This window comes from Mustela erminea, chromosome 2 (genome assembly GCF_009829155.1).
Source record: "Mustela erminea isolate mMusErm1 chromosome 2, mMusErm1.Pri, whole genome shotgun sequence".
Classification (NCBI taxonomy): Eukaryota; Metazoa; Chordata; class Mammalia; order Carnivora; family Mustelidae; genus Mustela; species Mustela erminea.
The window spans coordinates 27095467-27383824 of record NC_045615.1 but is presented as its reverse complement, the minus strand read 5'-3'; the positions used below and the strand labels follow the sequence as shown (position 1 = coordinate 27383824).

General features: G+C 36.0%; 1 protein-coding gene, 1 non-coding gene and 1 pseudogene across 8 annotated transcripts; all 3 read right to left on the bottom strand.

The window, feature by feature from the left end:
• Window positions 1–36564: 36564 nt before the first annotated feature.
• Window positions 36565–38219, bottom strand: LOC116583003 (annotated as a pseudogene).
• Window positions 38220–62350: 24131 nt separating this feature from the next.
• Window positions 62351–278536, bottom strand: NEK1 (NIMA related kinase 1). Of its 7 annotated transcripts, none has more exons than XM_032332561.1 (35): window positions 278368–278536; window positions 277948–278055; window positions 268608–268756; window positions 267672–267768; window positions 260986–261083; window positions 247550–247633; window positions 244112–244179; window positions 243911–243997; window positions 239787–239841; window positions 236620–236820; window positions 232696–232756; window positions 229944–230095; window positions 219925–219984; window positions 219623–219682; window positions 219486–219533; window positions 219244–219318; window positions 213703–213866; window positions 200874–200976; window positions 178632–178715; window positions 178117–178200; window positions 177362–177439; window positions 176129–176224; window positions 150984–151115; window positions 148567–148632; window positions 148265–148493; window positions 134694–134846; window positions 104824–105000; window positions 101240–101360; window positions 94045–94133; window positions 93703–93950; window positions 87256–87407; window positions 83772–83980; window positions 82854–82984; window positions 82469–82601; window positions 62352–64471 (listed from the first exon to the last, which is right to left on the bottom strand). In XM_032332561.1, the coding sequence occupies exons 3-35, from the start codon at window positions 268722–268724 to the stop codon at window positions 64458–64460; spliced, it is 3726 nt and encodes a 1241-aa protein (XP_032188452.1). In that variant the 5' UTR covers window positions 268725–268756; window positions 277948–278055; window positions 278368–278536; the 3' UTR covers window positions 62352–64457. The 7 variants fall into 7 exon arrangements, with proteins under 7 accessions (XP_032188454.1, XP_032188456.1, XP_032188452.1 ...); XM_032332562.1 differs by lacking the exon at window positions 278368–278536 and adding an exon at window positions 278139–278309; XM_032332563.1 differs by lacking the exon at window positions 177362–177439 and having other exon boundaries at window positions 62351–64471.
• LOC116585471 lies at window positions 276243–276433 on the bottom strand. Its single transcript, XR_004283655.1, has one exon. It is a non-coding gene; the product is annotated as a U2 spliceosomal RNA (small nuclear RNA).
• Window positions 278537–288358: the final 9822 nt, after the last annotated feature.

The window sequence follows — 288358 nt, the reverse complement described above, 5'->3', positions numbered from 1 at the left end:
ATTCAACTCAATTATCTTGGCTTCTGGTCAGTTTTCCCATGAGTATGCCACTCTGTCAGCCATGTTCACTAGTCTCGCTGACAGAGGATAAGACCAAATCTATTCCAATTGTCTCATACAGCATTTAATTAAAGTTACTATTAACAGGACTACAAGCATCAGGATGAGGCCAGCTTACAATGTCAACCTCAGCCACACCCCTCAAAATCCCAGGCCCAAGGTGAACAAGTCCTATAAGCCATCAGGGTTTACCCTGGAAATGCAGGTAGCTCATTCTTTCTGTTTTGACCTTGCCACTTGGCTGAGGCACTACTCAAGTACAGCAGTATGTGTTAACAATTGCAACAGAGGAAGTCTTGGGCAATTCTATGATCCTTAACAGTCCTGGCCAGGGAGCTGAAGTGAACTGATACCTTCAGGGCTTTGAATTTCTGTAAACACTTGAAGACCTTTTATGCCTGCTACTAATGTGCGTGTCACTCTATTTCCAGGAGGGAGGCAAGTTAATGCTTGGGTTCTACATAAGAATTATACTCTCTGAAATGCACATGGTGGCCTAGAAAGAGATCATATAATTGTTGGTGCCACCTAGATGGACTCTGTGTCAGTTGGGGACCATGGGTGACAGTGCCTCAGACATCATCACATGGCTAGAGAGGTTTTTCTTGGTGGTAGAGTAATTGAATCTAATCCTTGTTTTCAGAGGGTCAGCCTCAAAGCAGTCAGTTCAACCTGCCCTTTTGTCCATACCCCCAGTTGAGTGGCATATGTTTGCTCTGTGGAATAACTAAGGAATGCCTATGAGTGTGTGAAGATATCCAGAAGTGTTGACCAGGATGTTGCTACATCCTGCTGTTTCTTTTTTTTCTTTTTTAAAAAAATTTATTTAAATGCAATTTATTAACATATAGTGTATTATTAGTTTCAGAGGTAGAGTTCAGTGATTCATCAGTCTTATATAACACCAAGTGCTCATTAAGTCCCATGCCTTCCTTAATGTCCATCCCCCAGTTACCCCATCTGTCCACCCCACCCCTCCAGCAACCCTCAGTTTTTTTCCTATAATTAAGAGTCTCTTCTGGTTTGTCTCCCTCTCTGATTTCATCTTCTTTTATTTTTCCCTGCCTTCCACTATGCTCTTCTGTTATGTTTCTTAAATTCCACATATGAGTAAAATCCTATAATGGTCTTTTTTTTTAAATTTATTTATTTTCAGCATAACAGTATTCATTATTTTTTCACCACACCCATTTTCTAGAGTCTTCTATGCTTTTTTTCAAACCCAGCTAATATCAATATAGTTGTTTTTCTGAACTCTAGATCCAAGATCTTACTTACATCCATACTAATTAGGTCCCTGGCAGTCAGTACTGCCTCTTGCTCTCTTTTTTGAGATGAGTTTTTCCATCTTGTCATTTTGTCCAGAGAAGAATACATGAACGAGATAACCAAATACTACAATAGCAACAATGACCCCAGAGAACTGAACAAATCAGGAAAGACCAGGAACCAAGAAAAAAAAGAAGAAAATACAATCAGACAGGTGAATAAAATAGAGCAATACAATAGATCCTGGGTGTATTTTGGTCTGTTCATTAGAAAACTAGATCTGAAAATTGTAAAGAAAGAAAAACTATATATATAGTTTTTCTTTCTTTACTATATATATAGTTTTTCTTTCTTTACTATATATATGTATATATATATAGTTTTACTTTCTTAACAATTTTACAATTTAAATATATATATAATTTAAATATATTTAATTTATAATTACAATTTAATTACATTTAATTTAATTTATAATTTACAATATTAAATTGTATTTTAAATTTACAATAATTAAATATATAAATATATATTTAAATATATTTATATGTTTATATATTTATATATATATTTATTATATATATAATATTATATATATATTATATATTTATATATATTTATATATTAATATATTTATATATTTATATTTAAATATGTATTTATATATTTCGTATCTATTTTATAATTTATATATAAATATAATAAATAAATAAATAAATAAATTTGTAAATTTAAATTTACAATAAATTTAATTTACAATTACAATTTACAATTTAAATATATAAATGTATATATATTATATATGTTTATATATATATTTAAATACAATGAAAGGATAGAATGTAACTGTAAAAATAGAAATTTTAAAAAGCAAAAAAGAAAAAAGAAAGAAAGAAAGAAAATATAATCAGACAGTTGAACAGAACATAGCAACACACTAGATTCTGGGTGCGTTTTGCCCTGTTTATTAAAAGAAACTACTTCCCAAAATTCTTAAAAAAAAAAAAAAGAGAGAGAGAGAGAGAAACTTATACATACACAAAAATAAAATTAAATACAATGGAAACATTTTTATGGAAGCATCCATAAAAATGGAAATTTAAAAAGACTTTTAAAAAGGAAAGAGAATATAATCATACAGGTGAACAGAACATAGCAATACGCTAGATTCTGGGTGTATTTTGGTCTGTTTGTTAGAAGAAACTACATCCCAAGACTGTAAAGAAAGAAAAACTTATATATGTATAAAAATAAAATTAAATGCAATGAAAGGATAATATGTAATTGTAAAAATGAAAATAAAAAAACTTGATAAAAATAGTTGATAAAATAAGAAATTAGTTGAAAAGGAAAAAGAAAAATACTAAAATTGGTAGACTAAAGAATCCAGGGCAGAAAACCCCACAAATTCTATATACTATTTTCCCCTAGCACTGGAATTTTGCAGTTCTCTATGATCCATAAACTTGGTCTTCTGGGGGAGGGTCCTGTTGCACTGATTCTCAGGTGTCTCGCCCCAGGTGGAATTGCACTGCTCTTGCCAGGACCAGGCTAAGTAAGCGGCTTTAGTTTGCTCTCTGTGGCTTTTGTTCCCTGAAGGCTTTTCGTGCAGCTTTAGAGGATAAGAATGAAAATGGCAGCCTCCCAATCTCCAGCACCCAAGCCAAAAGCTTGTGCCCCCCATGTCTCAGTGGCCTTCACAGAAAATCAATCAATCACTCCTGTCTTCCCGGTTTCTGGCACACTCCGTGCTCATCCAGCCTATGAGGGAGCTTTTCTATTTCTGGCAAGTGACCCCACTTTGAGTCTCCAAACCCTGCAGGCATGTGACCCCACTTTGAGTCTCCGAACCCTGCAGACTCCTGTGGCACAGCCATGCTGCTCCTCCCTGGCTGAGGGGGGGGTCTCCCTGCCATTCTGCCACTTGTTGGGCCCCTGCTTGGAGACCGGTCGCCCGACCATGCCACCATGAGAAGTTTATGGCAAGCCCGAGCTGAGAGCCCACTCCCGGGTTCCCTGATTGCAGCCAGCTTCCCTGCTCTGATGCCTGAAAACTCGGCCACACTCAGGCACCTCTGGTCTTCCTGTGACCCTTGGGATCCTGAGACCATCCTGTCCCACCTAGGATTCCACCCTTCTTCACCAACTGAGTGCATTTCAACCAGGGAAATCCCTCATTGGAGCAGACTTCTCAAAGTTCCAATTTTGCGTTCTGCTGCTCTATCACTTGCTAGGAGCCAGCTGAGGGAGGTTTCCCCACTACCTCCACGGTCTATCTTCCCGTATATTGCCTTAGATTCATTCCTCTGCACCTCCTACCTTGTCACATTTCTATTTGTGGAATTGCAACAATTCTTTTCTTAGATCTCTGGTTGAGTTTGCAGGCATTCAGAGTGATTTAATAGCTATTCCCTTGAATTCCACGGAGCAGATCAAACTAGAGTCCCTCATTCCTCCATCATCTTCCCTCTCCTCTATTTCAATTTATTCCCACAAACATTTTTCTAATGCCTGCTCTGTGTTAGGCACTGTTGAACGAACTAAAAACTCCCCCTGCTGTTTCTCTTAGAATTTTTGGTGGGGCTAAAGGGACTAGAGATCCAATCCTGATCAGAGTTGTCTAGCAGGGTTGGCAGACCCAGCAGCCAGTTAAAAGGAAGGCACTTAACGTACGGGGGCGCTTTCTTTTGTGGGGAAGCTTCTGGGTGATTCCAAAAGATAAGGACTATTAGTGTCCTTCCCTCCTTCATATTTTTATTTTCCAAGGTCTGAAGTATTCCCTTCCCCATTTCTATCACTCCAAAATCAGTGTGTCCATTCCAGTAGTTATACCTTTTTCTAATTATCTCCTATATGCACCCAGACCTTTTGCCTAGAAAGGTTAGGTGCAAGAGGAACAAGTGCATTCTTATAAAACTTACAGAGACCCACTCTACCCTCCACTTTGTGAGTTACTGTAGGGAGATTCAGTGAGCAGTGTACATAACCAAGTGGTCATTACCCTGATGTACTAGGACATGTCCATCCAATAAGAGAATCCAGATATCTGAACAAGAATTAAGTTTGAATTCCCAAGGCCCCCTTTTGGACAGGCTGATAAATACATTTGGGTATATATCTGATATATACCCAGGTAGTGTACAAGCCAGGCCAACCTAGGGTTTCTCTTGAGGAAACCCTAAGAAAGGAAACTTCTCTTTCTAGGGGAAAGATGTACCATACCCAAGAATTGGTAAAGCAGTATCCTGAATTTTCAAAAAAGGTCTTCTTGCCACTTTTATCATGGTATTACCTAGGAAGCAGCCAAGGGGAAAGGATCACTCTCTGGGGCCAAGCCAACTCAGTTAGCAAACTGCCTTAGACAGGTGTAGGAACCTGGATGATGTGAGGTAGTTTGAGTCCGAAATCTTTTTTTGAGTTGGGTGTTGAGGAAACCATTCCACTGGTCAACAATATCAGATGCCTGTGTGTTGTAGGAAGCCTGGAAGGTCCATTGAATATCTTGACTATCAACCTCTATCGAACAGTTTTTCTGATAGAAGGTGCATTGTCACGAAACTTTAATCATCCAGAAAGCCAAAGTGTTGCCACAGATAAATTTCAAGGGCCACAGTGGTGTGAGCAGACTCAGTTGTTCAGACTACAGGAGCAACACTGTTACCTTAAAAAATGTCAGTAGTGGGTGCCTGGGTGGCTCAGTGGGTTAAGCCTCTGCCTTCGGCTCGGTCATGATCTCAGAGTCCAGGGATCGAGCCCCGCATTGGGCTCTCTGCTCAGAAGAGAACATGCTTCCCCCTCTTTCTACCTACTTGTGATCTCTCCCTCTGTCAGAGAAATAAATAAAATCTTTTAAAAAAGGGGGGGGGGGTCAATAATGCTGAGGCATCACCAATTGCCCGTAAAAGGATCAAAGTTTCAGCTTGTTCAATCTGCCAGGAGTTTACAGAAGTAATGCAATGTGACCTTCCTCACCACAAGGTAAATGGATCAACTTATGGCAGAAATCCCAGGCCTGGCATGTAATGGTGGCCTCTGCATCAGAAATAGAATCCTCTGCTTCGTACCACATGGTGGGACATGCTGTCATGTCCAATACGGTGATACCAAGCAACAGTCTGGGAGGTACAGACTCAGTCGGCAGCCTGACCCCAGCTAGTTTCATCAGAGAGTGGGTGCTTAGTGTTGGCATCTTTGGGAAAGACCCAGACGGTTCAACCAACAGCCATAATTTGGTTCCACAGCTCACAGTCCCAAAGACAGGTGTCTTTAATCCAACAGACTATACTTTTTAAAGTGGCATTTAACCATTAACAATAGCCCAAGAATCAATAAAAATATAACTAGTTCCATAAAAGGATTACTGGCCCAAGTTATGAAAACGCCCTTGATTTCTGTCCCCTGCATAGAACAACCACAACTGCTTCAGTTCCTGTATTGCTGATGCTGTAGTAGAATAGACTCGGCAACCCAGTGGAAGTTATCTACCAGGTACTGGCTTGGCAAAACCATTAGTGAGCCAGGCCCAGGCACTTAGAGGAAGCACGGGGAGTCAAGGACCCCACTGAGCCAGCAGCTTGCTTCAGGTGGTAGCATGAAAATAAAGTTTCCCTCAAAGAAACAGCTGCCACTTTTTCATGTAAAGCCAACATGCCATGTGAACCATGTCAACAGTGTCCTTGCATGTACCACTCCCACCTGACAAGTGAGGCTCTCTGGGCCCTTCCCACCTTGTTAGACATTGAGTCAACATTGGTCCAACCCCAAATAGGGATATAGGATGAAGAGCTACAGGGCTCCATAAACCAGGGATTCGGTTTCATCAAGAGCCCAGCAGCAAGCTAAGAGACGTTTTGTCAAAATGGGTGTACCTGGTCACCATGTCATGCCGATGACAAGTCCAAAACTCTAACAACCTAACTGGATGGAAGCTGCTTCTCTTTCCCTTCCCTGTGCCCAGCCAAATAACCAGTCACAGGGACTTACAGCTTAAAGATTTATACCTCAAACATAGAAAGTGTGTCACCGCTTGCTGGATAGCTTCAAACGCAGTCTGTTTGTTGGGGTCCCAAAGTATCCTGATATAAAGGAGCAGGTAAATACCCAGCGAGGCGCACACTTTCTCCAACATTCACGGAGTCCATGAGGAATCTGGGCATCTTTCAATGGTGGTGGTGGCGGCGGCAGGGCTGAAGACACAGCAGTTTTTCCCTAACTGCTGGGGGTGCTGAGCATTGTAAATCTGCCCACATAGTCTTAAGACGCTTTACTTGGTCAGGTAGCTCTTGAATTTTGTCAGGGCTTATCAGCTTCACCTGCTGCCAGAAATACAATAATAACTGTCAGAGCCATGGAGACTAATGAGTCTTACTTGCCAACCAATAGGACATCAACCTTGTAATGAAAGCTTTGGACACACATGTGGAGGCATTTTCACTAAATTCTAACCCATCCACCACAGGCAAGTGGCAGGAAATCTATATCCTCCTGAAGGAATACTACAAATGCATAGTGGATGCCTTGGAAGGTGAAGGGGAGCTGTTCTTGATTCTCAGGTGCCATTGGTATGGCAAAGACAGCACCGGCAACGTCCAAGACAGCAGGCCGAGTGCCATCAGTCTGTGCCATGGACTCCGGGACAGTCACAATGTCCAGAACAGCTAGGGCTATGGGATCAACAACTGAATACAGCTGACAATAATCTACTGGAGGTCAAGCTTCTGTTAGCTTTCCTCACTAGCAGGACCATTATTCTGCAGTAATGCATCTCTTATCATCAGTGTTGCCTTTAAATTCTTTAATCGAGACTGTTCTGTCCTGGAATTTTATACTGATTGTGTTGGAGCACCCAGGAGGATCAGAGAGGTGGATTGAGAAGCAATGTATATGTTCCACTAGCACTTCTCTAAATGTGGCTCTTTTCTTTCAGGAGAATCCTCTTTGGACTTTATGGACATTTACAATACAAGAATGCAAAACATCAATAACAATGATACATTGGGCAGTGGATCCACAATGGCAGTCTACTGAATTGGCCCAAAGGACCCTGGCTCAAGACCCCTTTCGTTTCCCTTCTCTACTGCCCAAATTCCATCAGTTGAATTGGGAGTCCCCTCCTCCCTCAGGACCAGATAGGATATTAACTTGGACACCCATATCCAACAGAGCCATAGCATTTCAGGTTCCTCCCTTTCCCCAAAACCCTAATATCCTTGGGCTGGGGTATATGGCCTCTTCTCTTTATTTTATTAAAATACAGTTGACAAACAATGTTGTATTAGTTTCAGGTGTACAACATAGTGTTTCCACAATTCTATACATTACTCAATGCTCATCACAATAAATATAGCTATCGTCTGTCACCATACAATGTTATTACAATATTGACTATATTCCTTATGATGTACTTATCACATCTGTGACTTATTTCTTTCATAACTGAAAGTATGTACCTCTTAATCCCCTTCATCTATTTTGCTCATCTTCCCTACCTCCCCTCTGACAACCACCAGTTTGTTCTCTGTATTTATGAATCTGTTTCTGTATTTTTGTGTGTTCATTTGTTTTGTTTTTAGATTCCACATATAAGTGAAATCATATGGTATCTGTCTTTCTCTGTCTGACTTATTTTACCTAGCATAATACCCTGTAGGTCCATCCATGTTGTTGTGAATGGCAAGATCTCTTTCTTTTTTATGGCTGAGTAATATTCTATCATATGTATATACAAGCACCACCTCTGGCTGTTTTTCTCCTTAAAGCGATTGAAAAGGAAGCAGAGGAGGAGGAAGAAATCAGGGAACATGAAGGTGGAGAGTGGCTATTACAGAGAATGTTTGCGTCTCCCCCAAATTCACATGTTAAAGCCCTAACTCCCAGTGTGAAGATATTTGGAGATGGGGCCTTTGGGAGGTATTTAGGTTTAGATAACATCATGAGGAAGGAGCCCCCATAATGGGATTAGCATCCTGATAAGATGAGGAAGCAACGCCAGAGGTCTCTTTCTTTCTCTGTGGGCTCTGTAAAGACCCAGTGAAAAGGCAATCTTCTGCAAGCAAAGAAAAGAGCTCTTCACCAGCCTTCACTTTGATCTTGGACTTCCCAGCCTCCAGGATTGTGAGAAATAAACTTCTGTTGTTGAAGCCACCCAGTCTATGGCTTTTTGTTATGCCAGCCTGAGCAGACTAATACAGTGGCTCTGTCCATTAAACAAGGTTTTCATTTCCTTCCAGTTTCAAACAACACAGCAATGTCACCTTGCTCAATCCAATGAACTTCATTGCTTTTGGCCCTCACAGTGCTCTATGTCAGGTAGTGATATCCTCATTTGTCACAGTCTTGAGAACCCTTGACTCTTCAGCCACAGCCACGTTGTTTTCTGGGATCGTGGGGCTGTATCCTCTTTCAACTTGAGCATGGCTCACTTTAATCTGGGACAACCATTTCCCCATTACTAAGACAACAGCTCATGTTCTCACCTTGTATGATGGGATGGACCTAACACTCACCACCAGATTGGCAAGGAAATCCTCCATTTGGAGGATAATTAGCAACAAAGAGGCAGCTGTCATTTGGGTAGCTGTCTTTGAACCTGTCTCTTACTTGTGATCCCCTTCCCAATCTCCCCTCATGATCAGGAAATAAAGCAGAAGACCATTTATTACCCTATTGACCATAAAATTGCATCAGCATGCTTCCTGCCAATTCCCCTGGGCTTTCTTCAGATCCCATTAACATGCTTACAGGCCTGCATCCAGAAAGTCACATCTCTCAGTATCCTATCCTCATCACAAAAACTGTCAAGAACTCTTAAGGGTCTAAGATTTTACCCTACTTGCAACCTAACAAGTTAAACTGATACAATATCATAGATGCTGGTAGAAGACATGAAACACTTGGGTCAAACACAAAGGACAATTTATTACTTAGAGCACCCAAAGCAGCCTGAGAATCAACATTTTTGCAGTAGTTCCCTGAGCCCCACGTCCTACAGAGTGACATCAAGAGGTCCAATGACAACTGCTCACTCAGGGGGTTGTGTACTGAGGGGAACTCTGAGCTTCAGAAACCTACATATTTTTAAACAGGCAATAAGCATGCTTGTCCTTTGATCTGATACAAGACCCTCTATCTTCCAAGGTTGTTCACTAAACAAACTTCCTTGAAGAGATCATCCAGAACAATAAGCAGTCAGTGCTTCACTCACAAGACAAGCAGAAATGCAAAAGACCTGTGGAAAACTGGCTCTCAACAATACATGTTCTCATTTGACAGAATACTTTTCCATTCGCAGTTGTTTTGAAAATGTATTTCTGTGTCCTAAAATATTAAGAGACAATGAAACAAAAAAATTTTATCATGAAAATCAGGAAGAGAGAATATTAAATATATACTTCAGAATAACTCTGAGATGGATAAAGATGCCTTTCTGGCTTTAATGCATCTAAGAAATAGCGCAACACCTTTTAAGGACTTCTTAAAATTAAACTTATTATTTTGAGATAAATGCAGATTTCACATGCAGTTCTAGGATGTTGATATAGACAGTCCTATATATCCTCTACTCGACTTGTCCCAATGATACAATCTTGCAAAACTGTAGTTCAATATCACAACTGGGATTCTGACATCCATACAGTTAAGGCAGAACATTTCCATCATCACCAGGATCTCTCATATTGCCTCTTTATAGCCAGAAGTATCTTTTTATGCTTCTCAGTTTTCTCAAAATATACTTTCTCAGCTAACTTTTACCTTCATTTTATCTGTGAAGAAATAAGGTTTAAGTAACCGGTCTTGATTTTAAGGTAAATTGGTGCTCTCGCTAATTAGGCTGTTTGCCACAGACCAAAGGGATAAGATGGTTTATACTTAACAGGAAAATATTTTATATTTTATTTTTGTAAATATAAATAAAATAGCTCATCGCAGAACATTTAGAAAGCACAGTAACAAAGAAGTGGGAAAAAAGTTTTTTGTTGCCCAGAGGCGAAAAAGTGCTTACCAATTTAATGTATTTACTTTCAATCTTTTTTCTTTGCTGAGAGAGGACATACACACACACACACACACACACACACACAGATTGAGAGAGAGGACTATTGTTATCTATCTACATATCCATATATTGATGTATAAATACATTTTGTTATATTCTAGAAACCAATCATATCAGTGAAGGAGATAATTCTTATGCCCTTTTACTCTCAGCTTTACTATAGAAAAACAAAGAATGGGGGGGTTAGTAGGTTTTATGGGTAGTTTGCCAAATCTCCAAGACTATGACCCTATTATAGTTACCTTACACAGTAGGCACATGGACTGTCCATCAGACAGGGGCTTCTGAAGGGGCTGAAAGAGGAAGAAGTCCACTAGTTTGGGGGTTTGGCCAGCAACTGGAAGGAGACAAGAAAGCTGAGAAAGTGGTTGCCTGTCCCAAGTAGTACCTTTTCAATAATCATTAGGTTTATGACTTTAAAAGATGCTAGAAGCAGCAGTGTGAAACATGTGACTGTCTCCTCCAAGGTCTGAATGTGAGTCACTATGAATTACACAGTCAAGGGTGGCCCTTTTCAATGTACTTACTGCCTCCCATCAACCAAAGCCATTGTTTCTTTGTAACCCTCTTTGCTTCAGGGCGGGGCCCTGGTCACAGATCCAGTGGTGAGTGGGGTTTCTGCCAAAAGGATCCCAAATGTCAATGGGCTGATAGGTCAATGCTGACTCACACAAGTCTTCCCAGTGAAACCATAATCACCTCTCACTCTCAGAAAAGAATTTACAAATGCCGTTATTTAGGTATGATCCTTTTACACATGATCTCATGTATTTTACTCATGCTAATCCAATATTTCCCATTAGATTTTATGTTTCCTATGAGATTTTATTATAAGAAAAATCCTTTTATATGGATGACATTACAAATAAATTATTGGCATTAAAAAAAACCTTGTTGACCATGAGGGTAAAAAAAAAGTGTTTATCCCTTCGTACAATAATACATGTCTCTTTTTAAGGATTTTTTTTTCATTTAATTCATGAGTAAGGCTGGGAATGAATTAAATTTTAAGTACTGAGACAAGGATATGATTTCTAATAATAAAACAAAATAATTTGAATGTACTCTAGAGTAACTCTAACAGATTTTATTCAAAAGCTCTCAGAAAACCTAATATAAATATGTGGGCTTATGAACATTTATCTGAGCACCAATTTTATCATCTATAAAATGAGGGTAATTCATGCCAACCTCATAGCAATGTCTTGATCCAATAACAGAAGATCTTCATGGGTGTCATTCCAGAAGCAGCAAGGAAGGACAAGATGCTTCCCAGTATCCTGGCAGCCCCAAGGAGTGCTGCTGGTGAAAATCTTACCTTTTGTCACAGGATCTTCTTGTTAGTCATGTACACAGGACTAAACTGAAGTTGTAAACTAACCATCATAACCAGCTGTGGGTGAGTAAGTCTCTGACTCTTTGGGTCTCACATTAATCTACAAAATGAACTCAGAGGAGAGCTGGGGAGTTGTCAGACTACATCAGAGGTTTTTGCCTCCTGCCCTCCCTGGTACATTAGGATCATCTGAGGATATTTTTTCAAATCCTAATGCCCAGATTGCACGTGGAACCAATCAAGTCAAAATCTGTGGGGGCACAGAAGCATCAGTGATTTCTGAAGCTCCTCGGGTGATTCCACTATGTAGCCAAGATTGAGGACCATCAGACTAGCTAAGACAGCATTCAACTAAAAATTTCAATGATTCTTTTTTTTTTTAAAGATTTTATTTATTTATTTGACAGACAGAGATCACAAGTAGGCAGAGAGGCAGACAGAGAGAGAGGAGGAAGCAGGCTCCCTGCCAAGCAGAGAGTCAGATGCGGGGCTCGATCCCAGGACCCTGGGATCATGACCTGAGCTGAAGGCAGAGGCTTTAACCCACTGAGCCACCCAGGTGCCCCAAAATTTCAATGATTCTAAGGTAAAATATTTGGTGGTAGGGACGCCTGGGTGGCTTAGTTGGTTAAGCAGCTGCCTTCAGCTCAGGTCATGATCCCAGCGTCCTGGGATCGAGTCCCACATCGGCTTCTTGCTCAGCAGGGAGCCTGCCACTCCCTCTGCCTCTGACTGCCTCTCTGTCTGCCTGTGCTCGCTCGCTCTTCCTCTCTCTCTCTGATAAATAAATAAAATCTTAAAAAAAAATTTGGTGGTATTCTGAAAGATGAGGCACTACTAACTTTATTCTTATTGGGGGCCCATGACATTTCAACCCAAGGACCACAGTATTCTTCATGGAGTTAGGATGCCATAAATGGGGGGCTAAGGATCTGTGAGAGGAAAAAATTCTTCATAGAGGGATTGTGCCTCACATTGTCCTTAAACTTGCTGCAACCATCATCATCTCTGGCCAAGATTTCAATAGGAATCTCTCTCATAAAAATCTGTGAGTAATGACGCTGATGCTAGAGTGTGGCCTTGGAAAATTAATCTCATCTTATTGGCCCTCATTCTCCTCTGTTACAGGAGGATGTTCAGATTATGTATCTCAGGGTTCACTCCAGTCTCCCCTTTAAGGGTTCCATGGCATTGTTTTATTCACAGAAGGGAACTAAATATGTATGACAATAATACTTCTCTAGAAGAAGACATTGACAATCAGAGAAAGACAATATCATATGATCTCTCTGATACGAGGAACTGGAGAGGCAGGGCAGGTGAGTTGAGGGGTAGGGAAAGAAAAGATGAAACAAGATGGGAACGGGAGGGAGACAAACCACAAGAGACTCTTGATCTCACAAAACAAACTGAGGGTTGCTGGGGGGAGGGGGAGTGTGGAGAGGGTGGTTGGGTTATGGCCATTGGGGAGGGTTGTGTGATATGGTGAGTGCTGTGAAGTGTGTAAGCCTGGTGAGTCACAGACCTGTATCCCTGAGCCAAATACTACATTATATGTTAATAAAAATAATTTTAAAAAAAGAAGACATAGAAGTGTGTCTGGTAATTCCACTAATTTTTAAAAAGATTTTATTTATTTATTTGACAGAGAGAGAGTGAGAGAGCACAACAGGGGGACAGTGGGGAGAGAGAAGGAGAAGCAGACCCCCTGCCAAGCAGGGAGCCTGATGTGGGATTTGATCCCAGGACCCTGGGATCATGACTGGAGCCAAAGACAATTGCCTAATCACTTGAGCCACCCAGGAGCCCCTATTTCCAGTACTTTAAAAGGAAGACAGAATCTTATGCTATTCAATTCTGGAGAAATTTTTTTTTTAATGATTTTATTTATTTATTTGAGAGAGAGAGCACAAGTGGGGTGAGGGGCAGAGGGAGAGGAAGGCTCTCCACTGAGCAAGGAGACTGATGCAGGACTTGATCCCGGGACCCTGCTGAAGGCAGACACTTAACCAACTGAGACACCCAGGCATAAGAAATTTTACTTTGCATATTTGAAAGGAATGTTGACTATCTTATTTCAAGTAGGCAGACACCCTGGAGATAGGTATCATATATGTGGGTTTTGTATTTCAAGAAGTTATTATTTATGTAATTTAACTGCAGCTTTTATGTTTTGTTTTGAACCCCTGAGATGCTGGAAGTCCTGCTTACTGAAATCTTGTATGCAAAATAGGCAAGACCATATAATTAAATCATCTGCAAGAATAATGAGTTCATAAATCCCAATAAAACATAACATTCTATCAAGAGCTGTAGTTCAGAATTATGTTTCTGTTGATAAGTTATAACCATATTTGAGTTATTACTCAAATATTAAACAGGAAATGAACAGTTTTGAAGTCTTTTTTATGTGTGTAAATTTTAATGGAATATAAAGATTCCATATTGATTAAAATTTACCCAGCTTCCTTGATAACTTTTCTGTGCAATATATACAGTGAATAATACTTTTTTTTTTTACTAAATCAATATATGCTTATATTTTTCAGTTGTTGAGAGTTTCTTTCTCCTTTTTCTACATTATTTTATGTAGTGTGTGCTATTAATAGTGAAACTTAAATAGGTTGTAAACTAGGGACAATGGTGTGCCCAAACTAGAGGAGAATGAAGCTGTTTGTAGAAACAGATAAGGCTTTGGAGATATATCTATATATCTACAAATATATAGAAAAAAATATATATATAAATATATATAAAATATAAAAAATATGAAATATAAAAATATAATAAATATTTAAAAAAATATTTTAAAAAATATTTTTTAAATGTTTTAAAAACAAAAAATATAAATATATATATATTTTTCTGTGTCTAAATAAATATTTTTTAAAAATATTTTTAAAATATTTTAAAATTTTTTTTCTGTGTCTCCTATTCTCTTTCCAGGATTTAAGATAGCTTATAAAGAAATATGTAATATACCAAGATCACATTAATTAAATGTAGGTAAAAACATTGCAAGAGAAAAAAATTGATAGAGATATAAAATAGGAAAGAAGTTAATGTAAGAATATATACCATGATTTTCTGTATACTTATACTATATGCTAAACTTAAGCAACAGATTTGATTCTAAGCTTTCTACTAGCACACAGAGAGAAATGTGATCAATTACATAATTCATAGTTTCTGAAAAACACAAACTAGTTGCTTGTAAGAAATGTATTTCTAATATTAAGATTGGACCATAAACTTCTCCAAGGGTCTTTAACTAATAGGGTATAGTGTAATAAAATGAGCATAAATCTCGACAAAAAGGGGTTGTAAAGTATTTTTAGTAAAGTAGCTGTATTAGGAGCACCTGAGTAAAGGGAATATCTTTCACTCTTCTGTTTTGTTGATGTGTCTGCAACCATGTCACACATGCATTGGAACTATTCAAGATGTAATATGAAAGAAGGAAAGAGGAAACTTACCTGTATTAGGTGCTCACTGTGGGCCAGACATCTTTTATATGTTATCTCATTTAACCTCAACAAGGCATTTTACATGTTATTTCATTAAACCTCTAGCAACACTTCAAGGCACTCCTATTTAAAGATGGGGAAACAGAGATTACTTGAACTATGTCACCAAACTATTTGGTAAAAATCACTTCCTTCAGAAGCAAATTTCATCAAGTCTGAGTCACCTCCTCAGAGTATATTACTATTTTGTGTAAAAGTCTGTGAACTGAAGAGACCTCTTATTCATATCAAGTGCCTCAAGGTTATTAATAAAACTTTATTTCAACAAATTTCTGAAGTACCAAGCTTCCCAAGTGCCATGTTTTCCTTAGAGAAACCAGACGGAACTTAATATTCTCTCTTTTCCAAATATGGAGCTCAACCTTGGTGAGTTATTCTTTGTGACATTTTGATTAGGTGAGGACATATTTCAAATAAATATGAAAAGTGTTATGAAGTTCTGTGCCCACAAATCAAGGTTTTATTTTGTGGTTTATTCCTTACTTTAAAGACTATATTGTATTTTGTAACAGCTTTTGGCTAAATCATGAATTATTTGACCATTTAAAAATTTTAAATCTTTAAAATTAAAAGCTCTACATTATAAATTAATTCCAAGAAAGAGGAATAGACAATGAAAAAATATCTAAAATACATATGCTATAACTCAGGGATCCCTTCAGAACTAATCTCCCTGTTTCTATGATGCTTCACCTTCTACTCTGTAATAGAGTATAAAATCCATACAGAATGCTTTTTTTTTCCCCTTTAAGAGAGAGAGGGTGGGGAGGAGTAGAGGAGAAGGAGAGAGAGAATCTTAAGCGGGCTCCACACCCAGTGTGAAACCCCATGTGGGGCTCAGTCTCACAACCTTGAGATCATCATCTGAGCTGAAATCAACAGTCAGTCAATTAACCAACTGAGCCACCCAGGCACCTCCAGAATTGCTTCTTTGAACAATTTTAATCTGAAAAGATTGAAAGGTTGACCATTCAGAGATTGGCATAGACATGAATGACAGATTCCAAAGTGAGTAGGTATTTCTTTGGAAAACAGAGGCATGATCTCCACAGGTAGAAAATAGGACATGCAAGGCCTCCTGAAGGTGGGGGGAGGCAGGGCGCAGAGTGAACACACTGTTTAGACAAAAAAGTTAAGGAGATATGAGTACAGGAGCCTAGAAGGCAGATTCCAGGTCTGTGAGAAGCAGCGGGTAGTATAGGGAAGAACAGCAGATGTACAGTTGGCCCTTAAACAACACAGATTTGAACAGTTTGAGTCCACTTATAGGCAGATTTTTTTACATAAATACAGTAGAGTACCATATATGTATTTGCTCTTGCTTATGATTTTCTTAGTGGGGTTCTCTTTTCTCTAGCTTATTTTATTATATGAATACAGGATATAATACATATAACATACAAATTATTTATTAATCAACAGTTTATGTTATTGGTAAGTCTCCCAGTCAATAGTAGGCTGTTAGTAGTTAAGTTTTTGGGTAGTAAAAAGTTATACACAGAGTTTTGACTGTGCAGGGGTTGGTGTCCTTAACTCCTATATTGTTTAAGGGTCAACTGTACTGTTGGGGGTTGGGAATTGAAGAGGGAGAAACCAAAAGCTGAAAAACAGACATTTATTCCATGTCTGATCTGTAGAAAAAGACAAAAGTATTCATCCTATCCAAGCAAGTTTTTCTGCTCTCCTGAATATCTATAGGTCAGCTTTAATCAGATACATTTCTTTCTAATTGTCCTAAGTTTCTTCAGTGTTCTAAGAAGCATTTTTGTGAGTCAAGAAAAAAAATCAACTCATTTTTTAAAAGTCATTGTGATTCCATTGGACTACACCATTTGGAGTTTGGAAGTAATAATGGCGACTAGCGTTTGCAGCTAATTAGTTGATGACCTCTTCTAGAGTGACGTCAAGGAAGGGCATGACCAGCCACAAATACCGCATTTGGCAGTGCAAGGAGCCATGACTGCCAAAAGGTGCTATTCGCTGAAACGTGAAACCAAACCAGGGCAAGATAAAAGGAGCTTAGTCCTTTAAAAAACATATTGTTTTTCGTCAATGAGCTCTTTTTAATCAAATACTCTTAATCAAGAATGCTTTTCTCAACTAAAGTTTTATGTTTTCAGGTAAGAACTTTCCTGTGCCAAATGTAAAAGTTATCTGATGAGACTCAATAACTTTTATTGGCCTGCAAGTGGTAGTTTATAATTTTAATTGCTTTTGCCTAATTACTACAAGATACAAACTTTATACTGAAGATAAAATTTATTTTCTAGAGTTTCCACAGGACATGAAGGATTTCTTTATTAATCCATTCATCAAACATTTACTGAATACCTACTGCAAGTCAGGCATGGAGCCTGGCATTAGAAATGCAAAGATGAGTAAGACACAATCATTGCCTTCAGAACCTCACAAAATCTTTAGGGAAGGAATATTAAATCAGTAATTTTTATGTCATATAGGAAGTGAAAAATCTTGCAATACACATAGTGTTGAGGCATTCACAGGGGTGGGGGAATTAGCATTGTCTTGGAATAGTAGGAGAGCATGGAAAAAGTCAAAGAAGATTGAAATGGCCATTAGTAGTTGGAAACTCAATACCTGAATGTACCATATAAATGAAAACAGATAAGCAAGCCAGCATGTGCCAAACCGTAGTCATCTTTGTGCCAACTTAATAATTGTTAACTTATATATCATCTATGCCACTGTTTTACTTGACATTATTTTTTTAAATGGCTCATTTTCAAAAATTAAATTCAGGGATGCCTAGGTGGCTCAGTCAAATAAGCATCTGAGTCTTGATCTCAGCTCAGGTCTTGGTCTTGGGGTTGTGAGTTCAAGCTCCACGTTGGGCACAGAGCCTACTTAAAAGAAAATAATAATAATATAAATAAATAAATAAAAATAGATAGATAAATTAATTAAATTCAGTCTTTGATGTGCTAGTTACATTTCCCAGCAACTTTTGTAGTGGACAGTGTTGGAGTCCGTTATCAAAGGAGCGAAACTGAGACAAAGTGAAAGTTACGCAAAGCTTTACTCTATGTCAACCATTAGAAGTCAGACTGACCGGCCAGGGCCGCCTCCGAAGAGAGCGACCCTGTCCCAATATCACAGGTTGGTTTTATAGGGCATAACCGCAGACCCAAGGTATGTGGCTTCTATTGTTAAGGCGTTTACTCCCTGAATCGATACCCGGAACTGGTACGGGGAACTACTGGGGCGTTTATTCCCAGAATGAAGTCCGTGGATGTAAACAACAATATGGCTACCTAGGCAATATGAAGTCGCTCTGGCTAAGCAGGCTCTAATAGTTAAACAGATTTTAACATTAAATTGGCCCTAACAGACAGTGTTTCCCTCAGATCACTTCTGAGGATTCTCTGTGCTCTGTAGGATTCGGTGTGCTTTTGATTCCAACAGTCAACACATATGACTTTTCTTTGACCAGTTGCCCTAGAAGAGACCAGAGCCACTTTGTCCACGCATGCTGAGTCCCAATACCAGGGAAATTCTATCCTTGGGGTGGTATTTATCCAGTGCTTGAGAGATATGGGAGTATGAATGTTCTGTTTCCTTATCTCAGTTTTGGACAATTTATCAGAATCCCCCTGGGAGATTAGGATGAGGCTACTCTTTGCAAAATTTTGCCTTCAACTCTACTCTTAGTGCTAGCTTCCCCCAGAGGCACTTCCTTAGTAAATCACCTGCATACAAATCTTTGTCTTGAGATAATGCTTCTGATGAACTTGATTTAAGACAGTATAAAATCCCTACGGGGGCACCTGGGTGGCTCAGTTGGTTGGGTGTCTTCATTCAGCTCAGGTCATGATCTCAGGGTCTTGACCTGGATTAAGCCACATTGGGCTCTGCTCAGCAGGGAGTCTGCTTCTCCCTTTCTCTCTCCCTCTTTCTCAAATAAATAAATAAAATCTTTAAAAAAAAAACCCTCCCCATAAAAGGAAAAATGTTCATTTTTGTACTCAGAAAATACTTTGGCTACCTATCTCAGTGACATACACAGCTTGGAGAACAATCTGACACTGTTACATGTCAAATTCAGCTAAAGAGCAAATTCATGTAGTCACAATGGCAGATACTTTACATCCTTCAACAACAGGCTAATTAGTGGGATCGATTCTCTTGTTAGAAAACAGTCTTACTTTTTAGCTTTCCCATCTCTATTCATTTGCTTGTCCTTTACCTACATGTTTCCATCTTCCGCCAACATCTCAGACCAGAGGTCCTGCTTGTTTCAGGCCGTATCTGTTTGATTCTCCACTCTATATAATGAATCTCATTTGCACATTTTTGACTGTTCTTTAAATTGGAAAATGAATTCCCTGCCTTTTAAAAAAATGTAGCAATTCTCTTTTGCCAAGCTTTAATAATTCTTATGAATTATAATTTATTCCTTGTCATTTTTAATGGTATTATAGCTATCCCAAATCATTATAATATGTATTTGTATTTGTTTACTCATTTTCTGTTACTCCCACGAGAAGCTAAGCTCTAAAGAATAGGACTTTGCTTACCTTATTAGTTCTATATTCCAATACCTAAAACAGGGCCCAGGGCCCATATAAAGCATTCATGTATTTGTTGAGTAAATTGTGTAGAATTTTTCAACAATGTAATTCCAAATTAAATCCCCTATTCTTATTCCTTCTGTGTTTAGTGAACACACTGATAGGTATCTATCATGTTTGTGTAGATGCCTGTGACTCTTCCATTAAATAAAAAAATATCAGGAGTTAGACCATTCCTAATCTATCTTGGTCATCTTTGGGGATCTAGAGTCTTTAGGAAATCAACATCATTTTCAAAATATGTATATTAATAATAGATCAGATGGTAGAGTCAAGCTTGTCTGCACTACTAGTACATGTGATTTTTCTTTATTCTATTGATATGGATAGTCAGAGAGGGAAGTGGAAAGTGCATAGGATGACCTCTCAAAAAATCCGAGTCTAGCTTGGCCTTGATCTTATGCACATCACAGATGTGCTGAGCAATCTTTTCCTCTTTAATAAAATGAGAATAATAATAAACTCCTCCAAACTCATAGGATTGTTATAAACATTAAATCTGAAATTAATGTAAAAGCCAGTAATTTAAGTTGTTAGTTATTATACAACTACAAATAATTATGAATTTTCCCCTAGAATTTCACACAAAATCTACACATAAACTGTCTCCCCATAATTCATTCACATCCTTAAACTTATAAACATATTTGAAACTTAAGCAGAAACTGGATAAGTAAAGAATAGTATAACTAAAATTAAAAATTTAATTGGATAAGATTAAATTTAATAAAAATTAAATTGGTTAAGAAATTAGATAAGTAAAGAATAATATAACTAAAATTAAAAGTTATTTACAACCAAGTTTTGGCAGGGATGTGGAACAACTGGAATATATACAGTATTGGGAAGTATGAATTGGTAAAATCATTTTGGAAAACTGTTTATCCCTATTTACTAAAACTGAATATACACACACACACACACACACACATATTATATAATATGTATATATAAATATATAATATGATTATTATATTATTATGTTTATTATATTATTAATTATATTAATATAATTATATTATATATTTATATATACATTATATATTATATAATGTATATATAAATATATAATATAATTGTTCAGCTCAGTTACTTTACTAATATATTATATTATATATATTATATATTATATACTTTAATACTTTACTAATATATTATATTATATATATTATATATTATATACACATAGTGTATACACTAACATATATATTATATATTTATATATAAGTATATATAAGTATTAATATAAGTATATATTATATATAAGTATATATAAGTATTAATATATATACTAAAACCATATATACTAAAACAGAACATAGATATATGCATATGTATATCTTATGACTCAAAAATTCCATTTCTAGGTACATACTTAACAGAAATTCATATATATCTCACCAAAAGATATGCAGACAGGGGGTTACTATAGCTCTATTCTAAATATCCAAACACTGAAACAGTAGAACAGGTTTTAAAAATTGTGGAATATTTCAAAGATTTTATTTATTTATATGAGGGAGAGAGAGAGAGCATGAGCATGAGCAGGAGGAAAGTGCAGAGGGAGAGGAAGAAGCAGACTCTCCGCTGAGCAGGGAGCTGGATGCAGGACTTGATCCCAGGACACCAAGACTGACTTGAGCCAAAGGCAGACAATCAACTGAGTGAGCCACCCAGGTGCCCCTGGAATATCTTTTTTTTTTTTTTTTTAAAGATTTTATTTATTTATTTGTCAGAGAGAGAGAGAACACAGGCAGGCAGAGTGGCAGCAGAGGCAGAGGGAGAAGCAGGCTCCTTGCCAAGCAAGTAGCCTGATGGGACTTGATCCCAAGATGCTGCGATTATGACCTGAGCAGAAGGCAGCCGCTTAACCAACTGAGGCACCCAGGCATCCCACCCCTGGAATATCTTAATAGCAGAAAACACCAATGGGAATGAACAAAGTCAACAAAGTGCAACAATAGGGATGAATTTTACAAACACAATGTTGGGTGAAAAAAGTCAGACACCAAAGAGTAGTATATACTATATGATTCTGTTTATTAACAGTTCAAAAACATATTTGTGATGCTGGAAGAAAAGATAGAGGCTACTTGTGAGAGGTAATAATAAAGTGGGAATTCTGGGGGTTCTAGATATGTTCTCTTTCTTTATCTATATGCTCACCGTATGAGTATATTCTATTTTTTTTTAAGATTTTATTTATTTGTTTGACAGAGAGAAGCACAGAGAGAGAGGGAATACAAGCAGAGAAATGGGAGAGGGAGGAGCAGGCTTCCCGCGGAGCTGGGAGCCTGATGAAGGGCTTGATCCCAGGACTCTGGGATCATGACCTGAGCCAAAGGCAGATGCTTAATGACTGAGCCACCCAGGCACCCCAGTATATTCTATTTTTGAAAAGTAACTGAGCTGAACAATTGTGATTGGGAACTTCTCTATATGTATATTTATATTTCAATAACAAGTTCAATTTTTAAAATTTAAATTCAATTAGCATTAGCCAAGATATAGTACATCATTAGTTGCTGATGTAGTGTTTAGTGATCACTAGTTGTGTATAACACCCAGTGCTCATCCTTACTGCCCTCCTTACTGCCCATCACCCAGTTACCCATCCTCCACACACCTCCCCTTCTGCAACCCTCAGAGTCAAGAGTCTCCCATGGTTTTTCTCCCTCTCTGATTTCTTCCCATACAGTTTCCCCTCCTTTCCCCTATAATCCTCTGTGCTATTTCTTATATTCCACAGATGAGTAAAACCATATGATAATTGTCTTTCTCTAATTGACTTATTTCACTTAGCATAATCTCCTCCAATTCCATCCACGTCAGTGTAAATGGTAGGTATTCATCCTTTCTGATGGCTGAGTAATATTCCATTGTATATATGAACTGCATCTTCTTTATCCATTCATCTGTTAGAATGACATCTTGTCTCCTTCCACAGTTTGGCTATTATGGACATTGCTGCTATGAACATTGGGTTGCAGGTGCCCCTTTGAATTACTACATCTGTATCTTTAGAGTACATATTCAGTAGTGCAATTGCTGGGTCACAGGGTAGCTCTATTTTTAACTTCTTGGGAAACCTCCATATTGTTTTCCAGAGTGGCTGTACCAGCTTGCATTCCCACAGTTTAAGGGGGGTTTCTCCTTTTTTCCATCCTCACTAACATTTGTTTTTTCCTATCTTTTTAGTTTTAGCCATTCTAACTGGTATTAGTTGGTATCTCATCGTGGTTTTGATTTGTATTTCCCTGATGCTGAGTGATGTTGAGCATTTTTTCATGTGTCTGTTCACCATTTGTATGTCTTTGGAGAAAAGTCTGTTCATATTCTTCTCCCCATTTCTTGACTGGATTATTTGGTTTTGGGGTGTTGAGTTTGGCAAGTTCTTTGCAGATCTTGGATGCCAGCCCTTTACCTGATATGTGATTTGCAAATACCTTCTACCATTCCATAGATTGTCTTTTAGTTTTGTTGGCTGTTTCCTTTGTTGTGCAGAAGCTTTTTATCCCCATGAAGTCCCAGTAGTTCATTTTTGCTTTTGTTTCCCTTGCCTTTAGAGACATGTCTAGCAAGAAGTTGCTGTGGCTGAGGTTGAAGAGGTTGTTGCCTGTGTTCTTCTCTAGGATTTTGATGGATTCCTGCCTCACATTGAGGTCTTTCATCCATTTTGAGTCTATTTTTGTGTACTGTGTAAGAGAATGGTCCAGTTTCATTCTTCTGCATGTGACTGTCCAGTTTTCCCAGCACCGTTTGTTGAAGAGACTCTCTTTTTTTCCATTGAATACGCTCTCCTGCTTTGTCCAAGATTAATTGACCATGGAATTGAGGGTCCTTTTCTGGGCTCTCTATTGTGTTCTACTGATCTATGTGTCTGTTTCTGTGCTGGTACCACACTGTCTTGATGATCACAACTTTGTAACATAGCTTGAATTCAGGCATTGTGATGCCTCCAGCTTTGGTTTTCTTTTTCAACATTCCTTTGGCTATTTGGAGTCTTTTCTGGCTCCATACAAATTTTAGGATTGTTTGCTCCAGCTCTGTGAAAAATGTCAATAGTGTTTTGATAGGGATTGCTTTGAATATATAGATTTCTCTTGGCAGCATAGACATTTAAACATTATTTATTATTCCAATCCATGAGCATGGAATGTTTTTCCATTTCTTTGTGTCTTCCTCAATTTCTTTCATGAGTGTTCTATAGTTTTCAGAGTACTGATCCTTTACCTCTTTGATTAGTTTTATTCTTAGGTATATTATGGTCTTGGGTGCAACTATAAATGAGATCAATTCCTTAATTTCTCTTTCTTCAGTCACATTGTTAGTGTGCAGAAATGCAGCTGATTTCTGTGCATTGATTTTGTGTCCTGTCATGTTGTAAATTTCCATATGAGTTCTAATAACTTGGGGGTGGAGTCTTTTGGGTTCTCCACATAATTTATCATGTCATCTGTGAAGGGTGAGAGCTTGACTTCTTTTTTGCCAATTTGAATGCCTTTTTTTTTTTTTCCTTTTTGTTGTCTGATTGCTGAGGTTAGGACTTCTAATACTATGTTGAACAACAGTGGTGAGAGTGAGCATTCCTGTAGTGTTCCTGATCTTAGGAAAAAGCTCTCAGTTTTTCCCTATTGAGAATGATATTTGCGTGGACTTTTCATAGATGTCTTTTATGATATTGAAGTATGTTCCCTCTATCCTTACACTTTGAAGAGTTTTATTCAAAAAAGATGCTGTATTTTGTCAAATGCCTTTCCTGCATCAATTGAGAGGATAATATGGGTCTTGTCCTTTCTTTTAGTAATGTAGCATATCACATTGATTTGCAGATGTTGAACCACCCTTTCATTCCAGGAATAAATCTCACCTGATTATGGTTAATAATCCTTTTAATGTACTGTTGGATCCTATTGGCTAGTATGTTGGTGAGTATTTTGGCACCCATGTTCATGAGGGATATTGGTCTGTAATTCTTTTTGGTGGGGTGTTCTTCTGGTTTTGGGATCAAGGTAATGCTGACCTCATGGAACAAGTTTGGAAGTTGTCCTTCCATTTCCATTTTTAAAACAGCGTCAGTAGAATAGGTATGAATTCCTCTTCAAACGTTAGGCAGAATTCCCCTGGGAAGCCATCCACTCCTGGACCCAACAACACTTGTTGGGAGGTTTTTGATTACTGCTTCAATTTCCTTGCTGGTTATTGATCTGTTTAGATTTTCTTTTTCTTCCTGTTTCAGTTTCAGTAGTTTATAAGTCTCCAGGAATGCATCTGTTTCATCCAGATTGTCTAATTTGTTGAAATGTAGTTGTTCATAGTACGTTCTTAAAATTGTCTGAATTTCCTTGGTGTTGGTAGTGATCTCTCCCCTTTTATTCATGATTTTATTAATTTGAGTCTATTCTCTTTACTTTTGAATAAGTCTGGCCCGAGATTTATTAATCTTATTAATTCTTTCAAAGAATCAGCTTCTAGTTTCATTAATCTTTTCTAACATTTTCCTGGTTTATATTTCATTGATATCGGCTCTAATATTTATCATTTCTCTTCTCCTGCTTGGTTCAGGCTTTATTTGCTGGTCTTTCTCCATGTCCTTTAGGTGTAAGATTAGCTTGTGTATTTGAGATTTTTCTAATTTTTTGAGAGAGGCTTATATTACAATGCACTTCCCTCTTAGGAACATCTTTGCTGTATCCCAAAGGCTTTGAACAGATGTGTTTTCATTCTTATTAGTATCTATGAGTTTCTAAAATTCTTCTTTAATTTTCTGGTTGACCCATTCATTCTTTAGTGGATGCTCTTTAACCTCTAATTGTTTGAGTTCCTTCCAAATTTCCTCTTGTGGCTGAGTTCAAATTTCAAAGCGTTGTGGTCTGAAAATACGCAGGGATTAATCTCAATATTTTAGTATTAGTCGAGACCCATTTTATGATCAAGTATGTGATCTATTCTCAAAAAAGTTCCATGTGCACTCCAGAAGAATGAGTATTCTGTTGTTTTAGGATGGAATGTTCTGTATATATCTGTGAAGTCCATCTGGTCCAGTGTGTCATTCAAAGCCCTTGTTTCTTTGTTGATCTTCTGCTTCTCCATTGTTGTAAGTGGGGTGTTGTAGTCCCCTACTATTGTATTATTATCACTGTGTTTCCTTACTTTGGTTATTAATTGGTTGATATAATTGGCTGCTCCCATTTTGGGGGCATAGATACTTACCCTTGCTAGATCTTCCTGTTGGATAGACCCTTTAATTATGATATAGTGTCCCACTTCATCTCTTATGAGAGTCTTTGGTTTAAAATCTAGTTTGTCTGATATGAAGATTGACACCCCAGCTTTCTTTTGAGGTCAGTTATCATTGTAAATCTTTGGGGTGTTGATCTATTTTTATTGATTTTGGGAGGGGCCCTCTCTTCCTCTAGGACAGCAATGCATGTTTCCTTCCCCAGATTAGGGAAGTTCTCAGATATGGTTTGTTCGAATACACCTTCTGGCATTCTGACATTTGTTTCAGGGCATAGTTAAATTTCAAAGACTTTCTTCATGGACTCTGAGTTGTCTCTCTCTTTTTTCCTCACCTTCCTTCCTTTCCATCAGCCTGCCTTCTAGATCATTTACTGTGTCTTCTGATTCATTCACAATAGGTGTTAGAACAATTCCAATTCCAACAATTCCACTATAGGTGTTAGAACATTCCAATTTTTAACACCAATAGGTGTTAGAAAATTCCAATGGAGACTGCATCTCCATTCTAGCATTTTTAAGTTTAGCTTGATTAGATCTCATTTCTGCACATAGAGATTATCTACTGTTTTTTATGCTTTTTTTTTTCAAGTCCAGCTTTTAACTTTATAATTGCTATCCTGAATTTCATCTCTGACATCTTACTTATATCCATATCGATTAGCTCTGTGGCATAGAGCATTACCTTTAGTTCTTTCTTTTGTTGTGAATTCCTCCTTCTAGTCTTTTTGTCCAGGGAAGAATGGGTGAGTAATTGAGCAGAGTCCAAAATATCAACCACAACCCAAGCAAAATACACCCCAGACAAATCTGAAGTGGTTGGAAACTACAACAGAAAAGCAAACATAACAAAACAAAACAAAAGGTTGATGGGGGGGCAGTGGGGGGGCAATAATCTTGCAGGGCGGACAAAGCAGGGTTATACACTTGTTCCTGAGTGAATTTTGGTCTGTGTGTTAGAAGACACTACATTCCAAAATTGCAAAGAAAGAAAAAAAAAAAGGAGATATATATATATATATATATATATATATATATATATATATACACAAAAATAAAATTAAATAGAGTGAAAAAGGACTTAAAAGAAGCATATATCTATAAAATGTAGATGTAAAAGAAATTAAAAGGTGACTTAAAAACACAAATTGGTCAAATAAGAAACTAGTTGAAATGGGAAAAGGGTGATTCACAGACCTGTACCCCTGGGGATAAAAACATATGTTTATAAAAAATAAAAAATTAAAAAAAAAAAGAAATGGAAAATTTTAGACTGAAAGATAAAGAAATCATGTGAAAAAACCTCAAGCTCAATATACTATTTTCCCTGGGGCGCCTGGGTGGCTCAGTGGATTAAAGCCGCTGCCTTCGGCTCAGGTCATGATCTCAGTGTCCTGGGATCGAGCCCCGCATCGGGCCCTCTGCTCAGCAGGGAGCCTGCCTCCCCCTCTGTCTCTGCCTGCCTCTATGCCTACTTGTGATCTCTCTCTCTGTCAAATAAAATAAATAAAATCTTAAATATATATATATATATATATATATATATATATATATATATATATATATATACTATTTTCCCCTGGCACTGGAGTTTTACAGTCTTGTGGGATCCATAATCTAGCTGTTCACCTGTTTCTCCAGTTGGTCTTCTGGAGGAGGGGCCTACTGTGCTGCTTCTCAGGTGTCTTTGCCTGAGTGGAAGTTGCCCCACTCTTTGCAAGGAAGCTGGGCTCAGTGTAAGCTGGTCCTCTATGTGGCTTTTTTCCCCTGGAGGCTTTCTGCTCCTCTTCAGAGGACTGGAATAAAAATGGCCATGCCCCAACCTCCAGCCCCAGAGCCGAAAGATCCTGGTCCCCTCTCTTCAATAAGACCTCTGGGACAATCCGTCTTCACTCTTGTGTGTGCCAAACTCCACAGGCTCTTGTGGTGCATGCCTACTATAATCCCTTGAGTCCAAGGATCCAAGTCCCTGTCCTTTGTGTGCCTTGGGACTAAAAGCGATTGTGGGCTCATGCTTGTACCCCATTCTGCTGGTCTTGGGGAACGGCTGGGTGTTGCCTTGTTGTCCTTTCTGGGGTCATCGCCCTGAGAGCTGTTGCCGGGTCATGGATGCACCTGTTTCACCACTCCCAGGGGATGGCAAAGGGCCCTCACATTCCAGTCCTTTTCAAGGTGCTCAGGCAGAGGGTGGTCACTGACTGGCCCAGCTCACAGTTTCTGCAAACCAAGCTGAGAGTCCTGTGGTGGGCTTGCTGACTATAACCAGTTTCCTGGCTCCACTGCTTGGCACTCTACCAGTTCAGGCACCCCGTTCATTCTGTGACTCCTGGGATCCTGAGTCCACAATGACCTACCTAGAATTCTGCCCTTTTCTTCCCCTGAGCCCCTTTCAGACAGGGATGTTTCTCACTAAAGCAGATTTCTAAGGGCTCTAATTTTGCCCTCTGAGGTTACATCACCTTCCTACAGCCAGCTTATGGAGGCTCCATTCCCCCTCCATTTATCTTCTGATATCTCCCTGCAGATTCATATCTCTGAATTTCCTACTTTGCAAAAAGCAGTCGCTCCCCCCACCCCATAGAGTTCCAGATACATTTTTCTTACATCTCAGGCTGAATTCATGAGTGTTCAGAATGGTTTGATAGATAGCCAACTAAATTCATGGGACCAGATGAAACAAAGTCCCCTACTATCCCACCATTGTGTCTCCTCCAATAACAAGTTTACTTAAAGTAGAAAAAATTCAGTGGAAGTTTTAAAGAGTAGGTTAGATTCAGTGGTGTGCTAAAATGCTGGCACATATGATTTGTAGTATCTGCCAAGTTCTGTGGTGTAAATACTCTTACCATGTTTGATGTCAGGTTATCAATGTTTTAACAACCATCCCATAAAAGTCTTAAATATTTAACAATCAGATCTCACTAGTTGCAATGGGCCACTCTAACACACCAAGAAGATAACACTGATGAGAGAACTGACTCTAAGAATGCTTTTTACTCTAAGAATAATGTTCTTTAACTCTCAGTATGCTTTTTGCCTTATAAGTCCGCAAAAGAAAATTATTTTATTACCACAACAGATTAAATTTATAGGAATGATACATGCTAATAAGATCACTTCAAAATATACAAAGTAAAATGGACAAAACTATAAGAAGAAATGCACAAACCATTATTATGGGTTATTTTAACACATCTTTCTCAGTAATTGACAGAAAATCAATAAAAATCAATAGATAACAATAGATAAGTAACACTAAATTAACAGTTTACGCTCTGGGTATGCAGAATGTTGATTTCACATCTGCAGAATGCACATTCTTCTAGGCAAAAGCATATCTCAACAAATTTCAGCTAACTGGTATCATATATGTAAAAAATCAGAAAACTATGGTCTGTGGGCCAAATCCAGCCCACCACCTGTTTCTGTAAATAAAGTTTTATTGGAATGAGTCATGCTCAATTGTTTATGTGTGGTTGTTTTTGCACTACAATGTTAGAGCTGAATAGTAGCACCAAGACAGGCCCACGAAGTTTAAACTATAAACTATATGGCTCTATATAGAAAAATTTTGCCAACTCCTGACATAGATCATATTTTCCAACCACAGTGCAACAAAATTAAATTCTAGAAATTTAGAAATTTAAATTCTAATTAATTCTAAATAACTTATGGGTCAAAAAAGAAATAATAATGGCAATTCAAAAATAATAAAAGTTGAGCAATAACAAAAATAATATAAATCTTTTAGAAAACACTCAACATATACTTGGAAATATAACAAAAGAGGGTTGTTTTATATTTTATGGAAAAGGGATCAAGTTATCAAGAGAACATAACAATCTTTAAATGTTTATGCATCTAATAAGAGAACTTCAAAAGACAAGAAACAAAACCTGACAGAACAGCAAGGACAAACAGGTGAATTGACAAATAAACAACTACAGTGTATTATTTTTATTGCTGCATAACAAACTACTATAAATTTACCATCTGGAAACAAAATCCACTTATTATCTCATAGATCTTTACATCTGAAATCTGGCATAGCATCACTGGGTTTTCTGCTTGGGATCTCCCAAGGCTGAAATCAAAGTGTTGGCCCAACTGGGTTCCTATCTGGGGCCTCTGGGGAAGAATTCACTTCCAAATTACTTCAAGCTGTTGGCAGAATTTGATCCTTTGTAGTTGAAGGAATGAAGTCCTTATTTTCTTGTTGGCTGTGAGTTGGGCACCACTGTCAGCTTCTGAAGGGCACTGATACTCCTCATCACATTGCTCTCTTCATATTCAAGCACATCGAATATTTCTCATGCTTTGAGACTCTCTGATTTCCTTTTCTGTGACCAAGGAAAACCTGTTTTTAAAAGACTCATATGGGGGCATGTGGGTTGCTCAATTGATTAAGTGTCCAATTCTTGATTTTGGCTCAGGTCATGATCTCAGGGTTGTGAGATCGAGCCCCAAGTTGGGCCCTACATTGGGCGTGGAGCCTACTTGAGATTCTCTCTCTACCTCTCAAAAAAGCAAAAACAAAAAATAAAAACCCTCATATGATTAGATTAACCCCACCTGGATAATCCCTATTTTGCAGTATAATGTATAATAATCATGAGAGTAATATTTCTTCATATTCACAGTTTCCACCCACACTCAAAGGTGAGGGGAATATATGAGTGAGGGTTGTTGAGGGTCATTCTTAGAAGTCTTGCTACCATAGTCTGGCTCCTAATAATCCATGTCCATCCCACATGCAAAAATACACTAACTCTTATCCCAAGGTCCCCCAAATATCATCCCATTATAGCAACAGTTCAAAAATCCAAAATCTTATCATCTAAATCATCTCAGTCAGATGTGGATGAAGCTCTTGGTATCCTCTATTATGTACAACTCTTCAAATATAACTCCTCTCTCTCTATGCACCCGTGAAACTGCAGAGACAAGTTATCTGCCACCAACACTCCCAACATACAGTGGTGTGACAAACATAAGATAACAGTTATAGATTTTCCAGTTTATTTTATTTTTTTTAAAGATTTTATTTATTTATTTGACAGAGAGAGATCACAAGTAGGCAGAGAGGCAGGCAGAGAGAGAGAGAGGAAGAAGCAGGCTCCCTGCTGAGCAGAGAACCCGATGCGGGACTCAATCCCAGGACCCTGAGATCATGACCTGAGCCGAAGGCAGCAGCTTAACCCACTGAGCCACCCAGGCGCCCCAGATTTTCCAGTTTAAAGAGGGGAACTTGGAAGGTAAAAAGGAGTCACAGGTCAAATGTAGTTTTGAAATCAGGTGGGCAAATTCTACCTGAAGAACCTTGATTAGGCTACAAGGACATCTTCCATGTGCCTCAGTCCTGCTATCTGACCTCTCTGCTCCAACGTCTGCACTCTTGATTCTGTCTTCAGTCATTTTTATTCCCCAGGTGAGTAGTTTTATAAAGCCTCCTATTCAGGATTCCTGTATAATTTTCAGGATCTGACAGACTTCCATTTTGTATATACCTATTTTTCAGTATAAGCAGGAATTGTTTCTGCTGATATAAAATTCCCAAGAACCCTGTGGATCTCAAGTAGATTCATAACATTGGCAGAGCTACATTCACAGATCTTTTTGAGATAACACATTCTCTATAGTTGGTTTTATTAAGATGGCTGAGAGGCAATGCTCTCAAGCTTCCTAGAGATGCTCTGGTTTCACTAAGAAGACTCGTGAGGTATATTCTTAATCTGTTGTGTTCTGACCCTTTAATCATTCCAGTGTCTCAGAAAAGAGCTGCAAAGACAAACTTCCATAATTTTATTTTCTTTGCCGTGTTTTCAGCAACCACCTCTGGATTTTAACATCTTTTGCCATCTAGATAGGACAAGAACTTCCTAAACTGAGTCCTATTTCCTTTTTGCTTTATGATCCTTACCTAATTCTGTCTCTTTCTTCTGACATTTTACTATAAGCAGAAAGAAGAATCCAGGAAACATCTTCAACACTTGGCTTGGAAATCTCCTAAGCTGAATAACTAAGTTTATTATTTATGAGTTCTGCTTTTCACATCACTGTAAGACCCAATTTTGCTAAATTCCACCACTATGTTACAAGGACCTCTCTTCATCCAATTTACAATAATATGTTCCTCATCTATTTTCTGAGCTCACACCAGCAACATTCTTAATGTCCACATTTCTATTGTTTATTCATGGTGATTTAGGCTTCCTCTGTGGCAATTTAGGATTTGTCCATAATGCTCCTCATTTCCTTCTGAATTCTTTAACATCTTTAACATGAATATTTCTTTAACATCAATATTTCTATTAACAGTCTACTCAAAGAAATGTAGATTTTACCATCATGTCCCTCAGAATTCTTTCAGCCTCTTCTCATGCCTAATTTCAAGTCACTCCCACATTTTTAGATATTTGTTATGACAGCAGTCAACTTCCAGGCACCAAAATCTTTACTAGCTTTTTTTTTTTTTTTTAAGATTTTATTTATTTATTTGACAGGCAGAGATCACAAGTAGGCAGAGAGGCAGGCAGAGAGAGAGGAAGAAGCAGGCTCCCTGCTGAGCAGAGAGCCTGATGCGGGGCTCGATTCCAGGACCCTGGGATCATGACCTGAGCCGAAGGCAGAGGCCCCAACCCACTGAGGCACTCAGGCGCCCCGCCTTTTTTTTTTTTTTTTAAACAGTGTACCATATTACCACAAAATTAGTGGCCTAAAACAATACTCATTTGATATCTTATACTCATGCCAATCAGAGATCTAAAATGGACAGATGGATCTGTACTCCTTTCGGAAGCTTTAGGGATGCTTTGCTTACCTTTTAGTTCTTGGCTTTGTACCTAATTAGATAATCATCTGGCCTTTTTTTTTTTTTTAATTAAAATGGCTTATTATCCCTTTAAATATTGCTGGATTTGATTTACAAAAATAAATTTTTAAACTAAGTCTGTACTTCTTTTTCTTTTTCTTTTTCTTTCTTTCTTTCTTTTTTTTTTTTTTTTAATATTTTATTTGTTTGACAGAGAGAGAGACAGCCAGAGGGAACACAAGCAGGGGGAGTGTGAGAAGGAGAAGTAGGCTTCCCACAGACTGGGAGCCTGACATGGGGCTTGATCCCAGGACCCTGGGATTTTGACCAAAGCCAAAAGCAGATGCCTAACAACTGAGCCACCCAGGCACCCCCTTCTTTTTCTTTATAATTTTTATTGGTTTTGGTATCAGGATAATAGTGGCCTCATAAAAAGAAATGGCAAGTATGTCATCCTCTTCAATTTTTCTGAAATTATCTATGAAGAGTTAGTATTATTTCTTTATTATATGTTGATAGAATTATTCTGTTATGCAATATGGACCCGGAGTTTCCTTTGAAGATATGTTTTGTTGTTGTTGCTGCTGCTATTGTTGTTCTTGTTGTTGTTGTTTTGTTTCAGTTTGGGTCTTCAAATAATGACCTTGGGCTGAGATCAAGAGTCAGACACCTCTGGGCCTAATAATACATTATATGTTAATAAAAAAATTTAAAAATTATTAAAAAAAAAAAGAGTCAGACACCTAACCTACTGAGCCATCCAGGAACCTCTCTGGGCTCTCTATTCTGTTCCACTGATTTATGTGCCTATTTTTATGCTAATACAACACGATTTTGATTACTAGAGCTTTGTAGTGTATCTTGAAATCTGGGATTATGATAGTCCCAGCTTTGTTCTTTCTCAAGATTGCTTTGTCTGTTTGGGTTTGGGCTGTGTGTGTGTGTGTGTGTGTGTGTGTGTGTGTGATTCCATAAAAATTTTAGGATTATTTGCCCTAGTTAGTTGAAAAAAGAATTCATATTTTGATAAGGATTGCTTTGAATGTGTAAGTTGCTTTGGGTAATCTGAACATTTTAACAAAATTAATTCTTCAACCCATGAAAACGGTATATTTTTCCATTTCTTTGTTTCCTCTTCAATTTCTTTTATTAATGATTTATAGTTGTTAAGGTATAAGTTTTTCACCTTCTTGGTTAAACTTATCCCAAGATATTTTATTCTTTTTGGTGTCATTGTAAATGAGATTGTCTTCTCAAATTCTCTTTCTGCTACTTTATTATTATTGTATAGAAATGAACACATTTATGTATATTGGCTTTCCATTCTGAAATTTTACTTAATTCATTTATTAATTCTCATAGTTTTTGGTGGGTCTTCAGGGTTTTCTATATGTGGTATGTCTTCTGCAAATAGTAGCAGTTTTATTTCTTCCTTTCCAATCTAGATGCATTTATTTCTTTTTCTTGTCTAACTGCTGTGGCTAGGATTTCCAGTAGTATGTTGAATAAAAGTGGTGAGAGTGGACATCCTTAATCTTACCTGATCTTAGAGGAAAGGCTCTCAGTTTTTCACCATTGAGTATGATATTAGATGTGGGTTTATAATATATGACCTTTTTTTTTAAAGATTTTATTTATTTATTTGACAGACAGAGATCACAATTAGGCAGAGAAGCAGGCAGAGAGAGAGAGGAGGAAGCAGGCTCCCCGCTGAGCAGAGAGCCCGATGCGGGGCTCGATGCCAGGACCCTGGGATCATGACCTGAGCTGAAGGCAGAGGTTTTAACCCACTGAGCCACCCAGGCGCCCCTAATATATGACCTTTTTTATGTTGAGGTATGTTCCCTCTAAACCTATTTTGTTGAGAGTTTCTATCATGAATGGATGTTGAATTCTGTCAAATGCTTTTTTTGTCATCTATTCAGATGATAAGGTTTTTATCCTTTATTTTGTAATGTGATATATCATGTTGATTGATTTGAAGATAAGGAGCGATTCTTCTATTCTTGGAATAAATCCCACTTGATCATGGCAAATGATCCTTTGACTGTATTGTTGAATACAGTTTGCTAATATTTTGTTGAAGATTTTTGCATCTATGTTTATCCAATATTAGCCTGTAATTTTTATTTTTTGTAGTGTCTTTTTCTGAATTCTGGCCTTGTAAAATATATTTGAAAGCTTTCCTTCCTCTTTTAATTTTTGTAATAGTTTGAGAATAATAGGTATTAATTCCTTTTTAAATGTTTAGTAGAATTCACCTGTGAAGCCATCTAGCCCTGGAGTTTTTTGTTTGTTGGGATTTATTTGTTTTTTATTTATTTATTACCAAGTCAATAGTCCTACTAGGAATTAGCTATTCAGATTTTCTATTTCTTCCTGATTCACTTTTGGAAGATTTCTATATTTCTATATACATCTATAAATGTATATTTCTAGGAATTTATCCATTTCTTCTATGTTGTCCAATTTTTTGGCATATAATTTTGTGTTAGTCTCTTATCATTCTTCGTATTTCTGTGGTGTCACTTGTTATTTCTCCTCTTTGATTTCTGATCTTATCTATTTGAGTACTCTCTTTTTCCTGATGAGTTTAGCTACATGTTTATCAATTTTGTTTACCTTTTCAAAGAAATAGCCTTTGGTTTCATTGAACTTTCCTATTGTTTTCTCAGCTCTATTTCATTTATTTCCACTCTGATCATTATTTCCTACTTTCTATTAACTTTGGGCTTTATTTTTCTTTTCTAGTTCCTTTGGGTATAATATTAGATTGTTTATTTGAGTTTTTTTCTTGTTTCTTAAAGTAGGTGTGTATTGCTATAAAATTTCATCTTAGAACTGCTTTCACTTCATCTCAGAGATTTTGGAGCATTGTGTTTCATTTTCATTTGTCTGCTTGTATGTTTTATTTTCTTTTTTTATTTCTTCATTGGCCCATTATTTGTTTAATAGCACGTTGTTTATGTTTTTTCAGTTTCTTCTTATAGCTGGTTTCTAGTTTCATATTGTTGTGGTCATAAAAGATGGTTGATGTGATTTCAATCTTCTTAAATTTACTGAGACTTGTTTTGTGGCCTGACATGATCTATCCTGAAGAATGTATATGTGCACTTGAAAAGAATGTGCATTTTGCTGTTTTTGGATAGAATTTCTGTATATATTTAAGTCCATTTGGTCAAAGCCACTGTTTCCTTACTAACTTTTTGTGGATGATCTATCCACTGATATATATGCTGTGTTAAAATCCCCTACTATTATTCTTTGCTGCCAATTTCTCTCTCTATGTCTATTAATATTCACTCTATGTATGTAGGTGAGCCTGTGTAGGGTGCATAGGTATTTATAATTGTTATATTCTTTCATTGGATAGAACCCTTTATCATTATGTAATGTCCTTCATTGTCTCTTGTTTCTTTTCTTTTTTTTTTTAAGATTTTATTTATTTACTTGTCAGAGAGAGAGGGAGAGAGAGCGAGCACAGGTGGACAGAATGGCAGGCAGAGGCAGAGGGAGAAGCAGGCTCCCTGCCGAGCAAGGAGCCCGATGTGGGACTCGATCCCAGGACGCTGGGATCATGACCCGAGCCGAAGGCAGCTGCTTAACCAACTGAGCCACCCAGGCTACAAATATAAACTTATCTTGTACACTGAAGTTATCATACATACAGGGCAAAGTCAGAGCTTTTATATTTGAGTTTATTCTTCATTTAACTTTTAAAACACTACTATAGTTGAATATTAAAACAAGAACAATATCAAGTAGTGAGATATGATTATAGTCCTTCACTCTTTCACTACTGCATATAAAATGCCAGCAGTGTTATTCACTGGCCCCACTGAGAGGTCTGACACTGAACACCACCCCTGGGATGATGTTCATCATCCTCATATGATTCCCCATGGTAATGGCACCATATTTCCTGATTTGATCAAAGTCCACCAGTTCTACCTGGTCCATTTCATCAGTCTCTTCTACTTTCTTCCTCTTAGGTAGGAGTTTTTCCAGCAAAGAGAGATTATCAGGAGAGAGAAAGCCATTCTCAGGAAAGATTACCTTAAATTCGATGATGAGGCAACCCTTCTCATATGGTGTACAATTTAGCCTTCATTTAGCACATGCCTTCATTTAGCACACACTTGATATCTCCATGCTTGACAATTTGACCTAGATGAGAGGTGATGACAATGGTTCAGTTGTCAAGAGTAGATACTGGCTTTTGAAAATGACACAGGGCTTCAACCAGCTGTATATCCATACATATGAAAAGGTCTTCTCCTTGCTGTGTAAAAATAGCATCGTCCTTCTGATCTAAAACAATGATAATATCTCCTGGTTTCAGTCCTGGTTCTTGGTCTCCTTCACCATGGCATGTTATCTTTTGGCCATCTTTCATTCCTTTGTCAATATGAACGTCTAGAATCTTCTCTCAAACTATCTTCCTTTCATTGAAGCTTTTACATCTATCTTTAGGACTGATCTGTTCCCCATGGCCCTGGCATTCCATGCACAGAGACTGAATTTGCTGAACCATTCCAGAGCCTATCTGATGAATTCTTATATGCATTCAAGTGCCTTGGCAATTGGGACATTTGACTGCTCCTTTCTTACCCCCTCGGCCTTCACATTTATCGCAAATCATGTTCTTTTGCAGAGCTAGTTTTTTTGTTGCACCATTATATAAATCTTCTAAGGTTTCTGAGAGATGATGCACAACATTTTTACCTCTCCTTTCTCTCTGCATCCTTCCTCCTCTTCCAAAAAACCTATCAAAGATGTCCATGGGGAGCCAAAACCACCACCAACTCCACCTTCTTTAATTGCTTGTTTGCCTCTTTTGTTGTATAATTCCTTTTTCTTTGCATCAGAGAGTACTTTGTAAGCTTGAGAAATCTATTTAAACTTTTCTCCTTCATTTGGATTCTTATCAGGGTAGTAATTCAAGGCCAGTTTCCTGTAGGCCTTTTTCAATTCTTCTCCGATCGCATTGGGTTTGACGCCCAAAACGTCACAGTAAGTGTTTCTTACACCATTTTCTACAGCAAGCGAGAGGGCCAAGGCTGGTGTTAGGGAGTGGGAAAGAGCACGTTGCTGGGCACAGCTCAGGCAGCTGCCATTCCTCCGTGTCTCACTGAGCATTCTGTAACGTTCCTTGTTTTCTTGTTATTCTTGTAGCTCTTTTCTATTCCTTTCTTTTCCTGCTCTCTTCCCTTGTGATTGGTGACTTTCCTTAGGGTTATGCTTGGATTACTTTCTCTTCATTTTTTGTGAATCTATTACAGGTTTGGGGGTTACAGTTGGCATGAGGTTCATATATAAAATATTAAATATAGAGTAGTTTATATTAAGTTGATGACTGCTTAAGATTGAATACATTATAAAAGCACTACATTTTTACTCCTCTTCCATGTTTTATGTATATGTCGTATTTTACATTTTTTATTTTGTAAGTCCCTTAATTGATTTTTCAGATATAATTAATTTTACTACTTTCGTCTTTTAACCCTCATACTAGTTTTATAAGTTATTGATATATTACCTGTATTGTATGTTCACTTTTACTTGTGAAATTTTTTCAAAAGTGAACAGTGCAGATACAGTCAGTACAATAATTTACACAATGAGAGTCCCAGAAGGAAAGGAGAGAGTAAAAGGGGCAGAAAAAAAAGAATGGCCAAAATTTCAGACTGGGCATAGTGACAATAGTAAGTATGGGTCGTGTGGTGCAATAGGAAGTCATAGCATTGGTAAATGTATGAATTGATATAAATACTTTGGAATGTAATTTGACATTATCTTGTAAATTTGAGTCATTCCTAGAATGGTAATTCTTGATACATGTATTTATCAGAAAATGTATATGAGCACCATTGTTTATAATAGAAGGACAAACTGGAAATATTCCAAATATCCATTGATAAGACAGTGCAAAATCAAATTGATATTCATATATATATACATATGTATATACATATATATCTTATTTATTTATTTGAGAGAGGGAGAAGGCAAGCAAGAGAGAGAGCACAAATGACAGGGAGGGAAAGAGGGGGAGAAAGAAGCTGATTCCTGGCTTCCTGGCTGAGCAGGGAGCCTGTTGTGGCACTCAATCCCAGGACCCCAGGATCATGAACTGAATGAAGGCAACCACTTAAAAAAAAAAAAAAAAGGCAGCCACTTAACTGACTGAGTCACCAAGGCACCCCTCATTTGGATACTTTTTGGCAGGTAAAATGAATCAACTCCAGTCACTTTCATCACCATGGATGAATATCATGAATAAAATGTTAAAATTTTTAAAGCAAATTTTAGGGTAAAAATACAATATGATATTACTTATACACAACATTCAAAATAAGGACCAAAAATCATAAGTTACTTAGGAATAAACCTAAGAGGTAAATGATCTGTACTCTGAGAACTATAGAACACTCATGAAAGAAATTGAGGAAGACTTAAAGAAATGGAAAAACATTCCATGCTCATAGATTGGAAGAGCAAATACTGTTAAAATAGCTATGCTACCCAAAGCTATCTACACAATTCAGCACAATCCATATCAAAATATCACCAGCATTTTTCAAAGAGCTAGAACAAACAATCCTAAAATTTGTATGGAACCAAAAAGGCCTCAAATAGCCAAAGCAATCTTGAAAAAGAAACACAAAGCTGGAGGCATCACAATTCCAGACTTCAAGCTGTAATCGTCAAGACAGTACGGTACTGGCACAAAACAGACACACAGATCAATGGAACAGAATAGAGAACTTAGAAATGGGCTCACAACTCTACGGACAACTAATCTTTGACAAAGCAGGAAAGATTGTCCAATGGAAAAAAAAGTCTCTCCAACAAATGGTGCTGGGAAAATTGGACAGCAACATGCAAAAGAATGAACCTGGGCCACTTTCCCACATCATAACAAAAATAAACTCAAAATGGATCAAAGACCTTAATTTGAGACAGGAAGTCATCAAAATCCTAGAGGACAACACAGGCAGTAACATCTTTGACCTGAGCTGCAGCAACTTCTTGTTAGACACATCTCCAAAGGCAAGGGAAACAAAAGCAAACATGAACTATTGGGACTTCACTGGGATAAAAAGCTTTTTTTTTTTTTTTTTCCTTCCCTTGGGATAAAAAGCTTTTGCACAGCAGAGGAAATAGTCAACAAAGCTAAAAGGGAACCTATGGAATGGTAGAAGATATTTTAAAATGACATATCAAATAAAGGGCTGGTATCCAAAATCTATAAAAACCTTACCAAACTCAACACTCCAAAAAACAAATAATCCATTCAAGAAATGGGCAGAAGCCATGAACAAACATTTCTCCAGAGAAGACATATGAATGGCTAACAGACACATGAAAAAATGTTCAACATAACTCAGCATCAGGGAAATACAAATCAAAGCCACAGTAAGAGACCACCTCACACCAGTCAGAATGGCTAAAATTAACAGGTCAGGAAACAACAGGTGTTCACAAGGATGTGGAGAAAGGGCAACCTCCTTACCCCATTGGTGGGAATGAAAGCTGGTGAAGTCACTCTGGAAAACAGTATGGAGTTTCCTCAAAAGATTAAAAATGGAGTTAGTCTACAGCCCAGCAATTGCACTACTAGGTATTTATCCAAAGGATACAAAAATGAATCAAAGGGGCACCTGCACACCAGTGTTCATAGCATCAATGTCCACAATAGCCTAAATATGGAAAGGGCCCAGCTGTCCATCAACAGATGAATGCATAATGAAGTTGTGGTATACAGTGAAATATTACTCAGCCATCAAAAAGCATGTACTCTTGTCTTTTGCAGTGACATGGATGGAACTAGAGGATATAATGCTAAGCAGAATAAGTCAGTCAAAGACAAATAACATACGATTTTATTCATCTGTGAAATTTAAGAAACAAAACTGACAAACATATAGGAAAGGAAGAAATAGAACAAGATGAAAGCAGAGAAGGAGGAAAACCATATGGGACTCTTAACTCTAGGAAACAAACTGAGGTTTGCTGGAGGGGAGATGGGTAGGAGGATGGGGTAATTGGGGGATGGCTATCAAGGAGGGCATTTGATGTAATGATCACTAGGTGTTATATGTAACACATATAGGTGTTATATGAATCACAAAATTCTACCACTGAAACTAATAATGCTGTACATGTTACCTAAATTGAATTTAAATACAAAATTTAGGGGTGCCTGGGTGGCTCATTGGGTTAAAGCCTCTTCTTTTGGCTCAGGTCATGATCCCAGGGTCCTGGGATCGAGCCCGTATTTGGCTTTCTGCTCAGTGGGAAGCCTCTCTCTCTGCCTGCCTCTCTGCCTGCTTGTGATCTCTGTCTGTCAAATAAATAAATAAAATCTTTAAAAATAAATAGATAAATAAAAAATTTAAAGTAAAATTTAAAAATAAAAATTTAAAAAACATTCAAAACAAGTCAAACAATATAATACATATTTTAGATATCAGCATATAAGTAGCAAATTTGAAAGATGACAAAATTCAGGAGGATAGTTGTCCCTGGAGTAGAGATGGGTAATGTGATATGGAAAGGGCAATGTGGGTTTAATTATAATGGCAATATTTTGTTTCTTAAGCTGAGTATATAGGTGTTTATTACATTTTTATGCTTTGAAAATTCTGCAAATTACATATATTCCATATTCCATATTTATGAGTTATTTCATAAAGTTTTAAAAGTTGAAGAAGGAAGGAGGAAAAAGAAATTGAAGTAGGGAGGAGAAAAAAGAAGGCAATCATAAGAAAACAGAGAAGGAAACTGGAACCAATCAAAACAGGAAATTAGGTCAAGAGTTGATCAGGGGAAATGTGTGTTCCCAGAAATCCCAGAAAATGCATGTTGGGTTTTCCACAGTGTTTGGAATGAGGACTCAACCCATTTTTATTTGAATATGAAAAGACAGGATTTCCTGAGTTCCTGTTTTATCTAGGTTCTGTACCTAAGTGCTGATAATGAGCCTATTTCTCAATGTTGGTCTTTTAAAATACCAGTTCCACTGCAAAAATTATGTTATTGATTCCTATTAACTTAGACATCCCTATTAATCTGTTCCTGATTTCACTTTAAAGACATAGTAACAATGAGAGGAGTAGAAAATTATCCTCTTGGAAAACTTTGCCACTCCACAAATAAATAGATAAAACTATTCTACGTAAAACCATTGTGGATAGTACAGATTCCTAAAGCACAAAATGGGAGAATTAACATTTGAGAAGGTCCACATGTAACCTTAGAAAACAGGTTGTCCATCTCTGTGCTCCCTAGCTGGATGTAAGAACAATAGGTGGGTTTATATTTACAGGTCACATTTCTTAACTTCTTGCAGTTCTGCAAGTCTAAATCATTTTGAAATTGGTTTTGACCATACTCTGTTCCAGAGCCATAGATACCAGACAATCCATATTAACCAGAAAGTTCAATTATTTACCTTAAAGTAATATTGGTAATGACTGTGAAATTTGATTTGGAAATTTGGAAAATGGAAGAAAATGATCTCCCTCCTAAATGAAATAAACTACACACATGAGAGTCCTGCATTCCTTTCAAATGAGAAAAAAATGTTCCAGTGCTAATGGTGAGGCTTTGATAAATGAAAGACTGTGTTGCTTACTCTATTCCTGGACACATTCAAGGTTTAGAATTTCCACAACTAAGGAGCTAAGTGCAAAAGCAAATTTACCTTGGAAGCTAAGATACTCTATAATCTTGCCTACAGTCATGATTCAGCACACAAAATCAACATTTTATTGTTAATTCTCTAAAATGATTTCTTTTGAATAATTTACAAAATTACTATAATTATCACAAAAAACAAACCCATTATGCCAGATTTCCTTTCTAATTATTGGGAACCATGATTTAAGTATAATTAAATAATTATAATGGTATTTTTAATCCAGTAAATGTACATTTCAAAATCTTGATATAGACTATTAGACACAATTCTATGAAACTGTACTTTGCTTTAAATTTATTTTTACCAGGTAAATATGATCTACAATTTTCCCCTCTGGAGATAGAATTATATATTTTTAAAACTTAGTCTTCAGAAGGAGCAGTTAATGCTCCAATGTGTCTTGCCTTAATGCATGACACCAATTCTTAAGAGAATATTTTTATTTTACTGTTAAGATATTTATTTATTTATGGGGGAAGGCAGAAGGTGAGGGAGACAATCCTCAAGCAGACTTGTGAGCACAGAGCCCCACCTGGGGCTTGAACCCAGAACCCCAAGAACACGAACTGAGCCAAAATCAAGAGGCAGATGCTTAATTGACTGAGACAGCCAGGAGCCCCAAGAGAATGTGTTTAGAAAGATAGCATTGCTCATTGCTCCTGGCTAAGGTAATGTTTCTCTAACTCCTCAAAATCTCATTCTTATACCTAGAAAACAAAAGTTCAAATGGGAACAAAACAAGGGTCTTTAGTGATTGAAACAATTTTTTAAAAGAGAGATAAGTTTACTAACATTTTTGCTGAGCTACAGTTTAGGAAACATTCCCACAGATATTTTCTCTTTTGATAAAATCATCCTGGGAATCACTTGGCAGTTGAGACCGCAGAATCTTAACCACTAGACCTCCAGGGAGCATCTCAATTGGCAGCTGAATAACAGAGTTAGGTCAACTGAGTCAATCAAGTGGCTAAACCAAGCCTGGGATTCAGATGTTCTCACTACATGCCCAGCAAGAATATTTAATTAGCATACACAATCACTTATTTTGTATTTTAGTACATTATATTCACAAGCATAAGTATGTATACCCAAATCTGGTTGCATGAACATGATCAATACTATTAATTAGAGCAAGTTGTTGGTCTTAATTCTGTAATTTGTATCTTTAGGGCCTATATAGATGATTATACCCTCACATGTGACCGTCCTTATAATCCTTTGAAAAATCTAAGACCTTGGCTCACATTCAAGGCAGGCTCTTATATATCTAACTACCAATTGGACAATTTCACCTGGCTTCTCTCAAACTCAATAAGCCAAAAATTGAACTTATTGTCTTTCTTGAAAACCTGCTTGTACTCAAAATGTCTTTGTGCAGCGGCTTCATCTGTTCCCCGCCTACTCTCCTCCCCCACCTTGTACTCCATCTGCTCCTGCCCACTGCTTTTGCCGATTATGTATGGCCATGTTCTATCTCATACCCTATAGCATTTCCGCATCATCGTTGATTGGACAGGGATGAATGCTCTACGTAAGACCACAGGACAGTATTCAACATCTTATTTATATTTCTAGGCTCAAGGCCAATCAGATTCTCCCTCTTTGAGACAGAGTGAAGTAGTAGTTGTTTGTAGGAACAAGGTGAAGATCATGTAGAATTAAAGTCTAAGGCAGCCTTTATAGGGCCTATGAATTACATTTGACACCAGGGTCTCAGGAAAACCCAGATCTCTCTGGGAAATTTCTCAGTGACCTTGGAGGTGAGGTGCTGCATGTCAGGAGATGCCAAGAGACCACAAGAAAATAACTGGATGAGACATCTGAGGCTAGATATCTCTGAATTGGCAGGTTTACTTCCCTTGTCTTTCTGACACAAGAGTATGGCCTTATTGTTTTTCAAGGGAAATGGGTTGACACAACAATAGTTAGGTCTATGAGCAGAGAGTAAATGGGATTTTAATGAAAAGGGATTATAAAAATTCTGCAAAGAGGTTTCTTTAAACCAATATAAAATCATTTCAAAAGTACTTTTCAGAGTAGGGCTTAGGACATTGCATTGTTTGCAGGAAGCCAATCAAGTTTCCTTACCATTCTGTGAAACCAAACTTCTCTACATGACTCCAGCAGCCCCATGGAGAATGTACCTCTCTGGGACTAAGGCCTAGAAGGGATAAGAAGCAATTAAGTGCACAAAACTGCACTAATGTAGACAGGTACTGGTTTTTGTTAACACTCATTTAAACATTAGACTATTTATTTCAAGTACTCTTGAATTCTTTAGAAATCTATGTATTTGTGTATATTAATTATCTAGGAGGATCACCTCACAAGCTCTACTGGTTTACCTTGTTTGGCTTATGGTATATAGTTGAGTGCAAAACATTTTCCAAAGTTATTATAACTCCCCTACTGTGAATTAGTAATACTGTAATATAAAATTGAGTAGAATTCTCTTTATACAAACACTTCTTGTAAAAAGTGCATGAAACTTATCTGTAAAGTTTATCTAATGGTTGCAAAGGAAATATCTGTCATCACTTCATGGGTCACTTGCCTAGAACCCCTTGCCTAGAATATTTGAGGCAAGCAGAAACTATCACTGTTGGCCCCCGTGTCTCCTAATTACAACACCTCCTCGCTTTTATGATAATTTATTTCCTTGTTCTTCTCTATGATTTTAACTTTTATGATTGCATTCCTGAGCCTGTTTAAAGCTGTAAATAAATGGAATCCTATTAGGTACATTCTTTGTTACCTTTATCAATTCTTCAAAACCCCTGACATAAGATTCATTCACATTTTTGAATGTTATATAATATTGCTTCATATGAACACAGTAAAATTGAGCCATTTTAATGTTGATAAATATTTGGGTTGTTCAAATTTGGAGCTCCAAAGAAGAACACTGCAATGAACATTCTTGGGCATGAATTCTAGTGAACATGTGCACACGCTTTTGTGGTTAAATATCTAGGACTGGAATACTGGTCAAAAGATATGCATATCTTCAACATTCCACAGGATAACATCAAATTGTTTTCCAAAATGATTGTACCAGTTTATACTCCTATCACAACATATGAGAATTAATTTTTCCCCACAAAATTGCCAAGAGTTGGATGTATGTAATTTTTGCTAATCTTATGGGTAACAGAGGCATTGAATTGCTGTTAATTTATATTTCTTTTTTTGCCAATGAGACTGATAATCTCTTCATATCTTTATTGGCCATAAAGGAGCTCTTTATGTATTTAAATACTAGTCAAAAATATTTATGGCTTATCTTCTCACTTCCATTATAATATCTTCTGAAAAATAAACTCTTAACTTTGATATACTTGAATATATCAATCTTTTCTTTATAGTTAATGGTTTTGGACTTAAGAAATTCTTCCACATCCTGAGGTCCAGAAGATAGTTACTTCCAAAAGGTTTAGTTTTAATCACTAAATTCCACACCTGAAACTAAAAACAGTTTTTCTTTTAATTTAAAAAATTAAGAAAACAGGGGCGTCTGGGTGGCTCAGTGGGTTAAAGCCTCTGCCTTCGGCTCAGGTCATGATCCCAGGGTCCTGGGATTGAGCCCCACATCGGGCTCTCTGCTCAGCAGGGAGCCTGCTTCTCTCTCTCTCTCTCTCTCTCTCTCTCTGCCTACTTGTGATCTCTGTCTGTCAAATAAATAAATAAAATCTTTTAAAAAAATAAAAAATAAATAAAAATTTAAGAAAACATTCAGTTTTATTTTTCACATTACTATTTCACCTAGAATCAATCTTTGCATGGAGTGAGTCTGGAGTGTTTCCTCCTTCCCTCTCACTTTTGTCCTTTCTTTCCTTTCTTTTGTCCTTAGAGATACTCCATTGTCCCAGCATCATTTAAGAGACTGTACTTCTCCACAGTCCTGAATTGCTACTTCTAACACATATCAAGTATCCATCAATGTATGAATCTGTTTCTGGGCTCTCTGCTCTGTTCCATTGGTCTACTCATCTTCCTCTGCACTATTGCTCATATCTATACCTCTATAGTTTTATAATAATTCTTGATATCTGATACAGCAAGCCCACCTACCCTTTTACTTACAAAAGTGTCTTTGCTATATCTGGCCTTTTCTATATTCAAATGAATTTAAGAATAGACTTAAGATTTAGATTGTGATTGGACTGAATCAATTTATCAACTTGGTAGGAACTGACATTTTTATAATGTTGAATCCTCTAATTCATGAATATGGTACTCCATTAATCTCTGCTTTCTTTAGTGACTCAGTAATGTTTTACAATTTTCCCTTTGGAGGTTTGAGCATATTTTGTTGCTTGATATTTTTGATGCTATTATAAATGGGACCATTCATTTTCTAAACATTTCCTGGTGATTTATAAAAATATAATTTATGCACTTGTGATGAGCACCAGTTGTATGGAAGTGTTGAATCACTATATTGTACACTTGAAACCAATACTACACTGTATGTTAAATAACTGTAATTTGAATGAAAACTTATGTATATATATATATATATATATATATATATATAATTGACTTTGTATCTAAGAACCTGACTAAAATAATTTATTCTTTTTTTTAAAGATTTTATTTATTTATTTGACAGAGATCACAAGTAGGCAGAGAGAGAGAGAGAGAGGAGGAAGCAGGCTCCCTGCTGAGCAGAGAGCCCGATGTGGGGCTCAATCCCAGGACCCTGGGATCATGCCCTGAGCCGAAGGCAGAGGCTTTAACCCACTGAGCCACCCAGACGCCCCTAATTTATTAATATATAATATATTTGAGGGGCACTTGGGTGGTTCAGTCAGTTAAGCGTCTGCCTTCAGCTCAGGTCATGGTCCCAGGGTCCTGAGATAAAGCCCCGTATTGGGCTCCTTGCTCAGCAGGGAGCCTGCTTCTCCTTTTTGTCCTCCCCCTGCCTGTGCTTGCTTTCTCTCTCTCTCTCTGTCAAATAAATAAACAGATCTTTTAAAAAAAATTTTTTAAATATAAATATATTTGAGATATTTGGGTTTCCTATGCATAATAATGATTTTATCTGTGAATAATGACGATTTCATTCCTTTTCAAAACTTATGTCTTACATTATTGTAGTAGGACCTCCAGTACAATGTTGAATAAGAATGAGGATAGTCTGCATTCACAGTTTATCTATTTATCTATGTCTTTTAAAATTTCTCCCTGCAACATTTTGTACTTTTCAGTGTATATATAGTTGTTTCACGTATCTTGTCAGGTGTATCCCTATTTCAAATAATGCATGCAATTTAAATGGAAGCTTAAAAAATTTAATTTCTGATTGTTGCTATAATATGGGGATAGAGTTGATTTTTGTATATTACCTTTTATCTTCCAAACTTTTAAAATTCATTTTTAAATCCAGGAACTACTATGTAGATTCTATCATGTTTTTACACAGATGACCATATTGTCTTGAAAAAAAAAAAAAAAGGCAGTTTTACTTCTTCCTTCCAATTGGGATGACTTCTATTTTCTTTCTTTGTTTAATTGTACCAAGAAAAACTTCCAGTACAATGTCAAATAGGAAGAAACATGAAAATTTTTATCAAGTATGATGTTAGCTATAGGGTTTTTCATAGACGTCCTTTACCAAGTTGAGAAAATTCCCTTGTATTTCTAGTTGGGTTGTTTAGCAGCCCAGTCTCAGCACCTTTCTCTGCAAATGAAGACAATAATATTACCCACATCAACGATTTGTTGTGAGGATTTGATGAAGTGACACCCATGAAGCACATGGCCAAATGTGGGATATATGTTAGTCATCTTGTTACCACTTAACAGAAATCTAATATAAATTACTAGTTTTTATTAGGAATTGGTGATATATTTTTGCAAATGCTCTTTTCCTTTGATTATCCAATCATTTGATATTTCTTTTTAGTTTTGTGTCTTTATATATGAAGATATTTCTTATAGGCAGCTTATAGTTATCTTTTTATGCAATCTGACAATCTCTGCTTTTAAATGGGATATTTAGGTAATTTATATATTTTTATATATTTTTAATTGAAATATTTATATATATATATATTTTATATATAATTATTATTAGTTTGGTTAGATTTTAAAATGTCATCTTGTTTAGGCTCTTGACTCATCTTGTTTAGGCTCTTGACTAAACAATAATTTAGTCAGCTAAAACTCTTGGTTTTAGCTCAGGTCATAATCTCAGGGTCTTGGGATTGAGACGTGCATCAGGCTTTGCAGTCAGCCCAGAGTCTGTTTCAGATTCTCTCTTTCTCTCTCTCTTACCCTCTGCCCCTCCTCCACCTCTCTCTAAAATAAGTAAATAAATCTTTAAAAATAGCATCTTTTTATTGATTTCTATTTGTTCTATGTGTTCTATGGTCCCTTTATTTCTTTAAAAAATATTTTAAAAACTTTTTGTGGATTATGTGATTTTATAATTCCATTTGCTTGCTGAACAGCTAGAAATTACTTTTCTATTTCATTGGTTTCTTTAGATTTATATTATACATCTTTAATTTATCATAGTTTACTTCAAGTGATAGTCTCCTGCTTCACATATAAGACTTTTATATGATGATATTTGCTGTGGATTTTTCAAAAATAGTCTTATGATGTTGAGGTATTTTTACCTTTGTTGAGGGTTTTTATCAAGAATGGATGCTGTGTGTGGAAGGACCCCACAAGAGGGTGCTTACCCTAGCCCAGGCATAATGGGGAAGTCAACATAAGGTACTGAAGTTTGAGAGGATTCGAAATTTAGACTGGCATGGTGGGTGGTTCTGTTTTTAATTGGAGTCTGATGCTTATGGGGCTTTGGTTTAGAAGGTGGCCAGCCGGGCCTGGGTTCAAATTCCGACATTGTTGTTTGCCTGCCTCCTTGGGCAGGTTGTTTAGCAGCCCAGTCTCAGCACCTTTCTCTGCAAATGAAGACAATAATATTACCCACATCAACGATTTGTTGTGAGGATTTGATGAAGTGACGCCCATGAAGCACATGGCCAAATGTGGGATATATGTTAGTCATCTTGTTACCACTTAACAGAAATCTAATATAAATTACTAATATTTAAAACAGATTAAGAGATGTTTTACAGTACCAACTTCTTCTGTAAGAGGATGAATTAATATTTCCTTTCAAATGTGAACATGTTTTTCTATTGAGTCTTCAATGTGTTAAAATCTGGGATGGGGCATCTCTATGTGTGAATTGTTCTTTTTAAAGATTTTATTTTATTTATTTGACAGACAGAGATCACAAGTAGGCAGAGAGGCAGGCAGAGAGAGAGGAAGAGAAGCAGGCCTCCTGCTGAGCAGAGAGCCCCGTGCAGGGCTCAATACCAGGACCCTGGGATCATGACCTGAGCCGAAGGCAGAGGCTTTAACCCACTGAGCCACACAGGTGCCCCTCTATGTGTGAATTTTTAAACATTGCTAATTTAAAGAGTTTAAATCCATTAGAAGTGAAAATAAAGTCCTCTGTAAGAGGATGAATTACTATTTCCTCTCAAATATGAAAAAAAAAAGAATGGATGCTATACATTGTCAAATGCTTTTTCTACATCTATTGAGATCATATGGTTTTATCCTTTCTTTTATTAATGTGGTGTATCACACTGATTGATTTGCAAGTATTGAATCACCCTTGCAACCCAGGAATAAATCCCACTTGATAGTGGTGAATGATTCTTTTAATTTACTGTTAGATTCAATTTGCTACTATTTCACTGAGAATTTTTGCATCCATGTTAATCAGGGTATTGTCCTGTAGTTCTTTTTTTCAGTGGCGTCTTCATCTAGTTTTAGAATCAGGGTAATGCTGGCCTTGTAGAATGAGTCTGGAAATTTTCCTTCCATTTCTATTTTTTTTTTTTTTTTTGGTAACAGCTTCAGAAGAATAGATATTAATTCTTCTTTACATGTTTGGTAGAATTCTCCTGTGAAGCCTTCTGGCCAGGAGTTGTTTGTTGGGAGATTTCCTTGTTGGTTATCAGTCTGTTCAAGTTTTCTAGTTCTTTAAATGTTTCTGGGAATTTATCCATTCCTTCCAGATTGCTCAATTTCTTGGCATATAGTTTTTCACAATATTTTCTTACAGTTGTTTGTATTTCCATGCTGTTGGTTGTAATTCCTCCTTTGTCACTCATGATTTTATGTGGGTCCTTTCTCTTTTCTTTTTGATAAGTCTGGCTTGGGAGTTATCAGTTTTGTTAATTTTTTCTAAGAACCAGCTCACGGTTTCATTGATCTGTTCTACTGTTCTTTTTTGTTTATTTGTTTGTATATCATTTATTTCTGCTCTAGTCTTTATTATTTCCCCTCTTCTGCTGGTTTTAGGTTTCACTTGTTCTTTTTCTGGATCCTTTAGGTGTAAGATTAGGTTGTGTATTTGAGATTTTTCTTGTTTCTTGACGTAGACCTGTATTGCTATATACTTGCCTCTTATGACCACTTTTGCTGCGTGCCAGATGCTTTGGACCATCGTGTTTTCAGTATCATTTGTTTTCATGCATTTTTTAAAATTTCTTCTTTAATTTCCTGGTTGACCAATTAATTGTTTAGTAGGATATTCTTTAAACTCCATGTATTTGTTGTCTTTCCAATTTTTTTCTTGTAGTTGATTTCCAGTTTCATAGCATTATGGGTGAAAATATGCATGGTATGATCTCAATCTTTTTGTATTTGATGAGGCCTGATTTGTGACCTAGTGTGTCATCTTGCCTGGAGAATGCCTCATGTGCACTCAAAAATAATGTGCATTCTGCAGCTTTAGGATAAAATTCTGCATGTATCTGTTAAATCCATCTGCTACAGTCTATCATTCAAAGCCAGCTACCTTGTTAATTTTTTGCTTAAATGATCTGTCCATTGATGTAAGTGGGGTGTCAAGGCCCCCTACTGTTATTGTATTATTATCACTGAGTTCCTTTTGATTATAATTAATTGACTTATATATGTGGATGCTCCCAAGTTGGGGGCATATTTGGAATTACTAATTCGTCTTGTTGGATAGACCCCTTTATGATATAGTGCTCTTCTTCATCTCTTGTTACAGTCTTTGGTTTAAAATCTAGTTTTTCAGGTATAAGTATTGCTACTCCACCTTTCTTTTGACATCCATTTGCATGGTAAATGTTTCTCTATTCCCTCATTTTCAATCTGCAGATGTCTTTAGGTCTAAATAAGTCTCTTATGAGGCAGCATATGGATGGGTCTTGGGTTTTTTTAATCCATTTTGTCACCTTATCTCTTTTGATTGGATTAAATGCTCCAATCAATCAATGTCTTTTGATTGGAGCATTTAGTCCACTACATTCAAAGTAATTATTGCTAGATATGAATTTAGTGCCATTGTATTACAGCTTTTATCACTTCTGGAGATTTTCTCTGTTCCTTTCTAGTCTCTGTAACTTTTGGTCTTTCTTTTCCACTCAAACAGTCCCCTTTAATATTTTTTGTAGAGCTGGTTTGGTTTTTTGTTTGTCTGGGAAACTATCTGTCATTGATTTTGATTGATAGTCTTGCTGGACAGAATATTCTTGGGTGTAGGTTTTTCCCATTCAGCATGTTGAATATATCATGCTACTCCCTTTTGGCCTGTCAACTTTCTGTGGACAGATCTGCTGCTAACCTTACTGGACTTCCCTCGTAAGTTATAGACTTCCTTTGTCTTGCTGCTTTTTGGATTTTTCTTTATATTTTACAAATTAAACTACAATGTGTTTTTTGTTGGTTTTGATGGGATTTCTCTGTGCCTCCTGGATTTAGACGTCTGTTTCCTTCCCCAGACTAAGGAAGTTTTTAGCTATAATATCTCGAGTGACCTCTCTGTCCCTTTTCCCTCTTCTTCTTTGGGGTCTCCTATAGTACTAATATTATTATGCTTTATGGAATCATTGAGCTCCCAAGTCTACTTTATTGTAAGATTTTTATTTCCTTTTTTTTTTTGTTCAGCTTCATTATTTTCCATAATTTCATCTTCTATATCATTTATTCATTCCTCTGCTTCTTCCACCCTTGTGGTCATTACACCAACTGGTTTAAATCTTGGTTATTGCATTTTTTATTTCAAACTGATTAGTTTTTCAACTCTTTTATCTCTGTGGTAAGGGACTCCCTGTTGTTTTCTATGGTTTTCTCAAGCTTATCTAGTATTCTTGTATTGTTGCTTTAAATTCTGAATCAGCCATATTACTTACATCTGTTATGATTAGATCTTGGCCATGACCTTTTCTTGTTCGTTCTTTTGGGATGAATTCCTCAGTCTTGCCATTTTGTCTAGGTCCCTGTTTTCTTCTGTGTGTTCAGAAAGCCTGTTATGTTTTCTACTTCTGAGAGCAATGGCTTTATGAAGATGTTATATACTGTCCAGAGCCTGGTGCTTCAGAAAGTGTCTCTGGTATATCCTGCGTGCACTCTGCCACTGTATTATGGCCTCTCTATCCCTCAGATCAACCCTCAACAGAGTTTAGCATTGCCTGCAGTGGGGAGTGTTTGGACTTTGACTAGAGTGTGCTGAGTTTTTACTAAGTGTGCTCTGGTCTGCTTGTTAAGAGACTTGATACCATTTCCATTAGAGCTGAAGCCGTGCAGAACCCTATGGTTGGTATATGTGGTGTGTGTGGTGTTTGTGCTGGTCTTCTGGGGAGGAGCCCATTGTATTTGTTCTCAGGCACACTTGTTGGAGAAAAGCAGTACCAGCAGAGCACAGGGAAGCAGGGCTTGGTGTAAACAGTTAGGCAGTCAGTGTTGGTGCAGTACTGTTTCCTGAAGTTAGTTTATGCTGAGGGTAGAGGGGTGGCAGATGGAAACGGTGTCAACCAGCTCCTTTGTCCCTGGAGAGGGGAGTTTGTATTTGCTGTTGTCAGGGAAGCGCTCCAGAAAAATGAGTAATTTCCCCTTGTGTGTCCTGGGTGTTTTTCAGATCGCTGTTTTCACGCTGTGTCCAGGTTGCTTGTTTGCCTGGAGCTGCACAGTGCACTTTAGGCTTTATCTAGCCAGGCCAGCTGGGTTTTAAAACTCCAAACTTTAGGGACCTGGTGTGGCCGGGACCTGTGCTGGTCTTCTGGGGTAGGGTCCTGCTGTGGTGGTATTGATGCAGATTTGACCCAGAAGGGCAGTTGCACCAGAGTGCAGGAGTGTGGGATCTGGAGCAAAGCACACTAAACAGCCAGTGTCAGCGACACTCGGTAGATGTCTCTGTGCCTATGCTGAGTGGCAAGTTAGGGAAACAGCACCTATGGGCTCCTTTGTCCCCAGAGAGGCAATGCCACCTCTCTTCAATGTGCTCCAAGAAGAGAGGGACTGTCTCTCCCAATGTGTCTAAGGCTATCCACTGATCACACCCTCTGCCCCAGGGGTTACTTGTTTGCCTTCTCTACATGAGTACTGCTCTGCCTTCAGGGCTCCACATCAGCCATGCCGGAGTCCTCTAAAATTCCAGTCTTCAAGCCCCACTGGTTGCAAAAACCCAAGTAAGTCAGCTCCTCTTGTTTTCCTAGTCAATTGCTTTCCTTGTCTGATCCCCTGTGTGTGCTCCTCTCTCACCTCTGTGACCAAGGTTCCCTCCTCTCCACAGCACTCATGATCCATTTCTCTCCCAAACCACATCTCTGCACCTCCTACCTTTCATGGTGCGGCCTCTTCATTCCCTAGGTCTAGTTGCGCAATTTGTTCTGTCAGTTCTCAGATTGAATTCTTGGGTATTCAGAATGATTTGGTATTTATCTGGCTGTATTTGAGGGAGAGACAAAACTAGGGTCCTCCCACTACTCTGCTGTCTTAGCTCCTCTCCCCTGTGTTATTGTTTAATGCATTTTCCTTTTACATTTGTTGCAAATACAACAGTACATTGCTATTATTTTTTGTGAAAATGTCTTTTAAAGAGATTTAAATTTTAAAAAATCGTGTATATATGCCATATATGTCTATTCATATATTTACCACATACGGTGCTTATTATTTTGTGCAGACCAACATTTCAATCTAGTATCATTTTCCTTCTTCCTAATGGAATTCCTTTAATTTTCTTGTAATATAGGTCTTCTGGTGATTAATTCTTTTAGCTTTGCATCTCTGATATTTTCATTTTATTTTTGTTTTGAAGTTAGGCAGAGAATTTTGGTTGACAGTTCATTTTTTCAGTACTTCTAAAATGTTACTCTACTATCTTCTTGCTAAATTATTTCCAGGAAGAACTCAGTTACTATTATCTTTGTTCCTTTTTATGTAACAGCTCCTTTTTTCCTCAGCTTTTAAGATTTTCTCTTTGTCACTGGATTTGAGAAATTTGATTGGGTTATTCCTTGGTGTAGACTTCATGTTTCTTGTGCATGAGTTTTACTGAGTTTCTTGAATCTTTGTACTTATAGTTGTTATCAAATTTGGAAATTTTCAGCCATTATTTTTTCAAAAATTTTTTCTTTTCCTTTTCTCTATTTCTTCTTCTTCTCCTTCTTTTCTTCTTCTTCAGCGATTCCAATTAGACTTATATTAAGCCATGTGAATTTGTTCCAAAGCGTACTGATCCTCTGTTCTATTATTCTTTTTTTTCTGTTTTACTACTAAAAACAGTTTCTGTTTTTATGCTCTCAGTTCAGTAATCTTTGCTTTTGTAATGCCTAATCTGCTGTTAATCCTATTCAGTGTATTTTTCAACCCACATATTGTGGGTTTCATCTAAGTTTCATTGGTTCTTTTATTATTTCTTCTGTGTCTATACTTATAGTTACAGTAGCTATTTTTTAGTCATAATATTGAGATAACTATAGATTCACTGCACTTTAAAGAAATAGTAGAGATCCTATGTACACTTTATCCAGTTTCCACTAAATGTTAGCATTTTGCAAAACTATGATCTAATATCACAACCAGGACATTGACACTGATACAATCCATCTATCTTATTCAGATTTCCCCAGATTTGTACTCATTTGTATGTGTATTTAGTTCCATACAATTTCATCACATGTGTATTTTGTTCTATATAATTTTATTTCATGCAGGTTTGTGTATCCATCACCAGAGTCTAAAGAACTAGTTCCATCAGCATAAAGATCCCTCACATGCCCATTCCCTCCTCCTGGCACATCCTAACCCCTGGAAACCACTGATGATGTTCTCTCATTTTAAAAATTTTGCTTTGAAATATTATGTAAATGGAGTCATAAAGTATCTAACATTTTGGGACTGGCTTTTAAAATAATTTCTCATAATTCTCTAGAGATTCATATGTTTCTTGTAATAGTAGTGTGCTTCTTTTTATTATGAGTAGTATTTCATAGTACGGATATACCACACTTGTTTAACCACTCATTTACAGAAGAACCTTTAGGCTGCTTATATCTTTTGGCTATTACAAATAAAATGGCTATGTACATTTCTGTACAGGTTTTTATAAAATTTAAGTTTAAGCCTTTAAAGCTTCCTTGATAAATACCTGAGAAATTTGGGTCATATGTGGTTGCATGTTTAGTTTTATAAGAACCAAACTGTTTTCGAAAGTGCCTGTAACATTCTACATTTCCATCAACAGGTTTTGAGCAACTGAGTCTCTCTACACTCTTATTAGTATTTGGTGTTCTATTTTTAAAATTTTAGCTCTTTATTAGTAGTGATATCCCATTATGGTTTTGATGTACATTTCCCTGATGGCTAAAGATTTTAAAAATCTTTTCATGTGCATATTTGCTATATGGACATTCTGATGAACTATCTGTTCCTGTCTTTCACCTATTTCAAATTAGATTGATATTTGAGTTTTTAGAGTTCTTCATATAATATAGATATTAATCCTTTGTTGGGTATATGTTAAATATTTCCCCTGGCCTGTGTCGTTTCATTCACATCACATGAAATCTGCAGAGCAAGATCAGTTTCAAGTGATTAAAATTTTCTTTTATGGATCATTCTTTTGGAGTCAAGTTGAAGAACTATTTGCTTACACCTAAATTCTGAAGATTTTCTTCTGTTTTGTCCTAAATGTTCTATAGTTTTTTGTTTTACATTTAAATCTATGGTCTGTTTTGAATTAATTTTTTTATAAGTTGTCAAGTTTAGATTGAGTTTCATTTTTTTCCCTATAGGTTTCTGTTTCCTCCAGCATTTGTTGAAAGGCTGTTTTTCCCCTATTGAATGCTGTTGCACTTTTTTTTTTTAAGACTTTATTTTTTTTCGAGAGAGAGTGAGCATTGGAGGGGCAGAGGAAGAGGGAGAGGGAGGGAATCCCAAACAGACTCCAGGCTCAGGGTGGAGCCTGATGCAGGGCTTGATCTCACAGCCCTGGGATCATGACCTGAACTTGAAATCAAAAGTCGGATTCTTAATTAACTGAGCCACCCAGGTGCCCCTGCTGTTGCATCTTTGTAAAAAAATCAGTTCGATATTACATGTGTGTCTATTTCTGTCTATCACTCCACCAATACTACATTGCCTTAATTACTGTAGCTATATAGCAAACCTTAACTTGGGTAAGGTTAGCCCAACCACTTTATTCTTTGTCAAGATTGTATTAGCTGTTCTAGACCTGTGACTTTCCATATAAACTTTATAATAAGCTCACCTGTCTCCCAAAAATCCTTAGGAAGATTTTGATAAACATCTCATTAAACCTATATATATCAACTTAAGGAATATTGACCTAATTACTGTTATATCTTTAAATCCACAAGCTCAGTATGATTCTCCTTTTATTCAAGTTTTCTTTGATTTCTATAATCTACATTTTATAATTTTCATCATAAGGATGTCAATTCTGTATATGGTTTGGGAAGCATTCACTTTGGAGTGAATTTACCTTCAGTTTCTGCATATTCACTTCTAGAGATGAAATTAGTTTTGTTTCTGCATTTCTTCCTTTCCAGTCTACATGCATTTTATCTTTTATATTGTTTTATTCTAGTGGCTAGAACTTTCGTACTATGTTAAATAAGATTAGTGAGAGCTTTATTTCTGATCTTAAAATAATGATTAAAATAGAACCTGTAGTAACTCACTGTTAAGCATGATGTAGGATTTTTGTAGATGCTGTTTATCAAGATGAGGCCATTCCTTTCTACCATGCTAAAAGGTTTTATCATGAGTTGGTAGTTTTCTTAGCCCATTGACATAGATTATATTGTTTGATTTTTGAGTTGATGAGCCGGCTTTGCATACCTGGAATAAATCCCACCTGGTCATAGTGTATAACTTTTTGTACATTGTTGGATTTGATTTGCTAAAATTTTGTTAAGAATTTTTGCATCTAAATTCATGAAAGACATTGGTCTATCGTTTTGTTTTCTTTTCCTTTCTCCCCTCCCCGCCTTTTCTTTCAGTCTTTCTTTCTTCCTTTCCTTTCCATCCTACGTCTCTTTCCTATCCCACTGTTTGATTTGGGTGTGAGGGTAATGTAGAATCATAAAATAAGTTGTAAACTAGCATCTGTAAAAATTCTGTGTCTGTTTATTAATCCCAATTGTATTTTCCTTCAAACACTTGAACATACTTATAACTGCTTTAGAGTCCTTGTTTCCCAATTATATTATCTGAAAAACTTGGGGTTATTTACTAGCCTTTTAAGCATGAGTTGCATTTTAAAGTTTCTTAGCATGTCTGATGTATTTTCAAAAATCAACTTGAGGTATATTTACATACAAGGGCATGAACTCATGTTAAGTGTATAATAAATACTGACAAATGTTAACATTTGTGTAACCAAATTCACAAAAATATAGAACACTCCCACCTCCCCAAAAAGTTCTATTTTGTCTCTTCTCAATTATTCCTTCCCCTACTTAGTCCTAGGTAACCATTGGTCTGCTTTCTATCACTGCAGATCAGTCTTCTCTAGTTTCAAGTGAGTGGAATCACACAGCATGCGTTTTTATTCTTTCAGCAGCCTATTGTTGTGACTCAAATATGCTGTGTTCATAGTTCATATTTATTGCTCAGTATTCCATTTTGTAGATGTCAGCTTATCCATTTATCTGTTGTTGATACCTTGACTCTTTTTTTTTTTTTTTTACAGTTACTGGCTATTATGAATACATTTGGTATAAGCATTCACATACTTTGTTTTTCCAAAGTGATATTCTATATATTCACCAGCACACTAGGAGTTCCACTGCACTACATTCTCAACACTCTTTAATTTAGTCATTTTAGGGTGTACAGTGGTATCTCATTGTGGTTGTCATTTGTACTTCCCTAATGAATAATGGTAACATCTCTGCATGAGCTTGTCATCTATTTATCTTCTTTGACTGCATATGTAAACATTTTGCCCATTGTTAGACTGGATTGTCTTGTTGAATTATGTGTGTTTATATATTATAGATAACATTTTCAACAGATACGTGTGACAGACATCTCTCAGTTTACGGCAAGCTTTTTCATTTTCTTAACAATGTCCTTTGAAAAGTAAATTTTATAATTTTAATGAAATCACATTTTTCTTTTATCGTTAATATTTTAAGCCTGTTTAAAGAACTTTTGCAAAACCCAAGGTAACTACGATTTCTTCTATGTTTTCCTCTTAAAGAATATTGCATTCTTTTATTGCATTTTTTGTATGTTTGCCCACTTAGGTCATCTTTTTAGCAATGTTTGTAGTTTCAGGGCACAGATCTTGCATTTTTAAAAAAAGATTTTATTTATTTATTTGAAAGAGAGCGCACAAGGAAGGGGAGCAGCAGGCAGAGGGATAGGGAGAAGTAGGCTCCCTGCTGAGCAGAAAGCCCAATATGGGGCTTGATCCGAGTATCCTGGGGTCATGACCTGAGCCAAAGGCAGATGCTTAACCAACTGAGCCACCCAGGCACACCTGCACATCTTCTTAGTCAAATTTATCCTGAAGCACTTCATAATTTTAATGCTATCATAAACGGTATATTACAATTTCTATTTCTCATTGTTCCTTGTTAGTATATAAAATTGATTTTTAATATTGACCTTTATATCCTGCAATCTTGCTTAAATTTTAGTTCTTGTAGCATTTGTGTAGATTCCTTAGGATTTTAGAGACAATCAGATCATTTGTGAATAAAGGCAGTTTTTACTTCTTTCTTTTCAATCTGTAGACATTTGTTTTTACTGCATTACTGCAATGGCTAGAACCTTCAGCACAAAATAGAATATAAGTGATGTGAGCAGAGATACTCTTTTTCCATTTAGGTAGAAAACTTTGTTTTCACAAGTATGTTGGCTGTTTTTGTTTAAAATGACCTTTATTAGATTGAGGCATTTTCCTTTTATTTCTTCTAGTTTGCTGAAAACTTTTAAGAGAAATGGGTGTTGGATTTTCTCAAATATTTTTCTGCATATGTTGAGATGATCATATGATTTTTCTTTTTTGGTCTGAAAAGAAGATGAATAATATTGATTTTTTTAAATGTTAAACCATTTTTGCATTTTTGGCATATACTCCACTTGGTTATGATGCATTGTCCTTTTTGGATATTGTTTGGTTTGACTTGAGAAAATTTTAATAATTTTTTCATTAGTGTTCACACTAATGAAAGTATGTAATTTTTCTCACACTAATGAGAGTATGTAATTTTCTTGTAATTATTTCCTTGTTTTGGGAACAAGGTTATGCTGCGCTCTTAGATTAAGTAGGAAACTGTTCTTTCCTCTCCTATATTTTGGAACAATTTGTGTAGAACTAGAACTATTTCTTTCAGAAATGTTAGCTAGAACTCATCAGTGAAGACACCTAGGCTCAAAGCTTTCTTTGTGGGAAAATTTCAAACTAAAATTAAATTTCAACATTAGATATAGGGCTATTCAGATTTTACCTCTGCTTTCACTCCTCTAAATTCTTCTATCTTTTCAACTTAGAGAGAATCCTGGGTTTCGTATGGGTTCCCTGGCTCCCATGTTATTTCTACGCAATAAATTTGGGCAATCACAGGACTTGCCTCATTTGTTTCCCTTCTTTCTTGGATCACTGACCTTTGCTATCCATTGCCCACTCTCTGAAAAGTGCTGTTTCTGTATTTTGTTCAGTGTTTGAATTGTTAAAGGTTGGAAGGCAAATATCTCTTTTACATCATGGTCAGTTGTGGGAGTCAGAATTCATTTTTATTCATTCATGAAACATATTTTTTTGCTACATATACAATTCTAAATGATGGTTTTCTTTGTCCCACTGTTCCGTTACTACTTTTGAAAAGCCTTTTTAGTCTTTAACATTCCTTTGAAAGTAGTATGCTTTTTAGCTTCAAATTCTTTTAAGATCTTCTCTTTTGATTTCCAGTTTTACTCTGAAGACACTAAAAGAATTTCTTTTACGTTATCCTGCTTGACATTCACTGGGTTTCTTCAATCTGTGGATTGGTGTTTCCAATGGCTCAGAAAAATTCTTAGTCTTTATTTCTCCAATTAACTTTATCCCATTCTTCCTTCTTCTCCAGGGCTCCAATCAAATATATACTACACATTCTCACTGAATCAGTCTCTTACCTTCTCTATTTTCCACACATTTTCTTTCTGTGCTATATCATGGATAATTTCTTCCATTTCTTTCTGTTTTCTGCCAGGCATAGTTTATTGCCAAGCCTGTCCACTGTTTTGTCCACATGTCCACCACGTTTTAAAACTTTGGCTATTGGGGGCGCCTGGGTGGCTCAGTGGGTTAAAGCCTCAGCCTTCGGCTCAGGTCATGATCCCAGGGTCCTGGGATCAAGCCCTGCATCGGGCTCTCTGCTCAGCAGGGAGCCTGCTTCCTCCTCTCTCTCTCTGCCTCTCTGCCTGCTTGTGATCTCCTTCTGTCAAATAAATGAATAAAATCTTAAAAAAAAAAACAAGTTTGGCTATTGGTAATTTTCATGTAAATGAGTTCTATTTGTTTCTTCAAATGTATATTAAGAAACTTTTTAATTTTTCTTTCCCTGCAGACATTTTCAAGTTTGTTGATCATTTTTTAAACCCAGTAAGTATAGCTCTATTAAAACACAACTCTGATAACTTCATACTAAAAAGTCTGGGCAGATCCTGTCCCTATCTCCCACTTGTATTGATTGACTGATTGATTGTGTACTTTTTCCGTGTCGATCACTGTCTTCAAAATTTACTTTTGGCACTTTTTAAGATATAAAATAAATGTCTTCCTTCATAGAGGCATTGGAATGGCTTCTGCCTGATTCATGGGGGCACTACCAGTTGGGAACCATTCCAAATTATGTTTGATTTTAAAGTTACATGGCCCACTCAGATTTTGGTTCTCAGGATACAAAAGCACTTAAAAGACTGGCTTGTGGTCACGACTTCTTAAGACTTCTTTTTGTCCTTTTATTTTCCTACAGTCCCTGAATTGGGGTTGGCTTTAGTTCTAGTTCTCCCTTATTGTGAAGATACAAGCTTCTGGAGTTCCATCTTAACCCACTGAGACAGCCAGGTGCCCCTGGAGTTCCATCTTAATGTAGGGTTTCCAACAGGATTCTCCAACTTGGATGGGCACTTGGCCTCATCTTTTACCTCCTTTGCTCCAGGAGCCATTATATCAAAGTGTAAGATATTGGATACTTTCAGATCAAAACTACCCTTTTTCCTCTCCAATATTCGCTAGTCCCTGGGTTGAGAATTTCTCCTAAGCTTTGGCCTTGCAATTCATCTTCTGACACCTTCTGTATTTTTATTTAAGTATTTATCATTTGACAGAGAGAGAGAGAGAGAGAGAAAACAAGCAGGGGGAGCAGCAGAGGGAGAGGGAGAAGCAGGCTCCCAGCTGAGCAGGGAGCCCGATGCGGGGCTGGATCCCAGGACCCTGGGATCATGACCTGAGCCAAAAGCAGATGCTTAACTGACTGAGCCACCCAGGTGTCCCACCTTCTGTATTTTTAGATGTGTATTACAGATACACACACACAAACATGTGATCTTTAAAGATCCATCATCAACGAAGTGATAAAAGGTAGAGTATTTTTCAATTTATGAGGAAAAAGCCCTTTACTTAGCATTAAAAATTTTTCAACAGGAAGGTTAATTACAATAGTGTGTTATTCCTAGGAACAGGAAATTTCTCCTGAATTCTTAATGTATTAATGCTGAATATACTTTTTCCTACTGAATTTATCCTTTTCTCATTCTCCAGTGAAATAATTAAAAAAAAAACCAGTGTGCTAATAGCACAATGTTAGACCTGGAACTAGTCTGACTCTGAGCTTTTATGCAAGTGACTTCATTCATGTTACAATTCAAATGTCTTTGCTTGTCAAATGGAGGTAATACTAAATTATCCTCACAGCCATTTTAGCTCTAATTTCTCAATGTACAGATACTTCCACACTTCATTTTGAACACTTATAATAGACCTTATTAAACAATAATAGCCCTCTTCCCATTGGCACAATCTTTGCATAATAACAACCCAGAGCCACTCACTATCAACTGACTGGAGATGGCACAAGCCCTATTTGTCATCCCTAACCCTGTATATATAAATGACATCTTTTGAAATATGGTTAAACAACTTTTCTACTGTGTTATATCCTTAGTTGCTTTTCTCATAGTTGTAATAGGCTAAGAATTAGAAAAGATCATTCTCATTTTTCAGGATTATAAGAATTAAAGTGCAGAATTCAAATTTTTCCTTGAAAAAAAAAAGTGGAAATCATCAGATAAAACAAACAAAAGTATTCTCAGCTCATTGTAAAAGCATTCTATTAAGAATAGGGCAAATAAGTAAAAGACAACTGATAGTGTACTGCAGGTAGAGAATAAAAATTTAATAGTAATATAAAATAAACAAACATATAAAAATCAAGTATTTAGTTTTGGATGTTAGAAATAATTTACATAATAAAGTTAGAATAGTACTGTGGTGCTGCAAGATAAGATTTTACTGTTCAAATTATAGATTATGCCAATCACACTATGAACTCTGGGTTTCAAAAATTATGCTTTTATTACTAAAAGCATCTGGACTTTAGATATCACTAATGAAAGCATGTAATACCTGGCATATTGCAATTGAAGCTGTGTAACCATCATTTTAATGACCATAATGGAAATAAAAGATGCAAACATCTCCTATCTTTGGAATGCTAGTTACCCAAACTGTCACAGTGTCAAAATAAGAACAATTCCTTTTTCTGTATTGCCTTGGAAGCATATACATGAGAGAAAATGGGGGGGAAATATGCAATGCCAATTTTATGATATATGCAATGCCAATTTTAAAACTCATAAACTAATTTCTCAATATAATATTCCTGATTCTGGTCCTTAAGAAATAATTAAAGAACTTTTTAAATACCAGGAAATACAATTTTGCCATTTTTCCATAATCAAATTTTTCAATGATCTCTAAGTCTGACTTTTACAGCCTGTTCCACTGAGCTAGTTCAAGGAGACACAATTGTTGAAGAAGATTGGAGAATATAAACTTTAAGGCTAAAAATTCCATCTTCAAAATGTAAAGATTGAAATAGAGCCCTTAATAAGGTTATTTAATACCAAATTGCTGGCTATGAAAACATGTAGACAGAAAAAAAAGGTCATGCTTAATTAAATGAAAAACCATAGGCAAGCTTTTCATAACTTAAGTAATTCTCTCAACTGAAGGACATTTGCTCAAAGTTACCTTACTGCATTGGTAAATCTTTTTCAGAACCATTAAGTCCAGTTCTGGATCAATGTCTCTTATGCCTTGGCTGCATAATTTAATAAGGTATATATCCTGTAGGCGGTTACTATAGAACTCCATGAACAAGATAAAATACTAGAATCTTAATTGAAAAATGGCATATTTCTCTTTTTCATGCAATCAGCATGCCAATCTTAAATCTGATATTTGTAGAAAATTGCTACATTTCCCACTGCAGCTTGCTTTGCTGATGAGCCAAATATAAATGCTTTCATACAGTTGAGAATTAAGAAATGGTCTGATGATTATTCATCATTATCTGTAAAAAAGAAAAAACAATTAATTCACTTCATTGCAAATCGAACTGTATCTACTTAGTAAAAAACTAATTCTTTTTATGCTAAAGGAAAAGAGCTTTAATGTAGTTTTAAGTGTAGTTTATATTGAATATCACTTAGTATTATTTACTATCACATACTCAGTGTAAAATATTCAAACAGTACAATGAAGAATAAAGTGGAAAATAAAAAGCCTATAAGCCAAAGACAGTCAATGTTAATAATTCTATGCAATTAACAAATTTCCAAAATCTAACTTTTTAAATTGTGTATTTCCTCCTTAAAGCACATAATGAATATGGAAGAATAGATAAATAAGTGATAAAGCAAGATTATAAAATGTTAGTGGCAGAATCTAGGTGCTGAGTACATGGGTGATAAATGTGAAATTCTTTGAACTTTTACATATGATGAAAATTTTACAATATGATGAGAAAGAATAAATCATGGATATACTCCATGTCCATTTCAGTGGCTGCATAACATTTTTTAAATAGATAAGGCATAATTAAATTAACCATTTCTACTTATAAACACATTGGTTGCTTCCAATTTTTCTTTATTTAAAAAAAATAATTGAATAAATTAAACAGACTGCTTGGTTTAATCCTATATAGCAATCACTATCTTCCACACTGGAGCAAAAGTGATCTTTCATTAAAATTCAAGTGTCAACTCAAGTCATTGCACTACCGAAAACTCTCCTCTACATCTCCCCAATAGCTCAGAATAGAACTCATGTTCCTTATGTGGACTGCAAATCCCTTCATGATTTGACCTAAATATTTCTAGTCTTAGCTACTTTCATTACCCATCTTCTCCAACTGTCCCTAGAATATATGCTTTAGTAACACTGACTTGGCTATAGATCCCCTAATACATTTTGCATGCTTCTATGTTTAAGTAAACATACTGATCTTAAGATAAACTCCCATTCATCTTTCAAAACCTAACTCCGATGTCCTCTCCTCTACAAAGAATTACTTTAAATCTTTTATTTCTTCCAATATTGCTGAATCACTACTTGATGGAACACATATTTTATTGCTTCCAATGTTATATCCAATGTTATCACTCTGTACTATAATTTACTTATTTTTTACAATTTCAAAATGTTTCAAATAGAAAGAATATTCATGTACCTAATAATTAGAATTAATAAAAGTGAATTTGGGGTCATATTGATTTGGGATATTAAGAAAACCACATTATGGATTGAAAGAACCCTTTTCCAATCTTATTGTCCTTTCTTCTTGCCCAAGGGTATTATCAATACCCTAAACTGATGTGTCTTTTCTTCTCAAGGTTTTTTACTTTTATTGCATATATGCACACCCAAATAATATTGCCTTTAAACATTATATAAATGGTACTCTGCCCTACTTATTCTAGCATCGTATTTGTGGGGCTTATCCATACTGACAGATGAAAATTTAGTTCATTTGTTTTAACTACTATAGAGAACTCTATTACGTAAGTAGAGCACAATAGTTTATCTAAAATAAATGTGGAAGGAAGGTCTACAGGTGTGGACTGCCAAGATTGATATTCTATATGAGGACTTGGTGGCCTTTGCCATTCTACTGCCGACCACAGTTATAATCCTTTCCCTTGAGAAGAATTTTTTAAGACTAATGTGAAATAACTTACACATTTTGCTTGTTCTACTTGACTTCTGACTCTGGATAATACTTAGCTATGGACTAAATGGCATTAATTTTACTAATAGCTGTGGTTATAGAATGCTTACCAAACCCATATTCTAACAGTATCAGGCAGCTAAAGAGAGGAGGCCATCTTTTGAGGACTCATTATTTTCAGTTAAATAATACAGAAATGTATTTTAGATAATATTCTTTTTAACTGATTTCTTAATGACACTGACACCACTTTTGCGTGAACTGGATATAATTTACCTATCCTTTCCCTTCATTAATCTCACCCTCCTCTAAAACAGAATATCAAAGTGTGTAAGTACCATATGCAGATCACATGGTTTAATTATTATCCCTTAATGTGGCCTAAAAGAACGATCTGTAAGACAACTAGATCTAGGGTCTAAGTATTTTCAATAAGAATGACTTTGAAATAGTTATTCTAAACCTAATCACTGTCCAACATTTAACTGTTTAAACAGCAATTTATTTGTACAGTTCCATATTCATTTTACAACCAGTTTAGCGAGATTATATATTAGTATATATAATTTTTACATATGAGTAAGTTGCAATATTTTAGGGGCCTCAGTAAGATATTTAAAAAAAGGTTTCTGGGGCACCTGGGTGGCTCAGTGGGTTAAAGCCCTTGCCTTCGGCTTGGGTCATGATCCCAGGGTGCTGGGATCGAGCCCCGCATCAAGCTCTCTGCTTGGCAGGGAGCCTGCTTCCTCCTCTCTCTCTCTGCCTGTCTCTCTGCCTACTTGTAATCTCTGCCTGTCAAATAAATAAATAAAATCTTAAAAAAAAAAAAAAAGGTTTCTAAGGTAAGCATTTGACTGCTTTGTACTTTTTCTAGGCTAAAGGAAATACTGATAGGCTTTATGATACAGAACTTCAGGATCTTCATTCCCTTTTCATTTGTGTGATATGAATTTGTATGAAATTTTGATATTGCTTCTTTTTTCTTTGATTGAAGACTAACAGACACAAAGTATTATATAAGTATCAAGTGTACAACATTCTGATTTGATATTTATATATACTACAAAATGGTCACCACAAGGTCTAGTTACCGTCTGTCACTGTATAAAGCTGTTACAATATTATTAACTATATTCCCTATGCTGTATATTATATCCTTTGTCTTCTTTTATAACTGAAGACTGTACCTCTTAATCTCTTCATTTATTCCATCCACCCCCCCCCCATCATCCCTCCTTGCTGGCAACCACTAGTTTGTTCTCTGTATCTATAAATTAGTTTCTGTTTCTGTTCTGTTTCATTTGGTTTTTTGGTAAAGTAAAAACTTTACTTTAAGTAAAGTCATATGACATTTGAATTTCTCTGATTTATTTCATATAGCATAATACCCTCTAGGTCTATACATGTTGTTGCAAATGGCAAGAATTCACTCTTTCTGTTGGCTAAGTAGTATTCCACTGTATATATTTGCCACATCTTTATCCATTTATCTATCTATGGACATTTAGGTTACTTCCATATTTTGGCTACTGTAAATATTACTGCAATGAAAATATGAGTATATATGTCTTTTTGAATTAGTGGGGTTTTATTTTTATTTTTTATTTTTAAGTAATCTCTACACACCCAGTATGGAGTTTAAACCCATAACCCAGAGATCAATAATCACATGCTCTACCAACTGAGCCAGCCAGCTCCACTGATTTAGCATTTCCATTTTCTTTGGATAAATACCTAGAAATGGAATTGCTGGATTGTATGGCAGTTCAATTTTTAATATTTTGAGGAACCTCCATACTGTTTTCCATAATGGCTGTACCAATTTACATTTCCACCAAAAGTTCCCTTTTCTCTACCTGCTTGTCACTTGCTACTTCCTGTGTCTTTCATAATAGCCATTCTGAGAGGTTTAAGGTGGTATCTCTTCGTGGTTTTGACTTTCCCTGATGGTGAGTGATGTGGAGCATCTTTACATGTGCCTGTTGGCTCTCATATGTCTTCTGTGGAAAAGTGGCTATTCAGGTCCTCAGCTTTTAAAAATCAATTGTTTGGGGTTTTTTTAGTATGGTTTTATGAGTTCTTTAAATATTTCAGATGTTAATCCCTTATTGAATACGTATTTTTAAAAAATCTTCTCCCATTCAGGAGGTTGCCTTTTCATTTTGTTGATGGGTTTCCTTTTCTGTGCAAAAGCTTTTTAGTTTGATGTGGTATCCCTTGTATATTTTTGCTTTTCTTGTCCTTGCCAGAGGAGATAGATCCAAAAAACTATTGCTAAGACCAGTGTCAAAGAACTTACTGCCTCTGTTTTATTCTCAAAGTTTTATGGCTTCAGATATGATTTTAAGTCTTTAATCCATTTTAAGTATATTTTTATGTATGGTGTAAGAAAATGGTCCAGTCTCATTCTTTTACATGTAGCTCTCCAGTTTTCCCAATACCACTTAGTAAAAAGACTGTCTTTCCCCTGCAATTTCTTTCTTCCTTTGTTGTAGGTTAATTGAACATATAAGCATATAAGCATGGGTTTATTTCTGGGCTCTCTATTCTGTTCCATTGATAATATGTTTCTGTTTTTGTGCTAGTTTTGATTACTACAGCTCTTCAGGATAGTTTAAAATCAGGGAGTAAAAGAGATACCTCTTTTTCTTCTTTCCCAAGACTGCTTTGGCTATTCAAGATCTTTTGTGATTGTCTATAAAGTTTTTGATAGGGATTGCACTGAATCTGTAGTTTCTTTTGGTAATACTGATATTTTAACCTATTAATTCTTCCAACTGATTTTGAACAATGTCTCTTTCCATTTATTTGTGTCATCTTCAATTTTTTCCATCAATGTCTTATTTTTTTCCAAGTATAGGTCTTTCACCTCCTTGGTTAAATTTATTCCTAGGTATTTTACTCATTTTGATGCAATTATAAATGGGATTGTTTTCTTAATTTCTTTCTGAAAGTTTGTTATTAATGCACAGAAATATAACATCTCGATTTCTTTCATAAGTGTTTTATATATAAGTTTTCAGAGTACAGATCTTTTACCTCTTTGGCTAGGTTTATTCCTAGGTATCTTGTATTTTTTTCATGCAATTGTAAGTGGGACTGATTCCTTGATTTCTCTCTCTGCTGCTTCATTAGTGGTATATAGAAATGCAACAGATTTCTGTAATTTGATTTTGTATCCTGAGATTTTATTGAATTCATGTTTCAGTTCCAAAAATTTTTTGGTGGGACCTTTTGGATTTTTCTATATAGAGTATCATGTCATTTGCAAATAGTGGAAGTTTGACTTCTTGGATGTCTTTTGATATCTTTTTGTTGTCTGACTGCTGAGACTAGGACTTCCAGTAATATTACTCAGCCATTAAAAAAAAAAAAAAAAAACTGAAATCTTGGCATTTGCAACAACGTGGATGGAGCTAGAGTATATTATGCTAAGTGAAATAAGTCAGAGAAAGACAAATACCATAAGATTTTACTCATCTGAGGAATTCAAGAAATGAAACAGATGAACATAGTGGGAGAAGAAGAGCCAAACCATAAAACAGACTCTTAACTACAGAGAACAAAGTGAGGGTTGCTGGAGGGGAGGTAGGTGGCTGCATGGATTAAATGGGTGATAAGTATTAAGGAACACATTTGTGATGAGCTCTCCATGTTATATGTAAGTGATGAATCACTAAATTCTACTCCTGAAACTAATATTACACTATACATTCTAACTAGAATTTAAATAAAAACTTGAAACTAAAAGAGAGAAACACAACAGATTTCTGTATATTGATTTTGTATTGTGCAACTTTCCTGAATCCATTTATTATTTCTAATAGTTTTGAGGCAGAGGCTTTAAAGTTCTCCCTATATAGTATCCTTTCATCTGGGAAAAGTAAAAATTTTACTTCTTTCCAATTTGGATCCTTTTATTTCCTTTTCTTGTCCAACTGCTGTGGCTAGGACTTCCAATACTATCTTGAATAAAAAAGCTAAAAGTGGGCATCCTTGTTTTGTTCCTCATCTTAGAGAAAAAGCTTTTAACTTTTTCCCACTAAGTATGATGATGCTTACTGTGGGTTTATCATTTACAGCCTTTATTATATTGGGGTACCTTCCCTCTATATCCATTTTCTTGTGAGTTTATATTATAAATGGATACTGAACTTTATCAAATGTTCTTATTGCATCTACTGAGATGATCATGCCTTTTATACTGTGTTTTGTTAATGTGGTGTATCACACTGATTGACTTGTGAATACTGTACTATCCATCCATCCCCAGAATAAATCCCACTTGATCATGGTGTATGATCCTTTTAATGTATTGTTGAATTATTTTGCTAATATATTGTTAAGGATTCACATCTATGTTCACCAGGGATACTGGCCATAACTTTCTTTCTTTTGGTAGTGTCTTTTTCTGATTTTGGTCTCAGGGTAATGCTGGCCTCATAAAAAGAGCTTGGAAGCATTCTTTTCTCTTCAATAATCTGCAATAGTTTAAGAACGATAGATACTAACTTTTAAAAAATGTTTGGTAGAATTACCTGTGAATCTGTCTGGTCCTGGACTTTTATTTATTGGGAGGTTTTGTTTTGTTGTTTTTACTCTTCAATTTCATTGCTTGTAACCAGTCTGTTCAAATTTTCTATTTCTTCCCAATTTAGTATTAGAAGACTATTTGTTCTAGGAACCTATCCATTTCTTCTAGGTTCTCTATTTGTTGGTGTATAGCTGTTTGCAGTAGTCTTTTATGATCCTTTGTATTTCTATGTTATTAGTTATAATTTCTCTTTCATTTCTGATTTTATTTGGGCCCTATCTCTTTTTCTCTTGATGAATTTTGCTAAAGATTTACCAATTTTATCTTTTCAAATAACCAACTTTGAGTTTCATTAATCGATTCCACTGTTTGTTTAGTCTCCATTTTATTTCCTCTGTGATCTTTATTATTTCTTTCCTCTAATAACTTTGGGCTTTGGTTCTTTTTCTAATTCCTTGAGTTGTAAGTTTAGACTGTTTATTTAAGCTTTTTATTGTTCCTTAAAATGGGCATGTATTGCTATAACCTTCCGTCTTATAATTGCTTTTGCTGCATCCCATAGATTTTGGAGCATTGTGTTTTCATTTTCATTTGTCTCAAGGTATTTTCTGATTTCCTCTATCATTTGATCCATTGGTTGTTTAGTAGCATGCTGGAGTCTCCACATGTTTGTGTTTTTTTCCAGTTTCCTTCCTGTAGTTGATTTCTAGTTTCATACCATTGTGGTCAGAAAAGATGTTTGATATGAGTTCAGTCTTAAATGTATTGAGACTTTTTTTGTGGTCTAACATAGGATCTATTCTGGAGAATGATTCATGTGCATTTGAAAAGAATGTTCTGTTCTTGGATGGAATGTTCTGTACATATCTATCAAGTCCATCTGGTCTAGTATGTTGTTCAACTGCCAATATTTCCTTATTAATTTCCTGTCTGGATGATCTACCCATTGATTTTTTTTTAAATTTTTTTTTTTTAAAGATTTTATTTATTTATTTGACAGAGAGAGATCACAAGTAGGCAGAGAGGCAGGCAGAGAGAGAGGAGGAAGCAGGCTCCCCGCTGAGCAGAGAGCCTGATGCGGGGCTCAATCCCAGGACCCTGGGATCATGACCTGAGCTGAAGGCAGAGGCTTTAACCCACTGAGCCACCCAGGCGCCCCAAAACTGGTGGATATTTACTTTTGAATGCATTATAAAAGTAATACATTTTTACTCCCTCCCACATTATGTTTAAGTTTTTGATGTCATACTTTATTTTATATCTTTTTATTTAGTGTATCCCATAAGTAATTATTGTAAATTTATTTGATTTTATTACTTTTGTCTTTAAACCTCATGCTAGCTCTATAAATCATTGATTAACTACCTGTCCTATATGTTTGCCTCTACTGGTATGATATTTTTTCTTTTATATAATTTCCTATTCCCAGTTAAGGCCTACCTTTTCTTTTCTGCTTAAAAAAGACCCTTTGATATTTCCTTGTAAAGCTGATTTAGTAGTGATGAATTCTTATAACTTTTGCTTGTCTGGGAAACCGTGTATCTTCCCTTCAATTCTGAATATTAACCTTGTCTGGGAGAATATTCTTGGTTGTTAGTTTTTTTCCTTTTAGCACTTTGAATATATCATGCAACTCTCTTCTGGCCTGCAGAATTTCTGATGAAAAATCATCTGATAGTCTATGGGGATTCCTTTACATGTAACTGTTTTTCTCTTGCTGCTTTAAAGATTTTTTCTTTATCTTTCATTTTTGACATTTTACTTATTATGTGTCTTAGTGTGGATCTCTTTGGGATCATCTTATTTGGTACTCTCTGTGCTTCCTGGATCTAGATGTGTTTCCTTTCCCCAGGCTAGGGATGTTTTCAGCTAGTCTTCCTTCTTTTCTTTTTTTAAAAGATTTTATTTTTTCATTTGTCAGAGAGAGAGTTTGAGTGCACAAGCAGGGGGAGTGGCTGAGAGAGGGAGAAGCAAACTCCCTGCTGAGCAAAGAGCTTGATGCGGAACTTGAATCCAGGACCCCGAGATCATGACCTGAGCCAAAGGCAGATGTTAACCAACTGAGACACCCAGGCATCTCAGCAATTATTTCTTCAAATAAATTTTCTGACCCTTTCTCTATTCTCCTTCTAAGTTCCTGTAATGCAAATGCTTGATGTTGTTGCATAGGTCTCTTAAACTACCCTAATTTTCTTTTTCTTTCTGCTATTCAGTTTGGATGATTTCTAATATTCCTGTCTTACAGTTCACTGATGTGTTCTGAGTATCATCTAATCTGCTAATTTATTCTCTCAAGTGTGTTTTTCATTTCTGTGAATGTGTTCTTCCTCTCTGATTGCTTTCTTTTATTTTCTCTTTTTTGAAATTCTTATTGTGTTTAACCATTCTTCCCCTGAGTTCAGTCAGCATTTTTATGACTATTATGCTGTACTCTTTATCAGATAGACTGCTTATCTTCATTTTCTTCAGTTCTTTTTTTCTAGGATTTTTGTCTTATTCTTTAATTGGGACATATTCCTCCATCTCCTATTTTGCCTAACTCTTCTATCTGTTTCTATGTATGAGGTTTCTATGTAAGAGAGACAGCCTCCTACATAGGCATGTATCCTTTTGAAGCCACTCAACTATCCAAAAAACATGTCAATTCTACCCTGTGCCTCAGCCAACTGTTCTCAGCTTAAGGAGGAATACCAAATAAAGGTTTTCCAAATATTTGTCAAGCAAAGTTGAATCCCAAGCACACTGCTGATTATTCACAGAAAGCACTATTGAAGCGATACTTACAGGGAACTGCCCGAAGGATAAACAGTCTGAATATGAATATAACTAGACTGGTATTCTTCTCAGATTAATTTAACTGGAGTCATTCTCTGACTTCATGCCATTAAATTATACTATGTCATATTATGAGAAAGAGGCCCATGAAATCCAAATACTGTAAAAATTACTGAAGATAATTTTTAGTTCACTATATAGCATTGTTTTATAAAATAGGATCCAAGACCTCAATAAAATCAGAAATATTAAAGTTTCAGATAATGTTTACATTTTATGTATTAATTTTGAAAACAAAAATAGTATTTCATTATTTAAAGGAAAACCATCTGTTTTACAGTAGTAGTTCTCAACTGACAGATATTTTGAAAGACTAAGACTTGAGTTTTTCACTAAGGTCTATGGACTTAGATTCTTGAAGTCTAAAACATATCCTCTTTAAAGGAATCCACAAGTTATTAAAATTTGAGGAATACTATACAATTGTACCCTCTTTTTAAGAATCATGGGGAAATTGGGGCGCCTGGGTGGCTCAGTGGGTTAAGCCGCTGCCTTCTGCTCAGGTCATGATCTTAGGGTCCTGGGATCGAGTCCCGCATTGGGCTCTCTCCTCAGCAGGGGGCCTGCTTCCCTTCCTCTCTCTCTGCCTGCCTCTCTGCCTACTGTGATCTCTCTCTGTCAAATAAATAAATAAAATCTTTAAAAAAAAAAAAAAAGAATCATGGGGAAATTATTCTTTTGTTTCAATACTAAAAATAGCTGACTTCCGAGTGATATGTTTTGTCTCAAGAACAGTGACTTATATAATTAATTAGGTTTCCTGCTTTGCTAGAAAGATAAGCACCAAATTTATGACCTATTCTCACAAAATGTAGAGACCCTTTGAACATTAACTTTGTATTCTCACCTCATTCTTGGCTTAATGATCATTGCTTATGCTCATTTGCCTGAAATGCTGACTTTCCCAAGCCCTTGTACTCTATATATTTTTAAGTGCAACATTAAATTTTTTGACAAGATAGAATATAAACTTTATAAAAATTTGTATTGCTAAAATTAAGCAACATTTTAAAAATCTCAAATCCTCAAATCACTTTAGCATACTAATTGTATCTTTAAAGTAATTTTGACAGATATTCTAGAACAGAATTCTTGTTCAAAATATTCAATCAGTTTTCAAATCACTTTAAAAAATTAAGCTCATTACTTCACGGTGAGATACCTAAAAACTCTAAGACCACAAATATATCTTGATTCCCACTTCATTCACTAAGCTTGACTTCAAGAAACTTTAAAACTTTGTCCAAAAAAAAAATCCTAAATGTGCCCAGAATAAAGACTCATACAAAAAAAGACTATCAAAAGAACCTGGTATATAAGCTATCAGTGAAATTCCAAAAGTTCCAGGATATTTTGTGTAATGGAGAATCTTAATTAAACTTATATCTCTACTTTAAAGAAACTACTATTTATTTGCCTATTAAGTTCTGACATTTTTCCCCCAAAGTGATGTTACAGTTCTTCAACACTTCTTTAAAGGAAAACAGCTCCCTTAAGGATCAACAGATTAGTGGATATGGAAGAACAAATCAGTAATCTAGAGGACAGGGAAATGGAAAGCATCCAAGCTGAATGACAAAAAGAGAAAAAATTTTTTAAAAATGAGGATAGGTTTAGACATCTCTTAGACAACATCAAGCAAACAAACATTTACATTATAGGGGTCCCAGAAGAAGAAGAGGAGGAAGGGGACAGAAATCTTACTTGAGGAAATAATAGCTAAAAATTTCCCTAACGTGGGAAAGGAAATAGACATTCAAGTCCAAGCAGAAGGAGTTCCAAGGAGGTCCATACCAAGACACATAATAATTAAAATGTCAGAGGTTAAGGATGAAGAAAGATTTTTAATGGCAGCAAGAGAGAAACAAAAAAAACCTATGAGGAAAACCAATAAAACTCTCAGCTAATTTATCAGTAGAAATTTTGCAAGCCAGAAGAAAGTAGAATATATTCAAGATGCTGAAAGGAAAAAACCTAAAACAAAGAATACTCTACCTGGCAAATTATCCTTCACATTTGATGGAAAGATAGAGTTTCCTAGACAAAAAAAGATAAAGGAATTTATTACTACTAAATCAGCCTTATAAGAAATGTTGAAGGGAATTCTTTAAGTTGAAAAGAAATAGCTAAAATTAGACATAAGAAAATGATGAAAAGGATGTACAATGTGACAACACATACATTAAATGTGGAGGAGGGAGAAAAAAAGTTTTTAAAGAATGTGTTTGAACTTAAATTACCATCAAATTAATATAGACTGCTGTATACTTAGGATGTTATATATGATCCTCATGGTAACTACAAACTCAAAACCTGTAATAGATACACAAATAAATAAAATAAAAAGTCAAACATAATACTAAAGAAATTCATCAATCACAAAGAAAGATAGCAGAGAAGAAGGGAACAGACATCTATAATAATCAGCAGAAAACAAGAGAATGACAGTAAGTACATACATATCAATTACTTTAAACGTAAATGGCTTAAACGGTCCAATCAGAAGATACAGCGTGGTGAGATGGATTAAAAAAAAGAAAAAAAAAAAAAACACACACCCAACCCATCTATATGCTGCCTACAAAAGAGTCACCTCAGATCTCAAGACACATATAAACTGAAAGTGAAGGGATGGAAAAATATTCACTGAGCAAAGGGAAGCAAGGAAAAAAAAAAAAGCCATGGCAGCAATGTTTTATATTAGACAAAATAGACTTTAAAACAAAGACTGCAAGGGCTCCTGGGTGGCTCAGTCAGTTAAGTGTCTGCCTTTGGGTCAGGTCATGATCTCAGGGTCCTGGGATTGAGCCCTTTATCAGGCTCTCTGCTCAGCAGGGAGCCCGCTTCTCCTTCTTCTCCCCGCTCATCCTCTCTCTTGTTATCTCTCTCTCTCTCCAATAAAAAAAAAAACAAAAAACTTTAAAAAAATAAAAAATAAAATAAAATAAAACAACAAGAGACAAAAAGCATTACATAATGATAAAGAGGTCAATCCAACAAGAGGATCTAACAATAGTAAACTTCTATGCACCCAAAACTGGAGCACCTTAAATACATAAAGCAAATATTAATGGACATAAAGAAACTGATGGTATTATAATAATAGTAGGGGACATTAACACTCCACTTACATCAATGGCTAGATCATCCAGGCAGGAAATCAAAAGGAAAGAGTATCTTTGAAGGACACATTAAACCAGAAGGACATCATAGATAAACAGAACATTCCATACCAAAACAACAGAATACATATTCTTTTCAAGTGCACATAAAACATTCTCCAGAATAGATCATGTTTGGCCACAAAACAACCCTTAGTAAATTTAAGAAAAATGAAATCATACCATGGATTTTCTTCTGACCACAACAGTGTGAAACTAGAAATAAATCACAAGATAAAAATGGAAAAAAAAACAAACACATGGAGACTAAACACCATGATACTAAACAACCAATGGGTTAACGAAACAAAGAAGAAACCAAAAACTACATGGAAACAAATGAAAATGAAAGCACAATGCTTCAAAATCTCTGGGACACAGCAAAAGCAGTTCTAAGACGGAAATAAAGTGACAGAGGCCTATGTCAAGAAACAAGGAAAAGCTTAAATAAACAATCTAACCTTACACCTAAAGCAACCAAAAAAATAACAAAGCCCAAGCTGAGTTAAAGGAAGGAATATAATAAATTCAGAGCAGGAAAAAATAAGACAGAGACTGAAAAAACAATAGAAAAAAAAAAATCAACGAAACCTAGAGCTGGTTCTTTCAAAAGATAAACAAAATTGATAAATCCTTAGCCAGACTCATCAAGAAAAAAGAGAAAGGACCCAAATTAATAAAATAAAATGAGAGAGAAGTAATAACTGACAACACAGAAATACAAAGGATTATAAGAGAATGCTATGAAAAATCACATGCTAACAAATTGGACAACTAGGAGAAAAGGATATATTCCTAGAAACATACAATCTTCCAAAACTGAGTAAGGAAGAAATAGATAATCTGAACAGATTACTGGTAAATAAATTGAATTTATATTTAAAAAATAAAAGTCCAGGGCCGCCTGAGTGGCTCAGTCCTTAAGCATCTGCCTTTGGCTCAGGTCGTGATCTCAGCGTCCTGGGATCAAGCCCCGCATCTGGCTCCCTGCTCAGCGGTATGCCTGCTTCACCCTCTCCCACTCCCCCTGCTTGTGTTCCCTCTCTCGCTGTGTCTCTCTCTGTGAAATAAATGAATAAAATCTTTAAAAAAAAAAAAAAGCCCAGAACCAGCTAGAGTCACAGGCAAATTCTACCAAACATTTAACGAATTAAATACCTATTCTCTTCAAACTATTCCAAAAACAGAAGAAGAAGGAAAGATTCCAAATACATCCTGTGAGGCTAGCATTTCCCTCACACCAAAACTAGACAAAGATACCATAAAAAGAAAAAAAACTACAGGCCAATATCCCTAATGAACATGCAAAAATTACCAGCCAACTGCATTCAACAATACATTCAAAGGATCGATCATCTATCATGATATTCCAAGGATGCAAGGACAGTTCAGTATTCACAAAACAATCAATGTGACATACTGCATTAACAAAACAAAGGATAAAAATCACATGATCATCAACAGATGCAGAAAAACCATTTTATAGAATTCAACATCCCTTCATGATAAAAACGCTCCACAAAATAGGTTTAGAAGGAACCTAAACATAATAAAGCTCCATAGCTAACATCATACTCAATGATGAAAAACTGAGAGCTTTTCCTTTAACATCACAAACAAGACAAGTTATGCCCACTCTTTCCACTATTACTCAACAGAACAGGAAGTTCTAGCCACAACAATCAGATGATGAAAAGAAATAAGAGGCATCCAAATTGGTAAAAAAGTTAAACTGTCACTATTTGCAGATGATGTGATAGTATACAAAGAAAATCCTGAAGGCTCTACCAAAAAGTACTAGACAAAAAAACAATTCAGTAAAGTCTCAGGATATAAAATTTATATCCAGAAATTGGTAGCATTTCTATACACTAATAATGATGTAGAAGAAAGAGAATTGAAGAAAACTATTCCATTTACAACTGTACTAAAAAGAATAAAATACCTAGGAATAAACCAAAGTGGTGAGAGACCTGTTCTCTGAAAACTATAAAACACTGATGAAAGAAACTGAAGATGACACAAACAAATGGAAAGACAGTTCATGTTCATGAAGTAGAAGAATTAATATTGCCAAAATGTATTACCCAAAGCAATCTACAAATTCAATGTAATCCCTGACACAATACCAAGAGTATTTTTCACAAAACTAAAATACTCGTATTTGTATCAACTACAAAAGAACCCAAATAGCCAAAGCAATCTTAAGAAAAACAAAGCTGAAGGTATCATTATTCCAGATTTCAAGATATACTACAAACGTGTAGTAATCAAAACTGTATGGTACTAGCATCAAAAGAGACCTATAAATCAATGGAAGAAAATAAAGAGCCCAGAAATAAACCTTTAATTATATGGCCAATTAATCTATGACAATGGAGGCAAGAATATATAATGGAGAAAGATAGTCTCTTCAATAAATGCTGGTGGAAAAATTAGACAGCTACATGTAGAAGAATGAAACTGGACAATGTCCTAACACTATACACAAAAATAAACTAAAGACCCTAATGTGAGACTGGAAACCATAAAAATCCTAGAAGAAAATAGGAATTTCTCTGACATCAGCCAGAGAAACATTCTTCTAGATATATCCCTTCAGGGAAGGGAAACAAAAGCAAAAGCAAACCATTGGGATTCCATCAAAATAGAAAGCTTCTGCACAGTAAAGGACACCATCAACAAAAGAAAAAGGCAACTTATTTGATGGGAGAGGATATTTGCTAATGATATATCTGGTAGGGGGTAAATACCCAAAATATACAAACAACTTATACAACCCCACACCAAAAAAACAAAAACCCAAATAATCTGATTTAAAAATGGGCAGAGAATATAAATAGACATTTTTCCAAAGACATATAGATAGCTGACAAGCACATGATAAGATGTTCAATATCACTAATCATTGGAGCAATGCAAATCCATAATGAGATATTACCTTACATAAGTGAGAATGGCTAATATCAAAAAGACAAGAAATAACAAGTACTGGTGAGGATATAGAGAAAAAGGAACCCTCACACACTGCTGGTAAAAAGTAAACTGGCACAGCCATTGTGGAAAACAGTAATGGAAGCTCTTTAAAAATTTACACACAATTTCACTACTGGGTATTTACCCAGAAAAAAATGAAGACACAAATTCGAAAAGATATATGCATCCAGGGGCGCCTGGGTGGCTCAGTGGGTTAAGCCACTGCCTTCGGCTCAGGTCATGATCTCAGGGTCCTGGGATCGAGTCCCGCATTGAGCTCTCTGCTCAGCAGGGAGCCTGCTTCCTTCTCTCTCTCTCTCTGCCTGCCTCTCAGTGTACTTGTAATTTCTGTCAAATAAATAAATAAAATCTTTAAAAAAAAAAAGATATATGCATCCCTATGTTTATTGCAGCATTAACAATAGCCAAGATATGGAAGCAACCTAAGTGTTCATCAATATACAAATGGATATGATGTTGTATGTGTGTGGAATATCACACAGCCATAAAAAAGGGATGAGAGCGGGTCCTTTGTGACAACATAAATGGAACTGGAGGTATTTTGCTAAGTAAACTAAGTCAGACTGAGAAAGAGGAATATCATATTCCACTCATGTGTAGAATCTAAAAATAAATAAAGAGAATAAGGAAACAAAAAGCAGAATCAGACTTACAAATACAGAAAACAAACTAATGGTTGCCAGAGACAAGGTTGAGAGGACAGGCAAAATGGGTGAGAGGAGTTGGGGATACAGGCTACCAGTTATGTAATTACCAAATCATGGGAGGAAAAGGCATAGTATAAGGAATATAATTAATGATGTAACAGTATTGTTTGGTGACAGATGGTAGCTATATTTGTGGTGAGCATAGCATAAAGTATAAATTTGTCAAGTCAGTATGCTATACACCTGAAACTAATATAAAATTGTGTGTCAACTTAAGTCAAATAAAAAAATTAAAAAGAAAAGAAAGGAGCTCCTTTAAGTTTCTTTTGCTAGGTTTTATAGCACTACCATACATATGAAAGATTATTCTGTTTTTGCCTATTTGTGATCATCTTAATTATTAAATGGGCTAAAGAAAATCACAATTAATAACATGTGCAGTACTAATTACTGGCGTATATTAAATCCACTACTTGTTGCTAATGACCCCAACATTTTCTTGATAGTTATTTTGTTAAGGTAAGAATACTAATGAAGATGCAGTGGTTTTTGAATCTATAAGGTAAAAGTACTCACTGTACCTGATAATATTCTGGTTTTGACTTAATAATAACTATTAGAGTTTTTAGAAGATTTTTACTTACATTTAACCAACTCAAGAACATTTTTTTTTTTTGGCTGAGCTTTATGGTCAATGTAAATTAAGTATATAACCTAACTAAGTAAAGTTGCTCCTAAAATAAAAGACATTCTTGAATTTTATTTTAGGAAACCTGATTTTTCATGAGTCAATATATCAAATACTTTTATTGAAAGCCTGGCTCGAAATACCTGATCTGAGTATTAATGCTCCACTTGTATGAACACTAAATCCAGGTATTCACCATCTTGTGCCCAAAAGGCATCTACAGCTTCAAAACAGATCTTATTTGCAATTTCAGTTCCCTCCAAGTTATCCAGAATACTACTATGAGACTGAACTTTATAAAATGTCTCCTTCATTCTGTCAGTTCTTTCACTTCACGAATCTTCAATGATTTCCTCTATGCATGTATTTTAAACACTTTACAGTATCTAATCACAAAGACTAACTTTCTAATTTAAATTCCAGTTAGGTAACATACATGTAATATTAGTTTCAGGTGCACAATGCAGTGATTCAAAATTTCCATACAATGAAGACTATTTTCAATAAGAAGCTTCCAATATTAACTCTAATATACATTAATTTTCACTGTTTTGTGACAAGTTATGGCTTTAGATTTCTTTCCATTTTTTACAATCCAAGCTTCTCTTGTCTAATTCCTACTGCACTGAAAAGTATTTTAGAATATGCATTTTATACATAGTTCAACACTTTCATATACTTAGGTCTCATCTTCCAAATTCAACATGTAAACAAAGACTACATCTTTTAATGTCCATAGTAATAAAGTACTAGGCTACAAAAGCACTTGATAAGTACTTTCAAAACAATTCATAGTATATTGAAATAGTGATCACCCTTTTATAGCAGTGGAAACTGAAACTTACATCACTTAATGTCACATTACTAGCTTGTCACAGAGTCAGGATTATACCACTGGTCTGGTACCATGTTTAGGGCTCTTGACTAAATTTAAGGGGAAACACCATTTTTAACTTTAATAATTTTCAGTAAAGTTCTAATATTTTTAAAGTGATTCTATAGGTAAATATTTTCCAAATATAAAAATGGTTTACTTCCAAATCACTATAAATGAATTCCATTTACTGTGAATGGAAGAGGTTATATTTGGTATTACTTAGAAGAAATTGTACATATTGCTGAAGCATGTATGTTTAAAAGTTTACATCATTGATTTATCTACATTTATCTACATCATTGATAAGAAAGTATTCTAATTTCTAGAGCTGTCCAATAAGGAGTCGTTAAAAAAAAAAAACTCATTCAAATGTTACTTATAAATTATGTAAAATAAGAACTTAAAGGACTTAAGTCAATAAAAATGACAGAATCAGTTAATGTATATGACATGATTAATTTTATAATTGCTCATAAGTACTGGGATATGATTCCAATATAGATTTCACCAAAATGCAGGAGATAAAAAAGCTCAGCAATTTACATTTGTCATCCTGTTTTTTGCACATTTACTTAAGATACAAAGACAGGAAATCTTACCTTCTTGATAGGCTCCATCTGCCATGACTAAATGAAGAATCTTGGCATAAAGATGTTCATGTTCATTTCCTAAAATATCCTGAACTATTGTTGAACAAATCTCAATATTTTCATCTTCATCTTCATGAATAGCCTATACCAAATTTCCAAATATAAAAATATGATTATTAACATTCTCTAGAGACTTTATTATTTATAATAAATCCAATGACCTATAAAAATCACTGATATTTCACTAATAATTCAAAAAGAGCATATTTCAAAATTAATTTTTTTTTTTTTTAAGTAGGCTTTACATCCAAGGTGGGGCTTGGACTCATGGCCTCCGAGATCATGAACTGGATGCCCCAAACTTAAAACGTTTTTTAATTGACATTTTACTTACTTTTATTTTCTCATAAATCTCAAAGAATTTTTCAAAGCCTATTTCCTGCTCCAAGTGAAGTCTCAGTTCCTCTAAATGGTTAAAGACACTATCGTATTCACATTCACTAGTAATTTCACCATCACTGTTATCTAAAAAACATAAATTAAAAGAAGATATTTTATGACTAAAAAGAATAAATAAAATCTTTAAAAAATAAAAAAGAATGAATAAAATAATTCTTACCCTAACAGACTAAAATTCTTTTTGATGAGTGACGTCACTGAAAGACTACTTGTACTTACAATATATAAGGTTTTGTCATTACAATTATTGTCTTTTATGGAGGAAATCAATGTATATACAAATGTCTTAACAAGACTGTTACTTTGGGAATCTTTTCTTTTATAGACATAAACAGTAAACCAGATTAAAAACATTCTAACGAAGTAAAAAATGAAAAAAGCATACCCATATGTTCTGTGCTGCAGCAAACCAACCATAACTGTGTTTAAAAATTTGACATTAAACATGAGCTAAAGCATGAAAAAGCATGCAGGAGGCAGATGACTTATGCTACATATTATAAAACTTCAGTAAAACATTTACAAAGTATTATAAATGCTATATATGTTTTATGTCATGTACATGTCCAAGCACTTTATGTTATCTTTAGTACTAGAAAAATAAGTCAAGAAAGATAAGAAAACAATAAAAATGTTTCAAAAGCATTTCCAAAATTTGATGGGAAAGAAATGGAACAAATGTATATGGGCATTTGTGTGAAAAGAAAAAGAATGAATAAAAGTCAGAGACACAGAAGGATACTTCAGTTTTATTTATATTAGAGAACTTCCTATCAGGTACCAGAAAAATACTCTGATTGAAATATGTGTATACAATGAAAAAAAAAAAAGCCCCACGATCATTACTATGTACCTGAGTGCCATTCTTCATTTAGGGCACTTTCACTGCTGGGATTGTCATCCTCATCTGCCAGATCTGTCCCATTTGCAGTCTGCTCTATGTCACTGTTCTTTAAGACTGATTCTTCCTCCTCACTGTATTCTTCACCAGGTTGTTCCCTAAGTAACTGTTCCATAGAGGCCTGAAGCTCTTGTAAATCTGTGTCAGTTTCTTCAAAAACACTGAAATTTTAAAAAGTTAAACTAAACATTACCAAAATGTCACCTTATTTTGAAATTTTACTTCAATATACATGTACTCCTTTCTGCTTAAAAGTACTAATAGTAGATAAAAAGAAATCTGAAAAAACCTACATAGTGGTTTTTAACAAAGTAACTGAAGATTAATACAATTATAAATATAGCACATGACACATTCTGGAATACATAAGCTGGAAGATGAACTTGTTTAAAATGATCCTGATCTGCTAAAAGAGATTAACGTAACTATCAATATTATTCATTGCTTAAATTTTGAAAGACTGTTTGAGTATTTTTTTTTTTAAAGATTTCATTTATTTATTTGACAGACAGAGATCACAAGTAGGCAGAGAGGCAGGCAGAGAGAGAGGAGGAAGCAGGCTCCCTGTTGAACAGACAGCCCGATGCTGCGGGGCTGGATCCCAGGACCCTGGGATCATGACTGGAGCCGAAGGCAGAGGCTTTAACCCACTGGGGCTAGACTAAAGAGATTTTTTTACATGCTTTCTAAAAAAAATACTGAATATTCAAGTATTTTTCTTCTATGTAATTTTGAACATTTAGTAAAATCTTCATGTAGATGTATAATAGTAGTATACTATATGAAAGGCTTTCCATATAAACACTCATTAGATATTTGAACTTTCAGAAATGGAAATACTTATGGAATTATATGTTCAGGTGAACAGTATGACCTAGTAAATAAAAGTCATCAGAAATCTTATTTTTCGATGCTTATTCTTGAAAACATTTCTAAAATACATAACAAATGGACTTTACTGAGTAATTAGAATATACTAACCATAATAATCTTCACTGGATTATCTTGTTTCCAAAGCACTGTTCAGGATATTAATTTTACTTTCAAGGGATTACAGATGCTGGAATTAATTAATTTATGTAAATACTACCCTTGATTTATATAGTACTTTAGTTTATTAAGCAGTTTTAGCCTATTACTAAAATTTTATCTACACATAACTCATAATTCATTTTAGAGATATGGATACAGAATTAAAGTGTTTAAATTATTTGCTCAAGGTTATACAGTTAATAAATAGCAAATAAAGATTGAAATCTAGGTCTTCTTATCACTTCTACAATACCCCGAGAATGTACTCATCAACTTTATTTATCTTAATTTGCCTCTTTCTACTAAAGTGGCATGCAAAGGGAAAAGTCTGTAGATTAAGAGTTCATTGAAATTTTAGATAAGTGAAGTCTTCTGAAAGAGATTATGTACGATGTTGAGGATTTCATCCACCAGAAAAGCGATGCTGAATAGAACATAAAAGTTGATTAAAGCCTTCAAGTTTAGATTCCAGTCAAAAAGTATTTACTGAAAACTAATATAGAAATGGTATTATACAAGATCTTAAATAAAACTTCCATTAATGGAAAAGAAAATACTTTTAAAGTAGAAATATCTCTATTTAGTATTTATGTGTACAAACTTCTACACTCCGACTTTGTAGCAGGTATAGAAAAGCAAAGCATCTAATTAGAATGAGAGAATATGTCTAATCTTATGGATCACCCTATTAGTAACATTTAACTTTATATTTAATTACATAATATGCACATCTGCTATGTACCATTACAACAATGATAAATAATCTGTTGACAAAATCTTACTATGGCCAACCCAGCAGAATTAGTGCCCAGCACAGATGGTATTAAAGTAAATGGGGCTGCCAAGTCTGCCATTACAAGAAAAGTATAAGACTAACATCTTTTTTAAAAGATCCTTTTTAAAATCTGGCCTTGAATTCACATTTTAGTAGATTTTATTGTAGGACCTTGAGTGAAGTTTGGACCCCCCGCCCCCGCAAAAAAAAGAAAGAAAAGAAAAAGAAAAAAATCCCAAGGGAAATTTTGTGGTATGGACTAATTTACTTTAAAAAATAACTCGGTTTTTAAAATTTTAAGTTAATATTAAAAGCTTCTAAACTTCAATTTTAAAATAAAATTCTGCCATCAATTAGTAATTAAAAGAACACAAGCCACAAACAAATTGCTGTGCAGTCAGATTAAAACTGATGACTTTATAAACACTTAGAGGAAAAACTGTACCTAGCACTCTGTCAACCACAAAGGTGCTGATATGTTGTCATGTTCCCCAAGAGGCTCAATAAAAACACATGAAGTGCTGATGACTACCCCTAAGCAGAAGAAAACAAGGATAAAAGGGTAACTTCCTGTAAAATCTGAGGACACTAGCAAAAATATAAAGAACAGTGTGAGACATGAAAAAAAGGGTGAAAAAACCTTTAATAGAAACAGTTTGGTTAAAAATTTAAGAAACAAGAGGCAAGACTTAAGAAAAACAAACAAACTAATACCAGAAAATAGTGCCAGATACAGTGGCTCTGGCTCAACTATTGCAGGGGGACGGGAAATCAAGAGACTGACAGTTTTTTTCTATTAAAAGATGTAAAATATAGAAACTTAAGCTCAAAAATATCAGAAAATAAATCATAAAAATCCCAATATTTTATGCCATATTTTCCTGGTGATCTGGATACACTATACCTTCTCGAACACTTTATTTTCCCCCCATATTGGGTAACATTTGTCTGAGGGGGTGAGAGGGCTTACTTGTCCTGTCCAAGGGGCTATCACTTCCTATAGTTCTCAGAAGGGTTGGTTAAATTTGCCTCGTAGATTCTAAATTCCCCATGAATCATGAAGAAAGGAATTTTGTGAAAGCAATTAAATTACATGCAGAACACACATGTGCCCACACACATGCAAACAAAACAACTAGTCTACCTGCTAAGTTCCCACTGTCATGGTTTCGAAATCATATATAGCAGGAGAGAGATGTAGAGGCTTTCTGGTCTTTTCCCTGGGGAACTGTAGAATAGTTCATATCTCACAATTTTCCATTGCAATTCCTGTATCATGTGGTGTTAAACTGTTAAACAGTCATTATTCTGCTAATATTCCTTCATTTAAACAATATTTATTAAACATGTACCATGGACAAGTCAATGTGCTAGATGCTCAGTGCTGAATATGACAGAAAGCACACTCATATTCCCCAAGTGAGGGTCAGTCATTATATTACTTAGAGGCTAATATACATATCAAAACTTGTATGACTGTACTTTAAATATGTCGTAAAAAGATAAAGGAGTGGTGAATTAACAGCTACAGATAATTTTTTAAATTGTTTAGGTGAGTTACATCTCCAAAGTTCATATAAACTCAGAAATTATGTTAGTGCTAGTATTTATTAATGACATCATGCTCACATGTCTTCAGAATCAGAAGGTCCTTCTTTAATATGCTCATCTTCAATTTCATCTATTTCAAGATTGTCTTGACATACATCTCCTACAGTGGGAACATCCATCAATGTTCTGAACAATTTTGAGAGATCTGGAAGTGAACATGTCCTCAACATCTAAAAAAGTCAACAGACTTCTTAGTAGGAGTAAGATTATTAGGAAATAAAAATGAAATTAAAAAATTAGAAAGTTAGAGCTAATACTAATTTTTTATCTTATATCAGATATTTAGAGTTAAAAGTTCCAGAAGTGACTCATCTAAGATTAGAACCTAATTTTCTTGAATTTTAGCTCTATAATTTTTCAGTGAGGAAAACTAAACCAGTGAGTTATGCTTAGGTTTCAAAATTCAAGGTATAGGGATTCACTTTAGTCACCATTTAAAGGCAAGGAGAGGTGTTTAGTCAGAGTATACCCAGGGAATGGAATTAGAAATCTGTCAGAAATTGGCAGTGCCAGAAACTGCCAATTTGCTCCTTCTCACTCAAGACCCATACTGTCCCTCTTTCCTTATATCTTTTTCTCTCACACTTTCCTATGGCCAATTTTCCCCATATATTTTTCCCAAATCCTGAACTGAGTTTGTCTGAAGCTTGGCAAAGCACTACCACATATAATTGGTGGCCCTTTGTATCATTCATCCTAGGAGCTGCTGGGTAGCCAACAACAGTTAAATAAAAAAACTTCATATTAGTGAAAAAAAAAAAAAGTCTAACATCACTTCCGTAAACAATGGACTGTAATTTCAGCCTTTCCCAAAAGAAGGTAAGGGTGGAAAGACAGGTACTTTGATGTTTGTATGGAGAATCATTTATAGCAGCAGGTAAAAAGGAACTGACTTGAGAAAAAAAACAATGTACAGTTGAGGTGTCTAAAATTTGAATTTGTTTGGGAAAGACCAGGGATAGAAGAAAGTGCCCCTGTCCACCAACCTATCAGCAATTAGAATGTGATAGATAGGCAGGATGATCAAACAAATGTCTATATACATAAGTCTCAGAATTTGGTTAATAAACCTAAAGGAACCTGTTGAGATTTGAAATGTAACTCCTAAGGCCCTGGTAAGAATCCTACACCAGATTGGAGACTGTGAAGAAAACATAATATTTAGCATATTAATGAAAATTTATATACTTTGCAAAATTAATTGGTACAATCTGTTTCTGAAAATAAAAGAGGATAGATTTCCAATATTTGAACATAATTTACATATTACAGCACAAGAAAAAGATGGTTATGAACTACAAGATGGGTAGATAGGTTGCTTGTTAAAACACTTAATGATGGTACTGAAAGTATATCTTTTACTGAATCTCCCACTGTCAGCAGAATTTATGCTTGACTTGTTTATCATTTGAATCATGCATATTATAAACCAACAGTGTGCAAAATACGCATATGGTAACAGTTTCTCCAGATAAATGCTAATCAATAAAAATATAGAGCATATATGCATTACACACTTAAATTCAAGGGGACTCTATATAAAGATGCAACCTTTGTTAGGCTGAGATAAATTTTCATCCTGGCTAAAAAGAAATCTCAATTTTAGTTTATTCATTTCACTAATTATAATAGCTTTCCTAACCTAAAGTAAAATAACACAGTAGAAAGAAATTTCAAGAGGTATGTAATTTGGCAAATTTCCTCTAGGCATGGAAATGGGTATATGCACCCATCAGTCCAACAGCTATCTGTCCTATATTAAAAATGTTCCATGTGCAGTCTTCTTCGATAAGTATTTTAGGTGTTTTTGTTTTGGGTTAAGTTCTACTTTTTCTCAAAAATGAAGAGAACCACAGGTTGGTAGACAAAGGCTATTTCTGTTATTCCTGATAATGTTTAAAGCAAAAACAATAACAATTTATTGTGGTGTGTGTAACATGTAGATATAAAATATAAGAGAACAATGCCAAAACTATAGACAAGATGGTGGAAATAAACTGTGAAAAGGTTCTTATGTCATATGTGAAGTGATATGATATTATTTGAAGACTGTAAAAAGCTAAAATTGCATCTTGAGAGCTGAAATTTATAACTAAGTTTTTGAAAAGATCTATACTGGCAAATAATAGAGATAAAACAAAATGTTAAAAATACTCAATCCAAAAGAAGGGAGAACAAAAGTAAAATAAGAACAGAAAAAGTGATGAGACAAATAGAAAACAAATAACAAAATGGTAGGTTTAAATTTAATCATACCAATAATATATCGAAAATTACATGAAAAGTAAATGGCCTAAAAAAAAAAAAAGTAAATGGCCTAATCACTTTAAATAAAAGAGGTTGTCAGACTGACTAAAAAGCAAGACCTGACAATGTGACAGCTACAAAAAAAAAAATCTACTTTACATGAAAGTCAGTGCGATTACAAGTTAATGTTTGTGTGTGTGTGTGTAAAATAATGTAAAATAATGTGTATGTATCCTTAACAAATAATAATCATCAGAAAGCTAGAACGGCTATATTACAACCAGAAAAAATAGATTTTAGAACAGGTAATATGACCAAGAATAAGGAGAGTCATTTCATAATGATAAAGAAAGCAATTATCAAGAAGATATAAAGATTATTAATTTGCATTCAATTGACTAGAAATTTCAATACTCCTTTTCCAGTAACTGATAAGCAGAAAGATAATTAGTAAGACACAGAAGATGAACAACACTATCAAACAAAAAGTGACCTTTCATAATAATAAACCTATCAATTCATCCAAAAGGTATAGTAATACTAAATTTTTATTCACTCAGTAACAAGTTTCAAAATACATGGAACAAAATTTGACACAAATGAAAAGATAGATAAGTAGTTTTTTCTCAAAAAATAATATAACTAGATAGATAAAAAAATAGTAAAGATAAAGAAGACTTGAATAGCACTATCAACCAATTTGACTTAATCCTTGACATTTACAGGATATTTTACATGATGGTCACATATTCTCAAATTCTGAAGATCATAAATTTGTTTTCACAGTTCATTATCTTTGAAAACTTGACTGCTATTAGACAAGTGGGAGAATTTAGCAATCTCTACATTTAAAATAAGCATAAGAAAACACTCCAAAAAATAAAACAGATCCAATTTGAAAATTAAATTGAAAATCAAAATGACATATTTAAAAAGGATAAAAGAATTCAGGTAATTCATTCCCATTTAGGCTTACATACATGAAAAATGTTCAACCTCACTGGTAAACATAGAAACACAAATTTTTTAAAAAAATATAATTACTCACTAAATATAAAATTTTTAAGTGAATGATAACAGTTGGTGCTTTTTAGAATACAGACTCTTACATACTACTGAGGCATTATAAGCTATTTCTTAAAGGCAAATCAGGCAATATCCAATATAACTTTTTTTTTTAATTTTTTATTTTTTATAAACATATATTTTTATCCCCAGGGGTACAGGTCTGTGAATCACCAGGTTTACACACTTCACAGCACTCACCAAAGCACATACCCTCCCCAATGTCCATAATCCCACCCCCTTCTCCCAAACCCCCTCCCCTCAGCAACCCTCAGTTTGTTTTGTGAGATTAAGAGTCACTTATGGTTTGTCTCCCTCCCAATCCCATCTTGTTTCTTTGATTCTTCTCCTACCCACTTAAGCCCCCATGTTGCATCACCACTTCCTCATATCAGGGAGATCATATGATAGTTGTCTTTCTCAGCTTGACTTATTTCACTAAGCATGATACACTCTAGTTCCATCCATGTTGTCGCAAATGGCAAGATTTCATTTCTTTTTTTTTTTTTTAAAGATTTTATTTATTTATTTGACAGAGAGAAATCACAAGTAGTCAGAGAGGCAGGCAGAGAGAGAGAGGGAAGCAGGCTCCCTGCTGAGCAAAGAGCCCGATGCGGGACTCGATCCCAGGACCCTCAGATCATGACCTGAGCCGAAGGCAGCGGCTTAACCCACTGAGCCACCCAGGCGCCCCAGCAAGATTTCATTTCTTTTGATGGCTGCATAGTATTCCATTGTGTATATATACCACATCTTCTTGATCCATTCATCTGTTGATGGACATTTAGGTTCTTTCCATAGTTTGGCTATTGTGGACATTGCTGCTATAAACATTCGGGTGCATGTGCCCCTTTGGATCACTACGTTTGTATCTTTAGGGTAAATACCCAATAGCGCAATTGCTAGGTCATAGGGCAGTTCTATTTTCAACATTTTGAGGAACCTCCATGCTGTTTTCCAGAGTGGTTGCACCAGCTTGCATTCCCACCAACAGTGTAGGAGGGTTCCCCTTTCTCCGCATCCTCTCCAGCATCTGTCATTTCCTGACTTATTTTAGCCATTCTGACTGGTGTGAGGTGATATCTCATTGTGGTTTTGATTTGTATTTCCCTGATGCCGAGTGATATGGAGCACTTTTCATGTGTCTGTTGGCCATCTGGATGTCTTCTTTGCAGAAATGTCTGTTCATGTCCTCTGCCCATTTCTTGATTGGATTATTTGTTCTTTGGGTGTTGAGTTTGCTAAGTTCTTTATAGATTCTGGACACTAGTCCTTTATCTGATATGTCGTTTGCAAATATCTTCTCCCATTCTGTCGGTTGTCTTTTGATTTTGTTAACTGTTTCCTTTGCTGTGCAAAAGCTTTTGATCTTGATGAAATCCCAATAGTTCATTTTTGCCCTTGCTTCCCTTGCCTTTGGCGTTGTTCCTAGGAAGATGTTGCTGCAGCTGAGGTCGAAGAGGTTGCTGCCTGTGCTCTCCTCAAGGATTTTGATGGATTCCTTTCGCACATTGAGGTCCTTCATCCATTTTGAGTCTATTTTTGTGTGTGGTGTAAGGAAATGGTCCAATTTCATTTTTCTGCATGTGGCTGTCCAATTTTCCCAGCACCATTTATTGAAGAGGCTGTCTTTTTTCCATTGGACATTCTTTCCTGCTTTGTCGAAGATTAAGCAGAGTAGAGTTGAGGGTCTATTTCTGGGCTCTCTATTCTGTTCCATTGATCTATGTGTCTGTTTTTGTGCCCGTACCATGCTGTCTTGATGATGACAGCTTTGTAATAGAGCTTGAAGTCCGGAATTGTGATGCCACCAACGTTGGCTTTCTTTTTCAATATCCCTTTGGCTATTCGAGGTCTTTTCTGGTTCCATATAAATTTTAGAATTATTTGTTCCATTTCTTTGAAAAAGATGGATGGTACTTTGATAGGAATTGCATTAAATGTGTAGATTGCTTTAGGTAGCATAGACATTTTCACAATATTTATTCTTCCAATCCAGGAGCATGGAACATTTTTCCATTTCTCTGTGTCTTCCTCAATTTCTTTCATGAGTACTTTATAGTTTTCTGAGTATAGATTCTGTGCCTCTTTGGTTAGGTTTATTCCTAGGTATCTTATGGTTTTGGGTGTAATTGTAAATGGGATTGACTCCTTAATTTCTCTTTCTTCTGTCTTGCTGTTGGTGTAGAGAAATGCAACTGATTTCTGTGCGTTGATTTTATATCATGACACTTTACTGAATTCCAATATAAATTTTGAACTCCACTTACAGAAATTTATTTTATGAAAATAATTGTGGCTATTGTCAAAGATACAGGTGTAGGTGGTTACTATAACAAAAACTGAAAGCTAAAGGCCCAACAATAAAAACAGATTAGTTAAAAAAATTATATATAGCATAGCAGCTTAATGGAATTTGTGATTCTAGATAATATGAGATTATTTGATGATATGACAAAATGCTATTTTTGTAATAATTTATAATATTAACATTTGTAACAATTTTATAGTACATATTAACAGAAAAGCAGGTTATAAAAATATGCATAATATTCTATTTTAACAAAAAGTTTTATATATGTAATACTTACATATATAAAATCTAACAAAATAAGTGATTTCTTTATATTTTTAAATTTTCTATAGAGATAATACTGTAATTTCTTAATAAAAAATTGGTTACATATTTTCAAAAATACCAAGTGAAAAAAGACGTTTGAAAATTTTTTGCCAGAAAGTGCATATGAATATCTATTACCCTTTCTATATCAAATTAGGCAAACACATTTCTGTCTCCTTAACATATATTGCTTAAGTTTGGTCTTACATGAAAAACGGAAGTTGGATTGAGTAGTGAGGAAGGGAAATGGTGTAAGAGGGATTTTACTTAAATAAAAGTAGACCCTATAAAAAGAATCCTGAACAAGGAGCCAATGAAATAGTTTTTATCCTAATGGTACTCTCAGTGTACTCAATTTTACTCTCAATGGCAACTTCTTTTCAGAATCCCAGAGAAGAAGATGAAGTTTTTTGTTCTTTTTGTTTATGTGTGTGTGTAAGAGTTTAAAACTCAGTATTATGGCTTATTAAAGAAAAACAATAAATAAGAAATGTTACTAAAACAGATATTTTCCATTGGAGGTGTATACTTGCCTTTGGGTTGTTTGCATCAAATAGACCAGTTGAAAGTCCGATCAGCAAGGAACTCTGGTTTTTATTTTTTGGTGGTGAATCAGAGCGAGATCGAAGTGGAAAGGATTCTTCTGGTGAACACAGAACTGACTGAATTTGAGAGACTACGTTCAAGTGTTTTGAAAGAACCACTCTATGGAAAAATGGCTCTGGTTGCACAGGTTTATCTATATCACATTTAGGGTGCTGAGAATCACTTATTTCAGGTCCTGTGATATAAAGGAAAGATTTTGTGATAAGTCTATACAGTACTTAAGCTCTATGTGATACTGAGAAAAGCACAGTATTTAACATGAGGCTTACTTATATCGACTTCACTAAGGTGGTCCACATTCCTTGGGATTTCATCTTCAGAAACTTCATTTTGCTGAGCAGTGATCCTATCTTCCATCCTGCACAGAAGGATACATCAGTAGAAATGCAATTTACTAGAAATAAAAGCACTCCCAAATTAAAACAAAACAAAACAAAAAAAAAGGAGTACAAGTTCACTAGCATGCTGTGGTCCCTCTTCCAAATATTTTCCTCATTTATGTATGTGGATATATATATATTTTTCTCTCTCATAAGTACATTGTATTTTTTACCCTGTTAAAACCTTCAATCATAATCACTAATCAGTCACAAAAACCAGACTCACCGCTTCTTATAACTATGGTTCCCAAAATGTGTTCCCTAGACATTAGGAACACACAGAAACTTGTTCAAAATGCAAATTGCTCAGGGCCTACCCCAGACCTATCAATCGGAAGCTTTGGGGGATAAAGTCCAGTAATTTATTTTAATAAATATCAAAGTAATTCTAATCTTTGCTAATATTTGAGAACCACTACTTTAAGCAATCAAAATGCCCCTTAACAGCAGAAAATATAAAACTGTAGCATACTAATACTATAAAATATTATGCAGCTGTTAAAAAAATGAAACAGAAATCTATGTGAAATACTGTGGAATGACAGTCTATAAATAAATTAAATGTAAATAAATATATCTAATATATATTATATAAGTAAAATAATATACTTAAGTAAACAAAGTAGAAACATAAATATTTATATATTTATTTAATATATATTACAACTTATTTATAATATAAATAATACATTTTATAAGTAAAATAAATAAAATAAATTAATAAAATAAATTGATAAATTTAAAAATAAAATATTTTATTAAGTAAGCAAAGTAATCTACAGATCGATTTGCATTAAATAATGTTAGGTTTCAAAAAATGGTATGTAGGGGCGCCTGGGTGGCTCAGTGGGTTAAAGCCTCTGCCTTTGGCTTGGGTCATGATCCCAGGGCCCTGGGATCAAGCCCCGCATCGCGCTCTCTGCTCAGCAGGGAGCCTGCTTTGTCCTCTCTCTCTCTGCCTGCCTCTCTGCCTACTTGTGATCTCTGTCTGTCAAATAAATAAATAAAATCTTTTTAAAAAAATGGTATGTCTCTGCTCAGCAGGGAGCCTGCTTCTCTCTCTCTCTCTCTGTCTGCCTCTCCATCTACTTGTGATTTCTCTCTGTCAAATAAATAAATAAAATAAAATAAAAAAAAATGGTATGTAGCACAGTATAAAATATAGAATGATATGCACCAAAAAGTTTTAACACTAAAAGAAAGTGAATTAATTGAGGAAAAAAGGTAAAGAAGAACTGACAGTTTTTATCTCAATAAAGCTGGAATTAAATTCATGTATTATATATATATTTTTTAACAAAAATTTAAAGACTGGAAGAATACAGTCCAAAGGTTTCAAACAAACACAGAAAAAGATGCTCACCATCACTAATCAAATCATTTGCATTTGATTTGAAATGCACATCAAAACCAAGTAAGATATCATCTCATATCTGTTAGAATGCTATCACTAAAAAGACAAGAGGTAAGTGTTGATGAGACTGTGAAAAAAAGGGAATCCTTGGGAGGCCTGGGTGGTTCAGTTGGCTGAGCGTCTGTCTGCCTTTCACTCAGGTCATGATACCAGGGTCCTGGAATGGAGCCCAACATTGGGCTCCTTGCTCAGCAGGGAGTCTGCTTCTCCTTCTCCCTGATACTCTCCCTGCTTGTGCTCTCTCTCTTTCCCAGACAAATAAATAAACAAATCTTAAAAAGAGAGAGAAAAAAAAAGAATCCTTATGCATTGCTGGTGAGGATGTAAATGGTGTGGCTACTACAAAAAACAGTACAGTTTCCTCTAGAAATTAAAAATAGAAATACCATACAATCCAGTAATTCCATTACTGGGTATTTATCCAGAGAAAACAGAAACATTAATTTGAAAAGATCTCTGTATCCCTATATTACAGCATTATTAACAATAGCCAAGATTTGAAAGCAACCCAAGTGTCCACTGACAGATGAATACACACACACACACACACACACACACACACGGAATATTATATAGCCATAACAAGGAATGAGATCTGGCCATCTGCAACAACACAGGTGGACACAGAGGGTATCATGCTCAGTGAAATAAGTCAAAGAGAGAAATAAAAGAACCATGTGATTTCACATATTATACGTGGGATCTAAAAACCAAATGAACAAACAAATGAAGCAAACAAAAGCAGAAACAGAGACATTAATACAGAGAAATAACTGGTAGTTACCAGAAGGAAGGGGGAGTGAGAAGATGGGCATAGGGGTAGGGGTTAGTTAGTAAGAGGTCCGTGGTTTCAGTTATGGAATGAGTAAGTCATGAGGATAAAGGGAACACAGACATAGGGAATATAGTCAAGGGTATTGTAACAGTGTTGTATGGTGATAAATGATAGCTACACTGGTGATAACACAGTATAAAGTACAGAGCTGTCAGAAACTAGTGTAACATTTTGTGTCAACTATATTGCAATAAAAACAACAACAAAAAAACAAAAAACAACAGTACCAGTAACTTATCTCTGCAAGTTTGGCTTATAAGCAGTTTTTTGTTTTCTTAATTCTTTTTAATGCTTCTCAAATTTAAATAATTTTTTACTTTTTCAGGTTTAAATTTTGAAAATTTTTCTATTTTTGATTTTCAAAGTTTTTATTTCTAATCATACAAGTAACACTTTTCTTCACTGAAAATGTAATGTTCCTTGCTTCCTCAGAAAGTTGAGCACAGAATTACCAGATGCTGCAGCAATTCTACTCCCAGCTATACACTCAAAAGAATATGGGTCTGCAAATAAAAGCTTGTACACAAATATTCATACAAACATTTTCAACAGCCAAAAGGTAGAAACAATCCTGGAAATGACCCACTGTCATATGCTGAATGCCCATCAATTCTTAGTTGCCCATCCTGCCATCAGCTTGGTATATATCTTCCCATATTTTTCCTTGAATTTTAGAGAAATTGTGTTATTTTAATATATAGAAATGCCTTTTTATTCAGTACTATTGTATTAATCATTTGATAATTGGGGCGTATTTCCATACTGATACATGAAGCTACATTTTATTCTTTAAAGTGCTATCTACTATCCACAGTGCAGTATACAGAAACTTCTTTATTTTTAGCAGCTTCCTTATTAATGATTACACTCTTTCAAATTATTTGTTATGATTCTCCTACAATAAACATTCTTGCATATGCCTCTTTGTGCTCATTGTAAGTAATCTTAGAGTAGATACCAAAAAATAAAAGATGTATTATTACAGGATATATACATTATTATTATTTTTAAAAAGATTTTATTTCTTTATTTGACAGAGCAAGAGGGACCACACGCAGGAGGAGTGTGAGAGGGAGAATCAGGAAGGGAGAAGCTCCTCAGCAGGGAGCCCCATGTGGAGCTCATCCCCAGGAGGACCGGGGGATCATGACCTGAGCCAAAGGCAGACACTTAACCACTTAACCTTCTGAGCACCCAGGAGCCCTAGATATGCATATTTTAAAGTAACAAAATCGGCAAATGGATTTCAAAACTGGCTCTCCCAATTCTTATGTGTGCTTGCAATGTATCAACGGGCCCTAGGGCCCAACCTCACACCAGTATTTGATGTTATTATTTGCCTTCCTCCTGGCTTCTTGTTATTTTTGTGAAGAAACTTTCACTAGCAAAACATCTGGACTCTTGGCCCACCTCTTATTTACTCCTCTTCTTTGAGGAAGAACAAGTATCTGACATTCATGCATTCATAGTTCTCCCCTGAGTAAAGTTAGTCAAAGAACTTAGGAATTTGATGTCTTTTTTCTCACTGTATTGTATTTACTAGCCATATATGTGTTTTCCTCCCTTGTAAACAGCTATATTCATATTTTTCCCCATTTTTCTCTTGGGCTTTGATCTTTTATTTCTTAATTTGCCAAGTTCTTTATGAATTGTGGATATTAATTACTAGGGTGCATCCTTTCTATTTGTTGACCTTTACGTCTTTAATAAATCAGATATTGTTTTGTTGAATGGCTTTAGAAATGGAACTTTTATTTTCAAATTGTGTTTAAGTGCTAGATATGCTATGTAGTATAGAGAAACACAATATTTTTAGCTATTTCCTTATTAGTGATTATTTAGACTATTTCAAATTATTTGCTGTAAGCATTTTTTATAACAAGCATTTTTGGCATTTTTGTGTGTGTGCTCATGTCCAAGTCCAGCCCTCTTCCTATTTTTATAGATAAAGTTGTATCAAAACAGTCACACTTATTTGTCTATATAACACCAATGGCTGCTTCTGCACTACTCAGGCACAGTTGAGTAGCTGTATCACAAACCAAATAGTCTACCCGACACTGAAATTTTTACTACTTGGCTCTTACAGAAAAAGATTGATGGTCCCTGTTACAGACAATCGCAATGGAAGAAACTTCCAATTATTTTTTATAAAGGAACCATAATGATGACAAAATCCAACAATAATTTCCCACAACCAAAAGGAACTGCAAATGACTCTTGCAAGTATTAATATAAAAATTCTAAAATATGTAATTACCTTAAAATAAAATGTCATGAATAAAAAGAAACTACTTAAGGTATGCAGAATGGTTTATGTTAAGTAATCCATTAATGTAATTAATTATACAGTTGACCCTTGAACAGTGTGGAGGGATGGGGTGCTGGCTGAATCCCCTATGCAGTCAAAAATGTGTGTGTAAATTTTGACTCCCCCAAACTTAACTACTAATAGACTACTGTTGACCACAGCCTTCATGATAACATAGTTGATAAACATATATTTTGCATGTTATATGTATTATATGCTGTATTCTTTTTTTTTTTAGAGATTTTATTCATTTATTTGGCACAGAGAGAGAGAGAGCCTGACACGGGGCCCGATCCCAGGACCCTGAGATCATGACCTGAGCCAAAGGCAGCAGCTTTAACCCACTAAGCCACCCAGGTGCCCCCGTCTACTGTAGTCTTAAAATCCCTAACTTTTATTTTTGTCAGTATTCCAAGCTACACAGTTCCCCTGCCAGTTTTTTTTTTTCCAAATTGCCACAAACCTCCAAAAAATTTTCCAATATATTTATTGAAAAAAAAAATCCATGTGTAGAACGAGCTGCCATGCAGCTCAAAACTGTGTCATTCAAAAGTTAGCTATACTAATAAAGAAAGGAAAACATATATATAAGCAGTTCCATAGAGAATAAAAACTATTTGGCAAAATTCATTCCTAACTTTAAAAAAAAATCAAAGTATCAATAGAAACTATCTTAGTTAAAAGGTATAGTCATGCCTAATGATGGTTAATAAGAGAAGCATCTTCACTAAAGTCAAGAACAACACAGAGGTACTCCCTATTTCCAATATTTGACATTGTATAAAAGATACTAATGAAGGCAATTACAGAGAAAAAAATCAGTGTTAAAAAAATTGGAAAGACATAAAATCATCACTGTTTTCATATGATTTAACTGTATATCTGAAAAAAGCAAAGGATTCAACTGAAAATCTATCCTGAACAATAGTAGGTATCAATAAGATAGTGCAGTACAAAATCTATATAAAGAAATCTAAACTTTCATACACACAACCTTCTAGTTATAAGATCTCATGGAAGAGGGACCATTTATAACACCAAACAAAAGAATATTTCTATGAATAGGGCTTACCAATAAAAGTGTAAAGCCTAGATGAAGGAAACTATAAAAATACTCAAAACTTACTCAAAAGAAAGGCCTATCAGGTTCTTCATGGATAGGAAGAAAACATCATGTTGATTTTCCCTATGTTAATCTATGAATTTAATATCTCAATAAAATACCAATTGATTTTTTTCCTGGGGAAGGTAGGCAAAATTTAGTAAATTCTAAATTCAAAGGAAATATTACACAAGCAAAAGTAGCCAAGAAAACTGAAAAAGAACAAAATTAAGAAAATTCAGTATGTATTAAAAGTGGCATTTTTTAATGTATGCAGGAAAGATGAACTTTTTAATAAACACAACTAGGAAACAGGATAGCCATCTGAAGAAAAACTAAACCCCTACCCCAGAATAAATTCCAAATAGATTAAAGATTCAAATGTAAAAAGTACCCACATTGAAAGTACTAGAAAAAAGATTGAAAAATTCTTTGAGAATCTTAGAAAAACCAAGTATCTCTGAATGATTATTAAAATCCAGGTAAACATGACAATTAAAAAAAAACTTCTGCATGTCAAGTATCTCTAATATTTAAAAAGTTCTTACTAATTTTTAAAATGGATCAAATATGTACATACAAAGAACTCACATAAGAAATACACATGAAACTTAAACATTTTGAAAAAAATGTGCTCACTTTACCAATAATAAGAGATGGATAAAGTAAGAACCCAAACCAAGATACTATTTTTTAACTAATCAGAGTGGCAAAAATAAAAAACTTTGACATAAGTTCGGCAGGGCTGGGGGAAATTAGATATTTCATACATTCTTTCTGAGAATTTAAATTAGTACAAACCCTGTAAAGAACAGTAACTGAATTACAAATGCAATTTATAAGAATGCAATTGACAAAGGAAGTTAACTTCTATGCATTTATCCTACAGAAATATGTATATACATGCAAAATAATCTTATGTAAAAGGTTGTTATTCATTGAAACATCCTTTGAAATATCAATTAATGTAAGATATCAATTAATGTAAAAGACTTGCTGAGTTGTGGTGTATCCATACAGTAGAATACTAAGTAGCCATAAAATAAGAAAAAAAATACAAAAAATTCCTGGGTTACTGACTAAAAATAAAAAGGTGAAAATACCATATGTGTTATACTAATAACTTCATTTAAAAGGGAAGGAGACATTTTTGCTTTGTGTACATTAAAAATATCTGGAAGGAGAAGAAAATGGGAATCTGCTGAATGAGGACAGAGTTGGGAAAGACATGTTTTACTCTGTATCTTTACATACTTGATTTCTGAACCACATGAATGTAATATCTTTCCAAAAATTAAATTATTTTATAAGGCATTACAATAATAGGATATAGTACAGTATTAGGTTATTACAGTATTTTTTAAAAAAGAATTACAAAAAGGGAGCCAGGTTTTGAAATGAAAGGAAAAAGAGGTAACATACTCAGTTTCCTTCGTTTCTTTTATCTCACTAATCCACACATCAATAATCGTGCATGGCAAGCTACCATCTTTATTTGCTCCACCTGGCTCTTGTAGAACTTCTGTTTCTAAGCCATCAGCTTCTGAAAATCAAGAACATAACAATAAACATGTCAGCAAAATCCATCCATAGATATCTGAATAAATATTCTATAAATTATCATTACCTAGTTTTAGGCTAATGTACTATTTATTACAAAAAATTAAATATTTTACCTGTAGATCTTTAATCTTATTAATTCTTTGGTTATTTTCTGAAAGTAAATACTAATGAGAAAGGTTCTGTCTTCATTTGCTGACTTCTACCTCTTCAATTCAGATTATCGGTGCTTTGTTTTTTTAAACATTTATTTACTTATGTAATTGAAAGAACATGCGTGCATGTGTTAAGCATGGGCGGGCAGGAGCAGAAGGAGAGTCTTAAGCAGACTCCCCACTGAGCAAGGCCTGATCTTAAGTCCCCCAGATCATGATCTGAGCCACAACCAAGAGTCAGACACCTACCCCACTGCACCATCTAGGTGCCCCACAATGTTCTTGTTTAAGCCACCATCACTCCCTCTTTTTTCCTGGAATCCATACAATCTTTCATTCTCTATTTTTAAAATTTCAAATTAGCTTGTCCTATTTAGAAAGAGAATTGATATTATACCAGTCCTTAAAGTTTTTATGTTACTTAAATAATTTCTTTTATTCACCTGTATAAAGAAAGCACTTGGAAGAAAAAAAATATTTTAGTTATTATTTTTTAAAGACTTTATTTATTTATTTGACAGAGAGAGAGAGATCACAAGTAGGCAGAGAGGCAGACAGAGAGAGAGGTGGAAGCAGGCTCCCTGCTGAGCAGAGATCCTGAAGCAGGGCTTGATCCCAGAACCCTGAGATCATGACCTGAGCCGATGGCAAAGGTTTATTAACCCACTGAGCCACCCAGGTGCCCTCTTTCAGTTATTTTTTAGTGAATAATTGTTCATTAGCACCTTAAGCCATACCAATATGACTTACTCTACAAACTAGATTTTTTTACTGTATTGCTCTCAAAATCTAAAATATTTACTATCTGGCTCTTTGTTAGGAGATATTTGCTGACTTGTACTAGGCTGTATAGTCTCTACTATAAGCCTAACAGGGTTCTGCTTTATTTTTCTTTAAAGAAAAGGCGTAAGGTACCTATTAACTATAATTCTAATAAGTAAGACTATTTAAATTATCATGATGTATTAAAGATGGTCACACATACAGCAAGGTCTCTGACATTTCTCTCATGTAGAGGGGGCCTCTACATCCCCTCTCCTCGAATTTGGGCTGGCATTGTGATTGTCTTACTGAGTACAGTTCAAGATTATGCCAGTTCCAACTCTAGTCTTCAAGAAAATCGGCAGCTTCTACATTGGAATCTGGAAGCCTAAACCACCGTGGAAGTTTATTCTGGAACAACCACATGGCAAGTCCTGAGACTAAATAAGGAGTGGGAACCAGCTAAAGAGGCTCTATTGAGACACCATGCATGGAATGACATCATCTTGCCCCTTCCAGAATAAGCCCAGTTGACGTGAATATCAATGAGTGGTACTGATGTCTCATGGAGGAGAACCTTCCCAATTCCTAACCCACTAAAATGTGAGATAAAACAAGTTATTTTAAGCCACTAAGTTTTGGGAATAATTTGTTTTGCAGCAATAGATATTGAAACAGAATTTCCTATATGAAAATAGGTGCTGACATAACAAAAGCTTAAAACGTGTGCACTGGTTTTGGGACACAGCAGTGGGAAGAAGTTAAAAGTGCTTCAAGGAGACTGATGATGAGAGATTAGTAGTGAAAAAAGTTCTGGAGCCTAGAAAAAAGGAGATTCTTGTTCTACAGTGCCAGAAAATATGGTGCCTGGAATAACAATGATGATAGAAAACATACCTAAGAGACTCAATGATCTAGCTAAGATGCTATCTAAGCAGAATGTTAAAAGTTCCAGCTAGCTTCTTTAGTAGGCTTTGATAAAGTTGGAGAGAGATTAATTGAAGAAAGAACTATATAGTTTATGAGGACAATTTAGAAGAGAAAGTCCAAGTTAATTCCTTCCAGGCAGTTTTCTTAAGGGAAAACATGGCCTTAAAACAAACACTGAACTCAGGACAGATTTTACTGGTCAAAGATGAAGTCAAGGAAGGGAAGGAATGAAGAAATAAAGAAAAATAGAAGAGTGGTTAAATGTAGTGAATGTCAAAAACATTCATACAAAGCCCACAAAATTAAGAAAATTCAACTTGCAGAAACTCCCATCAGCTTGGATTGCAGAGGAAAGAAAGATGCAGTTTAGAAAGGCCGCAAGGGCACTATCTTTGGTGCAAAGGGAGCAAGCTGACATTGCAATACCTCACTGGCGTTGCAGAATTTCTATGGACCAGTGATTGATATGTGTTCCCTATTTTCCTTGTTTTTGTGAAGAAGTCTCTATTCCTGTTTCACTACTGTATGTTAGATATATAAAAGGCAAGGGACTTATCTTTTTCACTTATAGGTCTTGTGATTAAGAGTAATTTTACTCAAAGAACTGTACCCCCAAAAATTCACCTCTACATAGGCCTGACTTGGATAACAGCTTTAGGCATTCAGCCCTTTTAATAAGAAGAGGCTTTGCAGTGCTTGGGTGGCTCATCAGTTAAGTGCCCGACTCTTGATTTTGACTCAAGTCATGTGCCCAGCTCCGTGCTGTGTGTGAAGCCTGCTTGGGATTCTCTTTCTCTCTTCCTTTGCCTGGCCCCACGCTCATGCATGGCTCTCTCTCTTTCTCAAGATGAGGCTTTAAGAAGGGGTAAGTGCATTTTACACATGGAAGAAAATGTAAATATTTTTTTATTCAGTGGCAGACTATGGCAGATTACCAATGGCTACAAATTCCTTAACACTCTTAACTTGGATAGGTGGGATCTGTTTTACCTCCTTTGAATTTAGGCTGGTTTTGACTGCTCTGACCAAGGAAATATGGCAGAAGTGATACTGTGCAAGTTGACACTAGCTTTAAAAGTATAAGTAGCTTTTGCCTAGGATCTGTGAGCCCTGGCCACCATATAAGAAGTCAGTCTACCTTGCTGGAAAGAGTTATGGAAAGGTGTAGAGACTACATGAATAGGGAGAGGGGACCAGTTGAACACATACTTCAACCTGCATCTGAAAAGACACCAGTGAAATCGTCTTGAACCCATCAGACCAGGTTGCTAGCTGAATATTACCAGTGATCCCAGAGACAAAAGCACATGAATTATAAAAGTTACATTAGTTAAGACTTGACTTAATTCCTAAAACACAAAATCAGGAGATATAATGAAAGTATTGTTTGTTTTAACACTAAATTTTGGGGCGATTTATTATGCAGCATTAAAAAATCCAGACCAGCTCTTAAACATAGAAAAACAATGAACCTAATTTGAGATGAATCACCCAAACGTTTACACATATTTTGATGATCTGTTTATAAAGGCCTGTTTATATAGAAGAAATTAAAGTATTATCAAGTTAAATAGAGCTCATTTTGAGTTATTAAAATACCATCCACATTTCCTTCTGGCTTCAATGACGTCTGTGAAGATGCTTCATTAAACTCTGGACTGTTCGTTTCAACAGAAGAATTAACAGTAGCTGATGGATTCATTTCAAGTGAAGTATATTTTACTTTTTCTTCTTCAGTAATTAAAGGTTTGTAACTCTCTCTTTCAGGAGAAGTCTCTGAAACAACAACAAAAAAAAGAATGATCATGCTACATTCTCAAAAATAACTTGAATTTTACCTATAATGGTGTTTCCAGCAAAATTAGAAATTGCATTCTTAAAACAGGCAGTTACTGAATAAGCTCTGTTATAAGTTGATAAATGATTAAGATATATGACAGCTAAACTTCATTTTATTATTTTTTAAAAATATTTTATTTATTTTTTTGTCAGAGAGAGAGAGCACAAGCAGAGGGAACAGCAGGCAGAGGGAGAGGCAGGATCCCCACTGAGCAAGGAACCCAATGCAGGACTTGATTCCAGGACCCTGGGATCATGACCCAAGACGAAGGCAGAGACTGAACTGACTGAGCCATCAAGGCATCCCCTAAATTTCATTTTAACTATACATAATGATATTTAGGATGATTAACATATGATTTACTTTCTTCTCCCTTTTATTGAAACTACCACACATGTATCATAATATATTTTAAATCATTAACTAACTGTTTTGTTTCTGGAATTTCTAGTTATTTCTAATTGCTCAGAAACTTCCATACTTTTTTAAAAAAAGGATTTATTTATTTTAGAAGGGAGGGAGGGGCAGAGGGAAAGGGAGACTGAGAGAATCTCCAGCAGATTCCCTGCTGAACACAGAGCCCAATCTTATGATCCTGAGATCATGACCTGAGTTGAAATCAAGAGCTGGATGCTCAGCCAACTGAGCTACCCAGTTCCCCTAAACTTCCTATACTTTTAACCTATGCCGCGAGAGAATGGATTTACCTCAGAACAATTCATTGCAGTTATATGTAAGATACACAGGCCATTCCCATTCATTCCTTGAAGACATTACTTTCTAACTCCCAGTCAGGAGATCTGCCCAGCACTAATTCTGTCTTAACTAATTTAGTTGATTGCCAGATCTCCATTAATAATCCTTCCAGTCTCTGGGCCTCTCAATTCCTCTCCAATGATTTTTATCTTCACCCTACCTCAATCACTCCAGTGATCATATATCTTAGAGAGCCTGTCACTAACTAGAGCTCCTCAAAATTTTCAAAGCTAAATATTCCACCTTCTAATTTCTAACATCTTTTTTTCCACTTCTCTCCCTCTACTATCCCAACTTTAAGAAATATGACCCTACCAGAACTTATAATGCCCTGATCCTACTATGTTTTCTCTCCACCATCATCCTCATTAAAATCCATCTAAAGTCCATCATTAAAAATCACTTTTTCCGGATGCCTGGGTGGCTCAGTCAGTTAAGCATTTGCCTTCACCTCAGGTCATGATCTCAGGGTACTGGGACTGAGCCCAGCATTGGGCTCCTTGCTCAGAGGGGAGTCTGCTTCTCCCTTTCCCTGCTGATTCCCCTGCTTGTGTGCTTGCTCTCTTTCTCTGACAAATAAATAAGTAAAATCTTAAAAAAAAATCACTTTCTCAGATACATCTTTAACTCACTCTACCCACATGGAGAAATCCTAACACCTTTTAATTCAAGTTTCTGTGTATTATATCTGCCCACAGGTGGCTGAAATGGTTGGGGAAAGGCAGAGTCTTCCTTACTGATATCAATTTCAAATCATTATCACTGAAGCTAAGTGGGTGCTTTGTGCTGCTTGCAATCCTATCAGAACAGTAGGATACCAGGAACCGTACCTAGTTCAGTAAACTTCCTTAGGAAAACAAGTTGTGTACAGGTATTTTTGAGTTATATTACCTCTTACTTCTTCCTAATCAATCAAGAACAAAACTATAGTGTTGCTCATGTTTTGAATATCTTCCCTACACCAAGCTTCATCAACAAATTGTGACAGAGGTCCCATCTGTGTTTTTGCTCATTCAGCCTAAGTGTTCAGCTATAAAATCATGTGTATTAAAATCAGGAACAAGGATGCCAGTTAGCACCATTATTAAAGATTGCTTTAGAACAAATTATGAATGCAGTAAGAAGAAAAAGAACTAATCAGAATAAATACTGGACCAAAAAAACCACTAGTTTTTAATCACTGATGATATAACCCTCACATTTGGAAGATCTAAGATCTCAGGGGGAAAACTATATATTTAAAAAAATACTTCAGTGAGGTATCTGCATATAAAATTTTACAGAGACACATAGAAAGAAAGAATAGCTTTACTTTAACCGGAAATAATAATTTAGAAGGGAAACAGGAAAAATATGTCATCCATTATAAAGACAAAAATACACGCATTGTGTAACAATCAATTTACCAGTTTTCCATTCTGGCAGAGGACTAGGAGACCTTAGTATTGTCTGGTCCCAGGAATTCAGCTAGACAGCTATCAAAGCATTCTGAACACCTGTGAACTCAACCAGAGATGTAAGGAAAGAATTGCTGCAATTCTACAAATAGAAAAGCAGCCCCTTTCTGCAAGGTGGGAGGTGCGGAGAAGTGAACTTAGGCAATATATGGGAAGTTAAAGCATGGGGGTAGACAGCCTCCGTAAGCTGGCTACTAGGAAGTGATTTATTTTAATTTTGTTATTTAATTTCATTTTTTAAAATTTTATTTATTTATTTGACAGAGAGATAGAAAGCACAAGTAGGCAGAGCAACAGGCAGAGGGAGAGGGAAAAGCAGCCTCCCCATCGAGCAGGAAGCACACTGTGGGGCTCCATCTCAGGACTCTGAGATCATGACTTGAGCTGAAGGCGGCCACTTAACTCACTGAGCCAGCCGGTACCCCCAGAAAGTGATTTGGCAGCAAAGCTCAAAATCAGAATTTTTAGAAGTCTGTTCTAGTGAGGGACATCCTGACTGAAAAATGCTCAGGTGGTGAAGTGGCCAGAATCTTAGGTGGGACAGAGTGACTTCGGGACCTCCAGGGTCACAGAAAGAACAGGGGTGCCTGAGTGCGGAAGAGTTCCCAGGTATCTGAATGGGAAAGCCGGCTGCAATAAGTGAGCCCCAGAATGAGCTTTCAGCTTGGGATTGCCATAAACTACGAACTGCAGGGGCCCAGGAAGCTGCAGAACTATGGTGAGACACCCCCCCCCCACCCCCGCTTCTACCAGGAGGAGAAGCATGGCTGTGCACTACAGGAGTCTACAGGGATTGGAGACTCAAAGTAGGGTCCCATGCCTGAGATAGAAATGCTTGGTCATGGGGCGCCTGGGTAGCCAGTCTATTAAGCATCTGCCTTAGGCTCACGTTGGGATCAAGTCCTACATGCGGCTCCTTGCTCAGCAGGGAGTCTGCCTCTCCCTCTGCCTGCCATCCCCCTTCTTGTGCTCTCTCTCTCTGACAAATAAATAAAACATTAAAAAAAAATTTTTTTTTAAAAGAAAGAAATGCACAGTCACAAGCTGGGTGAGCATGCAATATGGATGGAAACCAGGGAGACAAGAGTAATGGACTGCTTTCCCCAAGGGCACACTGAGGAGTTGAGGGCGATAGCTTTGGGCCCTGGGGCTGGAGACTAGGAGGCTGCCATTTTCACTCTCATCTTCTAAAGTTGGGGGTTGGAGAGCCCTCAGGGAACAAAAGCCACATAGAGCAACCAGCACAGCTTACTTGGCCTGGCCCCCTAGCATGGGTGGTGCAACTCTGCCTAGGACAAAGAAACCTGAAAATCAGTACAACAGGCCCCTCCCCCAGAAGATCAGCGAGAGCATCCAGCCAAGACCAAATTTACTGATCACACTGAACTGCAAAATTCCAGTGCAGGGTGAAATAATATATAGAAATCATGGTGTTTTTCTCATGATTCCTTCTTATAAGTCTTCCAATTTTAATTTTTTTCTCTTTTGTTTTCAACCAATTTTCTTATTTTATCAACTCATTTTTTAAATCTTAAAAAACTTCATGTTTACAGTTACATTCTATCCTTTTATTGTATTTAATTTTATTTTTGTGTGTATATATATATATATTTTCCTTTCTTTACAATTTTGAGAAGCAGTCTCTTCTGACAAACAGATCAAAGCACACCCAAGATATAGTGTATCGCTCCGTTCTGGTTATCTGTTTATATTTGTTCCTTTTTTTGTCTTTTAATTTTGATTTTTATTGTTACATTCTATCCTTTCAGTGTATTTTATTTTTGTACCTATATAAGTTCCTCTTTCTTTACAATTTTGGGATTTAGTTTTCTAACAAACAGACCAAAATATAAACAGCAGTGTATTACTTTGTTCTGTTCACCTGTCTGATTATATTCTTTCTCTCTTTTTTGGTTATAGGTCTCTTCTGATTTGTTTGGCGTATATTCCTCTGGGGTTGTTGTTGCCATTTTCGTATTTGGTTCTCTCATTCATCTATGCACAGAAGGACAAGATGGTAAAACTCACCTCAAAAAGGAAAACAAGAGGCAGTACTGATTGCCGGTGACCTAAATCAGTATAGATGTAAGTAAGATGTCAGAACTAAGGTTCAGAATAATGACTATAAAGATATTAGCTGGGCTTGAAGAAAGCAGAGAAGACACTATAGAATCCCTTTCTGGAGGTAGAAAAGAACTAAGATCTAATCAGATCAAAATAAAAGAGGCTATTAATGAGATACAATCAAGAATGGAGTCTCTGTTAGGACAAATGAGGCAGAAGAGAGAATAAGTGATATAGAAAACCAAATGATTGAAAATAAAAAAATTGAGAAAAAGAGAGATAAAAAACCACTGGATCACGATGGGGAGAATTTGAGAGATAAGTGACACTATAAAGCAAAACAGTATTAGAATAACTAGAATCCCAGAAGAAGAGGAAAAAGAGAGAAGGGAACAGAAGGTATATTAGAGCAAATTATAGCAGAAAACTCCCCTAATCTGGGGAAGGAAACAAGCATTCAAGTCCACAAGGCACAGAGAACACTCCTCAAAATCAATAAAAATAGGTCAATACCTCGATACACAATAGTGAAGCTTGAAAAGCTCAGAAACAAAGAGAAAATGCTGAAAGCAGCTTGGAATCAGAGGCCCATAACCTACAAGGGTAGAAACATTAGATTGGTGGAAGACCTATCCACAGGGACTTGGAAAGTCAGAGAGGATTGGCATGATATATTCATGGTGCTACATGGGAAAAATATGCAGTCAAGAACACTACCCAGCAAGGATGTCTTTCAAAATAGATGAAGATAAAAAGCTTCCAGGACAAACAAAAACTAAAAAAATCTGTAGTCACTAAACCAGCTCTGCAAGAAATATGAAAAGGGATCCTTTAAGCAAAGAGAGAGCCCAAAAGAAACAGAAACCAGAAAGGAACAGAGACGATATACAGAAACAGTGACTTTATAGGTATTACAATTCATAGGTACTAAATTATTATCTTTGAATAGTTACTCTGAATGTAAATGGGCTAAATGCCCCAGTCAAAAAACACAGGGTATCATATCAGATAAAAAAAAAAAAGCAAGACCATCAATATACTGTCTTCAAAAGACTCATTTTAGACCCAAAGACACCTCCAGATAGAGAGTGAGGGGGTAGAAAACTATTTATCATGCTAATGAGCAGCAAAAGAAATCTTTATATCAGACAAATTAGATTTTAAAGCAAAGACTATAATAAGAGATAAGGAAGGACACTGTATCATAATTAAAGGAAATCCAACAAGAAATTCTAGCAGTTGTAAACATTCATGCCCTAATATTGAAGCAGCCAATTACATAACCAAAGTAATAGCTAAATTAAAGAAACACATTAAATGATACAATAATAGTAAGGGACTTTAACACCCCACTTACTGCAATAGAGAGATCATCTAAGAGGAAGATCAACAAGGAACCAAGGACTTTGAATGACACACTGGACCAGATGTACTTCACAGATATTCCAGACTTCACAGAGCATTCCATCCCAAAGAAACAGAATACACATTCTTCTCGAGTGTATATGGAACATGCTCCAGAATAGATCAGATACTGGGTCACCTAACAGGTCTCAACTGGTACCCAAAGACTGGGATCATTCCCTGCATATTTTCAGACCACAATGATTTGAAACTTGAACTCAATCTCAAGAGGAAATTTGGAAAGAACTCAAATTTATGGATGTTAAAGACCATCTTAGGAATGAATCTGTCTGGCAGGAAATTAAAGAAATTTGAAAAATTCATGGAAATAAGTGAAAATGAAAACACAGCTGGTCAAAACCTTTGGGATGCTGCAAAGGCCATCTGAAGAGGAACGTATATAGCAATACAAGCCTTTCTCAGGAAACAAGAAAGGTCTGAAATACACAACCTAACCACACCTAAAGGACCTGGAGAAAGAATACCAAATGAAGCCTAGACACAGCAAGAGAAGAGAATTAATAAAGATGAGAGCAGAAATCAACAAAAAGAAACCAAAAGACCAGTAGATCAACGAAACTAGGAGCCAGTTATCTGAAAGAATAAGATTGATAACCCCCTGGCCAGATTAGTAAAAAAGAAAAGAGAAAGGGCCCCAATAAATAAAATCATGAATGAAAAAGGAAATATCACAACCAACACTGAAAAAATATAATTTATAAGAACATATATTTTTTTAAAATTTTAAAAGGTTTTATTTATTTAGGTAATATAGTGAGAGAGAGAGATGACAAGTAGGCAGAGAGGCAGGCAGGGAGAGAGGGGGAAGCAGACTCCCCACTGAGCAGAGAGCCTGATGTGGGGCTTAATCCCAGGACCCTGGGATCATGACTTGAGCTGAAGGCAGAGGCAGTGACTTAACCTGAGCCACCAGGTGCCCCAAGAACATATATTTTTTTTTTTAAAGATTTTATTTATTTAAGTATTTGAGAGAGAGAGAGAGAGCGCGCGTGCACAAGCAGGCAGAGTGGCAGGCAGAGGCAGAGAGAGAAGCAGGCTCACTGATGAGCAAGGAGCCCGATGTGGGACTCGATCCCAGGATGCTGGGATCACGACCAGAACCGAAGGCAGTGCCTTAACCAACTGAGCCACCCAGGCGTCCCGATTATAAGAACATATTATGAGCCAACTACATGCCAACAAAATAGGCAATGTGGAAGAAATGGATGCATTCCTAGAAATGTATAAACTACCAAGACAGAAACAGAAAGAAATAGAAAACTTGAACAGACTGATCAATAACAAGCAAGGAAACTGAAGCAGTAATAAAAAAAAAATCTCCCAACAGACAAGAGTCCAGGGCTGGATGGCTTCCTAGGGGAATACTACCAAACATTTAAAAAAACAAATTTTTCTGAAGCTGTTACAAAAATCAGAAATGGAAGGAAAACCTCCAAACTCTTTCTATGAGGCCAGCCTCACCTTGATCCCAAAACCAAAGACCCCACCAAAAAGGAGAATTACAGACCAGTATCTCTGATGAACATGGATGAAAAACTTGTTACCAAAATACTAGAGAACAGTATCCAACAGCATATTAGAAGCATTGTTCACCATGACCAACTAACATTTATTCCTGGGATACCCCATTCACAAATCAATCAACATGATAGATCACATTTATAAAAGACAAGAACCATATGATCCTCTCAATTGATGCAAAAAAAAGCATTTGATAAAATATAGCATCCTTTCTTGATTAAAACTCTTCAAAGTGTATCGATAGAGGGAACATACCTCACTATCATAAAAGCCATATATAAAAAGCCCAGTGATTTATAATTTATCATTCTCAGTGGGGAAAAACTGAGAGCTTTTTCCTTAAAGTCAGGAACACAACAGGGATGCCCACTCTCACCACTATTGTTCAAGATAGACTGGAAGTCCTAGCCTGAGCAATCAGATAATAAAAAGAAATAAAAGGCATCTGAATCAGCAAAGTAAGAAGTCAAACTCTCACTCTTTGCAGAAAACATGATATTCTACATGGAAAACCCAAAAGACTCCAGCCCAAAATTTCTAGAACTCGTATAGTAATTCAGCAAAGTGGCAGGATATAAAAATCAATGCACAGAAATCACTTGCATTTCTATTCAATAACAATGAGAGAGAAGCAAGAGACATTAAGGAATTGATCCCATTTATAACTGCACCAAAAACCTTAGCATACTTTGGAATAAACCTAGCCAAAGAGGTAAAAGATCTCTACTCTGAAAACTACAGAACACTCATGAAAGAAATTGAGGAAGACACAAAGAAATGGAAAAATGTTCTATGCTCACTGATTAGAAGAACAAATACTGTTAAACTACCTAGAGCAATCTATACATTTAATGCAATTCTTATCAATATACCATCAACTTTTTTCACAGAGCTGGAAAAAAACAATCCTAAAATTTGTATGGAATCAGAAAAGACTTCAAATAGTGAAAGGAATGTTGAAAAAGAAAACTAAAGCTGGGGGCATCACAATGCCACACTTCAAGCTCTACTACAAAGACAATATGAAACTGGCACAAAAAAAGATACATATTCAATGGAACAGAACAGAGAGGCCAGAAATAGATTCTCAACTCTACAGTCAACTAATCTTTGACAATGCAGGAAAGGATATCTAATGAAAAAACGATAGTCTCTTCAACAATGCTGCTGGGAAAATTGGACACCCACATACAGAGGCATGAAACTGGATCACTTTCTTACACCATATACAAAAATGGACTCAAAATGGATGAAAGACTTCAATGTGAGACAGGAATCCATCAAAATCCTTGAGGAGAACACAGGCAGCAACCTCTTTGACCTCAGTCAGAGCAACTTCTTCCTAGAAACACTGCCAAAGGCAAGGGGAGCAAGGGAAAAATGAACTATTGGGACTTCAAGATAAAAAGCTTTTGCACAGTCAAGGAAACAGTCAACAAGAGACAACGAAAGAATAGGAAAAGATATTTGCAAATTTCTTATCAGATAAAGGGCCAGTATCTAAAAATCTACAAAGAAATTATCAAACTCAACAACCAAAGAACGAATAATCCAATCAAGAAATGGACAGAAGAGATGAACAGACATTTCTCTAAAGGCAACATGCAAATGATGAACAGATACATGAAAAATGCTCAACATCACTCAGCATTAGGAAAATACAAATCAAAACCACAATGAGATGCCACCTCACACCCATCAAAATGGTTTCAATTAGTAAGTTAGGAAATGAGATGTTGGCAATGATGTGGAGAAGGAGGAACCCTCCTACACTTGGTGGGAATGCAAGATGGTGCAGCCACTCTGGAAAACAGTATTGAAATTCCTCAGAAAGTTGAAAATAGAGTTACCCTACAACCAGCAATCACACTACTAGGTATTTACCACAAAGATCCAAATGAAGTGATCCAAAAGGGCACCTGCACACCAATGTTTATAGCAGCGATATCCATAATAGTCAAACTATGGAAAGAGTTCAGATGTCTGTTGACAGCTGAATGTTTAAAGAAGATGTGGTATATATACACGATGGAATATTACTCAGCCATCAAAAAATGAAATCTTGCCACTTGCAACGATATGGATGGCACTGCAGAGTACTATGCTAACTGAAATAAGTCAATCAGAGAAAGACAATTATTATGAGATCTCACTCACAGGTGGAATTTAAGAAACAATACAGACAGAGCACTAAACGAGAAAAACCTGCAGCCAAGAATACTATATCCAGCTAGGCTATCATTGAAAATAGAAGGAGAGATTAAAAGCTTCCAGGACAAACAAAAACTGAAAGAATTTGCAAACACCAAACCAGCTCTACAGGAAATATTGAAAGGGGTCCTCTAAGCAAAGAGAGATCCTAAAAGTAGTAGATCAGAAAGGAACAGAGACAATATACAGTAACAGTCACCTTACAGGGAATACAATGGCACTAAATTCATAACTCTCAATAGTTACCCTGAATGTTAATGGGCTAAATACCCCAATCAAAAGACACAGGGTATCAGAATGGATAAAAAAACCAAAACCCATCTATATGTTGCCTACAAGAAACACGTTTTAGACTTGAAGACACCTCCAGATTCAAAGTGAGCGGGTGGAAACAATTTACCATGCTAATGACATCAGAAGAAAGCAGGTGTGGTATCTTTATATCAGATCAATTAGATTTTAAGCCAAAGACTATAATAAGAGATGAGGAAAGACACTATATCATACTCAAAGGGTCTGTCCAACAAGAAGATCTAACAATTTTAAATATATATGCCCCTAACGTGGGAGCAGCCAACTATATAAACCAATTAATAACAAAATCAAAGAAACACATCAACAATAATACAATAATAATAGGGGACTTTAACACTCCCCTCACTGAAATGGACAGATCATTCAAGCAAAAGATCAACAAGGAAATAAAGGCCTTAAAAGACACACTGGACCAGATGGACATCACAGATATATTCAGAACATTTCATCCCAAAGCAACAGAATACACATTCTTCTCTACTGCACGTGGAACATTCTCCAGAATAGATCACATCCTTGGCCCTAAGTCAGGTCTCAACCGGTATCAAAAGATTGGGATCATTCCCTGCATATTTTCAAACCACAATGCTCTGAAGCTAGAACTCAATCACAAGAGGAAATTTGAAAAGAACCCAAATACATGGGACTAAACAGCATCCTTTTAAAGAATGAATGGGTCAACCAGGAAATTAAAGAAGAATTGAAAAAATTCATGGAAACAAATGATAACGAAAACACAATGGTTCAAAATCTGTGGGACACAACAGAGGCAGTCCTGAGAGGAAAATATATAGTGGTAGAGGCCTTTCTCAAGAAACAAAGGTCTCAAGTACACAACCTAAACCTACACCTAAAGGAGCTGGAGAAAGAACAAGAAAGAAACCCTAAACCCAGCAGGAGAAGAGAAATCATAAAGATCAGAGCAGAAATCAATGAAATAGAAACCAAAAAAACAGGGTCGCCTGGGTGGCTCAGTGGGTTAAAGCCTCTGCCTTCAGCTCAGGTCATGATCTCAGGGTCCTGGGATCGAGCCCCACATCGTGCTCTCTGCTCAGCGGGGAGCCTGCTTCCTTCTCTCTCTCCTCTTGCTTGTGCTCTCTCTCTCTCAAATAAATGAATAAATAAAATCAAAAAAGAAACCAAAAATACAATAGAACAAATCAACGAAACTAGGAGCTGGTTCTTTGAAAGAATTAATAAGATTGATAAACCCCTGGGCAGACTTATCAAAAAGAAAAGAGAAAGGACCCAAATAAATAAAATCATGAATGAAAGAGGAGAGATCACAACAAACACCAAAGATATACAAACAATTATAAGAACATACTATGAGCAACTCTACGCCAACAAATTTGACAATCTGGAAGAAATGGATGCATTCCTAGAGACATATAATTTACCACAACTGAAACAGGAAGAAACAGAAAATCTGAACAGACCCATAACCAGTAAGGAGATTGAAACAGTCATTAAAAATCTCCAAACAAACAAAAGCCCAGGGCCAGATGGCTTCCTGGGGGAATTCTACCAAACATTTAAAGAAGAACTAATTCCTATTCCTGAAACTGTTCCAAAAAATAGCAATGGAAGGAAAACTTCCAAACTCATTTTATGAGGCCAGCATCACCTTGATTCCAAAACCAGACAAGGATCCCAACAAAAAAGAGAACTACAGACCAATATCCTTGATGAACACAGATGCGAAAATTCTCACCAAATACTAGCCAATAGGATTCAACAGTAAATTAAAAGAATTATTCACCACAACCAAGTGGGATTTATTCCAGGGCTAAAAGGTTGGTTCAACATCCACAAATCAATCAATGTGATACAACATATTAATAAAAGAAAGAACAAGAACCATATGATACTCCCAATAGATGCTGAAAAAGCATTTGACAAAGTACAGCATCCCTTCCTGATCAAAACTCTTCAAAGTGTAGGGATAGAGGGCACATACCTCAATATTATCAAAGCCATCTATGAAATACCCACTGCAAATACCATTCCCAATGGAGAAAAACTGAAAGGTTTTCCGCTAAGGTCAGGAACACGGCAGGGATGTCCATTATCACCACTGCTATTCAACATAATACTAGAAGTGCTAGCCTCAGCAATCAGACAACAAAAGGAAATTAAAGGCATCCAAATTGGCAAAGAAGAAGTCAAACTATCACTTTTCGCAGATGATATGATACTATATGTGGAAAACCCAAAAGACTCCACTCCAAAACTGCTAGAACTTGTACAGGAATTCAGTAAGTGTCAAGATATAAAATCAATGCACAGACATCAGTTGCATTTCTCTACAACAACAACAAGACAGAAAAAAGAGAAATTAAGGAGTCAATTCCATTTACAATTACACCCCAAACTATAAGATACCTAGGAATAAACCTAACCAAAGAGGCCAAGAATCTATACCCAGAAAACTATAAAGTATTCATGAAAGAAACTGAGGAAGACACAGAGAAATGGAAAAATGTTCCATGCTCCTGGATTGGAAGAATAAATATTATGAAAATGTCTATGCTACCTAAAGCAATCTACACATTTAATGCAATTCCTATCAAAATACCATCCATTTTTTTCAAAGAAATTGAAGAAATAATCTTGAAATTTATATGGAACTAGAGAAGACCTCGAATAGCCAAAAGAATATTGAAAAAGAAAGCGAAAGTTGGTGGCATCACAATTCCAGATTTCAAGCTCTATTACAAAGCTGTCATCATCAAGACACCATGGTACTGGCACAAAAACAGACACAAAGATCAATGGAACAGAATAGAGAGCCCAGAAATAGACCCTCAACTCTATGGTCAACTAATCTTCGACAAAGCAGCAAAGAATGTCCAATGGAAAAGAGATAGCCTCTTCAACAAATGGTGTTGGGAAAATTGGACAGCCACATGCAGAAAAATGAAATTGGACCATTTCCTTACACCACACATGAAAATAGACTCAAAATGGATGAAGGACCTCAATGTGAGAAAGGAATCCATCAAAATCCTTGAGGAGAACACAGGCAGCAACCTCTTCGACCTCAGCCGCAGCAACATCTTCCTAGGAACATCACCAAAGGCAAGGGAAGCAAGGGCAAAAATGAATTATTGGTATTTCATCAAGATCATCAGTTAACAAAACCAAAAGACAACTGACAGAATGGGAGAAGATATTTGCAAATGACATATCAGATAAAGGGCTAATTTCCAAAATCTAAAGAACTAAGCAAACTCAACACCAAAGAACAAATAATCCAAAACAGACACATGAAAAATTGCTCCATATCACTCAGCATGAGGGAAATACAAATCAAAACCACAATGAGATATCACCTCATACCAGTCAGAATGGCTAAAATTAACAAGTCAGGAAATGACAGATGCTGGTGAGGATGTGGAAAAAGGGGAACCCTCCTACACTGTTGGTGGGAATGCAACCACTCTGGAAAACAGCATGGAGGTTCCTCAAAATGTTGAAAATAGAGCTACCCTATGACCCAGCAACTGCACTACTGGGTATTTACCCTAAAGATACAAACGTAGTGATCTGAAGGGGCACTTGCACCCGAATGTTTATAGCAGCAATGTCTACAATAGCCAAACTATGGAAAGAAACTAGATGTCCATCAACAGATGAATGGATCAAGAAGATGTGGTATATATACACAATGGAATACTATGCAGCCATCAAAAGCAATGAAATCTTGCCATTTGCAATGACGTGGATGGAACTAGAGGGTATGATGCTTAGCGAAGTAAGTCAATTGGAGAAAAACAACTATCATATGTTCTCCCTGATATGAGGAAGTGGAGATGCAACATGGGGGGTTAAGGGGGTAGGAGAAGAATAAATGAAACAAGATGGGATTGGGAGGGAGACAAACCATAAGTGACCCGTAATCTCACAAAACAAACTGAGGGTTGCTGGAGGGGAGGGGGGTTCAGAAAGTGGGTGGGGTTATGGACACTGGGGAGGGTATGTGCTGGGGTGAGTGCTGTGAAGTGTGTAAACCTGGCGATTCACAGACCTGCACCCTTGGGGATAAAAATATATTATATGTTTATAAAAATAAATAAATAAATTTTAAAAAATTGTTATTTCTAAGAAAAAATTATTTTTTCTGATTTTACTTCTCTCAGATTAAATGCCTTTGTAGGGTATTTGTAAAATAATAAAATGACCATTTTGAATGTTTTTAATCCCTAATAAACAGTACTTTAAAAGTTAAAAAAAAAAAAAAAGAATACAGAGGATCATAGGGGAAGGAAGGAAAAATAGAACAAGACGAAATCAGAGAAGGATACAAACCCTAAGAGACATTAATCACAGAAAACAAACTGAGGGGTGCTGGAGGGGAGAAGCTGGGGAACAGGGTAACTGGGTGGTAGACATTAAGGAGGGCATCTGATGTAAAGAGCACTGGGTATTATATAAGACTAATGAATCACTGAGCTCAAACTAATAGACAATATGTTAATTTATTGAATTCAAATGAAAATAAATAAATAAATGGATGGTTTAAAAAAGGCAACATTTTACAAAAAAGAGCCTTTAAGAACTTAAATGAATAAAAGAAAATGTTACTGATAAACACAATATAAGATTAGTGCAAAGATAAACAAACTCCTGAATTTAGTAGCATAAAAATTATTCTAAAAATCAATATATAAATTTAATACAATTCTAATCAAAATACCCAGTTATATAAAATGAGCTTAAAATTTGTTTGAAATAATTATCAAAAAATAATCCAGAAAATTGTTATATTTCCAATTAGATTAAATGTCTTACACATGTGTGCATGCCCATTCACACTCACATACATGCATATGTTGTCTATCAACCTGATTTAAAAATTTGGGAAAACTTTTACCCACTAAAGAAAATTGAAAATATATAAAGAAAAAGATAAACTTGCATGGAAATTTTTTTTAAAATATGCATGACCTAAAAAAGCATCATAAGTGAATTCGGAGCATGTGGAAAAAGGCTATGATGATATACTAGATAAAAGTAATCTACAACAGATAAAAATTCACATGAAAAATACAGGCAATGCAACATAAAACAGCAAGGAATATAAATACAATTTATAAAGAAGGAAATCTAAATGGCCAAAAGAATATGACAATGGAATTCACTTACAATCAGAAAATCACAAACGAAATCCTTAACTTATAAGGCATGTAACAATAAAAAAAGTGAAAATACTGATAAACTTGTTTAAAATCAATCATTGGTATTTGCAACAATAATATAATGAAGAAAAATCATACAATCATCTTAATTGGTTAAGAAAAAGAGTTTGATACATTTCATTACTCTTCATAAAACAAGACTAGAAAAGAATACCTTATTCTGATAATGGATATTTTCAAAAAAGACTTGAGTTAAGAACAGGGCACTTCTATAATCAAGATTCTACTGGAAGATTTAGCATAAGAATCAGAAAACATAAAATAAAACTGTTTTAACACAGTATCATGTGTTTATAAAATATCAACAGAAACTACAGATACATTACTAGAATTAATGAATGAACTTAGCATAGCTGCTGAATATAAAGTCAATATACAAAAGTGAATTATATTTCTACTTTTATACATGAGCCACAATTATAAAATAAAATTTCAAGAGATGAATAAAACAGTGGCATCAAAACGTATAAAATTTTTAGAATTACCTAACAAGTTTTTAAAATACTTCTATACAGAAAACTATAACCCTGCTGTTGAGAAGAAATAAAAGACCTAGACAAATGTGAGGATATAAATATTCATGGACTAGAAGAGTGAATATTGTAAAGATATCAATTTCTTCCAATCTAAATATTCAATTTAATACTAAAGAAGTCAACAACATATTTCGAGAAGCCTACTCTAACATTTATATGGAAATGAAAAGGGGTAAAAACTAGCCAGATTTCTCTTGAATTTGCAAGATGGGAAAACTTGATCTACTGTGTATCAAGACTTAAAAACTTACAGTTAAGAAGTACCATAATAGTAAAAACATAGAAATCAATGGAATAATTTAAGTGTTCTGAAATACATATATAGATAGTCAATTTGCAATAAAAATAGCATGACAGAGCTGTGGGAAAGGACGGTTTTTTAAATAAATGAGGAAGGGTCAACTAGATACCAAATCAGAAAACATAAAATGACTCCTCTTCATGCCATACAGAAACATCTTTATGAGATAAGCTGCAGGTCTAAATTTGAAAATTAAACAATAAAGCTTTTAGAAATTAACAAAAGAAGAAAATTATCATGACCCTAGGATTTTTTTTTTAAACAGGATACAAAAAACACTATAAATTAGACTATATAGAAAAGGACTAAATAAATTGGACTGTAATAAAACTGACAACTTCCATTCTTCCCAAAAAATGCCATTTAGTGAAAGGACAAACCAGTGAAAGACGAGATAAATTAAGAACACACATTACTAACAAAGGGCTTGTATCTAGAACATATAAAGAACTTCTAGAAACCAAAACAGTAACAATGGAGGAAAGGGCAAAACACCTGAATGACCTCCTCATAAAAGAGCATATACATCACGACAAGGAATTTTTGAATATGACACCAAAAGCATAAGAGACAAAATCAAAACTAAATGAGTGGAACTCTATCAAACCAAACCACTTCTGTACAGCAAAGGAAACAATAAACAACATGAAATGGAAGTTTACGGAATGATAGAAAATACTTGCAAACCATATACCTGATAAGGGGTTAATATTCAAAGTATATAAAGAATTCATAAAACTTTATTGCAAAAACGGGCAAATTAATTTTCTATTAATTAATAATACCAATTAAAAATGAGGAAAAGGACTGAAAAGACATTTCTCAAAATAACACATACCAATGGTAAGCACGTATGTGAAAAGGTGCTCAATATCACTAATCATCAGGGAAAATCCAATTCAAAACCACAATGAGATACCATCTACTCCTGTTAATACAACTATTATAAAACAGTTAAGACATAACACATTCTGGTAAAAGCATGTAGAAAAAGGGAACCCTTGTATACTATAAGTAGGACTGGAAATTCGTCTTGCCATTATGGAAAACAGTACAGAGGTTCCTAAAAAGTTAAAAATAGAACTACCATATGATCCAGCAACTCCTCTTCTGGGTTTACATCCAAATGAAATGAAATGAGTATCTTGAAGAGATAGCTGTATTCCATGTTCACTACAGCATTATTCATAGTAGCCAAGACATGAAAACAAAGTGTCCATCAGTACATGAGTAAAGAAAATGTGGCATATATATTGGAATATTATCCGCCTTAAGAAATAGGGAAATCCTACCATTTGCGACAGTGCGGCGAACCTGGAGGACATTATCCTCTGCCTCAGTAAAATAAGCCAGACACGGAAAGTCAAACACTGTACGCATCATGTACATGTGGAATCTAAAAAGGCTGAACTCCAAGAAACAGACAGTAGAATGAAGGTTGCCAGGGGCTAGTGTGGGGGGGACATGGGAAGACATTGGTAAAAAGTACAAACCTTCAGTTATAACATGAATAAGTTCTACAGATCTACAGCATGGTTAATTACAGTTAATAATCTATAGTATACTTGAAATTTGCTAGGAAATTAAACATTCTCATATACACAAACACACTGTTAAGTATGTGAGCTGATGGATATGTCAATTGGCTTGATTGTGATAATCAATACACAAGGTATACTTATATCAAATCACCATGTTGTATACCTTAAATATATACAATTTTTTATATGTCAATCAGAATTCAATTAAGCAAGAAAAAAGTAAAAACCACATGAATATTTATTTTACTTTGGATTTAACTTATTCAATTCGCATGGCCACCTCCAGCTGCAAAACAGAAGCTGGGAATGTAGTTTCCCAGCAGACTGCCATGTGCCAACCCAAACCAATGGTGGGCACGTGGAGAGTCTATTACTAAAAAAGAGGAAGGGAAAATTGGATGCTGAAGGACAGTAGCAATTTTCTACCACATATGGTCTCTTTCCCACTCTCTCTTACACACCACCCCTCCACACACACACACACACACCTCACAAATGCCAGTAAAATGTGGGAATATATCAAGAAAAACAAAGCAGTAAGAGATCTAACATTAGGTAGGACAAGTTAAGGGAGAGGCCAGGATGACATCTTTACAGGAGTCCAAAGAAAAAATTTGTCTAATTTGGAGGTCAGAGGGATTCCAAAGAAATGCTTCCAAGATTATACCAATATAATACCTAATGTATTGGGATGCTCCAAGAAAAGATAAACATATTTAGGGGATAATATGCAGCAAACTAGAAACAACTATATGAAAAACAAAGCAAAAAGTAATTACTCACTAAAGGGCAAATAAAATACTATGCAAAAAAGAAAAGTAGTTATGGTACAATATATCTTAGTCATAACAATACCAATACTGTATGTTGATTTAACCAAAAATCTAACTATATTTGAGGACGTTAAAAATGGTATGTGTAGGGCACCTGGGTGGCTCAGTGGGTTAAAGACTCTGCCTTCGGCTCAGGTCATGATCCCAGCATCATAGGATCGAGCCCCACATCAGGCTCTCTGCTTGCGGGGAGGCTGCTCCCCCCTCTCTCTCTGCCTGCCTCTGTCTACTTGTGATCTCTGTCTGTCAAATAAATTAAAAAAAAAAAAAAAGAATGGTATGTGTAGATGTATATGATGAGATCAAGAGGGAAAAGAACAGATGAGAGGCAGCTAAATCCTCATCTTCCAAAATAAGTCCATATGTAATACCTAAAACTGCGGGAATTTTTTTTTTTTTAATCAAGAAGTAATAGTAGAGGTATTTGCTTTATACCTATGTGGAGAAATAAAAAAACAAGAGAGCTGAAAGTGGGTGACTCTGGGAAGCAGAATATAAGGCAAGGAATGAGGTCTAGGGACTGCTGTTTTTGCTAAAAACAACAACAACAACAAAACTTTCAGAGCTACTTGGCATTTTAAATTATGTGCACAGAGATAACTTTATAACAACTAAAATTTAAAATTAAAAAAATTATGTGATTAATGAAAACATATCTGGGTAGAAGTGTTATGGGTAATTTTAATTTCCTAAAGTATTTTTTTTGGTATTTTCAACATGTTTTACAACACTGAAAATATAATATTATAGTCAAGAAAAAAAAAAAACAGTTGAAGAAAAGTAGCAGATGGACATTTGTTCCTGGCCATGATAATAAAACTCATACTGGATTAATCTCCCACTAAAAATAAGTAGAAATGATAGACAAAAAATATTGAAAACCTGTATGGAGTCACTGGAGAATAACTGATGCAGGCAAGGACTAATGGACTTCAACTGAGAGAAGGTAAACATATGAGATGAGCTCAACTTCATCCCAGCTTTTCTCTGAGGGCATTTTCTAAATATCAGCGCAGGTAAATAGATTATAAGTAGAAAGCAACAGTCTTACCATGTTAGAAGTGACTCAGACTTGAATGACAAAATCATGGAAAAGAATAAGTCACCAATAAGTAACTCTTAAATCTATGCAAAAGTCCTCTAACAAGGATAAAACAACAAAAATTCCCCTCTGGCTCTTAATCTCAAAAACAAACTGAGGGTTGCTGGCGGGAGGGGGAAGGGGAGGGAGAAGGTGGTGGGGTTATGGACATTGGGGAGGGTATGTGCTACGGTGAGTGCTGTTAAGTGTGTAAAACTGGTGATTCACAGACCTGTACCTCTGGGGCTAATACTACATTAAATGTTTATTTAAAAAAAAATAAAAAATTATTTTAAAAAATCCCCTCTGTTTTTGGCTAACTCCTAAACTATGCATGCATAAAGCAGTACTCCAAGAAATTCAGCAGGTGTAATAGCAGTTAGGAGAATAAAATGCTGAGGAAAGATTTGACTAGTTGGGTGGTATTTGGGAGAGAGATTACTGGAGATCAAGCCCCACTGTAAGGGCTACATGTTGAAATAAGTTAAAAACTACAAAAACAAGCAAACAGAGCATAACAGAAGTCTAATACAAACCTCAATAGTTTCAAGGTAATCTGCTGGTATTATTTAGTTTTAAGATAACACTATCCAGAGGCTATTAAACTTTTCAACCACAATGTCTGGCATACAATCAAATATTATAAAACACAAGTACAACAATTATAACCTGTGTCCTGGTTTTGTATAATCTATGGGTTAAAAACAGTTTTTACATTTTTTAAGTGCTGTAGAAAAAACATTTTTTTTTTAAAGATTTTATTTATTTATCTTAGAGAGAGAACGCGCTCTGTTGAGCACAGGGAGGAGCAGAGGGGAGGATGAGAATCTGAAGCAAACTCTGCACTGAGCACAGAGAGCAAAGCAGGGCTTGATGGCCTGACCCGCAAGATCATGACCTGAACTAAAACCAAGAGTCAGACACTTAACTGACTGAGCCACCCAGGTGTCCCTGTAGAAAAATTTTAAAAGAAGAGGAATATGGATCATATGGACTCATAAATCCTAGAATGCCTAAAATCTCACAATTTATTGACTTCGGTCATAAATTATGGTTTAAAAAAATAGAAAATGACTGAAAAACAAGAAAAACAGAAACAGATAATAATAGAAACATAAATAGATACCTCAGGTATTAAATTTATGACATAGGTACTTTGAAATAATTTTGAACAGTATGTTCAAGAAAAAAGAGGGAGAGATGGGCCAAAGGGATAAATCTATGGGCATTTTCAAGAGAGAAGTGAAATCTATAAAAGAAGATAAATGGACATTCTAGCATAGAAAAATGCAATATCTGATATTATGAACTCACTGGACTCATTTGGAGACCTCAGAAGGTTAGAGACCACAGAAGACAGAGTTAGTGAAATGACAGATCGATACAAATGTAGGCGTACCTTGTTTCACCGCATTTTATAGATAATTGTGTTTTTTTTACAAATGTAAGGTTGACGGCAACCCTGCATTAAGCAAGTCTATTGGTGCCACTTTTCTAACAGTGTTTGCTCACTCTGTGTCTCTGTTGCATTTTGCTAATAGCGGTATTTCACCTTTTCATTATTAAATTTGTTATTTAATAACAAATTTGATATGGCCATCTGCGATTAGTGATGATGACTTGCTTAAAGCTCAGATGATGGTTAGTATTTTTTTAGCGATAAGTACTTTTAAATTAAAATGTGTACACTGCCTTCTTAGAATGTTATTATACACCTAACAGACTATAGTGTAGTAAATAAAACTTCTCTATGCACTGGGAAACCAAAAAATTCATTTGCTCGCTTTATTGTGATATTTGCTTCACTGCAGTGGTCTGAAACTGAACCCACCATATCTCAGAGGTATGCCTGTATTCATACTGAAGCAAAAATGAAGAAAATATTTAAAAAGCTTTAAAGACCAAAACAAACATGATAAATTCAAAAGGTCTGATATATGTGTAAATAGAGTCCAAAAAGAAAAAGAGAAATAACTGGGAAGAATATAGAAAGATCTAATGAATACAATCTTCCTCAAATTGAAAGAAAATATATCAACCTTTAGGTTTAAGAAGCTGAAAAAACCTACAGCAGGTTAAAGACAAAGGAAACTACATCTACTCATATCACAGTAAAACTTGAAAAACAAAGAAATACTACTAAAAAAGCTCAGAAAAAAACATATTGCTTTCAAAGGAACAAAAATAAGACACATAAATGACATATAATTATGGAAGCTGGAAGAAAAGGTACAAAGAACAAAATGAAATAAAGCAAAAACAACCCCCTCCTTAAGAAACCCTAACTACTTAGCATTTAGTACACTGAGAATATTACTTAAAACTGGAAGTGAAATAAAGATCTTTTCAGACAAACAAAAGCTTAGAGGATTTATACAGGGCAGATCTGCACTGCAGGAAATACCAAAGTCAATTTAAAAGAAAAAAATATCAAATGGAAATATGTAATCTCAGGAAGGAATAAAGAACATTGTAAAGAATAAACTGTGGGTAAATGTAAATGAATACTGATTATTGCTTAGCATAATAATGCCTTATGAGCTACATAAGATATATGTTAGTAAAGTATGTACTAAGCAAAAGGATTAGAAGGGATAGTGTAATATTGTTAAAAGGCTCATATGCGGTTTGAGAAGCAATATGAATACTAAATTAAGGTAGATCTGAATGAGCATTACGGTAGAATTAAGCATACAATTTGTAATCTCTACGATCAAAACAAAAGAGTAAATGAAAAATGTATAATTAAAACAAATAGAAGAGAAAAATGAAATGCCTGATCAGTTCAAAGAGAGGGAAAAATGGTACAAGAATAAGGAAACAAAGTACAGATGGAATACATAAAAACACATAGCAAGACTGTGCACAGAGTAAAGAGCAAACCATATCAGTAATTATATTAATGCATGAACAAACTAAACAGATGAAAAGACAAAGAAAGTCAGGTTGGATCTGAAATGAGAGAAACATATAAATCTAAGAAATCAGAGAAATTAAAGATACAGAAAAAGTATAACAAGCAAACATTAACAAAAAATGCTATACCTACATAACATAAGATAAAGTAGACTTTAAAGAAGTAATGTTACTAGAGATAAATTTATTATGTCATAATAATAAAAATGGTCAATACAACAGGAAGATGTACAAAAAGGTTAATGCAACCACTTAAACAATATAATGCAACAACCTAAACAATTAGTACACAATTTAAATTGTCATACAATTTAATAACTTAGTTCAAGTAGCAAAATACTATAGAATTAAAAGGAGAAAATGAGGGGCACCTGGATGGCTCAGTGGGTTAAAGCCTCTGCCTTTAGCTCGGGTCCCGATCCCAGGTCCTGGGATCGAGCCTCACATCAGGCTCTCTGCTCTGCAGGGAGCCTGTTTCCTCCTCTCTCTCTTTCTCTGCCTACCTCTCTGACTACTTGTGATCTCTGTCTGTCAAATAGATTAAAAAAAAAAAAAGGAGAAAATGACACAAATCTACTTGGGAGATCTTAACACTCTTCTCTCAATAATTGATAAAACAACCAGATGAAAATAGTAAAAATACAGACTTGAATATAATGATTAAACAACTTGACACAGAACATACATACACTACCCAATAACTTTCCAAGTACATACGAAACATTTACCAATACAGACTGTAAGTTGGGCAATGAAGCAAGTTTCCAAATTTCAAGATGAAAATCATACACAGTATGATGTTCTGTGACCACAATACAATGAATCTAGAAAGCAGTAACAAAAAGACAACTAGGAAGACTAAAAAATGTTAACAAATTAATTGCCACATACTTGTAAATAATCTAAATATCCACAAGAAATTATAACATAAAGCGAATCCATAACTGAAATCTTCTTACAGAGATAACTCCAAGTCCCTGTGGCTTCATAGTTGAATTCTTCCAAATCAAGGAAAAAATACTAATTTTTTACAAAGTTTTCCAGAAAATAGGAAAAAAAGGAATATTCCCCAGCTTGTTTTATAATGTCAGCAAAACCTTGATACCCAAACACCACTAGCACATTACAAAAAAAAGCAAAATCATAAGTGAACATCTTCCATGAGTTATTTTCTCTGACAGTGGTTGGGAGAGTTACATATTTAGAAGGAAAGAACAGTCAAATGTGAGAAAAAGTTTTACAGCAACATACATCAATCAAATATTTAAAGAGAAAGAAATTCTGAGAAGTTAGCAAAGAACGCTGTTTTTAAAAGATTTTATTTGACAGACAGAGATCACAAGTAGGCAGAGAGGCAGGCAGAGAGAGAGAGGTGGAAGCAGGCTCCCTGCTAAGCAGAGAGCCTGATGTGGGGCTCGATCCCAGGTCCCCAGGATCATGACCTGTGCAAAAGGTAGGGGCCTTAACCCACTGAGCCACCCAGGTGCCCCAAGAATGCTATTTTTAAAAATTTCCCTGAATCCCTGCACAAAACAGAAAAAAAAAAAAAAGAAAAAAAAAAAACCCCCAACAGGATAGCAGAACCATATAACCATGAATAACATCTAAACCAAATCCAGGTGACAAGGTATCCTCACAAACTCCCAATTATGTGTGAATGGGGACAAATCACTGACACCTTCAAACTCATGTAGTAAAAGCATCTGCACAAAAGAGGGAAATAGAAGGGCACCTGACAGAACCTAAATCAGAAGAAACTCCAAAATAGCCAGCAGGTATTCACAAGAAAGCATCATGGGTCAGTTTAAGAAAAGCAGCTGAAATGGGAATAGTTTTTATACATTTTAATTTGCAAGTAAATGGAAGGGGTAAATGGAGAAGTCAGAAAGCGTTGGGGAAGTGTGGGTCTGAGATTCTCAAAACTAACCAGTTGAAACCCCCTTCTAGAACCAAGCCTCATACTCAGGAGAAATTACTGGTAGGAGAATCCAAATTGATCTTTGCAGGGATAATAGAAAACAAAGGAAAGAGAAAGTAGGGGAGAGGAGCAGAGACAGAAGAGCTCAGAAACTACAAGGTTATAATTTTAAAATACTTAATGAAAATAAAAGAAAAGGAAGCCCTAAGTGATGAAGTGAGAAAAGCCTCTACTCTCCTAAAAGTTTAGTAAAACTAATTTCACATGAAAATAAGTAACCGAGGATTATTGTTGACTTCTGTCCAAGTTGTAAGAACAAAACAGAATAAGAAGTAATGTCCCCAAAGACTGGTGTTCCCTAACTTTGGCACTACTAAATTAGATAATTAATTGTTTTGGAGAACACTTGTTATAGTACACATTGTAGAAGATTTACCAGCTTCTTTGGCCTATACCTACTAGATACCTACAGTACCCCTCCCAGTTGATAACCAAAAATGTTTCCCAAAAATGCCAATTGTCCTCTGTGAGTAGAATCACCCTCAGTTGAGAAGCACTGCCACATATAACTGAAACCCACAAAAAAACCTAAAACTATAACCTATTTAAATATCTGTTAGTAAAATTAAGAATATGATACATTAGAGAATATAAATTACAATGAGAAAATAATCAGAAATGAGGGAGTTGATAGTTAAAAACCAGAAAAAAATCTTATAAATAAATATCCTATAATAAACACAAGATCATCTACACAAAAGATAAAATGTCTTAAGAGCTATAAAAGGTGAACAGGAGAAAAAAATTTAATTAAAAAATGAGAGGGACTCGGGGGTAGTTTAGTCAGTTAAGTGTCTGCCTTTGGCTCAGGTCACGATCCCAGGGTCCTGGGACTGAGTCCTGCATCGGGTTCCTTGGTCAGCGGGGAGCCTGTTCCTCCTTCTGCCTGCCTGTCTCTCTCTTTCTGACAAATAAACTCTTTTTTAAAAAGTGAGAAAAAGGATTTAAGAGAAAGTGAGAGATATTAAAGATGAAAAATATAAAAAATACAAATAGTAGAAGTTCCTGAAAAAGATTTAAAGAACAGAAAACTAGGAAAACTACAATTCAATAACACTTTCCTAAGATTGTGGGGGAAGACTGGAGACCGTGTATTAAAAAGATACACTATGATAAGAAAAACGTAAACTCTAAAAAAAAAATTAATGAAGAATTAGGTAAAGAGATATTCCATGTTTGTGGATAGGAAGACGCAATACTGTCAAGATGTCAGTCCTTTCCACTCTGATCTACGGATTCAGTGCAATCTCAGTCAAAATCCCAGCAAGTTATTTTGTAGATATCAACAAACTGATTCTAAAAGTTTATATGAAGAGACAAAAGACCCAGAGAAGCCAACACAATATTGAAGGAGAATACAGTTAAAGGAATGACACTACCCAACTCCAAGACTTAGTATAAAGCTACGGAAATCAAGACAGCATGGTATTTGTTCTTTGTTAAAGAACAAATAGATCAATGAAACAGAACATAGGTCAGAAACAGACCTATATAAATATGGTCAACTGATCTTTAACAAAAAAGCAAAGGCAATTCAATAGTACTGGAACATCTGGACATCCCAGTCCCTTTTCCCCAAACACATTATCTAGACACAGACCTTATACCATTGTCAAAAATGTACTCAAAACTGAACAAAGACGTAGATGTAAAACACAAAATTATAACATTAGAGAAGAAAATCCAGATGACCTTGAGTTTGGCAATGACTTTTTAGATATACCACCAAAGGCATGATCCACCAAAGACAGAATTAATAAGCTGGACTTCACTAAAATTTAAAATTTCTGCTCTATGAAAGACATTATCAAGAAAATGAGAAGATAAGCCACAGACTAGAAGAAAGTATCTGCAAAAGGCAAAGACTTAAAATACTGTTAACCAAAACATACAAAAAACTCTTACAGCTCCACAATTAAAAAAACCTGAACAATCCAATTTAAAAATGGACTAAAAGGGCACCTGGGTGGCTAAGTGGGTTAAAGCCTCTGCCTTCGGCTCAGGTCACGATCCCAGGGTTTTAGGATCAAGCTCGACATCGGGCTCTCTGCTAAGTGGGGAGCCCTCTTCCTCCTTTCTCTCTCTGCCTGCCTCTCTGCCTACTCGTTGTGATCTCTGTCAAATAATAAGTAAAATCTTTAAAAAAAAACAAAACAAAACAAATTGTGGTATATCTCTACAATGTAATATTATTTAGCATTAAAAATAAATGAAGTATCATATGATGAAAAGACATGGAGAAAAGGTAAAATGCATATTACTAACCAAAGAAGCCAGTCTGAAAAGACTACATATTGTATGATTCCAACCACGACATTCTAGAAAAGGCAAAACTAATGAGATAGTATAAAGATTGGTGGTTGCTAGGAGTTCTAAAGGAAGGAGGAATAAATAGGTAGAACACAGGGATTTTTTAGGGCAGTAAACTGTTTTGTATGATATTATAATAGTGGATATATATCACTATATATTGTCAAAATCCATGAAAAATATAACATCAAGAGTGTACTTTAATGTCTACCATGGATTTGGGGTGATCATAATGTGTCAATGTTGGTTCACCAATTGTAACCACTTTGGAGAAGGGATACTGATGGCTGGAAGGCTGAGCATACATTAGAGGAAGGGATGTACAACTCTTAGAGGAATGGATGTCCAATTCTTGATTTGGGCTCTGGTCATGATCTCAGGGTCATGAGACTGAGCCCTGCATTTGGGGTGGTTAGTGCTCAGTGGAAAGGCTGCTTGAGATTCTCTCTCTCCCCATCGTACACTTTCAAATAATAAATACATAAATCTTAAAAAAAAAAAAAAAAAGGAAGAAAGTCTCAAGACAAACTGCTATTAACATGCAAAATCTCTGGTCATATTGTTCACAGGAGCCCTTCTATTACAAAAAGAACTTAAGATAATCAAATTGATGAGAAACTGGCATAAAGATTGGAAGACTAGAGAACCACTGCAGGTCCTTTATGTTCCTCATTAAATCCACAAAACAACCCTTAATAACAGTGTTTCTATCCTACATATGGAGAAGCTGAATGTCAAAGTCAGTGGAACTTGTCCATGGGCAAATGTCACTGGGCAAGTGACTGAACCAGAATTGGACCAGAGCCCATTCTCCTCCCACAGCATGAAGTTGCTCCCACATACATATTAAATAAACCCTTTTTCTCTTTGCATATACGGGGATTGTGTATTCCCTGGAACTTCATTCTCTTCCTTATTTACCCATCGAGCTCTTTTTCTATTTTTGGCCTAGCTCAAATCACTTGTTCTCTCTGTGGCTTTCTCTGATCCAAAGGGCCTTATCATCCTTATCAAAATTATACAGTACTGACAACGTAAAGCCTCCTAATCTGTGGCTCCATACCATTACACATACAACACTTCCAACATAGACTTTGTCACATATGATTTCTAGGTGATAAGAAACTGTGACTTGTGTTAAAATCCCAGCACAGAGTATATTCTAAGTAAATATAGTTAGGGAAAAAATTAAAGAGGACAGATGACAACTCTAAGAAGTCTTTAAGTATCCGAGATAAAGTTAAACATCTCTACTCTACCTCTTAACTTTGTGCATACTTTTATCCCTGACTTTTTCATGCAATATTACCACTTATTTGTTTTCATTTGTATCTGTCCTCTGAGAGCAAGGATGATCATTTTACTCTTTGTAGCTTTACTGCTTAACACATGGGAGTAGGAATAGCTAATTAGTGTTCTATAAATATTCGATAAATTGAAGTTTAAAAAAAGTTAAGACAAATCATAAATTACTTCTCAGTTCCAATTCTCTGAAGATGGATTATTTAAAAATGAAGAAGACCTGCCTTCACACTGCCTAGGTATTATTATATACCAAATTACATACATTAAGCAATAATGGTTTTACATAAAAGAAATCAGTATCTAATGTTTTTAAAGTAATAGTTCTAATGAGGATAAACATATAAAGAACTTTCAGATTACAAAATAATCTCAATTTTTTATCATTATTTTTGAAAATGTTTTAGCCCAGAGGCATTCTTTGTCCTGAATAAAGCCTTGGGCATTTTGACAATAGGATCAGACTAAGATATAAGAATATTGTTACTAGTATTTTTGTTTTTGATCAGTGTCTAGCATACAACTGCACAATTTCCAAACACAAGACTGTGAACAATTACAAATACACATATTTTGTGTACTTACCCTTTCTTCAAACATGTAATTATATATACAATTTCTTTTCAAATTGCTTTTTTCTAAAGAAAGTGCTAGAATGATCAAAAAAAAAAGTAAAAAAAATAAGTCTACTTTTTACACTTTAATAACATGTGTTCAGGTTTATCTCACTGGCATATTGGTACCTGGCTAATTTCTTTAAATACACTGTGAATAACCTTACCTCCTATGTTATTTTTTTTTTTGTCAGTTCCAATGTAAGCATCACTCTAATTCAGAGAATTCTCTATATTCAATATTCTCCATATTTAAATAATCCATCTTCAGAGAACTGGAACTGAGAAGTAATTTATTATTTTTCTTTTTTTAACTTCAATTTACCAACTATTTATGGAACACTAATTAGCTGTTCCTACTACTATGTGTTAAGCAGTAAAGCTATAAAGAGTAAAGAGATCATCCTTGCTCTCAGAGGACAGGTACAAATGAAAACAAATAAGTGGTAATATTGCATGAAAAAGGCAAGGATAAAAGTATGCATAAAGTTGACAGAGACAGTTAAGAGGAAAAAAAGAGACTGAGAGAACACAGGAGTGACACACTTTCATGTCTAGACACAAATTCTGAAAAAAGAAAAACCATATTCAGCCCCTCATTTGAATAAGGTTTAAAGTCTGAAAACACCTGTTTTATATATGGACAATCTTCATATGCATAGCTGTAATACCAAGACCCATAATACTTATGGAATACAAATGTTTTCCTCCTGCTTCACAATTCAACCTTCCCAGTCTTCAGCTGTCAGTCATAGCTACTACAGATATCTTTATTCAACCTAATTCGAGAATCTACATGCATTGCTCCTGTATCTTTCTTCATGTAAAATGATGTTTTGACTGTTCTGCTTTTCTGTCTCACCCTAAACAGACTTCCATTTCCTTTTAAGATCCCATCCCGGTTATGTCAGGTCAAAATTCAAGACTACAATTTTGAGACAACTCCTCAGAAATACAACTATTTTCCACCTAACTAGAAAATTATTATGACAAAAATATCATCACTTAAAGTAATCATATCTTAAAAATACAATTTGAAATTTTTAAAAAAGATTTTATTTAATTATTTGACAGAGAGAGAGAAAGCACAAGCAGGGAGAATAGAGGGAGAAGCAGGGAGCCTGATGCGGGGCTCCATCCCAGGACGCTGGGATAATGACCTGAGCCAAAGGCAGATGCTTAACTGACTGAGCTACTCAAGTGCCTCTATAATTTAAATTTTAATAACATTACTTCTATTATAGAAAAACAACTTGTTTCTGCTTACCACTTCTAATGGTTGTGATTTCCAATAGTTCTGTCTGAAGTTGTAGTTCAGCTTCTCCAAGTATCTTTAGAACTGAATCTGTAGGGCTTCTCCCCCACACTTTTCTTGGAGATCCACCAGGATCTAATTTAATAACTTCTCCCACTGCATGTTCTATAATAAAAGACACAAAAACAAATTTCACTGATAGAATATAATACTATCACTGTATTATAAAGCAGATTTAAACATATGCTGCTGATTTTTTTTTTTTTTTGAGATTTTATTTATTTGAGAGAGAGAGACAGAGAAAGCGTGAGAGGGGAGAAGGTCAGAGGAAGAAGCAGACTCCCGTGGAGCTGGGAGCCCGACGTGGGACTTGATCCTGGACACCGGGATCATGAACTGAGCCGAAGGCATTTGCTTAACCAACTGAGCCAACCAGGCGCCCCTATGCTGATGATGTTTTAAAAAATACTTTCAGGGGCACGTGGTGGCTCAGTTAAGCATCTCTCTCTCTCTCTCTTTTTTTTTTTGGTTGTATATAAGAATTTTTTTTCCCTATTAACATATAATGTATTATTTGTTTCAGGGGTACTGATCTGTGAATCATTCATCAGTCTTACACAATTCACAGCACTCACCACAGCACATACCCTCACCAATGTCAACCACCCAGCCATCCCAACCTGCCCATCCCCCTTCCCTCCAGCAACCCTCAGTTTGTTTCCCATGATTAAGAGTCTCTTATACTACATGGAGCCCTGGGTGTGGTGCATAAACAATGATTCTTGAAACACTGAAAAAAAAAAAAAATTTTAAAGAGTCTCTTATAGTTTGTCTCCCTCTCTGGTTTTGTTTCATTTTTCCCTCCCTTCCTTTATGATCCTCAGTCTTGTTTCTCAAATTCCTCATATCAGTGAGATCTTATGATAACTGTCTTTCTCTGACTGACTTATTTCGCTTAGCGTCATAGCCCAATTAGGCTGCATAATATTCCATTGTCTATACCATTGTCTATACACCACATCATCTTTATCCATTCATCTGTTGATGGACATCTAGGCTCTTTCATAGTTTCGTTATTGTGGACATTGTTGCTATAAACATTGAGGCGCATGTGCCCCTTCAGATCACTACATTTGTATCTTTAGGGTAAATACCCCATAAACAATTGCTGGGTCATAGGGTAGGTCTATTTTCAACTTTTTGAGGAACCTCTATACTGTTTTCCAGAGTGGCTGCACAAGCTTGCATTCCCACCAACAGTATAGGAGGGTTCCCCTTTCTCTGCAACCTCGCCAACACCTGTTGGTTCCTGACTGGTTAATTTCAGCCACTCTGACTGGTGTGAGGTGGTATCTCACTGTGGTTTTGATTTGTATTTCCCTGATGCTGAGTGATGTTGAGCACTTTTTCATGTGTCTGTTGGCCATTTGGGTGTCTTCTTTGCAGAAGTATCTGTTCACATACACTTGTGCCCATTTCTTGATTGGATTATTTGTTCTTTGGGTGTTGAGTTTGGTAAGTTCTTTATGGATTTTGGATACTAGCCCTTTATTTGATATGTCATTTGCAAATATCTTCTCCCATTCTGTCAGTTGCTTTTTGGTTTTGTTGAGTGTTTCCTTTGCTGTGCAAAAGGTTTTTATCTTGATAAAAACCCCAGTGGTTCATTTTTGCCATTGCTTCCCTTGCCTTAGGAGATGTTTCTAGGAAGAAGTAAGCATCTGACTCTTGATTTTGGCTCAGGTCATGATCTTGAGGTCATGAGACGGAGCCCAGGTCAGGCTTTGCGCCCAGTGGGGAGTTTGCGTCTCTCCCTCTGGCCCTCCCCCTGCTTGCTCTCTCTTTTTCACTCAAATAATCTTTAAAAAATTTTTTTAAAAATAAAAGACTTTCAGAAAATGATAGAATGAATGATGAATGATATTACTAATATTAGTAGTAAAAATATGGACAAATGCCTTTTAAAATACTTATGGGGGGCTCAGTTGGTTAAGCATCTGACTCTGGATTTCAGCTCAGGGCCATGAAATCAAGCCCTTTGTTGGCTCTGGGCTCAGAGACGAGTCTGTTTGGGTTTCTCTCCTTCTCCCTCTGTACCCGCCCTCAAATAAATGAATAAAATCTTTTAAAAATATCGTGGGAGGGCAGAATCAATATGGCAGAGTAGGAAGATCAAGAACCCAAGACTTCTTTAAAAAAAAAAAAAAAGATTTTATTTATTTATTTTAGAGAGACAGAGATAGCACAAGGAGGGAGGAGAAGAGAAACAAGCAGACTCCCCTCTGAGCAGGGAGCCCAATGCTGGGCTTGGTACCAGGACCATGACTTCTGAAGGCAGATGCCTAGCTGACTGAGCCACCCAGGCACCCTAAAAACCAACTCCTGTTGTGGATACACCAGAATATACAACTATATATAGAACATCTACCTCTGAGAATGAAATAAAGACTAGCAGAACAGATCATGTAGAACGAAAAATATGAAGAAAAAGCCACATTGAGATTATTAGAGAGTGGAGACACAATTTAGTCAGGGCCCACATCCCTGGCACAGTGACCCACAAGTGAATGATATCACAACTACAGAGGCCCTTCCTGAGGACTGAGGGGTCTGAGCCTCACATGAGGTTCCTCAGCCCAGGGGACCTGCATCAGAAAGACAAGAACCTATAACATTTGCTTTGAAGACCAAGGATGCTTGCTTATATTTGGGAGAGCCAGAGAACAGAAGGAAACAGAAACTCTACTCTTAAAGAGCATATGCACAATGTCACTGACTCCAACACAGTGTAGCAGTTTGAAAACTATCTGGACTACAAGTAAAGGAAATCCACTGACTAACTGTCAGCGGGGCAGGGATCTGTTGGAAAAGTTCACCATGGATGCAAGTGCTAATGTGTACACTTTTTCATATCTTCCTTCTAACTAGCTGACTCAGCACTGGTGGGCGCCATTTATTTATTTATTTATTTATTTTTATTTCTATCTTCCTTCCTTTCTTTTCTTTCCTTCTTTCTTTAAGATAGTTATTATTTAATTCATTCATTCATTTAGAGAGTGCAAGCAGGGGAGGTGCAGAGGGAGAAAGAGTATCCCAAGCAGACTCAGCAGACTCAGCCCTGAGTGCACAGCCCAATGTAGGGCTTGACTCTACTACCCAGGATCATAACCTGAGCCAAAAACAAGAGTTGGACACTCAGTCTACTGAGTCACTAAGGTTCCTGTGATAATTGCCATTTCTGACACTCTCCACTTACAGTGCTAGCACCACCAGCTCTATCCTGGCATTCCCCTGTGGATTTGCCCCAAACAACCTATCCATCCAGGCCCAGAGTCCCTTCCCTAACACGCCTTTAAGTTGGTCAGGAGCCCCTCCCAAGCAATTCCTTCTCCAATTACTCCCCAAGGGCACCATCAGGCAGAACCTCAGGCTCACCTCCTAAGTGAGCCCAATCTGGGGAGTCGGTCCTTAATATTAGAACACTTAGAAAGTTGCAGCCAGATCTCACAACAATTCACACTGAGGGCCAGCCCCACTTAGCAGTATACATGCAGCAGTGAAAGACCTCACAGACAGCTGCCTAAACCAGTGAGTTTGCAATAATCTTGACCAAGCTACAATAGAAGGGTACAAGCAGCCCCCACCCACCATAAGGAACACTCCTGGGAACCTGGCTCAGGTGACCATGGGAGTTTGTGCTACTAGGCCCCTTCTGCATAAAGCCATTCCTTCAAAATCTGGAGGTATAACTAATCTACCTAACACAGAAACACAGAGAGGCAAAATAAGGAAACAGAGAAATATGTTCCAAATGAAAGAACAAAACAAACCCTTAGAAAAAGAACTAAACGAAATGGAGACAAGCAATCTACCAGATAAAGAATTCAAAGTAATGGTCATAAAGATGTTTACTGAACTCGGAAGAAAAGAACAGGGTGAGAACTTCAACAAAGAGACTGAAAATATAAAAAGAACCAATCAGAGCTAAAGAATACAATAACTGAAATAAAAAGTAAACTAGAGGGGCACCTGGGTGGCTCAGTGGGTTAAAGTCTCTGCCTTCAGCTCAGGTCATGATCCCAGGGTCCTGGGATCGAGCCACACATTGGGCTCTCTGCTCTGCAGGGAGCCTGCTTCCTCCTCTCTCTGCCTGCCTCTCTGCCTACTTGTGATCTCTCTCTGTCAAATAAATAAATAAATTCTAAATAAATAAATAAATAAATAAAACTAAAGGGAATCAATAGCAGATTAGATGATACAGAAGAAAGGATCAATAATCTGGGAAGCAGTGTAGTGGCAATTACCCAATCAGAACGGCAATAAGAAAAAAGAATTTTTAAAAATGAGAAGTTTGGAGCATCAGTGGGTTAAAGCCTCTGACTTCAGCTCACATTGTAGTCTTGGGGTCCTGCAATCGAGCCCCACATCAGGCTCTCTGCTTGGCGGGGAGCCTGCTTCCCCCTCTCCCTCTCTGCCTGCCTCTATGCCTATTTGTGATCTCTGTCTGTCAAATAAATAAATAAAATCTTCAAAAAAAAATTTTTTTTAATGAGAATAGTTTAAGGGACCCTTGGGACAACATCAAGTGCATTATAGGGTCCCAGAAGGAAAAGAGAGAAAGGAACAGAACACCTATCTGAAGAAATAATCGCTAAAAACTTCCCTAACCCGGCCAACGTAAAATACATCAAAGTCCAATAAGGAGAGTTCAAACAAAACAAACCCAAAAAAACCTACACCAAAACATATTACAATGCACTGACAATTAAAAATAAAGAGAGAATCTTTTAAGCAGCAAGAGAAAAACAACTAATTTCTCAGCAGAAACTTTACAGGTCAGAAGAAAGTGGCATGATATACTCAAAGTCCTGAAAGGAAAACCACTTATAAACAAGAATACTCTCCCTGACAAAGTTATCATTCAGAGCTGAAGGAAGATACAGTTTCCCAGACAAGCAAAAGCTAAAAGGAGTTCATCAATGCCAAACTGGCTCTCCAAAATATGTTGAAAGGATTTCATTAAACAAAAAAGAAAAGACTATAACTAGAAATGAGAAAATTATGAAAGAACAAATTTTACTGGTAAAAGGTAAATGTAAAACAAAGGTCATATGGATCAACCACCCTCATATCTAATGTGAAGTTTAAAAGATAAGAATATTACAATCATGTTGTTGGGGAAGGGGATAAAAATGCAGTGCTTTGAGAATGTGCTTGAACCTTCAACTTAAAATAGACTTCTAGATATATAGGATGTTATAACATGAACCTCATGGTACCCATAAAACAAATACCTATACAGAAAAAAATAAAGAGAAAGGAATACAAACATAATACTAAGGGAAGTCACCAAAGCACAAGGGAAAGGAGCGAAAGAAGAAAACAATAACACAGAAGAACTACAAACTACAGAAAACAATAAAGTAAATGGCAATAAGTACATACCTATCAGTAACTATTTTTAATGTAAATAACCTAAACACTTCAAACAAAAGACATAGGATGGTTGAATGGATAAAGAACAAGGTCCATTTATATGCTGCCTACAAGAAATTCACTTAAGACCTAAAGACACACACAGAAAAGTAAAGTGAAGAGATGGAAAAAGATATTCCATGCAAATGAAAAACATAAAGAAAGCCTAGGTGGCAATATTTATAGTAGGAAAAAAAACAAACAGATTTAAAAGAAAGACTGGGGGCACCTGGGTAGCTCAGTGGGTTAAAGCCGATGCCTTTGGCCCAGGTCATGATCTCAGGGTCCTGGGATGGAGTCCCGCACTGGGCTCTCTGCTCAGCAGGGAGCCTGCTTCCCTGTCTCTCTCTGCCTACTTGCATTCTCTCTCTCTATCAAACAAATAAATAAAATCTTAAAAAAAAAAAAAAAAGACTGCAACAAGTGACAATGAAGGTATTACATAATGATTATATGCATCGAAGAAGAGGATAAACCAGGATGAATCCAACCTAGGAGCACGTAAATACATAAAGCAAATACTAACAAACATAAAGAGAGAAAGTGATGGTAATACAGTAACGGCAGGGGACTTTAATATTCTACTTTCATCAATGAATAGATCATCTAGATGGAAAATCAATAGGGAAACATTGGCCTTAAAAAACACATTAGACCAGGTGGACTTAATAGATATATACAAAACATTCCATCCCAAACTAGCAGAATACATATTCTTCCCAAGGGCGCATGAAACATTCTCCAGGATGGATTATACAAAAGCCACAAAACGAATCTCAAATTAAGAAAACTGAAATCATGGGATGCCTGGGTTGCTCAGGTCATGATCCCAGGTCCTGAAACTGAGCCCTGCATCACGCTTCCTGCTCAGCAGGAAGCTTGCTTCTTCCTCTCCCTCTGCTTGTATTCCCTCTTTTGCTGTCTCTCTCTGTCAAATAAATAAATAAATAAATAATCTTTTTTAAAAAAGGAAAGAAAACTGAAATCATATCAAGCAAGCACCTTTTCCAAACACAACAGTATGAAACTAAAAATTAAGCAAAAGAAAGTTGTTTTGTTTCATTTTGTTGAAGCATAAGAAAACTAAAAAACACAAATATGTGAAGGCTAAACAAGAGTATTATATTAATGCATGTTAACTATGCTTCAATAAAAAATAATAAAATATTTATGAATTAGTTTCAAGGAATATAAAAATAGAAAAATTATACTTCTGTAAAATTTTGATTGGAGCAAATTTTTGAAAACTAAGACAAACAATAATTTAGAGTGTACAAAGAGAAGAAATATAAATTAATAATTGTTTCTATAAATTTACTTAAAGAAAATAGGAAAAAAGTTGTAAAATAAATGTCCATATGGTTTAAAGGTAGAGAAGAATATTTCTTAAAAAATTTGTTTTAGTTTAGCTTACATATCATAAGTAGGCAACTGACATTGCCCTTTTTTGGCAATAATAATTCTGGGGAACTATTAAAATAAAATTTAGCAGAGCAAAAAACGGGAAATTATCTATTGTAATTCGAGTCTTTAGAACCTTTTGGAATAATACACAAAACATCTAAGTACTTAGCAGTATAGACAAGGTGCAATCTCACATATTACAGCACAAATAAGTTATATAAAAATTTTTGTGGTGAGGAAAGCCATAGAAGTTTATTAAGTGAAGATACAGAAAAAGCTCTCAAGAGTGAGAGGGAGGGGTGCCTGCGTGGCTCAGTGGGTTAAAGTCTGCCTCCGGCAAGGGTCATGGTCCCAGGGTCCTGGGATCATGCCCCACATCGGGCTCTCTGCTCAGCAGGGAGCCTGCTTCCTCCTCTCCCTCTCTCAGCCTGCCTCTCTGCCTACTTGTGATCTCTATCTGTCAAATAAATACATAAATAAGATCTTAAAAAAAAAAAAAAAGAGTGAGAGGGGCCCCAATCAGGCTGCCCTATAAGTCATATAAAATTTTAATGGTAACTAAATACAAAATGTTGATTCAAATCTACATATACTAGTTCTTTGAAAGTAAGTATCTGCAAATTAGCAGGTGATATTCAGTTTCATAAAGGAAAAATGATTCCCAGTAGGGAATCAACCTTTAAAAGGATAGTTAAAAAGTAGTATTTAACAAATACAACTGGAGAAACTAAATATCCTTATGAAATGATATTAACTTAGTTCCCTTTGATACAGGGAGGGAAAACCAGGTAGAGCCGATGGTCTCTCTGAGCGGAGGTGACAGAAATTGGAAGTCTAGGAGGCAAAAGTGGCTAATGTTAGCAGAACAGAATACAGAATACGGAAGAGTAGAAAGCTATACAAATAGAACTCAGAGTCTTCTTGGAGTCTTAAGCTAAATACTGATCACCACACACATGGGAAATTACTATAATCTAGGTAAGAGACCCAAAGGGAGTAGAGGGAATAATACCTGGAGTTCAAGCAAGGTAGGTCAAAAATAGTCCCTCTTCCCACCAGCCAGAAAAAGAATGTCCTCTGATTCACCAGTCATTAGGTAGATTACTCAGAGAGGTTTTAGATTCAGTGAAAGGGGACAGATTAGCCAGGGGTCCCATCTAATAAAGCCTCTTTTTTTTTGTTGTTAAGATTTTTTAAGATTTTAAGAGAGAGAGAGACAACAGCATGAGCAGGAGGGGCAGAAAGAGAAAGAGAGAGAATCTCAAGCAGACTACCCACTAAGCATGGAGCCCAACATGAGGCTCGATGCCAGGACCCTGAGATCATGACCTGAGCTGAAACCTAGAGTTGGATGCTTAACCGACTGCACCACCCAACCTAAAAAGCTTAAAAGCAAGACCTAAAAGTGTGAAGCTTTTTAAAAGTAACTGAACTCTGTCCCAGAACAAAAATCAAGAACATTTATAGGAATACAAAAACATACAGCCACCCATTTACATAAAATTCATGGTATGGCTTCCAAAGAATGATCAAGCAGGCACAGAAGCAAAAGAATTCAACTTTTAATAAAGAGGGGGAAAAGTCAATTAATATTAACCTAAAAATGACAGACTGATTTAATTAGTAGACAAGGCATTTATAACAGTCATTACAAGTGAATTCTATATGTTCAATAAGCTAGAGAAAGACTGATGATAATTAGAGAAAAGAAAAACATTAACAAGATACATATAAACTTCTAGAAAAGAAGACAAAAAAAGCTGGAAAAAATAGCAAAAATTTATCCAAATTTGCTGAAAACTACCCACATTTTCAAGAAGCCCAACAAAACCCAAGCAAAAGAAACATGAAGAAAATGTCACCAAGGTGCATCATAATGAAATTTACTAGCTTAGGGGAAAAGTCTAAAATTATCCAGAAGAAATAAGACACATTACATACAGAAGAATAATAAGGATGACAAAAGATTCTTGTCACAATAAATGCAAACTAGAAGACAATGGTACAATATCAATAAAGTTATAAAAGAAAAAAATATTCAGAAAAAATACCTGTGCAAAAGTAAGGCAAAATGAACATTTTTACAGACATACAAAAGCTTAAAGATCTCCTCGCCAGCAGGACTACATTACAAGAAATGTTCAAGAAAGTCCTTCAGGCAGAAGAAAAATGGTACCACATGGAAACGTGATTCACACAAATATCATGAAGACCACTGGAAACAGTAACTACATGGATAGATACAAAAAGGCTTTTTCTCTTACTATTTAAAGCTCCTTCAAGGAGAAATGATCATAATGTATTGTGGGGTTTATAGCATAAGTTAGGAAAAAAACCCAAAAGCAATGGCACAATGACTGGAAGGGAATAAATCTTAAGTATACAATTTTAAGGGTCTTATATTACATGTGAAGTGTAATCAATTGCTGGAAGATAGACTGTGTCATAAGTTAAAAGATGTGTGCTATGAACTCTAAATTAAACACAAAAATAACAGAACAATAAACTGCAGTTAATAAGCCAATAACAGACAAAATAGAATCATAAAGATAATCCCAAAGAAAGTAAAACAAAAGGGGAAAGGAAACAAAGAATGGATAAGACAAACAAATAATAAACAGCAAAATGACATTTTTAGATCTGACCATATTAACAATCACATTAAATACAAATGGTCTCAACAACCAAGTTAAAGAGTGGATTAAGAAAAGCAGACCCAACATATGCTGCCTATAAGAAACCTATTTTAAATATATAGACACAAACAGATTAAAAGGAGGGGGGAGTGGATAAAGATATATCAACTAACACTAAGCAAAAAAAATAAGTAAATAAAATACAAGTGACTATCAGTAACAGAGTAAATTTTAAATAATGTTTTAAAAGGAACAAACTTGATAATCACAACGCAGATGAATCTCAAAAATCATTATGATAAGTTATTAAACAATAACTTTGTGTAATAACAATTACACAAAAAAGTAAAAATTGTTAGTCTGTTTAAATGAAATTCCAAAACAGAGAAAGTTAATCTAAGATAGAAAAAATTTGGAGAAAAGTCCCCTCTGGGGGACTAGAAGCAGAAACTGACTGGGAAGAGGAATGAAACTTTGTTTGGGAAGATGGTGATGTTCTGTATCTTGAAAGGAGTGTGGGTTATGTAGGTGTAGGCATGTGTTAAAACTCAACAAACGGGGGCACCGAGGTGGTTCAGTTAGCTAAGCGTCTGACTCTTGATTTCGGCTTAGGTCCTCATGTCAGGATCAGGAGATCAAGCCCTGTGTCAGGCTCTGTGCTGTCAAGCAGCCTGCTTAAGTTTCTCTCTCTCTCCCTCTCTCTCTGCTCTTCCTCACTGCTCATGTATGAATGTACTCTCTCTTTAAAAACAAATAAATAAATAACTCAGCAAATGTACTTTTAAAATATCTGCATTTCATTATATGTAAATTTAATATTAAAAAAACAAACTTCTAAACAAATATCGAACTCTATTTAATGATATGTATACTACGAAGTACTTAGAACAAAGTATATCAATATCTGCAATGAACTTTAAACTGCATGAAAAAATAAGATACACCAATTGTTGGATATTAAGGTGGACAGATACGTGATCATATAAAGCACAGTAAAATATTAATCACATACTCTCAATGGAGAGTACATGGTTTGCACTGTGAAATTATTTCAGGTTTGCTATGTTTGAAATTTTTCATAATAAAATGTAGAAAAACAGCCATGAGAAAGGATGAATATCTACCATATGCACTGACATGGATGGAACTGGAGAGTATTATGCTAAGTGAAATAAGTTAAGCAGAGAAAGACAATTATATGGTTTCACTCATCGGTGGAACATAAGGAATAGGGCAGAGGACCACAGGGGAAAGGAAGGAAAACTGAACGGGAAGAAATCAGAGAGGGAGATAAACCATGAGAGACTCTGGACTCCAGGAGACAAACTGAGGGTTGCGGAGGGGAGGGCGGTGAAGGGATTGGGTAACAGGGTGATTGGTATTAAGGAGGGCACATGTTGGGATGAGCACTGAGTGTTATACACAACTAATGAATCTAATGAATTGAACACCATTTCAAAAACTAATGATGTGGGCTAACTGAACGTAATAAAAAAAAAATAAAATATTGCGAACAGTAAATCATGTAGATCATACAATGGACTATTAAATAGCTATAAAGAAGATATAGGAAATTTTTTAATGTAGAGATATGAAAAGATTTATAAAAGATATTTACATGTAAAATAAATACAACAGATGATACATAACATAAATGCAACATAAAGGTATAAGATATATGTCTTTATTCAGATACACACACACACAAAGGAGCTCAGAGGGATAAACAATGAACTACCTCAGTGGTTACCTGGTAACAAGGATGGAAATGGAATATACGGTGAAGTGGAGAGAAATTTTATACATTGTTTATACCATGTAAAAACATCACATAAATATATTGCATATTTAGGTTAAACACGATTTTTGAACTCATGAAAGGAAGTATTGTTCATATAACAGTATTAGTCTCATGCTAACTTTCCACATAAAAGTGCTTTTAATAAGGTAATGAGGTGTCTCAAATGTCCTCATCTTATTTGTCTGAGATAGGCCTATCTAATCATTCAAAATTACCAATTCTTGTGTTTCTCATCTGCATATAACCTTTCCTCCTAGTTTTTAAGAAAATATGGCAGGAAAAAAATATGGCAGGAATTTTTTCATCTTATATAAAACTTACTTGCATCTCTCTACCTTTGCCTTTATCCCAACCTGTCACACTGGTGTGAGTTTATTGTCTCAGAGGTGCTCTAAATCATTTACAACCCCATCACCTGAGAGATCTCACAACATCAGTTGTGTTTATCATCATGTTTATGTAATTAATGACCACTTCTATGCATAAAATATGTGCTACATGATAGGGAACACAAAACATGCAGCACAACTCCCATGAGAGAAGACAGAGGATTATCTCATGGGAGATGGCTACTGATTAATAATCAACACAAATATAACACAGATAATGGAATTATCTAACAAAGATTTTTAAAGTTATTATAAAAATTTTCCAGGAAACAATCATGAATGCTCTTTATAGCAATGAAAAACAGTCTGAAAAAAGAAATAGAAGACATTAAAGAAAATTTTAAGAAATTCAAATTTCAATACCCCTAAATAAAATTTTACTGGAAACACAGCCATGCTAATACATTTGCATATTGTCTATTGTTACTTTCACACTATATTAGAGAAATTCCAACAAGAGTCCTTATGGCCTGCGAAACCTAAAATTACTATCTGGTATTCACAGATAACATTTGCTAACCCTTGTTTCAAAGACTGCACTCTGCACTCAGAGTAAATTCAGACTGTTTCAGAGAGCCAATGTATAGTAGTACCCTTCATGATCTGGCCCTGCTTACCTCCTTGAAGGCTTTTTACTTGCCATTCTTTGTCTTAACTTCTGAATTTTAGCCATCCATTCTGAATTATACCAAGTTCCCTGAATTTTACACACTTTCTCACCTTGGTCCTGGTTATTCTATGCCTAAAACACTTGGCTTGGATTTTGGTTTAGTTTAACTACTTATTCCTAGGCTAATCCCTTTTTCCAGAAAGCATTTCCTTGGCTTCCCTAAGACTGATACATGTCCTAATACATATTCTTACAGCAGGCTATGATAATTTCTAGTATATTCCTTATCAATTACAATTGTCTCTATCTTGTCTCTCATTCCACCAGAACCTAAGCTCCTTAAGGGGAGGGATTATGTCTTAACCATTATTGTATCTTCATTGCTGAGGAATGTGTGGCATTTAATGGGACTAAAAAGAACTGCTGAATAAGTAAATAAAAGAAAAGACACCACAGGTTAGAGTCTTTGAGCTTTTCTCGAATGCAAGAAAGAATTCTATGAAAACAGTCCTTTAAAAATTACTTAAAACTGTATTTAGTTGGTTGACAATCAGACTTGCCCTTTCAGAATGTAAGCTCCAAAAAGCACATGCTTGCATTTATTATTGTATCTCTCTCTGTGGCTTGGACAATGCATGAAAACTGTTGCTCAATAATTATTGCTGAATAAATAAATCATTAAGTGAGATCTTTTCCATACACCTGGCTACATACCGAAGAGACCTGAGATTCTGTTAAAGTTTGCTACTTTCATTCTCAAACAGATTAAAGTAATACAATTGGTAGAAAGAGTTAAAGTAATATAATTTAAATATTTATCATTAGTTCCCACTCTCATACCACATACTAGTGTAATAAAAAATCCTTGCTATTCTTTTTTTTTTTTTAATATTTTATTTATTTATTTGACAGAGAGAAATCACAAGTAGATGGAGAGGCAGGCAGAGAGAGAGGAAGGGAAGCAGGCTCCCTGCTGAGCAGAGAGCCCAATGCAGGACTCGATCCCAGGACCCTGAGATCATGACCCGAGCCTAAGGCAGCGGCTTAACCCACTGAGCCACCCAGGCGCCCAATCCTTGCTATTCTTTTTTTTTTTTTTTTTTAATCCTTGCTATTCTTAAGGCTGAATAGTTTTCTCCACTTTTCATATACAAAGAAATTTTGCCAGCCTCTCTCAATCCTTCTAAGTGTTCTTTCTTTCCAAGCATCCAGTCTACAAGTTTACATGTGTGCTAGACCATCATAGAATATCAACATTTTATACATACTTTCAGTAGCAGAGAAGGATGTGTCCAGTGTTAACTCATCCAAAGGAATGACAAGTTGACCTCCTGCCTCCCATTTCTTGCGATCAGATGGAACCGATTTTTCTTTTTCATGCTCTTTGGCATCCGCATTAACAACTATCTCACACATATCAGAGTGACATTGTTTTTCTTTTTCATCTTCTTGAGCTTTAAGATTTTGATTTAATCTACGTAGTATTTCTCGCTTACTCTGAAACAGTTAAAGTGTTATATTTTAATATCTATACAATTAAGTAAAATGAGAATTTGAAAACTGTACTTACTGAAATAGCATTGTTAGTCTTCTGCATGTCTTCTGAGGTTTCCTGGGTATCAGTTAAACTTCTGTCCTATAAATATAGATAGTTACAGAGTAAGGAATGTTATTTTAAATGTCTACCTTAAAAACTTACATATTTTTATTACTTTTTGTTTTTCATTAGTTGCTCCTTGTCAATTTTTTTTTATCCCTGTAAATTGTTAACATAGCTTCCTTCATTATCAGAAATGAGAAATAGTTACATATAATCAGGTAATAGATTTAATAGAAGGAGGGCCAATTCTCAATTATTTATCTTATTTTTAGACTACTGATCACATACATATTTATCTACATCTTCTTCCTTTTTGACATCTTTTTTTTTGGTAATTTGGTAATTTTATTTCAATGGTAGAAATAAAAAGAAAATTAACTGCTCCATTTTTTTTTTTTTTTTTTTTTTTTAAGTGAGAGACTGTGCATATACTCAAGGGAGGGGAAGGGGAAGAAGGGGAGAGAAAATCTTAAGCAGGTTCCACATACAGTGCAGAGCCCAATGCAGGGCTTAATCTCACCATCCTGAGATCATGACCTAAGCTGAAATCAAGAGTCAGATGCCTAACCAACTGATTACTCATATACTCTTTTAATCAAAGCTAGGGAGTTTTGGTGGATAAAGTAAGTCAGGCTAAGCTGTGTTATTTTGAAGCTGCCTTTATGTTTCATGTATATATATTCCTATAAAGCCATACTACCAAACATAATTGAGAATTGGCTTCTCTCCATAAGCAAAGAGAATAATAAAAATAAGTTCTGAGTCCTTTATACCAACAATAATATAAAGTCTGTCTTTTGATTAGTATAATCATAGTGATCTAGACCAATGAGAATTTTTAAACACATGAAAAGAAGTAGTTATGAAAGTTATGAAAGCAAAAGTATCTGAAAGATGCAAAGAAAGAACATTTTTCGAAGTTTTAAATAAGCAGTATTTACCAAGACAATACATAAAGAAAAACCATTTCATTATACAGATTACTTCAAATTTTATAATATTTGAGGAAAATACAAAAGAGTAGAGTGGTCAGTTTTAAAGTAATACATGTAAATGAGACAAAGAGCATTTTACCCAATAAAGTAGTCAGGAATTAGCAGTCGCTACAACCAGAGAGATGAACAGCTAGTTGAGATGTGAGACTGGGTACCAGGAAGGAAAACACACAGTGGTATCTAAAGTTGAAGTGAACAATGCAGCACACGCAAAACCATTATCAGAAAGAAAAAGAGACTAAACCTACTGGAAGAACAATAGTTTGTATATGAAGTTCTTGAGAGTGACCAAGAAACTTGAATTTTCCTACTCAATCTTATTTTCAAGAAAAACACAAAGGCCATAAAAAAAAAAATTGGTGTATCAGTAACATCAATGTTGTCTGCAAAAACTTAATGAAACTCAGCAATTAAAAGGCAAAGACAATAAAAAAGAAAAGAGAAAATCAAGTTAATATGTTATATAATTCAGTAGACTTTTCCTCTCCGGTGTGTTAAATTCTAGGCTGAAATTCCCTATGAAGAGCCCATTTCCTTTAATCTCAGCACAGAGTTTTCTTTTCTTTTTTTTTTTTTTTTAAAGATTTTTATTTATTTATTTGACAGAGAGAAAGATCACAAGTAGGCAGAGAGGCAGGCGGAGGGTGGGGGGGATGGCAGGGGGGTAGCAGGCTCCCTGCCAAGCGAGAGCCCAATGTGGGGCTCGATCCCAGGACCCTGAGATCATGATCTGAGCCGAAGGCAGAGGCTTAACCCATTGAGCCACCCAGGCGCCCCAAGTATTCACGTTTTAAATGAACACCTGACACATACTTCTAAGTTTAAACTTTTTACTTGCCCCAAATTCTTTGTTTCCGTATTCATATAGCATGATAGTCATTTGTAGAAGGTAAAAGAAAAAATTGATGGATTAAGTGTAATTATATTAAATCTTCCAACATCTGTTGTGCCAAAAATTAAAAAATAAATATAAACATGTCTTGGACTTTATTCCTAAAGTTAATTAATTAAAGTACCAAAGAGACATTATTTAAATAAAAAATGAACATTTGTTTAAAAAAAAAGGAATCTTTGTTAATTGTGAGAGCTGGGGTATAAAATGTTTGTTGCATTATATTCTGTACATTTCTATATATATTCTATTTGTTAAATATTCTTTTAAAGTAAAAATGAGAGACAATCAGATAAATCTATTTTTATGTACTAGATGGTCCTAGATATAAACCTATGAGCAGTGAGGCTCCAACACTCACAGTAAACCATACAAAAAAATCTTAAGCTATTTTATTTTCCCTAGAAAAATTTAATACATTATGAATTAATGTAACTTCATTAAATTTAATCCTTCTAATAAACTTTCACTTTGAGGAGTTCTAAATTTAAGAAACTTACCAAACCCACTTCTTTCAAAGCTGAAGTCACAGAAATAACAGATCTCATCTGTTGCTTTGATGGAGAACCACCTGTTTCATGTTGTCCCAAAGGTGGAGACATATCAGAATTCTTTACTCCTTTAGCCACCAACTATAATAAAGAATTTAAATACAATTGCAAATGTATAGTTGTATAAAGAGATAAAAATTTAAAAAAGTAAAAATATAAGATCACTGTTTATCCACTCTCTCTAAAAGTACAGCTTTTTCATTTCTCAATTTTTTTTAAAAGATTTTATTTATTTGACAGAGAGAGATCACAAGTAGGCAGAGAAGCAGGCAGAGAGAGGGAGAGGAAGGGAAGCAGGCTCCCCGCCTGGGATCATGACCTGAGCTGAAGGCAGAGGCTTTAAACCACTGAGCCACCCAGGCGCCCCTCATTTCTCAATTTTTATTGTAAAAGACAATGTGCTAAGTCTGAGGAAAGATCAGAAGAGAAAGAAACATCTCTGGCCTCAGATGTAAAATAATAAATCTCATGTAGTACTACATAACTCCTTTCCATTGCATTAACAGTGTTTAATAAAAATAACCTTTAAAAAAATCCTGACTTGTAAAAGACATTAAATTTTAATTCACTACAACACTTGATGGGAAAAGTATTTTACTTATTAATCTCACACTTCAAAGAGAAATTCTTGTGCAAATTCTAAAACTTCAGTACAATCTTCTTGAAGTTTGAAGATCACCCGACATAAGAATCCTCATTATAGGAATGTCAACATATTGGAAGAATGGAAGAAATGAAAGGTGCAAGTAACAAGATTTTAACTTCACCAAAAACAGCACTTATTATAAACATATAAGATATAATTCATTTTTATCTTACCATTTAGACTCTAAACTATATGAATGAACTAAGATACTGAACCATCAATAAATATAAGGAAATGGCATTCACAGATATGCTCACAGTAACATGGCAGCAAGTCTGCTCACTACTTCGTTCTCTCCTTCAAACCAGTAAACAAAAATTTCTACACATTTCAAATGCAACATTTACTGAACATCTTGTATTTATAAGTTAGCAAGACAATTATAATATCTAGTCTTCAGGACTCTCATTTTTTTTTTTTAAGATTTTATTCATTTATTTGACAGACAGAGATCACAAGTAGGCAGAGAGGCCAGCAGAGAGAAAGAGGAGGAAGCAGGCTCCCTGCGGAGCAGAGATGTGGGGCTCGATCCCAAGACCCTGAGATCATGACCCAAGCTGAAGGCAGAGGCTTTAACCCACTGAGCCACCCAGGTGCCCCAGGACTCTCATTTTATACTAATAGCCATGTTGTTCAAAAGAAGATGGTGGTAACGAACACAATAGTGAAGAACAAAGTTCAAGGATTTCTACGCAACTTCTTCAAGTCTTACTATAAAGCTACAGTAATCAAGGCAGTGTGGCACTGGTGAAGAACAGACAAATAAACCAACAGAACAGAATATAGCTCAGAAACAGACTCACACAAATACAGTCAAATGATCTTTATCAAAGGAGCAAAGGCAACTCAATGGACAAAGAATAGTCTTTACAACAAATGGTGATCAAACACCTAGACATCCCAGGCCAAAAAAAGGGGTGGGAGATCTAAACAGAGACTTTACACCTTTCACAAAAATTAACTCAAAATTCATTATAGACCTAAACATAAAATGCAAAACTATAAAAGTCCCAGAAGGTAACAAAGGAGAAAACCCAGATGATTTTGGATTTGGCAAGACTTTTTAGATACAACATCAAAGGTACGATCATGTGGGGCACGTGGGTGACTCAGTGGGTTAAAGCCTCTGCCTTCAGCTCAGGTCATGATCCCAGGGTCCTGGGATCGAGCCCCTCATCAGGCTCTCTGCTCTGCAGGGAGCCTGCTTCCTCCTCTCTCTCTCTGCCTACTTGTGATCTCTGTCTGTCAAATAAATAAATAAAATATTTAAAAAAAAAAAGAAAGAAAAAAAAAGGTACAATCATGAAAGACAGAATTAATAAGCTGGACTTCACCAAAATTCAAAACTTTTCCTCTGTGAAAGACACTGGTGAGAGAATAAGACAAGACACAGTCTGGGGGGTGCCTGGGTGGCTCAGTGGGTTAGAGCCTCTGCTTTCAGCTCAGGTCATGATCCCAGGGTCCTGGGATTGAGCCCTGCATCAGGCTCTCTGTTCAGGAGGGAACCTGCCTCCCCCTCTCTCATTCCTGCCTCTCTGCCTACTTGTGATCTCTTTCTCTGTCAAATAAGTAAATAAAATCTTAAAAAAAAAAAAAAAAAGTCTGGGAGAAAATGTTTGCAAAACACATAAAGACTTAAAGTACCGTTAACCAATACATACAAAGAGCTCTTAAAACTCAACCATAAAAAAAACAAACCACCCAATTAACAAAACGTACTAAAGAACTGAACAGACACCTCACCAAAGACATATGCGAACAGCAAATAGGCATATGAAAAAATGCTCCACATCATATGTCATTTGGGAACTGCAAATAAAAATAATGTGATACTACCACATCTACTACAATGACTAAAATCCAAACCACTGATGCACCAAATGCTGCTGAGGATGTGGAGCAACCAGAATTCTCATTCATATCTGATGGTAAGTCAAATGGTATAGTGGTTTGGAAAACAATTTGGCAGTTTCTTACAAAGTTACACAAATGTAAACCATGTAACCCAGCAATCACACTCCTTGGTATTTACCCAAAGAAGCTGAAAACTTATGTTCACACAAAAACCTGTACACAGATATTTATAGCAATTTTATTCACAATTACCAAAATTTAGAAGCAACCAAGATGTCCTTTAGTAACTAAATAGATTTTTTAAAAACTGGTACATACATGGAATATTATTCAGTGCTAAAAAGAAAGGAGCTATCAAGTCATGCAATGTCATAGAGGAATCTTAAATGCATATTACTAAACAAAAGAAGTCAATCTGAAAAGGCTATCTACTGCGTGAGGGCCTGGTTGGCCAGAGGGAGTCATTTTGTGTTTATGCGGTAAACTTAGATTGACCCTATGCAGTAAACTTAGATTGACCCTGCCCCTCCCAGAGGAACTTACTTGCAAAGCCTAGATACAAGGGCGGGTCAGGCTAGGTGAAGACATCCAATCAGTGGGGCGCACATATATCTACTAGGGTAAATTGAAATTCAATTGGCCACCTGTGTGTTACCTAGCAGTTTTTTTCTGTGTGTGGCAGACCTAGCATGACTGTGCAGTTTTCTCTGTGTATTGCAATCTCATTGGCCACCTGTGTATAGCCCGGCTAAACTACCTCTATAAAAGTACCTCTGTGAGGCTGGGAGGGGTCGCCTCTTTGCAAGAGATGGCCCTGACTGGATTGTCGATGCTTGGCACGAAATAAAGCTTTGCTTGACCTTCGCTTTGTATCAGTCTTGCTCCTTTGATTACGGACCCTAACAACTGTATGACATTCCAGAATAGGCAAAAATGTGGACACAATAAAAAGATCAGTGGGGGCACATGAGTGGCTCAGTTGGTTAATTGTCTAACTTTGGCTCATGTCATGATCTCAGAGTGCTGGAGCTTGGGCTCCATGCTCAGTGAGCGGTCTGTTTCTCACTCCCTCTGCCCCTACCCAGGCTCATGCACGTGTTCTCGCTCTTTCTCTCTCTTTCAAATAATAAATAAAATCTTTTAAGAAAAAAACAGTAAAAAGATCAGTTGTTGCCAGAGGTTGGCAGAGGAGTGGTAGGAGGAATGAACAGGCAAAGCCCAGAGAATTTTAGGAGAGTGAAAATACTCCATATGATATCATAATGATGGGTACATGTCATCATACATTTGTCCAAGCCTACAGAATGTACAGGGCCAAGAGTGAGCTGTAAAATAAACTACAGATTTTGAAAGATGATATGTAAACATAGGTTCATCAATTGTAACAATGTACAACTCTGGTGAAGGATGCTGATTAATGGGAGAGGCTATATATATGACGGGGCAGGGGATGTATAAGAAGTCTCTATCTTCCTCTCAATTGTGATGTGAACCAAAAACTACTCTAAAAAAATCCTTTATATATAAAAAAAGACAGAAACACTGCAGAAACATTGCTCTAATCCATAGTTTAGCACTGCTGAAAAAGTAAACTATTATTTAAGATGTTTTATAACTTAAGAAATCTAAAGCTAACACAAGTATTATCTCCTTAAAAGAGATAAGAGTATTCTGAAACTTTAAGATGGTCTTATTTCATACAGGATATTCAAAAAAGGTACCATAAATTCTAAGAAAATAAAGGCAAGTTCCACTTTGTTCTGAAAAAATAGCAGCATTCTTAGAAAAGTATGATATTTCTCTAGATTAGATGATTATTTTGAAGGTAACAGATTAATTTGGATGTATAAACTCATCATTTTATTTAAGCCAATAAATACTTCTCTAACCACATATCCTATTTATCCACAGTATAGTCAAGTGAATGTTTAAATTCACTTAAAGAAATGATTTCTATTTTTTTTTTGAGAGAGAGAGAGAAAGAGTGAGTTTGCATGCCTTCAAGCATAAAGGTAGGGACAGAGAGATAATCTTAATAGAGAGATAATCTTAAGAAGACCACGCCCAGTGTGGAAACTGACACAGGGCTCCATCTTATAACCCTGAGATCATGACCTGAGCTGAAATTAAGAGTCAGTCACTTAACTGACTGAGCCACCCAGGCACCCTGATTTCTGCTATTTCAAAATTCACATCAGATTTATTTATCAAAATAGCAGAAATCAGAAATCTGATGTGATTTTTTGAGAGAAAAATATTCAATATTTGATAAAAATTAACCAACATATTCAAAGATGTTTTAAGTGCCGAGTACAGTGCCATATAATGGACATCCAAATTGAATGATACATGGCAACTATGTGACGTGACAGATGTATTAACTAGACTTACTGTGGTAACCGTTTCAGAATATATACATATACCAAATCATCATGTTATGTACCTTATACTTACACAATATTGTTTGACAACTATATCTCAGTAAAATTAGGGGGAAAAAACTAATATACTGCAGACCAGAACTAACTGCAATAATTTTCTAACAAACAAAAGACAAAAACAAAATGGATCATATAATGCTTTCTTTCTAGGGACTATAAATTATAAGAGAAAGGGAAACATAAATCGATCAGTACGTTACAGAGAAATAAAAGTAGATAGATGTGTGTTAAATGGTCTGGAAGAAAAATAAACAAACAAAAAAAAAAAAGAGAGAGAGAGAGAGTGGGGGGGAAAGAACTGTATAAAGCCAATAAGGGAGATGATAAGAGTGGCCTTTGCAGGGCAGCCAGTTTGAACAGCCATTCATTGTTTAAGGAGGTCATATAATATAGTTCTAGTGGGACAGTTCTACACTTAAATCACCAAACTCTCATTTACTAGTCCTGTGATTTTTCATGGTTTCTTATCCTCCTTAAACTTCAAACTTTTTCTCTTTAAATTGGGAATGTTACATTCATTATCTCCTTACTGTAGGGATTAAATGTGATAATTTATGTAAAGTGACAGTTGTGTTCCTAATAAACAGTAGTAATTACACTTCAGTAAAGATTTATTTAGTTTCTATTAAATAAGGTTATTTGGCTTAAGTACTAAAAGTCTGATTTTAGACCCTGACAAAATAAAAAAACTGACTTTGTTCAAATGGCTAATAACTGGCATATAGTCTATTACCTAAGACAACCTGACAATCAGACAATCTGAATCAGGCAATCTAATTCAATGTGTAAGACAGAGTTAATGTTACCTTGATAATAATGACCTTCAGCAGCTTTCAGTAAATGCTTATAACAAACATATACTAATCTCTCCTGTGGGTCAACTAAACTAAACAGATCCTAAGACCCGAAATAATAAACACACAGAATAAGTCAGACATAATGAAATCTAAACCAAAGAACAGACTGCCCTACAAAGTATTCCAATTACTTAATAACAAAACTATGTCAGTTAACAAAAATATAAAGGTAATTCAGAGTAACTACTGAGATGCTGAAACATCATTATAAGCCCAGGTAACACACACCACTACTTGATTAGTACAACAGGAGCTGGGCCTTCTATATAAACATAATGGATATATTATTCATAACCTGAATGTTAAGGCTATTCAATGTTAACCAGATCTTGAGACAGAATAACTTATTTTTAATTTGTCAAAAGAGAAAACACTAGACTGAGTTCTTAATTCAGGAAGTTCATCCAGCAACAGAAAACACAAAAATAAAACTAAGAAAACAAAACCAAGTTTCACAGATGATAAAGACATTAAAGCCTCAAAAAAAAATTTTTTTTGTTAAAATTTATTACCTAGTTACATCTAGTTAAGCACAGTTTTTCAAAATCCAAAGTAGGAAAAAAAATGCAACAAAAATAAAACAATGACTTGAAAGTTTCATTAGGCAAGTTAAAAAAAATAAACTGCTTTAGGGGCTATTTTCCTCAGCCATTTTCTCACTAAGTTCCTAAATTCAAGACTTTTCTACTTACATCACCACAAAAAGTTTTTAATTATCACTGTAAAATTGCTTATATTTTATCGTCAATTGTATCTGTTTCAATTTCCTGAAAAATTAATCAGCAGTGCCACCAAATGACAAAAGGCAAAATTTCACCAGTGAGTCCAGGTTTATAAACACATGAAACTATCGGTTTACCTATTCTTGAAGCATAAATATAAATATTACTTCACCTCTAAATTCTGAATGACTTAAAGATTTTATGTTGGGAAAATTTTAAATTGGCCTGATTCCATATTTTGAATATAGAGCAATTTCACACATAATTTTATATAACTCAAATAAACTACACAGTTAAATTTTATTAAATTCACATTTAACCTCTTAAAACCTCATCACTGAAGAACTAAAAATACAGAAATATTTTTTCTGATGAACTGGTAATGCTATAATGTATTTATAAGAATGTCTATGAATAAGAACAAGGTGGCCAGAAGAGTATTTCTCTACCCTGGAAGGAAGCCTTATAGAACTTTATGGCAGATTCAAAGAATAGGACAAAGACAGAAACAAAAATGAAACAGACAAGGAAAGAGATAAATGCAGTGAAAAAGGAATTCCTCATACTCAAAAACAGTCTCTCACCAAATCAATACATATTTTCCCTGATTGTTTTTAATTTCATTTTAATTATTAAATGCACTGCTACTCTTTTTAAAAATTATTTATTTATTTATTTATTTGACAGAAAGAGAGAATGAGAGAGGGATCACAAGCAGGGGGAGTACGAGAGGGAGAAGCAGGCTTCCCACTAAGCAGGGACCTGATGGGGCTGGATCCTAGAACCCTGAGATCATGAACCCAAGCTGAAGGCAGACACTTAAATGACTGAGCCACCCAGGAGCCCCTAAATGCATTGCTACTCTTAAAAACCTTTCTTCCTGGGGTGCCTGGGTGGCTCAGTGGGTTAAGCCTCTGTCTTTGGCTCGCGTCATGATCTCAGGGTTCTGGGATGGAGCCCCGCATTGGGCTCTCTGCTCAGCAGGCAGCCTGCTTCCTCCTCTCTCTCTCTCTCTGCCTGCCTCTCAGCCTACTTGTGTGTCTGTCAAATAAATAAATAAAATCTTAAAAAAAAAAAAAAAGCTTTCTTCCTTACGTTTCACTCAGAATATGAGCATATATGCCAACTGAGAAAAGCAATACTATATTATTTGGGGGAAAAAACTATCACAACACATTAACACCTGAAAATTTTTCATTTTAAAATCCTATGCTGTACTATAATTTTTATACTGAAATATGTCAAAGAGAAAATTCCATAAAATGGGTCTTACATGCCAAAAAATCAGAATAATTAAGGCAATGATTTCTACAATTGTTAGATCAACGATATTTTTGATAATCCATTGAAAGATATGTGGTCCTTAAAGGGATAGTATCCAAGATCTATAAAGAACTTATCAAACTCAACCCCCAAGAAACAAATAATCCAATCAACAAATGGGGAGAAGACATGAAGAGACACTTCTTCAAAGAAGACATACAAACGGCTAACAGACACATGAAAAAATGTTCAACATTACCAGCCATCAGGGAAATACAAATCAAAACCACATTGAGATACCACCTTATACCAATCAGAATGGTTAAAATTAACAATACAGGAAACAACAAATATTAGTGAGGATGTGCAGAAAGGAGACCCCTCTTACGCTGTTGGTGGGAATGCAAGCTGGTGCAGCCACTTTGGAAACCAGTATGGAGGTTTCTCAAGATGTTAAAAATAGAGCTACCCTATGACTCAGCAATTGCACTACTAGGTATTTACCCCAAAGATGCAGATGTACTGAAAAGAAGGAGCACTGCACCCCAGTGTTCATAGCAGCAATGTCCACAATAGTGAAACTGTAGAAGGAGCTGAGATGTCCTTCAATAGATGAATGGATAAAGTTTTAAGTACTTAAATTATGAAGACTATTTTTCTAAATAACTTATACAGAATAATATTAGAGACCAGGCCTTTCATTTAGGAGATAAGGAAATAAAGACCCACAAACATTAAGTCAGTTTTCCAAACAGGCAAATTAACTGGCAGAGCTGAGACTAAAAAGCAAGTATTCTGATTCTTAGACTCATTTTTTTTCTCATGACACAAGAATGAATTCAGTAAACCAATGTTTGAGCACTCCTCTATATATAACTCTGAAATGTCATGAGCCATAGAATTCCCAATGAATTTGTGTTACTATTCACCAGATGCCAGGCTAAGCATTTTACAAGGTAAATCAGGGTCCTTTGGTTGAAAAAAAAAAATAGAAACTAATTCTGGAGGAAAGGAGGGGAGGAAGGGTAAAGAAGAAGAGAGAAAAGAACTGTAAGATTATAAAAGCAAAGGGAAGCCCTCCAAATACAAGAGTAGCTGCATGGATGAACCTAAGAAGCGAAACTTATTCTTTGTTTCATCATGTTCTCTTACTGGATTCAATAAACTTCAAATCTTTTGCTATTATGCTCCAGCTTTAAGCCATGCGAAATGATTCATTTGGTCTACTTTAGATGACATGCCTATCTTTTAGCTAGGAGAAGCCAGAATACCTTGTTTGACAGTCTTACCAAAAAAGCACACAATAATCCCCCCAAATGAAAAAGGGTTGCTTGCCTGTTGGACCTGACAAGTCAGGCACACTGCCACGATCTAAAGCTGCCACCATACAAATACTTCTAAAAGAACTTGAGGAAATATAAAGTTGTCCCATACTAGGAACTAGTATTCTCTATCAATAATAAAATCATAAAAGCTTTCATTTGTGCACACTTTAGAACTATCCAAGACAGATACACTATTAACAGAGAAAACGCATACAGAGAAAAAACTTTAAACTGGTTTAAAAGGCTTAGAAAGCAAAGACTTTGGCGGGGGGGGGGGGGGGTTCCTGGACTATATTTTAACTATATGGATGCTCTTGAAAATGCATTGGTTGGATGGGTGAGGTCTACCTAGTGCATCCTCTGGAAGGAGAAGCCAAGCTCCAATTGCCTATCTGAGGGAACAGAACTGTGCTAATATACAGCTGCCTAGTAATAAAAGTATTATCTGAGAATGTATAGTACCTGCTCAGAGCTGAATCAATGTTGGACATAATTTATAAAATGTACTTGTTGACATATAAAACCTAACACACTTCCAGAGGTGCTCCCCTGTTCCTCTCCCTCTGCCTACTCTACCATTACCACAACCACCTGTGAAACTTCTGCTGCTGCTGCTTAGGGAAAGTTAACTAAATGCATCAAGGAGCAGCAGTGAAATAGGGTTCCTCAGCCTTAGTGGAATCCTGATTCTCTGATGTTCTTGAAAATTTTCATGTCAAAAAAACTTATCTTGCACACCTCTCTGAAAACACTGTTAATGTCCAGTGACACTTGGAACAGGGAGCATAATTCAAATTGACCTCATGATGTGTCTGCTTAAATGGATGAGATTATGTGGCTGTAAGGGCCTTCTTAGCCAGAAGGAGTCATTTTGTGTTTACGCAGTGAACTAAGATTGACCCTGCCCCTCCCAGAGGAACTTACTAGCAAAGCCTAGATACAAAGGCAGCTCAGGCCAGGTGAAGACATCCAATCAGTGGGGGCGCATATATCTACTAGGATAAATTGAAATTCAACTGGCCACCCATGTGTAACCTAGCATGACTGCAGTTTTCTCTGTGTATTGCAATCTCATTGGCCACCTATGTATAGCCAGGCTCAACTACCTCTATAATAGTTAGTCTGTGAGGCTGAGAGGGTTTGCCTCTTTGTAAGAGATGCCCCCGACCGGTCGGTTTGATTCTTGATGCTTGGCGCGAAATAAAGCTTTGCTTGACTTTTGCTTTGTATCAGTCTCGCTCCTTCGATTACGGACCCTAACACTGGGGGCTCGTCCGGGATCAAACGACGAGAACTGAGCCAGCATTAGAATTTCTGGGAAAAGTCTCCGGAGGTAAGATCTCGGGATCCAGTCTGTCTGGTTGTGGAGCTCCAGGGTATAGCCCACCAGGGATAAGCTGGACGCAGCCATGCTCCCCAGGGCTGGAGTGGATGCAGGGATGCCCCATCTCCACTGGTAATCAACAAGGGGTTCGAGTCCTCCTGGGCAGTCAAGGGGTTTGAGTCCCCATAGGCGGTCGGGGGGTTCGAGTCCCCCTGGGTGGACAGGGGGTTCGAGTCCCCCTGGGCGGTAGGGGGGTTCGAGTCCCCCAGGCGATCAAAAGATCATGAAAGTCCCCACCGGTGGCAGGTTCTGGGTAAGGACCGCTGGGCCTGCGGTTGTCTTTGTTTTGTCCTTCTGTTATCTGTCGTGCTGTTTGTTGTGTATGCAGGGAACTGAGAAAGTCCCCACCAGCAGCAGACTCTGGACAAGGATCACTGGGCCTGCAGTTGTCTTTGTCTTGTCTTTTTGTTGTCTGTTGTGTTGTTTATTGTGTTTGGAGAAATGAGGCAAGCGGGGAGTAAAGGACCTGTGACACCCCTAAGTCTTGTTCTCTGGCATTTCAAGGATTTTCAAGGTAAAGCCACCCAGTCAGGTGACCAGGTTTACCCGGGAAAACTAAATACACTCTGCTCACTTTCTCCCCAGGGTGGCCGCCAGAGGGAACATTTGCCTTGGCTCAGATCTACTCTACCAAGAGTGAGGTCTTCGGTCTCCATCGAGACCAAATACCATACATCATGGCCTGGTGATATATGATAGAAGAGCCACCGTCATGGCTCAAGTCTCACCTTCCCCCTGCTAATGAAACCATCTCTCTCCCTCTAAGGCAGGTAAGACTAGCAAAACCAGAACAGAAAGATGAGGGGGAACCAGGGAAGAAGACCATCCTACCTCCGTCAGAAGTGGAGGTTGTGGAATTCTGCCCCCCTTATCTGTCCCCTAAACCTGACTCTCGATCCCGAGACGCCCTTACCAGTCCACCTCATACGCGGTCGGGGTCCACCTATGGGACCACCAAGCAGAAAGACCTCCCTGATCCTTCCCCTTTCCTCTATCCCCCTCTGCCTCCCTTTACCTCGCCAATGCTGCCTCTCCATGAGGTTGTTCTACCAGATGGGAGAGGGTGCCCCCATCTAACCTATATCCCTTTCTCCTCTTCTGACATCTATAACTGAAAGGCCCAACACAAATCCTTTTCTGTCCACCCTCAGGATTTAATTAGTCTCTAGGAGACTTTCTTACCCACCAGCCCACCTGGGTGGATATTCAACAGTTCCTTATGGCTCTCTTTAACGCGGAAGAGAGGGATCGCATCATTTGACAAACCCATAAGGTGATAAGTGAGAGACTTGGCAAGGACCTCAATCCCCAGCGGATGGAGGACTACTGCCCAAGGGAACCCCCCAGACTGGGAGCCAAACTCAAATGAAGGTAAGGAGAGCCTACGCTTCTACCGCCAGGAGGCCTCTGTGCAGTTGCAAGGAGACCCATAAATTTATCTAAAATTAGTATGGTGACTCAAGATAAAAATGAGTCTCCAGGAGCTTTCCTAGAAAGGCTTATTAAAGCCTATAAAATGTATAGCCCGATCGACCCTGAGGCACCTGAAAATCAGAGGGCAGTGAATCTTGCTTTTGCCAGTCAGTCAGCCCCAGATATAGGGAGAAAACTTCAGAAAATTGAAGGATTTGAAGGGAAGAATCTGACTGAGTTAGTGAGAATAGCAGAAAAGGTATTTAACAACAGGGATGCACAGGAGGAAGTTTTTGGCATTACATGAGGCAGGGAAGGGATGGTAAATGGAAGGAAAAGCCTAAGCACAGAGAAGACAGGCGGGAAGATTTAGATTAAATCAGTGTGCTTACTGTAAGGAAAAAGGACATTGGGCCAGGGAGTGCCCCAAAAGGAAGACAGCTATACTGGCCTCCAGAGACTGAAGGGGCCATGGTTCGGAGCCCCTCCCTGAACCTCAGGTAAAAACTGAAGTAGAGGGGAAATCAACTGAAACCTATGGGAAAACTATCTGGAGAGGAAGTCTGGGTACAAGGGGCAAATGGCATAAAAAGACATAAATGGACAATTGTGCAGATGTTTGTGGCAGCAATAAATGAATACCTTCTTTATGAGCCAGTCTCAAAACCAGAGGAGACAAAGCTGGGGGGAGCCTTCTCCAAACCCTACAGGTCGAGTTTCCCGAAGTCTGGGCAGAAAGGAAACCCCCTGGCTTGGCCAAGGGACAGCCTCCAGTGGTGATACAATTAAAAGCGACGGCTATGGCTGTTCAACCTGGCAGTACTCCCTCCCATGAGAAGCAAAGGAAGGGATCAGAAAGCACATTAACCACCTCTGAGGAGATGGGATCCTAGTTCCTTGCAAATCTCCATGGAACACACCTTTGCTGCCCATCAAAAAGGATAAGACTGGGGAGTACCGATCCGTTCAGGACTTGCGGGAAGTTAATAAACGGGTTGAAGATCTCCACCCAATGGTTCCTAACCCCTGTACCCTATTCTCCCTCCTGGGTCCCCAAAGAACTGTGTATACCATCTTAGATCTCAAGGATGCACTTTTCTGCATATCTTTAGGAAGGGAATCTCAGCCCTTTTTTGCTTTTGAGTGGTCCAACCCACAGGAAGGATTCCAAGGCCAGCTCACCTGGACAAGACTTCCCCAAGGATTCAAGAATTCACCTATTATCTTCGATGAGGCCCTACATGAGGATTTCCGTGAGTACAGAACCTCCAATCTGGGAGTCACTGTGACAGTATGTTGATGACTTCCTAACAGCCACTGAGGACTATGAGTCATGTTTATGGGGGACAAGAGCTCTCTTACAGACCCTGCAGGAAAAAGGGTATCGGGTGTCAGCAGAGAAAGCACAGGTCTGTCAGAGCCATGCCACTTATCTAGGCTTTGATCTCCACGAGGAAGTACGTTCACTGCCTGAGTCCAGGAAACAGGTGATCACCCAATACCCCCACCCCACCACGTCCCAACAAGTGAGGGAGTTTCTTGGGATGGTGGGCTACTGTAGGCTGTGGATACCACTGTTTGCGGAGATTGCCCGACTTCTCTACGAACTGGCAAAAGCGGGGCTCACTATGATAGAGTGGACAGCTGAAGCAGAAGGAACATTTTGGGAATTACAGACAGCCTTACTGAGTGCCCCAGCACTGGCCATCCCAGATGTTACCAAGCCCTTCCACTTGTATGTGGATGAAAAAGCGAAAGTGGCCAAAGGAGTTTTGACTTAGACTCTGAGGCCTTGGCAAAGGCCAGTAGCCTATCTTAGCAAGACCCAGTAGCGGCTGGGTTCCCCCCTTGCCTCCGCATAATTGCTGCCAAGGCCCTCCTGGTCAAGGATGCAAGTAAATTGACTTTGGGTCAAAATCTCATCTTGACCACCACCCATGCTATCAAGGGCCTTCTCCAGACTCCACCAGACTGATGGATTATGAACGCCCAAGTGACAGGGTATCAGGCCCTCATCAACGACCAAGAGTGACCTTCTAGCCCCCGGCAGTGCTAAATCCAGCCACGCTGCTGCCAGAGGAGCTGGCTGACCACCCACATGACTGTAGGGAAGTCCTAACCCAAGTCACAGGAGTAAGGTCAGACCTCAGAGACATTCTCCTTCTGGATGTGGAGATGATTCTATTCACAGACGGGAGTAGCTACATGGTCAATGGAAAGAGGTATGCGGGGGCTGCGGTGGTTTCCCCTGAGTAGGAACTGAACAGCAGCCCTGCCACACAGAACATTGGTGCAAAAAGTGGAGCTGATTGCACTCACCAAGGCACTGCAGATGGCCAAAGGTAAAACCGCCAACATCTATACGGACAGCAGGTACGCCTTTGCTATTCTCCATATACATGGGGCTATTTATAAAGAAAGGGGCCTATTAGCAGCAGAGGGAAAAGGAATTAAAAACAGAGGAGAAATACTGGCTCTCCTCCAGGTGAGGTGGCCCAAAAAAGGTGGCCGTTCTGCATTGCCCAGGACACCAAAAGGGGACTGATCTGATTTCAAAAGGAAACCAGTTAGAAGATCAAGGTGCAAAGCAAGCAGCCCAAAAAACAGTGCAAGAGCTGGTTACACTCCCAGCTCCAGCTCTACCAGAAAAACCAAACTATTCAGAAGAAGATTTAAAGTATTTACAAAAATGGGCTAAATTAGACTATGAAGGGGATTTGGCTAAGACTAAAACAGGAAAGTTAATTCTTCCTCGGAGACTAGATCAGAAGTTAGTAGACCAGATACATCAGGGTACTCATTTGGGGACACGCAAACTCAAGGAACTTATAGGCAAGCAGTTCCAGGTTTCTAAATAAGGGCGTATGGTTCAGGATGTAGTTGATAGATGTGCTCAATGCCAGGCAGTTGATGTGGGAGGAACTAGAATGGGAAGAGGGAAAAGATAAAGAGGTAAGGAACCAGGAATTTATTGGGAAATAGATTTTACAGAAATGAAACCCAGAAAATATGGGCACAAGTATATGTTAGTTTTTGTAGATACCTTTTCAGGCTGGGTAGAGGGTTTTTCCGCCAAACATGAGACGGCAGGAGTGGTAGCCAAAAACCTATTAGAAGAAATAATTCCTAGGTTTTGGCTGCCTCTCGTGACAACATGCCTCTCTGCTTGTGACAACTCCCTCTCGTGCCTCTCAGACAACGGCCCTGCATTTGTGAGTTCAGTTTCACAGGCATTGGCCAAGGCTGTGGGCACTAACTGGAAACTACATTGTGCCTACCGGCTCCAGAGTTCCAGGCAGGTAGAGAGAATGAACTGAACTCTTAAAAAGACCTTGACAAGGCTAATTCTGGAGACTGGCAGTAGATGGGTGGATCTCCTTCCTTTCGCCCTCCTCAGGGTGCAATGTACACCCTACTTAAACAAGGTGACCCCATTTGAAATAATGTTCGGGAGAACCCCCACCCACCCCGATCTGCCCTTGGTTACAAAAGGTTGCTCTAGCAGAGTCTGCACTCCCGTCACCGCAGGCATTACAGTCTGTCTTAAAAAGAGCTCACGCAGGGATCCGAACTGCCCACACTGAGACAGAGACGGAGGTGGAACCACATCCTTACCAACCCAGGGACTTGGTTTGGATACACTGCCATCAAGTGGGAAACTTGGAGCCTCGCCGGAAGGGACCGTTTACTGTCATCCTGACCGCCCCCACAGCAGTAAAAGTAGAAGGCATCGGCCTGGATTCACGCAGGTCACGTCAAATGAGCTAAGGACGAGGACACTCCCCCAGAGGTGGAAGCCACAGCCGATGGACCCCACTGACCATGGACTAAAGCTAAGACTCAAAAGACTATGAGTTCATTGTTGCTCCTATTGTTACCTGTTTGTGTAAGAGCTTCTGAGTCACCTCATAAAACAAAAAAAATGTAAGTGGAAAATTAGACGAACGGAATTAGGAAAATGGAAAAGGTTATACAAAGCGGTGAATGGCTAACTCATCAGCCCACTGTGCACTAATGTTACTTTTTGGTCCCTGCATTATAAATGCCCTAAAGTCATTTGTACAAAACAAAATAAGAGTGATAAAAATGTTAGTCTTACATGCTCAATATAACCCCTTACAACAGGAGAACATAGAACTAGCTGAAAAGTCAAGGATTTGACTAATCTCCAAAGAAAAGGGGGGAGTGTAAGGGCCTACTTAGCAGAGGGGGTCATTTTGTGTTTATGCAGTGAACTTAGATTGACCCTGCCCCTCCCAGGGGAACTTACTTGCAAAGCCTAGATATAAGGGCAGGTCAGGCCAGGTGAAGACATCCAATCAGTGGGGGTGCATATACCTACTAGGGTAAATTGAAATTCAATTGGCCACCTGTGTGTACCCTGGCATGACTATGCAGTTTTCTCTGTGTGTTGCAGACCTAGCATGATTGTGCAGTTTTCTCTGTGTATTGCAATCTCATTGGCCACCTGTGTATAGCCAGGCTCAACTACCTTTATAAAAGTTAGTCTGTGAGGCTGGGAAGGGTCGCCTCTTTTATCTAAGAGACGGCCCCGACCAGTCGGTTTGATTCTTGATATTTGGCGCGAAATAAAGCTTTGCTTGACCTTGGCTTTGTATCAGTCTCGCTCCTTTGATTACGCACCCTAACAGTGGCAAGACTAAGGATAAGAACAATCTGAAGTAGTCAAAGATGGGGAGTAGGTCCACCAGAAGCCTTACAGGCCTATATGGCAGGTCCAAAGAATGAGAGAATGATAGAAAAAGATACACAACAAAGAGTGAAATGCACAGCAGAAGGAACACAGCATATTCAAAATATAGTCTCTGACCTAACCAAAGAATAGATTTTCACAGATATGTTTCCTGAATTGATACTAAGAAATATGCAGATTGGGTACCCCACTATGATAATTTAGATTAAAAATACAGTAAACAGCTCCATTTAGAACTGTAGAACTGTAACTGGAGGATGTCAATGGAAGTGTCAAGCACCAATGAGAATAAGAAGACAAAAAAGGGGTGCCTGTGTGGCTCAGTTGGTTAAGCAACTGTCTTCAGCTCAGGTAATGATCTTGGAGTCCTGGGACTGAACCCCAAGTTGACTCCCTGCTCAGTGGGGAGTCTACTTCTCCTCCCTTTCCCTCTGTCCCCCCACTCATGCTCAAGTGTTCTTTCTCCCAAATAAATAAATAAAAATCTTTTTTAAAAAAGGAAAAGAAATAAATGAAACAGTCAACTGAATCGATAGATATACTGATACTGAATGATCAAGCATATATTTACACTGAGTCCTGGACAGTGGTCACGATCTTGTTGAATGGGTAGGACAATGGGAAATAAGCTATAAAAAGAAAGCCTTTTTGGGGAACTGTGTTTTCGAAAACCGTTATACAAGATGTACTTAAGACCACATTTAGAGGTGTTTGTGGGCTACAAACACCTCTAGAGGTGTTTTGCCATCAAAAAGCAGATTTCAGGAAAGAAACATAATTACACAGCTCCGCTTTGTGTTCCCTGAGCTATATTAACTTGGGCTTTGGAAGCATAAGATTCTGAATCACTAAAATGAGCAGTTCCTACATGACGGAGAAAAGGAAACATTTCCCATTGATAAATGTGCTACTCCAGTATCCCACGTGCCAATCACAACATGAACCAAGACACAGCCATTCATTTTACTCTGGGGAAATCACAAGGTATATACATAGCTGGCACAGACTTGCAGTTGGCTATATAAGCCTGCTGCCGAGACAGGCCTATGCATGCATGCATACCAATAGCAGAAGATATGGAGTAGCTGTTCCATCTCTAAGATTAAAGGGTATCACATAATCAAAGCCATGTAGACCGCTATTATCAAAAATGTGGATGCCCCATCTAATTTTGAATAGATCATATTTAAAAAATAAGGCTGATTTACAGTAAGCATAAGTGTATCATATTTAATGGATATATTACTATCCCAATCACCTTCATGTGCTATATGAACTGCTAGAATGCATTATTAAAGACTAAACTAAAAACTGCAAGGGCAATTAATGGTCCGTAAAATTTGCAACTGCAATATTATTGCTGAACACAAGGATGATAGCAGCAGGCTTATCATGAAGAAAGCTGATTGAAAAAAAATACACAGGGAGGTTCATACGGATTCATCTTGATATAATCTCTACCCCACTGTGCAAATGAGCACAAGATGAAATGTCCCTGTTTCCTGTGTTGAAGACATAAAACCAAGAGAAAAAAGCAGATTGTTCCTGTTATATATATAGATCGATAGATCGGTCAATCAATCTATATATATATACCACCAAAGGTAGGCTCATACTATTTTCCAGATTAAGGTAACCCTGAAGGGACTTGGGTAATAAAAGAAATCATTGGTTCTGACTATGAAGATGAATTAGTTCTACTTCTGACAAATTTGGTTGTTGAAACTTTCTCTTGAGGAACAGCTGATGAGTTAGCACTGTAATTATCTCATACTCTTGCCCTATTCATGTTACTCCATCTGAAGTAAGGGGGAGGAAAAGGGAATTAAGGAACACTAGGTTTAAAATATTTAAAAAGTATAGCAATCTAAAGATAGGTAAATTTTGGACAATGGGCCAAGAGATAATTACTAGACACTCTTGGGGAAGATGAAATATATTATCACAGTTAGTTTCACATTCAAACTTGTCCATGTTATATCAGGAAAGAAAAAGGGGGAATGAGATGAGATTTCTCTACTGCTAGACTTTTAAAACTTAGGAGAAAAATGTAACTAACAGGATGAACAAATCAGAACAGCTATTAAATGAAATTACTTTGAACAGAAAACAAAAAAGAATTATCAAACAATCCTTAAATTTACTCTAACTTCTGGAATTGTCTCTTTCACACATTCCCTTATAGCTAAGTGGTTCTTTTTCATCAGGAAGCTGGTAAGAAGAGAATCTTCCTATATGTTACTCAACTGGTGAATTAAGAAGAGACACACAAGACATGTGATCAAACTCCAAAACACACCACTGATAAAAACTATTAAATCCTAGAGATACAACTATACTCCTTATTATTTTACCATATATAACAGAAAAATGACGAAAGTATTTCCATTAAAAATAGGAACAAAGGACGCCTGGGTGGCTCAGTCGGTTAAGCCACTGCCTTCGGCTCAGGCCAAGAGCCCAGGGTCCTGGGATCCCAGAGTCCCACATCGGGCTCCTTGCCCCCCAGAGAGCCTGCTTCTCTCTCTGCCTCTGCCTGCCACTCTGCCTGCTTATGTGTGCGCTCTCTCTCTCTCTCTCTCTCTCTGAAAAATAAATAAATAAAATCTTAAAAAAAAAAAAAAAAGGAACAAAATATTATCCCTATTATTGTTTAATGTTGTCCTAGAAGTTCTGGCCAATGTAATAAAAGTAAAACAGTAAGACAAGATACAGCTTAAAGAAAGCAAGGGAAATTAAGGTTAGTGCCTAAGAATAAAGACTTCGGGTGCCTGGGTGGCTCAGTTGGTTGGGCAACTGCGTTTGGCTCAGGTCATGATCCTTGAGTCCCGGGATCAAGTTTCACATTGGGCTCCCAGCTGCATGGGGGGTCTGCTTCTCCATCTGACCTTCCCCCCCTCTCATGCTCTCTTTCACTCTCTTTCTCTCAAATAAAGTCTTAAAAAAAAAAAAAAGAATAAAGACTTCAACACTGGGCAGGCCTAGGTTCAAATCACTATTCCGTACTAACTGGAATTTTGACTTCACCTAATTGTTTTATCCTTCTATCTATTTTATAAAGTTGTAAAGATTAAACAAAGCCCAATATGTGCAGTGGTTATAATGTGCCTACAATAAGCTATAGAAATTATTGTTATGATATATATCATGACTACTAGCCATTGATATAGCTGTACACTAAAAATCCAAAAATTAAACACTGTATAAGCTAAAACCCAACAATTTCTCCACATATCAGCAATATTCTGGCAGGGGAAAAAAAAACCTTTTAAAACAGAAATAGAATTAGGTAGTGTTTAACAAATAACCTTTACAAGAAATATAACAAGTATGACCTTAAAATGATCAAAATTGTGCAAGAGATATAAAAGAAATAATGAATAAAATGTAGATACTTAACATGCTCCTGAATAAATTAATTTGTGGGTTTAAGGTAATACTGACAAAAATTCCAACAGAATTTCTTTTAAAGATTTATTTATTGATTTGAGAGACAGAAAGGGAGAGAGTGAGGGGGGACAAGGAGAGAGAAAGAGAGAGAGAAGCAGACTCCCCACTGAGTGAGGAGCCCAAGGAAGGGCTTGAGCTTACGACTCTGAGACCATGATCTAAGTGGAAATCCAGAGTCAGTCAGATGCTTAAATGAATGAACCACCCAGGTGCCCCGGCAAGAGAATTTAAAAAGAAAAAAGAAAAAAAGAGAGAGAGAGAAAGAGACAAAAATTAACCAGGAATGTATCTGGTAAAGAAAAAGAAAGCAAGCAACTAAGGAAAACAAAGAAGAGTAAAAAGGAAATGAGGGGAAAACTAACAGAAATTTAAAAATAAGGAGGAAGGGTAAGAAGGCAGAAAAGTAGGAGACACTGTTTCAACCAGACCCTTGAAGTGAGCTAAATATCTACCAGAACACTCTGAACACCCAGGAAATCAGCCTGAGCTGTAAGATTATACACTTCTGGAATTGTACAGTGGCAGAAGACATCAGTGGAGAGGGTGCACCTTGCCTGGATCGTGGCTGATATATTCAGCTATACATCCCCCAATCAGCTGTCACCAAAATGAGTAGGAGGAGGAACACCTAACAAAAGACAAAATCAGAGACTGTGCCTTCTCCCACAGGACTGCTGGATATGGACATAAACAGTATGTTGGAAAGGGAATTCATGGTAATAATTATCCAGGCAATGGCAAGGTTGGAGAAAACCATTTGTGACAACAAAGAATCTCTAAGGGCAGAAGTGAGAGCCAACCAGACAGAAGTTAAAAATGCTATCAGTGAGGGCGCCTGGGTGGCTCAGTGGGTTAAGCCGCTGCCTTCGGCTCAGGTCATGATCTCAGGGTCCTGGGATTGAGTCCCGCATCGGCCTCTCTGCTCGGCAGGGAGCCTGCTTCCTCCTCTCTCTCTCTCTCTGCCTGCCTCTCTGCCTACTTGTGATCTCTGTCAAATAAATAAATAAAATCTTAAAAAAAAAAAAATGCTATCAGTGAGATCCAATCTAACCTAAAAATTCTAACAGCTAGGGTAACTGAAGTAGAAGATAGAATTAGTGACCTAGAGGACAAAATGATAGAGAAAAAGGATCAGAAGACGACCTGGAACAAACAGCTTAGAAGCCATGAAAACAGAATTAGGGAAATAAATGGCACCATGAAACGTTCCGACGTCAGAATTTTGGAGACCCCTGAGGGGGGTGGAGAAAGAGAGAAGACTAGAAGATATAGTTGAACAAATTCTGGATGAAAATTTCCCCAACCTGGGGAATGGAACAAATGATCATGTCCTAGAGGCACCAAGATCAACGAATCTAGAAAGAACTCCAGACACTTGATTGCATAATTCATGAATCATAATTTTAGACAAGAGGTCCTAAGGGCAGCTAGGGGGAAGAGATTCCTTACATACAGAGGAAGGTCCATCAGAGTAACATCAAACCTGTCCACAGAAACCTGGCAAGCCAAAAAGGGCTGGAAAGATATATTTAGGGCTCTAAATGAGAAGAACATGCAGCCAAGAATACTTTATCCAGCAAGGTTGACATTCAAAATGGATGGAGAGATTAAAAGCTTCCAAGACTGGTGAGGTTAAAAACAGTATGTGACCATCAAGCTGGCTCCACAAGAAATATTAAGGGGCAGGTTCTATAGAAGAAGAAAGAACCCAACAGTGTCATAGAACAAAAATTTACGAGACAATCTATAGAAATAAGGACTTCACAGACAACATGATGTCAATTAAATCTCAACGTGAATGGAATAAATGCTCCCATAAAACAGCACAGGGTTGCAGATTGGATAAAACGACAGGGCCTGTCCACAGGTTGTCTACAAGAGACCCATTTTGAACTTAAGGATACATCCAGACTGAAAGGGAAGGGAAGGAGAAGCATCTTTCATGCAATGGGCCTCAAAAGAAAGCTGAGGTAGCAATTCTCATATCAGATAAATTAGATGTTAAACTAAACACTGTAATCAGAGATAAAGAAGGACACTACATCATTCTTAAAGAGTCTATCCACCAAGAAGATCTAACAATTGTAAATATTTATGCCCCCAATATAGGAGCAGCCAACTACATAAGCCAACTGTTAATCAAAATAAAGAGTCATATTGATATGAATACGTTAATTGTAGGGATCTTAACACGCCACTCTCAGTAATAAACAGATCATCCAAGCAGAAAATCAATAAAGAAACAAGAACTTTGAATGACACATTGGACCAGATGGACCTCATAGATATATAAAGAACATTCCACCCTAAAACAACAGAATACTCATTCTTCTTTTTTTTTTTTTTTAAAGATTTTATTTATTTATTCGACAGAGAGAGATCACAGTAGGAGAGAGGAAGGGAAGAAATCACAGAGAGAGGAGGGGAAGCAGGCCCCCTGCTGAGCAGAGAGCCCGATGTGGGACTCGATCCCAGGACCCTGAGATCATGACCTGAGCCGAAGGCAGCGGCTTAACCACCCGAGCCACCCAGGCGCCCCAGAATACTCATTCTTCTTGAGTGCACATGGAACTTTCTCCAGAGTAGACCACATATTGGGTCACAAATCAGGGATCAACCAATACCAAAAGATTAAGATTACTCCCTGCATATTCTCAGACAAAAATGCTTTGAAACTGGAACTCAACCACAAGAAAGAGTTTGGAAGGAATTCAAACACTGGGAAGCTAAAGACCAAGCTGCTCAAGAATGTTTGGATCAACCAGGAAATCAAAGAAGAACTTAAACAATTCATGGAAACCAATGAGAATGAAGACACATCAGTCCAAAACCTATGGGATACAGCAAAGGTGGTCCTAAGGGGGTAATACATAGCCATCCGAGCCTCACTCAAAAAAAATTGAAAAATCCCAAATATACCAGCTCTCTTTACACCTTAAAGAACTGGAAAACCAACAACAAATTAAGCCAAACCTATGCACAAGAAGGGAAATAATCAAGATTAGAGCAGAGATCAGTGAGATAGAAACTAGAGATACAGTAGAACATATCAATGAAACTAGAATCTGCTTCTTTGAAAGAATTAATGAGATCTATAAACCACAGGCCAAACTAATCCAAAAGAAAAGAGAGAGGACCCAAATTAATAAAATTATGAATGAAAGGGGAGAGATCACAACTAACACCAAAGAAACAGAAACAATCATCAGAAATTATTATCAACAGTTATATGCCAATAAGCTAAGCAACCTAGAAGAAATGGATGCATTCCTAGAAACCTATAAACTTACAAGACTGAAACAGGAAGAAACTGACAACCTGCATAGACCAATATCTAGTAAGGAGATTGAAGCAGTGATCAAAAACCTCCCAAAAAACAAGAGTCCAGGCAGATTCCCTGGGTAATTCTACAAAATTCAAAGAAGAAATAATACCTATTCTCCTGAAGCTGTTTCAAAAAACAGAAACAGAAGGAAAACTTCCAGACTCTTTCCATGAAGCCAGCATTACCTTGATCCCCAAACCAGGCAAAGACCCCATCAAAAAGGAGAATTTCAAACCAATATCTCTGATGAATATGGATGCCAAATTTCTCAACAAGATCCTAGCTAATAGGATCCAACAGTACATTAAGAAAGTACATTAAGAAGATTTACCACCATGACCAGGTGGGATTTATCCCTGAGATGCAAGGATGGTTCAACATTTGCAAATCAATCAATGTGATAGAACAAATCAATAAGCGAAGAGAGAACCACCTGGTCTACTCAACTGATGCAGAAAAGGCATTTGACAAGATACAGCATCCGTTCCTCATTAAAACTCTTCACAGTATAGGGATGGAGGGAACATTCCTCAACTTCATAAAATCTATCTAGAGAAACCCACAGCAAATAGCATTCTCAATGGGGAAAGCTGACAACCTTCCCTTTGAGATCAGAAACACAACAAGGATGCCCACTCTAACCACTGTTGTTCAACATAGTACTAGAAGTCCTAGCAACAGCAATCAGACAACAAAAAAACGTATTCAAACTGGCAAAGAAGTCAAACTCTCTCTCTTCACAGATGACATGATACCCAAAAGACTCCAACCCCAAACTACCAGAACTCATACAGCAATTCAGTAATGTGGCAGGATACAAAATCAGTGCACAGAAATCAGCTGCTTTCTTATACACCAACAATGAAAATATAGAAAGGAAAATTAGAAAATCGATTCCATTTACTATAGCACCAAGAATCATAAGATACCTAACCAAAGAGGTAAAGGATCTGTACTTGAGGAACTACAGAACACTCATGAAAGAAATTGAAGACACAAAAAGATGGAAAAACATTCCATGCCCATGGATCAGAAGAATAAACATTGTTAAAATGTTTATTGTTGATGTAAAATTAAATTTTAAAAATTTTAAATATATTCTAAATCTACAATTACGAACACAGTGAGGTGGTGGCAGAACAGATAAGAGTATGGAGCAGAAGAGAGCTTGATGCATGTGTACTATAGATTCATTCTCTAGCTTGTATAAGAGTTTAATATATGTATTTATATTACTATTTATGTCAATAATTTATATTAATTCATATTAATTTTATAGTATAATGTATAAAGGTATAAAGGTAGATTAATATACTATAAATTTAAATATTTTTATAAATCTATATGTTACATATAAAATATATTTATAAATCAGTGGCAGAAGGAAAGCACAGCCATTAAGTGATGCCAGGACTTTGATTAGGAACTTGGCAATAATAAAAACTTAATTATTTTGGAACTTACTCATTTAGAATAAGTAAGTTAGGTTTTCACCCCAAATCAAACCCCAAAATAACTTTCATATTGATCATCCTTAAATGGGAAAAACAGAAAGGGAGAGCCAGGTGAGGATGAGAGGGGGAAATGAATGAGAATAAAAAATGGGAAAGAATTACAAAATTATAATGGTGACATATTAGCCAGTAAGAGATACAGGAACATCAACATGATCACAATCAAGAATATGAGCTAAATCTTACATGCTCTTCCCATACTTTCTTTTCTCTCTCATACGCTTCCTTTCTCTTTCGTTCTAATTGTTCTTTTAGTACAGCAGCACGTGCACTTGCTTGGGCCTGAAAATAAAAACAATCAACAAAATTAGTTACCAAAAAGAAGGGCATAGGTTGTTTTTTCGTTTTGTTTTGTTTGAGGTCTCTAAAACGATCTACTTATTTTGCCAAAAAAGAGGAGTTCTCGGGGTGGAGGAGAATTTCTTGAGTAAAAATAGAAGCTCACTCTATATCCCTAGCACTAAAACCAGAGCTCAACACACAGCAGCTGCTCAGTAAGTATTTGCTGAATAAAAATAAATACAGGCATGTATTTTTTAAAAGTGTGCAGCATGATGGTATTTTTATTTATTTATTTTTTAAATTAAACTTATTTTTTTTTTCAGTGTTCCAAAATTCATTATTTATGCACCATACCCACTGCTCCATGCAATACGTGCCCTCCTTAATACCCACCACCAGGCTCACCGCACTCTCCACCCCCAAAAAACCCTCAGTTTGTCTCTCAGAGTCCACAATCATTCATGACTTGTCTCCCCCTCCAATTCTGCCCAACTCACTTCTCTCCATCTCTCATTCTAATGGAATATAAAATGTAAAACTTTTAAACTATGGTTATATACAGATATCATTTGTGAGGTGAACGTGATAACCACTACACTATGGAAACTACAGATATCATTTGTCTTCAGAGAAACAGACAATAATATTTTTCATGTTTAAGGTTACCATTCTTTCTTTTTAAGATTGTGTAATAGTTTCATATTCTTCTGTCATTTTATCAAATTACTCTCCATAAATACAGGATACGAAGAGAGAGGAAGACCCTGTTTTTCAGAAACCAAACAGTGAAGGATAAAGGGAAATGAAAAATTAAGGCAGAGAATAACTATGTAAGACTTAATATAATTTTCTTTTACCTTTTTAAGATTTTATTTGTTTATTTGACAGAGATCACAAGTAGGCAGAGAGGCAGGCAGAGAGAGAGGAGGAAGCAGGCTTCCTGCTAAGCAGAGAGCCTGATGCGGGGTTCAATTCCAGGACCCTGAGATCATGACCTGAGATCATGACCTGAGATCATGACCTGAGCTGAGGCAGAGGCTTAACCGACTGAGCCACCCAGGTGCCCCAAGACTTAACACAATTTTCTATCTTAAGTCCCAATCTTCTCCAAGAAAACTGTATATTTCTAGTTTATACCTTAAATGCTTCAACTTTTTTACGCCGCATGTCAGCCTCCTCACTTCCTTCTTGTCCTTCAGAATAATCAGCTTCTTTCTACAAAGTAAGTACATAAGTAAACCTCTTAGGACAGAGCCTTGAATTCAGTGCAGAGCTCTGTGGAAGATAATACAAATAAACTAACACCTAAAAATATAAAATGGTATACTGTTCAACACTACTAATTTTCTCTCAAGTACTGCAAGTGAATTATCCACAACTACCAACTCTTACAGACAATAAATGGAAAAAAAGACAAAAATAGAATGATATAAAATGGCCATGGGTAGTACTTTAATTTTCCTCTCAAAATTCCTCTGGAAAAATGGTCTTATCAATTTTAAATCCCACAACTAAAATGTATTTTATTCCTATGTATAGTTTTCTGATCTTTGACTCTAACTCCATCAGATTTTATGTTAGTGGCACAGCATTTTTAATTTTTTTTAAAAGATTTTATTCATTTATTTCAGAGTGAGAGAAAGAGAGGAGAGAGAGAGAGAGAGGGCATGTACAAGTTGGAGGTGGGGAGAAGAGGGAGAGGGAGAAGCAGACTCCACACTGAGCAGGGAGCCTGATGTGGGGCTCTATCCCAGGACTGTGGGATCATAACCTGAGCCGAGGGCAGATGCTTAACCAACTGAGCCACCAGGCGCCCCAGTGGCATAACATTTTTAATCTTAATCTATTATAATGTCATTCAATTACTTTTTAAAAATTATTATTCAACCTGCCTTTTCACCACGAAGTTTGGCTCTAATCTGTTGGCGCTCATTGAAATTCTGCAATCTTATTTGCCTCAGTCTTGCCAGATAAACCTACAAGGAGAGAAAAAAAACACACAGCAATTTAATTTAAAGAAAAAACTATCAATATTTTTACTGCTAAAATTTTTTTTAATTTAAAGAAAAGTGTTAATCTGAATACAAGAAACAAAAGTTTCAAAATCTGGTTAATGGAAATGTAATATTAGCTTTCAAGTGTTTAATTTAGATCAACTTATTTCTGAAAAGAAACACATAATTATAAATTTTTATTTTTATCAAAAGAAAAGAAATCAACTCAGAATACTGAATATCAGTTATGGGGCAAAATTATGACACAGCATGTCAGTCAAATTATATTAACAGGTCCCTGTAGACTTACAAAATCCTTAAATAATTGTTAAGAATTTAAACCATGCAAGAAAGGAAGGCAATAAACTCAAAATGGCTATGTGACGGAGGTAGCGAACATGCGGGAAGCATACCTCTTCCTCTTTGTTTCTTGGCTTCCCTCCTCTTGAAGAGCTGGACCTGCCTCCATACATAGCTGCCAGGTTTTGCAGGATTCCCTGTTCATCATTTAATGTACTAAGTTTAAAGAATGACTAAGGCTACATTAGCATCTTACCTAGGAATATCCAGTTGCCACTTTATTTCATTTGGCAAACACTGATCATTTCTAGTGGATAAACTTAGATAAACCCTGGCATTTTCCTACGTCAGTATAACCAATACATTCATTGAGAACAGAAGGAAGCAATTAAACCCCATATATAATTATTCAAAAGAGAGACCAGCTATGTTTTTATTAGTCATGTAAGTAATCAGTTTTTTTAAAACTGCTTTGGAGGTTAGCTAAACCCAAATACAAGTTCTGTTCTGTAAAGGGCCGGTCATTTCTACACATTTGTTTACATACTAAATACACAGACACAATATTAAATATTTGAACTCAAACTCTACACTTGGGCATATCCTATTACTATACTGCAAATGATCACATTCAATCACAAACTGGTATCATTTTTAAACACAGCTTATCATAAACATGGAATTATGTCCTTATTAGAAATTATTAATATCCTTCCAAAAAGTTAGGAGATTGTCAAACTATCCATGTTCTCTGCCTTCAGCACACAACTATGCTGTAAGATTTTCTCCTTAAAAAAATCATCAGGGTCTAACTTTCCTATCTAATGTCTTTTTATCAGCTTGTTGAAAGCATACTTTTTTATATTCATGACCTCCATTTTCCTGCTTCCTATTTACATTTTTTTCCCCTATTTACTTTCTAACCTAACACAATCTGGTTTCTGATCCCACTGTGAAAATTTTCAAGGTTACCACTGACTTCCTAGTTCACAATTCAAATGGACACTTTTGAGTAAATTTTTAATTAATATTTCCACTGGAGATGAGTTTGAATCCATACAAGTATTTTTTTCCTCTCATAAAAACATATGTTCACTGCAGAAAGCTTATAAATCACTCACGATTCGACAACCCAAAGCACCTAAAGTCTAAAGTTAATTTACTTCCAAATTTCTTTTTCCTCATATGTATAAATACATACACATTTTATCTTTACAAAACTGGAATTTTACTATATTCTGATTTTACCTTAATATTAATCAGCATATCAATTAATTGTAATATTCCAAGTCTCTCCTTACATTCAATATCCTTAAAAACAGTATTATTAACTGACTATATAGTATTCATAATATTCCACCAAATAGTGTTCTATAATTCACACATTAAAAAGAAATCTCTCTTCTCTTTCATATTTATAACAGCACTCTCTCCTGGGTTCTTCCAATCAATCCTCACTATTTTTCCCTGGCTTTTCTCTTCCTTGGCTCATCACTAATGTCAATATTTTGTCAAGGTTCATTCTCTGGTCCTCCTTCTCTTCTTATTCCTAGGCTTTAACATATGTTGCTGATTCCCAAATCTCAATCAGCCTCGTAGTCCTTTTTCTTGAATGTCTGTGTATATTCAACTAGCATCTGGACAACTCTACTCACTATGCAGCAAAGCTACTTCAAACAATTTATAAACCTGACTTCATCATCCTTTTTACTATATGATTTTTATCCTACTTCAGTTATTGATCACAATCTGACACCCAAGGCAGCAAGCTGGGAGTTTTCTTTGCCTCTTTCTCTACCCTGCCAAAAACAAAGGACCATCAAATTACTAAGCCACCTCCTCCTGTCTAACTACCCCTTTAGTTTCTGCCTTAGTTCATGCTCTCTTCTCTTGACTTCTGACTTTCCAAGAGTTTCCTAATTTATCATTACACCTCTTAGTCTATTTCACTCCTGTCTGTTCTCTACAATGCAGAATAGCCCTTTTAACAGTTTCTTTCACATCAAAGCCCACATAAACCTTCCAATGGTTTCCATATCTTCATAATATATGAATATAGATTATTCATATACATTCTATTCCACTGCATGGCAGATAAGGCCATTTGTGATCTAGCTGCATCTATCCTCATCTCTGCCAATGCCTACATTCTAGCCATGATGACTACATGTGGTTTATAGACTATGTCATGATTTCACTCATCTTCTTAAAATGGCTAATTCTACTCATCTTCCAAAATGCAAATCAAACATTTCTCCCATGGAGAAAGCCTTGCTCATACCTCCTCCAGTCAGTTAAGTGTGACATGCCCTACCATTTTTATATATACCATCTGCAGTAGTGCACATCAGTGTATCATAATGGTGGACAGACAGTATTTATGATGGTTAAGAACATGGACTATGAAAGACTCCAAATTCTGTCAGTTCACACATTTGTCAATGTCACCTAACCATTGCTGACCTTCAGCAAAATTACTGAAACTTGCTGTAAGTTTGGACATAATAATACCACCTACTTTGTGGGTATATCAAAACAAAAAATGTTATTATATGAATGTGCTCTGCCTGTCTTTTCTTGGAGCCTGACCAAAGGCTACTGCCCACTCAGTTTCTTCCCCTCTTCAAAGGGGTCTTGGCATTAGCTTATCAGTTCCTTGAGCTTTTAAAATATGAGTTAGAGAGTAGGAAGGTGAAGGAAAACAAGAAATAGGGAAGACTGGGCAAAGATGTGAGGTGAACTATGAAAAGATGATGGAAGTATCTACAGTTACAGAAGAGTGGGTGGAGAAGAACTTAGTATCACTATAGACTGTATCTTTCTTTCATGGTATTTGAGAACTTTAAGTAGAAAATGTGAGTTACTTTGAAGCAATTTTTTTTTAAAGATTTTATTTATTTATTTGACAGACAGATCACAAGTAGGCAAAGAGGCAGGCAGAGAGAGAGGAAGAAGCAGGCTCTCCAAGGAGCAGAGAGCCTGATGCGGGGCTCTATCCCAGGACCCTACAATCATGACCTGAGCCGAAGGCAGAGGCTTTAACCCACTGAGCCACAAGGGGTCCCTGTGAAGCAATTTTTTTTAACATTTCATTTTGAAATATTATAGATTCACAGAAAGGTAAAATGTGCAAGGAGTTTTCATGGACCCTGCATCCATCCTCTCACAAGTTTATCATCTTGCATAACTATAGTATGCTATCAAAGCCAGGAAACTGATTCTAGCAATTATACATGACATATAGTGTATCTGTATTAATGCAATTTGTCACACATATAACCTTATGTAACCATCACCATAATCAAGATACTCAATTGTACCATTACTATACACTTCACAGCCATATTCACTACTCCCTACCTAACACTCATCAACTACTTATATGTTCTCCATCTTTACATTTCACAAAATTTACATATTGGAATCAAACAGTACATATCCATTTGAGATGGACTGTTTTTACTTCATATTATTCCTTGCAGTCCATTCAAGGTATTGGATGCATAAATCAATAGTTTGTTCTGTTTCACTGCTAATATTCCATGGTATGGATATACCATAATTTGCTCATTCATTCACTTACAGCAGGACATTGGGCAGTTTCAACTTTTTGGCTATGAAGAGTTAGAAGTTGCTAAGAACATTTGTATACATTTCTGAGTGAAAATACATTTTATTTTCTTTGGGACATAGGTGCAAGAGTAGAATTACCTTTGGTAGATCCATTTTTAGTTTTAAAAGGGACTGTCAAATTATTTTGCATAATGGCTGTGTCACTTTACATTCTTACCAGCAATGGATAATTCAGTTTCTCCACATCATCACCAGCATCTAGTTTTTAATCACTTGTTTTTTTGTTTTGTTTTGTTTTGTTTTGTTTTTTTAAAGATACTCCAATCCGGGGTACCACTTAATTCTTCAAAACAGTTCTGGCTGTTTTAAGACCTTTCCCTTTCCATATACATTTTAGAATAAGTTTGTCTGTATCTATAAAAAATGTTCCTGAGATTTTACCAGGAATTGCACTAAACAAAGGTCAAGTTAGGACAACCTACCATTTTTACTACATTGAGTCTTCCAATTCATGAACATGGTATGGAACATGGTATGATTCTTTAAGTATTTAGATCTTCTTTGATTTCATCAACATTTTGTCATTTTAATTGCATAAATCCTGCATGTTTTACTAATTTTTTTTTCATTTTTTGGAAATAAATGGTATTGTATTTTTATACACTTGTTTATTGTCAATGTATGGAAATTCAGTTGATTTTTCTGTGTTGAATCTTGTATCCTGCTAACTATAATGAACTCATTTTTTTAGTTCCAGAGAGTTTTCAGAGAGTTCTTGGGATTTTCTAAACAAATAATCATGTCAACTGGAAATAGCAATTATTTCATTACTTCCTTCTTTTCAACTCTGTATGCCTTTTCTCTTTCCTGCCTTACTGCAGTAACTAGAACTAGTAACTAGAACTAGAACTTCCAGTACAATATTGTGATTCCAGTGGTGAGAGCAAACATCCTTCTTTTTTTCCCTACTGTAGACGGAGAGCACTTAGTCTTCTATGTATATGAAGTTAGATTTAAGGTTTTTGGGTTTTTTGTAGATGCCTATTATGAAGTTGAGGGTGTTTCCCTTTATTTCTAGTTTACTGACAGTTTAAGTCATGAACTTTATCAAAAGATTTTCTGCATCAATTGATTTGATATGATTTTTCTTCTTCAGCCTCCTGATACAGTGGATTACACTGATTTTCTAATATTGAAACATGATTTGCATTTCCAGACTAAATGCTACTTGGTCATGTTAGATTAGAATAACTAAAATTTTATTACAGATTTTTGCACCTGGGTTCATGAGATACATTAGTCTGTACTTTTCTTTTTTGTGCTTTGTCAAGCTTGGGAACGGTAATACAGGCCTCAGAATGAGTTCGGAAATATTCCTTCTGTTTCTATTTCCTAAGAGACTGTATCATTGTATCAAACTGGTATTAATTCTTTGACTGTTTGGCAAAATTCTCCAGTGAAACCAGGTAGGGCTGAAGATTTCTTTTTTTTTTTTAATACCTTTTAAATCACAAATTAAATTTTTAAATGGGATGCCTGGGTGGCTCAGTCGGTTAAGCAGCTGCCTTCGGCTTGGGTCATGATCCCAGCGTCTTGTGATCGAGGCCCACATCGGGCTCCTTGCTCGGCAGGGAGCCTGCTTCTCCCTCTGCCTCTGCCTGCCTGTGCTCGCTTTCTCGCTCTCTGACAAGTAAATAAATAAAATCTAAAAAAAAAAAAAAAAAAAACCCACAAAACCAAAATAACTAAGTTACAGGGCTACTTAAGGTATCTATTCCAATTTAGTAGTCTGTAGTTTTCAAAGACTTGATCTAGTTCTTCTAAGTTGTTGAATTTATGAGTGTCAAGGTGCTTGTTATTACCCTGTTACTCACTACAAAATCTGTAGTAATATCCCTTGTTTTATTCTTGATATTGGTGATTTATGTCATCTTTGTTTTTATTGTCTATCTAGAGATTATCAATTTCATTCAATTTTTTTCTAAGAACCAGTTTTCTGTTTCATTAAATTTCTTAATAATTTTCTCATTTTCAATTTCATTGATTTCTACTTATAATGATTTCCTCCATTCTGTTTGCTTTGGGTCTATTTTGCTCTTCTTTTTCCAGCATCTTGAGATAGGAATTTAAGACTGATTTGAAGCCTTTCTTCTTTTCCAATATAAGCATCTAGTGTTATAAATTTCCTTCAGAGCAGGGCTCTAGCTGTATCTCACAAATTTTAATATGTTGTGTGTCTATTTTCATTCAGTTCTATGTATTTTTAAGTTTCTTTCTAGATTTCCTATTTGACCCCATCTTAGTTAAAAGTGTTTTAATTTTCAATTGTTTGTACATTTTCCTGTCATCTTTCTAGTATAGATTTCTAGTTTGGTTCCATCAAGTTCAAAGATTATACTCTGTGAAATTTTGATTCTTCTGAATTCCTTGAGATTTTATGATCCAGCATATAGTCTGTCTTGGTGATGTCTCTTTGCATGTTAACTTATTTCCACTTGAAAAAAAAGTATGTTGTGCTATTGTTGGGTTGAATGCTCTACAAGTATAAAATAGAACTTGGTAGCTTGTGATGGTGCTCAGCTATTCTATAACATTGCTAATTTCTGTTTAGCAGTTCTATCAATCACTGAGAAGTAGGGTACTGAAGTCCCAAACTATACTTGTGGATTTGATTTATCCTTTCAGCTCTGTTTCCACTTTATATATTTTGAAACTCCATTGTTGGCATATACCCACTTACCACTGCAGTAACTCCTTACAGGAGTGATTCTATTGTTATTATATAATGTCTTTGTCTCTTTGTCCTTAGCAATTTTATTTGCTCTGCTAACAACAGATTCTTTTAGCTTACTTTGCTTGAGAATGTCTTTATTTCCCCCTTGAAGGACAGTTTAATTAGATAAAGGATTCAGGATTGACAGTTCTTTTCCTTTAGCACTTGAAAAATCCTGTCATTTTCTTCCATACTCCATGGTTTCAGATGAGGGATCTGATATCATTCAAATTGGTGCTGCTTTATAGGTAATATGTCATTTCTCTCTCAATAAAGAATTGTTTTGTCTTTTACTTTCAGAAATTTAATAATATTGCTTGGGAAAGATTTGTTTATTCTAGTTGGGGATTTGCTCAGCTTCTTCCATCTGTAGGTTTATGTCCCTTGCCAAATATATAAAGTTTTCAGCTATTATTTCTTCAAATAATTTTCTCACTCCCACATTCTTTCTCTTATCCTTTGGGCTCCAATGATACAAATGTTAAATCTCTTCTTATTGTTCCACAGATCCCTAAGACAGAAAAATTTTCTTCTGTCATCTCCACTCTACCACTGAATCTACCCAGTGAATTTAAAATTTTTGTTATTATAGTATTTTCCAATTACATAATTTTCATTTGGTTATTTTTTGTAACTTCTATTTCTTCACTGAGATTTTCCTTTTTTAATTCATTCAAAAGAGTTTTAATTGCTTGCTAAAGTATTTGTTTGAAGCAGCTTTAAAATCTTTCTCAGAGGGCGCCTGGGTGGCTCAGTGGGTTAAGCCGCTGCCTTCAGCTCGGGTCATGATCTCAGGGTCCTAGGAAGAGGCCCGCATCGGGCTCTCTGCTCAGCAGGGAGCCTGCTTCCCTCTCTCTCTCTGCCTGCCTCTCCATCTACTTGTGATTTCTCTCTGTCAAATAAATAAATAAAATCTTAAAAAAAAAAAATCTTTCTCAGATAATTCCATTATGTAATTCATCTTGGTAACAGTGGCAGCGCTGTGGCCTTACTCACTCAGGTTGTGATTTTCCTGGTTCTTGGTTATGACAAGAGATTTTTTTTATTATATCCTGAATATTTTAATTATTTAAAAACTCTTAATAGCTTCAATTTTAGTAGGCAATAGCTCCATTTAGGATTGGCATTTAGGTTCTGGCCTACTTTTGTGGGCTTTATTTCTAATGACAGTTTGCTTTCCTGGACCCTTGTAATATTATTCCAATATGCTTCATTGTTCTGGTGTTGATGGTACTCCTGCTCAGTCTCTCCTGGTGCTATCTTATGATAATGAAAGTTGCCTCCCTAAGCCACCTGCTATTACTGGAAGATCTCCTGAGAGTAGGTGACAGATGACACTTGTCTGGGTGTATGTTTCTAGGGGGAGGGCACAGAGATACAAAGGCCTTGTGGCTGCTACTCTGTTGGGGATAGATCGAATCACCTGCTAGTGCCCTAGTTGTTGAGTGGAACTGGGACTGTCCAAGGCTTTTTTGCCACTGATGGGTCAAACTGCCCTCCAAGTCACCTACCCATGCTCTAGTTGTAGAATGAGGTTGGGGCAGCCTGAGGCTTCATTGTTGCCCACAGTTTACAACACGATCCTACTGTAGCAGATCCTGAGATTCCTCTTTCCCAGTAATGTGGGGAGTGAGAGCAGCCTTTTGGTTTTTGTTTTAGCTTTTTTTTTTTTGTCTATGGTGGATCTGGGAGGCAAGCATGGCCAACACCCAGCCCACAATATATGGGAGATAAAAAGAAACCCCAGGAAACCACATTGCTACTTCTTAAGTCCTGAGGTCTCTAGTTAGCTCCTCTTCTTCTTTCCAGGATACAGAATCCTACCACCGTTGTAAGCTAACTAGTTTCCAGAGTATTTAATTCTATCTAGAAGGGAGGAGCAGACAAAGGAGGGTTTATGCTATTTTATTCTGGAACTGTGCCTAAGTCACTTTTTAGTAGCTAGGGTTTTTGTAATACAGTATACACTATGACAGAACCAGTATCATTAAGGTTCAACAGCTACATGGGACTGCTGTAAAGTCTAAAAGAGACTATTATGGGTTGAACTGTGTTCTTCTGAAATCCGTATGTTGAAGTCCTAACCCCTAGTACCCTAGAATTTGAACTTATTTAGAAATAGATTCTTAATCAAGTTAAAAGGATATCATTAGAGTGGGTTCTAATACAATACAACTGATGTCCTTATAAAAAGGGGAAATTTGAAGCAGGTTCACATACAGGGAGAACACTATGTGAAATGCAGGCAGACATCAGAATAATGATTCTAAGGTCAAGGAATGCTAAAGACTGCAACCACCAGAAGATAGACACAAATGATTCTATCTTGCAGCCCTCAGAAGGAATCTACCCTACAGACATGTTGATCTTGGACTTTTACCCTCCAGAACTGTGAGATAACAAGTTTCTATTGTTTAAGCCACTTGGTTTATGGTATTTTGTTATAGGATCCCTAGAAAACTAATTTTTAACAGAGATAATGTATATAAAATATTTAACATCATGCCTGGCACACTAAGCTTTCAGTAAACAGCCACTGCTATTGTTTGTTGGTATAACTATTGCTTATCTTACATTCTCTTGCTGGCACAAAACCAATATACTACGGTCAATAAATGTTTGTGTAATATTACATAAATGAATGAAAGGTGTAACACTTAACTGCACATTTTTAAGGCATTTTTCCATTAGTATAAGTAAATTCCAAATGACTTAATATGAGTTAATAAGAAAGTAACATTTCTCAAAGGAAATAATCCAGCAGATTTTTTAAGTTACTCAACAGAGGAAAACTGATAACCAAGAAAAATTCTTGCACATGTGCACCAAGAAACATGTAAAAGAATGTTCAAAGCAGAACTCAAACCCAACTAAATAAATACCTATTGTCAGGAGAATTAATAATTGTGATAATATGCACACAACAGGATACTGTACAACTACATTCAACTACATGAATGAATTTCAGGAAAAAAATGTTAAATGAAAAAAAAACAAGTCCCAGTCTATATACAGTATAATTTTTATAAGCTCAAAAATAAAACAGGATACGACATTGTGTAGGTGTATATACATAAGTGGAGAAAAGCATTTTTAAAAATACACAGTAGGGGCGCCTGGGTGGCTCAGTGGGTTAAAGCCTCTGCCTTTGGCTCAGGTCATGATCCCAGGGTCCTGGGATCGAGCCCCGCATCAGGCTCTCTGCTCAGTGCAGAGCCTGCTTCTCTCTCTCTCTCTGCCTGCCTCTCTGCCTACTTGTGTTCTCTGTCTGTCAAATAAATAAATAAATAAAATCTTTTAAAAAATAAAAAATAAAATAAAATAAAAATCCACAGTAATGATAAATTCAAAATTCAGGATAATGGTCACCTCTGGGAGAAGGCAGAAAAAAAGGTTAGGACAGGATTGCAAACTACAGATCACAGGCTAAATCTAGTCTGCCACCTATTTTTGCATGGTCCATAAGCTAAGAATGGTTTTTCACATTTTTAAATGGTGGGAAAAAATGAAGAGAATATTTCACGACCACATGTGGTTTATAAGAAATTCAAATTTCACGGGGCGCCTGGGTGGCTCAGTGGATTAAGCCGCTGCCTTCGGCTCAGGTCATGATCTCAGGGTCCTGGGATTGAGCCCCGCATCGGGCTCTCTGCTCAGCAGGGAGCCTGCTTCCCTCTCTCTCTCTCTCCACCTGCCTCTCCATCTACTTGTGATTCCTCTCTGTCAAATAAATAAATAAAACCTTTAAAAAAAAAAAAAGAAATTCAAATTTCAGTGTTCATAAATAAAGTCTTATTGGAACTCAGCTACACTCATTCATTTACACAATGTCTATATTTAGTTTTGTGCCATAATTCAGTTTGCAGTTATGACAGAGACCTTATCGCTAATAAAGCCTAAAATAATTACTACCTGGCCTTTTACAGAAAAACATTTGCCAATCCCTAGATTAGAGAGCAGTATATACACCTAACTTATCAGTGCTCTGACCTCCTGAGTATATTATTTTGCTTCATAATTTACACATATTCATTTCTTTGTACCAAACATGTTATTTTAGAAGTATAAGAGAATACTTTTTAGAGAACTGAAATATTTTTTTAAATAAACAATTTAGTATTAAATAATTAACTTGCTATTATGATACTTTTTAACAAGAATTAGCAAACTGTAATACCCAGGTCACATCTAGATTGCTGCCTGTTTCTGTAAACACAGTTTTTCTAGAACACAGCCACATCCATTTGTTTTATAGGAGACAATATGGACTGCAAAGTCTGAAATATTTACTACTTGCTCCTTTACAGAAAAAGTCTGTCTATACCTGCTCTACAAAATTATGTCTACAAGTTTTACCTAAATTAAAGCAAATACTAATATGAGATTTAAAAAGGAGCAAAGAGCATAGTAAAACACCTAAAAGCATAATCTCCAAAGCCACACATCTGGGCTTACATCCTATCTCTACATTCTATGTGATCTTATACAGAGTACTAAGGACTCTGAGCTGGTTTCAAAAGCTGTAACTTTGGAATAATAATTCCTACCTAAAGAATTATTGTCAGGATTAGACTCTTACTTTTTATTCATACTGTTTAGAAGAAAGCAAACCATTTGTCTGGAGTCTTCCTTTTTAGTTTCCCTGACTTTTGAATATTTCATTTTTCATTTTTTGAAAATTCCAGTGACCCAGAGAACATTTTGAATTCATATGCAAGCATATATAATTACTTTGAAATACACATTTTCTGTAAAATTTCAATTCAACCTAGAAATTATGTTCCAAATGCTTAAAGCCAGGGACTTCAATTTCATTTTGCCACAGAAACAATGTTATAATTCATTATGATTTCCCAAAGCATTTAATAAAACATACTGAGCAAATAATTTATAGCAGTTTTCCAATTCCAAAGGATTAATTTTTAAGACTCAGAACCTAATCTTACCTATTTAGGTTTATTTATATTGTGATTTGTAAAAGTATTAGAAAACACATATTGCTGCATGTGTCACAACCTCTTTAAAACTGCTTCTCTTCATCAGCAAAATGGAGATTCTGTGAGTGGTTATAAGGATAAACCACAGGATAAATGTATATACATTTTCAAACTGTACAAATGATGACTATTAATATTTATCAATAGATAATGCTGCCTTAAATTACTGATTTTAATTTTTTTCTTGAAGAGTCAGAGTTATTACAAATATTCATTATTGTATTATGTTCTAGGTACAGTTATATAAAGATTTAGCTACTTATAATGTTGAACTGAGAAGTAAAGAGAGTCACAGCCCAAATGACTACTATAAAATTAGTTCCCAGGTATTATTCCGTCCCCACTTAACACCAGTTTCTATTCACATTCATCACATCAAGGTCTTTGTTGGTCAATCTCTCCCTGACTGTTGGATGTTATACAAAATGAATGGCAAAAGAAATTGCAAATCTTGCCAAAGATGAAGGATGTCATAAAGATGTTGACAGTGATATTGTAAATTGTTCAAATCAGATGCAAAATCATCTCTACATATGACAGGACAAATAAAATGAATAAAAGAAAACTGCAAAGAATTATAATGTTGATTCCTCAAAATATTTTGTTTATTAAAAAATTAAGAAATGATCTTTAGAAAACTGCCAAAGTCTCAGCCATTTTTAAAAATTGGTTCTCTTTTATATTATATAGAAGTATATGTAAAATCATGAAGTGAAGGGTGCACCATCTTTCATCAATTCTAATATGAATAATTTTTAACATTTTAACATCTATGAAGTGAGGTACATCTTATAGTCAATGTCATCTTATACTCTTATAATCTCACCAACTGTTGGCCAGATATCAATTATAACATAAATGTTATGCTTGAGTGATATCTAAATTTTGTTAGTTTATCTTTCTTGGTGTCAAAACTGGACAACTGTAACCTCTTAAAGTTTTGATATAAGAAATCACTTATGGGCTTGTTCAAAAGGAAACATGACCCCTGCTAGTCGTTGAAAACTTTCCACTGATTCCTTTTAAGAACAAGGAAATGCTAACAATAAAACATGCAGACTGTGTTAACTCCTTGAAAGAAAATGCAAGAGACAAAACTGGAGTACTCTTTTTTTTTTTTTCTTAAAGATTTTATTTACTTGAGAGACAGAGAGTGAGTACAAGCAGGGAGAGCAGCAGGCAGAGGGAGAGGGAGAAGCAGGCTCCCTGATGAGCAGGGAGCCCATGTGGAGCTCGACCCCAGGACCCTGGGATCATGACCTAAGCCGAAGGCAGCCAGCTTAACCAACTAAGCCACCCAGGCACCCCAACACTGGAGTACTCTTCAGAAATTTTGAAATCTCATGGAACACTGGGTGTTGTGCATAAACAATGAATCTTGGAACACTGCACCAAAAACTGATGATATATCTTATGGTGACTAACATAATACAATTTTAAAAAAAAGGAAAGGAAGTGTTGAAATATCAATGCACTTGGTGCCATAGAGGATAATATTATTTGAGAAAACATGAACATCAATTACCCTAATTTAAAAAAGAAATGGTGGGATGCCTGAGGGGCTCAGTTGGTTAAGCGTCTGCCTTCAGCTCAGGTTATGATCCCAGGGTCCTGGGATGGAGTCCTGCATTGGGCTCCTTGCTCTGCAGGGAGCCTGCTTCTCCCTCTGCCTGCTGCTCCCCCTGCTTGTGGTCTGTCTCTCTCTCTCTTTCACAAATGAATAAGTAAAATCTTTAAATCAGTAACTGGAAAGTCAAATTATAAGTGTGAAGTAGATTTAGGAGTGAATACCTTTATCAATCTATTTCATTCATATTTTCCTTTTTATGGATTTATAAGAATGATATAATTAAAAAAGATAAATCTAAAAGTTATTTCAGCAAGTATAAAAGTTAAGTCATAAAAAGTATTATATCAGTTAAACTGGCAACACTTTTTTTCTGTTAGTCATATATAAAACAACAATATGCCTTACAATTGTATCTTGAATTTGATAAAACACATACAGTATTCATTATATAATTCTATCAGAAAAATTACAATCCTCCCTAAATTAATTACTTTCAAATTAGCGTAGACTTAAATATAACAAAAATTATGATGAATATGATAAAATAATTTTTATTTTTATAGAAAAATAAATTTTTATTATATCTCAAGATGGAATAGATAAAACAACAAAAGGCATGTGATTAAACATCACATAGATGTAAGAGTATTTCTTCACATGCTTCTTCAATGTATTTCAAGGCTCTATTTATTGTTTTGTTTCAAGTTTTTATTTAAATTCTAGTTAGTGAACATATAATACTGGTTTCAGAAGCAGAATTTAGTGATTCTTCATTTACATATAATACTCAAAATAATTTTTAAATTGTATTTTTCAAGGTAAAATCCCAACCAAACCCTTTTTTCACTCTTTACTCCCAATGTGGATCACTATTCTAGTTAGACTTACTTTAGGTGATCTTTTTCCAATTTCAACAATACTGGGCTAAGTAGTCTCCCTACATGACACAAGGTTGAGTGACAGCACATAACACTATGGATGAGTATTCCCACAGATTTCTGATTGTGTTTTCTAGGTAGACTCTGAAGTACTCCTTGAGATGTCTACCATACTCCTCTCCTACTCTCTCCTCCCTAAGCTTCTCTAATTATCGGAGCTGATACTCTTTCTTATGGTGAGAATACAATGTCTAAACTCTGAAGTTCCTATGAAGATAAATGAAGGGCAAAATAATCAGGAAGCTTTTTGTAAGCTTTATAACACACTGTACATTAACAATGGTAATTATTTCTATAGTTAATCATCTTCCCCCTCACAGCAGGAAACCAATTTATTCTTTCCCATTGAACCTCCCCCACATCCTCTGCAATAGTCCCCAGGCCAACAAGGCAATAGAAAGGTACCATGAACTCTCTCTCCAAGAAGATAAGGGAGATGAGATTTCTGGTAAAAAAATTTCTTTGATATGGCTGAAATTTAAGAGGTGAAGAAAGTAAGAAAGGAAACTCAAGAGCAGCAGTAAGAAAGCCAAAGGCTGAAAGTTTTCAGCTAAGCTAAAAAGGTTTTAATTTACCCTCTGGGCAATACAGAATCACTAAATAACTTTAAAAAAATGAGCAATGCATTCAGTTTTGCTTTGGAAAGATCACTGTGGTAGCTTAGGTAAAGGATGAATTAGAAAGATCCAAGATTAGGATACCTGGTGGCTCTGTCAGTTGCAAGTCTGACTTTGGCTCAGGTCATGATATCAGGGTCTGGGGATCAAGCCCTATATTGGACTCCCTGCTTGGTGGGGAGTCTGCCTGTCCCTCTCTCTCTGCAGCTCCTTCTATTCATGCGCCTCTCTCTTTCTCTCTCTCCCTCTCAAATAAATAAAATCAAGAGAAAAAGAACGAAAGAAAGAAAGAAAGAGGGAGGGAGGGAGGGAGGAGAGAAGGGGAGGAGATGGGGGGGAGGGGAGGGGGAAAGGGGAGGGGAAAGACAACCAAATGAGTCACCCAAGTGCCCCCAGACTACAGAAATTTAAACACTTATTCTATCCTTTAGTATCTTGTAAAGCTTGACCCGTTAAATTTTTTATGCCTCCATAGGATATAAAATGGGAATGTAACAGGATCTACCTCCGGGAGCTGTTGTGAGATTAGAATATAAGAATTTAGAACAACTTAAAAAAAAAAAAAAAAGAATTTAGAACAACTAACATATAGTAAGTACCCAATAAATGAGATGTTAACAATTATTAGTAATATAACTATCAAACAGGGTGGAATGGAAGAAATTACTTTTGAATAGAGGAAGTCCTATTCTTCTCTGAGACTAGAGAAAACAAAAATTTGGTGCCATTATAAATATACAAGTTCAGGGGCAGAAAATGTGAGGAAATGTGGGGCTTGTAGGCCCAATTTTCTCTGTGAAATAATGATGAAATAATGATTATCTTCACAGAGAGATAAGGAGAAAATTATTGAAGAAAACTTCCACTGTGGAAAATGAGAGAGGCTACTGACCACGAAGATATAAAAGGATTGCTAGCAGGACTGACAGCATCCCTCTTTTGGAAACTACAACAAATGTCCATTAACCGAGGAATAAATAAACTGTGATATATCCATACAATGGAATATGACTTAATATGGAATAAAAAAGAACAAACTACTGATATACATCAACCTCAAAAAACTATATATTGTATATAATTGATAAATAAATATAAAATCTTTACTTTCTAAAAATTTTTATTTATTTGAGTAACCTCTGCAACCAACATGGGGACTCCAACTCATGATCCCCAAATCAAGAGTCACATGCTCTTCCCACTGAGCCATCCAGATGCCCCCTACTCGTAAGATTTTTAAGAAGACAAAACTGGGGTGCCTGGCTGGCTCAGTCGGTTGAGTGTCTGCCTTCGGCTCAGGTCATGATCTCCAGGTCCTGGGATCAACTCCCGTGTCAGGCTTCCTGCTCAGCAGTGAGTCTGCTTCTCTCTCTCTCTCAATCTCTCTTCCCCCCTGCCCTCCCCTCCCCACTGCTCATTCTCTCTCTCTCAAATAAATAAATTAAAATCTTTAATTTTAAAAAAAAGACAAAACAATACTGACAGGAAGCACATCAGTGGTTTCTGATAGTTAGCAGACTGACTGCAAAGGAACACCAAACACCCCTCCCAGTTTTAATGAGATATAAATACCACATAACACTGTACTAATTTAAGTTGTACAACATAATGACTTGATATACGTATATATGAAAAAATAATGATCACAAGAAGTTTGGTTAACATGAATCATCATATGTAGTTACAAATTTTGTTTTCTTATTGTGAGATGATAAAACTCAAGTGATGATGGGATGGTGCTACACCATGATTATGGCAGTGGTTACATGACTACTTTGTCCATACTCATTGTGATATACACTTAAGACTTACAACTTTCATTGTATTTAAATTGCATCTATTAGTAAAACCAATTTTTAAGAAAGTTCTTATTTGAAGACCTGGGTAGAATGTTGTCCTATCAAGCATGCTGATAAAGCCAGTACTAAAAAGGAGCTCCTTCACCTACCCTAGTCTACTCTCCCCAGAAATAATCTCCAAAATTACAGGCAAAGGGGGTGTGATAGGCAGAATTTTAAAAATTCCAAGGCTTCTTGTTACCCTTACTGCTCCACCAGACTTATAAATGCTACATAATTCCCAGCACTTTGTATATGATGGATTTTATCTACGCAATTAGGTGATGTTAAAGGGGATGACTGACATTATAATAGAGACATTATCAACTGGGCCTGACCAATCATACCCTAAAGATACAAACGTAGTGATCCAAAGGGGCACTTGCACCCGAATGTTTATAGCAGCAATGTCCACAATAGCCAAACTATGTAAAGAACCTAGATGTCCATCAACAGATGAATGGATCAAGAAGATGTGGTATATATACACAATGGAATACCATGCAGCAATCAAAAGATGTGAAATCTTGCCATTTGCGACAACATGGATGGAACTAGAGCGTATCATGCTTAGCGAAATAAGTCAAGCGGAGAAAGACAACTATCATATGATCTCCCTGATATGAGGAAGTGGTGATGCAACATGGGGGCTTAAGTGGGTAGAAGAAGAATCAATGAAACAAGATGGAATTGGGAGGGAGACAAACCATAAGTGACTCTTAATCTCACAAAACAAACTGAGGGTTGCTGGGGGGAGGGAGGTTGGGAGAAGGGGGTGGGATTATGGACATTGGGGAGGGTATGTGCTTTGGTGAGTGCTGTGAAGTGTGTAAACCTGGTGATTCACAGACCTGTACCCCTGGGGATAAAAATATATGTACAATCGTACAATATATGGGTACAATCGTACAATATATGGGTACAATCGTACCCATTTATTCATTTGTTTACATATTTATTCATTGACAGGAGATATTTGTGAGCTATTTCTTTTTTCTTTAAACTGAAGTGTAGTTGACATACAATATTATATTAGTTTCAGGTGTACAATATAGTGATTCAGCATCTATTTACATTACAAAATGATCCTATAGTTAAGTCTAGTTACCATCTGTAACTATACATACTTACTACAACATAACTGACTATAAATCCTATGCCATAGTTTACATCCCCATCACTTATTTATTTTGTAACTGTAAGTTTGTACTACTTAATCCCCTTCACCCATTTTGTCCATCCTCTCACTCTTAGCCCCTCTGGCAACCACCAATTCGTTCTCTGTATTTATGAATCTATTTCTTACTTTGATTTTGATTCCATATATAAATGAGGTCATACAGTTTATTGTCTTTCCCTGACTTATTTCACTTAGCATAACATTTTCTAGGTCTAACTATGTTGTCATGTATGTTAAGATTTCATTCTTTTTCATGGCTGAGTAGTATTCCTGTGTGTGTGTGTGTGTGTGTGTGTGTGTGTGTGCGCGCGCGCGCGCATGTGCACGTTCATGCGTGTGTGTACATACAATCTCTTCTTTATTCATTCATCTATGAGTGGACACTTAGGTGGTTTCCATAACTTGGCTTTTGTAAATAATGCTGCAATAACCACACAGGTGCATATATCTTTTTGAATTAGTACCTTTGTTTATTTTGGGTAAATAATCAAAAATGGAATTGCTGAGTCCGCTGATATTTCTATTTTTAATTTTCTGAGAAACTTCCATACTATTTTCCACAGTAGCCGTACCACTTTACATTACTACTCACAGCACAAGGGGTCTCTCCTCCATGTCCTCATCAACACTTGTTATTTCTTATTTGATACTACCCATTTTGACAGGTGTGATGTGATATCACATGAGCTCTTTAAAATCAGAGTTTTTTCCAGCTGGATGTAGAAGTGGCAGTCAGGAACTTGAAGTATGGGAGGGGTCTGATGCACAAGAAATTATCTGTTGCGGACATGAAGGGGGCCACATGGCAAAGACCTGACAGTGGTCTCTTAGAATTGAGACTGACTCCTGGTCAAAAGCTAGTCAGACAATGAAGACCTCAATCCTATTACAGCAAGAAAAAGAAACCTACCAACACCCTAAGCAGTGAAGATCTTGCCCTACTTGAGCATCAGATAAGGACACAGCTGGCTGAACCATGATTTCAGCTTTATGAGACCATGAGCAGAGGATCCAGTTAAAACAGGTCAAATTGCTGACACACAGAAACTATAATAAACTTGTATTGCTTTAAGCCACTAAGTTTATGGTCATTTGTTACACAGCAATAGAAAACTAATACAGAAAGGCAAATTTCAAATAGTACCTCTGTCTCATCATAAAAAAGTTCTAATTTCAAACTTAAAATCTGTAGGCCTTCCCCACAGTTAACTTTAGCTCTCACTTCCATTTACTACCTCACATTACTAGTTAATATATTCTTATTCAATCTTAAGATGATAAATTACTCTAGAGACAAACTATATGTGAGTAAGCTTTAATTAAGTAACATTTCATTAATTAAGCTACTACTCCCAAAATTTTTAACTGCCTTGGTTTTAAATTAGTGGATATAAAAAATTTAATATATGAGGCAATATCCAAATATAAAATAGTAAAATAAAAATTCTTCACTCTTACATATTTCTAAGGTAAAGTTTTATGTATACATTTAGTCATCTAAGGAATGAAATTCTATACAGTTTAATAAAATGAATCTTGAAGGTCATAAAAAATCAGTCAAAATGCACTGCTCATCTCTAAGGATTTTTTTTTTAATGCTAACAAGATAAAAATACTAAATTCTGTTTGTAAGATGGCAGCATGACACTATAGCTTCTCTTCTTGCAAAATCCAAGAAGAAAGCCGTTTAAAGTGAATATGTATTAGGACTCAAAAACAAACAAAAGTCTTGGTAGTTCCAAGTACAGAAGGAATCCAGAGATAAAGAAAAGTACACAAAATCAGTTTTAAGTGAGAAACTTTATTAGCAAAAGCATGTCAGATAGAATACTATCACAGAAGGTATGAGCAACATGAAGCATGCTCTCAGAATTCTTGGAAGCTAAAAACACGAGAAGGTCTAGAAGCAGATAACAGTGGTTGCAGTAAGAGGGTTACCTCTATTGCATTACTCATCTCCACAAGCCAGAAAGTAGTCAGTCACCTTCAGATAGGAGTGATCAGAGAGCGCATAGTGGTAAAAGACAGGCTAATCCTCTGAATGACTGGTTATAATGAAGAAGAATGACAGTCTCCTTAGCCCAGAAAATAAATTTGCCTGGCAGATTATCAATACATGTCCCATCCATTCCCTACTCTCACTAAAAACTATGTAGGAGACAGGTCAGTAGCATTCTCCCATCTCACCAGGAGACCAAACAAAGGTAATGAGCAAATAATAGCTACTCCAAATATGAATATTGTCAAGAACACCAAGAATTTGATGAACGCCACCACTGTGAAACAGAGAACTCAAAAACAGAGAAAACTAATGACAGCAAACTAAAAACAAGATTTTGTAGTAACTGTAGTATTATCAGAGAAATTAGAATATGATTAAGGAGATTTAGGGGAAAACTAATTACAGTTCATGGACATGAAAACCCAAGTTTCTAAATGAAAAGAAAAAACTCATTAGGTGGGCTGAACTATAGAGTAGATAATACTTAAGAATATATTAGTGAGCTAAAAACCAGATCTAGGAATATTTCTAAAATACAGTAGTAAGAGAGAAAGGGATAAAAAGGATGAGAAAGGGACAAAAGGTGAAACAGAAGTATAGAGAAAAGCACATTTGATGAAAGTTCCAATCTATCCATCTAATAGGAATTCTCTTAAGAGAAAAAGGAGAAGCAGTATTTGAAGCAATGGGGCCAAATTAGTTCTAGACTTAAGGCTGTTCTGGATCTGCCCAGCAGATCTTAGAAGCAAACCTCGAAAGACTCAAAAAACTATTTCCTAGTATCTTAACTGCATCCCTGAATAAAGCCCCACCATATTTAAATATGAAAAAATCCAAGATTTTTACACACACACACACACACACACACACACACAATGCCTTGGCATCCAGCAAATTACCAGGTATGTGAAGAAGCAGGAAAAGACCCTAATGAGGAGAAAAACCAATTAGAAATGACAAAGATAACAAAATTATTACATAAGGTCATTAAAACAGCTATTATATTCGAATTCAAGAATGTAGAGAAAAGCATAAACATTATAAAAAGAGACACGGAAAATATAAAAATGACCCAAATAAACTTTAAGAAATAAAAAATGTTAAGGTGAAAAAGTTTTCTGAGATTAAAAGAAACCACAATGTCTGCATGGGATTTATAGATTAAACAAAGCAGAAGACAAGATTAATGAACCTGAAGATACTGAAATAAAAGCTATTTAAAATAAAAAATATAATAAAGAGTGGGAAAAAAATGAACAGGCCTTCTATGAGCTGTTGAGAGAGCATCACATGGTCCAGTGGATGGGTACTGAGAGTCTCAGAATCAAAAACAGAGAATGAAAAAATATTTTTGAATAAATAATAAATGTAATTTTTCTAAACTTGATGAAAATTATAAATCCACAGATCCAAGACACCCAATGAATTCCAACAAAATAAACATGAAGAAAACTACACAAAGCTACACTGTAACCAAATTGTGTCCATTGATATGTTAAAAGTCAGTAGAGAAGAAAGAAATATTACATATACAGGAGAAAGATAAGAATGACAATGAACTTGTCAGAAACAGACATGCCAAAAGATAACTGGAGAAACAACTTTAAAGTACTGAAGAAAAAAAATCTCAACATATAATATTACACTCACGAAGAATGTTCCTCAAAAAAGGCAAAATAATTTTTCAGACATACAAATGCTAAACATATTCACCAACTGACCACCACTACAACTTATCATTTAAGCATGAGGACAAAATGAAGATTCCCAACATATCTTGGGAAGTTTCTGTCCAAAAGAATTGCCAGAGAATATTCTCCATCATAAAGAAAAATAAAGTGAGGGCAGAACAGAATGTAATGATGAGGAAAGAAATATATAAATCCTGACAAGTCTAATAATTGTTTTAAAATATTTTAAATTAAAATCTGTAACTAAAATTCCAAATGCTATTAACTTTGGAGATACGGGGTAAGAGAAAACACAGGAGGTTCTCTTGTACCATCTACAGGAAGGATACAAATAGAGATTAATTCCAAGATTAGAAAAACAAATTCACGTGTTAAAATATAAAGCATAACCATTAAAAAAAACTAAGCAATCTTTCAATGATATTATTTCAAAGAAAAATATCCCAAATTGAAATAATTACATTAACTCACAAAGATACCACTTATGAATTTACAGCAGTTATAAATGTAATCAAAACATAGTATCATATAATTGACCTATTTTTTATGTTAGTAGGATTCTTCATGGAGTGGTGAGCTGATAGAAACAATCATCAATTGTTTTGTAGACAAAAGGTCAAAAGGCACTTTGTGTACCTCTACAAGTCAAACTATTAAGTTTTAACTACTAAAATGATCTAAAAACTGTTAATATTTTCTTGGGTACATGACTTAATTAAGTTAGCTGGCATAATGGGGGTTTTAATATACTTTTGCTTCTAATGTGCGTTTGAGAAGATAATACAGTTATACACATTTATCAAACTGTTTCCCAGTTTTCTCTCAAAATTCTTTGCTACTTAAAAGTATTTAAAACCAAAAGCATGTCTGAAAAAAAATCTAGCAATGTAAAAACTCACTTGTTTTAATACAAATATCTAGGTTGCTAAATCTACTTCTCTTTTTAAAGGAAGAATACAGCTATGAACTTACTCCTAGTTAACCAAAACATCCACAGAATTTCGCCTTGGTACAAAGAATATGGCAGAAGACATACGGTTAAGATATATCACAAGTTTATAAAGTTTAGAGTAAATGTTTGTAAAGATTTAGAATTCATTTATACCTACCTTGTTCCAGACCTTCACTTTGAATATTAATATGTTCAAAATCTCAAAAAAAAAAAAAAAATCATACCATATGTCCTTCGGCTCGAGCTTTATTTTGCCGTGCTTCCCGCTTTCGCTGTAGGAACTCCTCCACTTGTTTAGCTCTTTCCACAGCTAGCTGCCCCTTTTGCCTGTGTAATTTGGACAAATAGCAAAAGTTAGAAATTCTGAACATTAAGTATTTCAAAAAGTTAAAAATTAGCCTTATTCTAAATGTTTTCTTTGTTGCAGAACAAGAAATAAAACCTTCCCCTGTAATGAAATAGCTATATATTTTATTATCTACTACCTAAATCATATTCTTCGCTTTTTTTTTTTAATGATTTATTTACTTGACAGAGAGAGAGGGGACAGGGAGAGAGGGAATACAAGCAAGGGGAGTGGGAAAAGGAGAAGCAGGCTCCCTGCTGAGCAGGGAGCCCAATGTGGGTCTCAATCCCAGGACCCTGGGATCATGACCTGAGCCGAAGGCAGATGCCCAACTGAGCCAACCCCTCTTCACTATTTTAAATAGAAGTAAAATCTATACTACTATTCCAAATCTTACCAAGAAGGTTTCTCTCACATTTACTTACGCTATTCAACTTATAAACACATAAAATTGTTTTGGACTATATTTAATTATAGAAGAATCTCCATAGTGTCCAAGTAGTGAAACTCATCACAGAACTCTGTACCAAATATATCTAAGAACCTTCTTTAAACAGCACTGAACTAAAATTAAAGCAGTATAGTAGCAATTTCAAAAATGAATAAAATGTTTGTGTGAGTTTTCAAAATACAGTAAAAACCAATGTCTAAATTCCTGGAGTATCATAACTATTAAAAAGTAAAATGTAAAGGTTATATTTCTGTACCTTTCACTCCTAATTATAAAAGAATGTAAACATGTTGAGCTTAGACTACAAATGAAAAATACAAGGATGACTAGCTGGTTCTGTCAGTTAAGCATCAACTCTTGATTTCAGCTCAAGTCATGATCTCAGGGTTGTGAGAGCGAGGCCTGAGTTGGGCTCCACACTAAGTCTGGAGCCTGCTGGGGCACCTGCGTGTCTCAGTGGGTTTAAAGCCTCTGCCTTCAGCTCAGGTCATGATCCCAGGGTCCTGGGATCGAGCCCCACATTGGGGTCTCTGCTCTGCAGGGAGCCTGCTTCCTCCTCTCTCTCTCTCTGTCTGCCTCTCTGCCTACTTGTGATCTCTGTCAAATAAATAAATAAAATCTTAAAAAAAAAAAAAAAAAAGATTCTCTCTCCCCCTCTCCCTCTGCCCCTCCCAACCCTGCTTGCATGTGCTCCCTCTCTCAAAAATAATTTTTTTTAATTTTTAAAAATTTAAGTTTTAATTTAAAAAATATATATAAACAACATTTACTGAACATCTAATATATATTGTACCTGTTCTACTGTACCTAATATATATTTTGCCTTTTATATATTATGCCTGTTATATATTTTGAAAGATACAAAAATAAATAAAACGTAGCCCCAATAATCAGAGAACTCATAATATCAACTGCAGTTAATTCTGGAGGTAGTTAAAAAGATGAACAAGTGGGGCGCCTGGGTGGCTCAGTGGGTTAAGCCGCTGCCTTCGGCTCAGGTCATGATCTCAGGGTCCTGGGATCGAGTCCCACATCGGGCTCTCTGCTCAGCAGGGAGCCTGCTTCCTCCTCTCTCTCTCTGCCTGCCTCTCTGCCTACTTGTGATTTCTCTCTGTCAAATAAATAAATAAAATCTTTAAAAAAAAAAAAAAAAAAAAAAAAGATGAACAAGTGATTGTGCATCTACTGATATTTTGGCTACTAAGGCACACAAACTACCTACAGCCTCTATTTAAGAGCATAACTAAGATAATGAATTTAAAAAATTAAAAAATAAAAAATAAAAAACCTTAACTAACTTATGTTCTGAATAATACATGAAGTAATATCTTTTCTGTCTTCCAATAGTTTTAAACACTTCCTGATTTTCATCACTGGCATCTTCTAGGGTTAGGTAATCTCTATAGCTGGTTAAAAGCCTTTTATTATGACTATCAGGTATATGTAGGTAGTTAACTCTTAATCTAGTTCCACATTACCAAATTCAGGAATGTACTTCACATAACCCACAGAGGTTTGAATAGATTAAGAATAATGAATGAGAATTTGGTTATGCCTCTGTAGTGCACATGTGCTATCCTCTAGTAGTCATATTATGCACCACATAATTATGGGATTAATATCTAGTCTGGATGCAATATATCTCCCTGGATATATCTAGAAAAGGCTGCGTCCTAGTCAGGTATAGTCCCTTTATATATGGCTTGGCCTGAAGAGGGTCCATAATCTTTAAGAACACTCACACACTCAGACACTGAAGCTGCACTTCTACTGGTTAAGGTTCTTTTGTGGGGTCCTGGAAGTTTACAGCATCACTTACAATTAAATAAAATTGCTGATCCCTCTCTTTGTATTCTGAATGCATCTCTAACCTTAATAAAAGTAAAACATGTTTCATTTCTCATCCTGATACCACGTCCAATGTTTGTCACTCTAAATCTCCAACTGACACATTAATACAATAGTTGCATGGAATTATTTTAGTAAAACATGGTCATATGTATAATGGTTTTGATTTATAGATTTTCATACCATTCAAATCTATAAAGTATTCCCATTCTATTTATTTATGTGATTTATAGGTTTAGAGTCACTGAAAAGTCTTTTCCTAAGCTGGTTTAAATAAGTAGGTTACATAACTCATTGTTTTCAATCACAAACTTAAATCCTGTAGTGATTTTTGCTTAACATTTTTTCTTTTCCCCTCCCTTTTATTAAACAAATATTGAGTGCCAACTATTTACCAATATTTTATCTGTCTTTGAAGATGTAAAGATGTATAAACAGAGTTCCAAAAATTCAAGTTTGATTTAATATATACAAAAATGAGAACAATGAACCTTATTAAAAGAATAAAAGGACAAAATCTTTAATTGATTCTATGACACCTGACAACACTTAAAAACCTATAAATATACTGTCTTTATTTCTCACATTTGTTACTACTTTGTATGTACCAAAATAAGAACTCATACTACTCACATTCTTATTCCTCTCTAAAACTATAAAACTGCTAGACTATTAGCACAAACTATCCATGCTACATTCACAGAGAGAAACCAGAAATAGTCAATTTACTCAATGGTCATTTTCTTCATTACACATTAGGAACTCATAGGCACATACTATTTTAGACAAACATTCTGTCTTCTCCATCTTTTGAGTTCCAAAATTATTCCACTTAAAATCAATAAAACAGTAGTCTAAATTAATAATAAAGTAATGGTAACACAAACACTATATAAACCACAATTATAAAGTAAGAAATTAGGAATTTGGAAAGTAAAATATAGAGACATTAAAATGCATTAAATAGAAGGAATTATCTTTGGTGGGGCAGGGAGAAGTAAGTTCTTCCCTTTCCTTTTCTTATTACAAAGGCATGAATAAGTACCAACATCTGGGTAGGTTACTTCACATCCATGGCTCAAATCTTTTACACGTAAGGGATATTTAAAAATTTTGAGGGATGATTTTGAGTGATTAAGGGGTAAAAACAACACAAAAATAAGTAGCAATACACGTAGAAGAAATAATCTGAGAAATAAAAAAATGAGTCAGTATGGTTTAAGGTAAAAGAGCTGGAGTGGCACAGAGTTAATGAGATGAGATTTATTCATTAAGCTTCCTCCTCTGTTTAACTGGCATAATGTTGATCTGATGGAATGGAACTGCTATCAACTTTAAACAAATTAAACGATGCACTAGAGAAAAAGACTCTGGAAAAGTAAAACACAAGTGTTAAGAGGTAGTCAATAGTTTTATAAAATGGTCTTACATGGCTGAGGCTCTAATAATAAAAAACTAACTGAATTTAAGATCATCAGCTACAACAGTGTACCACTCTGATCCAAGATGCTCATAGGGGGGAAGGCTATGTAAATGTGGGGACAGGGATAATAGATGGGAAATCTCTGTACATTCTCCCTCAGTTTTGCTGTAAACCTAAAACTGCTAAAAAAAAAGTCTTAAAGAGAAAGCTAATTGAAGCGGTGTGTTAAGAGACATACACGTGAAGTCAGACTGGCCAGAGTTATTGATAATAAGGGAAGAGGAAAAATAGGTAAAGCCATAAGGAGGGGAGCAGGCAAATAGGGATGATCCAAAAATATAAGGAAAAGAGAATATGAAAGAGTGAGTTGACCATAAATATCAATTTGCTGATTCAATTTGAATTAGGGGAAAGAACTGACCAGCAAGAACAATGACATACAAATAACAATAAAACCAGTTGCATTACAGTGTGAGGAAAATGTTCTTTAATGCTAATGGCCACTAAAAAGCACACGACAAAAGAATCATAATATTTAAATTGGAGGAGACCTTAAGTATTAACTAGTCTAACTTCTTGCTGAATAAAGCATTCCTCTATTCCCATCTGGATTTCCTGACACATGGTCATTCAAATCTCTAGATTAATAGTTTCAGTCTGAGGATATTCATTAAATCCTACGATAGGCTGGCCATTGAACAGCCCTAATACTGGGCTAAAATCAGTTCCTCGACTTCTCCAAGACATAGTAATTCTACGTGGTGGAAATATAAGTAAGTCTAATTTCTCTTTTAAATGAAAAGCTATCCAATTTTTTTAGGCTTGCTCCTTTAAGCATGCTTTCTTTAATGGTGGCTAAATTCTCCCAGCTTCTTTAATTTTCCTAATAAATTATTTTAATCCTCACAAAATTCAATATTGCACAAGTGAAGCGAGTGAACTTTGGAAACAAACTGTCCAATTTCAACTCCTGGTTTTACTAACAGTTATGTGGACTTCAACAAATCATTTGTTTATGCAGTGCCTCAATTTCTTAATCTGTAAAACGGAGAATTATAATACCTGCCCCATGGCATTGGTGATAAATAAATGAGTTAATACTATGGTCAATTGCCATTATTCATGGTAGTTATGTTCTGTAAGGTCACCATGAACAATTAATTAGCCAATACTAAACTACCACCCATAGGAAAAAATATACAGTTATGTTCCTACTGGCCTCTTGTTACAACATCTTCCAAAATGGACTGATATATATAACATTGTTTTATGTATGTTTCTATTTAAAGACACCTTATTTAATGTATACACCATGAACTCTAAGCCACTAAACTCTATCTCACACTGGAGCAAAGCTTATTTGACACAAATATTTTCTCCATGAGGTACATCACAGCCTTCCTGCACTTAGAAACATCCGACAGTACTTCAGTGCTGTTTGAGAGCCATTTTAAACAGTGAAATCACCAAGATGATGCACAAAAATGCAAACTTTGGTAATAAATACACCACGAAAACTACATTTGTTTGCAAGTGCTGAAACAAGAAAGTATTGCCTTTTCAGATTGGAATATGTGCACTGGACAACCATAATTTTTTTGCTGCTCTGTACACATCCATGAATGACTGTGGAATACTGGGAATACTGCTGGGGTTACATATAAATTTTTTTTTTAACATATAAATTTTAGCAAGTAGTCAAATTCATACACACACACTCCACAAATAATGAGAATTGACTATATTTGTAAATTACTTCAAACTGGTATTGGCAGAAAGTGCCCAACTGAATATTAACTCCATTTTTATTATTGTCATCATCATCCTCATAAATCGCTATTCTTATAAGTACTTAGTTTATCAATATCCTTTTACGTAACCAGTATAGAATACAGAGAAAACTTCATCTCCTCTACTACTTTAATTTCAAACTTTGTATTTTTAAAAAAACTTCTTTAGCTCCTAAGAAGCTACTGGTACTGGCCAGCATGTAATAAAATGGGCACTATCATATACTGTTAGATTGAACATAAATTGGTTCAACTTTCCCAAACAGAAATTCAGTACTATTTAGTTAATAAATACATTTAGTTAAATAAGTTTAATTAATATATTAATACTTCTTTCTAGAATCTTCACGAAGAACATAACTGACCCACTTCTTTAATCTAATAGTTGCCCTTCTAAGATTTTATTATACAGAAATAACAAAAAATAAAATTTGGCAAAAAAAATTTCAAACAAATAAAAAATTACAAACAGGGGCACATGGGTGGCTCAGTGGGTTAAGCCTCTGCCTTCAGCTCAGGTCATGATCTCAGGGTCCTGGGATCGAGTCCCGCATCCGGCTCTCTGCTCGGCAGGGAGCCTACTTCTTCCTCTCCCTCTGCCTGCCTCTCTGCCTACTTGTGATCTCTCTCTGTCAAATAAATAAATAAAATCTTTTTAAAAAATTACAATTACAGTAGGAGATTGGTTACATAAAATATGATAATTCAGACCCTGGAATCCTACAGAGACATCAAAACTCCCTTGAAAACAATTTAGCATGGGAAAATATTATGGTAAAAATGTTAAATAAAAATAGATTTTAGGGGCGCCTGGGTGGCTCAGTGGGTTAAGCCGCTGCCTTCGGCTCAGGTCATGATCTCAGGGTCCTGGGATCGAGTCCCGCATCGGGCTCTCTGCTCAGCAGGGAGCCTGCTTCCTTCTCTCTCTCTCTCTCTGCCTGCCTCTCAGTGTACTTGTAATTTCTCTCTGTCAAATAAATAAATAAAATCTTTAAAAAAAATAGATTTTAAAAAAAGATACAAATTTGTACATATGATTTTATCTCCACTAACTAAGGAAAAAAATGCAAAGAAAATAGACCAAAGTCTTCACAGGAACTATCTCTGTAGAGATAAGTAGTGATTTCCATTCCTGCTAACACCCTCCTTATGCTTCATACTTTTTTTGAAACTAACCTGTATCACTTTGGCAAACAGAAAAACAAGACAGAAAACCCACTGGTGACTTTCCTTCGGGTTTCACCTTTCCATGAACAAAAGGGAGAGACAAGATGTATGAATGTTTGGTTAAGAATCCTATGTGAGGGGCACCTGGGTAGCTCAGTTGGTTAAGTATCTGCCTCCTGCTCAGATCATAATCTTGGCATCTTGGCATTGAGCCCCATGTCGGGCTCCCTGTTCAGTGGGGAGTCTGCTTCTTCCTCTCCCTCTACCCACCCGCTACATGTTCTTCCTCTTTCTCTCATATAAATAAATAAAATCTTTTTAAAAAACCCAACTCAAGAATCCTGTGTGAGGGGTGCCTGGTTGGCTCAGTTGGTTAACTGTCTGCCTTCAGCTCAGGTCATGATCCCAGGGTCCTGGGATATAGCCTACTTCTCCCTCTCCCTTTGCCGCTCCCCTGCTTGTGTTCTCCCTGAAATAAAATAAAATCTTAAAAAAAAAAAAAAAAAGAATCCTATAGGTATTTATATTCTTATAGCACAATATAATTATACTACGTTCCAGGCTTTTCTATTTTATAATAAATATACATATCATATATATATAACAGGGTTTATTTATTTACTTATTTATTTATATACATAGATAAATAAATACCCTTATCTTTTATAACTAGTAATCATTGGTAAGGAAACAATTTTACTGCTATTTGTATGATATTCTCCTAACCCCATGCTTCATAATCCTCTTTGTCTCATATTTACATATATGCTATAATCCTTTTCCACTGTCATGGATCAACAACTTTTATAACTCCCTCAAACTTAAGCTATTAACTTTGCTCCTCAGTGTTCTGCTTTACTCAAAAACATTGAGTTTTTAAAATATTTAAATATTTATTTAATTATATATTTAATTTATTAAATATATTTAAATATTTAAATAAATATTTAAACATTTAAAATATTTAATTTTTAAAATATTTTAAAATATTAAAAGGGAACAAGAAGTTCCCTTTTAATATTGTTTCCATTGCTGAGTTCAAGATTGCTTACATATTTCCTATTTTTAAAAATACTGGAAGCTAAGTACCTTGTCATCTCCCTTTCACATAGGATTCTTTTTTTTTTTCTTTATATTATTGACAACTATAGAAAACTTAGTGATAGAATACCACTGGTCAGAGAATGAATACTGGCTAGTCACTACCGCTGTTCTAAGCCTGAATTAGTTGGTCTTATGAAATGCTGTCACAACAGGACACATGCTTCTTTACAGTAGAAATGAGCCTGTTTGAAGAGGCCTTAAGGATGAATTGAGCATTCCTTCCTTGGTCATTGCTTAGATAGCTAAAGGGGAGCTTTTGGGGCACCCTTCATCTCTCTCATCATTACCTTTGCATTTACTATCATCCTCGTAAGTTAATTTTTTTATTTGTACATGTTAATGGGATCAGGTCTCAACAAAAACCTTGTCTTTGTCAACAAGCCATTCCATCTCATTAGGTTTACAGCTTATTTCTTTTATTCTTTTTTAGTGTGTTGATTTTATAATTTAATGCTGAGCAGTCAAGTTTATTTCTCTTAAGTTCAGATCCTGGTAGAGAATATATTCACATATTCACAATAGGTTAAATTAAGGAAAAAGAAGCAAGTTGGGGGCCCCTGGGTGGCTTAGTTAAGTGGCTGCTTTTGACTCAGGTCATGATCCCAGGGTCCTGGAATGGAGCACCGCATCACATCTGGCTGCCTGCTCAGCGGGGAGTCTGCTTCTCCCTCTCCCACTTCCTTTGCTTGTGTTCCCTCTCTCACTGTCTCCCTCTCTCTCTGTCAAATAAATAAATAAAATCTTAAAAAAAAAAAGGAAGTTTAAATCATGTATCAAAGATCTGCTTCTCTCCTGCAAACTCCTTATAAATGAAAAGAAAAACAATAGAAAAGACTAGAACCCTGAATCGGGTTCTCTGCTCAGCAGGGAGCCTGATTCCCCCTCTCTCTCTGCCTGCCCCTCTGCCTACTTGTGACCTCTCTGTCAAATAAATAAAATCTTTAAAAAAATAATAAAATAAAATGTCCACTCCTTTGGAGCGCCTAGGTGGCCCAGTCACTTAAGTGTCTGAGTCTTTTTTAAAATATTTTTTATTTGAGACAAAGACAGAGAAAGAGTGAATGCAGCAGGGAGAGCCAGAGGGAGAGGGAGAATCTGGAGCAGAGTCCTTGTTGAGTGCTGATCCCAACAGAGGGCTTGATCTCACAACCCTGAGATCATGACTGGAGCCAAAATCAAGAGTCAGACGCTTAACCAACTAAGCCACCCAGGCGCCCCAGCCTCCAACTCCTAGTCAGGTCTCGATCTCAGGGGTCATGAGCTCAAGCGGGCTCCATGCTGAATGTGGAGGCTACTTAAAAAAAAAAAAAAAAAAAGGAAAAAAGTCCATTCTTTTGTCAAAGGATGGAATTAGGGCTGATAACTTTTTTTTTTATTGGACTTACCTGGCAAAATTAAAAGCCAGAATTCCTCAAGCAGGTCCTCAATTTTATTTTATAGAGCTAATAAATAACTGTTAACATAAACCAAGGCCAGAATAATGAACAGGCATTAGCCAAGCAAAGTGGGCAGAGGCAAAGGTATGTTATGCAGAGGAAGCAGCAGATGCAAAGGAATAAGATGGGGGGGAAAATGTCTTTTATCTCTTCACTCCTAGAAGTATAGAAAGCAGAACCACCAAAATAAGAAAGAGTACAGAGGCCTCTATGAGACATTGTAAGCCATTTAGGGGCTATAATTTGATCCATGAGAAAAGGAAGGCTATTTAGTTTATTTTTTTTTTAATGCATGCTATTTATAAACCTTTTTCAACTATGTATTTTTTGGGGAAGATCATTCTTCAGACTCAAAAGTACATCAAATTTATTCCTGTTAAATTTTATCCAATTCAAGTTCACTGTAGCTATGGTCTACAGAGATTTCTTTGTGTCCTAATCAATCTTACCTTACCTAATCTATTTACTATTTCTTTCCATTTAGTATCTTCTGTATGAAATACGATGACTGCATCCTTTAAATGTTTTTTCTATGCCCACCTTAAAAAGTAAGATTAGTTTCATGACAAGCCTCTAAAATTTTTTTATTTGGATGACATAAAAATATTAATTAGCATCCTATGAATACAAATAATATACTGCTGAGGTTTATCTACTCTACTAGGTATCTAATTAATTTTTTCATACTGCCTCTAGGCCAACAGAAATACCTAGCAATTTCATTTATTAGTTAGGTCCAAACTGTTTAAGAGTAGTTATCTGTGCTTTGTCCAAAAGATATAGTTGTGCTTCCTTCAAAATTATAAAATATCCAAGGCACTATGATGCTCTAGGTTGCTTCACCATACAGTTTGAGAACTGAACTTCTAGCCTATAACCCTAAAAACAACATACAAAAAAATGTATTTGACATACTCTATTCTGTGTGAATTTATACGTTGTCAGAGTGATTACTGCTTCCTCCTAAGATACTTGCAGACATTGCTTTTAATCTTGCCAGGGATCGAAATGAAGAAAACTGGTCTAGTTTATAGAATATGCTTTTTGAAAATTATATGACATACAATGATCTTTAGTTTTCTGCCAGTTTTTCTATTTTCCATGTCCTCAAATAAAATCAAAATAAATTCAGTGAGTATATATGAAAGTTCATGCAGTTACTGATACCACGTTAAATGTTTAAAGTACCCAATATTTTAAAACTTTGTAACCAACTAAAGCAATAACTTTTTAGCTTGTTCACTAGTAATATCTCAAGAAGCTGACAGATCTTCATAAAAGAGTGTTTAAGGGGCACCTGGGTGGCTCAGTCAAACATCTGCCTTTGGCTCAGGTCAGGTTCTAGGATCCTGGGATTGAGTTCGACATTATGCTCCCTGATCAGTGGGGAGCCTGCTTCTCGATCTCCTCCCCACTTATGCTCTATCTCTATTGCTACTCTGTCTCTCTCAAATAAATAAAATTTTTAAAAAATAAAGAGAGAGTGTGTTTAAGGAGAACTCTACAGTCAGATGGACTTAGTTTAAATCTGAGCTCTACCACTTACTAGCTAACTGACCTTTCATAAATTTTAAATCTCTGTAAATCCTAATTTGTTCATCTTTATTAAAAGAATAATACCTAATTAAAAGGGTTGCTGTGATGAATAAATCCAACTTGGTATATAATAAGCATTCAAAAATACCTACTATCATTAATAATATGAACAATAATTTCATGCAAAATAAGAAAATGTATACTATATGTCTGAGTACTGCTAAGCCCACAGAGTTGATATAAATGAAATAAATATGATCATAACCACAAATGATTCAAAAACTGAAAATCAAAATAGTGAAACTACACCTAATGCAAAACAAAGATTGAATGGAAGGTGTGGTATAATGGAAGAGGTAGCCATTTAAGAGAATTTGAAACTCAAACATATGCAAACATTTCAAGGTTATAATAGAAGTTTGATAAAAAATGGTCCAATGTAGACCATTATTTGTCATTCAACAAAATGTTCAACTAGAAGATGAACAGTGTGAAGAAGCATAACATAGTTATCTCTATTTTCTTTATACTATACTTATTTTACATCAATATAAAGCAAAATAAAGCCAAATTAAACACTAGGATATCCATAACACCACAGCATAAAAGCCACACACAAATCTGCTTTCCCATTGCATTAAAAAAAAAAATGCATATTGTGAATTGGTAGCCTTCCTTTCTCAAAAAGACTCTACAATTAGCTTAATTAATACTTTAGGCTACTGTATATAATTCATAATGTTAATTTATATTCACCTCATTTATCTATCTCTGCTCACCTACATTTTAATCATCTTTTGTATGTGACAGGGATCATAAAGATTTTTATTACATTTGAAAGTATTCTCCTTAAAATGACATGAAAAAGACAATGTAACTAAATTTTCACAAAATGCTATCTGCTTTTTTTCAAACAGATGTTTTATAGAAAAAAATGGGAATATCTAGGAAAACATGTATGCATACTTAAGAAAAAAGGAACCATGAAAATTAAGACTACTGATTAGTATCATATTAAATTAATTCAGTGAAAGAAAAGGAAATATCTGATGAACAAGGTCATAGTCATCAATCAGAGACACATGTAAGAAAACAAGCCAAAACAACAAAAAGTAGATTCTAAGAGAGGAAGAAAAAGGCATGCTTTGAAATTTTGCATAAAGTGTGATTCCATTTTAATATATTTTGATTCATTTAAAGCAAGTGGGTGAAATTATTATGATCATATGGTGGTTTGAAGTGATACTATCACATCTTCCTTTAAGTAAGTATATTCAGACTATAACATACAAATAAGCTACAAAAATTAGGCTAAATTGACAAACCATAAGTGACTCTTGATCTCACAAAACAAACTGAGGGTTGCTGGGGGGAGGGGGTTTGGGAGAAGGGGGTGGGATTATGGACATTGGGGAGGGTATGTGCTTTGGTGAGTGCTGTGAAGTGTGTAAACCTGGTGATTCACAGACCTGTACTCCTGGGGATAAAAATATATGTTTATAAAAAAGAAAAAATTAATTTATAAAAAAAAAAAAATTAGGCTAAATTGAAGAGCTACACACTTGTCAAATATAATCAAAGGCCAAATTTGCATCTGAGAAAATTACTGCATCCAAAAGGCAAAAAAAAAATTCTTTGTAATCAATAGAGAAAACATATACAAAGCATAGATACTAAGCTATATAGGACATAAGACAAAATTACACACAAGAATGAATTTATGGATAATCACAGCTCAACCTGTTTACATTGGCTAATTTAGACATGATCTTCAATCTTTTCAAAGATTTTCTAAGAGAATCAGCATTTGGGAAGTGGTGAGGACCTATAGCCCCTTAGGAAATCCTGGGATGTATTTCAGGTGAAATTCCTCTGCAGGTAAACATGCAAAATGACTTTTGTTATTTTCTCTGAAGCAAAGCAGAAGCAACTTCTGCAGAACACAGCCATACCTTTCTGGATGTCTTCGGCCATATATTTCTCCTTTCCATTTAGTTTCATTATTTTCTGCTCTTTGTTGCTGCATTTGATCAAAAATAGCATGATAATGTTCATACTGTCCTCGAGAAGAAAAAGATGATGGAGCCACAGCCCCTCCACTGCCAAAAAAGGGAGCCTAGGAATTAAACAAAGAGCTCTCACATGTTTATCTCATAAGGCCCAAAAGGCCTGTAGTACCCTCAAAAGAAAGGTTTTTTTTAACACATGACTTTTAAAAAGCAATTAGCTAATTTGAACACATTAATAAACAGCCTAAAGCAAAATGTTTTCCTACTATAACCATTAACATTCAAAAAGTAGTATACTTTGTTACTAAGAATAAAGCATAACTTAACAAACAAAAATATAAAAAGATTAAAATTGTAAATATTGAAAAGTCTGGTCTTAAGTTAATTAAAATTGTAAATATTGAAAAGTCTGGTCTTAAGTTTTGAAACAAGTTTCTCATACACATTTTATGATGCCATTCTATTAAGTTTAAACATGTACAGTTTATAAGTAAAAGCAGAGCCTATTTTAGTAACATTTGAAATTATATTTAACAAAAACATTTACATATGGCATTTAATATACCTCAAATCCTTCAACTCCACAAATGGTAAAGACACAGTAAGTACTGAGACTGAGCAACTTTGACAAAAATAGAAAAAAACTTACCAGAAATAAAAATTCCTCAAAAGAAAAAAAAAGGCACTGGAGAAAGATACTGTTCAACCCAGCCTCGAAAGCAACGTAACAAAGATAGACTGAATGATTAAATATGAGCCAGGGTATTAAAGTAAAAATAAGCAATGTATGTGTAATATTTGGGTGTTGACAGCAGGAGGAGGAAAAGAGTATGCAAACAAATATGAAAAGAAGGCAGACATTGGTCAAAAAAGCTAGAATCTCTAACTGCTATAGATATATAATATGTAATATATAATAATATAATAAAGGACATATAATAAAGGACAACAGAAAGCATTTATAAACTTTCTGAAATGTATAGCAAAGCAAAACAGTTTTTAAGAAGGTGAGTCAAAGGATGCATGATAAGCAGTAATAAGAGAGAGAAAAAGGTAGGGACGCCTGGGTGGCTCAGTTGGTTGGATGACTGCCTTCGGCTCAGGTCATGATCCTGGAGTCCCGGGATCGAGTCCCGCATCATTGGACTCCCAGCTCCATGGGGAGTCTGCTTCTCTCTCTGACCTTCTCCTCGTTCATGCTCTCTCTCACTGCCTCTCTCTCAAGTAAATTAAAAAAAAAAAAAAAGAAAAAGAAAGAAAGAAAAAGGTAGAGGAACTAATTGGAAGGCTTACTGCCCTGATGCCTACTCACAAGCCTAGAAGTAAAGAAAGGCAATCAATAAAATAGGGAAGGGAACTGTGGAGTCTCTCTCTGAATAACAAAGAATAAAGGCAGACATAATGCTACAACTACTGAAACATAAGAACTCAACTGTGTGGAAAACTCATAGTTAGAAAACAGATGTCAGACAAGGATAAGAGTTTTAAAAGTAAGTGTGCAATGCTGCACAAGTCAAGGTGAAAGAATTTCACAATCAAGAGGAAATTAATAATCTCAAATGCAGAGGTCAACAACACTAAAAAGAAACTGTTACGACTGAAGTTGAGTGGTAGCATTTCAAAACCCATTTTTGTGGGGGAAGTGATGAGAACAGAAGCCAGAATACTGACAAGTAAAAGATCTTCCAAGTGATCACATCTTAAGGAAGAAATCTGGCAAAGAAAAGAGGCAAAGAAAAATACCAGAATCGGGTAATTTTCAGTGTACCCAGTGAGATAAAATCTTGACATAGTAAGCTGCAGACAATATTATAAGAAAGCATGAGTTAAAGAAAAAAAAACTGGAAATGAATACAGATAACTGATTGAAGATGTCTGAGAAGAGATGAAAGCTGTTAGAAACAGGGAAGGTAACTAAGTAGGCAGGAAACCCCATTAAAGGAATCCTCACACACATCTTCAAAATGTGCCTCTCAAGGCAAGAATCAGAATCAGACTTGTGATGAAAAGCAGTTGCATCTCTTTTGAGATTGGTTACTCTCTGAATATAGTCTGGTGCTAATATCACCTGACTTGAATTTGAGTCTAATGTTGTAGACTTGAATTGTCTAATGTTTCCCTTTAGCAAAACGAAGGCTGAAAATACTGGAAAGTAATGTTGAAAGTAATGCTGAAAATACTGGACTAGAACACTGAAGCAATATATTTCAAAAATATCAAGCAATATGATATTTCAAAAATCACCTTCTTCGCCAATTAGAAGCACAGGTGGATAAGTTTTGACAAATATACAGACTTGTGTAACTACTACCACAATCAAAAGCATATCCATCACCCCAAAAAGCTGCCTTGTTACTCTGCAGTCAACGTTCCCTCATCCCAGCAACCACTGATCTGCTCTCTGTCATGGACTGGACTGCCTTTTCCATAATTTCATGTAATTGAAATCATACAATATGTACTCTTATGTCTGGCTTCCTTAACTCAGTATGTTTTTGACTGGTCCATGCTGTTGCATGTATTAACAGCTTATTGCTTTTTATTGCTGAGTAGTATTTGAATATATTTTCAAACAACAGATAAGCTTCTCACATATTATGATCACCGTATGATCCAACTATGTATGCGCAACATTACATAATTTTAAAAAAAAACACATTCATAAGAGATACATCAGAAATAAAGCAGTAAGTCCCAGATTTTGCAGATATTAAATAACCAAAGACATTTGGTAATTTATACTCTGAATAATGCCTTATTAGAGGTTTATAATAATGGTATTAATTTTGAAATCTTTCCCTTAATGTCTAGTTTCTGTTTTATCTTTAGTTAGGGGATTTCCTTAATTTGATCAACATTACACTGAGGCTCTAGGTCCCTATCAACTGTTGAGAAATCAAACAACCTAAGAGGCTTAGAGAAATCAAACAACCTAAGAGGTTAACTATTTCAAACTCCATGGGAAAGAAGTACAGAAACTAACATAAGAATTTGCTTTAAGGGTGCCTGGGTGGCTCAGTCGATTAAGCGGCTGCCTTCAGCTCAGGTCATGATCCCAGGGTCCTGTAATCGAGCCCCATGTCGGGGTCCCTGCTCAGTGGAGAGCCTGCCTTCTCCCTCTCCTTCTTCCTCTGCCACTCTGCCTATTTGTGCTCTCTCTCTCTCTGTCAAATAAATAAATAAAATCTTTAAAAAAATTAAAAGAAAAAAGAATTTGCTTTAAGTCATGAGAAATAGTTTTCTTAATCCTAAATAAAAGCATTATAAAAATTTATAAAATGAAGCAGAAATCTATTAAGCACATACTATGGAATTCTGTTGAAAAACTGTCCTAATCAGTTACCAAACAACATTGATTAAACTGGACATCAGGATTAAGTATAGCTTTAGACATCATAGAAGAAAAGACATCTTATTGCATAGAGGATATATGCAAAAGGAGAAGAAAAAAATAATCAAATTCTCAACACTAACCATGTAACTGATATAAAATGCTTGACAAAATCAAAGGGCCTACATTTTAATTGTTAAGTTTTATTTTATAATCAGTTAAGATATGGAATTAGTTATTTTAGAATGGGCAACACTTAGTCATTCTTGTCATTCAGGAGGTAGCAAGCTGTACTTCCAAGTACAGTAGATAGTACAGCACAAAAATGCTAAAGTATAATAAAGATAAAAGTATATTACTAAAAACAGTATAATATATTAACACAGAATTAGAAAAAGTGACTTACTGAATTATTAATACTTAATACGAAAAATATGAAAGCCAGCACAGAACACACATATCTACATAAAACGAACTTTTATTCAAATCATAACTTTTGGGGAAAAGAAGTAAAAATGGTAACAAGTCAATCTGACAAATCTATTTAGAACCTAAATACTAATGAGCTTGGGTCAGGGAATGAATTCACAATTTGAAGACATGTGGTGCATAAACAATGAATCCTGGAACACTGAAAAAATAAAATTAAAAAAATAAAGACATGTTGACTAAAAGTTGATTGGATGACATGCATTAAAATTATAATACAGAGGAATAAAAGTATATTCATTTTTTTATTGCTGTGTAACAAATTACCACAAACTTAGTAGCTTAAGACAATACCCATTGTCTCACTGTTTTCTTGGCTCAGCAGTCTGGATGCAGTTAGCCAAGTTTCCTGTTCAGGATCTCACTAGAGAGCAATGAAGGTGTCAGCCAGAACTGCAATTCTCATCTGAGGATCAGGATCCTCTTTCAAGTTCACTAGATATTGTAAGAATTCATTTCCTTGTGGCCATAATTCTAAGGTCACCACCTTCTTGCTAATTGTTAGTCAAAGAGCACTATCTACTCCTAAAGGCTACCTATACTTTCTTGCAACATTGTTTGCTTTTTTAGAGGCCAGCAGAAGCATGTCTCTCAGACTTTATTCTCCCCTTCCCGTCTGTTATGAGGGAATCTCGTTAAATGTCAACAGTAATCACAGGAGTGACTATCCCATCACCACTTCACCATGTAACAAAATCTAACCAAGAGAACTGTGACACCACCCTACCCATAAGGTTCCACCAAGGGGAGGGAATACAAGGTATCTACACCAGAATCATAACTTTGAGTGACCATCTTAGAATTCAGCCTACCGTAGATACCTAAGGATACTACAAGAGCAAAAGAGGAAATTTTAGATTCAGACAAACAGAACAAAAAAGAAACAGGGAGTCAAACCTATGAGTCCTTACTAGCCACACTCCAGGCATTGTTTTCGAAATTTTTTTTCTTTTCTTTTCTTTTTTTTTTAATGAAGAAGTTAAGACTTAGAAAAGTTAAGTAACTTGCCCAAGGTTATAGAGTCTGGATCTACCCAAAAGGAGTGTCTGAATTAATATATCTAGGTAAATGGTTAGCTAGGTAATCTGCTATCTAGATAAATGTTTGGTTGTGGGATTGACAGTGAAGAGGGAGGGAGGGGTGCTCTCAAGTAAGGAGAAACACTGTGCAAAAAGACAAAGAGATTAGACAGGTTACACACAATAAGAAAACTACAATACAAGTATGATCTTTAGTTCAGCCTCACTTGAGCACATAGCCTGTGGTAGGGAATGGATGGAGATGAGCTTAGAGAGATAGGCAGGTTCCAGTCTAACAAGAATCTTATGAAAACTTATTCCTTAAGGACAGATGAAGCAATGAAAGAATCTTAGGCAGAAGTGTGAAAAATTTTATTGAAATTTAAAAAAGATTCTTCTGGAAGAAATGATGTATCATAGCCTTCACACTGAACTTTTTAAACAATTTACCAGATATTAGTTATCAATACAAATTATGTATCAAATACATGTAGGAAAACTAAGAATTTGTAATAGAAGAAGAATTCCAGGTAAAAAGTTAATACCTCCCCTCCTCCTAAAGTCAGTTATATACATTTCAAAGAGCAAGGTGAAACTGGAGAAAATAACCACAGCAGTGTAACCATATGGGTATCAAATGCCTACCTTTACTTCACCACTTCCACCAGTACTTAGCACGTTTCTCCATCCTTGTTCCCTGGCCCTATTTATTCTCTCCAACTTTTGGGGAAAAGAAACAAACAAAACAAAATTTCAAGTATTTAATATAAAATACATGAAATATATTTACTTACACAATGGAAATCAGTGTATTCCTTTAGGGAAAAAAAAGTATATGTGTGGGGAGGGGGTAGAATGCACCATGGAAAAATGGATTATCCTCTTACCCTTTCCTTTTCCTGTCTTTTCATCTGCTCGGCCTTCATTAAACTAATCTGTAACAATTTTAAAGACAAACTTCTTAGAACTCTTGAAACTATTATCGTCCACAACTTGGCAAGGGAGAAAAAAGCAAAAAAACTACCTGATCCTTTTGTTTCTTTTCTTTTTCAATAAATTCCAACTTTCGCTTTCTTGCTGCTTCCTTAAATAAAAAAAGAACAGTTTTATCAATAGTAATTCCTACTTTTTCTAGTTTCATAAGGAAAGTTAGTATACCAATGGTAAACATATGCCCAGGGAGATTAGGAAGGGAAAAAAAGGATTAAGTTGAAGGTTTATTTGTTTGAAAGAAATAAGGAGGAAAGGTTTGGAGGTTTTATAAGATTTTGCTTCTTAGAATTGTTTTTGCAAAGCTTTAAAATAAGCAGACAGATGTCTTTATACCTCAAACATTTTCCTCCTTTCTTCTCCAGGATTCACTTTCTTCACTGGAATGTGATGGGCCTGGACAAAAAGTAAAACTACAAATTAGATAAGGATTTTGAGGTACCTATTTGAAAAATTCAAATTTGTGGAAACTTAAAATAAGAAAAAGGTAAAGCCAAATACTGCCATGACTCTGTTTCAAAACATATTATCCCCACAGTAACACAATAATAGGAAGAAACTCTTAACACCTACTTACATCAATGGATAGATAGATCATTCAGACAGAAAATCAACAAGGAAACAGCAGCTTTGAAAAATCACATTAGACCAGATATACCTAACAGATACATATAGAACACTCCACCCAAAAACCTCAGAATACACATTCTTTTCCAATGCACATGTAACATTCTCCAGAATGTTAGGCCACAAAACAAGGTTCAATAAACTTAAAAAGATTAAAACCATATCATGCATCCTTTCCAACCACAATGGTATGGTTTTAGAAATCAATCACAAGAAAAACTGTGGAAAGAATACAAACACATGGAACTAAATAACAAGCTACTAAACAATGAATGGGTCAACCAAGAATTCAGAGAGAAATAAAAAAAAGAAATACATGTAAACAAATGAAAATGAAAACACAACCATCCAAAATCTTTGGAATAAAGCAAAAGCTATTCTAAAAGGGAAGTTTAGGGGCGCCTGTGTGGCTCAGAGGATTAAAATCTCTGCCTTTGGCTCAGGTCATGATTCTGGGCTCCTGGGATCAGGCCCCGCATCAGGCTCTCTGCGTGGCAGCAAGCCTTCCCTTCCATTCTCTCTGCCTGCCTCTCTGCCTACTTGTGATCTCTGTCAAATAAATAATAAATAAAATCTTTTAAAAAAATAAAAGGGAAGTTTATAGCAATATAGGCCTACCTCAAAAAACAAGAAAAATCTCAAATACAAAACCTAACCGTATACCTAAAGGAGCTAGAAAAAGAACAAGGTCCAAAGCCAGAAAATAATAAAGATTAGAGCAGGAAAAAACCAAACAAACAAAATACAAACATATATATGTATTATATATATATATCTCTAAAAATTTCTCTAAAAATTTTATATATACATATATATGTATATTTTATATAAAATATACATATACACATATATATACATATATATGTGTATATATATATATACACATATATATATATCCCTAAAAATAAAAGAATGACTCTAGTGTTTGGTATGGTGTTTCTTAAGCAAAAAGAAACCTCAGATTCAAAGAAACTATGAAAAAGGGTTCTTCTACAATTACTGAGTTCTGTCCTCAGATACAGATGTTAATTTTCAAAGTTCTCTAATATGAAAATAAAATGTCATTTAGAAAGCCCAATATTGAAGAGATAAATTTTTAAAAAAGTAGTTATACAATATATGTTCCCTATTATATAAAATTTAAACAATAGTAAAAAGTTAGTCTACTTCACTCTCTACTTGTAGAGGTAACCACTGTCAGTATTTTCATGAGTAACCTTCCAATACACACTTAAGTATATATATATAACTATATACATACAAAGAATTTTAGCTTTTTATGCTTCTTACATAAACGTAATAACAATGTGTTATTAGATGAAAAAATGCTTTTTACTGTTAACAATGCTCCTTGACATTTTCACACTGTAGTAAGCAAATTAACAATGGCAATATTCCATACAATGGATATAATTAATTTATTTTAGCATTCCTCTAGGGATGGATAACTGGGTTGGTTCTACTTTTTCCTACTCCATATGCTTGTAAGGCACTTCCCTATCCACTCATCTTTGTGCCATATGCAAGCTTTCAGAAGGGCAATTTTTCTAGACATGGAAGTACATGTCTAACACAACTTAGATGTTGAGAAAAACTGCCCTCCCAAGAGTCTGCACCAAATTATACTCCCACCAAAACACTCATTTACTCACAGTCTCACGAATATTGAGTATTATCAATCTATCTTGATTTTCTGCTTTTAAAAAGGTTAACAATATCTCCCAGTATAGAGATATTAACATTTCTCTTCTTATGTGCCAATTGTTCATCTAATTGTGGCATTGTTCAATTACAGGAGCTCTTTGCAAACTGCAGAAAATAAGATTATTACAGATGTTACAAATATTTTCCCCATTCTATTAGTTGCTGTTTGTTGTATCTTTCACCATACAGAAGTTTATAATTTATATACAGTTAAATCTGCCAATCTTTTCCTTTATGAGATCTGCATATATTGTTTTACTAAGGAAGACATTTTAACCTCGATACTATGTTTTGTTTCTGCCACTTAGTTTCATTTTTATATTTAGATCTTTAATTTATATTTAGATTTTTAAACGTTTATAGTTAGATTTTTATTTTTAGACCCATCTAAAATAAATTTTTATTCATGATATGAGTTGGGAATCTACATTTTTCTAGGATTTCTAGGAAATTCAATTATCTCATAACAATTTATAAGCTGATACATTTTTCCCCCCACTGGTTTAAAATGCCTCATGTATCATATAATAAATTCACACAAATATTTGGGTCAGTTTCTCAAATTCTCTAATCTATTCCACATAATCATCTCCTCTTTTTTCTTTTCTTTTTCTTTTTTTTTTTACTGGGATACAAAGTCACCTATAGGAAAGTAGATAAAAGATCTACACAGAGGTTAGCAAAAATAAATAACCATATAGCTACAACTCAAGTCAAACCAATACCCAGAATCCCTCCAAGTATCCTTTCACAAATTCTACCTCTACTACAGAGGTAAAGTCCTGACTTTTTAACTACCACCTTGCTTTTCTTTATTGTTTTGCAACTTACATATACCTTCCTAAACAATATATTTTATTATTTTTCTGATTCTGAATTTCTAATGAATGGAATTATATAATATGTATTCTTTTGTATCTTGTTTCTGTTGCTTAATACTGTTTTGGGGATTTATCTACATTATCGTTTCTATCTACAAGCTGCTTCTTTGAGATCACATAGGTATCTTCAACTGTATCTACAAAGAAGAGAAAATATGGTAACATAAAACATCACATTAAGAGAAATGTTTTATTTTGCATTTCCTTTTAAAAATCAGAACTAAACCTATTCATAGAGCTCCCTCTGGTGGCATAAGAACAGAATCCTTAAAAAGATAACATTACAGGCACTGAAACAAGTTTCTGACATGCAAATATTTTTATCATATGCTGAGTAGTAATACTATGTTATTAGTCTAAATTTTTCCAGTTAAAAAGTGACAAGATAATATTATTAAGTGGTTGTAGTTTTTCTTATAAACTTCTCATTTTCAAGCTTTCACCACCTCCAAGAACACACCAACTTTACACCTATTTATGGGAGCAATTTCTCCTAGTGAACTACAGGCTGATTTAACAACTTCTACACAACTAAATAAAGAACAAGAGAAACAAAGACAGGGTTTTTTTTTAAAAAAAAAAAAAAGGGGGGGCTCCCATCCCCAATGTTGAGAACTACAGTGCTGAGGGACTGGAAACAAAGTGGTCTGCCCTGGGACACAGAAAATAAGCTGTTTAAAAGAACAACTAGTATATAAAAGATCTGGCCCTAGAACTCCATCAAACAGAGGAGCAACTATAACTCCATCTAGGTACAAGTGGCTGGGAGTACCATGGTTTACACTACCTCCTCCACCATGAAAGCACAGACTAGGTTAAGGTACAAGACACCAAAGCTGGCCTACCCACTTCATCATGCTCTGCGTCCCTAGCCCACAGCAGCCCCAGGAGTTCTGGAGCTTTAAAAGAGAACCAGCATACAAAAGAGCAAGTCTTAAAAATCCACCAAGGGGCAGGGAGAGCTGATAGAACTCTTTCTGGGCCAAGTCAGAAGGGCTAGTGAGTAACACAGTTTACACTCCCCTCTACCTTAGTAAAGGGAGCAGGGTCCTGGTACCCTATCTGGCCTGCCACTTCAATGGGCCCCAGGCCTCTAACCCACACCAGATCCAGCCATCAAGGTAGCCAGAGGGCAGTGCACACAAAACCCCTGGTCAGCACTTACTACAGCTCCACCTTTTGCGCCAAAATGACACAGGCCCAGACCACCATGGCTTTGGACAGTTTATAAGGGTAGCTCTGGTGCATGGTGCTATAGGACCACCCAGGTGATACCTGCTTCAGTTCCAGCTGCCATGCCAGGGTACCCCAGGTATGAAGGCCCCCAAAACACCCCACCTGTACTGGCCTCAGCTCCAGTCACTTTGTCAGAGCACTCTCTATGCAGAGTCCTAGAACACCCCGAAATATATCTAGTTCAGTTTCACCAGACCAATGTGCCCTGTATAGAACCATGGGACCCTCTGTGTTACACAGTGCTTCAGCTCTCCTGACAGGCTGTCCTCTGCATTTAGGGACCCCAGACACTCCCTCCCAGGCCTGTAACCAGTTTAGTTTTAGCTGTCCTGCCAGGGTGCCCACTGCATTGAGAATCCCAGAATCCCTTGCTTGGATCTGTTTCAGTTTCAGCTCCTCCTAGGGCACCCTCTGAACAGATAGCAACAGGACCACTCTGGCCACACCATCCCAACAAGGCAACCCGGCACAGAATGCCCTATGACCTCCAGGCCACAACAGTCACAGTTCCACCCAGCCACCACAAGTCATCAAGCACACACAGTCTACACAAGGGACAACCATATTTAGGACCACTCCTCCCAAGTTAAGGAAAAGCAGCTGTTCCACATATGCCATAGAGACAAACACAGAAAGGCAAGCAAAATAGGTAGAAAGAAGAGTATGTTCCAAAAGAAGGCCACTCCTTCAGGACTGGGAGAGATACTCTTTCACCCAATATATAGAAACAAATAGAGAAAGCCAAACGAGGAAACAGATATATGTTCCAAACAAAAGAATAAGACAAAAGTCTCAGAAAAAGACCTAATAATATGAAGGTAAGTAACATACCTGATAAATAATTCAAAGTAATGGTCATAAATATCTTCACTGAACTCAGATCAAGAATGGGTAAACACAGAGAAAACTTTGACAAATAGAAAGGAAACACAAGAAAGTACCAAACAAAAGTCAGAGCTGAAGAATACAAAAATTGAACTGAAAAACACACTAGAGGGGTTCAACAGCAGACAAGATGAAGTACAAATACAGATTAGTGAGGTGGAAGATAAAGTCATGAAACTCACCCAGACAGAGCATCAAAAAGAAAAAAAAATTTAGAAAATGAAAATAAGGGACCTCTGGGACATTATCACATGGAATAATATTTGCATTATATGGGTCCTGGAAGAAGAGAAAAAAAAGGGGTCAGAAAACTTAACTGAATAAATAATGACTGAAAACTTCCCAAACCTAGGGAAGAAAGTGAAATCCAGGTCCAGGGAGTACAGAGAATTCCAAATAAAATGAACCAAAAGAAAGATACACCAACACACACTATAATTAAAATATCAAAAGTAAAGAGAGAATTTTTTAAAAACACCAAGAGAAAAGCAAATTGTCACATACAAAAGAAACCCCAGAAAGCTGTCAGATTTCTCAGCAGAAAGTTTGCAAGCCAGAATGTAATGTCATAACATAAATAGTGCTAAAAGGGAAAAGCTTACAAAGTAGAAGACTTTACCTGGCAAGATTATCATTCAGATTTAAAGAAAAGATAAAGAGTTTACTGGACAAACAAGATAAAGGACGTTATCACCATTAGACCAGCCTTATAAGAAATATTAAGGGACTTCTTTAAGTTGAAATGGCAATAATTAATAAAAAGAAAACATACAAAAGTAAAAAGCTCGCTGGAAATGGTAAAAACTGGATTAATCAATTATAAAGATACACACAAATTTAAAGAAATAAGTAGTAAAGGGGCATCTGGGTGGCTCAGTGGGTTAAAGCCTCTGCCTTCGGCTCAGGTCATGATCTCAGGGTCCTGGAATTGAGCCCCGCATCGGGCTCTCTGTTCCGCAGGGAACCTGCTTTCTCCTCTCTCTCTGCCTGCCTCTCTGCCTACTTGTGATCTGTCAAATAAATAAATAAAATCTTGGGGCGCCTGGGTGGCTCAGTGGATTAAGCCGCTGCCTTCGGCTTAGGTCATGATCTCAGGGTCCTGGGATCGAGTCCCGCATCGGGCTCTCTGTTCAGCAGGGAGCCTGCTTCCCTCTCTCTCTCTCTGCCTGCCCCTCTGTCTACTGTGATCTCTCTCTGTCAAATAAATAAATAAAATCTTAAAAATAAATAAATAAATAAATAAATAAAATCTTAAAAAAAAAAGTAGTAAAATTAACTAAATCTACAAAAATTAGTTAAGGGATACATAAAACAAAAAGATATAAAGAGTGACATCAAAAATATAACATGTAGAAGGGGGAAATATAGTGTCTTAAAATATGTTCAAATATAAGTTGCTATCTACCAAACCAGCCCTACGAGAAATAATGAAAGAGGTCCTCTAAGCAAAGAGAGAGTCCAAAAGAAACATCGACCAAAAAGGAACAGAGAAAATATACAGTAATAATCACCTTACAGGAAATACAATAGCACTAAACTCGTATCTTTCATAGTGACTCTGCATGTAAATGGGCTAAATGCCCTAATCAAAAGACACAGGGTATCAGAATGGATAAAAAAGCAAGACCATCAATATACTTTACTGTCTGCAAGAGACTCATTTTAGACCCAAAGTCACCTCCAGATAGAGAATGAGGGGGTGGAAAACCATTTATCATGCTAATGGGCAGCAAAAGAAATCCTTATATCAGACAAATTAGATTTTAAAGCAAAGACTGTAATAAAAGATGAGGAAGGATACTATATCACACTTAAAGGGTCTATCCAACAAGATCCAACAATTCTAAATATTTACGCCCCTAACATGGGAACAGCAAATTATACAAGCCAATTAATAAGCAAATCATAGAAACACATCAACAATAACACAGTAATAGTAGGGGACTTTACCATACTCTTCACTGAAATGGACAGATCGTCTAATCAAAAGATCAACAGGAAATAAGGGCTTTAAATGACACATTGGACCAAACAGACTACACAGATATATTGAGAACATTCCATCCCAAAGCAAAAAAAATTAAAAATAAAAAAATAAATACACTTTCTTCTCCAATGCATATGCAACATTCTCCAGAATACATCACATCCTGGGTCACAAATCAGGTCTCAACTGGTACCAAAAGACTGGGATCATTCCCTGCATATTTTTAGACCACAATGCTTTGAAACTAGAACTCAACCACAAGAGGAAAGTTGGAAAGAACTCAAATGCATGGAGGCTAAAGAGCATCCTACTAAAGAATGAATGGGTCAACCAGCAAATTGAAGAAGAACTTTAAAAATTCATGGAAACAGGGATGCTTGGGTGGTTCAGTGGGTTGAAGCCTCTGCCTTAGGCTCAGGTCATGATCCCAGGGTTCTGGGATCGAGCCCCACATCAGGCTCTCTGCTCAGCGGGGAGCCTGCTTCCTCCTCTCTCTCTGCCTGCTTCTCTGCCTACTTGTGATCTCCGTCTGTCAAATAAATAAAATCTTAAAAAAAAAAATTCATGGAAACAAATGAAAATGAAAACATAACTGTTCAAAATTTTTGGGATGCAGCAAAGGCAGTCTGAAAAGGAAGTATATAGCAATAAAAGCCTTCTCAGGAAAAAAAATAGTCTGAAATACACAATCTAACCTTAACTCATAAAGGAGCTGGAGAAAGAACAGCAAATAAAGCCTAAACCCAGCAGGAGAAGAGAGATAATAAAGATCAGAGCAGAAATCAATGAAATAAAACCAAAAGAACAGTAGAACAGATCAACGAAACTAGGAGCTGGTTCTTCAAAAGAATTAATAAGATTGATAAACCTCTGGCTAGATTTATCAAAAAGAAAAGAGAAAGGACCCAAATATATAAAATCATGAATGAAAGAGGAGAGATCACAACCAATATGAGCAATTATAAGAACATATAATGAGCAACTATCTGCCAAGAAATTAGACAATCTGGATGAAAGGGACGCACTCTTGGAGGCTTATAAACTGCCAAACCAAAATATGAAGAAATAGAAAACCTGAACAGACCAATAACCAGCAATGAAATTAAAGTAGTAATCAAAAATTTCCCAACAAACAGAGCCCAGGGCCAGATGGCTTCCCAGGAGAATTCTGTCAAACGTTTAAAGAAGAATTAATACCTATTCTTCTGAAACTGTCCCCAAAAAATTAGAAATGAAAGGAAAACTTCCAACCCATTTTATGAGGTTAACATTACCCTGATCCCAAAACCAAAGACTCCACCACAAACAGGAAAATTACAGATTGATAACCTTGATGAACATGGATGCAAAGTCATATGGAATTGAGAGACTAGCTAATGAAGGAAAAGTCTGGAGGTCCAGGACTTCTGGTGATTAAAGAAGAGGGACAAAAGATATGATGGAATTGGTACATTAGGCCTAGATAAATGTTATATGGAAGAACTGAAGGAAGGAAGGGAGGAAGGCAGGGAGGGAAAACTCATGTGCCAGTTATCATATTGCCTCTCAGCTGCAAATTCACCCTTCTTCTTTTTAGAAGCCAGCCAATATAAACACTTTTTTGCTTGATAGCATGATGTTAAGCTTTGTCCGCAGATGATGTTGGAGGGACAGTGCAGAAGGCAATGGCTTCTGTTCCTAAGTAGCAGGCTTTCTTTCTTCTTGTTCCTCCTGCATGTGGGACACATAGTAACATTCACCCCTGTGGGCAACTTCCAAGAGTTCTGCTAGTATCCTGTCAACTCCCCTGTGACCTTGGACAGCAACCCCAAGGCCAGTTTCCCACCACATTCCACTGGAGACCCAACTGGCAGCCCAGCCTACTTGTAAAGAGTTCAGTAACACCTGAACTTCCACCAGCACTCCAGCAGATTCAATCCCAGTAGATTCAATGATTCAAAGAATCACCAGGCAGCTTCCCAGTACATTTCACTGGCAGGCTAGGCAGGTTCTCAGGAGCTTCATCAGCTCTACTGTGGACAGTTTCATTTTTGCCAGCCTTAGCCTACGGCACACCTCAGTGAACTCACCATCCAGTGAATTATAGCCATACCACACCCAATAAGGTTTGAATCTCAGCATTAAGGGTGGGGTTGTAGCAATCTTCCAAAATCTATTTCTTCTTTGGTACTATGTCTTAGAGCTAGGTGTAGAGGCTGCTTCCTTTATCTGCTCTTCTTATATTCTCTAAAGGTCTTTATTCCTTAAAGTTAATTCTCTAAACATAGTTACTAATTCTTTAAACTTTCCTTGATCAAATTAGTATGTATTTTTCTCTCCTGACTGGAGGCTGAATTATACAACTTATTTGAAGACTAATTCACGGTAATCATTTGAACTATGTTATGATGGACTTTAACTTAGATTTCTCTTACAGCAGTGTGTTCAATGTTCATATGTATCTAAACACATGTGTAATGTGTATGCACATATGTATGCATGTGCACATGTAGCCCAAAACAAAACCGGTTTCATATACTAAAGTATGCAGCTATTGACATGAAGAAAAATGTCAGATCCCCACAACTAATACTGTGTGTTCTTGGACATTTCACCTAAATACTATAGGTGTTAATATTTTCATCTGAAATATTATAGACTATATAATAACATTCCTTCCAGTTCTATGTTTTTGATGAATTTATCTGATTATGAATTCTCAAATACAAAATTTCCCCACATTTTCATCAAGTATATCACATTTACTTGTTTTACACACAAAAACAAATGGCTCTGCTTAGGTTGTTCAAAAGTGATTTCACTGATGACATTACTTTCTTTTTACTGCACCAACTACTTAATTTATCTACTTATGTTTCTTTGTGACTTATGTAAGTCTTCTTAGTTTTAGAAGACTGGTGAAGCAGAGAATAGCAATGTTCTTTAGTAACTTAACAAAAACAATCCTATGAATATCAAGATAACTCAGTTGAACTGCAATAAAAAAAGATCAAACTGAATTTGCTACTAACACACAGTCTGTAATATGATCATACCTGTTTATATTTTTGGAGTGGTTTCTTTTCATGTAATTTTTTATCTCCAAATTTCTTATATGTTAAAGGTACTCCATATTTGGCGGCAGGCTTTGTAATTTTCTGAGCAGACACAACAGAAGCCAAGCTTTGTCCTGAAGCTGGTCTTTTAGCTATAAGAAAAGATATAAAGAGTTTTCTTCCTAGAGTTTTTTATATTAAATCTTTAATTTCAAAATTCTTCAAGACAGCACTTTTTCATTTTCATAATCATTGACAGCATTTGAGACTTTTCATTAAAAATCTTGTTTACTCCTTAGTACATGTCAATCAATGCCTTCATTATAAACTACTTGATACTGAAGCCATTTTTGGGGGGGAAGCAAAAAGCCACACATCTTTAAGATGTTGAAATTTCTCATTATTAAAAAAAAAAGCACATCCCTAAAACTGACTTTAGATGATGACTGTATTTATGAATATACTAAAAATTACTGAATTTAAGAGTTGACTTTAAGTGGTATAAAACTGTAACTCAATAAAGCTGTTAAAAATATTTTTGGGCGCCTGGGTGGCTCAGTGGGTTAAGCCGCTGCCTTCGGCTCAGGTCATGATCTCAGGGTCCTGGGATCGAGTCCCGCATCGGGCTCTCTGCTCGGCAGGGAGCCTGCCTCCTCCTCTCTCTCTCTCTCTCTGCCTGCCTCTCTGCCTACTTGTGATCTCTCTCTGTCAAATAAATAAATAAAATCTTAAAAAAAAAAAAGCTGTTAAAAATATTTTTAAAAGAAGACTACTGTTTTAGAAATTACTTTCAAAATTATCACATAAACTTCAAGAGCAAGTGTTAAACACTAACACCATCATTGTAGCAACTTTAATACTTTCATCATCTATAGTCTAAATGATGTTTATACCTACAGACTTAGGGATGAACAAACACTTTAAAATAATCACAGCTCAGGGTCCCATTGGTGGGAACATAAAATGGTCAAACTTTCTAGAGGACAATCTGTATCAAGAACAATGTATACAGATTGCTTTTAAAGAAATAATCAGAGATACATAAAAATTTATATACATATAAGTATAAGCCTTACAGCAATGATGTATCCAATTCTTATTGAGGCCTTGAATTCACAATGATGAATTCAATAAAGACAGTTAAATTGAAGAAATTTAAAGGAAATCTATTATTTGTATCAAAGATATTACCTAGGAACTAGGAAAAGTGGAAAAAAAAAATTTCCCTCTGAGAGTTAAACTGTAAGATCAAATCAGAACACAAATATATAACATCACAACGTTGTAACTTGGCTAAATGTATTAAAACGACCAAAGAAATATCGTGTATACCAGTACACATACTGGCACACATACTGAAGAAGAAGCTAACGTCACAAAAGTTTTATAAAAATGAAGATTCACTGGGTGTGGTGCATAAACAATGAATCTTAGAACACTGAAAAAAAATAAAATGACAAAAAAAAATAAAATTAAAATAAAATTAAAAATAAAAATGAATATTCCCAGGTGAAAAAATATTAAATAGTTCCCATTCACTTCCAGAAAGAGGGAGATTTACTTATCTGCTTTGGGAGTGTTTCTCAGGCTCAGTGATGGGCCACCAGTAGTATAAAGCTTAATATAGGGAGTTGGAGCCTACAAAGTATCTACAGACCCATCAGTAATACAATTCCTATTTCAGCCTCATGCTATTAAACATTTCATTCATCCAACTCCTGTTAGAGCAAAATAACTTTCTAATTCCTATGTAGGCTTATCTACATGGAAAGAATGTGATGACATGGAATATTTCTGGTCTTTGTGACAATGAGGCTTTTAAGATTTGACTTCTCATGAGGCTTGACCACCAGGAGAGACATGCTGATTCAGCTGTGTGTCAGTTTCTTGTGAGTTCTGCTTAAGAGTGAATTGATTTCCGAGGAACTGACAGTCTCTGCACACTGACAGGATGAATCTAAGGGTCTTTACGAAGAGCTAAATATAGTTGGCCTTCCTAAGAACACGCTGCCGTATACCACTTCAGCTTACATGGACTTCCAGCATTACACAGTATTTATTTTTATTAATTTACTCAAACTCAAAATGGAGAACCTGGAAAGCATTGTTTGAAAAACAATATAATCCTCAAATCTTATATAACTTCCACTGATTTTAGAAATCCATTCTGAAATCATTCTATGAAGAAAAAATGTAATTTCCTTCTCACACAGATATATGTATATACATACACATAGTATATAACCATATCTACAATCCTACAAATATTCTACTGCTGCTGGCCACATTTAAAACAAAATTATCCTTGGTAAGGTACCTGACTTCCCATTAATTCACTTTTTAAAAATTTTAGAGTATGAAGTACTTCTTACAGAAAAATATATAAACACTTAACTAAGACATTTTAGAACATTCTACGACAATCTGCTCAGAATATCAGCTAAGCAACTGATAAAGATGGAAGACTTCAAGACAGATTTAATTCAAATAAGGCAGACAAGAAGTTTTGGAAATTTTGTTATTAATTCATCACAAAGTGTTATATACTGTCATAAATCAAAAATAATTTAAAGATGCATTTCCTCTGGATTAAATTTATCTACATTTACCCCAACTTACTATATCTCCATGTATCTCTAGTATAATTAGAAAGTATTACTAATTAGTATTAATATATTATATTATATTAATATATATATATTAATATATATATATAATATATATGAAAGGACTCATATTAAATTTCATTTACCTGGTACAGGCTGTACTCCAAACTTGGAAAATGTTTTTAGACAAAATTCTTCTGCAATAAGCTGAGATTGAAAAAAGACAAAAAAAAGTTAGAAAAGACATCAAATTTCCAAAATAAAAATTCTACCCATTATTCAGATTACATTTTTCCCTTTCCAGTCACATATATGCTATCAGATAAACTGTACTTATTCAACCTAAGTAATCCCAAATTCCTCATACTAATTCTCTTCCACTCTTACAGATTTATTTTATTACTTTCCTACATAACCCTTCTTTCCATATTAACCTAATGAACCACAAAGGGCCCCATAAACTGCCTTCCTGTTCTATGTCTCAGCAATTTAACATAATTATCTCCTATCTGGAATAGTCTCCATATTTTATATACAGCCAAATCCCTCATTTACCTCAATAATAATCACTCATTAACTTCTCAGTTATTTCAACTTTACTCTGAATCTTCTCAGCCTCTCCAATGAGTTTTCACTTTAAACAATATGTAGTTATAAACATACTACAGGATAAATATTTGAATATTTAGATAATTTAGATAATAAAAATTTAGATAATTTAGATAATCCAATAAGTGTCTCTTTTTACTATTAATAAAACACTACAGGACCTATTCTCCAGCATTCATGAACAAGTTTTGAGAAGCAAAAATCATTAGTATTTCCCACAAGTCATTTTTTTCCCTATTTACTAAATTTTCTTTTCCCCCTCATTAAGTACAAAATATGATGCCAACAAAGATATAACTCAATTTAAGCCTGCTTTTTTCTTACTGGCTGGAGAATGGGAAAACAAGTGAATGTTCTCTTTTTTTTTTTTTTTTAAGAGAAATGAGGCCTGCTGAAGAGAATATTTACACAGCAGCAGTGGAACAGATGCTCCAATAGTCAAAAAACCATGACTGAGATGGTCTTCTGTCCCATTAAGGATCCCCTAATAGCAGCTTTCAAGTCTCATACTGGCAGAATCAGCATCACCAGGGACATATTAAATGTGGAAGTTCTCAGGCTCCCACCTCAGAAACACTAAAATAGAAATGATAGTGATGGGACCCAGCAATGTCCTCCAAGTGATTTTTTAAAAGTATGGTAAAGCTTAAAAACCACTGCACCAAAAGATAAATTAAGTGAAGACCTGGTTCACAGATAGTTCAGAGCAACTGTGTAAATGAATTTTCTCTTCTGAACATTTGCTTTTTTTCCCTTTCTTTTGCATGGAAGACAATGGGTGGTTTATGCACTCCAAACTGCCCCAGACTGGATACTCTCTTTCACTGCTTGAAGGTGAGTCTTTTTGGTGTGAATACAAATATGAACTAAGAGGTGGGGCATGAAGAATCCAAGATTTTTCAATCTCTATGCCGTGTTGTCCAATATAGTTGTCACCCATAAGTAGCTATTTGAATTAAAATTTTAAATAAATATAATTTAAAATTCAGCCACTTGGTCATAATTAAGTATTCAACAACTTATGAATACTTAAATATTCAACAACCACATGTGGCTAGTGGCAACAATGCTGGACAATGCAGATATAAAACACATCATTCTTGACGCATTACTGAAAGTACTATTGGACAACACCCATATTGCTAAGGAATCAGAGCTTAACCATGATTTGTCAAGCTTCCTCCAGCATGTGTAAGATTAAGAATTAAGCCATATTAAACCTTGGGTGACAGCAGTTAGAGAAGTAATTTTTTAAAAACTCTACAGAATATTATAGTAGTTCATACATTATACAGTTAAGCTTACAAACTGTTTCAAAGTTAAAGCCTTAAAAAATGTATTACAAACATTCTCACAAGAATACTAAGTGATATATAGTAGAAAATAAACAAAGAGATTTTCACAAAAATGAAATCTAAGTGATGTCTAAATATTAACAAGGAGCTATTCATAACTAAACATATACTATCAAATATTCCACTTCTTAATAATCATAATCTGTCCTTTTTTCTTTCCATATTATAAATTTTGATAAATCAGGCTTGCACATTTTCCTTCATTGCTGGCTACCTGAATTCCAGTGCTTCAGCCTTGTGACTGTTATGTCCAAACCACTGGTTTTGGGACTGGGGGAGCCTCAGCAAGATTCAATGAAGTTATTCTTTCTTTGCGAAAAAACAATAGTATATTGCCTCATAAATGTTCTTGAAATTGTTACTTATAACAAAGGAGTTTTATAAGACACCTACGTTTCAGAGATTCTTGCTATATCCTATAAAAGTAACCTTCAATCTATACATTTTAATTGGCTTTTTGGTGACTAATGTGTTCTCTTGGTAGTAATAATTAAATCCACACTTCTGTTTTCTGAAAATTATTTGTTCACAGATGTTCTGTTAACCCAGAGAATATATGACACTTCCCTCTTATCCCATGAGCATATAAAAGTAAAAAAAACTATGAAGATACTAATATGTTTATATTTGTATAATAAAATGACACATTGATAATGTTTTGTATTGAATGTATCAAGCACTTATTTCATGCTAGACATTAAGAACTTTATGTACATTATCACCTTTTTTTAATTCTCACAACCACTTCATGATGTAAATATATTTATAATCTCATTGTTTATAGGTCATTGAGGCACAGAAACATTTAATAATTTTACAATTAGAGATGGTTACCAGAGGGGAGGTGGGTAGGGGGATAGGTGACATGGGTGAAAGGGATTAAGAGTACACTTATCTTGATGAGCACTACTGTGCAGAATCATTGAATCACTATATTGTACATGTACAACTAATATAACCCTGTATATGTTAACTATACTGGATTAAAAAAATTTTTAATAATAATTTTACAGTTAGAAACCTAAGAAGACAAAGTAGAGAGGTGACTGCCAGAAGCTGTGATAGAAAGGAATGGGGAGTTACTGATTAATGGGATGGAGTTTGTTTTATAAGATGAGGAGTTGTGAAGATGAATGGTGGTATTAACTGCAGAGCATTGAAAATCTATTTAATACCACTGAATTGGACACTCAAAAATGGTTAGGAAGATGCATTTTAGTTGTGCACATTTTACCACAATAAAAAAAAAAATTGGAAAATAAAACAACAGAAACCCAAGACAAAGGAATGATTCTGTGATATTGTGATTTATCTTAAGAAATACATATCTTGTGTCTAGTTCCTGGCATACAGCTCCTAAAACCCTTAAAGAGAATAAAGGTGTCTTTTGTTATTCCTAACAAGCCACTTTCAACCACACCTGAATTTATGTTAATGAGGTGACACCTGGAAGGCCCCTAAGGATGGAAGCTGATTGCCACGAAAATCTACCATGTGATTAGAGGGTGAAACTTTTAGTCTCACTCCCCTTCCTGAGAGGAAAGGGACTGAGGTTGATTCAAACACTAAAGGCCAATGATTTAGTTAATCATGTCTACATAATAAAGCCTCCATAAAAAGCTGAAGGACAGGATCTGTACAGCTTCTGTGTTGGTAAACATGCCAGCAGGGTGACGCATTCTAACTTCACTGCAACAGAAGCTCCAGCACTCAGCACCCTTGCCCTTCGTATCCCTTCAGCAGGCTGTGGGATCTGATGATCTGTATCACCAGGTAGTCCCAGAATTGAACTAAACTGGACACCCAGCTGTGTTGCAGAAGTGCTTGGTGTGGGAAAAACTACCACACATTCGGTGATTGGAAGGGTGAGAAGTTCAGTATTAAGTGTTAAGAGGAAACACAGGAAGAATGTTTTCCCTCCTACAGATTCACAACTAGAAAACAAATCCAAAGAGGAAGGATATGAGAGCAGAAAGAAAGGTGACTCCAACGTCATCTGAAAAAAGCATTTCATTCTCCCAGAACTATGATGTGCTCTCCTCAAAACATAGGTCATGTCCTAATTAAGCACCAAAACCTTATTACTTTAAAGTAAAAAAAACATACCTGAGGTGAGAGAAACTTTTCAATGCGTTTGGCTATAAAACCTTTCTCCAATATGGAGTTGACTGATGGTCTATCCCTAGGATTTCTTTTAAATAACTGAGAGAGTAAATTGCGGAGATCATAAGAATAATGTAAAGATACAGGTGGAAAAGATCCAGATATTATCTTCAGTACCAGGTTTTTCATATTGCCAGCTTCAAACTAAAATCCAGAAAATAAATTAACATTTATGAGACATACATAAATTGAAAATAGGAATAAACACTGAGAAAGTTATTTTCCTATAGAACAGAAATACAGTCCTCTTACAAATATTCTAATCACCATCTGTTCTTTTTTTTTTAGCATATGTTCTTTAGAACAAAGTTCACTTGGTTATTTATAAACACATTTAAGAGAATATTAGTCCTCATAAAAAGTTTAATACTAATTTTTGCTTACTCAAAATACTAAAAGATGGAATAAAGGTATTAAAAGATTTTATAAAAACAATAATAAAGACAAAAACAAACCTGTAATCTTCATTCAATACATGCCTACCTGTGGCCATGTTGCAGTAAGTGGAACAAGAAATTAACTCTAAAACAGTACTGGGAAAAAACATAATAAATGAAAGTACTGGGGCACCTAGGTAATTCAGTCAGTAAAGGGTCCGACTCTTGATTTCAGCTCAGGTCATGATCTCATGGGCCATGAGATCGAGTCCTGCATCCAACTCAGGGAGTCTGCTTGAAATTCTCTTCCTCTGCCCCTTGCCCAACTCATGTGCATATGCCCTTTCTCTCTCTCTCAAATAAATAAATCTTTAAAAATAATACTAATTACTTTCCTTTAAACACTGATTATTATTACTGGTAAGTGTGTGATGCTCCCAAAAGCCATGTAGTAAGAAACATGGCAAGTACTCCAAAGGGGAATATAAGCCATATCAGAATAGTATATATTTAAGGAGTAAACACAATATAAATTCTAACTGAAGTTAAAAAACCAACTGCAGTGGGGCAGTTTAAAATCTAAAGATTTAATTTTGAAAGTAAATAAAATTAAGCTTTTGACATCTCTGCTAAAATAGAACAGAACAGTTATGCACTATGTTCTTAACATACACATCAACAAAACAAAACACGCTATAAATTAGGTATTGGTGATTATACGAAGTATAAAAAAGTTTTGCTAAATCTTGAGTTCTCTCAGACATTTAAAATATGATATTCAGTATACTAAAATTTGAGCACAATTCAGTAGTCTAGAAATAGCTATGTACCTAAGGAGGAATTCTAAATGCAGGATAGATTATTCCTTCACTACAGTGAATTTTCAGTCCCTCAACTGACAAACTTTTCATAAAGGTTAGTAAATTACTTAATTTCATGTGTCTACTTAAGAGTATGTAATTCCAAAATATAGAAGCAATGGTGACAGAATATAGGTGAAAAAATTAAAGAAAACACACTGATTTATACCTAAAATGGCTGTGTGTCGAGAAACTGACCAATTCCTTCAAATATAGATCCGATAAACTACCATTCCATATCACTTTGGCAGTCTATGCTTTTATAAGGTAATACAGTCTTAAAATTAAGAGTACGCAACCATGAAAAACATAACAAAGAAAAAATATCCCCCAAATAATATCAAGCAATAAAAACAGGCTCTAGAACTGTTTATACAATATAATTAAACTGCAGAAAGGAAAAAAAAAAAACTTCTTTTATCAATTAATCTAGAAAAAAGTCTGGAAGGAAACAAAGTATTACAAATACTCATTACCAGTTGGAAGAATTGCTTTTGATATTCATTCAGTTCTTCACATTTTTATTTATTTTCTTAAGTTTTCCTTAATGAAAATACATTATTGCTTAATGGAGGAAACTTTTTTTTGTGAGAGCGAGCATGCCCATATAGGGTTGAGGGGAGGAATAGAGGGAGGAGCAGAGGGAAAGCAAAAGAGAAAATCTCAACCAGGCTCCATGCCCAGAAAGAAGCCCAACACTGGGCTCTATCTCACTACCCTGAGATCATGACCTGAGCAGAAATCAGGAGTTGGGGATGCTTAACTGACGGGGCCACCCAAGCACCCCCAGGGGAGCATTTTTAAAAAGCAAAATTTTGAAATGGAAAGTGATTAAAATTCAACCTATTTAAGAAAAAACTCCCCCTTTGGGGCATATTATGCCCATCTCAACAAAGTCTCAAAAATTAAAAAACAATTTTTTAAAGATTTATTTATTTGAGAAAGAGAGAGACAGAGAGTGAGAATGAGTGTGTGTGTGTGTGTGTGTGTGTGTGCGCGCGCACGCGCGCACAAGCAGGGGAAGGGGCAGAGGAGAGGCAAAGCAGACTTCCCTGCTGACCCTGGAGCCCAATGCCTAGCTCACTCTCACCCCAGTCACAACCCTGAGATCATGATCTGAGCTGAAATCAAGAGTTAGACACTTAACCAACTAAGCCACCCAGGTGCCCCCAAAATAAATTTTTAATTAAAGGGCATCTGAGTTGATAAAATCCTTTGATGAACAGGTCAAAAAATGTTCTTTAATTTCAATTCCAAACTCAAATACAATTCAATTCCAAATACTTCGGGTGTTTTAAAAGAAATTGCTAAGATGAAACAAAAATCATTAAGCTAAAATACCATATTCACATATAAATAGAACACTAAAAAGATAGCAAGTTTATTTTTGTCATTAGAAATAATTTCCTGGTGGAGGGGTGTGTGAATGGCTCAGTTGGTTAAGCATCTGACTCTTGGTCATGATCTCAGGATTGTGGGATCAAACCCTAGTCCAGCTCCCCAATCAGCAGGGAATCTGCTGGAGATTCTTTCACTCTATCTCATTCCAAAATAAGTAACTAAATCTTAAAAAAAAAAAAAAAAAAAAAAAAAATTCCTAGAAAAAAGTATGACATATGTATTATAATAACAAATATATAACATATGTATATAATATATGCATATATATTAAGGGAAAATCTATTTAAATTCATACTTGAGAAAAAATGAGAAATTTAAAAACTGACAGAGAACTTCTAGTAAAAGAGAGTGACCTGAAAGGTGGCATATGATTAAAAATATACACACACACACTTATTTATTTATTTATACATATATATTTACAGGTACTTTAGAACACAATTTTTTAAACATTTCAGAAACCTCTACTTACCGCATGTTTAAGCGTACACATCTCATACAGGACACACCCCAGAGCCCAAATGTCACTAGAAAAGGGAAAAATGAGAAATTTTCTCTAACTATCAGAATTTAATTTTTTTCATTTAAAGGAAATAAAAGCACAATGAATATGTTCTCCAAAAATATCTGTTCCATAAAACATATCCTTTAAAATTCAAAATCTCAAACAATCAACTTCGCCAATCAGCCTTATGGCAATTGTTTGGGTTTTTTTTTGTTTTTTTTTGTTTTTTTTTGTTAGAGAGAAAGAACGCAAGAGCACAGGCAGACAAAGTGGTAGGCAGAGGCAGAGGGAGAAGCAGGCTACCCGCCAAGCAAGGAGCCCGATGTGGGACTCGATCCCAGGATGCTGGGATCATGACCTGAGCCGAAGGCAGCCGCTTAACCAACTGAGTCACCCAGGCGGCCCAAAACTCAAAATTTCAACCATAACTAGATGATAAGAGTAGCTATCCCAGATTAGAAAGATGCCAGTTGCCTAAGCAATTACTTTATTAATTCCCTCACTTTATTTTTTAACATTTTTAAATTTAAATTCCATTAATTAACATGTAATCTATTATTGGTTTCAGAGATAGAGCTTAGTGATTCATTAGTTGTATATAACACCCACTGCTCATTATATCACATATCCTCTATCACCCAGTTACCCCATCCCTTTACTTTACTTCCCCCAGCAACCCTCAGTTTGTTTCCTATGATTTAGAGTCTCTTACGGTTTGTCTCCCTCTCTGATTACATCTTGTTATATTTTTTCCTCTCTTCCCCTATGATCCTCTGTTTTGTTTCTCAAATTCCACACATCAGTAAGATCATATGATAATTATCATTCTCTGACTTATTTTGCATAGCATAATACCCTTTAGTCCCATCCACATTGTTGCAAATGGCAAGTTTTCATTTTTTTTTGATGGCTGAGTAGTATTCCATTGTGTGCGTGTGTGTGTGTGTGTGTGTGTGTGTGTGTGTGTGTGTAAGCTCTCCTCAAAACATAGGTCATGTCCTATATATATATATATATCTCACATCTTCTTTATCTATTCATAGGTCAATGGACATCTGGGCTCTTTCCATAGTTTGGCTATTGTGGACATTGCCCAAACAATTAAAGTTTTATTAAAAAAATGTAATATTTAAAAGAACAAAGTCAGTAAATTCCATGAATACAGAATTTTTTTTTAAGATTTTTGTTTATTTATTTATTTTTAAAAAGATTTTATTTATTTATTTGACAGACAGAGGTCACAAGTAGGCAGAGAGGCAGGCAGAGAGAGAGGAAGGGAAGCGACACAGGGCCTAATCCCAGGACCCTGGGATCATGACCTGAGCCAAAGGCAAAGGCTTTAACCCACTGAGCCATCCAGGCACCCCAAAGATTTTTATTTATTGACAGACAGAGATCACAAGTAGGCAGAGAGGCAGGCAGAGAGAGAGGGGGAAGCAGGCTCCCCGCTGAGCGGAAAGCCCGATGCGGGGCTCAATCCCAGGACCCTGAGATCATGACCTGAGCTGAAGACAGAAACTTAACCCACTGAGCCACCCAGGCACCCCTGGAATTTTTTATTTTATTAAATTTTTAAAATTTATTTTATTTTATTAAATTACTTACAAAACACCATGATTTTAAAAATTATTTTAAAAGCAAAATACTGTTTTAATGATGAAAAAGAACATATTAATTTACAAAAATTAAATCTGAAATAAATCTATGACAGCCTACTAAAATATAAGGTAAATATATTAATTATTTAATATTATTTTAAGGACATATACTATGTTCTTTATAGTTTCTTCCTTTCTTTTATCTTAAATGTATTTTTATAATTTAAAAAATTCTATTTCCATTTTTAAAAAGAAAAAATAAAAGACTTATAGTTCAGAGCTACAGCGATCCTTAGTAGTCAACAAAAACTGCTCCTCAGGGGCACCTGGGTGGCTCAGTGGGTTAAAGCCTCTGCCTTCGGCTCAGGTCATGATCCCGGCGTCCTGGGATCCAGCTCTGCACTGGGCTCTCTCTGCTCAGCGGGAGGCCTGCTTCCCCTTCTCTCCCTGCCTGCCTCCCTGCCTACCTGTGATCTCTGTCTGTCAAATAAATAAATAAAATCTTTAAAAAAATTAAATAAAAATAAAAATTAAAAAATTAAAAAGAAAAACTGCTCGTCAAAGTTAAACTTAACAGAAAAGAATAAAATCCAATGTTGAAATCCCAAGGTTATCCTGAACCAAACTCATGAAAAAGCTACAAATATAAACCTTTAACTCCAAAAATCTACTTAATTTCAAGATTCAACTTATAAAAAAATTTAAGTGTAATTAAACTTATTATTATTTGTTAGTTATGTAGTACTTGTACATGTTAATATATGACCTATGTATAAACAAACTCATTAAACTAATGATCCTATTAATAAAATATTTCAAAACATATTTAGAAAAAATATGAATTTTTGAAGTATATTGATGATGCTTATCCATGACATTTTTAAACTATTTTTCCCACAAAATTAATTTTACATGAAATTCTCCAAAGGATGATTAAATCCATTCCTTATTTATTTATCTTTTTAAAGGATTTTATGTATTTATTTGACAGGAGAAAGCAATCACAAGTAGGCACAGCAGCAGGCAAAGAGAAAGGGAGAAATTGGCTCTCAGCTGAGCAAAGAGCATGGTATGGGGCTTGATCCCAGGACCCTGATATCATGACCTGAGAGGAAGGCAGAGGCTTAACCCACTGACCCACCCAGGCACCCCCATTCCTAATTTAAATACTGATTTTTTTTTTCACAATTGACTTACCCATAAGACACAGCAATAGCATTAAAATGAAAAATTAATTTGGTTTAAAGAAAATCCTACTGTCCTTAAGAATATCCACTAAAAACACATTCCATGAACTAGACTGATCATTGTAATTTAAAGTCATTTAAAAAAAATTGCTGGGAGGGTGCCTGGGTGGCTCAACTATTGGTTTCGGCTCAGGTCATGATCTCTGCTTCCTGGGATGGAGTCCTGAGTTGGGAGTTGGGACTCCATGCTCAGCAGGGAGTCTATCTGGGATTCTCTCTGTCTCTCTTCCTTTGCTATTCCCCCTGCTCATACTGTCTCACCCTGTCTCTTAAATAAATCAATTAATTAAAAATAAATTAATAATTAATTAATTAACGAATTAATTAAATAATTATTAATTATTATTATAATTAATTGCTAGGATGATGTTCTCTGCCTCGACCGCTCAGGTTTTAAATACAGCTTCCTTTCCACTCTCAAAAAAAGGAACTATCACTTTCTTCCTTTTAGGTTCTATGGGTGCTTTCAAATTTAAGACCAATGTTTCTTGGTTAGGATATTTCAATTAGAAAGAGAGAAAATAAAGGGTAAATGGAGTTCAGTGACAGAATTCCTCATCTCACGCACGTATTACACAATCAGTTAGCTATAGTACAACTAACGGTTAGGGATTTGGGCTTGGGAGCCAGATGCCTGAAGCTTTCAAGTTGCTTTACCTCTCTCTCTGTATTTGGCTTCCTTATAGGCAAAGGAAGATTAATGAATACCTACAATTCACAAGGCTATTGTGAAGATTAAAGAAGTGAATACATAGAAAGCATTCAAAATAAGGCCTAGCATTTAGTAAGTGTTCAATAACTATTACAATCTAATAGGAAATGACTATTACAAAGACCAAAAAATTATTTCTATTTCCAATTACAACTTATAATAATAAAGTGAAACTTTTGGAGTGCCTGGCTAGCTCAGTCAGAAGATCACGCAACTCTTGATCTTGATCTTGGGGTCATGAATTCAAGTCCAACATGGGGTACAAAGTTTACTTAAATAAATAAACAAATAAATAAAAAATAAAGTGACACTTTCTTTATGTCCTTTAACAAGACATGAAATAGCTTCTTTGCAATCCCCCTCACTGTATAGTAAAAAAGAATAGGTGTATATACATACATACATATCTATCTATATCTATATATATATTTATATGCGTATTAATGATTTTAGAATACTATTCTGAAGGTTAGTAAATAAAATGTAACAGAAAGATTTAAAGGGAATATATGTAATGAACATCATTTTAAATACCTTTTATTGTTGTAAGGTTTGTTTTCACAAATTTCAGGTGACAAGTAGTAGGGGGTCCCTATACAAGTTCGAGCCAGCTCCACAGTACTAGAACAAAAAGAGAATTATTAGAAAAACTTAAGATACTAAAGGATATTAAAAATTATCACATACATATCACCATGGACATTATGTCAAAACAAAGTTTAAAATCGATGTTACCTATTAAGTACTCGAGCAATTCCAAAATCTCCGAGTTGTATTGTCCCATCTTTGGTTAAAAATATATTCTGTGAAAAAGATGTAAAAAAAAAAAAATCAGAAATATTGTTACATCCAGTTCTGAGCTGACAACTCTTTTCATATAAATGAATCTAGTTAGGGGTGCCTGGGTGGCTTAGCCATTAAGCTTCTGCCTTCAGCTCAAATCATGGTCCCAGGGTCCTGAGATTGAGCCCCGCATCGGGCTCTCTGCTGAGCAGGGAGCCTGCTTGTCCCTCACCCACTCCCCCTACTTATGTTTCCTCTCTCTCTGTCTCTCTCTGTCAAATAAATAAATAAAAATCTTAAAAAAAAAATGAATCTTGTTTTAAAAAATGCAAGAATAGCTGGATATCCACATATAAAAGAATGAATATAGATCCCTATCTCATAACATAGACAAAAACTAATTCAAAATGGATTCTTAAATATAAGAACTAAAACTACAAAACTCCTAGAGGAATACATATGAATATATTTTCATGTCATTGGGCTGGGCAATGGTTTCTTAAATGTGACACGAAAAGTACCAGCAAAAAAAGAAAATATAAAGTGGACTTCTCAAAAATAAAAACTTCTGTTCAAAGAAGACCATCAAAAGTGAACAGACATGCAATAACTAGGTGATGGACATTAAGGAGGGCATGTGATATAATGAGCACTGGTATTAAATAAGATTGATGAATCACTGACCTCAACCTCTGAAACCAGTAACACATTACATGTTAAATTAACTGAATTAAAATAAAAATTTAAAAATGATTAATTTTTTCTAAAAAAGTGAATAGACAACCCACAGAACTGGAGAAAATACTTGCAAATTATGTATCTGACTAGGAATTTGTATCCAGAAAAAAAGAACTCTTACAATTCATTAGCAACAAAAGATACACTATTTAAAATATACAAAGTCACATATTATATGATTCCATTTACATAAAATGTCCAGAATAGGCAAATCCATTGAGAAAGAAACTAGCTTAGTTGTTTCCAGAGTCTAGGTAGAGAGGGAATGGAGAGTGATTGCTAACAGTACAGGATTTCTTTTTGGAATGATTAAAAAAATGTTCTAGAATTAGAGAGTGGTGATGGTTTCACAACTCTGAATATACGAAAAATCACTGAACTGTAAATTTTCAGTGGGTGAATGTCATCATATCTGACATATATCTCAACATAGCTTTAAAAAAATAAACTCAGACCTTCCCCTCCATTAAAAAAAAAAAGCCAGCCTAAAAATTCTAATTACCCTAAATGTAACAAATTAACCTTAAAATTTTCCAAAATTGGAAAAGTTTTCCAATAAAATTTGCAATAAAAAACTAGCCAGTTAATTTGCATACATAAATACTTTTTTTTTTTTTTTAAGATTTTTATTTATTTGTTAGAGAGAGAGAGAGATACAGAGCACAAGAACAGGCAGACAGAGGGGCAGGCTAGAGGCAGAGGGAGAAGCAGGCTCCCTGCCAAGCAAGGAGCCCGATGTGGGACTTGATCCCAGGACGCTGGGACCATGACCTGAGCCGAAGGCAGCCGCTTAACCAACTGAGCCACCCAGGCGTCCCTGCATACATAAATACTTAACTCCAGTGTTCTACCAAACAGTAAAGGCAAGAGTTTGTGGAACATTAATTAAACTCCACATCATTCAGGAGACTTAAACTGACACATGTTCACAGTCCAAGATGACACAAAATGGGGATGAGAAGGACAGAGTAAAATGGAATGAAATGGAATTAGGTAGCAGAGAGGTGGGGGACTGGAAGGATGGCATCACGGTTTCTCCTCTTCTTACTACTCACCCTGAGGCTATCAGGCTATATAAGAAGCTGCAGGAGTAAGAAGGTAAGACAGATACATAGCCTTGACACCAGGAAACAAATCCCCTCTGTGCTACGGGGTCTGGGAGTGAGTGAGCCCTAGTGGGGCATCCACGAAAGAAACCTGTATGCAAAGATGAGTGAGCTGTGGGGACAAAACATTTCTCACAAAGAGTGGCCAAAAAATAAAGTCCAATACGCATGAAGAAACCTGATGCAAAAAAAAAAAAAAAAAAAAGCTAATAAAATAATCAGAACAAGAATTCACTCTAGACAGAATTGATTTTGTGAAACAATCCAACCAGAACTTTAAAGTAAATGTTTAGGAAATTGCAGATAGAGAGGCACCTGGCTAGTTCCATGGGATTCCTGGTCTCATAGTGGGTGTAGAGAGCCCCACACTGGGTGTAGAGATTAGTTAAAAATAAAATCTTAAAAAAAATTTTTTTAAAAGAAAATTGCAAAGAGATAAAGGAAGTCTACTTAAGAAGAACAAGACATTATGAAACAAAAACCAATCACAGTGGGGCACCTGGATGGCTCAGTCTTTCAGTCAGATACTGTTTAGTGTCTGACTCTTGGTTTTGGCTCAGGTCATGATTTCTCAGTCATGAGATCAAGCTCCGAGTAGGCTCTGTGCTAAATGTGCAGTCTGCTTCAGATTCTCTCTCCCTCTCCCTCCCACTCTCTCTCAAATAAATAAAATCTTTAAAAAAGAAAAAAAAAAGCCATTAGAGTAAGAACAAATGTATATGAAAAACCATTTAAAAATCCTGGAGAGAAAAAAAGTCTTTTTTTTTTTTAAAGTAAGGAGATAAGTATCAGTTTACACAAAATTTAAAAAGCACTTAGTTAACTGGAAAGTAGGTTGAAAAATTCACCTAGGATGCAACTCAGAGACAGAGATAAAACGTGAAAGAACAAATAAGGTACTTGGAAGGGTTAGATTAAGAAGCTCCAACAGGGGCAGTGAAGCGCTTGCCTTTGGCTCAGGTCATGATCTCAGGGGCCTGGGATCAAGACCCACATCAGGCTGCCTGCTCAGCAGGGAGTCTGCTTCTCCCTCTCTCTCTCCCTCTGCCATCCCCCTGACCCCCCACCCTGCTAGCTTTCTCTCAAATAAATAAAATTTAAAAAAAAAAAAAAAAGAAAGAAAGAAAGAAATCATTGGCTTTAAATTCCTAAACAGCAACACTAGAAGCCAAAAAACAAATGAATGATATCTTCAAAATTCTGTAGGAAAACAAATTTCTCACCTAGAAGTTTATATTCAAATTATCATTAAAGCTAGAGAGGTGAATAAGGTCATCTTCAGACATACAATACAACCAGATATAGACCTTCCACATATCTATTTTCTGTTTTTTTTCCATCATTATGAGAGTAAATCCACAAAGAGGAGGATATAGGAAAAAGGCAGGAGATCTAACACATGATGCATATAAAGAGGATTTCTAGAATTATAATGAAGGGGAAAGAGAGAACAGATAATCTGATGCAGAATGATTTGGGTTCAAAAATTTTAGCTGGCTCAATGTTCATATCCATGTAGAAGTTATTAGTGACAGAATAAACATACCTGGGACTTTATGTCTCGATGAAGAATTTTTCGATCATGTACATGTTTCAAGGCCAAACATATCTGTACAAACCAGTCCAAAATCTAGGGGGGGAAATCAAATTTGTCATTTCTTCTAAAATTTATATTGTATAGTAGTCTTTCCTTAACAATGAAAGCACTCATAGAATATTTGGGGTTGAGCAGAACTAAGTCCTTAAAAAACAAATTTAGGTTATAATTTTTAAATTTCACTATAATTAATGTTTTTAACATTAAGGAGATAATCAAGCCAACTGCCACATTATGTGCAGGGTATGCACTAACTTTCAAATGTAAGAGACTGCTACTGAGCATCTCTTAGAAATCAGAAAACAGAAATTTCCAGAGAAGACTGAAAAGTAGAAATACTTTATATTTTATGATACTGTGATGGTGAGTCACTTTATTTTTAAATACATATTTTTCCTACATAAATAAAAGTCATAAAAGAAAAAAAATCAGGCTCAAAATTTGGAAGTCATCACTGATCATTCATCTCTTTCCACACTCACCATATATAAACACACTCTGAAACTGGCTACTTGAAAGTAAAAGAATTTAATTTCTACCCCATTCCTAACACCAAAAGAATTCTAAGTAAATGGCATTTTTAAACAGGAAAAAATTAGACTATAAAACAATCAAAGAAAACACAGGTTAATTTCCTATAATCTTTGATTGAAGGACTTTTAATCCTTCACAAAACCTCTAAATCACAAGAAAAAAGACGGACAATGTTGCATATATAAAATTTAAAACATCTGCATGGCAGAATACATAATCAAGCATAATTAATTATTTAAGAAAATAATTAAAATAAATAAAACAATAACTAGAACAATAGTAACTTGAGAAAAATAAAATAATACACAAGATTGGCCAAAATGTGAGGAAGTAAGTCTTTGCATACCTTGTTTGTGAAAAAGTTAATCATAGTCATTTGGCAAATTATGTAAAAATTTTAAATTCATATACCATTTGAAAGAGCAACTGGAATTTCAAATTTGTCTTACAGATACAGCATCACAAATACAAAAAGGATGTGTTAAAGGATATTCATCCCAGCAATGTTCAGCAGAGCAAAACATGTATAAACATATGAAGAGGCCTAGTTAAATACACTGTGACATCACTGTACTAGAAATACCACGAAGCCACAGAAAATAATTAAGTACTTCCATGTATACTGTTAAGTGAAAAAAAGAAAGTTCTAGAATGGGTATGCATAGCATACTCCTAGCATTTTTAAAAGAAATCTTTGTGTATTTTACATACCTAAGCCCCATATAATTATATATGAGGTATGGTGTTTCTAAGAATGAAAGAAGAAATAAAGGAAGCACAGAAAAATAGCTACCAATTAACAGTGTTTACACCTCAGAGAAGAGGATTTTCATTAGATAAAATGAAAGCAACAAACTAATTTTTACTCTTTGCAGTATTTTTTAAAAAGAATAATCCATTTAAAAAATAACTTTTAATTAATTTTCTTTAAAAACAAACTAATCTCCCAGTGCAAATATATGTTTATATACTTACTGAGGGCTACACAATTTTTAAGTTTCTTTCTATATTCACATCAGGCACTATAAGCAGAGAATTGAAATACTGTTCTGACTTTGAGTTCACATGGTGGTTGAAATATATTTATAAATAAATATATCTATAATAAAATGCTCAAGTTTTATAACAGTGATACATACATTAAGAGGGCAATTAGTTCAACAAGGCTTAGGAAAAAGTACCAAAAGATAAAAGAAATAAGCTCAGTGGAGTCTTATTTTTATATGGTCTACCTGTACAACTAGAACACATTTTAGAAACCATGCATGTCTCTTTTACAGATAGGGTTTTTCACTACCATATTTCCCATACCTATATTCCTTTATAATTTGACAAAAATGTATTCAGCACCAATGATATGCCAACAGCTGTAGGAACTGGCAAAAAGGTAATGAAAGAGCTCACAGACCAAATTTATTCTGTAAAGGGCCAGAAAGTAAATCTTTCGGGCTTTGCAGGCCATATTGTCCCTGTTTCAACTCAACTTTGCCACTGTAGGATAAAAGCAGCTATAGATTACTATATGCAAACAAACATAACTGTGGTTTTAATAAAACTTTGCTTACAAACAGACAGTGGTACGAGGTTGGCCCTTGTTTGTTGGCCCCTATCAAAGACTACTGAGGGAGGGGAGTAAACCCAAAGTAGTAATAAAGAAGCACAAAGAAGGACAGCCAATTCAGCCTAGAGGTGATAAAATAAAACTGGACAAAGAGATGATTCCACAGCTAAATTTTGATGGGGAGGTATACAAAAAGCTGAGAAGGACACATATCAGTATAAAGGCAACATTTCCATTACCTCTGTCTATCCAGTCAAGACTCTTTTTAGGGTTTAATTACTTACAGTTGAGGTTGAATAAGAGGAAGGCCCTCAAATTGTAATGTGCTTCTAAGCTCCCCTTTTTACTTCCTTGTACGTATTAATTCATACTAATATTTGTAAAATACTGCTAGGATAATGGCACTTTTTGCTCAAAAGGCTTTCAAATTCTTGTTACAAAATGTAATCCAGCCAATCAAACACTATATAATGACCATAAACTTGTCTGAATTACAATTTTATGTATATAGCATTATTTTTACTACTATAGATTGTGTTAGATCACTAAAACAATACTACATACCACCTTCTCTAATTCAAAACTCAAGTTTCTTTGTGTATGTAATGAGATATTAAAATTTTACTAAAGTATGCTAAGTTCTGACAAATTTTTTACTAAAAAAAGTTTGAAAAACTTACAGTGCTAAATATATTAACAGAAAAGTAAAACATGGCTTTCTATTAGAACAGTAAATTGATTTTAGAATAAGAACTTACTCTTTACCTTTCTGCATAATGTGCCCAGAAAGCAGATATTCCAAGCCTACCAGAATAATCTTCTCTGATTTGTGCTGACTTTATCATTTGATTTTTTTTTTTTTTAACAAATGTTCCTCATCTATGAAAAAGCTAAGGATCCTTATAATTGCACTGCCTTTATGTATCTTGTTTTCAATTTTTAAATTTTTTTAAAAGATTTTATTTATTTATTTGACTGAGAAAGACACAACGAGAGAGGGAACACAAGCAGGGGGAATGGGAGAGGGAGAAGCAGACTCCCTGCTGAGCAGGGAGCCTGAGGTGAGGCTCAATCCCAGGACCCTGGGATCATGACCTGAGCCAAAGGCAGATGCTTGATGACTGAGCCACCTAGACACCCCAAATTTTTTAAATTGTAGTAAAACACAAATAATACAAAATCCATCATCTTAACCATTTTTGAGTATATACTTCAGTGGTATTAGGTACATTCATACCGTGGTACAACCATCACCACCCATCCAACTCCAGAACTCTTTTCATCTTGCAAAGATGAAACTCTATAACCATTAAATAATAACCTTAATAATAAATAATAACCCATTCCTTTCTCCCCCTAGTCCCCAGAAAACACTATTCTACCTTCTGGCTCTACAATTTTGGGTACTCTAAGTGCCTCATAAAGTGGAATCATATGGTACTCATTTTTTTGTACCTGGGTTATTTGACTTAGCATAATGCAGGTTGATCCATGTTATAGTGTATTTCTAAATTTCTTTCCTTTTTAAGGCTGACTGAGAAGGAGGTACTTCTGTCATTTTGTTATTGGTCTTTTATATGCCTCATAGCTATTCTGTCCCTCATTTACATTAGTTTTCTTTTGTGCTTAGGTTTCTATAGTGAAACATTTAAATTCATCTCTCATTCCCTACGTACATATTCTATATCTATTTTCTTTGTAGTCAATTATATTTAACATCCTAAAGTCACAATACTCTAATCTGGATTTGTACGAGCTTAACTTCAGTAACATACAAAATCTCTACTCCTTAACATCTCTCTGTCCTACTCCTTTCAGTTGCTAATGTAAGAGAATTACATCTTCATACAATTATATCTTTGTTCATGTGTCCAAAAACATAAACTGGTGATGTTTAAAAGTGCATTGCTTTCTTAAATTTTATAAAAAAAAATGTGGAATTATAAACCCATTACAGTAATACCAGGTTTTAGACTAATAATTGTATTTTTTAAAATGTGTTTGTCTTTAAATCTGTAGAAAACAAAAATGGGCATTAGAAATCATTATTACATTATCAGCTTTTGTAATTACCCATATATTTAGCTTTACTGAGATCTTCATTTCTACATATGACTTCAAGTCCCTATTGTTCTTTTACTTCCATCTGTAAGGCTCCCTATTAGCATTTTCTTCAGTGCAGGTCTAGAAGTCACAAATAACCTCAGCTTTTGTTTACCTGAGAATGCCCCTCATTTTTGAAGGATGATATTGCCAAATACAGGATTCTCGATTCATAGTTTTTTCTTTTAGCACTTGAAAATATCATGGGGCGCCTGGGTGGCTCAGTGGGTTGGGCCGCTGCCTTCGGCTCGGGTCGTGATCTCAGAGTCCTGGGATCGAGTCCCGCATCGGGCTCTCTGCTCAGCAGGGAGCCTGCTTCCTCCTCTCTCTCTCTCTGCCTGCCTCTCTGCCTACTTGTGATCTCTCTCTCTGTCAAATAAATAAATAAAATCTTTTAAAAAAAAAAGAATTAGAAAATATCAGCCCAGTGCTTTCTGGCCTCCAAAGGTTCTAGTGAGAAATCTCCTGAAAATTTTGGTGAGGGTCCTCTCACATGTGATGACTCACTTTATTATGCTGCTTTTAAGATTCTTTGTCTTTGACCTTCAACAGTTTGAATCTAATGTGTCTGGTGCAGATCTCATTCAGTTCATCCTATCTGGGAGTTTGCTGAGCTTCTTGGATGTTTACATTCATGTCTTTCATCAAATTCAGGGAGTTTTCAGCTATTAGTTCTTCAAATATTTGCTCTGTCCCTTTCTCTATGTTTTTTCTGGGACTCCTACAAAGCATAAGTTGGTCAGCTTCATGATGTCCCACAGGTCCCTTAAGCTCTGTTCATGTTTCTTCAATCTTTTTTTTTTTTTTCTGTTCCTCAGACCCAATAATTTCCATTGTCCAAGATTCAAGTTCACTCTTTCTCCTTCCCATTCAAATCTGTTTCTAAATCACTCTAATGATTTTTCATTTCAGTTATTGTATTTTCAGCTCCAGAATTTTTTTGGTTTTTTAAATCTTTATTGATATTTTCAATGTGTTTATACATTGTTTTCTTGATTTTCTCCATTTAGTACTTTAGTACTTTGAGCAGCTGAAAGTTGCTTTAAAGTCTTTGTCTAGTAGATCCACCATCAGGTCCTTTTCAGACAGTTTCTGCTGATTAATTCCCTTTCAATGGGCCATACTTTCCTGTTTCTTCATATGCCTTGTGATTTTTGTTGAAAAGCAGACACTTGAATCTAATAATGTGGTGATGCTAGAAATCAGATTCTTCTTGATCCTCAGGGCTTCTTGTCTTATTTTTGCTAATTATTGTATGGTGTCTCCATGCCAAGGTTCAGCTTGAGGCTTAAAGGCAAACTTAAATTTTCAGGTCTTTTCCAAGCCTTCATCTTTCTCTGGGTATACATGGTGACTTTCTAATTTCACTTGTGTATGTGGCTGCTTTCAAATACCTTAGTTTTTAATGTCTGTCTCCACAAAGAGAAAAAGAGAAAAGAAGGGGAATAAAGAGGGCAGTGGCCTTTTAAATCCCCTGGAAATCACATCAGCAAGAAGGGTGGGTCTTACAACAATGGGGGGAGGTACAACAACAATGGCTGCCCACATCCTTGTTTGTACCTCCAAGATAAAAAATGACAACATTCAGAACACAGATCCCTGACATTTGGAGGACATGGACCTTTTTGCCCACCCTGGTTCCCACAAGGTGCATTCAAATTCCTTCTGGAAAGCCTGCAGGGCTGATTGCCTGGGTACTGGGAGGTAGGGAATGGGCAGGAGCCACCGTTACCTAGCTAAGAGCTGAAATTGACTGAAAATAACCACAATTTATTATTCAAGCTTTCACTTAGAAATTATATGCTTACAATAGACTCCAGAGATACAAAATAGTTTCATCGGGTAGATTCTACCACAATTCTGTAATTGTGTTGGTAGGAGAGAGAGTCCTGCTTCCTATTCTACCACCTTCCCAGAATCCTCTCCAACTATATTTATTTTAAAATATTTTGTCACTTTGATTAAACAGGTAACCAAATATTATTTTTAAGGTATATACAGTATTAATAGAAAATATATTAATATATTAATTAGCTCAAAACTGTTAAGACTAGCATGGTAAGACTTGGCTAATCAACAAAAAAGTTCAGCCTCTCAGGTTAAGTTTATGTAGGAAATTACTATTAATATAAATATTGCAGAAAATGCATGCTTTATGGGAAGGTTTTAGACATACGTCAATGGTTTTGCTACCTATATTTACCCTTAAGCAAAATATTCACCTTTATCAAATGCCCCACAGAAAACTTCTGTTTTATTATTACTATAAGAAATTAACCACAGACTTTGCCTCATTATCAAACAGGCTTTTGCTTCTACTGACCAGAGGCTCGTGGAAAGGACCGTACTAAGAACACTGAACTACTGATACTTCAAAAAATAGACTCTTAAGTACAGGCTTCAATGGACTGAGTCAAGATTTCTAGACTTTTTTATAGTCCACAAGCTGACATACATGATGAAAAAAAAGTGCCTCAACACCCAGACAGATAAGAATTACTAGAACTGAGGGCTGCCTGGGTGGCTCAGTGGGTTGGGCCTCTGCCTTCGGCTCAGGTCATGATCTCAGGGTCCTGGGATCAAGTCCCGCATCGGGCTCTCTGCTAGGCAGGGAGCCTGCTCCTTCCTCTCTCTCTCTACTTGTGATCTCTCTCTGTCAAATAAATAAAATCTTTAAAAAGAAAAAATAAAAATAAAGAATTACTAGAACTGAATCAACTGAATTAAATGAAATTAAATTATGGGTACTTGTTTGGAATATGATTGGTATTATTCTTTTTTAAAAATTTTATTTATTTACTTGAGAGAGAGAAAGGAGGGGGGCAGAGAGGCAGAAGGAGAAACAGACTCCCTTTTGAGCAGGGAACCTGTTGTAGGACTCAGTCCCAGTGACCTAAGCCAAGGTGCCCCAATACCTAATAGGTATTTGTCTTAATGTCCTATTTTATATCTTATATTTATTTTATATTTAATAAACACATGAAGTCCATTTTTGTTCTTAAGAACCATCTCTAGCCTTCAACTCAGCAGATTATGCTTTTGTAAATTGAATTATCACATATTATTTGATTATCTGATTCTCACTGACCCACTCAGAAATCAGAAACAGTTTTACTTTTCAGGACAATATTGTAATTTTCATCAGTTCAATAAAAAACTATACTCCTTGGGGCACCCGGGTGGCACAGTCAATTTATGGGGTCATGATTTCGAGCCCCCCACCAGGCTCACTTCCTTTCCCTTTGACCCTCCCCCAACACACGTATATGCATGTGTGCACACACTCTCTCCCACTCTCAAATAAGTAAAATAAATCTAAAAGAAAAAAGATGTTTTTTAAAAAGTAAAAAAAAAAAAATTATACTTTTTCCCAATAATAACTAATCAATTATGTAACAAAGCCATACCTTAATTAAAAATTATTTTCATTCAGTTATGACAAGCCCACACTAATAAATATATATGGAACCAATTCCTTTATCACACTGCCAGGAAATTGCCCTGGTACCTAACTTAGAAGGTCTTGACAAGGTCATTTCCTAATAGCCAAAAACCATGGATGAACTGGAAACCTTCAGGAATAAAGAAAATCACCCAAATCTACAGGTACCACAGGTGAAATCCGCTGGAGAATGTATTGGCCTTAGGACAGAAAACAATAATTTGTATATTTTTAAAAAATCTAATTCAAGGTCTTATGAAAACTTCTGGATAGAAATCAATTTTGCAGCCTTAGGAGAGCCCGATACTGCAGGGCTCTAGATTATCAGAAAAAACTCAAGGTACTTATATGCTTCATTAATACTCCCACTGAACCTAAATATTAGGGCAAACCCATGTGAGATGACCCTTTCCTTTGGGAAAAGTATACATTTGGAAATTATATATGATCAAAAGAAAGTAGACTACCAGGAAATGTATCCAGAACTTAGAAATAAGGTAAAAACAGGGCGCCTGGGTGGCTCAGTGGGTTAGGCCGCTGCCTTCAGCTCAGGTCATGATCTCAGGGTCCTGGGATCGAGTCCCGCATCGGGCTCTCTGCTCGGCGGGGAGCCTGCTTCCTTCTCTCTCTCTCTCTCTGCCTGCCTCTCTGCCTACTTGTGATCTCTGTCTGCCAAATAAAATAAATAAAATCTTTAAAAAAAAAAAAAAAAGAAAGAAATAAGGTAAAAATAGTGGGAAATCGTTTAAATATTTATGTGGGCAAAGGCCATCCAAGGATTATTTAGTTCATTTCATTGCTTACTACTGATTAAAAGGCACAGATTTAAGTTGCTTCCTAACTATAACTTAATTTCCTAACTTCCAACTATAGAGCTTTGTCCAACAAAGATGCAAACAAGGAAGTATCACTGAAGAGAATGACTTGAGTAGTTGGAGAACCATCTTGTTTCAGAGGTCTTGCTCTTCCCACTTCTATTCTAGAAATGGACAAAACCCATCTCAGACTCATGCTACCTGGCAGTCTAAAACAAAAAATAGTCTCTGGCCTTCACATTTTTGTGCTGGAAAGAAGTAGGATGTAGTAGTAGTAGGATGTTTCTCTTTAAATAATTCCCGTTTCAAATAAGCTAAAATACAAAGGAAACAGTCAACAAAACAAAGAGGCAACCTACAGAACGGGAGAAGTTATTCGCAATTGACATTACAGATAAATGGCTGATATCCAAGATCTATAAAGAACTCCTCAAACTCAACACTCAAAAAACAGATAATCACATCAAACAATGGGCATAAGACATGAACAGACACTTCTCCAAAGAAAACATACAAATGGCTAACAGACACATGAAAAAAATGTTCATCATCATTAGCCATCAGGGAGATTAAAATAAAACCACAATGAGATACCACTGTATACCAGTTAGAACGGCCAAAATTAATAAGAAAGGAAACAATAAGTGCTGGAGAGGATGTGTAGAAAAGGGGAACCCTCTTACACTGTAGGTAGGAATGCAAGTTTGTGCAGCCACTTTGGAAAACAGTGTGGAGATTCCTTAAGAAATTAAAAAGAAAAAAAGGAAAAAGAAATTAAAATAGTGCTACCCCATGACCCTGCAATTGCACTACTGGGTATTTACCACAAAGATACAGATGTAGTAAAAAGAAGGGCCATCTGTACCCCAATGTTCATAGCAGCAATGGCCACAACTGTCAAACTGTAGAAAGAGCCAAGATGCCCTTCAACAGACAAATGGATAAAGAAGATATGGTCCATATACACAATGGAATATTATGCCTCCATCAGAAAGGATGAATACCTAAAAAATAAAAAAAAAATTAAAAATAGTAAAATAATAAAATAAAAAGAAAGAAAGAAAGGATGAATACCCAACTTTTGTATCAACATGGACGGGACTGGAGGAGATTATGCTGAGTCAAATAAGTCAAGCAGAGAGAGTCAATTATCATATGGTTTCACTTACTTGTGGAGCATAAGGAATAACATGGAGGATATTGGGAGAAGGAGAGGAAAAGGGAGTTGGGGGAAATCGGAGAGGGATACGAACCATGAGAGACTGTGGACTCTGAGAAACAAACTGAGGGTTTTGGAGGGGAGGTGGGTAAGGGTTGGATGAGCCTGGTGGTGGGTATTAAGGAGGGCACATATTGCATGGAGCACTGGGTGTGATACATAAACAATGAATCTTGGAACACTGAAAAAATAAAGTTAAAAAAAAAAACAAGCTAAAATAAATAATGTTATCCAAGATGATTAACAAATCATCTTTCTGAAGGGTTGAAAAAATATTATTAACTTAAAAGAAAGACTTGCCAAATTCTCGTTGTTTATTATGGAATAATCTCAGAGATGGACAAAAATATATAGAATAGAATAGATCTCCATACTAATTTCTAGGATAACAAGATACATATAGGGGCACCTGGGTGGCTCAATTGGTTGAGTTTCTGCCTTTGGCTCAGGTCATGATCCTGGAGTCCTGGGATCAAGCCCCACATCGGGCTCCCTGCTCAGCGGGAAGTCTGCTTCTTCCTCTCCCTCTGCTGCTCCCCCTGAGCTCCTTCTATTTCCTCTCTCTCTCACTCACTTTCTGTCAAATAAATAAAATCTTTAAAAAAAAACCCACAAGATACATATATATTCATACATATACATCATTATGTACCAAAAACATTTATCCAACTGCAGAACCAAATCCACAGACTATCAATGTACTTTACAGGAGAATGTTATGAAATCTAATAGTAAGCATTTTTTTAAAGTCCACTAAAACACAAAGAATAAATGTAAGCACAAGCAATGGAAGGTATTAGATAAAATTCTAATAAAAAACAGCACTCTGTACACTAGCATAGATTATTTGACTTCACCACAATAGTGAAGGTGGCTATGTGGTATGAGCATCCCTATTAAAGAATGAGAAAATAGTCTCAAAATAGTTAAAAGTCATTTGTTAACATAACTATTACCAAGTTGAAAAGCAGAAAAATGATTCAAACACAAGTTCTGAAGTTCTGTGCTCTGTCTAGTAGGCTTAGTTGTGGAAACAGGATAAGTAAAGTGAAAAGTATGACATTACCCTATTTAATAGTACTTAACTAAAATAGAACTCAGGATTTCAGAACCTTACCATATTATCAAGTTACTGGCAAGAAGCTAAAAGTCTCCATCAACACAGTATTATCAAATGATTAGTTGTGCCAATTAATTTATGGACACAGCTTTCCTAAGTATCCAAAGAGGACATCAGTGAAAATTGTAACCTCTGCTCCACAGTAAATTACAACCTTGTTGGGGAAACAATTATAATGTGAAATTATTCAGCATACATTAAGGGTGCATGATGCAGTAAATTAAGTGTAGACTTGGATGAATATCAATGGAGCATTATACAGCAGAAGCAACAAATGCACAGAAAGCAAAACAAATGATCAGAAACTGTACTAAGGGGAGAAATAAAACTGAGTAAGATGTAAAACAACAGTTACGCATTTAAAAATACAAGACAGTGGGGCGCTTGGGTGGCTCAGTGGGTTAAGCCGCTGCCTTCGGCTCAGGTCATGATCTCAGGGTCCTGGGATCGAGTCCTACATCGGGCTCTCTGCTCAGCAGGGAGCCTGCTTCCTCCTCTCTCTCTGCCTGCCTCTCTGCCTACTTGTGATCTCTCTCTGTCAAATAAATAAATAAAATCTTTAAAAAAAAAAAAAAACAAGACAGTGACAGCCATTTTGGAAAAATACGCAGATATTAATTAAAGATTAAAATAGCAGCCTATGGATGGGAATGAAATGAAAATAGAGTATGAACAAATAAAAAAGCACAGGCCTTGCTACAACGGGATATAATGTAGCTATTAAAACTAATAAAACTGATCTATACAGAGGAACATGTAACAATAATCAAGATAATTTTTTAAATTGGGGCGCCTGGGTGGCTCAGTGGATTAAGCCGCTGCCTTCGGCTCAGGTCATGATCTCAGTGTCCTGGGATCGAGCCCCGCATCGGGCTCTTTGCTCAGCGGGAGCCTGCTTCTCTCTCTCTCTCTGCCTGACTCTCCGCCTACTTGTGATTTCTCTCTCTGTCAAATAAATAAATAAAATCTTAAAAAAAAAAAAAGAAAAAAAGATAATTTTTTAAATGAAAGCTGCTTTTTTTTCCATATTATAAATAACATTTTCGTTACTTTCTAAATTATTTTGAGAATAGCTGATACACAGTGTTACATTAGTTTCAGATGTACAACATAGTGATTTAGCAAGTTTGTACATTATGCTATGTTCACACGTGTAGCTACCATATGTCTCCGTACAATGCTGTTACAATATCACAGACTATATTCCTTATGCTGTGCCTTTTATTCCGATGATATATTCATCCTACAAATGGAAGCCTGTATCCCTCATGCATCTACACCCATTTTGCCCTACCCCTCCTTCTCGCTCCCCCCTCATAACCATCAGTTTGTTCTATTTATAGGTTGGGATAATCAAGATAATTTTTAAGTGACAAAAGTAAGACAGAGTACGCTATGTATAATATCCCCTTTCTGAATATGAGTGCCTTGATGTATATATTTCCATGTACAAGTATGAAGAAGAAAGCCTAGAAGAATGTACCAAACTAAAAACAGTGGTAATCTTCAGAGACAGAACAGTAGGCAAAGAATTATTTCCATTTCTGAACCTTTTAATAATTGTACAATTTAAGTTTGTAAACAAATATTAAATAGATTTAGGAGTTAGACAGAAGTAGGTTCAAACACTGACTATATGATTTGGGCCAAGCTACTTAACCTCTGTTAGACTTCTTACTTATTAAATAAAGAAAACTACACTAATTCATGGGGGATTATAAAATTTAAGAGAAACAAATACAACACTCTTAGTACAATGTTTCCCCCATTTCCTTATGTAAAAACACACAAGTTAAGAATGGGTGATAATGAGAAATGCAATAGAAATTTAGAGAAGGAAAAGATCACAGAAGATTAGAGTGGTTAAGGAAAATCAAAGGAAAGGCTGGGACTTGAGCTGAGCTGTAAAAAAAGAAAAAAAAAAGGTAGAATATTAGTAAGAGAGTTGGCAGGGAAGTGTTACTAAAATAAAAGAAATAATAGAATAACTACACAGGAAGAAGAATGAGATATATGAGCATGTGTTCCCAACATAAATAGTGCCTAACAAAATGAATGCTCAATAAATATTTGTTAAATAAATGAAAAGGGGTACACATTAGGTAATACTAGGGAAAAAAATAAGACTGCCTCAGTAGGATAAGGTCATATTTTAAAGATCCTTGAGGTCAAAACAGAGATTAGATTTAATGCAGTTGTCAATGCAAGGCTTCCAGAGCTGGAATTACCTAGGAAAGCCACATTTTAGGAAAATGTGGTCTATTAGCAGAAAGCCAGACAGAATACAGAATACTTAACTAGTTATAATGAATAATTAGGTTATATACATAAATATAAGTGTTTATTCATACACAAAGGATATAACATACATTTAAATATTATAATATTACTATAGACAGGAAGTGAGACAGAGAAATGACTAAGGTGGAAGCTAATTAGATCAGAAATATGGCTGAGATATTAGAATATGATATCAAACTGTCCTAGTAATTAAATTAAGAATTTTGTAGTTACAAGTAAACACATATATAAATTTTGAATTGCTTCTGAATAACAAGGATTAAGAGTCAATCTCCTACATGCTAACTCACCTGATCCTCTTGAAACAAAATGCCTTTCTGAGCATTAATTCGTTTAAACAGATCGCCCCCTTCACAGTAATCCATCACTATGTAGAGAGAGCCATTTTCTACAAAATATAAACATGACATTTCATTTTTTTTAATCTTTTTAAGTTTTTTGTGTGTGTTCTAAGATTCATTCTTTATGCATCACACCCAGTGCTCCATGTCCTCCTCAATACCCACCACCAGGCTCACCCAACCCTTACCCATCTCCCCTCCAAAACCCTTAGTTTCTCAGAGTCCACAGTCTCTCATGGTTCGTCCCCCACTCCAATTTGCCCCAACTCCCATCTCTTCTCCTTCTCCCAATGTCCTCCATGTTATTCCTTATACTCCACAAGTGAAACCATATGATAATGTAAGTCAAAAGCACAGCTAAATTAAAGGTACTTACGGGTTTACTAAAACATAGTGATTAATTATGTTCCACTAAAAACAGAACCACCTTCAAAAGAATTAGACTACAAAATTAAGGTATACTGCTTATACAGATTGTATGATAACCTGGTTTAACAAGCAGCTCTATCATCAATGATTTTCTACTAAGAATACAGCATCTTATTGAATAGCATATCCACAATGATCTAAACATCTCTGGAATACAGACAAAATGCAGATAAATATACTTGGTTTCATTTAATAGATTTCCTTAAACATCATCTATAAAAAAATGTTTTTCTACCAATTTATCAAAGATGGGTTATAATTTGGTTTTCAATTTACCATTACTTTTCAGCTTTGTTTCATCCACTTAATCAATTACTTACTAAACAAATAACAGATATTGCAATGAACTCTAGGGATTCAACGGTGAATAAGAATATACAACCGCTGAAGCTTTATTTGATTTTACTTCTATTTTTAAAAATTAGATATAATCTGTGAGCAACATGAAAATAGGGCAATACTTTATTTCCCTTTATGTCTCAGTCCACAGAAAGAAAGGCTTCTATCACTCTTCCCCTGGGTAGACAGGACTAGAAGAACCCTTCTCATCCCTCCCTCCACCTTTATTCTTAGATTAACACTATGCTTATTCTGCACAAATTAGGGAGCAGCTGATATAACTTCTAACATTACTAAACCACTACTTACCAGTGAGACTACTCCAACTCAAAGAACAGTTTTCACTTCCCTTACTTCTCTGTGCTTCTAGCCTAATTCCATCAGTACTTGTACCTTGCACCCTGTGTAGTGTTTCTGTTACCCTTAGTTCTTATACCTCCTTTTTTATAAACTGCTCCTAATGTGCCATGGACTGGGAATCTATATGACTGACTAATTAAGATTCTGTATAATTTGCGGGCACTTCTAAGGAAGATGGTGGAGTAGGAGGATCCTGGCCTCACCTCCTCTCATGGATAAAACCAGATAACAATCACATCAATGTAAATAAACCAGAAAACGACAGGAAGACTGGGACTCTCCACAGCTAAATGTAGGGAAGAGGCCAGATGGAAGAGCATAGGAAGGGTAGAGATGTGGTCAGGAGCTAAACAGGTCCATGGGATTGTCTTCAGGAGGAAAGAAGGGAGAGACACCCATGGTGTGGAGAGAAGAAGGAAACAGACACTAAGCCCAGGCACCCCAGGTACTGCAGGCACCCCAGGCACAGGGAACCTGCGAGAGAAGATGAATGCCCACATTTGGCTGTAAAAACCATTATGTGGGGCATAATTTCATGAGTTCTTATAATCAGCAGGGCTTAACATCTAGAACATTAAAAATCAGCATGCTCAGCTTTAGGAAAGTGAAAGAGCAACAGGAAACTGTCCCCACTCTTTTTTATTTTTATTTTTTTTTAATAGATTTCATTTATTTATTTGAGAAATTGAGAATGAGAGAGAGAGAGCATGAGGGGGGGGAGGGCCAGAGGGAGAAGCAGACTCCCTGCTGAGCAGGGAGCCTGATGTGGGACTCGATCCGGGGACTCCAGGATCATGACCTGAGCCAAAGGCAGTTGCTTAACCAACTGAGCCACCCAGGCGCCCCAACTGTCCCCACTCTTAGAGACAACACAACAAATGGCCCAGCAGAGATGCAGCACTAAGAAAAATACCCGGGATATAAGGGAGGGGGAGTAATTTACTAATCTGCATGTGCAGGAGGGGCAGGGATGTAGGGAGACTTCTACAGGAGCAGAAGAACTGGTAGGCTCCATAAAACTCCCCCATCCCCCAGCCTAGATACATGGACACCTTCGAGAACTAGTGCAGTGCTAACACTCTCCACCTAGCTTGCTAACAGCACATCCTGCAGGTACAGTCCCTCCAGCCAGGTCCTTCTTCCACGTTTCCTCCAACAGCAGACCCACACAAACTTTGCTAACACCCTACACCCTGTACCCACATTTTCCTACAGACCTGACCCTTTCAATATGCCCCTGGCCAGAGCCTATCCAAAACAGTGCCACAAGCCTGGCAGGCTGAAATCAGCCCCAACAGGGGCTATCAGCCCTCCAAAGTGACTCAGGTCTGAGAGACGGAAAGATAACCACACACCAGACCAACTGTGCCCCAAGCATGGGCTGGAGGCAGACGCCTGGCCTGAATGTAGGCCCCACCCACCAATGAAAGTTTCTGAGGGGAAAAACAAACGGAAAGTGCATTGCATTTTCGAGTGCATTGCATTTTCATGCTACTGCACCTCTAGTTAATTCCTGTTCTAACTCAACTCAAACCCAAGGCAACCCCAGACCAGCCTACCAACAACACAGGGACCAAACAATGCCCACAACAGGTAAAGTGAACCAGTGCAGACAAGCTAATTAAAAACAAACGCAGCTCAGCCACAACAGTGCCGTATACGTATCACACACAGGAGACACCCTGAAATGCCAGGTTCTGGTGCAGAGAGGTCATTGCACTGCATGGCACTATAGGATCTCTTCTTCATAAGGCCACTACTTTCAAGAGCCAAAATGTAGGAAGAATTTCCTAACGTTACAGAAACAGACACGGAGTGTTAGAAAATATGAAGACAGAGGAATACATCCCAAGTGAATAAATAAATAGGACAAAAACTGCCATAAGAGACCCAAACAAACAGAGATAAATAATATGCCTAACAGAGAATTTAAAGTAATGATCGTAAAAATATTCACTGGACTTGAGAAAAGAGTGAAGGACCTCAGTGAGACTCTTAATACAGAGATAGAAATAAAAAAGAATGAATCAGAGATAAAGAAATCAGTAACTTAAATTGAAAATTACAGTAGATATGGTGGATCAGTCATCTGAGCCTCCAGCGCTTGGTTTCAGCTGAGGTCATGATCTCATGGATGGTGAGATTGAGCCCCATGTCAGGCTGTGCTCAGTGGGCAGTCTGCTTGAAGATTCCCTCCCTCTGCCCTTCCCAACTCATGCTCACACGTAAATACATACAAACATACATACATACATACATCTATCTTTGGAAAAAATAAAAATAAAAATACACTAGATGTAATAAATAGCAGACTAAAGAAAGTAGAGGAATGGATCAGCAACCAGGAGTAATAGAAAGCAATCAAATAGAATAGGAGAGAGGAAAAAAAATAAAAGATGGACTTGGGAACTCAGGGACACCATCAAGGATAATTAATAAATCACATTATAAGGATCCTAGATAGAGAAGAGAAAAGGGGGCAGAAAATGTATTTGAAGATAAAATATCTACAAATTTCCCTAACCTGACAAAGGAAACAGAAGTCCAGATTCAGTGGATACAAAGAGCCCCCAACAAGGTCAATGTAAGAAGGTCTACACCAAGACACATGGTTCGAATGGCAAAAAGTGGTGATAACGAGAGAAGCTGCAAAACAGCAAGAGATGGGGCTCCTTGGGTGGCTCAGTTGGTTGAGCGCCTGACTCTTGGTTTCAACTCAGGTTGTGATCTTACAGATGAGATACAACCCTCCCTCAGATAAAATAAAATCTTTAAAAATCTTTTAAATCTTAAAAAAAAAAAAAAACCCTACTAGAGTATTTGTTGACATACATTAAAAGCTTTTTATTTTAAATACTAAAATTTTGGTGATGGAAGAGAAAAGAAACTGAAAGAGATCTGAGGAGAAAGATAAAGGAATCTAAGCTCATGGGAAGAAGATAGTTAACACTGTACTCCTGTACATGTAAACGTGCATAAATGATAATTTCACTACCATCATAAAATACAGTACACCTTGTGACATAATGTGTTAATTGATCAATATTTTTTTAAAGCATGTTCTACTTTAGTATGTACCCAGTTAATCTGGGAATGAGTATACTTCTGCTCTAAATCAGACTGTATTAGAGCAGTCATTTGAACTATCTACTACTTTCAATCTAAATTATTGTTAAGAGTCACCATACTGGGGCACCTTGGGTGGCTCAGTTGGTTGGGCGACTGCCCTCGGCTCAGGTCATGAACCTGGAATCCTGTGATCGAGTCCCACATCAGACTCTCTGCTAGACAGGGAGTCTGCTTCTCCCGCTGACCTCTCTCCTCTCATGCTATCTTTCTCTTTCTCTCAAGTAATAAATAAATAAAATCTTAAAAAAAAAAAGAGTCACCATTCTGTCTGGAGTGCTTAATTGTGATTATCAAGAGGAAATTGTGTTGCTGCAACACAATCAAGTCAAGGAGGACTATTACTGGAACTCCATGGATTCACTGAGGTTCTTCTTTTACTCGCTTGCAAAATAGCCATAATTAATGAAAAACTGCAACAAATATAGTACTCACAAAGACTCAGATCCTCCAGTGATAAAGGTTTGTGTTATTCCACTAGGTAAAACAGAACACACTCAGCCAAGATGTTGCAGAGGGCAAAGGAGAACAAGGAATTTGTTGTAGAAGGAGAAAAAACATGATTATAAACTTGGGACTCATAAGCAGCTAGAAACTCAGGACCCGAAGAAGCTATTCTTTGTTTCCTTTTTCCTTCCCACCACCACTGCCTTAAATAAACTGTTAATGTTGTCAAATTAAATATATATACATATATATACACACATACATATACACACACGGTATAAAAATACACATAGTATATATACACATATGGTACATAAATATACACATACAGTATATATATATACGTATACTATACACATTTATACACACATATACTATATATGTATACGTACATGTATATACTACATATATGTATACATACATATGTTTTTTACTTTTTTAAAGATTTTATTTATTTGACAGAGAGAGAGATCACAAGTAGGCAGAGAGGCAGGCAGAGAGAAAGGGGAAAGCAGGCTCCTCGCTCCGATGCGGGGCTCGATCCCAGAGACCATGACCCGAGCTGAAGGCAGAGGCTTTACCCACTGAGCCACCCAGATGCCCCAACATACTTTGTTTTGTAATGTGTAGGGATTTATGATAATGGGCATGAATTCAAAGGACTTCAACCAACCATCTTGACCTGTCTTTAGAGAAGCTTTGTTCTATCTTAGTTCCTGCATTACCAAATATAATAGTATATATTTCCAAAACAACATATAACATTTTAAGCTATGACATTTTTAAGAACCTGAGACCACTTTCAATATACCTCACTACTATGATAATGAGGTAAATAAGAGAACACAGATAAGAAGGATCCCTTTCTAAAAATCAGAACATTTTCTTAGTGGCAGTAGTGGTAGCACTTTAAAAGAAGTTTAACTTAAAATGATATAAATTACTGTCCTTGCTTTGTACAAATTTTTACACTTAACCACATGGCTTCTTTTTAAGCAATCAGAGTAACAGTGAGTCAATATAAAATTACACATGGACAGTATGGTGTAGTGTTGGGTAGAAGCTAGACCTGAGCAGTGGAAGGAATGCGCCAAGGCAGAGTCCCAGTTCTTTTTTTTTCTTTTTTTTTTAAGATTTTATTTATTTATTTGACAGAGATCACAAGTAGGCAGCTCAGGTTATGAACCCGGAGTTCTGGGACCTAGTCCTGCATCGGGGCTCCCAGCTCAGCAGGGATTCTGCTTCTCCCTCTGACCTTCTACCCTCTCATACTCTCTCTCAAATAAATAAAATCTTTAAAAAATTAAATAAAATAAAAACAGACCTACAATACATCACAGTTCTTTCCAGCCCATAGAGATGCAACAAATATCTAATAACAAAAAAATGTCCCCACTCTCCCATGTTGACAGTGTACATTCACTTTTTTTTTTTTTTACGATTTTATTTATTTGACAGAGAAAGAGGGAAAGAGTGAGCAAGCAAGAATGAGCACAAGCAGAAGAAGCAGCAGAGGGAGAGGGAGAAGCAGACTTCCCACCGAGTAGGAAGCCTAATGCGGGACTCAGTCCCAAGACCCTGAGATCATGACCCAAGCAGAAGGCAGATGCTTAACCGACTGAGCGACCCAGACACCCCTGTACATTCACTTTAATAAACTGCTTTTTGTTTGCTACTCTCCTTCTGGCTGTCTTTATTAGAGCACAGATAACCACATAAATCTTCTCATGGGCAATACAAGAACTGAGACCTCCATTCATACAGACTGCCCACCAGTAAATTTGTATTACCCTAGAATCAAGTTGATAAGAATATGCATATGTACTGAGGCAAAAACAATGTACTTTTCTTCCTGAAAATACTTTATAAGTAAAATATTCGAAAGTTGTCATATGGCTTAGTTCCTTTGAACTCTCTTGCAAAATTTATCTGACCTTCAAATGATTCTCTATACTGGACAATATTTGGATGCTTCATGTTTGCCAATACTGCAACTTCTCTCCTTGATTCTTCCCTTTCTTTATTGGACATCTTAAATGGGAGAGAAAAAGAAAATATTAAATTAGACCATCAGTAAACCATCTAAATGTCCATCAATAAGAGAGTGGTTAAAAAACAATATAAAGCATAGTCAAAACAACAAAATAGGGCGCCTGGGTGGCTCAGTGGGTTAAGCCGCTGCCTTCGGCTCAGGTCATGATCTCAAGGTCCTGGGATGGAGTCCCACGTCCGGCTCTCTGCTCAGCGGGAAGCCTGCTTCCTCCTCTCTCTCTCTCTCTCTCTCTGCCTGCCTCTCTGCCTACTTGTGATCTCTCTGTCAAATAAATGAATAAAATCTTTAAAAAAAAAAATAAATAAAAATAAAGCAGAAGTTAAAAGAAAAGTTGAATCCACAAGTAAAAACATTTTAAGATGTTCAAATCAGATTAAGTTACAGAACAGTAAGTGTATTTTTTTTTAATATTTTATTTATTTATTTGACAGACAGAGATCACAAGTAGGCAGAGAGGCAGGCAGAGAGAGGGAAGAGGAAGCAGGCTCCCTGCTGAGCAGAGAGCCCGATGCGGAGCTCCATCCCAGAATCCTGGGATCATGACCTGAGCCGAAGGCAGAGGCTTAACCCACTGAGCCACCCAGGCGCCCCAGTAAGTGTATTTTTTAAAACACTTAAATACATAAACATAAGCTCACAGCATAGAAAAAAACTGCAAGGATATACAGACTATTCTAAAATTAGTGGTTCTCTCTGGGATTATGATAGCCTTTCACTTTATGTTATGCCATGCCATATATTTTTTTTTAATTCTCTAACAATGAACCCATTGAAATCAGAGTATTCATTGAATTAACCAAACAAAAAATATACTTACTCTTGAGATGTTAATTTCCTTGATAACATATTGCTTGCCATCTTCTGTAGATTTAACAAGAATGGCTTTTCCAAATGAACCTTCTCCAATCTTCTGTAGTCTAGCATACTTCTCCATGATTCTTTTTCTAAGGCATCTTAACAGATATACTAGACATTTAAAAAAGTTAACAGTTAATAGAGATAAAACATGTCTTCCATAACCATTAATAATATTTAATTCAATTGTAATTCCTTAGTGATTTGCTTACTTAAAAACCAGATATTTAAAATCTTTACTCAAAGTTAAATTAACTTTATCTGAGTTTTACTCATGTGACATAGTTATAACTAAAAAGAGAAAAACAATGACGTTTCAATTTTATAAAAATGATTTGGAAAGTCGAATACTAAATTTACTTAATATATATGGAGAGAAAGACAAACTTTTCCCTATGTGAATTATTTGGCAGCATTACTTTATTATCTCCAATGTGTGTCTGAAAGTTATTTAACTAATCCTCTTATTAGACATTAAAGTTGTTTACACTGTTTGCTATTACAGAAGAACTTTAGATAAAATTTCGGTACATACATTTTTATGTACCCTATTATAAAGATATAAGGATATCCCTAGGATAAAGTACTCATCCAAAGAATATGCACATGTTAAAATTCTGGTCACTATTTGTTGCTGTTGTTACTTCTACATTTGACAGAAAAATGGTGTCTCATTTTTAATTTCTTTTGCTTATCAGTTAATTTGAAAAATTCCTCCACATATATTGAACATTTGTAATCTCTTTTGAACTGTTCATTCATGTTCTTTCTTCATTTTCTATTTGAATAGTCTTTTTAGTAATTTCTAAAATTCCCCTCTTCAATGAGTATGTTAGCCCTCCTCTGTCAAAAATATTTTTTCTTTCTATACTATCTGCCTTTCAATTGTATTTAAATATAAAAATTTACTTTGTTATTAACTAAACATGTTATTGGTCTTTATATTTGTCCTTTTGGTATCATAATTAGATCCTTACCAGACTAAGATATTGACAAAGGTCATTAGCAACTTTAGCAATAGTTAATTTCAGGAGAGTGATCTGTGGGGACAAAGTCAGAGTCTAAAAGCTAGTTAGTGAAAGCTTAAAAAAGTCAAAGGGAAGGAGGAGGGAAAGAGAATGATATGGTCACAAGACAATCATGAGCATTACCTATTGGCAAGACTACTCTTATTGTGGAGATACCTGAATTCACTATATCAATTTAAAACTAATGAATATTTAATTTACCTAACTTGCCCTCTTCTATTTCCATTTACATCAAGCAGCTTTCTATGTATGATTCCCTTCTAGGAGAAAATGGGCTTGCTACGAAGGCCGTAATAAAATTTCTGTGACAGTTTATATATTTCTCATTGTAAATTAACAAATCCATGTTCTCATTTTATCCATCAATACTAAATTTGCTTAATTTTACTCTGCCTCTAAAATATGATCCAATCTCCTTAAATGACAAAATTTATATTCAGGGCTTATAAAACCAAAGTCCAGAACCCAGCCTCTGATAAAATCAATTGGATAACTATACCTTAGGAAATTTTGTAGGAAAGAACCTTCTTCTACCTTAGAAAACATTATAACCATATTGCATTTAAAATAGGACAAGACTTTTGGCAACTTGGAGAGAAATAAGAAATTAATGATTACAATAGCAATACAGCACCATCAGTGAGTTAAAGTCATTCCAAACATATATACTCTCCTCTCAAGTCCACGCTTGGTCAGCTGGCATAATATAATGATTACCTGGGCACCAGCCAGAATTTTATGATTTCTCCAGGACATGAGTATATTACATTACCATGCTATTTAGAAAAAAAAAATCAAGATAAACTCATCTTAGAAAACTGAATTTCATAAGTCAAATTACATTAAATAATAACCATATTTCATTATTCTGTGACTGCTGCCAAAAAAAAGAAACAAAATTTGTCAACTTGGCTCTGCCTCAAAATTTAGTTGCCAATTCCTTTCCAGGGACCACACTAACGAAATGGAAGCTCCAAGAGTCCCTAGTATTGCACAGCACTGCCTATCACTTTACTGATCATTGTGTTTCTGACAACTCAGTATAGGAGATCTACTACCCCTGGTAGTGAAGAAGGATGACTCTAATTGCCATCAAATGATGTCAAAGCAGAAAGTTTTCTGAATAAAAACTATGCTGTAAATGAGTTTCAGAGAAACTCACAACTCCTCCTTGCCTGCAGAATCTACATGAGACTACTGTGGTAACTGGAGGGAAATGAAGGGGGAAACATGACGAGATAGAGTGCTTTCAGTGTCTTACAACATATTTAACCAAGCTATTTATTTCCTAGTCATGAGACTTCCCAGCTGAATTACAATCCTAAAAGATTTTTCAAACTGAATGAGAAACGTACTATAGGTTTATACATCCACAATCATCATAACGTATAACTGAAGGAACACAGTAATCCTGTCCCAATTTCATATTTGTAATAAACTGAAAATAGGAGTGTTTGTCCTTTCTATGCTTCAGTTTCCAGCATCAAATGAAAATCATATACAAACTTGACAGTATTCTTAAGGTCTCCAACTATTTTATCAACTTTATATTTATAATATTAAAGACATTTCAAAGCATAAAACCAAAGACATTTTTGACATTTGAACTTTCCAAAGAGTTATGTGATAAAACAAGCAAAGCAATGGATTTGGAAGAGAAAAGATTTATGACCAAAAAGCAAACCACTTGACCTCTGCACCTTGGTTCCTTCACCTGAAAACACTAACAATTTAAACATAGTGCTATCTTAAGGGCCCTACCAACTCTAATAATCTATGATGCAAAGAGACGAAAATAAAAGAGTTGAGTAGATCAGAAAATAGGAAACTTCAACATTGTTTAAAATTGTACCATTAGCCACAAAAAGTAGGAACGACAGATATGGCCAAAGCCTTTCCTTCAAAGAAATCAAAAGAAGACACAAGAGTAATATTTTTTAAAGATTTTATTTATTTATTTGACAGAGAGAGATCACAAGTACTTGGTGGGGGGGGGGGCAGGGTCCCCGCTGAGCAGATAGCCCAATGCGGGGCTCAATCCCAGGACTCTGGGATCATGATCTGAGCCAAAGACAGAGGCTTAACCCACTGAGCCACCCAGGTGCCCCAACACAAGAATAATTTCTTCAGCCTGTATCTTTAAAAAGTAAAAAAATAAAGTGCAATTTAGAATTAAACATATTAAACTGAACCTCTCTTTCTACCTCTACTTCTTTCCTAAACCAAATACAACTTGAAAGAGATCAAAAAGGCAAAAATAGAGATGCCTGGGTGGCTCAGTTGGTTGGGCAGCTGCCTTCGGCTCAGGTCATGATCCCAGCGTCCTGGGATCGAGTCCCACATCGGGCTCCTTGCTCGGCAGGGAGCCTGCTTCTCCCTCTGCCTCTGCCTGCCATTCCGTCTGCCTGTGCTCACTCTCTCCCCCACCCTCTCTCTGATAAATAAATAAAGTCTTTAAAAAAAAAAAAAGGCAAAAATGGAGAGTAAGCAATAGCAACAAATTTCTGGAAGCTAACAAACATAAGAATAAGCAGCAACTGACTCAGGAGACTAGAGAAAGCTGTATTGTAACCCAGCAGTGGCAAATAAGTCAATTTCCACTATAGACTAGCTCAATAATTAGAATAAGGTGCTCTGAGAGTAAGGATATCAGAACTAAAATAGAATTGGCTGAAAGACTATGTAATAAGCAGTTAGACAGTTTGCCTCCTCCACCCCTCTCAGTCAGGTGACCATACCTCTCTTGTGTTGGCAAAAGACTAGAGATGTCTCTAAACTGGTGATACCAACACAGTTGAGAACGGTACCATATCTGATATGGGCGATTAAGTGAAGGCTGACATCATAAATGGTTCTAATCATGATGCTGTAGCTCATTATCAGACCATCCCACTTCCCAAAACAATCAAAAACTCTGAGTAAAATGAATAATTGACAAACAGGAATTGAGGGGCTATAATCCTTGAGAGGTAGGAAAACATTAGTCAGTTTCACATCCATCCCAGCCTTCTCCCTGAAGACATTTTCCAAATTGCGGCATAGCATGATGGAACTTAAGTAGAAAGCAGCACTCTTACTGAGCTAAGGAGAGAGAAGTTAGAGTTTAAGGCTGCCAAAGTCCTAGAGAAAGGAAAAAGAACAGGAAAAGCCCCAAATTCTCCATATAAATTTTTCTCCTGTCAGTTAGCCCATTCCTAAGTTGTGCATACAAAGGGCAAGTCTAAACAGACTAGTCCTAGGAGAGCCTAACACCATTCCTTGACAGGATCAAGGAAGGTAATCTACTGATACTCCCATCAACCTTCCAGAATAAAACATAAAAATTTTTTGGAAGATACATATTCCAGAGCCTCTATGATTTTATTTACAACATCAAGTAAAAAGTTATGAGGTGTGTAGAAGAAGAAGAAAAACCAAATAGCCCAAGACCAAAAGAAACAATAGAAATAGAATCCAAATGATTCAAATGCGGATTTTAAATAACCATAAGAAATATGTTCAAGAAAATAAGAAGAAAAGATGAACAAAAGTGATTTTTCTTAAAGATGGAGAACTTCAACAAAGAACTGACATTTATTTTTGAAAATTTAATGAACATTCTAGAACTGAAATACAAGATATATGAAATTAAGAAGGCACTGCAAGGGTTTTATAGCACTCAGGATACAGTAGAAGTCAGGACTATTAATCTGGAAAATGAACCAACAGAAAATATTCAAGAAAGAACAAAAACACGCCAAAAAAAAAAAAAGGTAGAAAGATCTAATATCAAAAAGATTTTAATTCTTAGTCTCTACATTTATTCTGACCTATCAAAAACACAATCTTTGTGGGTGACAGTGATTAGACAAGCTGATTTGAAGTTAGTATGAGAAAAAAAGAATAAATACTGAAAAAAGAAGAAAAAGACTAATGAAGGAAGACTTTTCTATTAAATATCAAAACACAATATAATGCTACAATAATTATGAAATTGACAGGCAAATAATTGAACGTCCAGAAACATATAAAAACATTTTTGGGGGGACACCTGTGTGGCTCAATCAGTTAAGATTTTGATTCTTTATTTTGGCTCAGGTCATGATCTCAGGGTCATGAGATTAAGCCCTGCATCTGGCTCCATGCTGGTTGTGAAGGCTGCTCTCTGCAACTCCTCCCCTGCCTTTCTCTCCTTCTCTTTCAAAACAAACAAAAACAAAACATCGTATTTTTAACTTGGTGGATGACCATGGTGACATTTCAAATTGGTGGGGAAAAGTTAGATTCTTGAAATAAACAGTATTTAGACAACTAGATAGTAATATGGAAGAGAAAAACTTAAACCCATTTTCTTCACTTTACATCAATATAAATTCTAGATAATAAACTACTTAAATGTAAAGAAAAAAAACAAAAATAGCAATAAAACATGGGAGGATGACTTGTATAATCTTAGAGTAGAGCAGCTTAGTATGACACAAACCCAAAAAGCCTTAAGGTAGTAATACAATTACATAAAAAACATGTATACAAGGGGTGCCTGGGTGGCTCAGTCAGTTAAGTGTCCAAATCTTGATCTTGGCTCCGGTCTCAATCCCAGGGTCATAAGTTCAAGTCCCATGTTGGGCGTGGAGCCCACTTAAAAAAGAAAAAAATATGGGGCACCTCGGTGGCTCAGTTGTTGAGAGTCTGCCTTCGGCTCAGAAAATGACCCCAGGGTCCTGGGATCGAGCCCCACATCGGGCTCCCTGCTCGGTGGGAACACTGCTTCTCCCTCTCCCACTTCCCCTGCTTGTGTTCCCTCTCGCTCGCTGTGTCTCTCTCTGTCAAACAAATAAAATATTTTTAAAACATCATGATGGATTCCTGGGTGGCTCAGTGGGTTAAGCCTCTTGCTTCAGCTCAGGTCATGATCTCCTGGGATAGAGCCCCACATCGGGCTTTCTGCGCAGCGGGGAGCCTGCTTCCCCACCTCTCTCTCTGCCTGCCTCTCTGCCTACTTGTGATCTCTGTCTGTCAAATAAATAAATAATCTTTTAAAAAATGTATAAGAAAAGCTAGTATAAGTCAAAATTCAAATGACAAAAAGAAAAATAATATATATGCATATTAGTTCATATCACCAAGGGCTCATTTTTCTAATAAATAAAACACTCTCATATTCATAGAACCAAAAAGCTAATCTAACAGGAAAATAAAGGATTGAAGTTACAAGTTAACAACAAAAAGGAATGTAATTAATGTTAAAATTTGCAAAAGTATCCAATCTCTTATAAAGAGAAATTACATTTCTCTTTATAAGAGATCCTGTACTTTATAAGTACAGGATAAATTTTGTTATGTGTATTTTACCTTGATTAAAAAAAAGTACAAGTGATGCATTTTTCACCCATCAGAATGGCAAAATTCATAAAGTTTGTTACTATACTATGTTAGAAGGGAATATAAGGAAGCAGAATATGATGAGAATACAAACTGATACAAATACCAGGGAAAATAAAATTCCATAATATCTACCAAAATTATCAGTGTTCACTATGATCCAGCAATTCCATTCTTAGGACTCAACCTTATAAATATTTCCAAATGCGTGAAAATGATACATTTACAAAGTTTTCCTCTGCAGTACTGTCTGAAATGGTAAAATGTAAATATCCATAAGCAAATCAAAAGGAAGAAACATTTATATTGATATGAATTAATTTCTAAGTACCAGAATTATAAACATGGCATACTATCATTTGTGTATTAAAAGGAAATATATATGGGGGCGCCTGGGTGGCTCAGTGAGTTAAGCCTCTGCCTTCGGCTCATGTCGTGGTCTCAGGGTCCTAGAATCAAGCCCCGAGTCAGGCTCTCTGCTCAGTGGGGAGCCTGCTTACTCCTCTCTCTGCCTGCCTCTCTGCCTACTTGTGATCTTTCTTTCTCTGTCAAATAAATAAAAATTTTTTTAAAAAACCACTTTAGGGACGCCTGCGTGGCTCAGTTGGTTAAGCAGCTGCCTTCGGCTCAGGTCATGATCCCAGTGTCCTGGGATCGAGTCCCACATCGGGCTCCTTGCTTGGCAGGGAGCCTGCTTCTCCCTCTGCCTCTGCCTCTGCCTGCCTCTCTGTCTGCCTATGCTCGCTCGCTCTCTCTCCCTCTATCCCTGACAAATAAATAAATAAAATCTTTAAAAAAAAATTTTTTTTAAACAAAAAAAAAAACCACTTTAAAAGGAAATATATATGGGTTTATGCTTACATTTATTTACTTACACATGTGAGTATATGCAAATATATAAAATCTCTACATGTGTACAGACTCACCTAATTGCTTGTATACGTAACACCTCTGAAGGGATAAACCATAAACTGGTACACTATTGGCTGCCTTCAGGGAAGAGAACTGAGTAATTAAGAGGAAGATTTTTTAAATCTTTTGTGCCTTCTGAATTTTAAGCCATATGAATATATTATTTATTCAAAACAGTAAAATTTAAAAAATAATAAATGCTGACAAAAAGAAGAAGAATGCTAGCTAAATCAATTTCTCCAGTTAAAATCTTTTTTTTTTTTTTTTTAAAGATTATTTATACATTTTAACCCCCGAAGGGGTGCACCGTTCCTGGAAGTACTGCAATACCAGTTCGATGCGTGGAGTGGACGGAGCAAGCTCCTATTCCATCTCCCTGCTCCAAAAATCCATTTAATATATTGTCCTCGGATAGAGGACGTATCAGATATTAAACTGATAAGAACAGATACTACACTTGATCTTAGCCAAAAGGCCGAGAAGCGATCCAGTTAAAATCTTTTAACAGTTCCCCATTTTCAAACTTCTAACACTGGCATTCAAAGTTTTCCTATACAGCATACTTCTTTTCAACTATGTCAACTATGCTCCACAAAACTATCTTGGCCTCTAGTCAAATGAGACAACTTTCCTTGCATTTAACTAAAAAAATCTTAAGCTACAATAAGCAATGTTTGATATAATAAAATTTCTGTACCAAATATGAAAAATGCCAGAGAATATGAGCAAAAACTATATCCCCTTCAATCTAGAACTTTAAGTTTCTTCAGTTGTTTTAGCTATTTGATGAACAAATTTTCCTGAAGGGAAACACTAGTAGAGGAACATCAACAGATTTCAAGAAGTCCCTATGGTACTGCCTGCAGCTACAATCCATATACATGGTTTTCCAAACATTAAGTAACGTCTGGATGGTGGGAAGGGGACAATTTACCATCTCAGTGAGTCAAGTCCCTGACTTATTATCCAAAAAAAAAAGCAGAAAGCAAAATGGGATTCCTATTAGACTTTCTTCAAAACATTTGTTTTTCTTCTCTGTAAGCCTATACAGACAACAATTAACGGCTTCCCTAATGGAAATTACCAATGTCTAAATAACTTATATTCATGAAATGGTGTCATGACCACAATTTAGATTTGAAGGGAGAGATTAGAGAAAATGTACTTGGAATACAATGCCAATGTATTAAAATGACCTCAAAAGAACTGTGGCCAAGTTCCATAACCCTCACTAAACTGTTAATGCTGATTCCTACTGTGCAAAAACCTGTTTTCCCAAAGAAGAGGCTCCTTACCTTTCACGTAGAACAAAGAGCAATCTTAAGTGAAATAGATCTGTGGATTCTCTAATAACAAACAAATCTAAACTAGAAACAAAGGACTACTTCTCTCCGTATTTGGCTCCCCTCCATCATCTCTACAATACTGCTGCATCATAATAAAAAGCTATTACTTGCATATATTGGATATTACTTTTAATCCTTCAAATACTTCTGATGTTACCATGGCAATAAAAAAATTTCTGCTTCTCGGAGGTGGAGCTTACATTAGAGAATAAAAATTAGGCCTGTACAAAAAAGTTATGATGAACTCTTAAAGTAGTACAACTTTTACTGTCTTCATAGGGAAATTGCTTCAAATAATATAAACTGAAATATAAGATTATAAGCTAACCAGTTAACTGCTACCCATTTTTAATTAAGATGTATATGTAAGTTAAAGAGACAACATAAATGCAAAGTAAATTACTGCTTATTCATACCAAGATTTCTGTTATTTTAATTCCTTTATCATTTAATATCCTTTAACTAACGTCCAAGCACTGCTTTGTAATACATATTGTTCTTTAGAGAATTAACATTTTAGTGAGGCGGAGGTATTATTTTCTGTCTACTTAAAGTATCCCTGCAAGCTCTACATAAACAAATCTAAGCAAGGTATCCTCATTTCCAATATGATTTTACTCTTTTGCATATCATTGCTTCCCGCAAGTTAACTCACCTCAACGACACAGAGCGTTAGTCGGAACACGCATCCGTCTAGGTGTAGCAGCCTTCCTACAGCAGTTAATGAGGCGGGGGCACCATCCAGGATTTTGAAAATGACATCCTGAAAGAGAAACCAAGTCTATCTAACCTGCAGCTCCTCACAGTCCAGTTTAAGGAGGGCAGTGAGACTCCCACTCTAGATACCAGAGTTTCGCTGACCCCTCAGGCTTGACTCCTTCCCGCCTCCGGCAACGCCCAGTGAGACAGCCCCACACTACTCCGGGCGAACAAATTGGTTTCTGAGCCCCTTGGAAACAGCGGGCGGTGGCAGGGGGAGTGCCCGGGTTACCGCCCCTGCAACTTCACAGAGGTGGTTACTAGTGACCTCGGCGGGATGGGGGTGGGGAGATAGCATTTGGGACTGGGAGGCTACCTGCCTGCCACGTCCTTCTGCCTCCCAACGCCGGTACTGGACTCGGGGCTACGCGGAGAACTGCTTACGACTCGGAGCTGACGACTCTGCACCGTAGCGCCCCAAAACCCTACAGCGAATGCAGAGGAAGGGGGAGCGGCCGGCGCGTCACTGGCGCTGACGTGTGACGTCAGCGTGCGGAAGTCGGCACGCAATGGGAGAGGCGGGGAAGGAGTGGCGCGGAGGGGCGGGGCCAAGGCACAGCAGGTGGGAGATGATGCGAAAGAAGGGAAAAATGAACAGGAAGGAAAGGAGTTAAGGCAAAGATGAGGGTTAGAGCTGTTTTGAATAAAGCATTTTATAAATTTGTCCCACATACATAGAGAAAGGGATTTTTTTTAACATGAAGTCTGTTACTTAGGGATACCGCATTTTAAAAAAGTAATTTTGCTTTAAAAAGCGAGCCTTTTTCTAGTACATTTTGGATGATTAAAGCAAGAAACTATTTTTAAGTATTGAAAAAATTTTAAAAGACTATAATGTGATTTTCACACACATTTACATCCAATGTGTGTATAAATTACTTGCCAGTATATTGAAAGATGGTCTAATTTCATGGCACGACTTTAAAAGATAGGAACGGATTTTCCTGTATAAGGGATTAGGTCTGTTGTCCTGAATAACCCCAGGACTAAACTGCCTTACCTAGAGTACCCCTGAGATACAGGAGAATCCAAATTTGAAGCTGAAGGAGGATGATGGCTTGTCTACTACATAAGTTACACTCCAGGTTATACCTGTTGTATATGTGATGTATGCAGCCTGCTGGAGTGTCCACAGATTTTGCCAGAAACCTCCGAGGTCAAAGATTCAGATCATTGCTTCAACAAAATCTGCTTCCTTCTCTCTCATCCTCTCTCCAACACACCAACACCTAAGACCTCTCTGAGTTTTTCCAGGTTTCGGTTTAGCCATGCTTTTATAAGAAACCCTTAAAAAGAAAAAAAAAGAAAGAAAGAAAAAAGAAAAGGGGGAAAAAGGAAAAGAAAAGAAAGTACTTTATTACTAGCATGGAAATTGAAAGTTTTTGGCTTCTTTGCCAGAAGATGGCACTGCAAGTCATCTAACCTGGCAAATTGGAGAAAAATCTGCTTTGGTTTATCTTCTCTTCAATCTTCACCCATGCAAAAGACTTGTTTTCCTCATTTTCCCATTTCTAGGCTAACCTCCTGTGACCCCTCCAACCCCCAGTTAGTAGGAATTTTGGTGTCACAATGCACAATAACTCTAGCTCTACCCACATACCGTTGCACAGCAAAGCAACATAGGAATGTTGCCAATTGCCAATCCAAGTCAATTCTCTTTAGCTGCTTTCATGAAGAATGGCTAGTCAAATACCTCCTTAGATCATTTTTCAGGCGCCTGTCATAGACTGTTGGTGGGACTATGAACTGCAACAGTCTTTGTAGAAGGTATGCTAGCAATATGCGTATCCTTTTGACTTGTTTTGCCAATTCTGTAACATACAACATGACACTCCCAGAGTGGTAGAATTGTCGGCAGAAGGGAATGGCCAATATAACCTCCATTCTCATGTAATCTCCACCATTTGTTTCTCTGTATCTTCCACAGTAGCAGCAAGACTAGTGAACAAACGGTTCTAGACCTGGTTGGAATAGATAAATTCTTACCACTGTGAGTTATTCTTTTTTTCCCTTCCTTTAAGACTTAAAGATTCTGTTGGCTGCTTAGTAGGAAGGGAGGAAAACTAATTTGAGTATTGATAGAGTTTTTGTTATTAATACTTCACCTTAGTTCTAATCAAAAGAAACTGTAATATACCATGCAAGAACCTGATGTTATTGGGGCGCCTGGGTGGCTCAGTGGTTTGGGCTGCTGCCTTCGGCTCGGGTCATGATCTCAGGGTCCTGGGATCGAGCCCCGCATCGGGCTCCCTGCTCCGCAGGAAGCCTGCTTCCCTCTCTCTCTCTCTCTCTCTCTGCCTACTTGTGATCTCTGGCTGTCAAATAAATAAATAAAATCTTAAAAAAAAAAAAAAAAAGAACCTGATGTTATTCACATAACTTGTTTTGCTATGCCTCCTAATATTTCTTATATATTGAGGGCTTACTAATTTTTGTTTGGGCTAATTTCTTTTTCCAATTTTATTAATATCTCATTGACATACAGCACTCTATAAGTTTAAGATGTACAGTTTAATGATTTAACTTACATATATTATGAAATGGTTATCACAATAAGTTTAGTTAATATCTAAATAAAATCTTTATAAAAAAAGAAAAAAAAAGGGACGCCTGGGTGGCTCAGTTGGTTAAGCAGCTACCTTCGGCTCAGGTCATGATCCCAGCATCCTGGGATCGAGTCCCACATCGGGCTCCTTGCTCCGCAGGGAGCCTGCTTCTCCCTCTGCCTCTGCCTTCCACTCTGTCTGCCTGTGCTCGCTCTCACTCTCTCTCTCTCTGACAAATAAATAAATAAAATCTTTAAAAAAAAAAAGTTTAGTTAATATCCAGATCTCATATAAAGAAGAAAGAGAAAAATTGTTTTTCTCTTATAATGAGAACCTCTAGAATTTTTTGCCCTAACAACTTTCAAATATACTATACAACAGTCTTAACTATTTAGTCATGTTGTACATTACATTTCCAGTACTTAATTATCTTATAACTGAAAGTTTATAGCTTTTGACACCTTTATCAAATCCTCCCACCCACCTTACCCTACTGAGGACTTTTAAAAATGCATACTAAGATCTGTGGTCAAAAGATAAATTAAGCAATATATAGTAGGCAGAAAAATAGCCACCCAATTATGTCCCTGCCCCCAGTCCCTGGAATCTGTGAATATATTAGGTTACATGGGAAGTGGGGAGATGGAATTAAAGTTACTAATCAGCTGGCCTGATTAGTAAGAGGGAGACGAGCCTCGATTATCCAGGTGGACCCAATGTTATCACAAGAGTCCTTAAAAATGAAAGAGGAAGGCAAGAGAGAATCAGGAGGAAATGTGACTATGGAAAAAGTTCAGAATGATAGGATATGAGAAGGACTCAACTCCAGTGTTGCTGGCTTTGAAGATTGAGGAGGTAGCTTGTAGAAGCTGCAAAAGACACAGAAATGGATTCTCCCCTAGAACCTCTAGAAGGAGGCTGACACCTTTATTTTACCCAGTAAGATTTGAGTTGAACTTCTAATCTACAGAATTCTAAGATAATAAATGTATGTCAATTCAAGCTACGAAATTGTTGCAATAGCATATTAATGCAAACTCCTATTTTCTTAAGGCTCCAGGAGCAACGTATATCTGGCTGACTGGTAAATTCTTTTTATTGTGTAGGAGAAGCCCACAGCTGGATCTGTAAAAACACCTTATTGAGAGTTATCTCAGCCCGAGGAAGCTCCTTCTTAGCCACCTTCCCTAAAGTAAAGGATCTGGTAAGAACCCCAATCAAACAGGATCCCTTCTATAACACTTGCTGAGAAGGAATGAGATCAAGCTAAAGTATTCACATTGGGACAAATAAAGAAAATGTGCAAGGGCATTGGTTATAGTCCTTACCACGTAAAACACCCAAGTCTGTTGAAGAGGAGATTTATCACCACCAGATTCTTCTAACAAAAATACCAAAGGAATTATAGAGAAGGTTCTTCCCCCGATGAAATCTATTGTTGTATCACCAAACTATCATGTAGCACATTGTTTAGATAGATTGCCCCGTGTCTAAAGTACTGGTTCTGACTGAATGCTGCTTATTAACTGGGAATAATTAGGAATTTGCATGTTTAGGCCTAAACTTGGAATAATTAAAACACTTTCTGAGAGTGAAGCCCAAGCAAGAGTATTTTTTGAAGCTCCCTGGGTGATTTTGAGGCAAAATGAAGGTTGAGAACTGCTGGCAAGATGGTTGTATGTTAGAAATCATGGATTTCAAAATAAACACAATCCTGCAATGTAAAGAAATAAGGTAGTGCACAGAATAAACAATATTACAGAGAACAAAATATGCAAGTCAACTCATTCTTGCCTGCTTCCAAGAGATCCTTAGGATAATCCCCCATGTAGGAACTAAAACACTATCATGAAAGGATTTAGGACTGATTAATAAAAGGATCATAGAAAGTAGCTATGATTAATAGCTTGTGACTATTATCTACTATCTCCAGAATCTCTGTGCTCCTTCCCCAAAATAGGCTACATATTTGCAGTGAGAGAAGAAGATATCTAATGTCTGTAAATCCTTGTAAAATGTGTTCAGTGGTGTTCCAAGTAAAATAATATTGTGCTTGGATACTACCATGGTTCAATGAATGTTACCTTGTTAAAAGTAATGAAAGAGTCATACGAAGTTTGACTATATTGTGAGTGCCCCCACCATCACCATGAGCACAAGACCAACTCTAGCCCAGAACTGTACTGTTTGAGAATATTCGATTCCAGCCTGGAAAAAAAAGAAATAGGATGGGCAAAACTCACGAGTTAAGCAGAGATAAAGTTACTAATCTGTGACATATGGTGGATAAAGTCAGCAGGGCATATACTTGTGGACATAGGTAGAAAAGGCTAGGAAAGACCAAGAGGTGCCCAATATTAATGAAGCATTAATCATATGAGAGCATCTAATGTTCATTGAGCACTATATTTTCATGATACATTCAATGTTACATGAGACACTCAACATTCATGGGTCTTAATTCTGCCCTCCAGTGGTGACGCTCACACTGTGTCCCACATGACCTGCTCCAAAAGTGCAAAACCTTCTCACCAGGTTAATTGGCAAGCTACGGATGTGCCCAGGCACTCTTATCCCTGCATCTCTTTGGTAGAGCCAGAGTGTCATTGGCTTCGGCATCTTCCATCTCTGAACTTTTGCTCAAACATCAACTCTCATCCTAATTACCTCACCATCAACAGGAAGGCTAATATGCCAAAAAGAGACAGGACATATGAGCGCTGCATAACCACATGTTTCAAATCATAGGTCTTTTTCTCCACTTGTACCCTATCTTAAGTATGTTAATTTTCTTTACCCCCTTGCTTCTCATGGTATGTTAGCCTTTCTGTGACCTCTGGGATTGCTTATCTGGTAGTATATTGGAGAGATATCATTGTATTAATGTGATTTACCACACGACACCAAGCACGTAATATTTGGATATTTCTGGGACTGTGTGTTATAATGAACTTTTAAACAGTGGACCTCTTTTGCCCGATATCCTATAATTTTTAACTCTGCACTCAAAAAATACCAGTGTAGACTTTGCTGGCAACAAGGGGGAGAATCCCTAATTTTGGCAGGTCCTAAGATATGTCCTTAGAAGAATTTTTAATCTTTGGGTTTTCCATGCAAACCTGATTAACAATTTTTGGAATATTCATTATAATAGAGTACAGTTTATTTTAATTGCAAGAAGCTAAATTTCTTGATCCTACAAAGATCATTTGAGAGGCCCGTTGATTACTGTGTGTGTTGGGTGACAAGACCTCATTGTTCCAGGACTAGATAATGAGAATTTTTGGAGTGTTTTGCCTATGTAAGTGGCATAGCCTGAGATTCACACTTATGGAAATACGTGTGAACTCCTAGCTATAAACTTATACAAGACCTAGTGACGGGGAAGAGCAAAGGGGGTTTTGGTACAAAGTTACATTTGAGAGAAACATGATTTATGGGTTGGTGCCAGCACTGAATCAGGAAGTGAATACAGTGATTTTAGTCTGTGACATTGTCAGCAGGTAGAAATGGATAAATGAACTAATAAAGCTTGTGCTTAAGCCTCTTAAGGTATAAAACCGTTTCAGGTGAGGGTAATACAAAGGGGACTTCCTTTTCCCAAAACAAAAACAAAACAAAACAAAACAAAACCCAAACCAACTATTGGATCAGGGAAGAAAGGAGCACTCTTTCATCACTTTTGATAGGTGGCTGTGCATTTGAGAACAGTGACTCCTATCTTCCTTTATTCTTTTTTAACTGGAATGCTCGCAACTGTTATACTCTACCAGTTCCACCATTGTATTTTGGGAATGTTGGAACGAGATAACTTGGCTCTTTAGTTTTACAGGTCTGCCAATGAAGAATTAATAGATTACAACCAGGAGCCTCATCTTCATCTGATTTGGAAGAGATTTTGGAGTTTGAGCTGATGATATTTAGATTTAAGAAGAGGTTTTGTACTTCAAGCTAATGCTGTATGGGATGAGACCAATCGGAACCTTGGAAAAGGGTGAACAAAATTTTTTACCTGTAAATCTTCAGGGCCTTGAGGGTGGATTGTGGTAGGCAGAATTCTGAGATGGCCTCAAGCTTCTCATGCTCTGATGTACACACCTGGTGTAATTGCCTCTCCACAGTGTGGGCTCGACTGTGAATATAGGGATTTCACTTTCATTATAAGTTTATTAGTCAATTGACTTCAAATTAATAAAAAATTAGATTATGATGAGTGTGCTTGGCCTAATTAGGTGACCCCCTAGAAAGAAGTAAGAGAGATTCAAGAGAAATTCTCCTGCTGGCTTTGAAGATGGATAAGCTGCCATGTGGTAAGAGGGCCATGGGGTTAGGAATCGAGGATGGTCTCTAGGAGCTAAAAGCAATCCTGGTCAATAACTAGTAAGAAAGCAGGGACCGCAGTCCTGCAACCACAAATAAATTGCCCCAGGACCCTAATTACACCCATTTTCTGTTATATGCAGCTAACAAAAAGGAGTTGAAGAATCTAGAATGTTGATATTAATGTTTATTGAGTTCTGTGTGCCTTGAAGATCCAAGATATATATGTAAGTCAGATATTCATTACTTTTATACTGGAGGGCCCAAGAAGTACACATAGTCAAAAGCACTTGTAATACAGAGTTTAATAAAAATTTGGTAGGGAAGGAAAGTACACAGTTCTCTTGCGCATCCCCCTGTAAAACACTTGATGGCAAACTCTTTTCCAACAATTTTTTGGAAGATTTTATTTATTTGTCAGAGGGAGAGAGCACAAGCAGAGGGAGCAGCAAGCAGAGCAGGCAGAGGGAGCTTGATGTGGGACTTAATCCCAGGACCCTAGGATGATGACCTGAGCTAAAGGCAGATACTTAACTGAGCCACCCAGGCATCCCTCTTCTCCAACAATTTACTCCAGTCCTTCTCTGGGGCAACCTGGCTCTTTTTTTCCCCTTTCCCCTCTCAAAAGTTGAACAAAGTCCTCTTATTTCATGCCAAGTAGCTTCATGTGCTTCCCTGAATTCTGGGAACCAGCTGATACACATCTAGGGTCTTCTACCCCAAACAATTATCCAAAATATCTGGCCAAGCTAAGGCAGGAATCTCTCAAGAGGGCTTCTGGTGAATCAAGTTTCCTCCACATTTTTATGTGTATCTTTGTAAATGCCTAGAAAGTTGCTAGGAAACTACCCCAAACATACTTCATAATATTTTTTTGTGGATAGTGAAACTAAGGTTGGTCAGGGTTTTTTTTTGCTTTTGTTTTTTAAGATTATTTATTTATTTATTTATTTGACACAGAGAGAGATCACAAGTAGGCAGAGAGGCAGGGAAAGAGTGAAGGGGAAGCAGGCTCCCTGCTGAGCAGAGAGCTCGATCCCAGGATCCTGAGATCATGACCTGAGCCGAAGGCAGAGGCTTAACCCACTGAGCCACCCAGGCGCCCCATGGTTGGTCAAGTTTTGCAGGGCATCAACTTTCAATTTGAATTTTCTGTATTGTTTCAAAATGTTTAAAGTTATTGTGTTAGCTTCCTAATACAAATACAATTATAATACAATTAGCTGCTGTAACGAAGTAACACAAACTGAGGAGCTTAAAACAACAGAAATTTATTTTCTCAGTGCAGGAGTCCAGAAGTCTGAAAATTAAGGTGTCAATAAGGTTACACTCTCTTTAAGGTCTCCAGGGAAGAATGCTTGTTTCTTCCAGCTTCTGGTAGCCCCGATTTTTCTTTAACTTTTGACAGCCTAACTCCACTCTGCTCCCATCTTCACATAGCCATCTTTCTGTCTTTGTCTCTCCTCTTCTTATAGGGCCACTAACTATACTGAATTAGGTCACCCTAATGACCTTACTTTGATCACATCTGTAAAGAACATATTTCCAAATGAAGTCATATTTATGGTGGGGGAGGATATTTGAGGGGACACAGTCAGCCTACAATATTTATTTAAAAAAAAAAACAATTTAATGGCAATATTCTATCAAACAATGTCCTTGGTCTCTTTAAAACATCAGTATCATGAAAAATTGGGGGAGGAACTTTGAAGATTAAAAGAGAGTTAAGAAATATACACAAGGGGCGCCTGGGTGGCTCAGTGGGTTAAATAAAGCCTCTGCCTTAGGCTCAGGTCCTGATCCCAGGGTCCTAGGATCAAGCCCAGCATCAGGCTCTCTGTTCAGCAAGGAGCCTGCTTCTCCTCCTCTCTCTCTGCCTGCTCTCTGCCTACTTGTGATCTCTGTCAAATAAAGAAATAAAAATCTTAAAAAAAAAATACACAAAATGCCTTGTTTGAAATCTGATTGAATCCTGGTCTGGAAAAAAAAAAAAAAAAAGCTGTAAGGATTTGTTTAACAACTGTGAAATTTAAGTATGGACTGGTACTAGGTATCAGGGAATTATTGCTAATTTTCCTAGTTGTGATAATGTTATTGTTCTTGTGCTGGGGAAGTTGTTATTCTTAGGAGATGCATGTTGAAGTACCTAAGGGTAAAGTATAATGACTGCATCCTACTTTCCTCACGCTTCAGAGGGAAAAAATCACAATATAGAGGAAACAAATATAGCAGAATTTTTTAAATATGACTGATCCTGTCATGCCCATGTTGTATTCAGCTATTTTAACTTGAATTTAAGCATCACATAAATTTTCATCATTTATCATATACCTTAGAGAAATGAAAAAAAATATCGTGTATGGGTATGCAATGTACTATTCTTTGAAGTTTTCTGGTCGTTTGGATATTTTTTATTTTTTAAAAATTATTTTATTGGGGCATCTGGGTGCCTCAGTCATTAAGCTTCTGCCTTCAGCTCAGGTCATGGTCCCAGGGTCCTGGGATCCAACCCCGCATCAGACTCCCTGCTCCACGGGAAGCCTGCTTCTCCCTCTTGCACTGTTTGTGTTCTCTCTCTCGTTGTCTCTCTCTGTCAAATAAATAAAATCTTTTTAAAAAATGATTTTATTTATTGACTTGGAAGAAGGCAAGAGAGCATAGAGAGGAAGAAGCCAACTCCCCACTGAGCAGAGAGAGCCCTACATGGGGCTCAAGGGAGTCTGGATCCCAGGACCCTGAGATCATGACCTGAGCAGAAGCCAGAAAATGGACTGAGCCACAGAGGTGCCCCGTGGATATTTTCATAACAACTTTGCGGGGAAAAACTATTACAAACGAAAACTTTCCAACCATCCCCAGTTACCATGTATAAAACACGAACTCTTTAGCGTAACTGCGGATTTCCGCATCATCACCTCAATTCATTATCTCCAGAGTACATTTTGCATATTATATTGAAGCAAGGATAACACATAACTAACTTTAGATTTCTTCCTCTCTTGCCAGAGGTTTCTATACTGTTTGCCCCTCCCCGCCGCCCCCCTACCCGCGCGTCAACTTTTTTCAAATTCCAGTTCAGATGTCAACTCCTCCGTAAAGATTTCTTCCCACATTACTCTTTCAAGAAGAGTGCTCCTTTTCTTGAACAGTTATTCATTATTGCACCGGAATATAAACCCCTTGAGCCCGGGGGCCGGGTTTACCGAATTGGGGCTGGCACACGTTAATTTAATAAACGTTTGCTGAAAGTAAATAAATTCAGTTCGGCCGTGTGGAATCCTCAAATTCCGTGTTTTCCCCCAAACCCTTAATTTCCAAGCATTATGGTTGAAACTGCGTAATAGCTAAAACTGGGTTATCCGTTTTCTCTGTATGTAACTTTGGCACAGAACCCTCAACGACATATGAGGCGCGGGGCGCCCCGCTGCATTCCCTGCTCGC

Bases quoted from the DNA above. Each gene is read 5' to 3' on its own strand.
- NEK1 (XM_032332561.1), bottom strand. From the start codon at position 268,724: ATGGAGAAGTATGCTAGACTACAGAAGATTGGAGAAGGTTCATTTGGA. The intron at 239,842-243,910 runs GTATTTAAAATG...TCCCTTTTCTAG, and splicing joins AAACCTTACAACAATAAAAG to TGACATTTGGGCTCTGGGGT. The intron at 178,201-178,631 runs GTATGCTTCCCG...CTCTCCTTGTAG, and splicing joins CAAGAAACAAAGAGGAAGAG to GTTTATCTGGCAAGACTGAG.